General features: G+C 46.9%; 2 protein-coding genes across 2 annotated transcripts; one reads left to right on the forward strand and one right to left on the reverse strand.

Moving 5' to 3' along the window:
* Nucleotides 1-93,069: 93,069 nt before the first annotated feature.
* Nucleotides 93,070-141,651, forward strand: LOC129387283 (uncharacterized). The gene is made up of 5 exons (XM_055076118.1): nucleotides 93,070-93,193; nucleotides 125,582-125,733; nucleotides 138,336-138,403; nucleotides 139,854-139,940; nucleotides 141,488-141,651. The coding sequence occupies exons 1-5, from the start codon at nucleotides 93,086-93,088 to the stop codon at nucleotides 141,625-141,627; spliced, it is 555 nt and encodes a 184-aa protein (XP_054932093.1). The 5' UTR covers nucleotides 93,070-93,085; the 3' UTR covers nucleotides 141,628-141,651.
* Nucleotides 141,652-158,533: 16,882 nt separating this feature from the next.
* Nucleotides 158,534-208,649, reverse strand: LOC129387282 (uncharacterized). Its single transcript, XM_055076117.2, has 5 exons — nucleotides 208,476-208,649; nucleotides 193,820-193,971; nucleotides 182,174-182,241; nucleotides 166,763-166,849; nucleotides 158,534-158,729 (listed from the first exon to the last, which is right to left on the reverse strand). Exons 1-5 carry the CDS (start codon nucleotides 208,590-208,592, stop codon nucleotides 158,593-158,595), a joined length of 561 nt encoding a protein of 186 aa, XP_054932092.1. The 5' UTR covers nucleotides 208,593-208,649; the 3' UTR covers nucleotides 158,534-158,592.
* Nucleotides 208,650-228,902: the final 20,253 nt, after the last annotated feature.

Below are 228,902 nucleotides of genomic sequence, written 5' to 3' on the forward strand. Positions count from 1 at the left end.
AACTAATAATTTTATATTTCACCACTCCACCACAAAAACACCCCAAGAGAAACGGCTAACAGACCCGCTGCATCCGCAGCCTGTTCGAGATCATCCTGTCCACAACACAACCCCCCCCCCCCCCCCCCCGCCCCACGGCAAGAAGGCGATCTCTACCGACGGAAAAAGACCCCATGTATGAAATTAAATCGATGGTGGAGCAAACTTTCTCACAATTTGCCGCACAAATTGGCAGCTGCATTGAAGCACTTGAAGCCAGACAAAGCAAACAAGAAGCAGTTTTTGCTGTGCTCGCGAACAACTTTTTGTGGCAATGAAGGGAAAGCTACTCAGGCAAAGCGTGCACAGGTGAGAGGTCTTCAGAGGAGAGGTCATGTTTTCTTGCACGTTAGTTCAGCCTGGAGAAAAGAAAAACGTCAACACCTAATTAACAAAACGTAAATAAGACAGAATACACCACTTATTGTAAAGGTTCACTTATATTGCGGCTTTTCCCTTCCGCGTCTGGGCAAAGGCGGCACCGTCGCGCGTGGAAGCTGCGTCTACGCAGCGTCTGCTCCGACCAACCAAAAGTACTGTCAAGCGCTGTTGGTCTACATGCCGCGGTATTACATGTGCAACATCCATGTCCCCGTAACTTTTCCTTGACAGCCACAAAAAGTTGTCCGTGAGTATAGCTTTACATCCACCTTTGAGCAGGGTGCAACTACTTAAACACGGCGGAACGGCACAATGACATGACATTCTGGCAATGGAACAATAGAAACTACGGAGAAAAACGAAGTAAACTATAGTTCCACATACAAAACCTTTAAACAAATACTCTCCGACATTATTTTCTTGCAGAAAACACTTGGTAATGTTAAACGGCCGAACTATCGAACCTAAGAAAACATAATTTCACATAAATACGAAATCGCCACATTAGTTTTGAGAAATCTAATGGCCATCGAACATTGCCTGGAAATGTCTTACTTCGATTGTCTCCTAATAGAACTAATGTCATTAACCGAAGGCATATCCGCCACATTCATACCTTATGTATACAGCAGCCCGAAATGAGTACCCCCTACCATTATTGAAGCAATAAATAGGACACTCAAAATTTCTAAATAGAATCCACTAGTCATAGTAGGGGCTTCAATGCACAAAACAAGGCCTGGGGATATAGAGCCAATAACAAGACAGGCCTGTACCTCTGAAATATAATCCAGGAAGCGCGCATTAGGCTACACGCAGACATTCACCCCTACTAGAATAGACTGGAGAACACAGGTTAGCACATCCCAGGATCTGACGCTGACAGAGCACATAGGGCAAATAAAACGGCCCAACGCCATGACTAACCTAGCTAGTGACCACTACATAGTGGATACTATACTATAACTGCCAAAAGCCTGTCAGGCAGAGGCAGGAAACCGGCCCAAATTACGGACTGGCACAAATTCAGGCAACTTGGAGATCAAAACGCAGGGAAGAGTTCACGTCGACGTCGCGGAATGCCCAAGTAGAAATGCCTTCCCTATCGGCATAGTCAACAATCAAGGTCAGGCCCACTATGCAGCAACAGTTAGTTGCACGCATGCAGAGGAAGAAGACGCACCTATAGGTCTGGCTAATAATGGCACCACCAGGAAAATCAATTTTATCGATTATAAACTGCCGTTACAAACCTTGCCAGCAGCAAAATCCACATGCCAGCCTACAAATTCTAAACAAATATCCTCCACCTGATCACTAGATCCGAAATATGCCGGGATCCAGATCATCTGAACCCCGGCATATTTCTCGTACCCAGGAAATGAGGTTACCAACAATTATGCCCGACGTTTCGTCAGCCGGGTGGTTGGAGGCCTCCACCTGGGTTCAGCCGGGATCGCATGGTGACGTTCCACGAAATTACTATGCACTACCATAAAGGTATAAAAAAAAACGCCCTTCACAAAAATCACTGGATAAATTACAACAGGTCTCCTTGAGACAGTCGCAGACTGACTTATTTGCCAACCCTTACAAGTATTTACTAATATATCTCGGCTGCTTCTCACCTAAATGCAAGAACTGCGACGCCCATAAGGCATACCTGACGCATGTATTGAGGGAATGCCCCAGGTTAAAGCCTAGGGCGGAAGTCCAACTTAATAACACTTCATGCTGGAAGACAGCGGTGCCTTGCTAGGGCCCCCAGTCCAGCTGGGATCGTCAACTGGGCCTTGGAGATCGCCGAAAGTGAAGGGATTACGGCCACCTCAGCTCACGCCTGGCAGAAGAAATAATCAAGTAATTCGAAGAATGGCTAAATTCTGAGCACGAACTAATGGGACATAAGCTAAGGAACAAGAAAAGACAGGACAAGGCGCTAGGTGCAAGTGAAAGTTTATTCGGAAGGTTAGGGATTGTATAAACCTGACATGTCCTATGTCATCAGGCGTCACCAAATGGCATAAAAAATCGCAAAATACGAAAATGACCGTTTATCGATGTTAGCTCTCCAAAAAAAATTCCACGTGTTAGGACGTGTCCAGAAAAGATATTTAAGTGTCAGGAAGCGCCATAGAAGCATGACTGACACACGCAACCCCTTTTTACTTTATCTCGTGAGCCTCAACAACTTCTCTCATTCTTCGATCTTTGTGTCTATAACGGACTGTAGTATTATCAAACTAGGGTGTGCATTTACCATGGAAGTTGCAGTCGCTTACGTGCATTGCAAGATGTATGTGTGGAATCCCTTTTGTGAAATTAGAATGTTCTTTCTGACTAGCGTTAAGGCATTGGCCAGTTTGACCCACATATGTTTTTCCACACGAGAAAGGTACAGAGTACACCACTGAAGTTGAGCATGAACCGAAATTGTTTACATGATTAAAACTGCATCATTGCGAACTCTGGCTGGATTTCGTTGCAACGCCCATGCACATGGAGCCACATAACGCAAGGAGCCCCATCCAAGCACAAAGTTTCAAGGGCGTTTCGATGGCGAGCAGGCTCGTCGCGGCATCTCGCGGAGGCCGCGGAATCTACGGGGCGCTTGGATTTCAATTCCGAAACAAAATGGGTATAACGTTCTCATAAACTTTTGTGCGAAACGTGCACTGGCATTTCCAAACTCGTACATGGGACCATAGAACGAAACAGGCCAAATCAACAGACTATCAGGCAGGTTGACTAGAGTGTGCTAGTCTAAAGTTGACAAAGCACCCAGCGAGGTCTGATGAGACGAAACGTTGTGGTGGTTCATTTCTGCCGTCATGTCACAGAAAATAATATTAACACTTTTTTCACGTGCACCAATCCATCCATGTGAAGACACTAAAGCTCGCAAAGGTAACTGCGTTCTTAATTATTTTTCTACTGTGTCTTTTATTTGGGAGGACACATTAAGCCCCTTCAATTTTCTTGTTCTCGCTACCCGGATGCTGCCAGAGCCAGCTAGAGCTCATGCGTTTTTCTCGTGTTGCAACGAGCACAGTGCGGAGCACTTCGATGCGTGTTGGTTTTTCTATGGCAGGGTTTTCGACGCTTTCTGGCAAGCAGACCAGAAAAAGAAACAATGGTCGCCTGCCGCCGTCACTGCGAAGACTCCACTGATTGCAACGCATTCGCTTGACCTCAACCTCTCCGTAAAGTTTTCTCTCGTTGTATAGGAGACCGATCAGTATGCATGTGGTTATCTGTAGACGCCAAGCGTCTCACGTTTTCTTTCATATTTCTTCCGAAGGGGCCTAAAGTCGGCATTCGATTGTAGCCAGCATGCATTCCTTCGCGTTTTTCATTTCGCGGCCCCCGCCCGACAAAAGAAAAAAAGACATTGCGACGCAGCGAATTGTCGAGAGGTGAAAGTTCGTTTTTGTTACTTCTTCTTTTGCGGAAAGTAATAGGCCACAGGACGCTTTAATTGCTGGATACTCTCATTATATCATTCCGATAGCAATTAGGTGGACACTCGAGGCGCACTCCTGCCGTTGCCATCGCCCTCATGTTCCGTATAAAGTCCAGGGTCGAGAGAAAAGCGGGGAATAAGCGCTGAGCCTTGCGGCGCGCGCGATTATGAGGGGGAGTGGAGGAAGGAGGGGCGGGCCTGAGGATTCTGTGATCTATGAACCTGTGATTTCGCAACATGTTTCTTTGCCTTGTTTGACGCATTATATGCAGCAACATTTTCTTTGATACTTACATTGATTGGAGTATACGTATATTAAATTTTCTTGTTGCGAGGTTTTGTGCATACGTGCAGTGAACTTTGTTTGCAGTGACACTCTTTTGCCCTTTATCAACCTGTATCTTCGCATTTGAATATTCTATTGTATTTCCGCATTTCTAATGTATGAGGGCGAGTCAAATGAAAGTGAGCCAACCCAACCCGTGCAATAATGATTCGGTTCACTATCTGCGAGGCATGCGATTAGCACGCAGGTATCTCTCATTTAGAAAAGTGACACGCAGGTGGGAGGTTAAATTTATTTAATGCTCTCATACACTGGGGGGAGGGGGGAGATGATCACGGTTGCTTGACATAATTGACGCTTCAAAGGTTTAACAGCGTGGTGTCGTGACGTTTTTTACAGGTGATGGTGTTTCCCATAAAGAGATTAGTAGCCGTACGGCGGCCTTTTACGTTGAACATTGCGTTTAATCGACCACTGTGATGCGTTGGAGCAAACTGTTCAAAGAAGGACGTGATAGTTGCAAAGTCGATTCAAGACCGGGCCAAAACTACCGTGCAATCACCCCCAACTCAATTTCAAAGGTTGATGAGCTGATCAGGCAAGATCGGATGATAAGCATCGATGAACCAACAGAGCGTATGAACATCATGCACGGTTTGCTTCACACCATAATTCATGGACACCGCAGTTATCGGCTCTTGTGTGCTCAATGGATGCACAGCATATTAAACCACCGCCAGAAGATGGAGAGGTTCGGCGCTGCCTTGACTCATCTGATCTGGTATCACAAGGAGGGTTACGACTTCTTCTCTGCAACTGTGATCGGGGACGAATCATAGAGCCACTACTAAGAGTCTGAAACACAACGGCAATGCTTACAGCGGAAACATTCGAATTCACCACGTTCAAAGAAAGCAAAGGTCATCATTTCCGCAGGAGAGATGTTGACTTTTTTTCGATCGTCAAGGCTCATTACTTATTGAATTTGCTAAACCTCGAGAGACTATCAATCGTTTCCGGTATTGTGAAACGCCGGATAGCCTGCGTGTCGCAATCAAGAACAAACGACGTAGAAAATTGACGAATGAGGCCATCTTGCTCCACGACAATGCCCGTCCCCACATTGCAGATGTGGTTAACACAAAACTTGCAAAGTTAATGTGGGAAAAGCTGCAACATCCGCCATACCGCCCGTATCTGTCGCCTTCAGACTTACAAGTTATGGGGCAATTAAAAAAACTACTCACTGGAACCTGATTCGTGTGGGACGATGCCGTGAAAGAGTCAGTTTCACACTTTTTAAAGAAGCCACTCAAGGAGTTTATGAGACGGGAATCGCGTGACTAGTGGGTTAGTGGGGCAAATGCCTAAATGCCAATGAAAACTACTTTTAAGTAAAGTATCCCGTTTTTCATATATTCGCATTGGCTCACTTTCATTTGCCTCACCCTCGTATATTTTGCAGAACTGCTGCTTTTTATACGTGTCCTCTGTTGAGACTACAATTTCGGTGCAATTACTCACAATACACCACCCGCGACTGCTGCTACAGCGCAATGCATTGGAATAAAAGATAGCGTCATTGAGATTTTTGCCTCGCCATTGCATATGTAGAAAAATGTAAGCAAGGTTTTTGAATCACAAAGCTTCATTAAAATATTTGTCCTCAACTTCTTCATTTCATGGACTTTACATTTTTCATATCAGTGGCATGCACTACTTTGCTGGTTTTGAACTGATTCAGTTCTAAAGTTTTTGGCACATAGTAGCATATTTTGTGACAAAATACATATTCTACTAGTCTTGACAGTGCGTAGCGTTCAAGAATTTGTTTCGACCATCTTTGGCAATGACAATGCAGTTATTATTCATGTATTTGATCCCACGACAAAGTCTATAAGGAGGAGACCGAACTGCAACGTGAGCCCCCCCCCCCCCCCCTCCCCTTTCGAACGAAATTTCTGGCTATGCCACTGCCCACGATGTAGAGCCGTGGACATATTAGGAGGGATTCGCAATAGTTACATGTGTGGAATATTTGATTTCTGCATTAGTAGCTGCCGCACTTATGCTTGGTGAATCGGATTTAATCTGTAGTCGCCGAGTTACTCAAACGAAACATTCTTTTTATCTTAAAAGGTCAAAATCTTTATTGGTCGGTCACGAGACAAACTGAATATTATTCCGAGGAACATGCTGCCATACACGTAAAATCAGATTACAAAGGTGTCCATGAACTTTACAACACATCTTGTATAATGCACAAGTATATTCTCTAAAGTTTCAATAGTATTGCAGTGTAAAAATATCCCTTATTGTTATAGGCTCCATCTTTTCAAACATAAAGTATACAATGGAAAGGTAAACGTAGAACAAACGTGTGCAAAGTCACTAAGTATGGAAACCACAATGGAAGAGAACCACGCGCCGCATTACTGACCAGCAAACGTATTTCAAGCACAAAACGCATAGACTTATATGTCAGAGGTTAGGAGATGAGCTGCTAAGCATGAAGCTGGTAACATAGATAAATTGTGCAAGAAACAGTTTTTTTGGCCATATTCTAAGACAGCAGTTCAATTGATAAAGCCCTGTACAACGTATGGATGTTGCTGACTGAGAGTACGCTGCTTTTAGAAATGTGTCGTATATTCTCATGTGAGGCCGCAGATCTAGATTCGGTTATAACTTCACATCAAGTTATTCATGTATGGGTTGCACCCCATTGTTTCTAAGCGTGCGTCTTGTGGTGGTTCTGTAGCAATATTCTACCCGGTCTCAAAGCAGCACGGGGGCTTATTAAACTTCCTATTCTGTTGGCGTCCTCACGACAGTAGTTTCCTGGTGCTGTTGGGATTTAGCCGTTGTACTTTCTCACAAACACATAAAATAAATTTACTATATCATCTAGGGTGTAGTAAAATGAGTATAAAAGTGCAAGGAGCATTGGAATTAAAATCTTGTGGATCAAATTTCTTGTCATATATGGCAGCTTTTCATTCCGCATTATGGTATGAACACTATACTTCTCAGAAGCAGCTTGCAAAATTACATGATCAATTATTCTGAGTGGTAAAAGTACAATCTAACTGAAGTATAGCATGGCTTCAGACTTGAAACAAAAATCAGAAGTTGTATAAAAGGTGACATAAGCATAAGTACACGCAGAGCAGTGCACGATAAAGACAAACAAGGAAGCAAATCATAATTTGGAAAAGGCATCATCCTCTTTTACATATGCCTTCCATGCCTGTGGATTTGGATGCTATACATATATTTTCGCAATGAACCAACTGCCTGAAACCAAAGTTTTTTTTTTTCCTGGTGAAGTGGTTAAGGTACACCAAAGAAGGAAAAGTTATCGCCCATGACAGAATCTTGTCTTCATCTTAAAACAAGTATATAAAACTAATACAGTGCCTCACTGTGCTCTCTATCTGAGACCCATAAAGTTACTTTGTACAAACATGCTTTATATTATTTTATTTTGTCTTACAACAATTTTGCCCGCAGAAGCCAGCAACCTAAGGGGCTTTTCCTTCCTTAACACTACATGTTCACATCCGCCAATTGTTGGAAAACTGTTCCATGCAGATGCTATCACACTTTTTGCATTGAACACATACCTGCCTCCACTAGCATACTTGGCTGGCAAGTAGATTGAGTCACCCTACACAAAATCTGAAATACCTGCCAGAAGTACACACATGGCTATTTCACAGGAGAAACCACAGATTTACATCAAAGAATTTTTCTATTGCAAGCGACTATGTGGCTTTTAATTAGAACGCAATATGTGCACCACGGTGTACGCAGTTAAGGGCATTGCTCCTTGCTCCAGCATCGGGAGCCGCGAGCGGTTCTAATGAACCGGTTTCGTTAGCATGTACGTAAACGATAATGATCTCTTAAACCTGGGGTACTCTCCCCCTCACGCTTCCCCTTTCTGGAACCTAGGAGAAAGCCACACATATAAATTAGGTGTAAAATATAGATAAACGGGAAAACATGAAAATCAGTCTGCTTCATGCCATCGTTTAAAATATAGAATGACATTGATTTGTAGTTGCGCCTTCGCATTTGCGTGCTGTTAAATTATGTCACCAGCTAACCAAGCATGACCTGTTGTTATGTATAGTCAACACAGGCACCGTGCTCACTGCAAGGATGGTATTGTGTTGCAAAGCGAATCTGCAATGTTTTTATACCACTATTTTTTTTTGTCACAGGGTTATATCTGTTCAGAGGCAAGACGAAAAGTGATCGCTTTTCACAAAACTAATCAGCTTTTCTATAAACCATATTTCTGATTTTTCAATGACACTTGCTCCTGTGTTTATCTCCAGAGACCATACTTATTCTTCACTTTCCCTTTAGAGACATTACAATAAATGCTATGAAAATATGACTGCCAAGAACACGTGAGAATTTCCATCTTGGTGTGACACTGTCTTGAAACTTTTGGTGACATTCAGTCAAGTGGTACCATTGTACCCCCATTCTATTTTTCTCGTCCACATTTCATGGCAATGTATTTTGATACTTTGGAGTGCACTTTTCTGCACGATGTGGAGTCGTACAAGGCTGGCTCCTTGACATCCTTGCGTCCTTACAGCTCCCTTCTTGGGTTATATAAATCGATTGCCTGATAAATATTGTCTGATAAACTTGGTGTAAAACCCTTCACGACAATCAAGGTGTAAGGGCATTGCACTAAAATTCTTAGTTCTTAGTCTTCCTACTGAAATGCATGCGAAACTTCTAAATGTCTGCGGTAGTCAACTGCTAAACTAACTTCAATTTTTGGATTTAAAGGAAAAATAACCGACAGTTCGCCCTCCTTCAGCACCAATGTTAAAATACTCCTACTAATGCACAAAATATTTGTCATTGTCAGATGTTGTAAGTCTGTCATTAGTCTTGTCACAAACACCACTTGTGACACATCCTGCGGATGTGCCCAGTGTACCTCCCGCCAACGTCTCTGGTTGCGCCACAGCTCAAGCCCTAATTTGAGGATATCTGCAAGCATGATGAAACTATGTAAGGATGAAAATATTGTCCTTCAGTTCAACGGATATTACTGGGTACTTTATTTCTCTACTAAAAATGTTAAAGCCATAAACGCATACAGAAAAACGTTGCTCACAGCTGCAACCTCTGACTTGACCGTTTTCCTCTAAGTGACACTTGTCAGAAGCCTCTGCACAGGTCCAAGCCAGAAACGATCTTACAGCTCCCGGTTTCATTGATGATTTCGTCGATAAGTGGCATCGGAAATAGAAATACGTCAGTCTGTTTGTTGACCTGCCTGTAGTCAGTAGAGAGACGAAATGTGCCATCTCCTTTGGGAACAATGGTGATCGGAGGAGCGAAGGCAGAGACTGATGGGCAGATTACGCTGGCGTCGAGCATCTTGTGTATTTCTTCCTTCAACCGATGTTTCTTTCCTCGCGAAATAATGTAGGCCTTGCGTTTCACTACGATCTTGTCGCGTAGTTCGAACGGTACCTCAAACTTTGATGTGGCCTTAGCACAGAATTCGACGCATATTAGTTCTGGATAGAGCTTGATACCATCCGCCGCTGTAGTGGGCTTCCGTTGATGTTCAGCAAGTGAAATCGAAGACATTTGGCGCTCATCTCGAGTAGTGACTTCCCCATCCCAGCAGAGGTTAAATCGTAGCTGTTGCATGACTGTGAGAGACAAGAGCAACTGATATTTTACTCCATCGAGTATGAGAGCCTTAGTTAAGGTGCGTTTTCCTTTGCACGCGATCAACATTTCTGCCCGCTCACTATACGTCTGTTGCCGTCGTAACCATACACCGTCGCAGGTAACGAGCGACAACCAGCAGTGCAAACAGATTGGGCAAAGCGTCCCACCTGTTTGAACCGACGGTTGTCGTTGAAGATGAGCAACTTGTATTGCTAAGCACTTGGGTGACGCAGGCGTCTCCTGCCGCAACCAACACAACAGCATGGACTACCCGGCACTTTAGCCTTCAACTCCTTTCCAGCCTGCACGTTTCTTTTTGTTCTTTCAGGGGCCGCTAAAGTGTCGCTCGCACTTCGTATCCCACTTTGTCTAAATATGTGCATAGTCGTCCATTTCGTCGGCGTCACCTTTGCCAGCCACTTTTGCTGGCCTTTCCACCCACGTGGCTGTCAACTTCATACACTTCAGACCATGTAAGAACGTATGCTTGACTGCGTTATGCCAGATCGCGGCCACGTAGCAAGGCCACATACACAATTTGCCCATGGTGCATGTAAATTCGGGGCTTGCCTCGAGAGACTGCTGCCCAATACAACAGACCAGGCCACCACATCCAAGAAACGTAATGCGGCAACCATGACCAAGAGGGACAGCATCGCAACAAAACTATGCAATAAATCACTTGAGCATAGCACTCACATAAGGTTAAGAATACACTCTATGCAATGGTTACGATCAACATGGCATCAGCGACCATTCGCGTACACGGGTGGCTTGAGTTACATTCAGCCGTCAGACTACAGGCATAGCGCTTGCCTTCTTCGCACCTAGCGGTCTGGTAACAAGCGACAACCAGCAGTGCAAGCAGATTGGACAGAGCGTCCCACCTGTTTGAACCGACAGTTGCCGTTGAAAATGAACAACTTGCATCGCGAAGCAATCGGGTGACGCAGACATCTGCTGCCGCAGCCAACACGGCGACATGGACTACCCGTCACTTCAGCGTTCAACTCCCATTGCAACCTTCACGCTTCTTTTTGTTCTTTCGGGGCAGCTTAACTGTCAATCACACATCGTGCCGCACTTTGTCTCAATATGTGCATCATCCGTTTCGTCGACATCACCCTTGGCAGCCACTTTTGCACGCCTTTCCAGCCACGTGGCTATCAACTTCACTGTGATGTGTCTAGCGCGCGACATGGTGTGGTGGTCAGAACGGACAGAAGCAGACGACAAGGAGTGCGCGCGCCGAGGCGAATTCCGTGCTGGAGAGAAAACGACAATGCCGAAGAGCGTCCGGCACGTGAATGCGCGGCGCAAGAAAAGAAAACAAGAGAAAAAGGCCAACCAATTAGGAGAAACCACGGAGCATCAAACAGCCACTCAGAAAGCGACTAATCGGCCAGAGTGGAAGAAAAAGCAAGGCGCGCTGGCAGAAGGGGGGAGACGCCGGGAGAGTTCCAGGAAGCGACACCAGGAGAAGATCGGCCGCCGGAGCGGGCGTTGAAGACAGGCCGTTGGGTTGCGGACCCGAGCCACCAGGATTTCAACCGACCGGAGCCTTCTGCCAACCCGTTCCTGTACGTCGCCAGTCTACCTGAGCGTGCCGCCAGCTGTTCAAGGCCGGCGAGCTTCTGTTCCCGTGGGCAGGACAAGAGCAGTCGGGCTACGGGCCCGAGTTCTACGCCCAGCTGCCCGGCCAGAACGCCGCCGCTGTGTGCTAGTGCCGCCTAGCCGCCTGCCTTCTATCTCCTAGCCAGAGCAAGGGTGTTCCGGTTGCCCGGTCAACCATCCTACACCCCGACTCTTGGTGAGACCGGCGCAACTTCTCTCATCGTCTTGTCGCCGCTTCTCGACGTGGAGACTGTTATGCGCCACTGCCATCGTGGTCAGCCCGGACTCGCGCACTAGTTAACGCCGTACTAGCCCTGAGTGTGTTCCTTACCGCGGCGTCTGAGTGTTTATTTTATGCTTTCTATTTATTTCTATTTCTATTTAGTTTCATTAAAAGTTTGTGTGTGTGTTTTTGAAACCAACGGCTTTGTCCTCAATCAGGTTCTCGGAGGCTCCGCCTAAGAGAACCGTCAGAACTTTTGAGTACAAGAACCTGCATCACAGTCACATACTTCAGACCATGTAAACACGTATGCTAGTCTCCGTTCGTGCGAGATCGCGGCCGCTGAGGAAGCGTGATAGTGTATAAGCGCGACTGAACGAGGACGTAGAAAGAAACAGATACACAGAGAAGCACTGTCTCTGTGTATCTGTTTTTTTTTTCTACATTCTCGTTCAGTCGCGCTTATATACTCTACCATGGATTCTACCCAACCAGCCCGCCAACGTGATTTAACCGCTGAGGAAGACCACAAGCACAATTTGCTGACGGTGCATGTAAATTTGGGAGTCCATGTCGCTGTGTGGACGGCAGGAGCAGGTGCTCACCACGAGAGACTGCTGCCCAATGCAACTGACCAGGCCGCCACATCCGAGAAACGTAACACGGCAACCATGACCAAGAGGGACAGCATCCCGACCAAACTCTCCAATCGCTTAAGTGTACCTGGCAAAAACCCAGTCTTCCGAGCAAGCAAAACAATTCTGAATGAGACTAGCAATTCAATATAGGGTTGAGAAATCTTGCATTCAAGTAGGAAACCACTCGAGTCTGTAAGCACTGAAGGCCAAAAACAAGAAGTCAAATGCTACGTACCAAGAATCGCTTGACCTGTACGTTTGGCTAAGCAGGAAGAATCGTCTCGAACAAGAATTCCGAGTGAAAATGCTTGAATTCATAAAAAATAAATTCTATACTTGACACAAATAAAATAATTTTACAAGGCCGGGAAGCTAATTAAGAAAAGGAAACCGAAAACCATGAGTCATTGAAGCGAGAAAGAAAGGAAGTGTTACGCTTAGTTTTGCAAGACACCCCAACGCTTGCCTACAGCAGCTTCAGTTTTCTTTCGGCAGCAGATTTAGGTGCTTTTGACAAGCTTTCAACCGCATATGCCAATGAAGTCTAAGATGGACATAGAGCTGCAGAAATTGCTGCTTGCAGTCTGAACTACAAAATGGCAGATCGCTGGTCTCGTTGGACACAATGGAGACCATTTCAGTTTTAACGCCATGATGATGTACAGTAGCATGCATTGCTTGCGTAAGTTTGTCCTCAGGCCTCATGACATGCTTATATGCTGCGCCAGTTGGCACAGTGAAATACCCGAAGGATTTGCCCTTTATTTTAGCAGCTTTAAACATCGTAAATAACTGACCAAGTTTTGCAAGGTCCTGGTTATTTTCCTTCAGGAGGTTGTGGCGACGAGTTGAACTGACTTTTCTTTAGGAATGTATGTATAAAATATCCACACACATAGTAAACTACGTATGACTCAAGCACGTCATCGCTTGCTTCTGCACTACTTTCAGAGAACCCTTCTGTAAAAGCTGCACTTGTGCAGCTCGGGACCCCTTTAGTCGGTGTGCTAATGTTGGTCAATTGCAGTGACTTAAGGTTAGCTAAAAGAAAACCCTTGTCCTCCTCGCATTTACTCTTGTCAGAAAGCTTCAAAAGATTTGACACGTCAATGTGCCGTAGATCGGAAGAAAATTGGTAGATATCTGCAGTTTCACTGCAACCGTGCTGCTGCCGAATGAGCCCAAACGTATCCTCAAGTAGATCCTGGTTCAGCCGCCGCGTCAGCTAGAATTGAAAATTAGAAGAATGTAGGAGGTCTTCCTACAGCAACAAGATTCATTTGATTGCGACATGCCATCCATGTATAGTCCTAGGTTGGCGAGGGCAATCAAATTTCAAGAACTTGATCCAAAGCACGAAGCCTTTAACAACTCAGTGTGCTCTGTGAACGAGGTCTTGTCATGTCTGATTTTCCGCTCTCTTATGCTCACTGCGGAGCTATTCAAAGTATCAAATAGCTTATGCAAGCTTTCTACAAAGCTGCCTGTGTGTGTGGCAGTAGGAGGCAGAACGTTAAAAGCAATGAAGGCCTGAATTGCCAAATACACACTGTTGCCCAAGACATGCGAGCTAACCTTTACTTTCATGTTGCCGAAAGGAGTCTCATACAAATGCCTGGCAATAATTTTTGGCAGGTATTTCAGCTTTAGGTGATGGGTGGACTCGTATATCTTGAGTATGTGTTTCCATGAAACAACATCCTTGACAATGTGAAGGTCATATTTCCGCAAGTTGTTTCTAGGACACTTAGATAAGTGCGTCAGGTCAAAAATAAAGCATATTTTCGTCCGATCCATTTAAAGAAACAATCTTGTGGGGTTATTCTGAGTACTGTCCCAACTGCACAATTGTTGGTAGCTTGGTCACAGATCAGTGCCTTTACAAAGAGACCACATTCCTTTAGCTTTCTTATTAGTTGTTTCAGCAAACTCAGAATGGGTCCAGAAGGAACTCTGCCATCACCTATCATGAAAGCTACAGGTTGGAGCAACCACCACACCAGAAACAAGAGTGTTGTGTTTGCTACACAACCAGATCTTTCAGCGCCGCCGTCAACATAACCAACAACAATATCATGCTTAGAGTTGTACTGCGGGTTTCTTTTCAGAGAAATTTCATCAAACACGAGGACACATGCCCTGTCCATCAAATCCCATTTTTTTTTTCGTTCACAATATCCAGAATCACTGGCATCAATCCAGGTTTGAGCGATATTGCCGACAGCCAGTTTCTTAACGTTTTTACTGTTGGAAGGCTAAGGGTTTTTGCCAGGTACTTGTACACTTTTGGACAACTGAAACAGAGGTTAAGGTCAAACTGGCGGAACTCTTTTGGCCAGCGTCGTTCGTGCTTGTTCAGGGGTTGCGGATGCATCTGAACACGAAGAATCTCTAAAAAGGCTTTGTTGAGGTTCCTGGAGGATTTGCCCAATATCCGTGCTGTGGAAAGTAGGCCGAGGCTCTTTTTAGTCTTGTTACAGTCGTCCATAGGCTTCATATCTCATCCAAATATTTCTGCATCCGCTTGTTTGTTTGCGGTGTAAAAGCCTTGGTAATTCGGCTCCAGCCCCCTCCTGTTAGTGTAAATGGCAGCTCCTGCGATGACCAATATGTGCTTGGCGCAGACTCTGTTGGGGTAGAAAAGTAACAGATAAGATACAGCACAGGCAAGAAGGTCAGCAACTAGCCACACACTAGTTGTGACCGCACCTTGACAGACGACTGGCGGAGTCGTGCTGACTGGGTCGTGAAGCCGGGTCAATTGATTGGGTTGAGACGTGCTCAGGACAGGCTCTGTTGGGACAGAACAGTGACACATTAGACGCAAAAACACAGACAAGAAGGTCAGCCATTATCCTTACACCATCTCTGAACACACCTGTAGTGATGGCTTCCTGCTAGAGAACCCCGCAATGAGCGCTTGGGACAGGCTCTGTTGGGGTAGAACAGCAACACATCAGACGATGAGCAGTATACACCTCCAGTTACAAATCAGTGTTTGTGTGTATCTCATTTTCTTGTCCTGTTTCCTTCGGCTCTCTAAAACTTTCAAAACACTGTTACTTTGCTACTTCAAGAAAAAGAAAGGCTCCGTCTACTTCACTACATTGATACTACTACTCCTCATGCATATAGTCATGCAAACAAACTCTTGTTCTCACAAGCAAATAAATAAGCTTGCACTTTTCGTATGGACTTTATTGTGCTCATTGTGCTACATGTCACGCTATACTTGTGTACATCTGCAGTGTAGCATGACGTTTTTGTCAAAGAAATATGGTAGTTATTTACGAGGGCCATTGGTTTATCGAATGACTAATTAAGGAGGGAAGCATTTGGAATTGAAGATCAACGGCGAATATCTGAGCTACCTTCAATTTGGAGCTTACATTATCCTGTTCAGCAACACTAGGGATGAGTTACAGGAAATGAATGGGGACCTTAACAGAGAGAGTGTAAGAGTGGGGTTGAGGTTAATATGCAGAAGACAAAGATACTGATCAATAGCCGCGCAAGTGAACAAGAATTCAGGATCGTCAGTCAGCCTCTAGAGTCTGTTAACGAGTACGTTTACCTAGGTCAGTTAATCACAGAGAACCCAGATCATGAGAAGGAAATTTACAGAAGAATAAAAAAGGCTCGGAACGCAAAAGGCAGACACTGTCAGCTCCTGACTGGAAGCTTACAATTGTCACTGAAAGGAAAGGTGTACAATCAAAGCTTCCTACCGGTGCTAACATACGGTGCATAAACTTGGAGACCTGCAAAAACGCTGCAAAACAAGTAAATGAATACGCAAAGAGCAGACAGACACGAAGAGGGCGGTGTAGATCACAGAACCAACAGAGATAGCCGATATTCTAATTGACATTAGGAGAAAAAATGGAGTTGGGCAGGTCGGGTAATGCGTAGGTTAGATAACCGGCCGACCATTAGGGTTACAGAATGGCTGCCAAGAGAAGGGAGGCACAGTCGGGGACGGCAAAAGACTAGGTGGGGTGATGAATTTAACAAATTCGCAGGTGCTAGTTGGAATCAGTTGGCGCAGGACAGGGGTAATTGCAGATCACAGAGAGAGGCCTTCGTCCTGCAGCGGAAATAAAATAGGCTGATGATGATGATGATTAACAAGCATGCGTGGCTAATATGTCTGGTTGGTCCTCTGCCTCAGCGACAGAACTTACTGTTGCTGCTGCTTATTCATGTGTGACACAAGCACTGCGAACATTTCTTTCCTTCATTCTCAAATTGTCTGCTCTTTGTTTTTCTTAGTGTGCACCTCAGTTGCCGCTAACTTGCAGCCTGGCAAGTGTAAACACCCCAGACCTTATCTTGCCTTAAACAATAACTGATTTCGTGTGAGAAAATGGCTATTTTTGTATGATTCCCGAGTTCCTTTACCAGTATGCTATTACACTTCAATAAAGATTCTTTTTTGGTCATATATGGATTTCACACATGAGATTTCGCAAAACTCATGTAGTGCTTTCTTTTTATGTTTGACCTAATAATGCTAAACGTAAAAGACACATTCATATAATCTGCTATAAACACATGACATGTATCTATATACTAGCAAGCCAATAGATCATTCATCAAGGATTTTATTTCCGAACTCAATGTTGTTTACCTTGTAGTAGCAGCCAAAGTCCACACAATGACCTTGTAGCAGACAGTAGCTTCTCTTCAATGTGTGCAGCGCTTTGCTTTACACAGGCGCCGTCCTTCTTATTGCTTGTCTGGAAAATAAATTTTGACTCTATCAGAAACTGAAAAAAGAACAATTTTGCTATGTTAAATGCAAAAATACGTGACATTGTAATGGTTTGTGGTTGCAGAACACATGCAAATGTACTTTTTGTTCTAGGGTACTTAATCATGTTAATTAAGTCCAGAAAGCTCGAACACCGTGGAAGTCAAAGAAAACTATGAAAAAACATTCTCACATGTATTTCTGGTCACAGAGTATATTAGTATGAAAAAACAGCAAGATTATAATTCAGTAAAATGAATTAGTATGATAATTACTTAATTAGTAATTCGTTTGCTGAACTATTCATAACTGAACACTTCCTCCAGAATATCAAAAAGGCTAGCAAGGGCTTTACAGTGGGTCTACAGCACACAATGAGATTTTTCAGGCATCAAATCCATCATTTCAAAAATGATACGTTGGGCTGTGTGGGGTTAAATAAATATTGCTACTGTTCAAAACGTTGATGTCTCCCTAACTACAATGTGTGTCAACAGCTTACGTATTATTGGGATCACAAATGAGAAAATTTATGGGCTCACTTATACACTAGGAGGGATCACACTACTAGTTCCACAAGCTATTAGGACTGATGCATATATTTTTTTCTCCACGAACGTCATGTACCGCATCATTACTGCAAAAAATATAAATACCCTGAAGTAAACCAAACTGAACAAAAGGAAATTTTGGAACCAACGAGAATGTAATGTGGTTGCATTATCATGTGTGCAACTGTTTAATACATTAAATTCAGTACTTCAATTTACCAAAAGGAAGTTGCCAGCTGGCACAAAAATAAGCTACTCAGTCATCCATGCCCACGGCTACAAGAAGAAAAATGTGACGCAGTTTCAGATGTCTCTCTTTTTCTCGTGATTTTGTGCGTATAACGATCGCGGGCTGCAAGTGTGCGGTGTTCTTCACACCCGCTGTCGTGCAAAGTCTCCTTAATGTGACCAAGCAGCGCAACAAAGCAAGGCAAGAATTAGAGAACACTGACTTACAACTTTCCGCTACTAAAGGTTTATTTCGTTGAAGCACTCGAAGGTCCTGACCACAGATATGCAATGCAGGGTATAGTTGATTAACTTGACTCCGCCTGAAAGTTAACGAGAACAATATTACATAATGAGTCAGGCAGCGATATTAAACGACTCAGCGATGCTGCCGTCCTCAGTCGTAAAATACGGTTCCCGTTTCGATGCAGACGCATGGCGCGCAACCGAAACCTAGCTTTCCGGCTTACATGTCCGCTTTCAAACTGATAACTTCACTCCAAGTTAAATAGCGCGAGACACCGAAGCGCAATTAGCTAGTTCTACCAGCAAAGAAGCAACAGGTCTAAGTGTACAAAAGAACGAATCCGCGTCGCGGTGCACTCGAAAATACCGGTAGAAATGTTAAATCCAGGCCAGAGGTCAGGTGGAAGATCGATCATACTCAACGCTATTTGCGTTTACAATGACAAAAAAACAATAAACTTATAAAAAGGAGTACATAATCAAATACCCAATGATAATTTTGTACTCTTTCTTTATGTAATAAAATGCTTCGATAATTGTAGGACAAAGTAGACAAAGAAAAGCCGGCGTCGGCGGCATTGGACGTGAGCGAAAAAACCCGGAAGGCAATTCATAAATAAAGAACGACTTGCAAGATGGGCTGGGTGGGAATCGAACCAGGGTCTCTGGAGTGTGAGACGGAGACGCTACCACTCAGCCAGGAGTTCGATCGTTAAAAGTGGGACAAAAGCGCCTCTAGTGAATGCGGTGTTGCCTTAGAAACGTGCCGTAGAAAGTTATAGTGCGGTGTATATCGGTAATTATGAGCATGTAAATTACAGAAGTCGCAGTTACACGATAGCGAAGTATGTTTCCGCTACATTTCTTCTGCGCTCTGCGCACACGCAGAGCCATCTTGCGGCAAACGCAGAAGACCCCTTCCTCGAAATGTACGGCGCTGCCCCGACACGTGGCGCGCCACTCGTCCCATGATCGCGTCCACCTTCATGGCGCGTCGTGGCACGGCTGTCCGTGCCGATCACAACTTTTGGCTCGCGTAGATCGCGTTTGGCTCGCGTAGAAGGCGGTGCGAACTGGGTGCGATAACGCTATCACGTTCCACTCTTGAAGGCGAAGCTTAAGCGTCCTCCAATTTTTTCACCCTCTGGGGCCATTTGTTGAATTTGAGAGTGTGCTGCCCCTGGCAAGGCACAGAGGCGCCTTCTTTCTTAGTCTATTCATTCTCTCATTTTGCCTTTCGCTTGTCTTTCTCCCTCACGAGGCCTCTCTCACCGCTCCTTCAGCTTTTGCTTCATAGAACTATCCCAACGCGTCGGCGCGCTTTTCATGCGCCAAATTTGCAGGGCTGCATATAAACGTTGTCTTTGCGCATTGGCCGCATACAGCCGTGAGCAGCGGGTCGGCCGCATTTTGCCGAGCATGAGGACGCTTCAAAGAACGCTTATATGCGGTCGTCTGGGCTGAACCGAGAACATAACGCTTATACCGAGGATGCTACGCAGGACTTCAGTAACAGTGTATCTATTGGAGGCTTCATTATTACGTTTAGTCACAAAAATGGTTGCTTGGCAATCGAAAATTACCTAATTGAAACCAATCAATTACTATGTTAGACTGATCTTCATCCCTCCGTACCATAGCTTTCTTTTATTTACTTATTTATCCAAAATCAGATATCTTAAGCCCAGTTTTCTTCTGATTGATTTTATCACCACAGAAAAATTTATCTTTTCCAGCTCCTACGTTCAAATTGTCAACTCCCTTGATTTAAAGAAATGGCCAGGCTTAGCTTGGTTAAGCTAAGAATGCGTCGCATATTGCGCGCGTTGCATATTGCGCGGTCCGTGACGTCACGCGCCGGCGCAGCGCCCCTAGCGGGAGGAGCGGGAGTCAGGTGGTGGCTGCGGCCGCGCGCGACCGCGCGAGTTGGGGCCCAGCTTTTCCTCCGGCTGTCGTGACGTCACGTCACGTGGTTGCGCTAAAGGTCAATGGTGGCTGCCCGGCCGCGCCCAAGGGCTGAACTGAGTGATTGCAATATGCAACGCATAAAACTCTAGTGTAGGGGTATGAGCCACTATGATGGCTCATACCCCCAATGGTGGCTGCCCGGCCGCGCCCAAGGGCTGAACTGAGTGATTGCAATATGCAACGCATAAAACTTACTTTAACCACCCGATTCATGTGCAATCCTCCACTGCGGGTAAGCGCCACAGCCACTCACGAGAAGGACAATAACAACAGCGGCGGAATCAGGCTTCCGCCTGATTGAGCGGGCTCAGGTAAAAATATGTTTTTCTTCACTCTCAACAACACTATTTTCACAAAATGGTCTAAAGAATAGTCTAAGGTCCAAACATTAGACAGCCGAAAAAAATGCCACAGAGCACTTATTCTAAATCTTCAGCAAACTTCGTTCTAACACACACTTCCGCGCTGCTCCATCTCTTACAATGTACTAAGAAATTTATCCAATTATTGGAGCGGCTCTCTATGACCGAAGCCGGCAGGCGCATACTCCAATACTTGGGCTTCACGCCCGGAGCGAAAGCGGCGAGTAGCAACGTTTCTGTCCCGGACGCAACCCGGCGCCGGATTCGGGTGGACCTCATCCCGAGAAACATGAACCCGGAGTATAACAAAGAGAGAAGAGCGGCGAGGGCCAAGGCCCTCATCAACTTTCACGCCAAGGACGAGCACGCAAGGTTCGTGGATGCGGCAGAATATCAGGGAGACTGCGCGGCGTTCGTAGCTACCGTCATCGAGGCGTCGTCCGGCGCGACCAGGGCAGCGGCGAGCTTACGGCTCCGCGAGGCGTGTCAGGCGGAGGAGGTGGCCATTGCCCTGGCCATTGCCGACCCCGGGTGTCAGACAGTGTTGTGTGATTCGCGAAGTGCAGTGCGGAATTACGCAAAGGGCAAAGTGTGTGGTGAGGACCGCGCCGCTGCAACCGGCCGTCCAACGTGGTGTAGTGCCAAGGATCGCATGACGACGTTCAACGAACTCACACAGTTCCACCGCCTGGCTCGAAGGACTTTCCCACCACCGCACCCGGGGCTGAGCCGAGCGGAGGCGGTGCTGTTCAGACAATTGCAAACTGGTTCTTTACCCACCCCAGTGTTAATGACTCATCTATACCCTAAATTATACGTGAGTGATGTGTGCCGCGTGTGCCAGCGGGAGAGGGCCACCCTGACGCACATCCTATGGGATTGCACCAAGTTCCCCAATGAGGCTACGACAAGTACAACGATTCCGCCGCGACTCGCGGCTGCGGCGGAATGCTACGACCACGAAAGCCAAACCTGGGCCGTCCAGCAGGTCTCGGCGGCTCTTGAAAGACAAAGGCCGAGCGAAACCGACGGCACGTTGTCCCTCAGGGCGACCGACCGCGGGAGTAACACGCGCTGGAGTTGAGTAGAGACCACCCGCTGAGAAGACGTCAGGGCCCGCGTCACGGCGCCATTTAGTCATGGTGTCGTTCTGCAGGCGACTACATGAAGTTGTCTCTCTCTATCCAATTATTTCCACCAGACAGCGGTTTGTATTCTTAATGGTGCCTGGAAATCAAGCCTGATGCCACCCACGCTCAGAAATCTAATCAGAAGCGCACACAATATTCGCGCACACTTTGTGCGATGTACCATAGCACTGAGGTGCTTCTTGTATGACGTAGAAAAATTTATTGGAGAAGCAGAAGCGCACCGCTCGGCACATTTGTTTAAGCTCAAACTTTATTTCTGAAAAAGAAAACTGTCTAGTAGTCCCCACGTGGGAGCAACCCGCAGCCCTGCCCTAGGACAAAGCTTCTCAGGACCTTGTAAATAAAGTTCTTTGTCTCTCTATTTGTCGAAGCATTCACACTTGATTTATAAGAAGCCTACTGCATCATCAATATACTGCATGTTTTGAATGCACCAAATAAAAATATAACATCAATATAAATCATGGTGGCATCATTTTGTCATTAGGGTATTCAGATTGATAACCTCTAGATACGGAGTAAGTTGAGCAGTTGTGTGGGTAATTAGCGAAGCAAATTTGATTAACTTTTGAATAACTTATCTCAGGTGGCTAAAGCAAATAAGCAGTTTATAGACCGTCCTCGAGATCATCTAGCCAAGTGAATACATTTTTATTATGCATGCTTCTTCTGTAAGAGCTATGTGAACAAATATTTTGCAATTAAACGGTCTCTTAAAACGAGAATGACGCAGAAAAAGAACGTCTATTAGGTCGATCTGACTGCACCTAGCCATTTGTGATATTGTCATCTATGGTGCTGCTCCCTGAGGACCTAGAGCATGTTCTGTGCGACTGCTGCCGCTACGCATAAGAGAGGAAGTCTTTGAAGGCTGCACTGGGGGCGGGGAGGGGCACCTTGAACCGGACTCGACCTTGGCACTACAGCACATTTGCGGCCCATGACAGAGCACCACGTATGCATTACGCGGCACGAAAGTGATGCCGACGATCTTGCGGGCTACGAGCCTTAACGAAATTTCGTAAATATATAAATTTTTTAAATTTTGCGTATATATATATATATTTGAGTGACTGTATGTGTTGTTCAGCATTTATCACTGTATATATCATAGTCATCATCCTGCACCTGGAGTAGCATGTCAGGCGAGCCGCAAGACAAACATATCCAGTGTATAATTAAAGCCCGTTTCTTTCTTTTCCCTGAGCATGTACAATGGGGCCAGTCCGCTCGCCATTTATTTTCACGTTGTTGTTTTTCGAGGGCTAGCAGTTTTCTAAAGCTTGTTTGGCCGCCGAAATGATGCACTACACAATGATGGAGATTTAGCGCGTCATTGCACTCAAGACATCGCGTTGCCGCCAACGGAACAAGATAGCGTATGTAAACCGCATAGCAGCTCCTCACGGGGCCGTGCCGATTAAGGGCGGCAATTCTGACGTCACAAACGCTTTCTCCTTTTTGTGTCAGTTTCGCTTTCAGAAAATGATTAATGCAGTGGCATCCGTTCTTGTCTCGCCGATTTAATTATGGGTTTAAACGATCTCCAGGTTATGTTTGTCTCCAACATAGGTGTAAGCTGGACAATGTTCTATCACACACGCAAACACGCACACACGCACACACAAAGCCACCCACTCTCTCACCCCCTCTCACGCACACACTCACACATACACTCTCTCCCCCGCAGAACACACTCCCTCGCACGTACTGACGCGCACGGACGAATTCTCGCTTTCTGTCCTTCGCACGCGTGCACATACACACACAGTACACTCTCAGAGATATCCATGAAAACACAAACACGCACACGTTTGTCCACACACATACATGCTGAAGCACAAAGACGCAGGTTTGCACACGTACATATAAGCACGCGCACATGCACGCACCGCAAGCGCTCGCACACATGCATTGACAGGCGCGTACACGTGGACGTACAGCAAATACAGGAATGCACACAAGCCGTGAATGCTCCTGCAGGCATGCCGGCACTCGTGCGCATGCAAATGCAAATACGGAGGCAATCGAATGCACACATTGTTTCCCTCCACCCCGCACACACACACACACACACACATACACACACACACATCCTCTCTCTCTCGCGCACACAATTTCTTTCCCCACACGCACACATACACTTGCTCTCTCGCTCACAATCTCTGTGTCCCTCATACGCAATCTCTCTCTCTCTCTCTCCGACGCACGCACACAGAGATGCATGCGCACACAAACACGCACACATTTGTTCGCACGCGTGGATGCTGAAACAGGAACACACATTCGCACACGTACACAATGACATGCGCACACGTATGCACCGAAAGCAGGCACGCGCACATGCACTAGCACGAGCGTACACGCGCACACAAATCCAAGCTTGCACACACGCCGCAAATGCTCGCGCGCGCACAAATTCACTAACGAACATGCAAACGCGAATACGGAGGCACACGCAAGCACACACACAGACACACGCACGCACACCCGCTTACAACCATACAAAAGCGCGCTCAAGATGTGCACATGTATAATCATTGTTTGCCGTCTCGGCTGCCTCTCGAAAACATGCGCGTGTAAACAGACTGCATATCACTCCCTCTGCCATTACCGTTCCAACACTAGCTATAATAAATCGCTTTACGCTTTAAATTTGGTGCTTCTTCGGTCAAGGTGTCCTTTGCCGGGAGGTTGCAAAATGGTGTGCTCCTCTCGGGTGACTTCTCTGCCCAGGCCTGACCGAAAGACTGGTTTAACGCACCACCAGTCTTCCGACTATAAGTGCCATAAACGCATATGTTGTTAGAATGGACTACCCTCTCGTTGTATGGTATGAATAACTTTATTTAGGTCCTGAGGGATCAGTCTGGGACTGATGCGGGCCGCTCCCACGTCGGTACAGAGAGGCCGAGCCCCTCTGCCGTCAAACGGGCCCTCTGGACAGCCCTGAGTTGGTCCGCCAGCACTTCACTGTGCAGCATCCGCTGCCACCACTGTTCACCTTGAGAACCATCACCGGCCAACGCCAAGCAGCGCCAAAGCATGTGTTTTAAATCGAGCAAACCCCCACACTTACTACAATAGAGTGAAACCCCGCAGTCCGCATTAATTTTGTTCATGATGACCGGGTTAGGGTACGTACGTGTCTGCAGAAGCCTTAATGTAACCGCCTGTGGTCTACTTAATTTAGAATGTGGCAGGGGGAACGCCCTGCGCCCTAGGTAATAGTGCGTGGGGATTTCGTTGTAGGTTAACAGCTGGTCCCTGTACTCAGGAGCGGGAGATCCAGCCCCTTCAGGGAGTACACGGCACACTAATCCTCATGCCTCCCTGTGCGCCACCTCGTTGAGGTTACGCGGGGCTCCCTCCACTGTCCCCATGTGCGCTGGGAAACAAGTCTCTCTATGCGAAGTGATATCCCTACCCTGTAGCAGTCTGTTAGCCGGTTTCGCAACAAGTCCTCTCGAGAAGGCTGTGATCGCAGATCGCGAGTCGCTAAACACCAAAACTCTTCTTGAATCAATTAGTGCTAGAGCAATAGCCACCTGTTCAGCAACCCCTGGATCTTTGGTATAAATGGAAGCAGCATTTCTAACGCTCCCTTTGCCATCTACCACCACCACCGAATAAGCATTTTTACCATTAATCCATGCGGCGTCAACAAAAGCAGACTCCTCCTCCTGATCCTTCGCCTCTCGCAACAAAGCCCTAGCTCTCGCGACCCGCCTCCCTACATTGTTCACGGGGTGCACATTCCGCGGAAACGGACGAACCATGATATTTGCCCTAAGGTTCACGTTCAACTCGTGTAGGGGCGCCCTATCGTGCGACACAGCCACCGATTCTTCAATTGACTCTAAAATATACCTACACGCTGGTGTACCTAGCAACCGCTCCCTCTGTGCAGTACGCTGAGCATCGGCAATTTCATCTAAAGTATTATGCAAACCGAGTCGCAACAAGATATCGTTTGACGTAGTCATAGGCAGACCAAGCGCAGCCTTGACGGCTTTTCTGATTAATGCTTCCAATTTAAATTTCTCCCCCCTATTCCAATTTAGCATAGCTGCCACATACGAGAAATGACACATAATAAATGCGTGAACTGAGCACATCGCACCTTCTTCTCCTAAACCCCTATGCCTATTAGAGATCCTTCTTATAAGTCTTATGGCCTCCTCCGTCTTCTTGGTAATACGCTGGATGGTTCTAATGTTCGATCCGTTCGCTTCAAGTACAAAACCCAGGACCCTGATTGCTTCAACTTTGGGTATCACCGACCCTCCCCTAGTATGAATTCTAATGCAAGGCTTAACTTCCGGTACCCAACCCTTCGGCCTACGACCTAGCTTCTTAGATTTTAAGATCAACAACTCCGACTCTTTAGTGGAGCACTTGAGCCCCATGAGACCCAGATACTCCTCCGCAAGCGTTACCACCTTCTGCAGCCTAGCCTCAAGCTCTCCATCAATGTCATCCGCGTGGATAGAATAGCCAATACCCTAGACAGTGTCCAGTGTATTAGCCAACTTCGACATCGCCAGATTGAATAACATAGGCGAGAGTACGGATCCCTGCGGAGTACCACAGCAACCCAATTTAAAGACTTCCGACTTTATCTCCCCAAACTTGAGACATGTCCTTCTATCCATGAGGAAAGCCTTGACAAAATGGAAAAGCGGCTGCCCCATATTCAAGTCCGATAGCGCCTGTAGAAGGAAAGAATGACGGATTTTATCGAAAGCTTTTTCCACTTCAAGTCCAATTAGTGCCTTAGTATCCTTAGTCCGCCGGTCAAAGAGCTGATGCTTAATCCTGATCATAGCATCCTGAGTGTAGAGGCCGGGCCGAAATCCTATCATCGAGTGCGGAAAGACCCCATTGCCCTCAACATAATGCGTTAGCCTATTTAAAATGACATGCTCAGCGACTTTCTCCAAACACGATGTCAGGAAAATGGGCCTGAGATTTTCAACCCCTATGGCCTTCCCAGGTTTGGGTATCAGAATAGTAGTTGCAAGTTTCCACTCTTCCGGGAAAGAGCCTTCCTTCCATCGGTAATTGATCTCCCGCGTAAGGAACTCAACTGACCCGTCGTCTAAATTCCATAACATTTTATTCGTAATGCCATCCGGCCCTGATGCCGATCGACCATTAAGATTCTGTAGCGCCATCCTGATATCACTTTCAGTAAATTCCGCACACATAGCTGCATTTCCGTCCCCACTATATTCCAAAATCACGTCAGGTGTATCGTGCCAGGTCTCCAACGGAAGGTATCTCTCAGCCAAATCCTTCAGCAGCTCCTGCTCCGCGGAGTCCCGACACGCCTGATGGACCAGCTTACCTATCACAGTCCTCTGATTAGATTTAGTGTTTGTCTCATCTAGTAAATGTCTGAGCAGACTCCAGGCGCCTCCCCTCTTAATGCGACCATCAATAGAATTGCATACTTCATCCCATTGCTGCTTGCACAGTACCCGACAATGGTCTTCAATTTCCTGATTAACCACTGCTATACGCTTTCTAAGCCTTCTATTCAATCTCTGACCCTTCCATCTCGCTAACATCGACTGCCTCGCTTCCAACAAATGCGCCAAGCGACTATACATGTGTTCCGTGTCAATATCGGTCTGAACCTCTTTAGTGGACGCCTCAACGTCACTTTTAAGCTGACCAGTCCACTGTTCCAAGGTCAACTCATTTCCCTCATCTTCGATCCTCTGCGCTCTTCGTTTCCTAAATGCATCCCAGTCAACCATCCTGAATGTGCTCTCCTTTTTATTAGCCACTACCAAAGTAATCATAAGTATGTAATGATCGCTACCAAAATCTATATTAGAATTGGACCAGGACGAATCCACCACCCCCCGAACAAAAGTGAGATCAGGTGTCGAATCTCTACATGTCGACGTGCCACCTCTGGTGGGATACGAAGGGTCTGTAATCAGAGTTAAATTCAAGTCTAGTGCCTGCTGCCATAGTCTCTCACCCTCCATAGTGCTATAAACATACTTCCACACATGATATGGTGAATTGAAGTCCCCTCCAATAAGCAACGGTGCATCCTTAGCCAGATTTGTTGCCTTCGTCAAGAGAGATTTGAAACTCTGCTTCGTGTCCCGGGGGCTACTGTACAGGTTAAGCAGGTAAACGCTCCTCTGACATGACCTTTGCCGACCTAATATTACCTCCATCATAATATATTCAATCTTGCAATCCGCCATGTGAAGAAGATCATTTCTAATATACGCCAACCTCCTATTAATGAGAGTAGCGAGTCCTCTGCCCTGCTCATTATCCTTATGTTCCGCTTTGAAATCCGTTAAGGTCACGTTAGACGTCAGTGTTTCCTGTAACATGATAACTTGAGGTTTCACACCATGCGTTCTAACAAACTGCTGCAGAGACGCCTTCCTATGATTGAACCCCCTACAATTCCACTGCCAAATACTAAATGAACTATTTAATAGAGCCATCTTGACCACGGAAATTTGTTGAACTAGTTTTGAGCTCAAGTCCACTCGGCGACTTACCCTGCTGGGCTAGCGGCCAAGTGCACTCCCGCTCCATAACAGGGACCACCGTCTCGTTTAGATATATTTCAATTTCGCCTAATCTTTGATCCGTGATATTTTCCCGTTCTTCTATCCGCTCCAGTCTACTAATGATCTGATTTACACTTTCTTGCAATGTCGCCATCATTGCTTTAAGCTCGGAACCGACTTTGCCCTGAATCCGCACGGTCGAGGATAGGGCCCTCTTTTTCGGTGCAGGCGTCTCCTCGTCCGCCATGGTCTCTTCTGTGACCTGCACAGACCTTGGTACCTCAACCGAGTCATCATGTTTCCTAGCCTGTCCTAAGCTACCGCTGTTACCGGAAGGCAAGCCGTTCCTAAGTTCAGCTATCTCTTTGATAAGCCCGTCAATGGCTGCTTTTAAGCTATGATTTTCTCTCTCCAATTGCGCAATCCTATCCCTATCCCTATTACCATTCACATGCTCCTGGCGCTGCTCGCACGCTTGGCCGGCGCTGATGCCGCCCTTGACCTTGTCAACCCAGGTGGTCTGGCTTCCAGCTGCGCCGCCGTCTCCACCAGCTGCAGGAAAGCGCACCCGCGCCTCCCTAGAAACCGATCGGCTCCTGGTCGTTGGAGTCCCAGTCGATGGCCGCAACCTCGACCTGGAGCGGCTCCTAGAGCGCGAGCGTCCCTTAGAGCGTTGGCGGGCGCTCACCAGCTGCACCATCTCAGCTGCCTCCTGTTCCGCCGTTAGCTCCGCCCTGGCTCTCTCCTGTCGGCGAACACGCACGACATAGGGAAGCTGGTATCGTTGTCTGCATTGTTTATCCGCGGTCAGGTGTCGTCCGCCACAAAGCTTGCAACAAGGCACACAGTTGTGATCCTCTTCAGGGTTCTGAGCCCCGCATCCTCGGCATTCAAAACAATCGGGCGCCGGGCAGACATCCGCCCGATGTCCAAGCTTGCCGCACACATAACACACATCCAACTGCTTTCGATACAGGAAGCACCGTACCAGAGTTGGCCCATATCTGAAATTGGGCACTTTTAACCCGTCGAAAACAATGATGACTGATCCTGTGTTTTTTATTCGTTTGACCGCCATAGCTAGCGGGTTGCGATCGTTAACAATGTTCCGCTCAAGTGTCGCGGGGCCATCCACAACGTCTACATTGCGAATGACCCCCTTACACGTAGTGTATGGGGCCGTCTCGTACGCACTGACTTCAAAATCCTTGTCTGCCACTCTGATTGACCTGAGTCTCACATATCATTCAGCGTTGCTCCTCTCTGGCGTACTAGCCACCAAGATATTTTGCATAAAGTTAGGGCAAATAACATCTTCCCTAATCTGCTCAATACTGAGGCCTGCCGCCTCTACGATTGCCTTGCCCACCGCTGTAGAGCTAACTTTCTCCAAATTCAGTCCACCCCATGGGCGAATGACTATTTTGATGTGTTCTTGTGGCATCGGTGGCATGCGCGACGCCTTCACAATGCGATTCTTGATTGCCGAGCCTCCGCGCCGCTCACCTGCACCCCGTCATTCAGGCATCTCACTTAGCGAACCGCCGTCACCCAGTCCAGGCCTCGTCGTAGCTCTAGATTTTCGGCTCGACACTGTCCGCCATCCCAGGTCTTCAGTAAGTCATCCGCCGGGAGCACTTCCCCTTCAACGTGCATTGCTGCCATGCCGCGCTAGGTCTACCAGACGCTAGCTCTCGGCCAGCGTGGCGTGAGCACAAAAGTTCCAATAAAGTCCAAAAAAGGGGTGGCCCACCTCAAAATCAGGTATCCGCTGACTCTTCTCGTCTTCACGGATCCGATGATATCAAGTTTGCACCACTAGATGACCAAAAAAGGCTCGAAAGCTTCGAAAAAGACGGACCCATAAAAGCCCGCAAGCCTCCTTCGAACTTCGTCGTCTTCCTCTACCCTCTCGTTGTAGTCAGCTGAAAAATTTTGATCCTCGGCTAATATTGTGAAATATAATTTTTTTAATGTCCCATTGATAGAAAGAGAAGCAAACTTTAATGGTATGCTGGAGATGTTAGACTGGCTGTTCGCCTGACATGCTACGCCAGGTGCTGGGTGGTTATTATTATATATAAAGTGATAAGCACTTTACTGCACGTAGAGTCACACACACACGCACAAACACACACACACAGACATAGATACACTACAGAGATATTTACAAAGTTTCGTTAATGCTTCGCGCGAGGTACAATTTACACTTCTGCATTGCTATGAAGTTGCAAAGGAGAATGTCCTGAATGTCCTACACCAGGACATGGAATTACTTCAAAAGACTGTTTTGCAAACCACGGTTTCTTGTGCTCTTTACTCACTCATCGCGTGTTGCGCTGTTCCTGTTTTTATTCTAAAGATGAACCAACCAGCCCCACTGAACACACTGCAGGGTTTCCATCTGACACTATTAGAGGCGACAATCACCACTTGTTGTTTCTAGACAGTTGCTCCAACAGGTTGTTTTGCAAACCAGAGTTTCAATTTGACACTAATAGACACGAGAGGAACAGCTTGTGGTATATAGAGGGTTATTCAACCTCGTTAGTCAACCGGTTAGTCAACCTCGCACAACGGGACACGAGGACGACAACTTGTATCATATAAGAAGTTATTCCTGAAGCCCAAGCCCGAGTTTCAATCTGACGAGGCCTCCTTGTGAAATGAAAATAGTAGTATAAAATATACGTCTTGTGGAGAATATTTTGTAGGTAAACCTAGTGTAGATTTCCAATTTGTCTGCCGCTGAAGCATTGGTTAGTTGGGCTGGGATACGCGTACATGATTGACTGGGGCCCCCAGTCACTCAGACCTTCAGCATCACATGAAATGGACATGTGTACATAAGGAAGACGCTTACAGAATAGCACCCCCTCTCATAATGAGATTGTTGTTTCTAATATTAAGCCAGGCTGACGTGGGACACAGTAGCTAATTTCAAAGCACTGCGAATTCTGTATAAAAGGTAGACACAATTGTTTAAACACTAAACTCAGCTCTAATACCAAATATGGAACTACTTTCTAGAATAGCAATTGTCATTGGAGTGTCTTTTCTGCCTCTTATTTCGGGCAAAGCTAAGAACCAGCTTCAGCACGAAATTCCACATGCGGCAAAGGTGAGGAAATGATATTGCCTGCATGTGCTTCTGTCTGTTTAGATTGTAATATAGTATCAATCGCTTTTGTGCTCTCCGCATAGTGGGGAATGACAGCACAGCATTCTATGAACTTGTTTTCGCTGTGTCGTCTCCAGAAATTTTGACACAATAACCATGGTGGTTATGATTATTTTTAATGAAATTTCATTAGATTCGTAGTGAAAACAAATCACCTAGTTTGCGTGACGTAATTAGGTTTCTATAGGTACTAGACTCTAAAAGTGAACCTATATCCGCGTTCTTCAGGGAAGTTAGCCATGCATCTGATGGCAACAGCGTTCCTCAGTTTTATTTATTTATTTATTTATTTTTTATTTATTTATTTATTTATTTATTTATTTATTTATTACTAATGCTCACGCCTTGAACCAAAACTTTGAAACCAAGTTTTCTTTGAAGGTAGAAGATATACACTATTCTGGCGGGGTGGATGTCTTGTGGTTAACGGTTGGATAACGATTACAATCTGATGAGTCATCAGCAGGAGCAGGTTTCACGCTGTTGCGAGTGCTTGCTCCTGCTTCTTTGTCTTCGTCGTAAAACTATTTGGAATATTCTACGCAGTCTATCATCGACGTCTCACTTTCCTGTTGAAGAATTAAGGTTGCCTACCTCTACGTCTGATTACCCTGTGCTTTGTCTTCAGCTTTCTTGACGCGACGCGACGCTATACCAGCAGGGGCGTTCCTCAAGGTGGTGCTCTCAGCCCGACGCTATTCAACCTCGCTGTAGTTGGACTTGCTGACTACTTGCAAGCTTTTATCAAAATTTCAATATACGCAGACGACATCTGTGTCTGGACTTCGAGTTACACGTCCTCAGATACGTGCGCGGCTTCGAAAAGCGGCAACTTTGACAGCGAACTACTTGTGTAAACAATCTCTCAGCATATCACCAGAAAAAGGCGCACTAGTGGCATTTACTCGCAAACCAATGACGCCTTATGTTATCTCAATCAATGGGCGGACCATTTCCTATGTCAGAACCCACAGACTTCTTGGCGTAATTATTGACAGAGACCTCTTTGGAGCCCGCACGTGGCCTACATGAAACGGCGCCTGACAGCAACTTCCCAGTTGTTTAAATGCTTGACAGGAAAGACGTTGGGCATGTCTGTAGACGCAATGCTGAAACTCTACAGAGCTCTCTTACTCGGTTTTTTAAGATATAGTCTACCTGTACTAAACAAGACATGCAAGACAAATATTCGTGTTCTGCACGCAGCTCAAGCTTAAGCACTCAGAGTTTGCCTTGGTTTGCCCAGATGCACGTCAACAGAGGCAACTATTGCGATTACTCGGGACCGTCCAATGCTAATCCACATTACTGTGGAAGCCCTGAGAACGCACATCAGACATTTTGCACGTGCCCTCTATCACCACCCTGCAACACTACTTTCAGACAGGCACCAAGTATCATTCTCTAAAACAATCGTCAAGTACAACGACAAACTTCCCTCGGGCCTCACCGCTGCATCTAAGCCATGGATACCCCCCTGGTGTGTTATCAGCCCCACATCTCAGTGTACCAGGAATCGAGAAAAGTCTGAGCTGTGATCACTGCACGAGAGGTATGCGGACAGTGTACATATTTATACTGGGGGTTCCACAAACATCCAGTGTTCGTCCGGTGATGTGGTTGTCCCAGCAAGAGCTATTACCATCAGCTTTAGGACTGACCACCCAAAGACATCGACATCTGCGGAACTAGCTGCTCTTCGCGCTGCACTTTGTTTCGTCAATCGGGAACCACCACGACAATGGTCAATTTTTTCAGTGACTCAAAGGCAGCCCTACAATCTGTGCTAGCAGCTTTGCGTCGCGGGCCATACGAACAGCTTGTATTCGATATTAGATGCCTACTCGATACATCACATGAGAAAGGACACCGCGTGATGTTCAAGAGGCTCCCTAGTCACTGCGGTGTCATAGGAAACGAAGACGCCGATAATGCCGCTCGGGCAGCTCTTGAAGACACACAGGAAGAGGCCGTACCACTTTCACAGTCCGACGCAGCCAGCAGACTTCGAGTGCTTGCACAGGAGATTACGCTCTCTCTATGGTGCACACCAAACAGCCAGACCGACCGGAGCAATCGTAAATACCACCTGCCCTCTTTGATGCATCTCTGTATGCCAACTGGACTCCGCCGAAGAGAGGCAACTCTACTTTATCGTTTATGGCTAGGGGTGGCATTCAGGAAATCTTATACATTTCGGATTGGAATGGCCGCCAATGCACTCTGCAATGCCTATCTTTACGAGGAGACGCTAAACATATTCTGGGAGACTGTCCTGAATATAATGCCCAGAGATAGTCCCTGGCGTCTGTTATAGCGCACCTTCACAATAGACCATTGTCAGTTGAAACGATTTTCACATGTCTCCGACAGAAGACATGGCAGCTGAAGGCGACGAAGGGACTACTTCGGTTCTTGGAAAAAACGGGCTTGGACAAGCCGCTGTTCATCATCATCATCATCATCATCATCATCATCAGCCTGGTTACGCCCACTGCAGGGCAAAGGCCTCTCCCATACTTCTCCAACTACCCCGGTCATGTACTAATTGTGGCCATGTTGACCCTCCAAACTTCCTAATCTCATCTGCCCACCTAACTTTCTCTCGCCCCCTGCTACGCTTCCCTTCACTCGGAATCCAGGCCGTAGCCCTTAATGACCATCGGTTATCTTCCCTCCTCATTACATGGCCTGCCCATGCCCATTTCTTTTTCTTGATTTCAACTAAGATGTCATTAACGCGCGTTTGTTCCCTCACCCAATCTGGTCTTTTTTATCCCTTAACGTTACATCTATCATTCTTCTTTCGATAGCTCGTTGCGTCGTCCTCAATTTAAGTACAACCCTTTTCGTAAGCCTCCAGGTTTCTGCCCCGTACGTGAGTACTGGTAAGACACAGGTGTTATATACTTTTCTCTTGGGGGATAATGGCAACCTGCTGTTCATGATCTGCGAATGCCTGCCAAACGCACCCCAGCCCATTCTTATTCTTCTGATTATTTCACACTCATGATCCGGATCAGCAGTCACTACCTGTCCTAAGTAGATGTATTCCCTTACCTCTTCCAGTGCATCGCTACCTATCGTAAACTGCTGTTCCCTTCCGATACTGTTAAACATTACTTTAGTTTTCTGCAGATTAATTTTTAGTCCCACCCTTCTGCTCTGCCTCTCCAGGTCAGTGAGCATGCATTGTAGTTGGTCCCCTGAGTTACTAAGCAAGGCAATATCATCAGGGAAGCGCAAGTTACTAAGGTATTCTCCATTTACTCTTATCCCCAATTCTTCCCAATCCAGGTCTCTGAATACCTCCTGTAAGCACGCTGTGAATAGCATTGGAGAGATCGTATCTCCCTGCCTGACGCCTTTCTTTATTGGGATTTTGTTGCTTTCTTTATAGAGGACAACAGTGGCTGTGGAGCCACTATAGATATCTTTCAGTATTTTTACATACGGCTCGTCTACACCCTGATTCCGCAATGCCTCCATGACTGCTGAGGTTTGGACTGAATAAAACGCTTTCTCGTAATCAATGAAAGCTATATATAATGGTTGGTTATATTCCGCACATTTCTCTATAACCTGATTGATAGTGTGAATATGATCTATTGTTGAGTAGCCCTTACGGAATCCTAGCTGGTCCTTTGGTTGACGGAAGGCTAAGGTGTTCCTGATTCAATTTGCAATTACTTTAGTAAATACTTTGTAGGCAACGGACAGTAAGCTGATCGGTCTATAATTTTTCAAGTCTTTGGCGTCCCCTTTCTTATGGATTACGATTATGTTAGCGTTCTTCCAAGATTCCGGTACGCTCGAGGTCATGAGACATTGTGTATACAGGGTGGCCAGTTTTTCTAGAACAATCTGCCCACCGTCCTTCAACAAATCTGCTGTTACCTGATCCTCCCCAGCTGCCTTCCCCCTTTGCATATCTCCCAAGGCTTTCCTTACTTCTTCCGGCATTACTTGTGGGATTTCGACTTCCTCTAGACTATTCTCTCTTCCATTATCATCGTGGGTGCCACTCGTACTGTATAAATCTCTATAGAACTCCTCAGCCACTTGAACTATCTCATCCATATTAGTAATGATATTACCGGCTTTGTCTCTTAACGCATACATCTGATTCTTGCCAATTCCTAGTTTCTTCTTGACTGCTTTTAGGCTTCCTCCGTTTCTGAGAGCTTGTTCAGTTCTATCCATACTATACTTCCTTATGTCAGCTGTCTTACGCTTGTTGATTAACTTCGAAAGTTCTGTCAGTTCTATTCTAGCTGTAGGGTTAGAGGCTTTCATACGTTGGCGTTTCTTGTTCAGATCTTTCGTCTCCTGCGATAGCTTACTGGTATCCTGTCTAACGGAGTTACCGCCGACTTCTATTGCACACTCCTTAATGATGCCCACAAGATTGTCGTTCATTGCTTCAACACTAAGGTCCTCTTCCTGAGTTAAAGCCGAATACCTGTTCTGTAGCTTTATGTGGAATTCCTGTATTTTCCCTCTTACCGCTAACTCATTGATCGGCTTCTTAACTCAAGCGGCTAAACTGGTTAACCTCCCTGCCTTTCCTTCTCTACTTTTTCCTTCCTTTCCTTGACCTCATCCCCTATTCCGTATCGGCGCTTTTCTGGTACAGATATTTTTGTGCTCTATCTACCATTTCATCTCTACCAGATACCTAAACCTTTCGTAAAACATTTTGCAATGTTTTGCACTAGGTATGCCGTTTACAAATGTTAGCGGCAATTGCAATTACTGCTTTCGATATTCCTCTACCGCGTCATGTTTATCGTAGCCAAGAAATTATTTCAGTTGAGTATAGGCGCATTTCCCTTTCTCTTTGTCCTCGGCTGCTCTTGTCAGGCCTATGTGCTCTTCTTTGCTTTACTTAGTAGTACCTAAGATCTATATCAACAGCTAGCAATATTTACTGCTTCGGTACGGTAGACCTTTCTGTAGAATTTATACTTCCAAAAAGCATTACCAGTTTACTTGTTCTAGAGCACAGTCACTAAATTTATGTGTTGTAAATAACTCCAATACCCTACTTCATGTATTATTATTATTATTACTTTCATTATTAAAAACATACCAGCATCACAGACAGAAGGAAAAGCGGTCAAGCAATTCTCTTCTGATAAGGATACCCCGTCCACGCGTTTGCAGAGGTAACAAAAAAAGACAAAGAATAAAAGGAGATAAACGCTGAAAGAAATTCACCGACAATTAGCGTAGCTATATACGTGTTTTTATTTCGCGATGTAGTGAGGCAAATAATCTGTGCGAGGCATGTTGCAGAGGTCAAGCGCGTCAGCTTTTATACCTCACTTGTCGAAGGTTCCACTGTAATCGCTTGTGCAGCTTGGCTTCCAGAAAGTACTGCACAATTCGCATCGCGCATACAATCAGATTACAAAACAATCGCAAACCAAGCCAATCGAAACAAGCGAAAACGAGACCCATGCCAAGCAAACCAAACAAGCGCGAGCGAGAGTTGACGTGAGCAGACGCGAGTGGTCGGGCAGGTCCTCATGAGACCAGTTTTCCGCGCGCACGTCACTGAAGGAGCCGTTCTCATTGCTGCTAGCCCTCTCCGACGCTGTGGGTTCGCTCTTTCGTCTTTTACCTTTGTGCTGGTCCGCTCGAATACGCTGCCGACGCCGCCGACGCTCGACACAGGAATGGGCCATGCAGAGCTGCGCTCTAAAGGAGCGAGGAGTAGGCACAGACACACGCAGAATGTCAGTGTTACATACGAGGGTCTAGTCTCGTGGCTTACAAGAATTCGAGGACAGCTTTGTGAGCCTCATATGCAATTGACCACACTACCACTCAAACCCAAATTATCTTTAAGCGCTGTCGGTGCAAGGTTCAATTGTTGAAATTTTCTCAGAACCGCATAGCGAACGAGGTAACGATGGACATTCTGTTAGCAAGGGCTCAAGTGTGTCGCTTAGTGCCCGCTAGTGTGTCCCGAAGGGCTCGGAGCACGTACTTGTCTATGAAGTCAAAGTCAAAGACGACGTATGACCTTAACACAGCCGATGCGCGACGCGAGCTAGAGAGAGGCAGTGAAGGTAATTAAAGCACGGCAAGTTAGAGCACGGAGAGTACGATCCCTTGGCAAATACGGCACAAATACGGGTGTAAGCGCTGTAGCTTGAGGCATGCATGCAAAAGAATTCGAACACCATACATCGTCATATAGTAGCACAAGGTTGCCCGCACACATAAACCGGAAACCCACCTAATGTCGGTTTCAGATGTTGGATAAATCAATGCCTAATTCGGATTTTCCCAGTTGCCTTTCCAGTTTATTAGGATGAAGCGTTAATAATAATGCACAAGCGGGATCTTTGCCGCAGACTTTTGTGAACTTCCAACAACTCTGGGCACTCTTGAACATTCCCATGCGGATTGTACTCGGTTGTTATTGCATAATCGCTGGACAGCTCTATGAAACCAGCAGTTCTGTCCCCTTGCGATAAAAAACATAACAAGTATCTGTCTATGTTGTTGTAAGGTCCCTTAATATTTAAAGCACCACTTCTAACGTCTGCCCTAAGTCATTCAAATGCTATGCCCTGAGCTAGTACAATGACACAATCCTGAAAATGCTGGCCTGGCTAGAATTCATTATGCAGTTGCACTATTTTCTTTTTCTTCGCTCACTTTCACAGCTCTGCTTTTATTGCCTGCATTGTCATTTTATCTATTACCTGACAATGTTATTATTGCTACTCAACACGAACTTGCCTAATACTAACCTCCGCTGCCTGCATTCACTCTCTTTTCATCGCGATGGACTATAATTATTTTGTGTTAATCACGTCCTCAATAATGCACGTCAACAGTGTCTTGTTCAATACATTCAACTCCTTGATCGATTGGTATATCACTCGGATCAACAGAAATTATACTAGAGAGAGTTTCATCTATATTCGTTTTCTTTTTATTGCTTATTTTTAGGGCACGATCACTTTTTCTCAATATTTGGCGCAGACTGCCAGATGCAACAAAAATGGTGTCGTCGCCTGACAAGGCGGTACCTTTCTCGCTTCAGGCCACTCAAATAGGGCCGTTTATAACTTGTTCGTTCTCGTCATAGGAAGGTAAATTGTGTTCTCCATGATCGCTGCAAGGTTCGGGTGTTATCTCGGGGTTCTTCTTGGAATCAGTTCAGGGTATCGAGTTATGAAAGCCTAGTGCCTATGGCCACACAAAGGCAACTCGCGGTATCACTGCAACGGAAAGGTGGCGCTGTCTCTCGCCTCAACATAAAAAAATTCAGTACAAAAAAGAAAGAAGACACGGTTACCAACACTGCGCGCTGATCGAATGCGCCACCATTATTTTTCCGAGAAATCGCTCTTTTGAGCTAATATGACGCCCTGATCAATCCCTAAATGTTGCAGGGGCATTGCGCAGACGCAGAGGCATGACCTTGAACTGGTAAAGCCCCAGGAGGAGTTACGAAAGCCGCATTCTCTTGGTCCATGGTGCCCATAGCAATCTGCCAGTATCGACATCGAAGGTTGATTGAAGAGAAGTAAGCGGCACCGTACAGACAATGAAGAGCATCATCAATTTGCGATATCGGGTTTGGCTTTTTCATTCGCAACGTTGTTCTAGTGGCGATAGTTCACGAAAAAGAGTCATTATCCATCCTTTTGAACTAAACCAACAGGGGACACCCAGGGCTCAGAGGATGGCTCGATAATGTCCTTCGCAAGCATCTTGCTGACTTCCTGCTTATGATGCTTCGCTCAGACCCAGGCACTTTATAGGGGTGTCAGTGAACAGGACTAGCATTGCCTGTGTGTGTGCAATGTACCACGAGGTACGTCCGGCCCATAGACCAATGGCCTAAGTTGAAGATGTCTCGATACGACTCCTGACTATGTCCAAGAGCTTCAGTGTGCTCAGACGGAAGGTCATTGGCGATCAAGCTGGACATTTCGCAGCTGCCACATGTCCTCGGCGTTGGAGTTTCCTTTTGAGGACATTGTTGGAATCTCAGCGCTGACACCCGTTGTTGCATATGGGTCGCAAGCCCCAAGCGTTGGCCTGGCGGCCTGGGGCACAACTGGAAGCATCCGAAGGTCCTGGCAAAGCATAAGTCGACTGCTAACAGAACAACTTGTTTATTCTAGCATCGCAAAAGAGCGGACGGTCAGGTCGACCGAAGTGGAGAGACGGGAGAGCACGTAACTCAACGGAAGAAATCGGAGCCTCTCTCTTGGCGTCCGGGGGCAGCTGCTTTTATACTCTCGCAGTTGAGGGGAAGGAGGAACGCCTCGTCAGAGGCACACGTGATGCGGGGCACGGACAGGCTGAGAGACATGTTGAGATGAGTGTAGTGACGCATCCGCCGAGCCGGCGCCGGTCAGACCTCCTCGCTTCACACTTGGGGAGCTCCTCTCCCCGGCTGCCGCGCTTTGACAAGCGTGGGCACCACCATGCACACACACACACACACGCACACTTGAAGACACGTGGCACTGAAACATGCCTGGACGCGCGTGGCGGAGAGGCGTATCGGCGGCGCTGAACGGGCCAAAATGTCCGCCGCTTTGAACGAAGCCCCGGCGTCCGTTGCATCCGCGCCGGCTATACCGCGCGTCGTAGGCGAAACGTAACAGACCGCCCCGCCGGGGGAAGGAGATCCCGATGGCCAGGGGACTGCATCCGCTGTCCGGAGGGATGTCGGCCGATGATGCTCCTAACCGAAGTCGGGCGTCCTTCGGCGTTTCTTGAGCGCAGCGCACAGAGAAGGCCTCGTTCTCACGTTCAGGTTCACACAGGACACTGCAAAGTGACTTCGGGAGAGTTGCCATTTTTCTCTCGTTCCCAGCAAGCGTTAGAACTACGCCGAAACTCAACCGCTCAGTCAGCAAGCACGGCACAACCCTCACTAAGCCATGCCAGGCTCTTTCCCCTTTTATACTACTGCCTAGTTCCTTACAGTAGTCTAGCAGCACTCAGAACGCGTCCACAAATTGGAAAATTGCACTAGAAAGCACGTCATCATTTTGAAACACTCAACAAAAGCAATATGTTAAAAATCCTGCCTCAGGAAGAAAAACATCCGTAACAAACAACTTTGAGGCTGATTCCTAAGTTAGGGGCTTCGACTTAAGCCATCGGCGTTACCGTTGAGACTCCCCTTTTTGTAACGCACCTCAAAGGAATATTGTTGCAAAGCGAGGCTCCAGCGCAGGAGGCGGCCATTTTTGGGAGAGATGGTCTGCAGCCATTGGAGAGGGCAGTGATCCGTCTCAATGATAAACCTCGAGCCGGCTAGGTAGCATGACAATTTCTGAACGGCCCACACGAGACACGCACACTCTTTCTCGGTGGCGCTGTACGCCTGCTCACGACTGGTCAGCTTACGACTAGCATACAGGACGGGGTGTTCTACTTCTCCATTTTCCCGTTGGCACAGTACAACGCCCATGCCTCGCTCACTAGCATCGCACTGAACAACGAACCCTTTTGTGTAGTCTGGCGATCGTAGCACAGGCTGGCTTGTTAGGGCGCTCTTTAGGGCGCTAAAAGCTCTTTCCTTTGTCTCGTCCCATACGACTGTTTGGGGCTCTGTTTTTCTTAGAGCATCCGTCAGGGGAGCCGCGATATGAGAGTACCTGGGGATGTACCTCTGATAGTAGCCGGCGACACCTAAGAACGACCGAATATCGCTCTTCGTGCGCGGTTGCGGGAAGTCTCGCACAGCGGCCACCTTTATTTCAGAGGGGTGGCGACGACGCCGTCCAATCACGTGACCGAGGTAGACAACCTCGGCCTGTGCTAACTGGCACTTGGGAGCCTTGACTGTCAAGCCCGCATCACGCAGGCGGGTTAGCACTGCCTGCAAGTGGGCCATATGCTCAGGCCAGGATGCGGAGAATATCGCTACGTCGTCTAGATACGGTAAAGCGAATTCTTGCTGTCCCCGCAACACTTTATCCATGAGGCTTGAAAAGCAGTATGGCGCGTTCTTCAAACCAAAACTTAAAACTTTAGGACGGAACGTTCCCATTGGTGAAATGAACGCCGCATACCTACTAGCCTCTTCTGTAAGTGGAACCTGCCAATAACCCCTGACAAGATCTAGGGTGGAAATAAACTGAGCGCTACTAACTTTCTCAAGGCGCTCCTCGATGTTAGGGATCGGATAAATTTGATCCTTAGTGATGGAATTAAGCCTGCGCTAGTCGACGCAAGGACGAGGTTCCTTGCCCGGTACCTCAACTAAAATCAAAGGGGAGGTATAATCACTCTCACCCGCCTCAATAACACCGAGCTGTAGCATTTTCTTTACCTCAGCCTCCATAATATCGCTCTGGCGGGGTGACACCCGGTACGCCTTGGATCGTACTGGCTCTGGGGAGGTAAGTTCTATGTCATGAGTAAGGACAGAAGTCCTACCAGGCCTCTCAGAGAACAGACCTTGAAACTCTTGTAAGAGCTGGTGTAGTTCGGTTTTCTGCTCAGACGACAGCGATGCTTTACTGAATAAGTCACTAATGACTTGATCGGTGTCTTTCCTGTTCGTCACTGAGCCTAGTCCCGGAAGCTCGACCGGAAGCTCTTCGGGAACGTTTACCATCATGCACACCACTGCTTCCCGTTGTTTATAGGGTTTGAGCAGATTACAGTGGTAAACTTGCTGTGCTTTCCGCTTTCCTGGCAGACTCACCACGTAGTTAACGTCCGACAGTTTTTGAACAATCCGTGCTGGGCCCTCCCACTGCACGTCGAGTTTGTTCTTTAGCGACGTGCGCAATATCATGACCTCATTGCCCACCTCAAAGCGACGGGCCCTGGCTGTCCGATCATAATAAACCTTGGCCCTCTGCTGGGCCTTTGCCATTGCTTCACCTGACAACTCCTGTGCCCTTCTTAAGCGTTCGAGGAGCCTAAGCACGTACTCCACCACGACTGGGTCGTCGCCCCTGCCTTCCCACGATTCTCGAAGCATGCGAAGCGGAGACCGCAGCGAGCGACCGTACACCAGCTCAGCTGGCGAAAACCCCGTAGCCGCATGCGGCGCGGTCCTTAATGCAAACATCACCCCAGGCAGACACAGCTCCCAGTCAGTTTGTTGTTCAAAACACAATGCTCTCAACACGCGCTTCATGACGGAGTGGAGCTTCTCAACGGAATTCGACTGTATGCGGTACACTGAGCTGTGTAACAGCTTTACCCCGCACCTTTCGAGAAAGGCTGTCGTCAAAGCGCTAGTAAACACTGTGCCCTGATCTAACTGGATTTCCGCAGGAAAACCAGCTCGCGCAAATATGGACAGTAGTGCATTGACTATCTCAACTGAGCTGAGTTCTTTAAGCAGCACTGCTTCAGGGAACTTTGTCGCTGGGCAGATCACAGTCAAAATGTGTGTGTACCCCGTGGCTGTTACCGGCAGAGGTCCCACTGTATCAATAACGAGCCGTCTAAAAGGCTCCGTAATGATAGGTACCAACTTCAACGGCGCCCTGAATTTGTCCCCTGGTTTGCCCACCCGCTGACAGGTGTCACATGTCCTCACAAAGTGGTCGGCGTCCCGAAAACACCCTGGCCAATAGTACTCTTGCAAGAGACGGTCCTTAGTTTTCTTAACTCCTAGGTGTCCGGACGACGAACCCCCATGCGACAAGCGCAACAGATCCTGACGGTAGCACTGAGGCACGATCAGCTGATCGAACTCCACTCCCCTGCGGTCTAGATACTTCCGGTACAGGACCCCACCTCTTTCCACAAAACGAGCACTTTTCTTGGCGATACCTTCCTTGACATTGCAGCGTATGTTTTCTAGGCTGCCATCCTTTTTTTGCTCGGCTATCAAAGCCGACCGGCTGACTTTTAGCAACCTATTGAGTCCATCTGACGTAGGCGCGATGAGCAAATCTGCAGATAGCTCTTCTAACTTTCCCGTGTCGGGCATTTCCTCTCCAGTATCTGGTGCCTTCAACGCTACAGGCTCAATTTTATTCAGTTCGGACGTGCTCTGAATATCAGCTTGCTGCGCCTCTGACCCTTTCTCATTGTTCGACAACGTCGGCCCCGCAACTACCGCCTTTGCAGCGAGCTCCCGAACTTTCGATCTGGTTAAGGCCTGAACGCTAGCCTCACCAAACAAAAGCCCCTTCTCGCGCAGGAGGTGATCGGACCTGTTTGAAAATAGGTACGGGTACTGGGGGGGCAGCATAGATGACACTGCCGCCTCCGTCTCAAGTGCTCCGAAAGGTCCTTCAATAAGCACTTTTGCTGCGGGCAGACACACGCTATGAGCTTCCACGGCTTGATTGATCCATGCGCACTCGCCCGTGAACATATCGGATTCTACGTAAGAGGGGTGAACTACATCCATTGTAGCTGCGGAATCGCGAAGCACTCGGTACTCTTTCCCGTTCACGAGGAGGTCTCGCATGTAAGGCTCGAGAAGCTTCATGTTCTCGTCAGTGCTGCATAATGACAAAAACACGACTTTTGTTTTTGTTTCTGGACACTGCGCCGAAAAGTGACCCGGCTTCTGACACGTATAACAAACGCGCGCTTGCCTCGTCTCGAACCGCTTTCTGCGTTCGGCTTCGGCTGCCGCCGTCTCCTTACGTTCGGTCGGACTGCTTTCACTCGCATCCGCACTACGTGTGTCCCCCTTTGCTCTCATGGGTGTGAACTTCGGCCTCTCAAACTTCGAGCCAAATTCACCCTTTTGACCGTCCTTAGCTCCGCGAGCCCGACGCGTCACAAACTCCTCGGCTAGCTCGGCGGCTTTAGCCACCGTACTAACGTCTGGCCTATCCAAGACCCAGTACCGCACGTTCTCAGGTAACCGACTATAAAACTGTTCCAGCCCGAAACACTGCAGAACTTTCTCGTGGTCACCAAACGCTTTCTCTTCTTTGAGCCACTCCTGCATGTTTGACATTAGCCTGTACGCAAACTCTGTATATGACTCACTTCTGCCTTTCTCATTTTCACGAAACTTCCGACGGAAAGCCTCTGCTGACAGCCTGTACTTTTTTAGCAGACTCGATTTCACTTGGTCGAAATCCTCTGCCTCCTCTCTCTTCAAGCGAGCGACTACGTCGGCCGCCTCGCCGGGTAACAAAGTGAGCAAGCGCTGTGGCCACGTTTCCCGAGAGAACCCCTGCTTCTCGCACGTTCGCTCAAAGTTAACCAGGAACAAACCAATGTCCTCTCCAAGCTTAAACGGCCGCATCAGGTCAGTCATTTTGAACGATACTCGTTCTCCTGCACCGTGTGCCTCACTTCCATTACGAGCGCGTTCCATCTCTACCTCGAGACGCTTCATTTCCAAAGCGTGTTGACGGTTGCGCTCTTCTTTTTCTTTTTGTTCTTTTCGTTCGCGCTCATCTTTCTCTTTCTGTTCTTTAAGTTCGCGCTCCTGTTTCTCTTTTTGCTCTTTTCGTTCGCGCTCCTGTCTTTTTGCCGTCTCCCTCTCCTCAATGGTCTCAAGGCATTCCGACAGCTCGTCATCCTCAGCTTCTAACTCAAGAATAGCCCTTAGCAGTTCTGGTTTTCTGAGTTTGTCTGAGACATCCAGACCCAACTCTCTTGCGAGCTCCAGCAATTTCGGTTTGCGCAACGACTTCAAATCCATGGCTGCTCTGAATGCTGCTTTCTCTACTGCCTACTATTGTCTTACCGCAAACTAACCCGGCAGCAACGACAACCACAATTACCAGCTCTGTTTCTGACACTAACAAAAGCCTGGCAAAACTCAGAAGAAGAAAGTCCCGCACTCACCAAACCTCGCAGCCAAGAATTCAGCGCAGTCGTTCCGCTGCAGGCAACCAGTCATCACACAGGGCTCGTTGCACTGCTCCCGGATGGTCGTTGTGCTGCTCAGCATACAGTCAACCGCATATCTTCGCTGCTGGCCTCCATTGTCGCGATCTCACCGCTGGCAGACAGTTGTTGCAATTGCACCGCTGCCACCAGTTGTTGGAATCTCAGCGCTGACACCCGTTGTTGCATATGGGTCGCAAGCCCCAAGGGTAGCGTTGGCCTGGCGGCCTGGGGCACAACTGGAAGCATCCGAAGGTCCTGGCAAAGCATAAGTCGACTGCTAACAGAACAACTTGTTTATTCTAGCATCGCAAAAGAGCGGGCGGTCAGGTCGACCGAAGTGGAGAGACGGGAGAGCACGTAACTCAACGGAAGAAATCGGAGCCTCTCTCTTGGCGTCCGGGGGCAGCTGCTTTTATACTCTCGCAGTTGAGGGAAAGGAGGAACGCCTCGTCAGAGGCACACGTGATGCGGGGCACGGACAGGCTGAGAGACATGTTGAGACGAGTGTAGTGACGCATCCGCCGAGCCGGTGCCGGTCAGACCTCCTCGCTTCACACTTGGGGAGCTCCTCTGCCCGGCTGCCGCGCTTTGACAAGCGTGGGCACCACCATGCACACACACACACACACACGCACACTTGAAGACACGTGGCACTGAAACATGCCTGGACGCGCGTGGCGGGGAGGCGTATCGGCGGCGCTGAACGGGCCGAAATGTCCGCCGCTTTGAACGAAGCCCCGGCGTCCGTTGCATCCGCGCCGGCTATACCGCGCGTCGTAGGCGAAACGTAACAACATGTAGAATCCGCTGCAAAAGCTTCTTGCTGAAGTCTTGCAGGGGGGAAAATATGGGCTAACGGCACTGTGAAAGTACTTGCTTCATGAAGCTAGTCACAAGTGGAAGGCAGGTTCTGTTAGCCGTAATACTCAGGACCGTGTTGGGTGCAGTGACACCGTGCATGGGCCCGCCAGAGGCGTCCCGTAGTAGTCGCCATTAGAACGGCTGGCGAACATGACAATTGGAAATACGTCATGGTTTTATATGGTAGGTGAACAAAGTTGCTCCAGCGTAAGCGAGATGCAGAATTTAAACACTGAGTTAGCAGAGGCGAAGCCGCCAGAGGCGGAGGACACCGGTGGAACATTCAATAAGAGCGGAATTGGCAGAAAGAAAATCAAGCCGAAGTATGAGGTCGTGACAGCACTGTGCAAATATTCTAGAAATCACAGCCACCTGGTGACTAGCAACGGCAGCCCGCGCAATGCACATCCCAGCAACAACGCCCATCGCAACCATCAGCAACACCTGCGACCCAGATCGTTCGAGTTGTAAGGATCTTCATGCGGCGGCGAAAACTGGCGCGCATGCATGAGACACGTGCCCCATTATTGACCAAAACTTAGACATGGACGCCGTCGACATGGACTTCAAGAGTGTTCCCGTGGGCATGTAAGGGCAACAGAGGATTTTGGGCCAAGGTTTACAGTGAAGCTTCACGCCCAGAAGCTACGCAATCTTGTTTTCTGACGAAAAGCGATGGCTAATGGACGGAGAAGGAGAGTGGTGGCGACTCGGGGAACGAAACGGACGACGATGCAGTGGAGGTGATTGGGCGTAACGGGTGCGTCGTCAGGCCCATTGGGTACAGAGAAATGGGCGTGGGGAGGGTAGCGGCTAACACTTCTATAATGGACAAGAGTAAGTGGGAAATGGGAACTGAGAGCGCCGCTGGCTGCGACAATGGCGAGCGATGCATCCAGCTCGGCGGTAGTGGAAGCAGATAGGTTTTTCATCAGCGGTTCTCCATTCCAACGGGTTCCTGGAACAATGAAAGGTGTATGATCCGTGAAGACGCCTGTCCGCGGAGGCTAGAGCGGCTTCAGGAGTGTTCATGGCGCAGACAGTAGAGAAGATGCTGAGGTTCACAAATTCCTGGCGTACAGCGGCCTAGACGTCAAGCTGTCGGATACCGAGGGTTCATAAGAAGCCGGATATACAGCCTGAAGCTCTCGGCGGACGATGCGGGTCTCGTCGTCTGAGGTGGATGATTGACAAGGAGTTGCTTCGCAAGGCGACGTTGAAGCGATATTAGGTAGACGCTCCCACTGAGGCAGAATGCGCCGGCATTTCGCTTGCTCTAGACGACGGCACTCTGATCACACTGTCAACGGTAGTCACGTTGGCGAAGACGAGCAGAATGTACGCGTTCAAAAAGTTGGACACTTGTGTGAGTATCAGACATCTTTTGGCCAGCTTGTAGAAAGAAGGCCCGCACGTCCTGTGTGCACGATATGTTAGGATCCGTAGACGTCGAGGCTCGTATGTCCAGTTCCTTGACGGCAAGCTGTCGACCAAAAGGCAGCCGAAAAGATCTGTAAGCTACTGATTTAACATGTCCTAGCTCGTGAGATTGTTCTCGTTGGTCGCAAACCAGGCGCGAGGGGTTCCGCTAGGATAATATTTGACGTTTGTCAGCACTATAGTTCCAACCCAGCCATTCGGTTTGCTGACGCCCTCGTAGATGCTAAACCACTCATTCACGTCAACGCTGTCTGCCTGGGCCGAGTACCGGGATCAAGGGGCTGTGAGAGCGCAATAAACTGGGCATTGGTTTTAGCCGTAGAGGGCTGTGACCGGTCATCACTTGGCGGCATGTGGGTAGGTTCGAGGTGGTGTCCGTTGCGAAGCTCAGTCGTCAAAAGTAGTACCGCGCGCGTGCACCAAACAAATGTTACGTCGAAGCGCAGTAGGGGAACATATTTACAAGGTGTATCCACAATGAGTAACAAGCTGTGGTCAACATGAAAGCCAGGCAACATAAATCAAGGCACGTCGTCGTCATCAGATCAGGTAGTGGTCGCTTATCGGTACGCCCCACTAAATCCATGGGTCGACGCCATCATCTTTGGGTATTACGTAGCCATATGATAATAAGGCATACCGTAATGGGGGACGTTGAAGTAATTAGACTCCCTTGGTTTCTTTAACGTGCCCCTGAATCGAAGGACATGAATGCTTTTGCATTATGCCCTCAACAAACTACTGCCACCACCTCTGCGATCGAACCGGTGGCCTCGGACTTAGAAGCGCAGTCTCATAGCCACTACGCCGCACAGATGAAATATGTAGGGTTAATACACCCCCCCCCCCCCCCCCGCCTGAATGCCGTCCCGCTCCACGGGCACTAATCTGAACATTCTGCAGTTTCCTTCGAGGTGTGACGCAGACAAGACGCGTACAAAATGGCGCTGATGATAACTTTTTGCTTTCCTAACCTTACGCAACTTGACGTCACTGAAGACACTGAACATAACTTTTTTGCTAAAGCAAAATTGTTTTCCTGCTCATTAAAACCAAAGCACCTCCTCTAACGAAACGTCGCTCCTCCCTCGCCTAACCCCACTTGCCGCGCGCCACATGAGAGGCATGCAACCCGGCCGCGTTCCTCGCTCCCGAAGGCGAGTTTGAACCGCGTTCGCCGGCTCACCCTCACACGCTTTCACTCATACGGAACCTCACGGCGACGGCGACGCCGACGGTAGAAATGCGCCTGGAATGTCCATATAGTTGTTATCGCAATAAAATGGCCGCAACCTTCTAAAACCGGATAACCACACTAAATGCCAGAACTGACGAGAACTCGCCACAGCTCAACAGTTTCATCGGGCACATAAAGAGCTAATTCACCAAGTGGACAATTCGCTTCACATTACCCTCAATGACGCGCGGGCAAACAGCCACAAGGACTCTCGCTCTGGATTGTCCACTCGCGATTATCGACCCGATTTCGAATACATCGGTGATGGCGACCCCTAAGCACAAGGGGAAAAACTAGCATTCAATGTTACCGAAATTACAAATAAACTGACGATCATACCACCTTAGACACGCCAACCTGCAAGAATTCCTGAAGGCGACTAAACCCGACGTCATGGCGCTACAGTACACCGACACGAGAAATGTGCGACTGCAAAGACACACCGATATTCGCAAAGCCAACGCACTCCCATACTGCTAAGGAAAACTCTCAGAGCGCAAGAACACGATGTACAGAATATCCAGATAGAACACACCCTTACCAAGGTTCTACCAGAACGAAAGATGCAGAAAAGCCCATTCGTGGCCCGCATCTACTGCCCCGCTCAGGACGAGCTACGATACTTTGGCCACTTTGTGCGATAAATCTGGAAGCGCACGAAGGCCACGAGGCCATAGTAGTGGGAGACTTCATTGCCTCGCCCACTACACCCGCCTATAAGACCATCAATAAGAATGGCCCCTAGGATGTGTGATGTCACCAAGCAACACTAACCCACCCTTGAGAACGGTCCTCTTGAGAGCACGAGAATTGGGAACAGTGTCTCCAGGGACCCACCTCCGATCTCAAGTTTACGGCGGACCTTCCTTGAGCATAGTAGAGTTGTCTGCTAGAAACCCTAGGTAGCGAGCACCGTCACCTCCAAATAAATGTCGCACATACCCTTATAGCGATCACCGTATCTTCCAAACAGATGTAGCACATACCCTTAGATAGATCAAGACTGGAAGTGCACGGCTAACGTAATGATAATAGTTTAGGGACGAGCTAGATTCAAGAACATCCACAACCGGCATTAACAAATGGTTCAAAAATGTACTAGATACAGTAGAATTCCACGCCAAGAACATACAACTCGATGCCGATACGCCTGCAGAAGCAAGAAGAGGCCTCCTGAAAAGATGGGTGCAACAAAATCGCAACACAAAGTAGAACAAAAGCATCGTTAGCCACTCCGAGCAGATTCAAGACAATGCGAATCCACTTGCCAGGCAGAATTGGCATACTTTCTGGGACAAGTTGCAGGGGACTCTGCGCACCAAGCGATCCTGGAGCATCGTACGCGCACTCCGAGCGGGTGAACCCACAAAAGCGAAACAAGCAACATGTCCACGAGTTTATCCACATCCTTGCTGGATCGAGAGGACACCTGCTCCGAGAACTACCAAAAACTATGTTGAGACGCAAACTCTCCCGCTTCAACTCATACCAAAGCATACGTTGTAAAGCCGAACCCAGAACTCTACCGACCCTCAAGCAGGCCAAACTCCACTTAGCCCTATCCAAGCGGGCTATAAATACCAGTCCCAGCAAAGAACGGATCGTGAACAGACAACTACGCAACCTACTGCAGTAGGCCACCGCGGCTCTCCTACTGTGCTACAACGAGAGCTGGGAGAAAGGAGAGCTGCCGGCACTATGGAAGCACTCGAAGATAACCATGATTCCCCAGCCCATCATACCACTCGGCAAAGAGATCCTACGCCTCATCTGCCTCATCTGGTACGTGGGAAAGCTGTATAACCCCGTACCTCGAAGATAAAGAGCACCTACCGGGCCCCATGTTCGGCTCCAGGCAGCACCTCGCGACGCAGGACTACTCAAAGAAAACTTCGTCGATCGCCTTAAGAATCGAAGCAAATACTCCATACTGGCAGTGGACGTCAAGGGGGCCTTCGAGAATGTCAGTCACGACGCGATACTCAAAAACCTCGAAGGCACTGGCTGCGGTTCTAGGACTTACGCGCACTTCAGAAACGTTCTCAATGACTACGCACCAACCGCCAGGATCTGCAATATCCATAGCGAAACCTTTCAAACTCCCAACAGAGGCACCCCAGAAGAGTCCGTCACCTTACTGCTACTCTTCAAAGCGTTTGTGATTAAGCTACTCATACTGCTCGAGACCATACCAGATCTGCGGCACGCGATTTGCCCTGATGAACCTAGGATCTGCACCTAAGTTTCGTATACTGGAATGCAAGAAAGCGGCCTGCAATACGCCGTAGACACCACGAAATCTACCTATAACACTGCGGCCTCCGTTCCTTCCCGGAGAATTCCGAGCACCTTGTCCTAAAAGCAAGGAGAGGCATTCCACCCAGCTACGAAGAGGCCGACCCGAGCGTCTCGACCGCATCGGCACAACTATCCAGAAAGTCGAGTGTCTGAGAATACTTGTAATTCCGATGCAGAAGGACGGGTCGGGAGCGGCCGCCCTACCAAGACTACCACACACGCTTTCACAACCAACGCACTTCCTCGCGAGGATCTCAACTGAAAAAAGAGGGCGTAATGAGAAAGACACGCTAAGAGTACTACACAGCAGTTTCACAATGAGTACTTTTATATTACGGACACGGCTCACCAGCCACATCGCCGCGATACCTGGCTTTAAATAAACGCAGAAATAGAAAAGCTCAACATTGTGATAGGAATCATAGCCGCCCTTGGATTCTCCCTCATTGCCCCCACTACATTTCTCCTTAAGATGGGCGTCAACAACAGGTGGCAAGAGCTTGCCGTAGCGCACGAGAACAGTCAACGGGAACGACTCGAGCTGACGCCCACCGGGAGATCGGTACTACGACACCTGAACTACAGCGACACGTATGTCATACACACGTACGGAAAAAGCAAATCCCACCGGACTTTCAACGGTTCGGCATCGCACCCGTCCCGCGTACATGCGTCCCACATACCACAATAGTAGAAGCCGGGCCACACCGGGCGCCATCAAAATAAGGCTCAAGTTAGGCCCCCGGACGTCTGCTACACGGACGCGGCCAAATATCCATATCGAATCGCGTACGCTCTCAGCGTCGTTGACTCCCGGGCCGCGAGTTAGCACTGGTCGCTGCGAAGGCACGCAATCCGGAAATGACGTCAGAAGCGGCAATCGCTCTCGCCACTACCACATGCAGAGACGCAGCGGTCACATTCACCGACTCTCAGGGCACCTGTAAGAACTTCTCGAGGGGCCTCATCTCGGCCGATGCACTGAAGATCTAAAGTCCAAGCAGTACGATCCCGTACATATGCGCACCGTCTGTACCCGGACACAAGGAACTCGAGAGGAACCAATCGTCGCATGCCGCTATTTACGAGCACGTCGGCCAGGTCACGCTTCCGAGATAGAACAAGGCTGGCGCACTTCGATCTGTAACGTCATGATACCTTGCCCGACTGCCGTAAAATCTAAAGGGGACGCTCCCGAGTTGCCGCGGCGATCTTGGCGAACTGTTTTCGTGACGCCGGCCTTGCCAATTGAAATTTCCGTCCAAGTAGCATTATGTCGTGAAACAAAGTGCACAGGTCTGCTATCTAGGAGGTGGTTGCCGGGCTCACCTCACGCCGCATGTTGTGCGACACGCGGCAGAAGAGGCGAAGGCCGTACCCAACAGTTATTTCGCAACACTATAACACTACCTACTTGAGCACTGCGCGTACCCTCCACCGCACCCAAAACTGAGAAGAGAAGAAAGCATGGTTTTCACACGCCTGCAAAGCAACACCTACACTCCCGCAACGATAATGCACCGCCTCTACACGATCCTCCACGGCTAGCTCACCCCACTCTGCAACGTATCCCACACCACGGTAGACTCGCTGCTGGAATGCCCCTGGCCTGAAGACAGCAAAACGCAACCGGAAATGAACCGGAACTAAGCACCACAAGCAAACGAAGACCACCTAGTCGAAACGTCGGAAGCCAATTTGGTCCTCGGGGATCTGGATGACCAACCAAAGTGGTCGCCAGGGCCAAGAGGGAAGTCGAAACAGAGGGTTCCTGGACTAATGAGCCTTCCCACCTCGAAGTGATCGCGGGTCTCACAGGGGACACTGTTCCGATCAACAAACATTTATTCCTCTTCCTTTAGAGTGGCACGAAGAAAATACTGTACATATTGCAAAAATAAGGTGCAATTATGCAACATTGTATCACTTGTTATGCCCCAATTTCAATACATATACTCTATACAGGATGTCCCGGCTAACTTTAGCAAGAGTGTAAAAATATGCGAATGCCACGTAGCTGGACTGAACCTAGGTTAAGTTGTTCGCCGTCACTTGGAGATACTCAAACTATATTTTTCATTCCGCCGAGTTAGATAATAACTCTTAATTAAATATTAAACTTCTGAAATACTTTAATTATATGAAAAGTGTCAATGAGAAAATTGTAGAGCGACATGAACTACTCCCGATATAGCTTTCTCTTGCTGAGTACGTGGTACATAAAAGTGTTTTTCCGAGCGTGAAAGAAGCCCACGCATACATGCAAAGTACATCGGGCGGCCAGTCGCGTGGCAATTTTGCATGTATTTGCAGGCATCTATCACGCTCGGAAAAACACTTTCATGTAGCACATGTCGAACAACAGAAAACTGCATCAGGATTTTTTTATGCTGCTCTAAATTTTCTCATTGACTCTTTTCAAGTAATTAAAGCCTTGGAGAAGATGAATAATTAATTAAGACTAATATTTAGTTAGGCGTAAAGAAAGGTTATTTGAGTATCTCCAAGCTACACCAAACAACATTACCTTGGTTCTATCCAGGTACATGGCATGCGCGTACTTTTACACTCTGGCTAAAGTCAGCTGGGACACCCTGTATATATGATATGCGACCGTTTTTAAGCTTTAGAAAATTTTTTAAACGTGGGATGTTTTAGCTCCCGTTGTCGGTGACCTTCAAGTGACCGTGAGCCAGAAGCCAGAGCCGTTATCCGGGCTAGTTGCGAGAACGAAACGAGATCATCCGGGCAACCAGTCAAAACTTTAAAAATGCGGTCGTTGGCCTCGAATCCTTTGTACGGAAACGCATTACACATGCTAATTATTGCCCAAACAATTTCGAAAGATACTGCTTCCGACTTCGTCCTAATGTTTGTTCACAATATCACTCAAGGTGTAACTTCTAGTACGCTGAAGTTTGTCATTTCCAATGGCGACCTTCAGAAGGTAGACATAGAGCATCATACAGTTCATTGTCATCTTTTTCGGACTGAGCGCTCTTTTCAACGCCAGTGGTGCGTGAGTTCCGTAGCACCGATTTTGCGGCGCCTCGAGGGATGGCGCCTCGCTGTGGGGCACCTCCTTCACGCCCTTCTATGCGCCGCGATGGTTTACCGGTTATTGTATTGCACTGCTAAGCACGAAGTCGGGGGATCAAATCCCAGCCGCGTCAGCAGCATTTCGATTGAGGCGAAATGCAAAAACGCCCGTGTCCGATGCATTGGGAGCACGTTAAAGATTCCCGGGTGGTCAAAATTAATCCGGAGTCCTCCACTACGGTGTGCCTCATAATCATATCGTGTTTTTGGCACGCAAAGCCCCAGAATACAATCCATTATTCTTCAAGATGGGCAGTGCACTCTGTCGCCCTGGCGTCACCCGCTGCCTATCGTGCGAATTTCAGCAGGTTTTCATAATTGCCAAGTCGTAAACTTCGCAAGCTCTGCAGGGCTGCTTTCGAGTCACAAAATATTGCCCATTTGTTGGGCAATATTTTGGGCAATTATGAACAGCTGGTGTCCCAAATCAACGAAACCTGCCATTGCGCTTCTGAACGAGGACAGGATATCATATTTCAGTGGCTGCCTGGACATTGTGGCATCGTTGGTAATCACTTCGCCGATGACGCTGCCCGACGTGCCCAGGCTGGCTCACCGACACTCCTTATACCTTTATTGAGAATCGACGCTGCAAGAGAGCTTCGTAGTCTCGCTCGTACCATCCCGTTAAGTTACTGGCATACACCACAGTACTCTAAGTGTCGTTTACACAGCCTCGACTTATCACTAAAACTTAAATTACCACCGAATCTTCCACGACGTGACGCCACACTGCTGTGTCGGCTGTGGGTAGGAGTAGCATTCACCAACTCCTACAGCTATCGTATTGGAATGGCAGATTCACCAATGTGCGCTAAGTGCAAGTGTGAAGAGACCATCAGTCACCTTCTGTGCGACTGTTCTCGCTTCGATAATCAACGTGAGCCTCTCCAGTGTGCCTTGAATAGACTGGATGACAGGCCATTTACGGAAGCGAAGATCTTGGGAGCCTGGCCTCACAGTTCATTAGCGCAGAAAGCAGTTCGAGCGCTTTTTCACTACCTGAAGGCAACAGACTTGAGTGCCCGACTATAGAAATCCTACAACTAAGTTCTCTCTCTCTCTCTCTTTCACTCCCCATTCCCCTCCCCACGTGTAGGGTAGCAAACTGGACTCAGTCTGGTTAACCTCCCTGCCTTTCCTTCTTCCCGTCTCTCTCTCTCTCTCTCTCAGCAGGTTTTCTTTTTCTAGGTGGACAGCTTTGATATGGACCAATGCACAGTGTGGCGCGGTGGGGAGGGGTGTGGTGTGGTGGGCTGTCCCGTTACGAACATGCACCACACCCATTTTAAAATTGTGGCTAGTATCATATCCAACCAATCTGCTATACCGGTTGGCATTTCATGCTTACATCTGCTCTCGATTATGACACACCTATCAATTTTTAGTAGTTACCTGTGGCTGAAGACGACGCCATCGCTCGCTTAGTAGACTCTCGAGCTAACGCGTCAGCTTTTTCTGCCCGTGTACCCCCGCGTGTGCCGGGCACCAAAGTAGGTGATGACGGTGATTAAACAATTTGGGAATTTTCGCGGGGCTAGCCGCAGTCACATGCCCTTTGACTAAGATACGGCATGTCTCCTGGGAATCCATTACAACGACCGAATTCCTTCGCGAACGCTCCGCGTGAGCGAGGGCGATCGCCATTGCTAGCGTTTCGGCCTAGGTGGAGGATCCCGCAGTGGCCGACGCGGGACACCCACACTATCCCTAACAAAATCCCGCCAGTTTAAATTCCAAAGATATCCTTGCTCATCAGCGTGGAGTCCGCAGGAAATTTCCCAATATAAAACTTCTAAACACAATGTGTCCCACTCGCTATGGGGCCAACTGCCCTTGGTGCGGTGGTATACCCACCCTAATACATGTAACGTGGGAGTGCACTAAGCACCATCAGAGGCCAAATAGCAAAAAGACAGTGAAGCAGTGGAAAACACAGCTCGCCTATTACGACTTCGAAGGACAAAAATCCCTAAAGGGACTGAGAACCAGCGTTCCTGGTACCCCTTTTTTTTTGTGCAATGGCTAGCTTACCGGTCAGAGTGTCTAACGTGAAACGCTAACACGGAAAACGCCGTGGGACATTCTTAATCCAATTTTTTCGGCCTGCTATGAGGATGAAGCCTTCTGAAAACGGTGATAGGTAAGCGCGATAGCGATTATTCGCCGGCATTGGTGGGAGGCAGACGACGAGTGTCGCCGTGGCTGTGAAAAAATATGATTTCGTTTATTCAATTGATGTTCCTGCAATTCATGTTTTCCGAGTCGTTAAAGTATTTCTGCCATAACAGCTACGCGTTTCCATGGTTTGGTGTCCAATTTCTTTGGTATTTAGCCAGTGAAAATTAAACCAATCAGATCGAAAACGAAACGACGCCTTTTCACGTTCAGCGTGCTGCCGTAGCCACGCGTACGAATTTGATTTCCGAAGCATAGAATAATGCGCGAGTTCTGCGAATATGCCAACAGCACTTTTAAGCAATAATGATGCTGTACTTAGTAACAGTCGATTTACGTACAGTATCAAATGCACTACGACCGAAGTAGCAATATTTTACCGCGAGGCCTCGCCACTTACTGGTTTTTGAGATTTTCTTTGCCAGCTTAAAATTATACTTCCTACGTAAATCACGAACAGCGTGCTGGATTATATAACTATAAATCATGGCCGTTTTATTTACATCAACATCTCACAACACATTCTGGCCAGTTGTCAGTCCCTTTAATTAGCCAAGTCAGGCAAGTGGCAAAGAACAGTGGGGCCCTGGACTGAGGGGTTCCTACTATCCTTCCTTATAATCTCTTCCTGTCAAATAAAATTTCTATATGTACCTGCGGCAGATAGCATAATTCCATTCCCTGCGCTACAATATCCAGTGGCAGACGTTACATGTACGCGAAATCGAAATAAAGATTCAACAATTAATGGAAATTCGCTAATTATCCTTTCGAAAATTTTTTACGGTCCGTATGACAGTTTAGGAATACTAGCCAATGAGTTTTCAAAGCGTATATGCTTAAAAATAATTTTCAAGACGACAGCAGTTTCTGCATATTAATTGCCAAATTCTGCGACTAAATACATGGGCGTTCCACTTACTTTGGTGGTTCAATGCATAATTGTGCTCTTGTGTTACAATTCATATTGCAATTCGTTAACAGCAATATGCAGCGTAAAGGGATTTTTTAGAAGTTCATTAGGGAATTTTCTTCATTTGGGTGATTACTCTTCTATATGCTGCCATCTACTGAAAGCAGGGAGACATAGCTCCTCGTGACTGCGCATGCTCGGCGATCTTGCAGCGCGTGCTTCTTATTCTTCTTGAGATAGATAACGTCTGAAAGACCACTAAACGTGTGCGTATGTGACTCCTCGTCTGGCCGTCTCGCTCTTTCTTTCTGGCTACAGCATGGTGTCAGAAGAACAGGTTCTACCAGCGGACATGGGCTCCTAGTCCTCCTTCGTGCGAAGGACGTTGCCAGCAACGAAACGCCGGTCAGCTGCTTCCTATACGCACATCTCGGTACCCAAGCAACGCGACCCCTTAACGTTCTAGGCCATGGCGTCATTCGTAATTCAACCGCCGGACGCCTTCAACTTTTCGTCGCCCATCCAGTGGCCGAAGAGGAAACAGTGATCTGCACATTTCCGAACCTCCTCAGGGTTGTGCGTTAAGCCCGAGAAGCATCAAGTAGACGCGCTACTGTACATCATGGGCGACCGAGCCGAGGAAATCTACGCCCCTTTTCCTCTCTCTGAAGAGAACGCCAAGAAATTCCACGCAGTCGTGTAGCAGTTCCATAAATACTTTATCCCGCGACGCAACGTAATCTTTGAACGAACGACATTCAACACCAGAGTACAACAAGACGGTGAGTCGGCCGAAGATTTCGTTACTGCGCTTCACACACTTTCAAAAGACTCCGAGTTCGGCCCTCTTCGAGAATAGTTCTTGCGCGACCGCCTCGAAGTTGGCATAAAACATAAGCAGCTATCTGCCAGGCTATAGCTCGGCGCCGACCTCACTCTTCAGAAGGCTCTTGAGTCCGTCCGCCAGATCGAGCGCGTTCGTCAGCAACAAGTCGAGCTCCGCCAGGAAGTGCCATGTGTGAACAAAGTTGCGTATGCTTCTCAATCCACTTGGCGTGCTTCCAAAGAGGACAAAAGCGGTAGTTATTCACGTGGGGCAAACAAGCCATCTTGATCCTCCGGTAAAAACAGCATGCAGAAATCATGCCGTTCGTGCGGTCAAGAGCGTCACCCTCGTACTCTGTGCCCAGCACGCTCGGAAGTATGCAGGAATTGTCTGAAAAGGGGTCATTACGCCTCCGTATGCATGCCGCGGCACCTCGATTGTGTCCAAGCACAACAAGTCAATTTAGAAGCAGGATTCCACGGAGTAATCAAGACGTCGGATGCTGGGACGTGGGAGGCAACACTCTTAGTTCAAGGTCAGCCAGTAGATTTCAAAATTGACACTGGCGCCGACGAACCAGTCCTCCCGAAGCAAGTATTCCAGACGCTCAAGGACTGACCTTTTCTCTCAGCTCCACCTCGCCAGCTACGTGGTCCAGACGGAAAGCTTCTTCCTGCCGCAGGAGTGGCACAACTCGAGCTCATCCACCGCGACCGTACGACTACTCAGGATGTCTACGTCTTATATAAGGTCCGCACACCGTTGCTAGGCAAGCCAACGATCAAAGAACTCCGGATGTTGACATATTTACACGCCATTGCGGAGAATGTGAATCCGAAATAAGAATTTCCAGAGTTGTTCCAGGGACTCGGCAAACTGCACAAGGAACACCGAATTCAGCCGCAAGCAGGAGCGAAACCTTTCTCGCTCAGCTTTCCGAGGCGCATCCCAATTCCTTTATATGAAAGGACAAAGTTGGAACTACAAAGAATGCAGAAACTCGGCGTGATGTCACCAGTTGACGAGCCGACTGAGTGGTGTGCACCAATGCTAGTCGTCCCCAAGCCCTCCGGAGACGTGAGAATCTGCGTGGACTTCACATAACGGAACCGCCACGTTCTGAGAGAATCGTATCCTATCCCTTCTGTGGAGCACACTCTCGGACTTCTTCATGGAGCTAAAGTGTTCTCCAACTGAACACTAACTCTGTATTTTGGCAAATTACACTTTATGAAGGTTCTAAAAGCTCACCCCGTTCATCTCACCTTTTGGAGGCTTCTATGTCAGCCGGTTAACATTTCGAATTCCATCTGCTCCTGAATACTTCGAGAAACAGATGTCATCCATGTTATAAGGCGTCAGTAGGGTTGTCTGTCACACGGACGACATCCTTATCTGCGGTTCGAATGAGCATGAGCACAATGAGACACTCAGAAATGTGCTGCAGCTACTCATCAAGGCTGGACTGACATTGAATGAAACCAAATGCTTGTTTAATGTCCAACGCCTCAGGTTCCTTGGACACTGGCTAGACCTGGACGACATACGACCCGACGAATAGAAAGTTAAAGCCATTACTGAAACGGAGAGCCCAAGAAACAGGACCGAGCTACAGAGAATTGTCGAAATGGCAACATACCTTGTCATATTCGTTCCTAATCTCTCTGAAGCCCTCCAATCACTTAATCGTTTGCTGCCAAAGAAGAAAGATTTTGCTTGGGATGCTCCACAACAGCAGGAGTTACACAGATGGAAGTCGCTGCTCTCGTCTCGCCCTCTCCTTGAAGTTTACGATCCACCGATAAAAACGATCGTCACTGCAGACGCATCGTTCTTAGGACTTGGTATATTAATCCGACAGATGCAAACGAAGGGCAAGTTTTCTGTCATCGCTTATGCTTCACGATACTCTCAGATACCGAGAAGCATTACGCTCAAATCGAGAAAGAGGCTCTTGCTTTAATCTGGGTATGTGACAAGTTCAGCAATTATCTTGTTGACAAGCTGTGCAAGCTGGAGACGGACCATAAGCGGTTGGTACCCCGTCTTAATTTCGAAGAACCTTGACGACCTGACACCCAGATTACAGAGGCTGAAGATGAGAATGATGCGATACCAGTACGAGATTGCATAAGTTCCAGGCAAAGACCTTCTAGCCGCAGACTGTTTCCATAGCGCCTCTCCAAAAAATAGAAGGCACAGAGCTCGAAGAAAACGGGGAAGTTTTTGTATGCTATTTCACAACCTCTTTTCCCATAAAGGAGCACTACCCTCAATGGTTAAAGGCATCCGAGCAAACAGACCCTGTTTGTGCACAACTACGCCGTGGAACAAGAAAGAAAAGTGGCCCTCCAGGCGAGATTTACCAGTCGACCTAAAACCCTTCTACGAGCATCGACACCAGCTCACTCTGGAGAACGATTTACTCCTCTACGCTGCTCGAGTTGTCGTCCCGGCTTCTTGCCAAAACGAAGTCCTACGACTCTTACATGAAGGACACTTCGGTATAACAAAGACACTTGCTCAAGCCAGAGATTGTACCTGATGGCCCACTATAGTAGCTGATGTCGCGTCCCTGGTGAAGCAATGTCAGCAATGCGTCAAAACAACAAGTAACAGGAAAATGCCGCGAAAGAGTTCCCAATTTCCAGAAAGACCCTGGCAACGCATTGCAATGGACTTGTTTCACTATAAGAGCCAGTGGTGATTGATAGCAACAGATTATTATTCTAGATACTCTAAACTGACTCGGCTCGAGAAGCTTACGTCCGCAGCTGTAGTCAACAACTGCAAGTCATTGTTTTGCACGCCACTGTATTCCTTAGGGACTGGTTTCCTAAAACGGCCCGCAGTTTTCGTCGACTGAGTCACTTTCGTCACTCTTCGCTCAGGACTACGCCTTCAAGCACATTACCTCTAGCCTTCACTATCCTCAGAGCAATGGGCTTGCTGAGGATGCGGTAAATATCATGAAGACTTCCATGACAAAAATTAAAGACCCTTACTTCACGCTTCCAGCTTACAGGTCGACTCCTTTGAAGAATGGGTATAGCCCTGCGGAACTACTGATGGGTCGTCGGCTAAGAACCAAGCTTCCTCTCAGTTCCTCCAAGCTAACACACCAACTGCCGGATCAAGAGAGCCTTCGGAAGTTCGAGGAACAGTACCGGAAACGTCAAAGGAAAGACTTCGACAAACGTCACGGAGTCCGCCACCTGCCGGAGCTATTCTACGGAGACAACGTCTGGTTGACAGACCTCAAGTGCAAAGCGACAGTACAAGCTGCCGGCCGATGAGCCTCGGTCCTACGGGGTTAAAAACGACACTGGTGCTGTACGCAGGAACAGGACCAAGCTGGTTCGCTATCGCCCTGCTAAAACCAACGCATAAAGTGTTTGTATCAGTGACGGCGTAGCAGACGCCCTTTCGTGTTGCCAAGACACTTCGCACATGCACAATAGAAGTGGGAGGTGCGTGAAGCCGCCTGCTGAAGCGAACTTCCCTTACTCTGTTGGGGAGAGGTTGTATATGCTGTCATCTAGTGAAAGCGGGGAGACATAAATCCCGGTGACTGGGCGTGGTCGACGATCTGGCAGCGCGTGCTTCTTCTTCTTCTTGAGGTAGAACACGTCGAAGAGACCATTAAACGTATACGTATGTGACTCCTCGTCTGGCCGTCTCGCTCTTTCTTCCTGGCTACAACAATTACGTATTTTGATTTCTTGTTCAAGTAATGTGCGGCTCCAAATATACCAGTTACCTCAAGGGATGTTTAAAAATTCAGGGAGAATTTAAAAATTATCACTCCATACGATCTACTATATTGACCTTGTCTTCCTTCGCATCACCTTTGGTTGACAGGCCCTTCTCATGATGCACTCAAGCTGAGCGTGGAATAATCGTTTGGTATACTTTATATTTCCTTTTCAATTGCCGCTACCTTTGTGGCTGTTTGCTGACGGATGAAGTTTACTACTTTGTTGTCTCAGCCTAATTTTGTTTCCTTTTTGGTTAGGTGGTCGAATCTCAATGTAATATTATTCTTTCTCAACCTGTTATTTCTCTCACTGCTTTAATGCGACAGCAATTAGGCGGACGCTCGAGGCGCATCCCCACAATCTTGCGGTCCTGCTATCGATCCGCCAGCGCGGCTCACGTGTGGAAGGTTGGAGGCATAGAGTTTTATGGTAAGAGGGCCCGCTGACACATGGAGTCACTTTGACTGCCAAAACAACAAAGCAAGGTAAACATGTCGTCGACGCTTCCCTGGATCGCCTCCTTTATTGATGGAGCGGGGACAGCGTTTTCCCTTCCCCTGCCGGCATAAGCGTGCTGCCCAAGCACACTTAAAAAAAACGTACGTTCCCGCGAAAAGGACCTTAAGGCGAAAATGACTTTAATCGTCAAACTAAATTGGTCAAAGCTTTCACTGGCCCTGGCTGACACTGGCGGTTTCCCATCGGTCTGATCTCGTGCACCGTGCTCTTTTTGCTTTCGGCCTCTGAGTAATTTAGGGTTCGGAGGCGTTCGTCGGGCCGTTGCATCTGCAGCTACACCCTTCATCCGAAAAAGAATGCGTGCCTAATAAAAAAAGCAAATATGATATAAAGCTGGGACACCTGTAACACTATTGGCGGCGCTCCCAATCACGTCAGCGTCGTGTGACACCTAATAGCAGCCGGGGCAATGTTCCTTATGCCTAGCGGAAGCTGTTTTGTGCGCTGCGTCTCGATATCTAAGGCACCCACGTACAGTTAGACCGCCTAGATTGCACCCGCCTTAGAATGCACCCGCGTAGTGTTAGAACATTGCCATCGCTGTCAATGCTTCGCACTCCAAAAATGGCAATTTTTTAAAGCTGCTAGATGGATTACAATCTATTTCTTGGTACCCCCATTTGTTTGGCAGTCGCTCGTACTAGCGTGTAAAAACAGGCCGTAAAATACTTCGAAAGGCATTGCGGGCACAATTCTCATTACGGAAACACATATCAAGAAATGAAAACGAATGTACATACGGAAAGCTTTCATTCCTGCTTAGAATAAAAAATACAGACTTCGAAAGATATTGCGGACACAATTCTCATTTCGGAAACACATATCAAGAAATGAAAACGAATGTACATACGGAAAGCTCTCATTCCTGCTTAGAATATAAAATACAGACTTTAAGAGATACTGCGGACACAATTCTCATTTTGTAAACCCTGTACGACGAAATGAAAAGAAACGTAAATACGGAAAGCTTTCGTTCTTGTATAGAATATATAATACTCCTGAAATATACTATATCACATCAAGTGTCATCCTTATTAGGATTGCAAATCAGGCAAGTTGGTAACGATACACCTTCAACAACGCCACTTAAGTGAGCGAGGAGAACGAAAACAGCACATGACTTTGTTCTTTCGCTTGTCCGTGATTTTTGTCCCATCTTTTGAACACACACACAGCAACAAACAGCACACAACACATTTATCACAATAACGACACAGATACTACAGTGGAATACCAGAGAACTCCTTCGTAACCTCTACGATATTACAAAGCTACTACACAAACACAATCCAAAGTTGCTCTGTGTTAAAGAGACACATCTAAAACCTACGAACACTACTTTTCTTGGTAAATACGCCATCTTGCGGAAAGACAGCGACGAAGCTAACGCCTCTGGCGCTGTAGGAGTAGTACCCAACAAGTCTGTCGCTTGCCGACTCGTCGCACTTCAGACGCCCCTTGAAGCAATGTCACTTCGGGCAATTCGTTTAAATAAATTACTAACTGTGTGTTCAATATATATACCCCCGAACCATCATCTCAAGTAAGCAGTTCTCTACAAGCTCATTGATCACCTTCCCGAGCCTTACATTCTCGTGGGAGCATTTAACGTTCATAACGAGAAGTGTCGAGACTCACCATGCGACGCAACAGGGCGACTCATTGAAAACTTCCTTTTAAACTATGGTGTGTGCCTCTTCTATAAGAAGGAACCAACGTACTATAATCCTCACAATAATTCATACTTTTCAATAGACCTGTGGATCGGCTCCCCTACTATCTTCCATGATCTAGAATGGTGTGCAATTAAGAATCAATTCGGAAGTGATCACTTTCCAGTAACTCTAAACCTAATAAAATAACAAGGCTCCACCCCGTATGTACCTCGCTGGAAACTGGCCCCAGCTGACTGAGAAGCTTTTAGGAATGCACCTACTTGTCACGATATTTTATAAACAGTTTTACTATAGATAAGCACTACATCTCCAGGCTTGGAGTGAAGCCTTACACCAGCGAAAGATGCCGAGAGCGAGTGGGGCTATACTAATCCAGATACAACCAAATTAGGAAGGCCCACTAACCTTGAATAAGGACACTCCCTCACCAGAAGAGGAATAGGCCTCCCCGGTACAGTATTCGGCCACAACCTCCCTGATCATATGTACAATTAACCAACGGCCCTCAGTCCCCAGCAGCTGCGGAGCAGCTGACCAAGGCGGTGGTCAGACGTGTAACGGAGCAGAGGGTGTTAAGAATCCCTTGGTCCGTATAGGCTGCCAATGGAAACTGACCCTTGCTTCGCCTGCGTGTCGGATGCTACATGACGGCCGCCAGACTATACAGGCTGCAGGGAAAAGGCAGCCCTTTGTGCAGCAACTGTGCCGACGTAGAGACGCACGGGCACCTCCTACTCCACTGTCCTGCTTTCAGTGTGGAGCGCAAGCACCTGTGCTCATCGTATCGGCGTTTAGGACTGCCTTAGGACACGATAAACTCGCTGCTTTTTCCTGTAGCCCACTCATCTATCGTCAAGAGTGCGCTTCCGGCACTACTTGACTTTTGCATTGCGACACAACTAAGAACGCGGCTCTGGGCCCCGCATTCGCTTATGTTTTTTTTTTTTTTGCCACCTTCTCCTTTCCTCTCTTTTCATCTGTTTCTCCCCACACCCCTTTCCCCGTGCAGTACTGTTGAGGTGTCCTCCTGTGAGAGACAGTTACAGCACTACACTTATCTCTTCCATTCTCTCTAAAGTCACTTCACACAACTGACCCTTGCAACGTTTAACATCCGAACCCTCTCGAGTGAGGCTAGCTTAGTAGGAGTCTTTGTGGAGCTATCAGACATGGTTTGGGATATAATCGGCCTTAGTGAGATTAGAACTGGTGAGGCTTAGATATTGCTAAATAACGGCTATGTCCTCTGCTATAGAGATCTCCCTGATAAGAAGCAATACGGGGTAGGATTCCTAATCTATAAGGACATAGCGGGCAACATTGAAGAATTCTACAGTATTAACGAGAGGGTAGCAGTGTTCGTAATCAAACTTAATAAGAGGTATAGATTAAAGGTAGTACAAGCCTACGCTCCAACATCCCGTCACGACGATGAGGAAGTAGATCAGTCTGATGAAGACATTGAGTTAGCGATGAGAAAAGTGCAAACTCGGTATACAGTAGTAGAGGGTGACTTCAATGCAAAAGTGGGGAACAAGCAGGCGGGTGAACAGGTAATTGTCAACTACGGTGTCGATCCTAGAAATGCTAGGGGAGAGATGTTTGTAGAATTCGCAGAAAGGAATAAGCTCAGAATAATGACCAACATTTTTAGGCAGCGTAGCAATAAAAATTGCACCTGAAAAAGCCCTAATGGTGAAACAAGAAATGAAATTGTCTTGATACTTTCTGCCAATCTCAGCATAGTGCAGGATGTAGAAGTGATAGCTAGGGTAAAGTGCAGTGATCATAGGTTAGTGAGGGCTAGGATTCGCCGTAATATGAACAGAGAAAGAGTAAAATTGGTCAAGAAAAAAGCAGGTCAACTTAGAATTAGTAAAGGTAAAAGCAGACAAATTTAGGCTCGTACTTGCTAAATAATATGCACCCTTAGAATAGAGAGATGATGCTGATGACATAGAGATAATGAATGAAACAGTAATGATGTTGGCTTCAGAGGCAGCAGCTGAAGTGGGAGGCAAGGCACCAAAGCAACCAGTAGGCAAGCTCTCCCAAGTAGCAAAGGACCTAATAAAGAAACGACAAAGAATGAAAGTGTCCAACTCAAGAGATATGATCGAGTTCGCGGAACTGTCAGTACTGATCATCAAAGCGAAAAGATGTGCTATTAGAAATTATAACGTGAGAAAGACTCAAGAAGCCGTAAAAAAATGGACGCAGCCTGAAATCAGTGAGAGAAGTTGGCATAGGACAAAGCAAGATGTAAGCGCTGAAATATATGCAGGGTGTTGTAATCGCACCGCTGGCACGAGTTGTTGCAAATGGGTCGCAAGCCCCAAGGGTAGCGTTGGCCTGGCGGCCTGGGGCACAACTGGAAGCATCCGAAGGCCCCGGCAAAGCATGAGTCGACTGGTAACAGAACAACTTGTTTATTCTAACATCGCAAAAGAGCGGCCGGTCAGGTCGACCGAAGTGGAGAGACGCGAGTGCACGTTACTCAACAGAAGAAATCGGAGCCTCTCTCTTGGCTTCCGGGGGCAGCTGCTCTTTACTCTCGGAGTTGAGGGCAAGAAGGAACGTCTCGGGCTGAGACCACGTGACTCTGGGCACGGACAGGCTGAGAGACATGTTGAGACGAGTGTAGTGACGCATCGCCGAGCCGGCGCCGATCAGACCTCCTCGCTTCACACTTGGGGAGCTCCTCTCCCCGGCTGCCGCGCTTTGACAAGCGTGGGCACGAACATGCACACACACACACGCACACTTGAAGACACGTAGCACTGAAACATGCCTGGACGCGCTTGGCGGGGAGGCGTATCGGTGGCGCTGAACGGGCCAAAATGTCCGCCGCTTTGAACGAAGCCCCGGCGTCCGTTGCATCCGCGCCGGCTATACCGCGCGTTGTAGGCGAAACGTAACAGACCGCCCCGCCGGGGGAAGGAGATCCCGATGGTCAGGGGACTGCATCCGCTGTCCGGAGGGATGTCGCTCGATGATGCTCATAACCGAAGTCGGGCGTCCTTTGGCGTTTCTTGAGCGCAGCGCACAGAGAAGGCCTCGTTCTCACGTTCAGGTTCACACAGGACACTGCAAAGTGACTTCGGGAGAGTTGCCATTTTTGTTCTCGTTCCCAGCAAGCGTTAGAAATGCGCCGAAACTCAGCCGCTCAGTCAGCAAGCACGGCACAACCCTCACTAAGCCATGCCAGGCTCTTTCCCCTTTTATACTACTGCCTAGTTCCTTACAGTAGTCTAGCAGCACTCAGAACGCGTCCACAAATCGGAAAATTGCACTAGAAAGCACATCATCACTTTGAAACACTACACAAAAGCAATATGTTAAAAATCCTGCCTCAGGAAGAAAAACATCAGTAACAAATAACTTTGAGGCTGATTCTTACGTTAGGGGCTTCGACTTAAGCCATCGGCGTTACCGTTGAGACTCCCCTTTTTGTAACGCACCTCAAAGGAATATTGTTGCAAAGCGAGGCTCCAGCGCAGGAGGCGGCCATTTTTGGGAGAGATGGTCTGCAGCCATTGGAGAGGGCAGTGATCCGTCTCAATGATAAACCTCGAGCCGGCTAGGTAGCATGACAATTTCTGAACGGCCCACACGATACACGCACACTCTTTCTCGGTGGCGCTGTACGCCTGCTCACGACTGGTCAGCTTACGACTAGCATACAGGACGGGGTGTTCTACTTCTCCATTTTCCCGTTGGCACAGTAGAACGCCCATGCCTCGCTCACTAGCATCGCACTGAACAACGAACCCTTTTGTGTAGTCGGGCGATCGTAGCTCAGGCTGGCTTGTTAGGGCGCTCTTTAGGGCGCTAAAAGCTCTTTCCTTTGTCTCGTCCCAGACGACTGTTTGCGGCTCTGTCTTTTTTAGAGCATCCGTCAGGGGAGCCGCGATATCAGAGTATCTGGGGATGTACCTCTGATAGTAGCCGGCGACACCTAAGAACGACCGAATATCGGTCTTCGTGCGCGGTTGCGGGAAGTCTCGCACAGCGGCCACCTTTATTTCAGAGGGGCGGCGACGACCCCGTCCAATCACGTGACCGAGGTAGACAACCTCGGCCTGTGCTAACTGGCACTTGGGAGCCTTGACTGTCAAGCCCGCTTCGCGCAGGCGGGTTAGCACTGCCCGCAAGTGTGCCATATGCTCAGACCAGGATGCGGAGAATATCGCTACGTCGTCTAAATACGGTAAAGCGAATTCTTGCTGTGCCCGCAACACTTTATCCCTGAGGCTTGAAAAGCAGTATGGCGCGTTCTTCAAACCAAAACTCAAAACTTTAGGACGGAATGTCCCCATGGGTGAAATGAACGCCGCATACCTACTAGCCTCTTCTGTAAGTGGAACCTGCCAATAACCCCTGACAAGATCTAGGGTGGAAATAAACTGAGCGCTACTCACTCTCTCAAGGCGCTCCTCGATGTTAGGGATCGGATAAATTTGATCCTTAGTGATGGAATTAAGCCTGCGGTAGTCGACACAAGGACGAGGTTCCTTGCCCGGTACCTCAACTAAAATCAAAGGGGAGGTATATTCACTCTCACCCGCCTCAATAACACCGAGCTGTAGCATTTTCTTTACCTCAGCCTCCATAATATCGCTCTGGCGGGGTGACACCCGGTACGCCTTGGATCGTACTGGCTCTGGGGAGGTAAGTTCTATGTCATGAGTAAGGACAGAAGTCCTACCAGGCCTCTCAGAGAACAGACCTTGAAACTCTTGTAAGAGCTGGTGTAGTTCGGTTTTCTGCTCAGGCGACAGCGATGCTTTACTGATTAAGTCACTAATGACTTGATCGGTGTCTTTCCTGTTCGTCACTGAACCTAGTCCCGGAAACTCGACCGGAAGCTCTTCGGGAACGTTTACCATCATGCACACCACTGCTTCCCGTTGTTTATAGGGTTTGAGCAGATTACAGTGGTAAACTTGCTGTGCTTTCCTCTTTCCTGGCAGACTCACCACGTAGTTAACGTCCGACAGTTTTTGAACAATCCGTGCTGGGCCCTCCTACTGCACGTCGAGTTTGTTCTTTAGCGATGTGCGCAATATCATGACCTCATCGCCCACCACAAAACGACGGGCCCTGGCTGTCCGATCATAATAAACCTTGGCCCTCTGCTGGGCCTTTGCCATTGCTTCACCTCACAACTCCTGTGCCCTTCTTAAGCGTTCGAGGAGCTTAAGCACGTACTCCACCACGACTGGGTCGTCGCCCCTGCCTTCCCACGATTCTCGAAGCATGCGAAGCGGAGATCGCAGCGAGCGACCGTACACCAGCTCAGCTGGCGAAAACCCCGTAGCCGCATGCGGCGCGGTCCTTAATGCAAACATCACCCCAGGCAGACACAGCTCCCAGTCAGTTTGATGTTCAAAACACAATGCTCTCAACACGCGCTTCATGACGGAGTGGAGCTTCTCAACGGAATTCGACTGGGGGTGGTGCACTGAGCTGTGTAACAGCCTTACCCCGCACCTTTCGAGAAAGGCTGTCGTCAAAGCGCTCGTAAACACCGTGCCCTGATCTGACTGGATTTCCGCAGGAAAACCAACTCGCGCAAATATGGACAGTAGTGCATTGACTATCTCAACTGAGCTGAGTTCTTTAAGCGGCACTGCTTCAGGGAACTTTGTCGCTGGGCAGATCACAGTCAAAATGTGTCTGTACCCCGTGGCTGTTACCGGCAGAGGTCCCACTGTATCAATAACGAGCCGTCTAAAAGGCTCCGTAATGATAGGTACCAACTTCAACGGCGCCCTCGATTTGTCCCCTGGTTTGCCCACCCGCTGACAGGTGTCACATGTCTTCACAAAGTGGTCGGCGTCCCGAAAACACCCTGGCCAATAGTACTCTTGCAAGAGACGGTCCTTAGTTTTCTTAACTCCTAGGTGTCCGGACCACGAACCTCCATGCGACAAGCGCAACAGATCCTGACGGTAGCACTGAGGCACGATCAGCTGATCGAACTCCACTCCTCTGCGGTCTAGATACTTCCGGTACAGGACCCCACCTCTTTCCACAAAGCGAGCATTTTTCTTGGCGATACCTTCCTTGACAATGCAGCGGATGTTTTCTAGGCTGCCATCCTTCTTTTGCTCAGCTATCAAAGCCGACCGGCTGACTTTTAGCAACCTATTAAGTCCATCTGACGTAGGCGCGATGAGCAAATCTGCAGATAGCTCTTCTATCTTTCCCGCATCGGGAATTTCCTCTCCAGTATCTGGTGCCTTTAACGCTACAGGCTCAATTTTATTCAGTTCGGGCGTGCTCTGAATATCAGCTTGCTGCGCCTCTGACCTTTTCTCATTGTTCGACAACGTCGGCCCCGCAACTACCGCCTTTGCAGCGAGCTCCCGAACCTTCGATCTGGTTAAGGCCTGAACGCTAGCCTCACCAAACAAAAGCCCTTTCTCGCGCATGAGGTGATCGGACCTGTTCGAAAATAGGTACGGGTACTGGGGGGGCAGCATAGATGACACTGCGGCCTCCGTCTCAAGTGCTCCGAAAGGTCCTTCAATAAGCACTTTTGCTACGGGCAGACACACGCTATGAGCCTCCACGGCTTGCTTGATCCATGCGCACTCGCCCGTGAACATAAGGGGCTCTACGTAGGAGGGGTGAACTACATCCATTGTAGCTGCGGAATCGCGAAGCACTCGGAACCCTTTCCCGTTCACGAGGAGGTCTCGCATGTAAGGCTCGAGAAGCTTCATGTTCTCGTCAGTGCTACATAATGACAAAAACACGACTTTTGTTTTTGTTTCCGGACACTGCGCCGAAAAGTGACCCGGCTTCTGGCACGTATACCACAGGCGCGCTTGCCTCGTTTCGAACCGCTTTCTGCGTTCGGCTTCGGTTGCCGCCATCTCCTTACGTTCGGTCGGACTGCTTTCACTCGCATCCGCACTACGTGTGTCCCCCTTTGCTCTCATGGGTGTGAACTTCGGCCTCTCAAACTTCGAGCAAAATTCACCCTTTTGACCGTCCTTTGCTCCGCGAGCCCGACGCGTCACAAACTCCTCGGCTAGCTCAGCGGCTCTAGCCACCGTACTAACGTCTGGCCTATCCAAGACCCAGTACCGCACGTTCTCAGGTAACCGACTATAAAACTGTTCCAGCCCGAAACACTGCAGAACTTTCTCGTGGTCACCAAACGCTTTCTCTTCTTTGAGCCACTCCTGCATGTTTGACATAAGCCTGTACGCAAAGTCTGTATATGGCTCACTTTTGCCTTTCTCATTTTCCCGAAACTTCCGACGGAACGCCTCCGCTGACAGCCTGTACTTATTTAGCAGACTCGATTTCACTTTGTCGAAATCCTCTGCCTCCTCTCTCTTCAAGCGAGCGACTACGTCGGCCGCCTCGCCGGGTAACAAAGTGAGCAAGCGCTGTGGCCACGTTTCCCGAGAGAACCCCTGCTTCTCGCACGTTCGCTCAAAGTTAACCAGGGACAAACCAATGTCCTCTCCAAACTTAAACGGCCGCATGAGGTCAGTCATTTTGAACGATACACGTTCTCCTGCACCGTGTGCCTGACTTCAATTACGAGCGCGTTCCATCTCTACCTCGAGACGCTTCATTTCCAAAGCGTGTTGACGGTCGCGCTCTTCTTTTTCTTTCTCTTTTTGTTCTTTTAGTTCGCGCTCCTGTCTTTTTGTCCGCTCCTCAATGGTCTCAAGGCATTCCGACAGCTCGTCATCCTCAGCTTCTAACTCAAGAATAGCCCTTAGCAGTTCTGGTTTTCTGAGTTTGTCTGAGACATCCAGACCCAACTCTCTTGCAAGCTCCAGCAATTTCGGTTTGCGCAACGACTTCAAATCCATGGCTGCTCTGAATGCTGCTTTCTCTACTGCCTACTATTGTCTTGCCGCAAACTAACCCGGCAGCAACGACAACCACAACTACCAGCTCTGTTTCTGACACTAACGAAAGCCTGGCAAAACTCAGAAGAAGAAAGTCCCGCACTCACCAAACCTCGCAGCCAAGAATTCAGCGCAGTCGTTCCGCTGCAGGCAACCAGTCATCACACAGGGTCGTTGTGCTGCTCAGCATACAGTCAACCGCATATCTTCGCTGCTGGCCTCCGTTGTCGCGATCTCACCGCTACCAGCCAGTTGTTGGAATCTCAGCGCAGACGCCCGTTATTGCAAATGGGTCGCAAGCCCCAAGGGTAGCGTTGGCCTGGCGGCCTGGGGCACAACTGGAAGCATCCGAAGGTCCCGGCAAAGCATGAGTCGACTGGTAACAGAACAACTTGTTAACAGAACAACTAACATCGCAAAAGAGCGGCCGGTCAGGTCGACCGAAGTGGAGAGACGGGAGTGCACGTTACTCAACAGAAGAAATCGGAGCCTCTCTCTTGGCTTCCGGGGGCAGCTGCTCTTATACTCTCGGAGTTGAGGGCAAGTAGGAACGTCTCGGGCTGAGACCACGTGACTCTGGGCACGGACAGGCTGAGAGACATGTTGAGACGAGTGTAGTGACGCATCGCCGAGCCGGCGCCGATCAGACCTCCTCTATTCACACTTGGGGAGCTCCTCTCCCCGGCTGCCGCGCTTTGACAAGCGTGGGCACGAACATGCACACACACACACACGCACACTTGAAGACACGTAGCCTTGAAACATGCCTGGACGCGCTTGGCGGGGAGGCGTATCGGTGGCGCTGAACGGGCCAAATGTCCGCCGCTTTGAACGAAGCCCCGGCGTCCGTTGCATCCGCGCCGGCTATACCGCGCGTTGTAGGCGAAACGTAACAAGGGTAATATCATCAGAAATCTCGAACGTGTAATAAAAGCAGCGGAATAATTCTATAATGACCTGTACAGTACCCAGAGGACTCAGGAGTACTCTATTCGAAACAATAATGAACAGTATACAGAAACTCCTCCTATAACAAGAGATGAGGTCCGAAGGGCTTTGCAAGGCATGACACGGAGAAAAGCGGCAGCAGAGGATGGAATAACAGTCCATTTAATCAAAGATGAAGGAGACATAATGCTAGGAAAACTGGTGGCTGCAAGGGTCCTAGAAACTGCAACTATCAACTGCAAGGGTCCTAGAAAACTGGAAGAATGCAAACATTATACTAATCCACAAAACAGGAGACGTTAAAGAACTGAAAAATTAAACACATATTAGCTTACTCCCAGCATTATATAAAATATTTACCAAAATAGTCTCCAATAGAATAAGGGCAACATTGGGCTTTAGTCAACCAAGAAAGCAGGCTGGCTTCAGGAAAGGATACTCTGCAATGAATCACATCCATGTCATTAATCAGGTTATCGATAAATCCGCATAAGCCTCTCTATATGACTTTCATAGATTACGAAAGAGCATTTGATTCAGTAGAGATACCAGCAGTCATAGAGGCTTTGCGTAATGAAGGAGTGCAGACCGCTTACGTAAATACCCTGGACAATATCTGCAGAGATTCCACAGCCACCTTAATTCTACACAAGAAAAGTAGGAAGATACCTGTAAAGAAAGGGGTCAGACAAGGAGACACAATATCGTCAGTGCTATTCACTGCTTGTTTCGAAGAAGTATTCAAGATATTAAACTGGGAAGGTTTACGAGTAAGGATCGACGGCGAATACCTCAGCAACCTTCGGTTTACCGATGACATTGTTCTATTCAGCAACACTGCGGATGAGTTACAACAAATGAATCAGGACTTTAACAGGGAGAGTGTAAGAGTGGGGTTGAAGATTAACATACAGAAGACAAAGATAATGATGAATAGCCGGCAAAGGAACAAAAGTTCAGGATCGGCAGTCAGCCTCTCGAGTCTGTGAAGGAGTACGTTTACCTAGGTCAATTAAGCACAGGGAACCTTGATCATGAGAAGGAAATTCATAGAATAACAAAAATGGGTTGAATCGCATACGACCGACATCGTGAGCTCCCGAGTGGGAGCTTACTGCTATCATTGAAAAGGAAAGTGTATAATTAGTCTATTTTACCGGCGCTGACATATGGCCCAGTGACTTGGAGACTGACAAAGAAGCTTGAGAACAAGTTAAGGACCGCGTAAAGAGCGATGGAACGAAGAATGCTAGGCATAACTTTAAGAGACAGAAAGAGAGCGGTATGCATCAGAGAGGAAACGGGTACAGACGTTATTCTAATAGACATTAGGAGAAAAAATTGGCGCTAGGCTGGTCATGTAATGCGCGGATTAGGTAACTGTTGGACCATTAGGGTGACAGAATGGGTACCAAGAGAAGGGAAGCGCAGTAGAAGACGGCAGAAGACTAGGTGGCGCGACGAAATTAGGAAATTTGCGGATGCTAGTTGGAATCGGTTGGCGCAGGACATGGGTAATTGGAGATCACAGGGAGAGGCTTTCGTTATGCGGTGGACATATATAGGCTGATGACGATGATGATGATGAAGTTTGGCTTGACAAGTCACTACTTCTATATATTCCATTGTCTAACGGCCAATTTCTTACAGTTTCACAATTGAACAGTTAGCGAACGTTATCGCCGCATATCGAACGTTTTCACACGATGATTCATTCTCTTCTAGAATTGAAAATCACAAGGACAATTAAATCAAAATTGCGGTATACGATAGCGTGAGTAGAGTGTGCAGTGCGCGATTCTTCGCGCAATGAACATAACGTCCTTAATTGCGACAGGAGCAGCCATACCTCAGCACACCCGTGCCGGAGCATTCCTTAAATTTTATTACATCTTATGACTGCCAACACGGAGACAAGCCCATATGGCAGGCAGGACGTGCATGATTAGGTACACTTATCTTCATTGCTAAGGCGTAGTTCTAGCCCGATAGAGTGATGATGACGAGAAAGGACGGCAGTGTCGTTGCAATAAGTACAGAAGGCGTTGAATATTCATTTGTCACGAAGGGTAACATATTCTTTGGCGTACTTGCCACAGAAACTCAGAATGCTGAGAACTCAGCATTTTATTGATTTCTTAATCATGTCGACATTCTGTGCAATTACCTTTCTTGTTTTCAGATTTTTGAAGGTTTTGGAAGTGGCCTTGCACTATTCGACATAGACATGGATGGGGACCTTGAATGTCTGTCGGCTATAGAAGACGATTACGACGAAAGCGTGCCGAGCGTAACATACGTGTGGCTTCTCAGCGCCGTAAACGGACACGAAGCGTAAGCTCGAGTTCAACAAAGAAATTTAAAGCCATTCTAGAACAGTGGCTCAGAGTAGCCACTATGCACCGACTCGCTAATTTTTTCATACGTAGGCACTTTAACAGTGATGTGTCGCAAGATGAAGAAAATTATTTAAAGTGTGCCAAAACAACTGGGAGCGATATTGCACAGCTTGCGCCTGTTTTGGAAAGCCTTCACATCACTCAGTATCGTGATACTCTCGCGCGGGCGTTTGTTTTAAAAAAACCTATTGCTCAAAAAACATTTCCACACTTTTTGATCTTTCGTCATATCACCCTTTCTGCTTTTATATGCTTCCTCCTTATGAATTCAAATGGCATACCTAAGCCCAGAGTTGACTGTGGTTGTTTGGAGACAGTAATCATTATTCATTGTTTAGGGCGCAAGGGCCCGGCATGGCTCTTGCGCTAGAAACTAGGTTACCCTACCGGCCCAGGCTAGCCTGCAATGCCAGAAAAAGCGATATTTAATGGGCCCGGGCCAGGGCAGGCCAGGTCAGGTTCGGTGGCTGTGGGTGAGGCCAGGTTTGAAGCCCGGGACATTTCACTGATGAGCCTCGGTCAGACTTTGGAATATATGCCGGCGTCTCCACAGAACTGAGGCCTTCTGTTCAAAGGTGGCGTAACAACTTACGAAAACTAGGGCCTATTTACATTAAGAAAGAAAAAGAGTGATGTATTTTTTCTTTGTTTGATTACCTGGAAAAAATGCTTTCTTGTTCTTCTTCATGCTGCATCACAAGCTTCGTGCTCGCATAATGTATATATGTATATATAGATATATATATATATATATATATATATATATATATATATATATATATATATATATATATATATACTGCAAAATGGACTCGGTACGGTCTGACTGTTACTGTTTTTTTTTTTTTTGCGGCTACACTGTTTCATCGCTCTGGATACTATAACGTTATTGAAGTTGCGTCATTTTAGAGCTTCTTATGTTTTACAGCACATTGAAGGTGGCCTTGCGGTCTCCGCAGTACACATAGACAGCTTCCGCATTAACAACATTCGCGGTGTTTTTTACGAAGCGTTAATTTTGCATTCGAATTGCTTCGTTGTTGGTGGAGCAATCTCGCGCTCAGCCTATTCGGTTCTCTAGGAGGAAGGGCAGCGTTCTGCCTTACACAGCCACAATGCATGAACGCGGTGCGCACGAACACTGGCGTTCGCACGGTGCTGTTATGAGCTTGGCCCGCCACGGCGCATACACTGGTCCGGGCAGTAAGAACAGTAAACGACAAGCTAAATCTGGTGCTCAAAACCACGAGAAGTTTTCCCAGTTTTCCGTCAGTCTCAGCTAGTGCGCCATAGACGCACGATGCAAGTAACGCCTTTGCCAGCATTACTCACGCGGAAGTGCAGTGACACGGGAGGCATCGGCCAGCGCGCTGGTACTGCAGCGTAGTTCCACGTCACGTTTGCGTAATGTTAAAACGCCGTGCGAGGAGCTCGAGCGCAACGTACCGCCTCGTTATCATTGTCAATGATTCGCCCTCTGGCGAAAGTGTCACTAATTTTACAAGTATGCGTAATTGTTTGCGTTAACAGCATCAAGTTCACACAAGAGTTGTGCACACTTGTGGACAATAAAATGCAATGCGGGGCATTTCTAACGAGAGGTTTGCTTCCGTGAGCTTTTCATAATAATAATAATAATATAATGATTCATTTCCATCCCCATTACATTGATGGAGCTTCATGTTAGCTGTACCCCTGCTGTGTAGGGAAAAGTTGTTCCGAAGATTTATTGTCGGTGCATCCATTTTCATTGCTATTGCTTAGAATGCACCACCCAAGCAATGAGAGCTTTAAGGTATGTTTCCACTAAGAGGGCCCGGGCATGTCGGGGCCTCAAATCACAAAAAGTTATTTTTATTCACTTCCGGATGTAAAAGCATTATTTGCTGGCTTGGGTCCCTCCTAAGCTACATACAACGGGCTAAGGGGGTCACAAACCGAAAATTCAGGCCCATGCATCGCCATTGACGGAAGGAAAGGAACAAGTGCGGAATGTCAGGCTTTCTAAACTAGTGTTGCAGCCATTGCTTTTGTCGGATATTTCTTCCTTACAAGGCTCATCGTCAGCCCTATATTGTTCAGCAACAGCAGCAGCGGCAAACATTTTTATGGACTCCAATCGCACTGATTATTTTATTTGAGCATACTGAAAATTAGGCGATTTGGTAAAGTTTCACTAAATTATCTGTATAAAGAACATGCAGATAGAATTCCAAAATGTAAAGTTTCATTAAATTAATCTGTATAAAGAACATGCAGATAGAATTCCAGAATGGAACATCAGTCCCCGAACGAGCGGAAATATCTTTTCTTAAGAGATTTTTAACGCTGCTTGAAACATTTCTTTATTCCTAAGGTGCGACTCCGTAAACCTGCACTTTGCTCGTGACTATGAAAGCATCGATACTGCTCTGTTCAAACCTTGTTATGGTAATTTATTTATTACATGAAAGCAACACATTATACGTCTTAAGGTCTGCTTAGCAGGCCTGTAAGGACCCTTTCTTGGCTAAAAGTGACAATAAACAAACGAACGAAGAAATGAAGCAGACACACAAGCCTGTGCGTCTTCTTCGTCTCTTGTCCTCTGCCTTTTGCGTTATATGGTCATCCTTAAATTGATTTAAGCCAGACAACACTTGTAAGGCCCGGCTTATCAAAGCAAATACAGACTTCAAAGTTATGCTAAATGACCTCCATAAATAAATGAATTAAAAAATCTTGATCCATCAACAAGTCACAGTTTCTCCCGAAAGGCGAACATTGCGATAGCAAATAGTAGTTGCATCAGCCGTATAAGCTATTAAACACAGGCGTACTAACTAAATCAACAAGCATCTCTCTCGATGAACGCGGAACGTAGCTGTGAAAACCCCGGAGTGAGGAAGCATAGTAGCAACAGCGAGCGAACTTCGTGCTGCGTTTCGCGTCAACGCGAACCAAACCGCGAAATAACAGCGCGTGCGGGACTGTGCCCCATCGCTGACTGCTTTCAAGATACAGGGGCCTGGGCGGGCACGCGCCTGCCGGGTGCCTGGAGTAGCACGCCCCCCCCCCCCCCCCCCCTCTCCCTACCCTCCTCCCATAGCTTTGCACTAGAGGGAATATGGCGCGTTTGCTCCCCGCTTCTCCCTTGCTCGCGCGAGAGAGCGAAGCGGGGAGTATTTTTGCCTCGCACGCGTTCACTCGCACAAACAGCGTACGGCATGCGTTGACGATATTATAGTCCTTGGACTTTCTACGGAACCTCACGGTGACGGCAGAAATGGACCTGAGGTGCCGATATAGTTGCTATTGCAATAAAAAAAATTAGCAGAGTGACGTCCACTTGTGATCTACGTAATGCGAAGCAAGCTTGTATAAGTCGAGATGGCATTTATGAATCATAGAAGTGTTCTGCTGCGAACAGGTACTTTTCTGGCGAAGCTTTCATCATATGATCGGTCTGTCTATGTATATACACATATAAATTCCATATGTACATGTGCAATTGGGTAATGCAACAAAGCTTGGTGAGGTGGATTTCACCGCGGGATTCAGGAGAATACGAGGAAGGCGGACATCACGATGACGGAGTCAGGAGAACATATTTACAACATATTTAGGCTGTATTCGTCTGTCAGATTATTGAGTCATGCTGCTCTAACAGTTTCACCATCCGGGTTTTAAATGAGGTCCCGTGCATAGCAGAGGCAATCAGCCGAATGGTCCGAAAGCAGGATCACCGAGGAGTAGGCAGGCCATTTGTTGGTCCGTGACGTCGATGGTAGGCTTCTCCGTCTCACTCGTCCCTAAACGGGACGTTTCAGCAAGTGGCTGTGGGTGGGCACAATTGCAGTGCAATAGCTTGAGCTTCGCGCCGCCGATTTCAGGCATACCCACACATGCGCACTCGCCATGCGCACCCGCGGTCCCACGCAAAAGTTCTCTCGGGCAAAGTCGGTCGTTCTCGTGGTCGAAACTTCCCTGCTGGCACTCATTGATGGTGGTGGGACGTCCCGCCTGGCAGACTGAGTGACGAGGCTTTCGCACTAATGAGGGCAATTAGCCTGGAAGGTCATCTGATAGCCTTGCGCGCTTGCTCTCTCGAAATTTAGGCCAATCGGATCATAATTGGGACATGCCCATTGGTATTGAGCATGTGCGTCTCTGGAAATCCGCAGGCGCCAAGGGCGGAGAGAATGCAATGTGTGCCTCTACAAAGGAAATCTGATTGATGTAAGAACAACAGCACAGGTGACCATTACCTGGAAAGCCGTGTAGAATAATATTTCTGGCTAAAACAAACAATGTGTGATGAACTTGCTATGTAAGCTGTGTTGTAGAAGTAAAAAAAAACAAATCGTTGGCACGCATGTGCGCCAACTTATCTTCTAGCCAAGTGAGCTTAACTACAAACTAGCATAACGAAAGATTATTTCACTTTAATGGAATCGTGTTTTATACAACCTAAACCTGCTTGGCAGTGCCGCATGTACGTTGTTAACCAAATACCGTTTTCCACTGTGGGGTAACTATGAGCACGTGGAATTTTCGCAGCTAATTTTGAAAAGCGTTCGTGCCCGTGCTTCCTCTCTTGAAGGGGGAGAGGGGCGCTCTTAGAGGGAGAAATGCGGTCGTTAACTGGGGTTCTAGGCAACAAAACACTAGGTCGCTATCAGAATCTTGCAAAGCGCACATTTTTCTGTCCATCCTCACACCGTAAGTGAGAATCAGAGGTTTGGATTAATCAACAGAAAAAAAGAATTAGAGAGAAAACAAATAAACGCACACGTACAAAACACACAAATTTGTAAAACGTTGCGGCTTGTACTTTTACGTGTAGCGGATACACGTGATGGAGCCCACATTTCTGACTACTTCTCGAACTTAAGCCATGAGTTTCTTCTGCTGCTGTCGTGAAAGAAGTACTTTTAAAATGGCGGTATTGGAAACATTCTGGCCGTGCCTCATTACGTGCAAGCGAGTATGCCACCTTCTGAGCAAGGCTTATTCACGTGCGCAGCAATCTGTTCGGTGAGTGTCACGCGTGTCTCTGCCTAGTACGTTTGCTAGAGTCGACAGAAGGAACGCATGAACGCAATTTGCAGCGTGGACACGAAGTTTATTGAACCACAGAATTAAACTAAATAAACAAGAAGATATCTACAATGCACATTCGCGAGAAAAGGTGTGGAGACCGCGGCATCAACAAAAAATTTAAATATATTCAAGCGCAGCTCCTTGCAGTGTTAAACACTGCAAGGTTAAACTGCAGTGTTAAACAGGCAGGGCAAGGAATTCAGGTTCTATGGCGCAGCATGAGAACTTCTTTGCATGTGCCACACGCGGTGTGCATAAGTTTTCTCTAAGATACAAAAAAGTTTACATTGGCCTAATAGGACGTTGTATCAATGTCCACTTGTGTGAACAACTCACCTCCCTAGTTTCTGATGACGGACCAAACCTGCCTCGCAGTTGCGAAGATTGTGGTTGCTACCCATCCTTCACCAATGTTTTTATTCTTGGCGGAGGCAGGCGCAAGGAAGAGCACGGAATTTTTGAAGCTAACTACGTAGGTTTGCATTGTGATGACTGCATTAGCACAACTTCGGTGCGCTTGTTCTTAAAGGAATCTTCTTTTTTAGATCGGTTGTGATAGACTTTGTGAATATCGAATATCTCCCCCTTGGCCGTGCTTCGTGATTAGGGCTGCTTGCGCTGCGCATCCTCGCTTAGCCTTACCTGGAAAATGCTGTCTTCAATAGAGTGCAGTTTTTAGTCCATTCGTTGTGGTGTGAATAACCTTTCACCTGTCAAGCAACGCCACATGCATTATCGAGTGATTTCATGCAGGGGCTTGTGCCAGCGTTTATATGCTGCGACGACGAGCACGAGGAGCTGTTGTTCAACTTAGTTTTATTTAAATTCATATTCGTTTCGTTTCAGGCTGTAGCATAGCGCAATAATCATGCGAACTGTTAATGTGTAAGTAGAGCTTCATCCTTTTTAATATTGTAATAAATATTCACACGAGCAGAAGTACCGTGAGTAAATGTTGTATTGTTTGCCTTCAGTATGAATCAGCTAGTTGGACAGCCAAGAACATGAAAATACCAGACAAGAACTTATTGCAGCAAGAATGTGGGAAAGTTGGCACGCTGCGAAACGCAAGTAATGGAGAAAAGCCGGAAATGAATAGGGCGATGGCCATAAACATTTACAAAAGCATAACAACAAACAGAAGACCAGTTACAAGTATCCAGATAATGAAGAGAAAGCTACATGAAAAAGTCACCAATTCATTTACTGAGAAAGGGATATTTTAGAAACAATAAATATGGCAGTGTTTCCTATAGACCCACTTCTACGAAGTAGGGTGAACTAAGGTAACGAAATTATGTAAATGGTAAATCTCGGTAATGTTGTTGACAAAACATTCCAATCTGAACCACTACTTTTCCTTGTATACAACAGAAAGTGACTATGTCGAAGCGTGAGGATGATGCACTGGGCGAAGTAAGCTCGCTACTTCTCGTTTACTAGGGATGGCGGTAAAGTAGTGTCGACTATTTTACGCTCTTAGATCTATGTTCGGCTCACTTGCTCGTTCTAAGTACTGTGTTTTGGAATCTGCGGGGAAGTAGTAAGTGCCGCGGCGCTCTGTTTGATTGCACAGTGTGCAAATTCAGACTCAGCTCCGGGAAATTCGGAGCTTGTTTTCCTTACCACTATGTTTTACGAATCATTGCAGGAGAAATATATCATTCTATGTCCGCGGTAGTGACACACCTGGCGAGTTTTTGTTCAAGGACAAAAATGGTGAATATGTTGTTTTATCTTAGAACGAACTTATTGTGTCTCTGTGCCTTTGTAAAAACGAATGGGAGGTCAAGAGAAGAGACGCTTTCAAATACCGTAGAATGTGACTATGATAGTACATATTGTGATATTTAAAAACAGATTAATTACAGTTTGGCGTATTCTGTATTGAAGCAGTGGCATTTGTTGTTTTTTGCTCTATTTTGAGGTTTGATAATGTGGACAGTGCAATGGAAAGGATTTTATATTTGGTATTGTGCGGTACGTCATTCGGCAATATTACATTGTATCTTTGTCACACTTGCCAAAGTCGCTGTGTTGTATGAACAGGTGCTCACTTTTAAGACAATATCTTCTTTGGCGAGTTACACCCACTTTTCCGCATCGGATGTTTTCCCCCTCTTTCTTGGGTCAAACCTGGAGATAGAGCAGACTAAACATGTGTGCCGATGCCGACGACAGATCTGGTACTGGTGATCCAGGTGGTATCGATACCAGTGGCACTGCTGGTATTGGTGGCCATGGTACCACCATGCAGTACAACCTTACAGATGCCGTACCACAATGCTAGAGTGTAAAAACGAAGTGGTGGTACTGGTGTCGCCAGAGCTAAATTGAGCGTTGTCGCATCTTGCCCTAGGGATAGCTAGTGTTATCACAGGCTGTCGTGTCGAGGCTGTTCTTTCAATGCGATAGCGTTAAGTGTCCTCTGTCGCGGAAAATCCAGCGTTCGGGTCTCGCGTCCGGGTCTATCGGCCTCGGGGTGGCATTCAAAAGGCCTACTCTTTCTGCATAAGAATGGGGGATACGCCCATGTGCGACTCTTATATAATTTTTAGAAACAATTGACGAGATTTTGTGCCTGTGTCCGCAGTATGACGTCGAGCGTGAAAGTTGACTGGACAACATTGAAGCGGCTGGACTGGAGACCATTTTCGGAAACGCAGTTCCTTGGACCATGACCGTACGGTTCGCTGGCATAGAAAGCCACGAAAGCGTTGTTGCAGTACTTGAATTTGACGGGTCTTGGCGACCGCATGTAGCATCGGTGAGATCCTTTATATGTGTGTGAAACTTGGCTATCCCTATTTCCCCTCTCTCATAATTCATCCCCGCACCCCTTCCCCCGTGGAGGGTAGCGAACCGGCCGTGCCTCTGGTTAACCTTCCTGCCTTTCCTTTCTTCTAGTTATTTCCCTCTCTCTATGTGCTTAGAAACGTTTCATCTGAGTTGCCCCAATGGAAGCTGATACCAATTTGATGGTGGTTCATATTGTGGGTCCTTGACGTATGTCCAACCATCGAACAAAGGATAATGTTTAATATTTGGGGAAGGCGTGTTATACTCCTGCCTTTCACTCCGGTTCAAAACCACGCAAAATACTAAAGTGCTGTGCGAAGAGTGACTTTAGTTCAAACCCACGTGCTACCGTAACTTACCTCGCCTATTTCGCTGTCATTTAGGGTTGGATAAGAAATGCGGATTTTAAATTGACGTATCACGAATCCGTAAAGACCTACCCGCGACGAGCCCAGCTAGGTTTCTTTCAATTCGTACTTCGCCCTAGGATAAATGAGGCTGGTCAACGTCAAAATAAAACAACATCATAGAGATAAAGACAGAGAATGGAAGACGGTAAAGCAGGGACGTTGCCCATGGACGTGCCCGGTTCGCTACGTTGCATATAGGGACGGAGAAATTTAATGGGAATTTAGCGGTAAACGCGAAAGAAATGCCGTAGGCATCGTGTGGCACCTCGTTGAGGTCCCAGATCCAAGATTAAAACTGCGTTCACCACAGTCCAAGTGGTCTTCAGGAGCTCCCTCGAACGTACACACACACACAGACACGCATATATATATATATATATATATATATATATATATATATATATATATATATATATATATATATATATATATATATATATATATATATATGGGAGAACTTGTACACACACGGCATTATGATATCCACTGTCTATATATATTCAGGCACACGAAAGTGTGTTATTGGGAAGTTCGTGACCACGCACTTTGCGTGGGTTGCCGCGATGTCACTACCCGTGTGATCACCGTTGCAGACTTCAATGTGGGCATTTCAAAACCAGATAAGAAATGCTTAACTGAGTTTGTGCAAGAATAATTTGGTTTGTAGTGCCACACCAATCCAAGTCACTCAACTAAACAACAACGGTCGTGTATAGATTCAATTTTGGACAAGATTCTAAGGTTGTAACCGGACCAATCTGTATATATCAGAGTAATCCCGAAGCTATAGTCAACACCATTACCAGATGATGAAAATAAATACTTGTCCGTTTGTCTCATCCTGTGTGATGTGCTACAGCTTAGCTGGTCATCCACCTTCACAGAGTGGAACGGCTCCTATATTCTTCTTTTGCGTCGGTTTCGCTTTCAGAAAGCGATAATGTCATAAAAGGAGTGTCATTTGTTCTTGTGTCTGTGGGTATAAATAAAGGTTCAAGTAAACTCTATATCCGAGCCGTGGTTGCTTAGTGGCTACGTTGTTGGGCTGCTAAGGACGAGGTCGCGGGATCAAATCCATGGTGGCCGCACCTTGATAGGGGCGGAATGCGAATACACCCGTGCTCTTAGCTCAAGGTGCAAGGTGAAGAGCCCCAGGTGGCCGAAATTATTCCATAGTCCCCCACTACGGCATGCCTCATAATCAGAATGTGATTTATACACGTAAAAATCCTACTATGTTAAAGTCTATATCCCATTCACCCCCGAGAGTAGCTGCAAGCAACGAACTGCTCGCTCGCGCACACATGTACACACAAACAGATATACACCTCTCTCTCTCTCTCTCTCTCACACGCATACATACTAACAGATAACACACACATTCGCCCCCATGCACAGTTCCACATGCCTACGCATGTTACACACGCCAACGCTACACCTCGGCCTCCTCACAACTAAGTTTATCGAGGGACAACGGACATGAATAATAACTGCACGTCTATTGCCAAAGATGCTTCAAACTAATTCTTGAACGCCGTGTATTGTCAAAGCAAGTAATGTGTTTATTTTTCAAAGAATATATTCGTATGTTTCAAAGATTGTGCCAGAAATACCTGATAATAATTCTTCCAAAGAAAATAACACACGAACTTTAGAATTATATATGAGTACGAAACTTGTAAAGCAGTGCATGCCGCTGACATGAAAAACGCAAAGGCGTAAACGTAAAAACGTAAACGTAATATATAGGAGAAGTAGTGACTTGCAAAGCCAAACATCATCATCATCATGGTCATCAGCCTAGCTATATATGTCCTCTGCATAACGAAGGCCTCTCCCTGCGATCTCTAATTACCCTTGTTCTGCGCCAACCGATTCCCACTAGCACCAGCAAATTTCCTCATTTCGTCGCACCAGCTAGTCTTCTGCCGTCATCTACTGCGCTTCCCTTCACTTGGTACCCATTCTGTCACCCTAACGGTCCAACGTTTATCTAATCTGCGCATTACATGACCTGCCCAGCGCCATTTTTTTCTCTTAATGTCTATTAGAATATTGTCTATACCCGTTTGCTCTCTGATCCAAACCGCTCTTTCTATGTCTCTTAAAGGTATGCCTAACATTCTTCGTTCCATCGCTTTTTGTGCGGTCCTTAACTTGTTCTCAAAAGATTAAAAAATTAAATTATCGTGTTTAACGTGCCAAAACCACTTTCTGATAATGAGGCACGCCGTAGTGGAGGACTCCGGAAATTTCGACCACCTGGGGATCTTTAACGTGCACCTAAATCTAAGTACACGGGTGTTTTCGCATTTCGCCCCCATCGAAATGCGGCCGCCGTGGCCGGGATTTGATCCCGCGAGCTCGTACTCAGCAGCCCAACACCATAGCCACTGAGCAACCACGGCGGGTTACTTGTTCTCAAGCTTCTTTGTCAGTCTCCATATGTCAGCGCCGGTAAAATAGACTGATTATACACTTTCCTTTTCAATGATAGCAGTAAGCTCCCAGTCGGGAGCTCACGATGTCTGCCGTATGCGATTCAACACATTTTTATTATTCTATGAATTTCCTTCTCATGATCCAGGTTCCCTGTGATTAATTGACCTAGGTAAACGTACTCCTTCACAGACTCGAGAGGCTGACTGCCGATCCTGAACTTTTGCTCCTTTGCCGGCTATTCATCATTATCTTTGTCTTCTGTATGTTAATCTTCAACCCCACTCTTACACTCTCCCTGTTAAAGTCCTCATTCATTTGTTGTAACTCATCCGCAGTGTTGCTGAATAGAACAATGTCATCGGCAAACCGAAGGTTGCTGAGGTATTCGCCGTCGATCCTTACTCGTAAACCTTCCCAGTTTAATATCTTGAATACTGCTTCGAAACAAGCAGTGAATAGCACTGAAGATATTGTGTCTCCTTGTCTGACCCCTTTCTTTATAGGCATCTTCCTACTTGTGTAGAATTAAGGTGGCTGTGGAATCTCTGTAGATATTGTCCAGGGTATTTACGTAAGCGGTCTGCACTCCTTCATTACGCAAAGCTTCTATGACTGCTGGTATCTCTACTGAATCAAATGCTCTTTCGTAATCTATGAAAGCCATATAGAGAGGCTTATGCTGATTTATCGATAACCTGATTAATGACATGGATGTGATTCATTGCAGAGTAGCCTTTCTTGAAGCCAGCCTGCTCCCTTCGTTGACTAAAGTCCAATGTTGCCCTTATTCTATTGGAGACTATTTTGGTAAATATTTTATATAATAGTGGGAGTAAGCTAATGGGCCTATAATTTTTCAGTTCTTTAAGTTCGCCCTTTCTGCGGATTAGGATAATGTTTGGCTTCTTCCAGTTTTCTAGGACCATTGCAGTCGATAGAGAGCCGCCAGTTTTCTTAGTATTATGTATCCTCCATCTTTTGTTGAATCGAATGTTATTCCATCTTCTCCTGCCAATTTTCCCCGTTTCATGCCTTGTAAGGCCCTTCTGACCTCATCTCTAGCTATAGGAGGAGTTTCTGTAAACTGTTCATTATTGTTTCGAATAGAGTACTCCTGAGTCCTCTGGGTACTGTACAGGTCAGTATAGAATTCTACCGCTGCTTTTACTATACCTTCGAGATTGCTGATGATATTAACCCCTTATCTTTCAATGAATACATCTTTTCTCCTATGAAAGGTTTTCTTCTCCCTGATTTCAGGCTGCATCCATTTTTTACAGCTTCAGTCTTTCTCACGTTATAATTTCTAATATCGCTTATTTTCGCTTTGTTGATTAGTTTTGACAGCTCCGCGAATTCCATCTTATCTCTTGAGTTGGACAGTTTCATTCTTCGTCGTTTCTTTATTAGGTCCTTTGTTACTTGGGAGAGCTTGCCTACTGGTTGCCTTGGTGCCTTGCCTCCCATTTCAATTGCTGCCTTTGAAGCCAGCCTCGTTACGGTTTCATTCATTACCTTTATGTCATTATCTTCATCATCTCTCTGTTCTAACCGTCTAGAATACGGTGTGGAAGTAATTTTGCATTATTAGGAAAATCGTCATCGAATTGAATATCCCTGGCAACAGCTCTGTCGGGAATAGCAAGTACATCGTATATGCGCACGCCCAAAGAGTGAAGTAATTTTTTCACGAATATAATTTGCGGAGTATGTAGCTAAACACAGCACGGGTCGTCGTCGTCGTCGTCGTTGTCTCCGAGCCGCTCTCAGAAACACGAGGCGCGTCTTCTTCATTACAATATATATATATATATATATATATATATATATATATATATATATATATATATATATATATATATATATATATATATATATATATATATATATAGCAGCCAAACGTTTCTACAACAGAAACCGCTTTTTTCGATCACGTAATCATGTGAAGAAAACTCTGACAAACGAAATGAGAGGTCTATCTTTAAATCCGGCTGATGATATCCACAATAATTTTTATTTCCATTTATCAATTGTCGCTAAGAACTTTAATCAATTATTCGCCCAGTTTTCTGCAGTGTCTAAGCAATCGTGCTACACTGCTAACACTACTACTCTGATAATCGAGTCCGCTCTCCTTCTCACTATCACGGAACAAGAGCTTTACTCTTTACTAGGCAGCTTCGGGCGGCATCGGTCACGATGAATTGATAAAATTTGCATGATTGGTGTTCTTAGGAACCTTACAGTTCTGAAGAACATCTTGTTAGAAATCCTAAACGCGATAATTACAAGAAGAAGCATTCCTACGCGGATAAATACAGCCGTAGTTTGGCCGCTTCTTAAAGGTAGTGATTGTAAATGTGTGGATATTTATCGCCAATATCTCTCTTGCCTAGTTTAGCAAGAATTTTAGAAAAACATATATTATTAGTAATGAACAATTTCACTTATAAACAAGGGTGCTTTTCAGGATGTCAGTACGGTTTTATAAAAAAAGGGGGCACTCGTGCATTATTACAAGAAATGAGTGACCATTTATTTTCCTCATTTGAAAGAAATATTGTATCGTGCCCCTTTTTTTAGATGTTGCAAGAGCGTTTGGCACGACGTGCCATACTATATTGCTCGATAAACATTACAATTCAGGTTGTCGTGGTCCATTTTTTTTCGAATGCTGAGCAATTTCCTTACAGATCGTTACCACCTTGTTTCCATTTCAAATATTTGCAGTTGCCGCGTTTTTCTGAAGGCCGGTGTGCCACCAAGGTTCCATATTGTCTCCCTTACTTTTTAATGTTTGCGTTAAGGACATGTGCAGTGCGCTGTTCATTCACAAATTATTTCAACATGCAGATGGTGCTGCACTTATAGCCACGCACTTGAATTTTTCAATTTCATGCTAAATGCTCCAGAATGACGTTGGAAAATTATTGAACTGCTTTGATATGAATGTGATTGGCGTTAACCATTCCAAATCCAGGTTGGGTTGCTCTCTCTCTCTATATATATATACACCCCTTGTATGTATGTATGTATGTATGTATGTATGTATGTATGTATGTATGTATGTATGTATGTATGTACGTATATATATATATATATATATATATATATATATATATATATATATATATATATATATATTTGTGAATGCCTGTGTGTGTGTGGCTAAGTATTTATCACTGTATATATCATAATCATCATCCAGCACCCGGAGTAGCATGTCAGGCGTACAGCAAGACTAACATCTCCAGCGTAACATTAATGCTTGTCTCTTTCTTTTCCATGAGCACGTACCTTGGGGCCCTTCCGCTCGCCATTTCTTTCGCGTTGTTGTTGTTTTTTCGAAGGCTAGCAGTTTTCGAAAGCTTGTTTGGCCGCAAAAACGGTGCGCGATGCAATGATGGTGCAGAATCAGCGCGTCATTGCCCTCAAGACATCGCGCTGCCGCCGACGGAACAATATAATGAATGTGATCCGCTCAGCAGCTACTCACGGTGTCATGCCTATTAAGGGCGGCAATGCTGACGTCACAAGCGCTTTCTTCCTTTTTGTGGGTTTCGCTTTCAGAAAACGATAATGCTATCAATGCAGTGTCATTCGTTCTTGTCTCGTGGATTTAAATATAGGTTTATATAATCTCCACACTAGGTTCGTTTCCAAGAGTAGATGTAAGCTGGATAGTGTTAGCTCACACGCGCAAACACACACAAACGCACACACACAGCCGCACACGATCTCTCTGCCTCGCACGCACACATTCACACATACAATCTCTCCCTCGCCCGAACACACTCCCTCGCACGTACTGACGCGTCCACACGAATTCTCGCTGTTCGTCCCTCGCACGCGCGCTCATACACACATGATACGCACGCACACCTATCCATGAGAACACAAACACTCACGCACTTGCCCGCACGCATGCATGCTGAAACAAGACATACGTTTGCACACGTACATTTTCACACGCGCCCATGCATGCGCCGCAAGCACGCAAGCACTCACACGCATGCACTGTCAGGCGCGCACAATCGGACGTATACGCAAATTAAGGGATCCACATACGCCGTGCATGCTCACGCATGCATGCACACACTCGCGAGCATGCAAATGCAAATACGGAGACACTGGAATGCACCCACTTTTTTCCTACACCTCGCACCTACAGACACACATACACACACATCCTCTCCATCGCACGCACAGAAATGTACACACCAATACACATCTTCTCTCTCCCAGACACACACACACACACACACACACAAACACACACAGACACACACACACACAAACACGCACGCACGCTCTCTATCTCCCTCGAACGCACGCACACAGAGATGCATGCGCACACAAACACACACACATTTGTTCACACGCGTGGATGCTGGAACAGGAACACACACATTCGCACACGTGCACATTCACACGCCCATGCATTCAGCGTAAGTACGCAAGCTCACGCGCACATGCATTAACACGTGCGTACACGCGCACGCACGCGCAAATGCAGGTATGCACACACGCCTTGAACGTTCGCACACTCACAAATGCACTAGCGAGCATACAAACGCGAATACGGAGGCACACACACGCGCACGCATATGCGCACGTCACAGGCACGCTCAAGACGTGCACATGCATAATCCTTCTTTGCCGTCCCGGCTGCCTCTCGAAAACCTACGCGTGCAAACAGACTGCATATCACTCCCTCTGCCGTTACCGTTCCAACACCAGCTATAATAAGTCGCTTTACGGTTTAAATTTGGTGCTTCTTCGGTCAAGGCGCCCTCTACCTGATGGTTGCAAAATATTGAGCTCCTGTTGTGTGATTTCACCACCAATCCCTGACCGAATGACTGCTTTAACGCACCACAAATATTCCGACTATAAGTACCATAAACGCATATGTTGTTCGTAGGGATTGCCCTCTCGTTGTAGTCAGTTGAAACATTTTGATCCTCGGCTTATATTAGGAATATATATATATATATATATATATATATATATATATATATATATATATATATATATATATATATATATATATAATGTCCCATTGATAAAAAGAGCAAATAATCTAATGGTGTGCTGAAGACGTTAGCCTGGCTGGTCCCGTGCCATGCAACACCAGGTGCTGCTTGGTGATTAGGATATATAATGTCATAAACACTTTACTGCACTTAATAAGAAGCCAACAAACATAAACACAGCCTTCGCGAAATGCGAAGGCTGTGGGTTCGGTGCCCACCTGCGGCAAGCTGTTTTTTCATCCACTATTATTTCCATTATTTATCATTTCTTCATTTCATTTATTAAGCACAAGTAATTTCCCCTATGTTGTCCTTGGTGTCAATGTTTGTTGGCTTCTTATGATATGACTAATAAAAATCGGGCCCCTCGGTTAACCCCCTTTCTTCTCGTTAATTACATAACGAGGGTCTCGAATCCGGCAACATTGATGCCTTCAGGTAGCATATGTGGGTTTATTGACCAGTTGCCTTCACCCAAAAAAGATCACGGTCTCGTGACGCCTGCGGCAAAAAAGACGTTCCACGTCTGCCGCAAGGTCAGTGAGTGGTGGCGCTGGCTAACACTCCCAGGGTTCTGCTAGGACACATAAATACCCAAGAAAGTGGATGGGGAAACAGCGCCGCGGTAGCTCAATTGGTAGAGCATCGCACGCGAAATGCGAAGGCTGTGGGTTCGGTGCCCACCTGCGGCAAGCCGTTTTTTCATCCACTTTAATTTCCATTATTTATCATTTCTTCATTTCATTTATTAAGCACAAGTAATTTCCCCTATGTTGTCCTTGGTGTCAATGTTTGTTGGCTTCTTATGATATGACTAATAAAAATCGGGCCCCTCGGTTAACACCCTTTCTTCTCGTTAATTACATAACGAGGGTCTCGAATCCGGCAACATTGATGCCTTCAGGTAGCATATGTGGGTTTATTGACCAGTTGCCTTCACCCAAAAAAGATCACGGTCTCGTGACGCCTGCGGCAAAAAAGACGTTCCACGTCTGCCGCAAGGTCAGTGAGTGGTGGCGCTGGCTAACACTCCCAGGGTTCTGCTAGGACACATAAATACCCAAGAAAGTGGATGGGGAAACAGCGCCGCGGTAGCTCAATTGGTAGAGCATCGCACGCGAATTGCGAAGGCTGTGGGTTCGGTGCCCACCTGCGGCAAGCTGTTTTTTCATCCACTTTAATTTCCATTATTTATCATTTCTTCATTTCATTTATTAAGCACAAGTAATTTCCCCTATGTTGTCCTTGGTGTCTATGTTTGTTGGCTTCTTATGATATGACTAATAAAAATCGGGCCCCTCGGTTAACCCCCTTTCTTCTCGTTAATTACTGCACTTAAAGTCACGCACACACACAGAGAGAGAGAGAGGCATAGATATACCATAGAGATAGTCACAAAGTTTCGTTGGGCTTCACGGCAAGCCGTAAGTTATATTTCTGCATTGCCATGAAGTTCCGAAGGGGAATGCCCTGAATTACTGGACATGGAATTATTCCAAAAGGTTGTTTTGCAGGACATGGAATTATTCGAAAAGGTTGTTTTGCACATCAGAGTTTCAGTCTCACATATTTAGACGTGACAAGGAGAACTTGTCATTACTAGACGGTTGCTCCAAAAGGTTTTTTTGTGAACCCGAGTGTCAAACTGACACTAACAGAGACACGAAAAGAACAACTCGTCGTGTCTAGAGAGTCATTCCAAAACGTTGTCTCGCAAGCCCGAATTTCAATCTGACGAGGTCTCCTTTCGAAATGAAAAAAGTGGTATAGTATATATATATATATATATATATATATATATATATATATATTGGGGGAATATTTTGTAGGTCCACCTAGTGGACATTTCAATTTGTCTGCCACCGAAGCCATGATTAGCTGGGCTGGGTTACGCGTACGCGATTGACCGAGCCCCGCGGTCAATGAGCCCTTCAGCATGACACGAAATGGACATGTCCACATAAGCAAGACGCTTATCGAATAACACCCACTCTCATGATGAGATTGTTGTTTTTAATATTACGCCAGGCTGACGTGGTTTCTAAGCACTACGAATTCTGTATAAAAGGTAGGCACAATTGTTTAAACGCTAGACGCTGTTCTAATACTAAACATGCAGCGACTTTCTATAATGGCGATTGTTATTGGAGTGTTCATGCTGCCTCTTATTTCGGGCAAAGCTAAGAACCAGCTTCAGCACGAAATCCCAGATGCGGTAAAGGTGAGGAAATTATATGGCCTGCATGTGCTTATGTCTGTTTAGCTTCTCTAATTTCTATAAATCTCTAATTTATCAATCAAGTATTCTGTACGCCGCGTTATAATAACTGGGGATTTTAATCTACCTAACTATAATTGGTACAAATCAAGCTCTCCATACTCAAGTGATCAGGTTGTTTTCGATATAATGTTGGCATGGGATCTGCAACAAGCGGTGAGCGCGCCGACACGCGCACAGGATCACACAGCATCGGTTCTTGACCTCGTGTTTCGCACTAAATGCCTTTCTGATGTACTACATGTACCTGTTCAAGAAGGTCTGTCTGATCACAGATTGGTACTTCTTACATGTCGGGTGACCAATCAAACTGAGAACATTCCTGTAAAACAAAAAGTGCTTAAAATCTTTTGTAGAGCAAATGATGAATCAATTCTACATTATCTTGATTTAGCCTTCGATTGTTTTTCCTGTAATGACTGCCTTTGGAATAATTTCCGGTCGCTGTGTAGTTATTGTCTCGAACATTTTATGCCAAAGAAAACTAAGAAGCAGCACCCCGAAAACCCGTGGATGACTAGCGAAATTGTTCATCTAGCCGGGGGATCAAGCCTATGAAAAAGTGCAACTCAAAACGTTTCTTGGTTGACGAACTAAAAGGAATCCTTTCTGAAGAAATGCGGTCTAGCAAACGCGCCTGCTAATTCAATAAGGTTACCTCAATTCCTTAAAAGTAATCCCGCAATCTTTTGGCCTCATATTGAAACTAATAAATAAGAAACCTGGGACTGCATTATTATCGGCGATCAAGTAATTCAAGATGAGAAACAAATAGCCACGGAGCTTAACCTTTATTTTCACTCGTTTTTTTAAAAACCTTTTGCATTCGAAAGTGACAGCGGTAACAGCATAGAAATTATTCCAGATTTTATAACATTCGAAGGTGTCTTTTCCATGCTTCTGAATATTAAAATAATATCTTCTTGCGCTCGGGACAAAATTCCTAATGCATTTTTACGTCCCTAGGCGGAATCGCTTTCCCGCTTGCTCGTCGTAATCTTTCGCTTACCTTTATCACAAGGTATTGTACCAAGAGACTGGCGCATCGCTCCTGTAATCCCTGTATTTAAAAAAGGAAATACTACCCTCATAGCCAACGACAGACCGATATCTCTTACAAGCACGTGTTGTAAACTGCTGGAACACATCATTTCAAATTACATAATCAATTTTTCAGAAGCACATAACTTTCTATCGCCATTCCAGCCCGGTTTCCGTAAAGGACTTTCTACAACTAGCCAACTAATTTCTTGTGTCTATTCATTGTCCTCTATGCTAGATCAATCAGGCCAAACCGATGTTATCTTCCTTGCTTCAGCAAGGTTTTTGATACGATACCCCACTCTAAACTAATTCATAAACTTAATCTGATTGATTTCGCCTCCAACATTGTTAACTGGGTTTCATCGTACTTCTCGCACACAGTTTGTTGACATAAACGGCGTTTACTCTAGCCCTCTCCCAGTTAACTCCGGAGTTCCCCAGGGAAGCGTCCTTGGACCGCTATTGTTTTAATTTATATTAATGATATTACAAAATGTGCTAAACAAGGCGTCGAAATACTTTTTGTTTGCTGATGATTGTCTTTTATTCCGTTCTATTAACTCTGTAAATGACGAAATAATACTGGACCAATCTGTTTGTGCAATCAATACCTGGTGTGACTGCTGGGGCATAAATTTAAACTCTGATGAAACCTATGTATGCGCATCACTAATAAGAAACAACCGTTTATTTACCAGTACAGTATCAAAGTAACCCCAATTTCACTAACGGACAGTTATAAATATCTTGGCGTCACAATCACCAGCAAACTCACTTGGTCCTCCCACATTGAAGAAATTTGTTCGTCTAGACGCACGAAATTAAGCTTGCTAAGACATAAACTTAAATGCTCTCCCCCTAGCACAAAACTCCTCGCATATACTGGAATAATACCAGAATAATACGGTCTAGCTTGGAATATGTATCTGAGGTTTGGGATCCACACACCAAGAAATATATTAATAATTTCGAAGAAATCGAGAGATTAGCCGTTCGTTTTATTTTCAATTGTTTGCGCCCAACTGAGCTAATAAATAAAAATAAAGTTCAATCTTTAGAATGTCGAAAGAAGATTTCAAGGCTAAAATTTCTTGTCCACCTGTCTAGCAAAAATGTATTCTAGACCTAACGGACATCCTTGCTCCGTTATCTTCGCGTCCCACAAGACGATACCATTCACACAACTTCACCCCCTATCTTTGTTCATACCAATAACTTTAAATACGCTTTTTTTTTCTCGCACAACACCACATTGGAACAACCTGTCGCACCATATTTTTGATTTCGGAAGCATAACAACATCCATTGAACATTATCGTGAACTGTGATACTGATCTTGCAATTTACTATGTTATATACCTGTTTGTTATTTTGCCGCGCCTGTATTATGTATTTGGCAGAGTAAATTTTTTCTATAACTACCCCACTCCTGCTTGGGCGATTGCTTGGCCTGCAATATTTTATAAATAAAAACTAAAATAAAGCAGTTTTGGATGGTGGACGTTATTCGCTGCTCTGGTGGGGCGAATACCTTGGCATTCTAGTCAAGAGATCGACGAAAGTTCGTCTGGTCAGGTAACATGATGATGAAGAAATTGCGGCCACTGACCAAGTCAAGGTGAAAAAACACACAGAGACGTTTCGGGACCCGTACGGGTTCTTTGATCACACTAAAAGCGGGCAAGAGCCGCGAGTCGTTTTTATGGCAGAATGTGACGTAGGGAACGGGTGTAGTTGGCAGGAAGATTTCCATCAGTCCTGTTGATAGTGTTGTCAGTAGTTTGAATAAATAAAGATTCTAACAAGAGTCGCGTCATCGAATTCTTTTCCTTAGCTATTATAGCAGCGTTTTCCCAAACGATGCGGTGACTGCGATTATCGGCGTGTTCGACAAGGGCATTCGAGACTTTTTTCTTGTTGGACACGTCCCTTTGGTGCTCTTTGAATCTTCTCGTGAATTTGCCGGTTTCACCGATGTAGCTGCAGCTGCAGCCTGCGCATGGTACCTTTCGCTTTCGTACCATGCTTTCGCTCCCGCGCCGAAGGTTTTCGTCCGCTACGTAGACGACTGTTTTTGCATTGTGCGAAAGCCGGACGCTTCACGCCTCCTACGTCTTCTCAACTCAGCAGACGCAGCCACACAATTTACCACGGAATACGAGTGTGACAACAGCCTCCCCTTCCTTGACGTCCTCGTGCGGCGAAGTGGAACGAGGCTCTCATTTGCCGTGCACAGGAAGGCGACTCATACCGGCAAGTACTTAAACTTCAATTCATGTCACCCGGCTTGCCACAAGCAATCCGTTGTCTCATCCCTCGTGACGCGGGCCACACGCATCTGCTCAAGTGACCACAAAATGCAGAACGAACTGAAAATAAAATTCGTCACGAATTATCCAGGAACGGGTACCCCAAGAAGTTTATTGGCAAAATGGAAGCCCGCGTCCTCCATCCAAAGCCGTCTCAAGGCAAGTCGCTCATGAAACGCGCTGGCGTTCCATATGTTCCTGGCGTCAGCGAAACTCTTAGCCGCGTATTCTCAACATACGATCTCAGAATAGCCCACATGCCATCCAACAGGCTGAGAAATCAGCTTGTTAACGTAAAGGATCGGCTTGAAAGCAAGAATTATCCCGGTGTCATATACAAGGTACCATGCACAGACTGCAGCTGCAGCTACATCGGTGAAACCGGCAAATTCACGAGAAGATTAAAAGAGCACCAAAGGGACGTGTCCAACAAGAAAAAAGTCTCGAACGCCCTTGCCGAACACGCCGATAATCGCAGTCACCGCATCGATTGGGAAAACGCTGCTTTATTAGCTAAGGAAAAGAATTCGATGACGCGACTCTTGTTAGAATCTTTATTTATTCAAACTACTGACAACACTATCAACAGGACTGATGGAAATCTTCCTGCCAACTACACCCGTTCCCTACGTCACATTCTGCCATAAAAACGACTCGCGGCTCTTGCCCGCTTTTAGTGTGATCAAGGAACCCGTACGGGTCCCGAAACGTCTCTGTGTGTTTTTTCACCTTGACTTGGTCAGTGGCCGCAATTTCTTCATCACCTTGGCATTCGGTTACAATCTGATGAGTCACCAGCAGGAACCGGTTTCACTCTGTTGCGAATGCTTGCTCCTATTTGATCTTGCCTTTGGGCCGCCAGGTGAGGCCTGAAGTAGCTAACAATAGCCCTTTGGGTTGCTGTGCAAATTCTATTTTTTCAGTACTTCTTTTCCTTCGTCGTAAACCTATTTTGAATATTCTACGCAGTTTACCGTCGATGCTTTACTTTCCTGTTGAAGAATTCAGCTTGCCTACTTCTGCATCTGGTTAAACTGTACTTTGTCGGGTGCTTCCTTGACCTGCTAATCCATTCCGTGTCGCCGCCATTCTGGTACAGATATTGATGTGGTCTAGCTACCATTTCTTCTCTACCACACTCAAACATTTCTTAAAAGATTTTACGAAGTTTTGCACTCGGTATGCCATTTACAAATTTTTAGCGCTAGACGCCATTGCTCATTTCGAAATCCCTCCACCCCGTCATATTTATTGTAGCCAAAAAATTATCTAAATAAATTCAGTACGGGCACGTTTGGCCAGAGGCCAAACGTGCCCATACGTGCGTTTGGTCTTTGGCCTCGGCTGCTCTTGGCAAGCGTATGCGCTGTCCTTTACTTCAATTACTATTACCTAGGATCTATATGAACACCTAGCAATATTTACTGCTTGGCTACGGCAGGCTTTCCTGTAGAATTTATACTTACAAAAAGCTTTACCAGTTGGCTTGTTCAAGACCATAGTCGCTAAATCTATATGTTGTAAAATACAACACCAAAATATGCCTTCTTTTTTATGACATCTACGTATAATATTGGTACTATTATTATTATAAACATATACAAGCATCACAAAAAGAAGGAAAAGTGGTCAAGCAATTCTCCTCTATACCAGGGATATCACGTCCGCACGCTTGCACAGCTAATAAAAAAAAGAAAGGATAGAAGGAGATACCTGAAGAAAAATATTCCCCGACCATTACGGTACTCCCTAATACGAAATTTGAGCGCAGCTATATACGTGTTTTTATTTCGCGATACATTGAGGCAAATAATTTCTGCGAGACATGTAGCCGATCTCGAGCACGTCAGCTTTTATACATGACTTGTCGAAGGTTCCACTGTAATCGCTAGTGCAGCTTGGCTTCCAGGAAGAACTGCCCAATTCGCATCGCGCATACAATCACATTACAAAACAATCGCAAACCGAGCCAATCGAAACAAGCGAGAACGAGACCGTACCAAGCAAACCAAATAAGCGCGAGCGAGAGCTGACGCGAGGAGACGAAAGTACAAAACGGGCGCTCGGGCGGGTCCTCATGAAAGCAGTTTCCCGCGCGCACTTCATTGAAAGGGTCGTTCTCATTGCTCTTCACCTCTCCGACACTCTGCGTTCGCTCTTTTATATTTCACTGTTGTGCTCGTCCACTCGGTTACGCCGCCGACGCTGCCCAAGCTCAGCACAGGAATGGACCATTCATAGCCGCGCTCTAAAAGAGTGAGGAGTAAGCATACTCACACACATAATAGCAGCCTTGAAGACGAGCGTCTAGTCTCGGGGTTGACAAGAATTTCATGACAGTTGTGAGCCTCATATTTATTTATTTATTTATTTATTTATTTGTTTATTACAATACCCTCAGGGTCAACAGGGCGATGTAGAGGTAGTGGGTGGAAAAACAAAATAAACAAAGAAAAGCAAGTACAAGCGAAAAGCAAAAATCATAGTGCAGATGCCTATTCAATGATATGCTTGGTGATGGCTTTCTTGAAGGACGGCGTGTCTTCAATGCAGGCAGTAAGAGGCGGAAAGTGGTTCCACTTTGCGCGAGTCTTAGGTACGAAAGAATTAAAAAGCACATTCGTTTTGCAGCTAGGGATGGTAACCTTATGCGAATGATCAACACGTGATGATATATATGTCGGGATTGAAGAAAAAATTATTGTTTTAGTGTCTGGTTATGAAAGTAAATGCTGTCGAAAAGTCTCAGGCGTGCTATTTTTTTACGAACTCCAAAATTAGTTGCACCAAGTTTTGATTTCATTAAAGAAACTCTAGCTGTGCGAGAATGATTCGAAAGGATGAAGCGAGCTGAGCGATTCTGAACAGATTCTATAGCCACGATTAAAGTGAGTTGTACGGGGTCCCATATGGATGATGCATATTCTAGCTGAGGCCATATTAGGGTTTGGTAAGTCGGAGAAGTGGAAAGGCTAGCTCTACTGCTATGCGATAAATTTGATAACATTCAGGAGCGTCTAAACAAGCACGAGAACGCGATAAAATGCATTCATTGACGAGTTGATAAAATTGAGAAAGCCTGTAATGTTACAAGTTTTGCCCAGCTACAGCTTGACGTTGACGACCTTGAATGGCGCAGTAGGCGCTTGAATATTGAAATCCACGGAATACCTGAGGAAGAGAGGGAGGACCTTCTATCTAAAGTCAATGATGTCGCTACAAAGTTGGGTGTTGATAAACTTGTTCGTGCAGACATTTCGGCCCTTCACGGGATGGCATCCAAGTCGGGCAAGATACGGGTAGTGCAGCACAATGCGTTGGCGGGCTAGTTGGTGCGAATCCATGACTACTTTGTTTAGCGCAAAACAACAGACACAAGAAAGATGACCAGGACAAGGCGCTACTCTCAACTAACATCATTTTATTGCGTCACTCCTTTATAGACCGCTCAAACTATATAAGGTCTATAAAGGAGTGACGCAATAAAATGATGTCAGTTGAGAGTAGCGCCCTGTCCTGGGGGGGGGGGGGGGGCGTCTTTCTTGTATCTGTTGTTTTGCGCTAAACAAAGTATTCATTGTTTACGGCCAGTGATCGTTCGCTTTGTACACCAGGACACACGTCATATCTGGCTGGCGAGGAGGAAGGCTCTCCGACAGTCTAATGAGGGCCTTTATATAACAGAGAACATGGCTAGGCATGCAAGAATTCTCCTTGGTATAGCAAGATCATGGGCTACAAGGGTTGGGTATGATTATGCATGGCACTCGAACGGGAAAGTGCTGGTGCGCAGAAAGAACGGGGAACCAGCTGCAGTCATCAGGGGTAAGGACGACTTGACTGCCATGTGCGAATGACCTTCTATTTTGTCAGCGTATCTGCTTGTGTAACGTATTACACGACTTGCAATGGATTCCTTAGGATATATTACACTCACTGAATTAGTCCGAGAATTCGATAACAAGCACAGGATTTTTCTTCGGTGCTTTCACTTAAATGTGCAGTCCATTGGAAACAAGATCGCGGAACTTGAATGTCTTTTCAAGAAGACGAATTACTGCTTTCATATTATTATGTTAACAGAAACCTGGCAATCAGATGACTTGGATGTTTTTCAAATTACCGAGATGAAAACGTTCTTTGTGCGTAGGCTAACCCGACGAGATGGAGGCGTTTCTTTGTTAGTCAATAGTTTTTTTAAAGCAGTTCTAGTTGACGAGTTTTCTTGTGTAACTGCTGATTACGAAGTGTTCTTTTTAGCAATGTTGTCATTGTTTCCTGTTATCGTCCTCCAGATGGCAACATGCGTTCTTTTCTTGTTTTCTTAGATAACTTGCTTACATTTGTAAATGAAAATCAGTATAATGTTGTCATCGGCGGAGACTGCAATGTAGCTATGAATTGCGATAATGTAAAAAAAATTGAGTTCGAAAATTTGCTTTTATGTTATAACTATGCAAACGTAGTAAATATTCCTACAATAGTTACCATGTGCTCGCAGACCATTATTGATTTGTTTATAACAAATTACTATAAGCCCTTGGTTACAACAGGAGTGCTTTCGTACCCAATCAGCGACCATAGGCCAATATGCTGCTGTATTAAGACCGACAGTCCAAGAGTGGACACTGATGTTGCTTCTGGTTTCCAGCGTGTCTCGCAAACGGCTCTGAATGCTTTCTATTGGGATATAAGTAACGTGTGTTGAGACAATATCTTTCACTCTACTGATGCCAATGTGGCTTATGATACTTTTTTGAGTTGTTTCTCGACACTATACAAAAAACACTTCATCTACAAACGAATAGAAAGGGTGAAAGGCTGTCGAAAGCCATGAATGACACGTGAGCTTTTGCACAAGATTGACAAAAAAGATCGTTTATTTACGAAGTCTATGCGTACGCGTAAACAAGTAGACCTAAGTACATTTAAGCGGTTTCGAAATGCCTTAGATAAAGAACTTAAAACTCAAAGGAAGTGTGTTACTTTCATCTATTTTCTTCCTGTTCAAAACGAACAGATGTATTGTGGAACAAGCTGAATTCACTTATAGGACGGAGCGACAGGAAGGAACCGGTGACAGAAGTCTTGCACGGTGGGGGAACAGTCAGTGGTGACCGTGTGGTCAACGTGTTTAACAACTATTTTCTTGCAGCGAGATTTTGACACTGGGCCACGTGCATCCTACACAGCTCTTGATCCTCAAAATGTAAATACATTCTTTTGAGAAGCAGCAGGAGAACATGAAGTTAGCGCTGTTTTCTTGGCCTTCAAAAACAGCTGAAGTTGCGATGCTGATGGGCTGCAAGTAAGGCCAGTCAAATACGTAATAAATAAAATTGCTCCTGTGCTGACATATATATATATATATATATATATATATATATATATATATATATATATATATATATATATATATATGTTTTGCCATCCGAAATGCAGGTGGCTCGTGTAGTGGCTTCATATAAGAAAGGAGGAGACAAAAAAGACGTCTCGAATTATAGACCGGTGTCGATACTGCCTGTATTTTCTAAAGGTTTTGAGAAAATAATCTATAATCGACAATATCCTTTCTGTAACAAGCACGTGATAACGAAATGCCTGCGCGGATTTATAAAAAATCGATCAACAGAACTAGCTTTTCTCGACCAGAAAGAATATATCTTGGAGAAATTTGAACAAAAACAATTTGTTCTTCGTGTTTTTGTTGATTTTACGCAAGCCTTTGATTACATAAATCATAAAATTTTATTTGACAAATTAAGTCGTTATGGCATTCGTGGGCTTCCCCTGATGCTTCTGAAAAGTCATCTTTCGGGAAGACGTCAGTTTGTGTCAATGAATGAAATAGTATCTGACAGAATGCAAATAATCTCAGGAGTACCGCAGGGTAGCATTCTCGGGCCTTTGATCTTTAATTTATAGATAAATGACCTAGTCCATATATCCTCAGAAGGTAAATTTATAATTTATGCTGACGACAGTAGCATATTTGTTTCGTCTTCATCAGATGCCGAACTTTTTCATAAAGGTAACGCCATTTTAGAGAAATTAAGCACGTTTGTAGATAATAACCAATTAAAGATAAATACAAAGAAAACAAAGGCTGTGATGTTTCATTCTATAGGCAGGAAGGTTTCAGTAGTACGTAACCTAGTTTATCGCTGCTCAGAGATAGAGCTAGTTAGGTCTACTAAAGCACTTGGTGTGCATTTTTCAGAATCACTGCAGTGGGATGAGCATATTGACACGTGTACTTATCTTTATCGGGCGACCACGTTTCGCCGCCTAACAAATCTTATCGCACAGCGCGGGACGCGCTTGCATGTATCCGTATTTTCTGGAAAGTTATCGGTGCTTCTATCCGCAGTCTGTTGTCGCCCAACCTTGTGTTATCTGATTTATTCGCCTAACGTGAATGCTGTAGAACTTTGTGGAAGGCACGCGGGTCCTAACGATTAGTCTGGAACATTCGATGATTCTGTATAAAAGCCGACGCGCTTGACCCGCTGATCAGATTTCCGACGATCGCCGACTGTGTTCGCCGCTTTCGTTGTGCTATAAGTGTAGCCTGTTTTGTGGGCACAAGTTCGCCCAATAAAAGTTAGTTTTCTCGTTCACAGTATTGCTACTGTGTTCTTCTACGTCACCACCACGTGACATCTGGTGGAGGTGCTTTGCGTTCATGTACCGGACGCCCCCACAAAGCCGTGACCCAAGCCCTCACTCGGAAGACACCAACGTCGCCAAGAACCAGCGAGGTAGCCGCAGGCTGCAAGGACTGCCCCCGGAGCACGGACTTTTGCCTGAGACGACTAGGAAGATGGCCACCACGTCAACCCCAATGGCAGCCCCAGCGTCACCCATCGTGCTGCAGCAGCCCAGGGAGCCTCCGACGTTCCGCGGTTCAACTTTCGAGGACCCGGAAAGCTGGCTCGAGACGTACGAGAGAGTCGCTACCTTTAACAACTGGAACAGCGACGACAAACTGCGATATGTCTTCTTCGCTTTGGAAGACGCGGCCAGGACGTGGTTCGAGAACCGAGAAGCCACCTTAACGACCTGGGAACTTTTCCGAAGCGGCTTCCTGCAGACGTTCGCAAGCGTCGTACGCCGAGAACGAGCCCAAGCGCTATTAGAAACCCGGGTGCAGCTACCTAATGAGACGACCGCGATCTACACGGAAGAAATGAGCCGTCTCTTCCGCCACGCCGACCCTGAAATGCCCGAGGAGAAGAAAGTCCGCCTGCTGATGCGTGGTGTGAAGGAGGAACTTTTTGCCGGAATGGTACGAAGCCCACCGAAGACCGTGGACGAGTTTCTTCGCGAGGCCACCAGCATCGAGAAGACACTCGAGATCCGAAACCGGCAATTCGACCGCCGCACAAACTCGACGAACTACGCCGGAGTTCAATCACTGGCCACCGACGACCTGCGCGAGGCTATCCGAGCGGTCGTGCGGGAGGAGCTACAAAAGCTGTTCCCACCATCACAGCCTCAAGTGGCTTCGATTGCCGACGCCGTGCGTGAAGAGCTCCAACAACAACTTGGAGTAGCCCCTGTATCGCCCCAGCCTGAGCCGCAAGCGATGACCTACGCCGCCGTCGCACGCCGTCAAGGTCCCCCTCCGCGACCGCGCCAGGGCCCTGTCACGCCGCAGTTCCGTCGTCCGCCGCCGCCAGCGCCAGCACGACCACCCGTCGCCCAGCGGACCTACGCGAGGAAGACGGACATTTGGCGCGCTCCTGACCACCGCCCGCTCTGCTACCACTGCGGAGAAGCGGGGCACATCTACCGCCGATGCCCATACCGGGAGATGGGACTGCGAGGTTTCGCCGTTAACGCGCCGCGGCCACAGATTGGCGAACGACCTCGCGATATCGCCGACTACCTCGCCGCCACTCAGTGGAGCCCTCGACGAGCTTCCCGTTCGCCGTCACCAGGCCGCTACCTGTCGCCGCAGCGCCGACCATACACTGGCCCAGCCCGGGGCCGGTCCGTCAGCCCATATCCGGAAAACTAAAAGCAGCAACCGATGGAGGTGCGGTTGCTGTTCGTCGAACTGACGAAGATCCTCCGCCGCTGACGACGACGCCGAAGAAACTACCTCGACGACATGACGACACGCCGCCGTCCCGAAGAAGTCGGGAAGCCAAGACTACACCGACGAAAGACGACTTCACGACGCGACGTAACCGCTTCAGTTCAACACGACGCAGCCGTGATCCGACGCCAAGACCCAACTGCAACGCAAGACAAAGAACCACCGACCTCGACGTGCTTCTAGACGGCCACGCAGTCACCGCCTTAGTCGACACAGGCGCCGATTACTCAGTCATGAGTGGACACATCGCCGTCCAGTTGAAGAAGGTTAAGACTGCATGGGAAGGCCCTCAAATTCGGACCGCTGGAGGACACCTGATTACGCCGACAGGAATGTGCACGGCAAGAATTACCATTCACGACCGGACTTACCCTGTCACCTTCGTTATCCTCCAACAGTGTTCACGAGACGTCATTCTTGGCATGGACTTCCTCAACCAACACGGCGCAGTCATCGACCTGAAGTCGAAGTCAATAACGCTGTCGGAAGATCATGCGATACCGCCGGAGAGCCCTCGTAGTCACCACGCCTTGAGTGTGCTCGAACATCAAGTGAGCATCCCGCCTCTCTCCAGCATTGTTATTTCGGTCGGCACCGAAACACCCGCTGACGTAGAAGGCGTCATCGAAGGTGACCAACGTCTACTGCTAGACCGTGAAATTTGCGTCGCAAGAGGGATCGCTCGACTGCACGGAGGAAACACGAAAGTGTTGCTGACAAACTTCAGCCAGGAGTTCAAGCACATCAACAAGGGCACGACGATCGCATACATCGAGGAAATTCAGGAAACCAGCGATGCCTTTGTCCTCTCGGATTCTGTTGCATCTACCCCGACGACCGTAGTTCCCGAGCCAGACTTCGACATAAATCCAAGTCTCCCCGTGATTAAGCAGCAACAGCTCAGAAGTCTGCTTCGACGATACAAAGACTGCTTTTCGACGTCATCGAGGATTCGACAAACACCAGTCGCAAAGCATCGCATAATAACCGAAGAGTGCGCTCGACCACTACGCCAGAGCCCTTACCGAGTTTCGACGCGAGAACGTGAAGCTATTAGGCAACAAGTCGACGAAATGCTGCGCGACGACATCATCCAGCCGTCAAAAAGCCCGTGGGCCTCTCCTGTAGTCCTGGTAAAGAAAAAGGACGGAACCCTACGCTTCTGCGTCGATTATCGTCGACTGAACAAGATCACGAAGAAGGATGTGTACCCCCTTCCACGGATAGACGACGCATTGGATCGGCTCTGCAACGCTAAATACTTCTCGTCGATGGACCTCAAGTCTGGCTACTGGCAAATAGAAGTCGACGAGAGAGATCGCGAAAAGACTGCCTTCATCACGCCAGACGGCCTCTACGAGTTCAAGGTCATGCCATTCGGACTGTGCTCGGCGCCTGCAACGTTTCAGCGCGTCATGGACACGGTGTTAGCCGGACTGAAGTGGCAGACGTGCCTTGTTTACCTGGATGACGTCGTTGTCTTCGCCGGAAATTTCAACGATCACCTTAGGCGGCTTGCGACAGTGTTAGAAGCCATCAAGTCATCAGGGCTCACTCTGAAGCCGGAAAAGTGCCGTTTCGCTTACGATGAACTTTTGTTCCTAGGCCACGTGATCAGCAAATCAGGAGTACGCCCCGACCCACAGAAGACAGCTGCCATCGCAAAGTTCCCGCAGCCAACCGACAAGAAGGCAGTGCGCAGATTCCTTGGCATGTGTGCCTACTATAGGCGCTTTGTCAAGAACTTTTCACGCATCGCTGAGCCGCTGACAAAGCTAACTAAATGTGACGTCGAGTTCAAGTGGGAAACGCCGCAGGCCGACGCATTTCAAGAACTCAAACGACGCATGCAGTCGCCGCCCGTACTTGCGCACTTCGACGAGCACGCCGATACCGAAATACACACTGACGCCAGCAGCCTAGGCCTCGGTGCCGTCCTAGTCCAGAGAAAAGATGGACATGAACACGTGATAGCTTACGCTAGCCGGTCGTTGTCAAAAGCGGAAGGCAATTATTCTACAACCGAAAAGGAATGCCTCGCCATCGTTTGGGCTACGGCGAAATTTCGCCCTTACCTCTACGGCAGGCCATTCAAAGTGGTCAGCGACCATCACGCGTTGTGTTGGCTAGCTAACTTAAAGGACCCTTCAGGACGGCTGGCGCGGTGGAGCCTCAGACTACAAGAATACGACATCACTGTAACATACAAGTCCGGACGAAAACACTCAGATGCCGATTGCCTATCACGCGCCCCCATTGACCCACCGCCGCAAGATGACGAGGATGACGACGCCTTCCTTGGCATAATAAGCGCGGAAGACTTCGCCGAACAACAACGAGGGGACCCGGAGCTAAAAGGCCTCGTCGAGTATTTGGAAGGGCACACCGACGTTGTCCCTAGGGCATTTAAGCGTGGATTATCTTCGTTCACGCTTCAAAACAACCTACTCGTGAAGAAGAACTTCTCACCAGTCCGCGCCAGCTACCTTCTTGTTGTACCGTCAGCGCTGCGTCCAGAGATACTGCACGCCCTACACGACGATCCAACCGCTGGGCACCTCGGATTCTCCCGGACGCTGTCGAGAATACAGGAAAGGTATTACTGGCCGCGTCTGACTGCCGACGTCGCCCGTTACGTCAAGACATGCCGAGATTGTCAACGACGCAAGACACCACCGACAAGGCCAGCAGGATTACTACAGCCGATCGAACCTCCTCGCCGACCATTCCAGCAGATTGGGATGGATTTGTTGGGGCCGTTTCCGATGTCAACATCCGGGAATAAGTGGATCGTCGTGGCGACGGACTATCTCACCCGCTTTGCTGAAACTAAAGCTCTACCAAAAGGCAGCGCAGCCGAAGTGGCGAAATTTTTCGTCGAAAACATCCTGCTGCGACATGGTGCCCCAGAAGTCCTCATCACCGACAGAGGAACGGCTTTTACAGCAGAGCTCACCCAAGCCATTCTGCAGTACAGCCAGACAAGCCACAGGAGGACAACTGCCTGCCATCCGCAGACGAATGGTCTCACGGAGCGCCTGAACAAGACCCTCGCCGACATGCTAGCAATGTACGTCGACGTCGAACACAAAACGTGGGACGCGGTCCTGCCGTACGTAACCTATGCGTACAACACGGCGGTACAAGAAACAACACAGATCACGCCGTTCAAGCTGGTCTACGGCAGGAACCCGACGACGACGCTCGACGCCATGCTGCCGCACGTCACTGACGAGGAAAATCTTGACGTCGCTAGCTATCTCCAGCGCGCCGAAGAAGCCCGACAGCTCGCCCGCCTGCGGATCAAGAACCAGCAGAGGACCGACAGCCGACACTACAACTTCCGACGACGCTTTGTCGAGTACCAGCCCGGTGACCGTGTTTGGGTTTGGACCCCTATACGCCGACGAGGACTGAGCGAGAAGCTCTTGCGTCGCTATTTCGGACCGTACAAGATCATCCGACGTATTGGCGCACTGGACTATGAGGTCGTGCCAGACGGCATTTCGCTGTCACAGCGGCGCCGCTCACGACCTGAAATTGTCCACGTTGTGCGACTCAAGCCGTACCACCAGCGTTGACGAACTTTGGGACTTCGCGTAACTGCCCTTCGGATTTGATTTCTTTTCGTTGTTTTGTTACTTATGTTTCATAAGTGTCCTTTTGTGTTTCGCTCTCGTGCATTTGTAGCATCGGGACGATGCTTTTTAAGAGGGGGGTATTGACACGTGTATTTATCTTTATCGGGCGACCACGTTTCGCCGCCTAACAAATCTTATCGCACAGCGCGGGACGTGCTTGCATGTATCCGTATTTTCTGGAAAGTTATCGGTGCTTCTATCCGCAGTCTGTTGTCGCCCAACCTTGTGTTATCTGATTTATTCGCCTAACGTGAATGCTGTAGAACTTTGTGGAAGGCACGCGGGTCCTAACGATTAGTCTGGAACATTCGATGATTCTGTATAAAAGCCGACGCGCTTGACCCGCTGATCAGATTTCCGACGATCGCCGACTGTGTTCGCCGCTTTCGTTGTGCTATAAGTGTAGCCTGTTTTGTGGGCACAAGTTCGCCCAATAAAAGTTAGTTTTCTCGTTCACAGTATTGCTACTGTGTTCTTCTACGTCACCACCACGTGACAATATCAATGCGATATTACAAAAGTTAGGTGCAATAACGGGAATTCTGAACCGATACCACTACTTAACTCCGAAGTCAATAAAATTGTTAATCTATGACGCCCTCTTCGCTTCCTGTCTAAACTATTGTCATTTGATCTGGGGGACTACTACACAATCGAATTTCTCGCGGCTATTACTAATGCAAAAAAGAGTTTTGAGAATAATTGAGAATGTGCCACTCCGGCATTCTACTGTGGAGCTCTTTAAAAAATTTAATATAATTAGAGTACAAGACACATATGAGTATAAATTGTTGCTTGAATATCGCCTTAACTATGACTGTCATAATTCTCTCTTCATGGATTTAGTAAATCTCCATTTGAAGGAAGCATCATATGCCACTAGAACAAAGTAAATATGGAATGTTCCATATTGTCGCACTAGCTATGGTCGGCAAATGCTCCAAAATAAACTTCCACGTCTACTAAATGCGTTTAATAAAAAACAAATAGATAATCGCGAAGCGAAATTATCTGACTTGTACACATTCTTTCTAGCCTAACATTGACCTCTAGAGCTGTTTACAATTGGTATTTAATTATATTGTTTCAATGTCACTATTACTAACCGTACGTTGTTATGAAATGTGCTGTCATTCGATGCTGAGGTGAAGTTAAGTATGTTAACGCATGATGCCCTACGTGGGACAGTAACTAATGTGTTTAATATGATGGTTTTGTAAAAGTGTACGACCATGTGAACAAAACGTGTGTGCCTCTGCTGTTGTCTTTGCCAGTATGGGGGCGAAGGACTCCCTCAAGCCATCCTTGAATGGCTTTTCCCTTCGCCTCCCATCACATGTATATGTGATAAACCAATAAAGAATCAATCAATCATCTCAAGTAACTTCATTTGAGATGGAGCCTGGGTTGAAGTTTCTGCGCATGTAGCCAAGGGCGCGGTTCGCCTTGTTGGTGACATATTCGATGTGCATGCGACAGGATAGGTTATTAGTAATGGGAAGACCAATATATTTATGATATAGGACCCTCTCTAGTGAAACTCCGTTAATCTTCTAATCGAACGTTTTGACACGGATTAGAATGGCGTGAGTAGGACATAACTTTACATTTAGACTGGTTAAGAACCATACACCATCGCTCACGCCAATTAAATACATTGTCAAGACCACACTGAATGGCGCAAATATTGTTAGGGGCAATTATTGCACAAAAAAGACCATAGCCATCAGCAAAATGCTTAAGGAAGAGTTAATTTCAATCGGAAAGTCATTAATACAAATTAGAAAGAGTAAAGGACCCAAATCAAAACCTTGGGAAACTAGTCGTTAGCTGATACAAACCGAGAGCTGTTAGTCAAGAAACACTCAATCCATTTGAAAAGATTGGGGTGAATATTCAGGCAACTAATTTTAAGAAGAATTAATTGATGTGACACTCTATGAAAAGCCTTAGCAAAGTCTAGAAAGATACAGTCGGTTAGAAAACCACTGTGTAAAGACGATGCTCAGGATGTAGTCTTTCACGGGAAGCATGCTGAAAACAGTTATAGGTGATCGCGATAGCGATTATACACCGGCATTAGTGGGATGGAGACGACAAGTGGGGCCGTAGCTGTGACCAAGTGTGATTTTGTTTATCATGTTGACGCTCCTGCGATTCATGTTTTCCGAATTGTTTTTTCTGCGATAATAGCTACGTGTATTCGTCGTTTCCTGCCGAACTGCTTTGGTATTTAACTAGTCAAAACGAAACCAATTGGATGAAAAACTAAACGACGCCTTTACACATGATATGGCCATATCACGTGCAAAGGCGTCGTTTCGTTTTGGATCCAGTTGGTTTTTGACCCAACGCCGGCGTTCGGCGTACTGTCGTAGTCACCTGTGCGAGTTTGATTTCCGAAGCATAGAATGAGGCGCGAGTATATAATAGTATACCAACTCACGTTTAAGTAATGATTATGCTGTACTTACTAACAGTCGAGTTATGTACAGTATCTAATATACTACATCCGAAGTAGCAATATTTCACCGCCAGGCCTCGCCACCTGCTCGTTTTTGACATATTGCTTGTCAATTTAAAATTCTAATTCCTACGTATACCGCCGACAGCCTGCTGGGTTCTGTCACTATAAACTATGGCCATTTCCTTTCCGTCAACGCCTCACAACACATTCTGGCCAGTTGTCAGTCCCTTTTATGAGCCAGGTCAGGCAAGTGGCAAATATAAGTGGGGCCCTGGGCTGAGGGGCTCCGACCATCCTTCCTTATAATATCCTTCCTGTCCGATAAAGTTTCTATAAGTACCTGCGGCCGATAGCGTAATTCCATTCCTTTCGCTACAATATCCAGCGGCGGACATTCCATGTACGTGAAATATAAATAAATATTCAAACTCTTATCGGAAATTCACTAATTATCGTTTCGAAAATTCCATACGATCCACATGACAATTTAAGAATTCTAGCCTGTGAGTTTGAAAATCGTATATACTTAAATATAATTTTGAGGACGACAGCAGCTTCTAGATATTAATTGCCATATTCTGCGACTAAATACATGGGCGTTCCAGTTACTTTTGTTGTTCGACGCATAATTGCGCTTTTGTGCTTCAATGCATATTGCAATTCGTTAACGGCAATATGTAGCGTAAAGGGATTCTTTATAAGTTAATTAGGAAATTTTCTTCAATTGGGTGATTAAGTGTTTAGAATTCTCATTCAAGTACTGTGCGCCTCCAATTATCCCAGCTACCTGAAGGGATATTTAAACATTCTGGAAAACTTAATAATGATAGCCCCATGCGATCTACCACGTTGACCTTGTCTTCCTTCGCATCGACTGGTTGACACGCACTTCTTTTATGCTCTCACGATGCACTGAATCTGAGCGTAGTAGAACCGTTTGGTATACGTTTGGTATAATTGCCGCTACCATTGTGGCTGTTAGCTGACGGATGAAGTTTACTACTTTCTTGTCTCAGCCTTATTTTGTTTCCTTTTTTGGTTAGGTGGTCAATGTAGTAGTCTCTAGTCGTTCTCAATCTGTTATTTCTCTCACTTCCTAAATGTGATAGCAATTAGGTGGACGCTCAAGGAGCATCCCCACAATCTTGCGGTCCCGCTATCGCTTCACCAGTGCGGCTCACGCGCGGAAGGTTGGAGGCATAGAGTTTTATGGTTAGAGGGCCCGCTGACACGTGGAGTCAGTTTGACTGCCAAAACGACGAAGCAAGGTAAGCATGTGTAACGGTGTATATTAGCCTATAACTTACTCTCTTGCACTTAAAAGTGTGTATGGATGTGTGGTATAGATACAGTATCACTTTTCTTGAGTTTGAGGGTCTAAATTATTTTACTCTGTGCAATGTACTACAGTATTGTCCCACTTAGCTAAAGTACCCCTTTGCAAGGTCACCCATCAGCATGTACGGGTGACGACGACTGTAGGACGCCAACCGAGTGACCATGATGGAATGACCAAGCTGTATAATGACTACGGCATAACAACCGTGAGATGACCATTTCTAACTGGTGACGGTAGTATAAAGACGACAGCGCAACGATGACGACATAGGGACTATGGGATAACGATGACGTTATGACAGCAAATCGATGCCAAAGCTGGAATAAAGACGAAGGCATGACGGCAATGGGACGTTGCTAAAGTGATGAAAATAGTAAAAGTACAGTGTGACGATGACGCTATGACGACAATGGTATGACTACTGTGGTATCTTTACGAAGACGGGAAGGCGAGACACTTGGTTGTGCGAACAAGAATGAATATTTCGCGGGATCGAATCCTGGCCACGGCGGCCGCACTTTGATGGGGGCGAAATGCGAATACACCCGTGTACTTAGATTTAGGTGCACATTAAAGAACTCCAGGTGGTCCAAATTTCCGGAGTCCACCACCACGGCGTGCATCATAATCCGAAAGTGGCTTGGGCACGTAAAACCCCATAATTTTATTTTTAAGAATGAATATTCATTGGAAAGGTTGCACTCGTGGTTTTATAACATGGCCATGCGTCCGAAGCATGCGCAATTACAAAGCGTCCGGGCACATGCTTTATCGACGTGTTTTATTTATTTATTTATTTATTTATTTATTTATTTATTTATTTATTTATTTGAGTACCCTAAGGGCCCGTTAGGGCATTACATAGGGGGGGACGAAAAAGTTGAAGCATGAGTGAAATCTGTACGATGTAAATATATGAAGGCATTAGGAACCATAAAAAACATCTAGCAAAAGCAAACAAACAAGAAAAAGAAAGAAAGAAAAGGGTAACGAAATTTATACAATGTTTAGTAGCGTGAAACACGCATAAGAACCTAAAATGTGATGCAAACAATCAGTGCCCATCGGAGCACGAGTTTAAGTATACAATCAAATAAACATTTAGGTAAACAGCCTACACAGATACATATGAGATGAAACGGAATGAATTTTACACAATGCCAAGCACTTGAAAACACTGTTTAAGTAAATATTCAAGAAAATGTGGGTTCTGACAGGTTGACACACTAAAAAGGTTAGTAGTGCTGCATGAAATGATGATGATTCCATAAGCGAGACAATGTTTGCAGGTAGCGAGTTCCATTCGGCGATAGATAAAACTAGAGGCGAATTTTGATAAGCGTTAGTCCTGGCAAATATAGGTTTTACTTTATGAACATGGTCTGTGCGGGTAGAGATGTGGGGAGCGGGAAGAATATGTGCTCGAGCGAATGCAATGTTGCTGTGGTAAAGGCTATGGAAGAAGGTCAACCGTGATAATTTCCTGCGCATGTCAAGTGAAGGGAGATTAAGTAATTTCTTTAAGGCAGACACACTTTGATATCGAGAGTATGAAGTTAAGATGAACCGCGCAGCTTTATTTTGAACTGATTCGAGTAGGTTCGTGAGATTAGAGTGACGGGGGTGCCAAATTATTGACGCATATTCTAAAGAAGGCCTGATAAGAGAACTGTATGCGCGAAGTCTGGTATCTGTGTTAGCAAGGTGTAAGTGACGTTCCAGGTAACCAAGTTTTTTGCATGCTTTTGTGGTGATGTGTTCAATGTGAGCATTCCAGCTTAAATTGGAGGTAAACAGGACACCCAAGTACTTGATTGAAGATACTGAGCCAACAGTAATACCGCGTATTGTATATTGGTCAGAGGTAGGTCGAGTTATCGAAGCAAATTTTACGTGTTTAGTTTTGGCTATGTTAATTTCCATCTGCCATGTGTCACACCAGTCAGTTAGTTTTGTTAAATCAGACTGCAACACAGAGATGTCGGCAGGGCAGCTTATTTCATTATACAAGACGCAGTCACCTGCGAAGAGACGTATTTGTGAGGTAATATTAGTTGCGATGTCATTTATGTATATTAAAAATAGCAGTGGCCCAAGGACGGATCCTTGAGGAACTCCCGAAGTGACGCGAGTGCGGTTAGAGAAGCAGTTGTTGAGACTGATTACTTGAAATCGGTTCGTTAGGAACTCCTCAAACTATCGCGTCGTGTTGTAGTTAAGCTGTAGGTTTCTAACTTTCAGTTTTAGTCGATTATGAGGTACTCGGTCGAAAGCTTTAGAAAAGTCAATAAAAATGGCGTCTGTACTAATCAATCTGCGCAAAGAAATGTGAATATCTGTTACAAGTTCATAAAGTTGCGTCTGACATGAGCGATTCTGGCGAAAGCCATGTTGGTTATTGAGGAGCAGGTTATTATCGTTAAGATAGGCTATAATGTGAGAGTATAGGATGTGTTCCAGTAATTTGCAGCAGCAAGATGTCAGTGATGTAGGTCTGTAATTATTAGGGTCTGCTGTATCACCAGATTTAAATACCGGTATCACTAATGCTGATTTCCAATCTTCCGGCAGGCACCCTGTATCGAGTGATTGCTGAAATATTAGAGATAACAAAACTGAAGAGTAGTGCGAGGTTAATTTTAGAAGTTTAGCACTTATACCGTCAGGACCTGGGCTGGTTTTATGAGGAAGCCTGTCAATGGCACGAGAAACACCATGTTCCGTTATTATGATGGATGAAAAAGGGAATCGAATAGATGGTTGTTCAAGTATGTGAGTGTTATCAAGTGGCAGTTCGTTAGTAAAAACTGCAGAGAAGCATTTGTTAAATAGCTCAGTGCTATCTTTTGTGTTGAGCACTGCTCCGTTTTCGGAAAGTAGTAAGGGAGCAGTGTGATCTGCTTTTGGGTTAACTACTTGCCAAAACTTTTTCGGATCAGTTTTTATCATATTGGGAAGGGTGCAATTAAAAAACTTGTGTTTAGCTTCGACAATTGTTCTTTCTGTATGGCGTGCTATGGTTTTGTAATTTTGCCAGTCTTCTGGAGCATTTGTTCGGGCAGCTTTTCTGAACGCTCTCTTTCCCTTGTTTATACACTTCTTCACTTCGCGGTTAAACCACGGATCGTTCTGCCTTGAGCTGATGGTCATTCTTGGTATGCATGTAGTTTCAACTTCTTTGAGTTTATCGCGGAACAAGCTCCAGTTATCATGTACCGTTCTGTTTTGAAAATTGTTTGCAAAGTCTGCTGTAAATGAGGCTAACATGTCAATCATTCTGCCAGTGTCGGCGCGTGCGTAGTTGAGAATGTATTTTTTCGCTGTATATTTCTTGGCAGGTTTCAATGAAAAGGAACATTGCACCACCCTGTGATCACTTAATGGTTCTAGCACATGTGTCGCAGCAAGGTCTGGATGATTTGTTAAAATGATATCTAGTATGTGTTCACCCCGAGTTGGTTCGCGCACGACTTGAGTTAAGTGATGAAAATACAAGGTTTGTAGAAAATGAAGACACTCAGATCTGTTGCAATTTTCCTTTAAGGAAGAGGTTGACCACTCGATACCTGGGTAATTAAAATCACCCCCTAATATTAGTATGCATTTTGGAAGCTAGGATAAGACCTGTTGTAAAGCATCATTGAAAAAATGAACAAATTCCAAACGGCTATCGGGTGGACGATAGCATGCACCAATGACACATTGCGCATGTCCGATACGTGCAGAGACCCACACTATTTCAAGAGGAGAGTCGATTATCACTAGAGAGGGTTGATAGTCATCGTTAATGACCACAATAACTCCGCCTCCTCGGAAGCCTTCCCGGTCATTTCGAAAGATTACAAAAGATGGGTCAAGTGCAAGTTCGCTATTAGTAATGTCACTGGAAAGCCACGTTTCCGTACCTATTACTATATCTGTGGTGCAAGAATGTATGAGCGTTTTCAGTGCATCAATTTTATGAAAAAGGCTGCGGAAATTTGCCAAGAGCAACGAGACTGCATGTCCGGGCGTAAGCTTACGCCTCTCAGTTGTTTTTCGTCAATTACTGGAAGGTTGGTTCCTTGCAGCAACCTGTACAACATTATTAGTGACTGAATTGAACCGGTAAACAGAATCTTTAAAATGTAGAGACATATAACGAATAGAAAAACGTTCGTTTCCCTCACGACTGCTCTTAGCAAACTCGCGAAACTTCCTGCGAGCCAACTGTGCCTTAGGCGAAAAGTCTTCTATCCTCACTTTAGGGGACTCGAGATCTTTCAGTTTATGGGCATTTTGTAAGACTTCTGCTTTAGATTTAAAGTTGAGGAATTTAATTATAATAGGACGGTGAAAACCGTGACGGCGCTGACCAATACGGTGAGCACGCTCAATGTCTCCAACGTTAACCTTCAAGTGAGTGGAACAAAATTTCTTCACAATGGCTTCGGATTCGGCGTATCCTTCATGGCCCTCTTCGGGTATAGCCTTGATTATAAGGTTGTTGCGCCTCATTCTGTTACTTATGTCGTCCACAACATCGACGAGTTCTTCATTTGCTTTAGATATATTTGTCTTAACTTCCTGAACAGAATTTTTGACAGCGTCGAAGTGCTTTTTGATTTCCGGTACGCTACTAATCTTTTTTTCAATGGCGGTGACCCGGGTCGGCAATTTGGTCATTAACTTGTTTTAAATCGGATGAAATTTCTTCACGAAACTCTTTCAGAAAGGTCAGTACGTCCTCAATCTTGGGCCCGGGATTACTCTCCACGTCTCCAGCTCGAAGCAAGAGCAGAGCGAGACAAATGCATAGCAATGTCAATGAGGGTGTGGGGCTAAGCGCGCGAATAAAGCACGAGCTGTCATGTAAAAGTTCAACCCCACTGTGACTGCGGCATGCAAACAAACCAATGCGTGCGCGGTATGTGCACAGATCCACACCCATTTGAACATCAAAAAAGGCACATACACGGGGGATCAACGGCCAAAACAAAAATCACCTAGGGCTAAGCGAACAACTCAAAATTATGGCCTACCTATGACAGGAAAACGCACAACTCAGTACATGCTGCTTGTGGCCGCGAATCCCCAATGAGTTGCTGCAGTGCTGGTCCTTTTATAGGTCCAGGTGGCGCTGCTTCCGATACCGGCGACGCAGACTCAGTGAAGTTCGCTGCGGAACCAAGCTAATCTTCAGGTGATGCAGAGCTTCGCTTTCTGATGATGGGCGGCCAGGCAGCACACGGCGGCAAGCACGAGTCAACCTATGACAGGAAAACGCACAACTCAGTACATGCTGCTTGTGGCCGCGAATCTAATCTTCGTTCTCCTGCACGTGCCTCTGACGATCTATAATGCTGCACTTCCTCCCCTCTGAGCTAGATCCTGTCCGGTGGCATACGGGCGCGAGTTAAGCGTCCGAGAATCGGTTCCGTTGATGACCCTGGACTCCCTGCGGGCTCTATGCAACCGCCAGACGGTTCATCCCCCATCACGGGCTGACCAGCTTGCGGGGCTTGGCGGTTTGTTGATTGAGTGTCGCAGGATAAGGATAGCTTTCCCTGCGAAGCTTGTTCTGCGGCGAACAACGTTTCCCAATGTTCCTTCCTATCCGACGTCGACAATTCGCGTGGTCGTACGTGATCGACGTGCCTTCGCTACACCCCATTTGGTGTGCTTTCGGTCAGCAAACGCTCGCCTTCTACTGTCGTCGCGGTTCCCGGTAGCCACATTTGGCCAAGCTGATTATACTGTCGAGTCCACAGCTGTGTTCTGGGCAAAACTTTTTGCACTCCGTGTCTCGGGGCACAGCCGTCGTCCTCTTCGAAATAGGGGCTTAGACGAGTCCCTGGGTGGAATCCTAAGTGCATTTCCGTATGCGACCGACTCCTCTTCTCGGGTCGGCGTGGTCCTGTAACGTGGCAAGTTGACTTTGCAAGGTTCCCGTCTGGTTTTTCTTGCAGCTCTCTTTGATGGTGCATACTGCCCGTTCCGCCAAACCGTTTGATCGAGAGTAGTACGCGGCAGTCGTTATGTGGCGCACTCCATTTCCCCGGAAGAACCGCGCCGTCTCTACGCTCGTGAATTGCGGACCATTATAGGACACGATGCTCGGTAGGACACGATAGGACACGATAGGACTTATAGGACACGATACCGGTGCTCGGTAAGGTGCGCTGCAGTGACCACAGGATGGTAAGAACTCGAATTAGCCTAGACTTGAGGAGGGAACGGAAGAAACTGGTACATAAGAAGCCGATCAATGAGTTAGCGGTAAGAGGGAAAATAGAAGAATTCCAGATCAAGCTACAGAACAGGTATTCGGCTTTGACTCAGGAAGAGGACCTTAGTGTTGAAGCAATGAACGACAATCTTGTGGGCATCATTAAGGAGTGTGCAATAGAGGTCGGCGGCAACTCTGTTAGACAGGATACCAGTAAGCTATCGCAGGAGACAAAAGATCTGATCAAGAAACGCCAATGTATGAAAGCCTCTAACCCTACAGCTAGAATTGAACTGGCAGAACTTTCGAAGTTAATCAACAAGCGTAAGACAGCTGACATAAGGAAGTATAATATGGATAGAATTGAACAAGCTCTCAGGAACGGAGGAAGCCTAAAAGCAGAGAAGAAGAATCTAGGAATTGGCAAGAATCAGATGTATGCGCTAAGAGACAAAGCCGGCAATATCATTACTAATATGGATGAGATAGTTCAAGTGGCTGAGGAGTTCTATAGAGATTTATACAGTACGAGTGGAACCCACGATGATAATGGAAGAGAGAATAGTCTGGAGGAATTAGAAACCCCACAAGTAACGCCGGAAGAAGTAAGGAAAGCCTTGGGAGCTATGCAAAGGGGGAAGGCAGCTGGGGAGAATCAGGTAACAGCAGATTTGTTGAAGGACGGTGGGCAGATTGTTCTAGAAAAACTGGCCACCCTGTATACACAATGCCTCATGACCTCGAGCGTACCGGAATCTTGGAAGAACGCTAACATAATCCTAATCCATAAGAAAGGGGACGCCAAAGACTTGAAAAATTATAGACCGATCAGCTTACTGTCCGTTGCCTACAAAGTATTTACTAAGGTAATCGCAAATAGAATCAGGAATACCTTAGACTTCTGTCAACCAAAGGACCAGGCAGGATTCCGTAAAGGCTACTCAACAATAGACCATATTCACACTATCAATCAGGTGATAGAGAAATGTGCGGAATATAACCAACCCTTATATATAGCCTTCATTGATTACGAAAAAGCATTTGATTCAGTCGAAACCTCAGCGGTCATGGAGGCACTACGGAATCAGGGCGTAGATGAACCATATATAAAGATACTGGAAGCTATCTATAGCGGTTCCACAGCCACCGTAATCCTCCACAAAGAAAGCAACAAAATCCCAATAAAGAAAGGCGTCAGACAGGGAGATACGATATCTCCAATGCTATTCACAGCGTGTTTACAGGAGGTATTCAGAGACCTGGATAGGGAAGAATTGGGGATAAGAGTAAATGGAGAATACCTTAGTAACTTGCGCTTCGCTGATGATATTGCCTTGCTTAGTAACTCAGGGGACCAACTGCAATGCATGCTCACTGACCTGGAGAGGCAGAGCAGAAGGGTGGGACTAAAGATTAATCTGCAAAAAACTAAAGTAATGTTTAACAGTCTCGGAAGGGAACAGCAGTTTACGATAGGTAGCGAGGCACTGGAAGTGGTAAGGGAATACATCTACTTAGGACAGGTAGTGACTGCTGATCCGGATCATGAGGGTGAAATAATCAGAAGAATAAGAATGGGCTGGGGTGCGTTTGGCAGGCATTCTGAGATCATGAACAGCAGGTTGCCATTATCCCTCAAGAGAAAAGTTTATAACAGCTGTGTCTTACCAGTACTCACGTACGGGGCAGAAACCTGGAGGCTTACGAAAAGGGTTCTACTTAAATTGAGGACGACGCAACGAGCTATGGAAAGAAGAATGATAGGTGTAACATTAAGGGATAAGAAAAGAGCAGATTGGGTGAGAGAAGAAACGCGCGTTAATGACATCTTAGTTGAAATCAAGAAAAAGAAATGGACATGGGCAGGACATGTAATGAGGAGGGAAGATAACCGATGGTCATTAAGGGTTACGGACTGGATTCCGAGGGAAGGGAAGCGTAGCAGGGGCCGACAGAAAGTTAGGTGGGCAGATGAGATTAGGAAGTTTGGAGGGTCAACATGGCCACAATTAGTACATGACCGGGGCAGTTGGAGATGTATGGGAGAGGCCTTTGCCCTGCAGTGGGCGTAAAACAGGCTGATGATGATGATGATGATGATGATGATGATGATGATGATGATGATGATGATGATGATGATGATAGGACACTAGAGTCCTTGGTAAGACAAATCAAGCGAAAATGCCCCTCAGGATATCTACTATGGTTGCCGCCGTCCCCGTCCTCAGGGGCACCGCCTAGATCCATTTAGTTTCCTCATCGATGAGAACGAAGATCATATGCCCTTTCAGGAGAACGGCAATATCTATGTGTAAACGGCACCAATGTCTGGTCGTGTTCGGCCAGTTTGCGGGGACCTCCGCTGTGGGCATGGGTAAGCACTCCACGCACAGGGGACACTGTTTTGCCAGCTTCTCAATACCTTTGTCGACCCCTCTATACTTGGCCCCTCATGTGCGAAAGAGACACGAAAGAGACATTTCGCAACGCAGATGTGTCCCTTTTGAAAGGAAGAACGCCGTCGTCCGTAAATGTTGTTCACGGCGACACCTCGTGGCGCGCACTGCTTGGCGCATTTCGGACATTTTCCAGATGCTCGGTTGCTGTAAGCGACCGCCAGTGAAGCTGTACCTTAAAGATGGAGATCAACCCCATTTGAGCAAGGCTCAGACAGTTCCGTATCTCATGAGAACGCAAGTAGCTGCTGAAATCCACCAGCTCGTGAGGGAGGGGATGCTGTCACCAGTTACTGTGACTGAATGGGCAACGCCAGTAGTGCCTGTAGCGAAGAAGAACGGCGACATCCGGCTGTGTGTAGATTTTAAACTGACAGTCAACCCAGCAAGACGAGAGGAGCAGTATTCGCTACCGAAATCTGATATTTTTGCAATGCTGTCAGGAGGTGAGGTAGTCAGTATCTCGACTTACGAAATGCAACCAGCTGCCCCTTGATGAAGAAGCCAGGAAGGTTGTTGTGCTGAATACAGGGCCACTTCCGCTTTTAACCGCTTAGCGTTAGGCATTGCCTCTGCACCGGCGCTGTTTCGGCGTCGCGTAGAAGTGGTGCTACAAGGCATCCCAGGGGTGAAAGTTTACCTGGATGACATTATTGTAGCAGAAAAAGCACACGACACCACGGTACTACGCCAAATGTTCGAAAGACTGTGGGTTAACGGTACCATGGAAGGGCATATGATCCTCGTTTATCTGAGGGTTTAAATGTTCCTGCAGGCTTTTTAGAACGTTGTCATAGGTCAGGTAGTTGATGGCGACTGCCGGCTGGTGTTCTTGCAAGATCCAGACGACATTCTTGCTCAACGATGACACCAGCAGGGCACGACGCTTTCCAGCCTGTTATTCCGTTGCCTTCAAAGTATGATTCTAGCCGGACACGATACGTGCGCCCGATGTTCGCAGCGTCGAAGAAATCAGGAGGTCGAGAGGGCATTTCTATGGTCTCAGTGGCGAAGTGCGTCCAACCAATATCCCACTGTCGTCGCCATTGTGGTATCTTTAGGAACCGTGGAAAGCATCACACTTGATTGTGCGAACAAGAATGAATATGTATTGAAAAGGCTGCAATCTTGCTTTTTTACCATGACCATGTGGCAGGAGCATGCGCGATTGCAAAGCGTCCAAGCACATGAATTCTTAACGTGTTCTCCTGCGCGTCCCTCAGAGGATCTACGATGCAGCAGCTACGGCTGCTTGAGGACGATGTAAATCGACAGTATGACGACGATGGAATGACTACATTGGCATGAGGCGAATGTGTGCGGGTGACGGCATGTGAGAGTCGAATTTCAGATTTAGAATGACGGCGATGGAACGTCCGCAACAGCATGGCGACCGCGGTACGACAACGAACGCATAACGGCGATTATATGACGACGATGCGATGCCCAGATTGCATGACGATGGCATGACGATGACATTTTAACGAAGGCAGCGTGACGACAGCATGACAACGGTGGGAAGTTAAAATTAGAATGACGACGATGGAATGGCCGTAATGACAGGACAATGATGGTATGGAAACAAACCTATGATGACGACTGAATGATGTCGACGCAATGACGGTCATGGCATGAAAACGGTGCGAAACAATGGGATCACCACGAGTGTTTGACGGCAATGGCACGACGATGACGGCATGAAGACAATGGTGTGACAACATATGCAGGATAGCGAATGTCTGACGATGACACAATGACGACGGTGGCATGACGGTGGCAGCAGAATCACGATTGAATGGCAACAGCTCGATTCCGATAGCGTAATGAACAAAATAGACGTCGATGGAACAACGAAGTTGGTAGCACGACAACTTTGGGACAACGATGTCGGGACGACGACGGCATGAAAATGATGAGATGACTAAGTTAGAATGACGACGATAGAACGACCACAGCGGTATCATAATAACGAATTGACAACGAAGGCATAACGACGGCTGTTTGATGACGACACAAGGGAATGACAACGGTATGAGGACAATGGGATGACGACGAGTGCATGACAACAATGACGTGATAAAGGCTGTTTCACAAAGTCTGCATGACGACGTTGGAGTGGCGGCGACAGCATGATGAGAGTTGATAACGCAGCTGCAGTGACGCCGACGTAAGGACCATAATGGCATCATTTCCACCAGCACGTGCCTAGTGGCCCAACCATTAGACAAATTGGGATACTAGGTCCGCATAGAAGGCATGAAGGCGACGGCGTGAGGAAAGTCAGAGCATGAAGCTGGAATGACGACGATAGAACGACTACGACGGCCTCACAACTGCAAGCACAAACCAATTGCCCCGCGAAGACAGACTCAAGATGACTTTAAAAGGCGAGGAATGTTAATGACAATAAATTTAGTTGGAACTCCGACCACAGATTGACAATGCACTTGGGCGCATCACACTAGACCAGTAAAGCAGTAATAATAAGACATTGTGCGATTAAGTAACTAATTTAGGTAAACATCACTTTATAAAGAATTGGAAATTAATATTAGAGGAGGTCTCCATACGCAAAACAATTCCTATATTATGTAACCAAAACTCATTCTAGCGACACGCTGTGGAGGAGCAGGCGTTCTAAACATATCTTCAGTTTCTCAATAGGGCAAGTGAACGATAATTTGCTTTCATTTGTAATGCTTGTGATTTTTCTCAGTTCTCGTTCATGAAATTGTAGGAGTATCGTGGTGGATGCAATTCAACGGCTTTAGACAGCGTCAGCCCTTGTAAATCAAATGGCGCTTCATAACAAAACAATAGCCGTGATTGTACCCTCAAAGCAAACACTGCTACATGGTAACATACAAAACTGGAGTGGCCCAAGTACCTTAACCTCAATTTCTGCAAAGCAAATGAGACATAGAAGAATAGAACAGAACAAAATATAAGCATAGTTTTGGGCAAGTCGGATTCCAATATCTTAAACGTGAACAGCACAAAAGTGGGAGTGTGACACAGAACGGGACGATGTCGCTCTCACTCAACGTTCAATTATTTGTCATGTTCCACTCGCAGACAACCTGTACGGGGCATAGCAGACACGTCTCTCAACTGCAGGCAGTCATATTCCCAAATTATCACTACTATTATTTAGAGTGTCAGCTTTTTTTTCAATCTTTTGGTTACCTTGTATTTTGTGCAAGTACTGTCGCCTTAGTGTGACCAAAAGCGTCATTATGTCGACTCCATTTGGGGCTCAAAAGCCCAAGCGCTTACTTAGTAGTGGCATTAAAGCTCGCAAAAGTTCGCCTGGCACGTTGTTCTAGCTCCGATCACGTGTAATAGTCCCCAACTAGTGCATATTTTCTCCCTGGCCGTATCCATGACTTCATGCGATAAATGAGGGGGGGCGGGGGGGTCTCCGCTCTATACAGTCCCACCGAAGGGAGCACCGACTGCTTTGTGGGCGCTATGCAAATGCTCTGCACAAACCAATCTCTGGTTTAAAAAAAGTATTGTAAATCTCTTGTATGAGCCAAGCAGCGCGCACTCTCCTTGTCATGCACTCCGCAGAGTGTTAAGTATAACATGTAAATACCGCTAGTCAACCTATTGTAATAGTGCGCTTATCGGTGTGCAGAGTTAATGGGCCAGTCAATATTTCAAAGATAAGTTTTATCGCATCTTGCCGCCAGCAATAACCACACTTCCCACTAGGTCTTACCTGTGTGTGGCCTTGGGGAATGATGGTGCCCCGATCCTGATGCACGTGGCTTTATATATATCTAGATATATATATTTCGATATATACTCAGTAAATGAAGATCATTTTTGTTCCGCTTGATCGCGGTCCAAGCACCAGTAGACGATGACGACCGAACAAAGAAGCATCAGCGCTGAGATAAATATTTTTTTTATTGTGCCTCGTCTGTTGTCGCTTGTTGCTCACTGTGAATGTGTACCCTTGGCCAGCTTTCGTTTCTTTCGGGGGCAGTATTTTCTATAGCCTTCGTTTATGACTGCACTGTGTCAACGAAACTATTCGGCAGTTTCGTTGACCATCATCATCATTATCATTGTTCTGTTTTGTGTAACCTTTCTCCTCTGTACTTTTGCCCCAAGGGCGGAGCTGTGAATAAAATACACTTGTTTGACTTGAAAGGTCACTGCTTTTCCTATATATTCCATTGTCTAATGGCGAATTTCTTATAATTGCACAAACGCTTCAGCTGCTAAAGGAGTTCAGAGTTAGCGAACTTTATTGCAGCATACAGAACGTTTTCACGCGATTATACATTCTATTGTAAAATTAGGAAATCACAAGAAAAGTTAAATGAGAAAATTACGGTATACGATATCGTAAGTAGAGTCTGCAATGCCCAATTGATCGCGCAACGTACATGACGTCGTTAATTGCGACAGGAGCAGCCATAGCTCAGTCTACCCATGGTGGGGCATTCCTCAAATTTTATTACATCTTATGACCGCTAGCAGGAATACAAACCCATATGGCAGGCAGGACATGCACGATTTGGTACACTTATCTTCAGTGCTACGGCGTAGTCCTCGCTTGATTGAGTGATGATGACGGGAAAGGACAGCAATGTCGATGGAATTAGTCCAGAAGGCGTTGAATATTCATTTGTCACGAGGGAAAGCATATCTCTTGCCGTACTTGCCACAGAAACTCAGCATGTTGAGAACTCAGCAATTTCTTTATTAATCATGTCGACATACTGTGCAATAGTCTTTCTTGTTTTCAGGTTTTTGGAGGTTTTCGAAGTGGTCTTGCCCTATTCGACATGGACAACGATGGTGACCTTGACTGTGTGTCGACTGTAACGGAAGATTACGACAAGAGTGTGCCGAGCGTAACCTACGTATGGCTTCTTAAAGCCGTAAACGGACACAAAGCGTAAGCTCGAGTTGGACAAAGCAATTCTAAACAATTTTGGCTTTAATTAAAGTGGCTCAGCGTAACCACTATGCACCGACCCGCTAATCTTGCCATACATAAGAAATTTAACAGTCAGGTGTCCTAAGGTGAAAAAAAATTATTTCAAGTGTGCCAGAAACAACTGGGAGCGATATTGCAGCGCTCGCGCTGTTTTGGAAAGCCTTCGCGCCACTCATTGTGCCACTTCGCACTAATTTTTGATTCAAAAAATGTGAATGCTGTAACAGATATCGATATTTTTTATCTCTCTTGATATCACCCTTTCTGATTTTATATGCGTCTTCCTTGTGCACTCAAATGGCATACCTAAGTCCAGAGTTGACAATGGCTCTTTGGAGAAAGTAATCATTATTTTGACTTTAGGGCGCGAGGGCCCGGCATGGCTCTTGCGCTATCAATTAGATTACTGTACGGCATCAGGTTAGCCCGAAATTCCAGGTAAAGCGATTTTTGGTGAGCCCGGGCCAGTCCAGGTCAGGTTTGATGGGCCCGTATCAGGCCAGGTTTGAAGCCCGTGCCATTTCGCGGATGGGCCTTGGTCGCTTTTCGGAATACATGCGCGCGATCTGCCAAGACCTGAGGCCTTCTGTTCAAAGCTGAAGTGGAAACTTTGGATAGCAAGGTCCTAATTATATTAGCAAAGATAAAAAACTAATGTTTCTTTTCTTTGTTTGATTACCTTGGAAAAATGTTTTCTTGTTCTTTTTGTTGCTACAATGCAAGCTTTGTTCTCGCGTAAGAAAAAAATCTCAATGCCCTTCCACTCTATGAAGAAGGACAACCAGCGAAGCTGTGTATGTGGGCCCGTTAATGCCGAACTGCATCTCCTCCACGGGTCGGCCCAGCATTGCACTATCTTCGGGGTCGGTTTACGTATGTTTAATGCCTGCTTCACCTTCGCCACGGGTCGGGCCAGTATTGCACCATCTTCGGGATGGGCCCACGTATGGGGAGCGCTTAACGCCTCCTTCACCTGCGCCGTGGGTCGGCCTGGTATTGCACTATCTTCGGGATCGGCCCATGAATGTGGAGTGCCTAATGCCTGCTTCACCTTCGCCACGGGTCGGGCCAGTACTGCTCTATCTTCGGGATCGGCCCACGTATGGGGAGCGCTTAACGCCTGTTTCACCTCCGCCGCTGGTCGTCCCTACATTGCACTATCTTCGCGATCGGCCCATAAGGGGGGGGGTAGTGATTAACGCCTGCTTCACCTCCGCCATGGGTCGGGCCGATATTGCTTTATCTTCGCGATCGGCCCACGTGGGGGGAGTGCTTAACGCCTGCTTCACCTCCGCCGTAGGTCGGCCCGGCATTGCACTGTCTCCGGGATCGGGCAACGTATGGGCAGTTTTTTGCTTTCAACAACGACACGAAAATTTCCTTGGACGGTAGAGCTATACAGCTTCGCTGTAAACGTATATGTACTACAATATGATCTCAATACGTTCTGACTGTTACCGCTTTTTTGCGATTGGACTATTTTATCACTCTTGATACAATCATTTTATTGCAACTGCATCATTTTAGTGCTTTTTATGCTCTGCAGCTCATTGACGATGGCCTTGCGGTCTGCACAGTACAAATAGATAGCTTCCGCGGTAACAACGTTCGCAGTGTTTTTTCACGACGCGTAAATGTTGCGTTCCATTTGCTTTGTTGTTAATGAATCATTCGCGCGCTCGGCCTAATCGGCTCTCTCAGAGGTAGGTCAGCGTTCTGCCTTCCACAGCGCCCATGCATGATCGCATGTTGTTAAGAATGGCCGTACGGGGTGGCAACGTGCCAGCTTTCAGCCCGCTGCACGTGTTCCAAGCCCACCAGTCGGGGCGCCTTCCGAGAACTGCGGACGGCCGGCAGCCACGTGGCGCGCGATCAACTCCGGAAATTGGTACTTGGCCGAGCCACCCGGGACAAAGCAGTTCTACGAAGCCCTCTGACGTCGGCACTGAAAGCTGGGCGGTACCGAGAACTGCGGATGACCGGCGGCCACGTGGCGCGCGGTCAGCTCAGGAATGTGGTACTTGGCCGCACCACCCGAGACGGAGCACAGTTCTACGAAGCCCTCGGTCGTCGACTCCGGAGCCTTTGTGTGTATGGGTTCGCACCTGTGTGTTTGCGTGTGTTTGGGCGTAAACGATAGTGCGGCGCGGCGGCAAGTTTAGAATGCTTGGACGAACCTTCCCGACCATTCCTGCTCCGTCCCCGCCGAACGATGACGTCGAACTATGACGTCAAGCGGAGAGCTTATAAGCAGCGTTTGCCGGCTGCTAGGGGGTGCTCGTGTCGTGATCGTTGTCGGGAGCTGAGTGCTCTGTCATACTAGAAATGAACTAGTGAGCTGTGTGCTCGTAAACTGTTTGCTGTATGTTAGTTTTGCGGGCTCCATATGGGAGTCGCGCCCAAGTCGGCCAATGTATGTCTTGTTTTAAAATGTAAATCCTGCAATTAAATCCTGCTCGCCCAGTCCTGTCGTCCCAAGTTCATCTCTACAGCTACGTCTGCCAAATCTTACAATGTGCGCACGAACACTGGCGTTCGCACAGTGTAGTCATGAGCTTGCCCCAAGACGGTGCACACATTGGTCCTGGTGGTAAGAACAGTAAACGTCAAGCTAAATCTTGTGCTGAAACCTGCCAAAATCTTTCTCTGTTTTCCGTCCGTCTCACACCATAGACGTGTGATGCAAGTAACGTCGTTGCCAGAATTACTCACACTCCCGTGAAATGACACCACAGGCATCAGCCAGGGCGCTGGTACTGCTGCGTAGTTCCACGTCACTTTTGCCTAATGTTATAACGCCGTGCGATGAGCTCGAGCGCAACGCTCTACTTCGTTATCGCTGTCAATGATTCGCCCTCTGGCGAAAGTTTCGCTTATTTTAGAAGCGTGCGTCAACTGCTTGCATTAGAAGCATCAAGTTCATACAAGAGTTTTGCACACTTGTGGGCAATAAAATGCATTATCAGACATTTTTAACGCAAAGTTTGCTTCTGTCAGCTTTTCATGTTAGCTGTACGCCTTCTGCGTAGGGAAAATTTGTTCCGAAATTTTATTGTCGCTGCATGCAGTTTTATTTGCAATTGCTTAGAATACACCACCCAAGCAATGACAATCTTAAGGTATGTTTACACTAAGTCGGCCCGCGCAGGGCGGCACTTCAAATCACAAAAAGGTATTTCTATTCTTCACTTCCGGATGTAAAAGTCCTGTCTTACAAGGCTCAAGTTATCCCTATAGTCTTTAACAGCAGCAGCAGCCGCAAACATTTTTATAGACTCCGATCGCCCTGATTATGTTATTTGAGCATACTAAAAATTAGGCGAGTTGGTAAAGTTTCACTAAATTAATCTGTATAAAGACATACAGATAGAATTCCAGAATGGAACATGAGTCCCCGAACGAGTGGTAATATCTTTTCTCAAGAGATTTTTAACGCTGCTTGAATGGTTTATTTATTCCTAAAGTGCAACTCCGCAAAACTGCACTTTGCTCGTGACTATGAAACCATCGATACTGCTCTATTCAAACCTTGTTATGTTAATTTATTTATTACATGAAAGCAACACATATACGTCTTATGGTATGTTTACCAGCCCTGTAATGACCTTTTCTTCGCTAACAGTGCCAATCAACAAACAAACAAAGAAGAAACGAAGGAGACGCACAAGCCTGCGCGTCTTCTTCGTCTCTTTTGCTTTGTCTTTTGCGTTACAGTCACATGCGGTCACCCTCAAATTGATTAAGCCAGACAACACTTGTGAAGTCCGGCTCCTCAAAGCATTTAATTACTTCCAATTGATCCTAAATGACGTCTATAAATAAAGGAATTAAAAGATCTTGAGCCATCCAAAAGTCGCAGTTTCTCTCAAAGGGCGAAGATTGCGATAGGAAATTAGTGGACAGCAATAACAAGTAAGGATAGTAGTTTATCGGCCGTATACGTACTACTAAACACATACATACTAAATAAATTAAGAAGCATCACACTCGATGACCGCGAAACCTCGCAGTGAAAACTCCGGGGTGAGGACGCGTGGCAGCAGCAGCCAGTGAATTGACCTTCGTGCTGCGTCTCGCATCAACGCGAACTAAGCCGCGAAAACACAGGGCGCTGCGGACTGTGTCCCTATCACTGATAGCTTTCAAGATACAGCGCCGTCCGGGGGCCCGCGCGGCCACGCGTTTTGCTAGGAGTAGAACGGCCCCCACCCCTCCCTACCCTTCTCCCATAGCTTTGCCGCTTCCCTCCATTGTGCGAGCAAGATTAAACCGTGAGCGCCGGCCCACTCTCACACGTTTTCACTCGCACATACAGCGTACAGCGCTAGGCGGCGATCTTATCGGCCTTTGACTTTCTGCCGAATCTAACGACGACGGCAGAAATGGGCCTGCAGTGTCCATATAGTTGTTATCGCATTAAAAAAAAAATTGGCAGTGAATTCCAGTTGAGGTCTACTTAATGCCAAACAACGCTTAGATAAGTCTAGAATGTCATTTATGAACCATAGAAGTGTTCTGCACCAAACCGGTACTTTTCTGGCGAAGTTTTTATCCTATGGTTGGTCTGCCTATGTATGTGGCAATGCGACAAAGCTGGGGAGGTAGATTTCACAGCGAGATTCAGGAGACTACAAGGAAGGCGGACATCACGATGACGAAATCAGGAGCATATTTTTACAACATATTTAGACGGGATTCGTCTCTGAGATTGTCGAGTCATGCTGCTCTAACAGTTAGAGCATCCGGGTCTTGAATCAGGTCCCGTGCATAGCAGGGACAATCAGCCGAATGGTCCGAGAGCAGGATCACCGAGGAGTGGGCACGCCATTTGTTGGTCCGTGACGTCGATGGTCGACTTTTCCTTGTCACTTGTCTCTAAACTGCCCATCTCAAGGAGTGGCTGTGGGTGCGCGCAATTGCAGTGCGATAGCTCGAGCTTCGTGCCGCGGATTCCAGGCTCACCCCCACATGCGCACTCCCATGCGCTCCCGCGGTCCCGCACAAAAATTCTCTAAGGCAAACTTTGTATTTCTGGAGGTCGAAACGTCACTGCTAGCACTCTTGGATGGTGGCAGACTGGCAGACTGAGTCATGAGGCTTTCTCACTGATGACGGCAATTACCTTGGAAGGTTAGCTTATAGCCTTGCCCGCTTGCTCTCTTGAAATTTAGGCCAATCGAATCACAATGGGGACGTGCCCTGTCGTATTGGGTATGTGCGTCTCTGAAAATCCGCAGGCGCCAAGAGCGGAGCGAATGCAATGTGCGCCTCAACAAGGGAAATTTTATTCATGTAATAAGAATAGCACAGGTGACCGTTATTTGGAAAGCCGCGTGCACTAATAATTCTCGCTCAAACAAAACAATGCGTTGTAAGGGATGTTTTTGTATATTGGTGGATAAACATATGTAAGCTGTGTTGTATAGGTAAAACAAACAAATCATTGGCACGCATGTGCGCCAACTTATCTTCTAAGCAAATAAGCTGAACCGCAAACTAGCTGAACGAAAGATTATTTCACTTGGACAGAATCGCGAGTTATACAACCTAAACCTGCCTGGCAGTGCAGTATATAAGTTGTTAACCTCACCCCGTTTTCCACTGTGCGGTAACTATGAGGGCGTGGAATTTTCGCAGCTAATTTTGAAAAGCGTTTGTGCTCGTCCTTCCTCTCTTGAAGGGGGAGAGGGGCGCTCTTAGAGGGAGAAATCCAGTTGTTAACTCGGGCTATAGGCAACTAAACACCATGTCGCTATCAGAATTTTGCAAATCGTAAATATTTTCTGTCCATCCTCACACCGTAACAGAAAATCAGAAGTTTGGATTATACAACAGAAAAAAAAAATGGAGAAAAAAAAAGAAATAATAAACGCACACGTACAAAACACAAATTTGTAAAAAAGTTGCTACCTGTTCTTAAACGCGTAGCGGATACAAGTGATGGAGCCTAACCTTTTCTGACTACTTCTCGAACTTTTAAGCCACGAGTTTCTTCTGTTCCTGTCGTCAAAGAAGTGCTTTTAAGATGGCGGTTTTCGAAACATCCTGGCGGTTCCTCCCTACAAGCAAGCGGGTATGCTTCCTTCTGAGCAAGGCTTCTTTACGTGCGCTGAAGTCTGTTCGGTGAGTGTCACGCGTGTCTCTGCCTAGTACGTTTGCTTGAGTGGACAGAAGGAACGCACGAACGCAATTTGCGGCGTAGACACGAAGTTTATTGAACCACACAATAAAAATGACAAAACAAAAAGAGACCTACAATATACATTCGCGCGAGAAAGTTTGGAGACCACGCAATCAACAAAAAAATTAAAATATATTCAAGCGCAGCTCCGCGGCCTCTATTTGATTTTAATACTTTGTAGCTGTCGAACGCATGCACGTTGGCATGCACTCTTGATTGAGAAAAAAAAAGATAAAAAATCGCGGCACCTTTGGTCCCTAAACTTTTGCTCGTGACGATGAAATAAGGAAAACATTGGTAGGCAAGTAGCCAGTGTTAGCAGCTATTTAGGTTTTAGCAGTTAGTACCTATTTAATCCTTAGTACTAGCACATATACGTCCTTTCAATGTTAAGCTAAAATTAGCATTACATCAAAATAACTCGCAAAAACCACACTTTAAGCTTCACTAATACAGCACGCGTGCCACCTGTAGTTTTTCTCTGCTACTGAAGATATAGCTAAAACATAACAATTAGTAAAAAGGCAGCTAAAGATAAGGTTACTGATAATATCTGCTAAGGTTGGTGCTATATATATATTGTCATTACTTATATATGTCTACACGTATGAATTTTTGACGACATTGCAGCGTTAAACAGGCAGGGCAAGGAATCCATGTTGTACGACGCAGCATGAGAAGTTCTTCACTGCATGTGCCACACGCGTGCTACAAAAGTTTCCTCTAACATCCAAAAAATGTTTACATGGGCCTAATGGGCCGTTGTTTCAATGTACACTTTCGTGAGCACTTCACCTCCCTGGGTTCTGATGACGGACCAAACTTGCCTCGCTATTACCGTGAACGTGGTGGCTACCCATCCTTCAGCAATGTGGTGAATCTTGGCAGAGACAGGGGCAAGGAAGAGCGCAAAGTTTTAGAAGCTTACATCGTGGGTTTGCATTGCGATGACTGCATTAGCACAACTTCCGTGCAATTTCTCTTAAAGGAATCTTTTTTTTAGATTGTTCGCGATAGACTTAGTGTATATCTCCACCTGGCAGTGCCTCGTCATTAGGGCTGCTTGTGCTGCGCATGCTCATTTAGTCTTACCGGGTAAGTGCTGTTTTCAATAGAGCACAGTTCTTAGTCCATTCGTTGTTGTGTGAATACCCTTCGATTGTCCGTTGTCTTTTTCACTGGTTTATCCTGTTAATGATGCACCAACTGGCCTGCATTTTGATTCTTCCTTTTACATTTGTAGTCACGCGCAACAGTCCAGAAGGAATAGAGACAACGGTAGAGATTAGGTAGGGAGAGGAGGCAGAGGAATAGCACAGCCAATGTAATCACGAAACGAGAGAATGAAAATATTGTCATTCTTGGTTAGTGGCAGCTCGCATGCATGGGAGGAAAACCAAGGAGGGGGAAGGTGACCTTAGAAAACGTGTCTTGTCTGGGATAATTTCACTGAAGGAAAATTGCCACTAGATATGAAAAACGTTGAGGACGACTTAGGCAAATGTAAATTCAAGTTAGGATATCGTATCGTCCGGCAGGTTTTTGCTATTTCTCAATACAAAACACCATGCAATCTTTTTTAGCGGACAACTGACGCTGCTCGCGCAGTCGCAAGCAGCGCTACGTCAAAACGACACTACGCAAGCGGCCGCTCAGGCAACTAACACTTCTGGGTCCGTCGCGGTAGCTTAATGGCTATGGCGTTGCTCGAGATTGTGGGTTTGATGCCAACATGCGGAAGCCGCATTTCTACGTGCAAGAAATGCGAAAACGTTAGTGTACCTATTTTAGGTGCACGTTAAAGAACTCCAGGTGGTAAAAAAGATTTCGGAGTCCCTCACTACGTCGTGCTTCGTTTTCAGTTGTACTTTTGGAAGGTAAAGTCCCATAATTTTATTAAAGTTTGACGCTTATGTCTCAAGGCGATGTGTCTTGTGAGGCAATCTCAGTGCTAACCTTCCCGGAAGCTATGAACAATGGTGCACAACAACGCCCCACATCCGGCTGTGTGTTTGTGTACTACACAAAGATGAGTGCTGCATGCAAGGTAATGCTTAAGGTCAACTCACTACTCTCTTGTTGCCAAGATGCTGAATGACTTAAACATTCTCCATTGACATCACCGCCAATTATTTCAGGAAATGCAAGCCAGAACGAAAGCTTTGCTTATTTTCGATCCGACAGTTAGTAGGTTCCGCATCATTTTTTTTAGTCTTTCTTGCCTGCACTTTTTCCTCATTTTGGTCGCTTTTGTTCTTCCCGCTACTTTCGTCTATGTCACTTCTCACTCCTGGCAGGAAGTTACCGCACGCTCATTCAATAAATTTCCTTAGTGCCGAGAAAGCCGCGCGTTTTCTTTTTCGTTTTTTTTTTTTTTGTCGTGCTTCTGTTAAGATGCGGCGACACCTTAACGCAAACATGGCGGCAGTAAAGACCAGCTGCCCGATAAGGGCATGCTCGCATTTACCGTGGGAACAGATGGAGACGCCGAAGCAACGGCTCACGATGTGCCGCATGCCTTTCATCAATACACAGTGAAATATCGTGCAACCAGTTGTTTCTATATTGCCTACTTGGGGAAATGGTCTCACGGAAATTACTCCCCACTATGACAATCGCCCCCAAGTAGATAGTACGCCCTACAGTCCTAGCCAATCAAATTCTGAGACTTCTTCCGGTACACAGTTTTACGCCATTGGTTCCACTTGTTTCGCCAACTTTTTTTTTCTTTTTTCGTTCGTATTGGTGTGACCGGCTAGTGTTTCACTGAGTTTAACCAGTGCAAAACCTCTCCGAAGTTCGCTTCTACATACCGCGTCAGTGTCAACTGGTCGTTTTAGCTCAGATATTGTATTTTAAAAGGCGTGCGTTCTCCAGTACCTTACTGTTGTGAATGCCGATCGCACAGCTCTGTCCCAATAAATCAACAAACAATGGCCTGTGTACTACGCGTCATGAAACAGTTTGTACGTAGCTTTTGCAGCTAAAGCCTTCAGGAATGATAGGGCATTTGGTAGGTTGGGGCCTTCACAACTTGTTGCTATATACAAAAGCTTCTGCTAGGGTTTTGTGGGATCAAGCCGAGTGTTGGCATAAAGTAATATAGTAAACGACAAGAGAGCTCCCTCTCGTAGGCAACTGTGGCAGACTTTCTCTCTAAGCGCGGACTTTCTCTCTCAACGGACTCGGTGAAACAACCCCACCTCCGAGATCGCTGAAACGCGCCTCCAAATCTCGAAAGGCACGACTTCAGTTTTGGTTTTGTTATGGTCACCAGCAACGTCACATGCATTGTCGAGCAATTTCATGCAGTGGCTTGGGCCAGTGTTTATATGTTGCGACGAGGAGTACGAGGAACTGTTTTTCAATTAGTTTTATTTAAATTCATATTCGTTTAAAGCTTTAGCACAACGCAATAATCATGCCAACTGTTAATGAGTAAGTAGAGCTTCATTGTTTTTAATATTGTATAAAATATTCGCACGAGAAGAAGTACCGTGAGTAAATGTTGCATCGTCTTCCTTCAGTTCGAATGAGCATGGTGGACAGACAAGAACATGAAAATAGCAGACAAGAATTTATTGCAGCAAGAATGGAAAAAAATTGGCAGACTGCGAAATGGCAGTAGTAGAAAAATGTCGGAAATTAATAAGGTGATGGCGATAAACCTTTACGAGAGTGTAACAACAAACACAAGACCTCTTACAAATAACCAGATAATGAAGAGAAAGCTACATCAAAAAGTCAACAATTTAATTACTGAGAAAGGGATTTTTAGAAGGAATAAATATGGCGCTGTTTCATATAGACCCCTTTACGAAGAAGAGTGGACTAAGGCAACAGAATTATCCAAATGGTTGATATGTCAACACAACATGGCACGCAACGTCGTCATTGTTTCGAACATACCTCGAAGCTGCGACACTTTCGAGGCGCTGTTACCGCTGGCGTCACCGCTCATGTCTGCGCATAACAAAGGTAGCAGCTGTCAATGGCTTCATGGCCGTTACTGCCCCCACCGTCACTCGTTTATGCCACCAACAGTGACCCAACGAATTACTAACCGAATAAGTTTTTAACACCATGCAAAAGACCTGCCTGCGTTCACGCCATTAAACCACGAGGAAGCAGTAGCGATAGACATCAGCAGACGAACGCAACAACGACCTTCGACCACAGTCTACAGATTAGCGAGCCGGCCGACGCGGTGTGAGAGCGCGTACATGCTGGGTTGTGCCACCTGTGAAGCTGGTAGCCATGGCCACAGCCACAGCCCCCTGTCTGTGAAACCTGTAAGGAAACCTATCGAAATCAGGGAAGCTCCAACTTGGCCACGGCACGGCTCAAGTAACTATTCTTTTACAGCGAAGGCTGTTTATGGCTAGGTTCTAGCAGATCTCGTCTCCGTGTACATAGACCAACATTTTTTCATACGTGGGCCGATCCCCAAAATAGTGCAACGCCGGCCCGACCCGCGGCGGTTGGGAAGCAGGGGCGAGGCACTCCCTATACGTGGGCCGATCCCGAAGATAGTGCCATACCAGGCTGACCCACGTCGGAGGGGCGGTTCGCCATTTGGGGGCCCATATTCACAGCTTCGCTGGTCATCTTTCTTCACAGAGTAGGAGGGTACTTATTTCTTTGTTTACGATGTTTCTCTATGGCGTTCCAAGACAGCACTTGAGCGGACCCTCGCATTATTGCAACTGCGACTCTATATATAGAGAAAGGAATGCGCAGCCTTGCTTGCAAAGCAGCTTCTCAAGACGTACAGTGATGTCAAGAATAAATACTGCTATACGCACTTCATTTTTCGGCACAACCTCTACAAGTTAATTCCAGCACAACGGATGTATGATCACTACCCAAACCGCGATATTTTTTTTCTTTTTACTACCTGCACGCCTCAGACATGCATTACATGCATGAAACGCTCCTTATAAAACAGCCGGTCCCGCGTTACCGCTGTTTTCAGCACTTCTAGCATGCAAAACGCTTAGCGTCTTGGAAAGAAATAGATTTTGGTCGCGTTTGCCATATTAGAGTTAGAAGGGTGGCTTACAGGCCAACTACCACCACTTTGGCGATTTCCAATCTACAGATATTGACAGCTCAAATCGCGGTTATGTTATTGACAAAACATTCCAATATGAACAACTATTTTTCTAGTATACAACAGAAAGTGATTATGTCGAAGCAAGAGGATGACGCATTTGGCGAAGGAAGCTGGCTATTTTTGGATTACTCAGGATGCCGGTAAACTGGGGCGCGATCGGAGATATTTTGTTCGATACGCTTTCTGTTCAGTTGCTGCAACGTCACAAAGTTGCAGTATGCAAAATTTGTGACAGCGGGGCGGAGAGAGCAGCCAATCAGGAAGCGGTGACCTCCCCGGAAGTTTACTTCCGTCGTTTGTCGTCTGCTTGCAGACAGTATACTACAAAACGAAATGTTTCTCGTCTTCCAAATGAATGAAATCGTTACCTAAAAAAACGTATTTTATCTTCTCAAGCCCAAACACGTTTTCAAATAGTAGTACGTGTCACTACTGCAATTTATAACTATTAGGTTCTTTGCGTCGTCCCTAGGTGGTGTCGCGCACAGCGAGAAGAAAAAAGAAAAAGAAAACGACGGGAGGAGTGGCGCACTTTTCAAGGGGCAGCGACAACATTCCAGTGGCTCGCTGGTACCAATGATGTTGTCGATTTATCTGTACAACCAACGAATTATTTGTTTCGAGAAACAAAAACGACGCCGGAATTCACTTTCTGCCATTTCTTCAAACGCGTTTCGCACCGCCACCCGCTCTCCTCCTTCCTCTAGAAACGCCAGCGCAACAACAAAAGTTCCCAACGGAAGCGCCATTTTCTCGAATTAAGCTATGGATTGGATTCAAACGTGCTATTCCGCAGCCGAAAGAAAGCCGGAAAGGCCGCCTGTTGGATCCAATCCAATCCACCAGACGCGCCATGCGAAGCCGTATGATCGCTCCAAACTTCTCAACTCCCGTCGCGTTCGGACGAAATGCTCGGTGGGCGGATGATTGACAGGAGCGTGTCGTCATCTTGACGTCACCAAAAACGGGGCGGCGGCCCGCGGCTGGCGACGTCGGCGCGGAGTAGGCCAATAGCGCGCGCCGGTAACCGAACGAACGCGCCGAACAACCATCTCCGATCGCACCCCTGGTGTCGACTGTTTTACGCTCTTAGATCTATGTTGGGCTCACTTTCTCGTTCCAAGTATTGTGTGCTTTCGAATCTGCGGGGAAGTAGCATGTGCCGCGACACTCTGTTGGTTTACACAGTGTGCATATTCAAGCTCAGCTCCAGGAAATTCTGAGCTTGGTTTCTCTACCACTATGTTTTACGAATCATTGCAGGAAAAATATATCGTTCTATGTCCGCGGTAGTGACACGCCTGGCGAGTTTTTGTTCAAGGACAAAAATGGTAAATATGTTGTTTTGATCTAGGAGGAACTTATTGTGTGCTTTTGTGTGTGTGTGTGTGTGCGTGTGTGTGTGCGTGTGTGTGTGTGTGTGCGCGCGTGTGTGCGTGCGTGCGTGCGTGCGTGTGTGCGTGCGTGCGTGTGTGTGCGTGCGTGCGTGCGTGCGTGCGTGCGTGCGTGCGTGCGTGCGCGTGTGTGTGTGTGTGTGTGTGTGTGTGTGTGTGTGTGTGTGTGTGTGTGTGTGTGTGTGTGTGTGTGTGTGTGTGTGTGTGTGTGTGTGTGTGTGTGTGTGTGTGTGTTTGCAATGCCATGCCTCTACCATACCTCTACGCGTCTTATGGTAGAGGCGTGGCATATCTATAATGGTGGAAGTGCGTGCGTGAGTAAGCCTTCGATTACTTTACATAAGGAAGAGATTAAGTGCCTTATCACCCGACTGACACGTGGTGATACCATTCCTGAGCTTGCACAGATGAGTTTTGTGTCTCCTTTCTTTTTTCGCCTCAGTGCTCCCTTCAGTTGATAGTCGGCGTTCGTGCTGTCCACTTCTCTACTCTTGTGTCCTGTCTGCACGCCTCACCTCTTTTTTGCATGATGAACTTGCAGAATAATCGCAAACGCGACTTTCATTAATATTTAACGAAATACGTGATCACGCCAAACAAAGTTTCAGGCAAGATCACATATTAACGCGTGTTTAGAAAAAGTTCATTTCAAAAGAAACAATACGAACACTGAGTCAAAAATAGCGATAAGGGCCCCATGTCGCAGAAAATTCTATGCCGGCGTCGGACGTCGCTTGGCGAAAAATCATTCCGACACACGACCCCGCAAGCCCTCCGCGTGGCGTAGATGCGTTGCTGAACTAATTGACTTACTCAAAGTAAAATACGTCAAACAAATCGTACAGTAAGACCTAACACATCGTACAGAAATGATAGCGTCTGAATTTAGCTTGCTGGAACTGAGCGGCGCGTCCCGCTCAGTTCCTTGCAACAACACAATCGCGCTCGGCTTCGCGCATCCGCAAGGAAGCGGCGGTTGGCGGGAGGCACGGCAAGCATTCCGGAATCTCTGAACTCTATCGCGTTCCGCTCTTAAAGGCGAAACTTACGCGCCCTGCACATTTTCTTTCACATCTATGAGTGTGATAGCACGGAGGTACACGGCACTGCCTGGGGGACCGATCTTATTTCTTTAAATATTGATGAAAGTCACCCTTGTGACCATTCTCTATTTTATTATACGTCGCACTGTCGCAGAATACAAATTGAACTAGTGTTAGGGAATTTACATTATTGGTGTTAGTTATAAAGAAAGAACAAAATCTGGAATTCATACGAGGGAACAGCAACTTCCAACTTAGTCACTATCGTCGCTGCACAACGGAGTCGAATAGAAAGGAAACAACCAGGTACGCGCAAAATGTCGCAAGTTACCGCTTGCTTTCAGCTGACGGACCTCTTCAAAGTGGCACATACTTGTACTCGGACTACAAGGACTGCCTCATTTTGGGAATGCCTTACGGAAATTCGCAAGGTGAGAGTATAGTTACACAGTGATGCCTCTGATACCGTTCGCAATTGGCGCAGGCCGTGTTGAGAATTATCGCAATGCTCCTGCATGTAACCACCTGCCCACCGGCTGCGAAGCAGGGAGCAGTCACCAGCGCCGTCTTTCGATCAGCCTTGTGATGAGTTGCCCGGAGAGAAGCCTATAAATATAATAAGAATACACTTAAATCATTACAACCCCTATAGCTCCTCTCTCTCTCTCTCTCTCTCTCTCTCTCTCTCTGAGTCTGAACAATCAGTGTAAAAAAATGGTGTCACAGCAACAATACACACACACATCTATATACATCTATATATATATATATATATCGCGCCAGTCAACACACTTTATGAGTTATGCCTATGGCTGCTTCAGTTTAACTTAATTCACATAATTACATTCACCTTTATGCTTAAGGAGAAACATGTGTATGTATGACTGCACCATAGTTTGGTCTAATATGTTTGGCGATGTCAGCATTGCCTATGCCAATTTGATGGTGCGACATCGAGTTCTTTTGAATGGGTAAATTGAAAGAAAATCTTTAAGAGTCACCAAACGCAGCGCTATCCAGAACAGCACTGCGATGGCAGGGCTCACAATTCACGGGTATGGGTTATCATCCTCGGCAAGATTTATAACGAAAACACGAGTGTAATTTCGGCACGTATCTGGAATGCAAAATAAACTACCATGAACAAATACCGCAGTAACACCCTAAAGAATATTTTAGGTTTCACCGTAGGGTACGAAACATAAAGACATTGTTTAAACTTCTACTTCAAAGCAATATCAGCCGCTCTAAAGGAAGTGAATGCATTTTCACTAGCGATAATCTTCGTGAAGCTCCGCGAATATGTACTCATTGAAAGGGAAAAGAAGCTCTGCTTCGAACCACCGAGTGGAAGTGTAGGAGGAGTTAACGGTGAGTATTTCATTATGCTCGCCCAAATAGAGCCCCCTTTTCTTTGGGAAACATTGACTGCTAACACTGCTCTTCCCAAGCCATCGAAGACAACGCTAACACTTCTGTCAGCTTAGACAGGCGGACATTTGACAGCTTAGAAGAGCTCGATCTTCAAGTACCGTGTGCGACTGCGACTGCAGTTTAATATAAACTTCCTATGGCATATATCTCGCTGCTATCAACAAATCCATGCAGGCGATACTTTTCCACGAACATATGCGATGGAAAATTCTTGGTGCAGTCATCAGTTTCCATCGTAGAAAAACGGGATAAGAATTGGACGTTTTCAAAACAATATAATTCCATTTCTGTTTAAAAGTACGCCTCCCAAATGGAACAACTTCAATTTTTGAAGAGATTTTGCTTACTACGGACAAGGTTACCCACAAAAAAAGATATATCATGAACATAGAGTTCAGTGCAACATATCTCATCTCAATGCTTCATTTCCTTGTCTGATAGGTATCGGTCCCTGAAAAACTGGAAACACTGTTTTCCAGTACACTGCCGCATGATGTAATTTGAAAAACCTTATTTAACAAGGCGGGTCTTTTTGCCTTCACAGAATGCATGATGTGGATATCTTGGGAAGCCAAAGACCAGCCCCCGCAAGATTGCACTGATCAGTATGAAGACAATTGCGAAGACGGAAAACTCGCTTTCGACGAAGCCACCTGCAGTCCTTTCTTTCTTAAGAATGAATAAAGCACAATATTTTTAGAATACAGACACATGCTACACATTTTTGTTCCACTGCACTTGGCCTGGTATACTCCTAATGATGCGAATGGAGTAGTGCGTTGTTGTGAACGCTCAACTGAACTAGCGCGAGAAAAAGCTCGGGATTAGCAATAAGCCCAACTTCAAGTGCTTCAGGGCTGCAATTCCGTAAAATATTAAAAGGATGTTTTCAAGTTGGTGATATTTTCTACATGCTACGTAATAGACGCATCTGCTATATCAGCCAATGCGATGCCTTGAAATACATTTGACGCAGCAAAATAACAGCGTAATCTTACTGCCTAGATCGGTACCACAACAATGCAATTATATTTGATGCATTCTAAAATTTCAATACGCTAGAAAACTTTCATCATGGCATTGCTTATCCCTAGTTTCGTCTACGTAACTTCAAGGTAATAAGACGTTTTATGCCATCTTGAACAATAACGGGACATCTTGTTTCATCTACAGTAAAAAAAATTGTAGGACACTTAAGCTTCGCCTTCAAAAGTGGAACGCGGTAGCGTTCCCGTCGACCCCCCCCCAAGCGGTGTAAGAAATTGCGCTACGGCGCAGCGATCACTTACGAGGCGCTCCGCATCGCACTTTGCACCCACGAATCACGTGGTGAGCGCCGAGCAACGCAGCGTTCGGCGCGGCAATGAAACGTGCGCCTGATCGGCACGGACAACGTCGTGATCGGCACGGGCAGCCGGGCCGCGACCCGCCAAGAAGGCGGACGCGATCATGGGGCTGACACCTCGATGGGATCGTCCTTTATCTCTCTTGGGAGCACCACGCAGACGCGTGACTCCTCGCCAGCAACACGGCACACATCTCAGAGGACGTTTTCCCACCAGACGCGCTACGGCGCAGCAATCACGTCAGAGGCGTCCCGCATCGGACGCTGCACTTAGGAATCGCGCTGTGAGCGGAAAGGGGAGCCGCGTCGCCTAAACATGAGGGTTCGAGTGACGCACGCTGGAAGTTGGAAGGGGAGAGAGCGAGAAAACTTATTAAACGCAAGGGTATTGGGGAATCCTCGCACCGGTCCCCACACGGCCCCAATGCGCTCAAACGAGACGAAGGGGAGAAGCGGGCGAGTGGCGCGCCACCGGTCGGGGCAGCGCCGTACATTGCAAGGAGGGGGTCTTCTGTGTTTGCCGCAAGATGGCTCTGCGTGTGCGCCAAGCGCAGAAGAAATGTAGCGGAAACGTACTTCGCTACTCGTTTAACTGCGACTTCTGTAATTTACATGCTCATAATTACCGATATACACTGCAGTGTAACAGGGTAATTGCAAATAGAATCCGGAACACCTTAGACTTCCGTCAACCAAAGGACCAGGCAGGATTCCGTAAAGGCTACTCAACAATAGATCATATTCACACTATCAATCAGGTGATAGAGAAATGTGCGGAATATAACCAACCATTATATATAGCTTTCATTGATTACGAGAAAGCGTTTGATTCAGTCGAAACCTCAGCAGTCATGGAGGCATTGCGGAATCAGGGTGTAGACGAGCCGTATGTAAAAATACTGAAAGATATCTATAGCGGCTCCACAGCCACTGTACTCCTCCATAAAGAAAGCAACAAAATCCCAATAAAGAAAGGCGTCAGGCAGGGAGATACGATCTCTCCAATGCTATTCACAGCGTGTTTACAGGAGGTATTCAGAGACCTGGATTGGGAAGAATTGGGGATAAGAGTAAATGGAGAATACCTTAGTAACTTGCGCTTCGCTGATGATATTGCCTTGCTTAGTAACTCAGGGGACCAACTGCAATGCATGCTCACTGATCTGGAGAGGCAGAGCAGAAGGGTGGGACTAAAAATGAATCTGCAGAAAACTAAAGTAATGTTTAACAGTCTCGGAAGGGAACAGCAGTTTACGATAGGTAGCGAGGCACTGGAAGTGGTAAGAGAATACATCTACTTAGGACAGGTAGTGACTGCTGATCCAGATCATGAGAGTGAAATAATCAGAAGAATAAGAATGGGCTGGGGTGCGTTTGGCAGGCATTCGCAGATCATGAACAGCAGGTTGCCATTATCCCTCAAGAGAAAAGTGTATAACAGCTGTGTCTTACCAGTACTCACGTACGGGGCAGAAACCTGGAGGCTTACGAAAAGGGTTCTACTTAAATTGAGGACGACGCAACGAGCTATGGAAAGAAAAATGATAGGTGTAACGTTAAGGGATAAGAAAAGAGCAGATTGGGTGAGGGAACAAACGCGCGTTAATGACATCTTAGTTGAAATCAAGAAAAAGAAATGGGCATGGGCAGGACATGTAATGAGGAGGGAAGATAACCGATGGTCATTAAGGGTTACGGACTGGATTCCGAGGGAAGGGAAGCGTAGCAGGGGGCGACAGAAAGTTAGGTGGGCAGATGAGATTAGGAAGTTTGGAGGGTCAACATGGCCACAATTAATACATGACCGGGGTAGTTGGAGAAGTATGGGAGAGGCCTTTGCCCTGCAGTGGGCGTAATCAGGCTGATGATGATGATGATGTAACTTTCTACGGCACGTTTCTAAAGCAACACCGCATCCACTAGAGGCACTTTTGTCCCGATTTGAAGCATCGAACTCATGGCTGAGCGGTGGAATCCTACCAGGGTCTCACACTCCGGAGACCCTGGTTGTATTCCCACCCAGCCCATCTTGCAAGTTGTTTTTATTTATGAATTGCCTTCCGGAATTTTTCGCTGACGGCCAACGCCGCCGACGCCGACGACACCGGCTTCTCTGTGACGCGAGCTCCTTAACGCTGTCGCGTTAAAACAAAGAAAGAGACTATGGTAGGGAAAATGGTAAATACCTCCATTTACACGGCGTTATTTCTTGAGCCTACTTATTTATTTATCCAAGTCGAAGGCTAGGACTCTAGCTATTATAAGTAAGAACGAGTGCCTGTGGGATGCGAAAACCTCCTTGTCAGCCTACACTCTAAAAAATGGGCCGCTGTTTATACTGCACTTTTCGCGGCAAGATCGGCTGTGAGCTATTTACCGTAAAGCAAAGACGTCCGTACTTTCATTCCACGCCAACGCAAGAGCACTCTGCCGCATTGAGAGAATTTTCCCACAAATTTCCTTTCCGAGCACCGCAAAAACGAGCCCTAATGTTTACAGCAATTTACCGTGAGAAATGCAGATGTCTGTAATTTTATTCAGTGACACCAAATGCATGGTTGTCGAATTTGCATCAACTACCCATAAACAGTACTGGCTTCCCTAATTTTGCTACATAGCACCACATTGACATGCCATCATACTTACAAAATTTCAAAATTTACAATTTTTGGGGGGGAGGGGGGGGGGGGGACTCTGTGTTTGCCCGGGCTCGTATTGCGTGTTACCCTAGAGAGGGCCACCTGCAACTCTGCCTGTGTGAAAGGCCGATCTAGGTCTTCGTTCGGCGCTCCTTGGTACTGCCTGGGGGTGGAAAGGTTGGTGGCAGTGGTTTGCGGGTTAGCTGAGCCGTGTAGCTTCGTCTGAAGCTCTTGGAGTAGCTGATCCTCTGTGCCGCCATAGTTGTGGATTAGTCGGTTTGCTACAAGGGATGTTTGCTACTGGGGTTGCTCACCCCAGTGTTGCAATGCAGTGCAAAGCAATGCACTGCGATGTGTCAATAAGCTCTAGTGTAGTGCTAATTTGGGCTGGTTGGTGCATGTAATGAACGGGCAAATAATGAGCTGTGTCATAACATTTGTCCATGAATAAAGCACATGGAACAAATGGTGTTGCATGCTGGATCAAAATTGGTATGTACCAAATTTTGGTATGTACCACAATTGACATAGTATGACAATAGTGTATGACGAACATAAATGATAGGTCATGACATGAATGTCATGATATGCTTGTCACGTAGGTCATGAAACAGCCGCCTACGCATTGGTGCTCTCATGGTCGTTTCTTTAACTTCGTACGTACCACAATTGGCATAGTATGACAAGAGTGTATGACGAACATAACTGATAGGTCATGACATGAATGTCATGATATGCGTGTCATGTAGGTCATGAAACTGCCGCCTACATCTTGATGCTCTCATGGTTGTTTCGTTAACTTGCTATGTACCAGAACTGGCATAGTATGACTGGAGCGTATGACGAACATAAATTATAGGTCATGACATGAATGTCATGATATGCGTGTCATGTAGGTCATGAAACAGCCGCCTACATCTTGCTGCTCTCATGGTCGTTTCGTTAACTTGCTATGTACCAGAACTGGCATAGTATGACTAGAGTGTATGACGAACATAAATTATAGGTCATGACATGAATGTCATGATATGCATGTCATGTAGATAATGAAACAGCCGTCTACATCCTGTTGCTCTCATGGTCGTTTCGTTAACTTGGCACAGTGCTTCGCATAACATCGATTCCCGCAAGGCACGGTATCTGCCGGCTTTTCCAATTAACGAGCATAACCTTTTTAAGTCACTTTTAAAATACACTTTTTGAAGTATTCCTAAATTGTATAATTAAAAGTAAATGGTCGTTAATTTGGCTTTCACTGCAGTGCAAAAATTCTCCAAGTTAACCGAATGTCGAATTATCCATGGTATAAAGAAAACAATAAAGTGCTTATTACGACAACATGCGTTTATTTACTAAATGAAACAGTTGTTTCTATTTTGCCCAAAAGCAGTCGGAAAGTTGCAATTCTCGTCATATCATGACTCGTTGTTAAAGTCCACAGCAGCGATGGTGGCGCGTCCGCGGCACGTGTTAATGAGACGCGGTTTTCACTATCGCGCGCACATCCCTATCATTTTTCGCCATTGAGCTGGTCACCAACAGATGATCCATCCATCGCGATATAGCTGGTGCTCTTCGTCTTCAACAGCTTTGCATCGAGTCAAAACGACACTAGTTGCCACAACCGCTGCGAACGACACCGCGGCCACTATCGAGACGATCATGAACGGCGAGCTTGCAGTTCTGAAGGCACGCAACCGGCGCGTGCACCGAGTCACGACGAAATTACTGTTTGCTTCCACCGCTGTGGCCGAAACCGCGATCGCTGTCAACGCTATCTTAATTAGCGACCATGCAATTGTGAAGACACGCTGCCAAGGCGGTGTTATTCGCGACGGTAAACGCAAGAATAAAGGTTTTAAAGGCGAAATTCGGCAGTCCTTCCACTCTAGGAAGGCGGATGACCAGCGAAGCTGTATAGATGGTATGTCTAAATATGCAACGCAGAGATACATAAATATTTTGGAGTTCTTCGTTATATTCACGCAAGCTACTATACCTTTGGAGTCGCTATGGTTAACGGCCAAGGATTCGATGGCAACGATGGACATAGTCTTGGCGTAGGTTAAGTCCAAACACGAGCGCCTCGTGGCCGTTGGCACCTTGGGACCGGGGTAGCACTGTAGCCTGCACCGTTCAAGCATAAACAAGGGCAACAAATTGTCATCCGGTCGGGGCATTTCCACATAGAGGGTGCCAACTACAACGACAGGAGTTTGATCGCATCTGCCGGATCGAGCAGCCATCCAAAGTGGCCGCGCATAAAGTCCTCTAAATCACGCTTAGAAGAGGCAGGTCGAACGCACAGGGTGGCAATGACCGTTCCGTCGACGGTCGTTCTTGGGTCGAGGGCTTTTAACGTCGTTTGTTCGCGGAGGCAGGACGCGACGATGACACGTCGCGCGCTCAGCACGTGCAGCCACTAATTTTATTTCAGCGAAAAGACCACAGTACATAAACCAGATGACTCTCCACAGACTTTGAACGACGCTAAAACAACAGAGAAAACGGACTCCGGCCATGGTAACGTTTCGTCCACTACGCTCTGGAGGCGTCGTATTCCTACATGGCCTACCACCGCATCGTAAAGCCTCAGCACTATGGCCGCCTCGTGGCGTTTACCTACTCACGAATGCAGCGTGCGGTTCTTGCCAACTGCGTTTCTAGCGCTGGTCATAAAGGCTTTTTCGTTCGTGTACTTCGACGCGTCCGATATAAAAATGCGTGAAATGTCTCGAAGATGATGCACTATCTGGAAAAAATCGCTCGAGAATATGGCCCCTGGGCCGCTATTTTGTAGCGATGCCTTATGCCTTATTCTATGCTATTCTTATCATCCACCACACACGGTCGCCTGATCCCGTTGATAATGTGGGCAGACCGTCGCTCTGACCACTGGCCAAGCGCGAAAAGCCTGAAAAAGCATAGAATCGGAAAAGCATCGCTACAAAATACTGGCCCTGAATACCACTTACGTATGCTTTTCCTGCGTCATCGCGGCTTATATCACTTCAGTCATCCCTGGAAAGCGTTCGGCAAGATGATATTGCACGGTTAAGCGACCGCTCGCGAGTTGTAGCTTCTGCAGCTTCGTCAATCGCTGTTTACATGCTTTGTGCGGGTTTGCTGGTCCGCGTCGCACTTGCCTGCTGCGGCGTGGCGCACGCTGGCGCCCTGAAAACTGCGTGCAACAGGAAAGATTTGCTCGGCATTCCTCTATGCTGCACAGTCATCGCTCGTGTTCAAGTACGTGCTCGAGCGTCAGACGGCCGCGCAATGCGCCGGCGTTCTTGCAGCAGCTCCTATCACCTGCGCAACGAGAAACCACTCGGAGAGAGACACCCATAAACTTGCAGTTATTGAGCGAACGACGCGTCTGGGCGCCCAGGCGCAACTGAGAGAACAGCAGTCGTGTACGCTTCTTGATTGGCTTTGGACCATATCCGCATCACTACCTTTCATTGCCAGGTCCACGCATGGTGTGCTTAGGCACTATTGAACGGCCTCTAATAAGAAAAATAGGTGATCACCAGCCCTGCGTCGTTGCCGAAATCACATTGATAGTATATGTTAGGAGGATGAGGAGTAGATTTTAATGAAGAGAAAGGAGGAGAAGTCGGCCTGAAGAGCTAAGAACTTATAGGTAGACCACCCCAAGGGAAATTTCGTTTCACTTGGCCTTTCAATGCAGGAAAGCAGCCACGCAAGACTGACCCACAAGAAACTAAAACGAATGCTCTGAAACATTCTAATAATAGCAAATGCTAATGTATTGGTCACAAAGTTAGGAATAAAAGAAATGCTGCCTGCAGTGGTTCTTCGTGGAAGTCGGTTCGAACTGCACTAACACAGAGTATATTGATACATGCATATTGCGTGTTTCTTGTGGACGATGCACGCGGGCGCCCCGACGAAGACGACGAATGGTCTCTGGCTCTCGAGTTGTCGGCTGAACTGGCCAGCGCTGCAGTTATCCATTATGAATGCACTTTGTAAATAGTCTGCAGTTTTTAATGCTTCGTTCGCGTATCATTTGGTGGAAGGTGCCACTCCCCGTCCTCGCCACGGAGCTCCGCAGCGGCCACACCATCCTGCTTGTTGTTGTTGTTGTTGTTGTTGTTGTTGTAGCCTGCGACACGTGTGGCTCCTACCCACGATGGGACATTGGCCAGGTGGGTGGATTATTCGAAATTAATATGAAGCATAAATTTCTTAATATCTATGGAATTAGTATTGAATAGCGTAGAACTAACTGTTAAAATAAAATCAGGAAGGTCATATTGAATGAGTAATAAATAATTTAAAAGTAAAAAAAGGAATTTAGCAGGGCATTCGTTTAGATTCTGTAAGAAATGTTTGAATAGCGAAGCAAGCATCCCTGTGGCTGAATCCCAAAGTGGACGCCCCGAACGAAAGAATAGCAGGTTGCATCAAGTCCAGGACGATTCTTTGAAAAGGTATTTCAAACAATGTTTTTCTTACCGCGGTAAAGCGGCGACAAGATAGAAGAAAGTGCTGTATCGTCTCCTCCTCATTACAAAATGAACAGAGGGGGGAGGGAACCAAACCCGACCTGTGTAAATAGAAATTCAGGGAGGGAATGCGGCCGCGTAATTTGGTGAGGGAGACCTCAAGCATTCTAGTGTAACAGGATTCCCTATGCCAGGGAAATGTCAGGCGCTTATAATCTGGAGAAGCAGTCAAATGTGGGTTTGATAAGGCTAATCTAATTGATCACATCCGAAATCTTGCCCCCGTGATCTGTGCTGTCCCTGGTAGAATAGGAAGAACAGGGCCGGATAGTGGTGTCTTAGCCAGTGAATCGGCAGTTTCCTTAAAAAACAAACCTTTATGACCAAGCACCCAAATCAAGTGAACACATGGCACATGGGCAGGAACTAGTAAGTGGAAGAGTTTAAGCATGGGTGACTCATTATTAGCGGTAAGGCAAGAGCATACAGAAAGGGAGTCAGTAAGTATAGCAGCTCGTGTAATCATTTGGTCTAACTTGCGTAAGGCTAGGATTACTGCTAAAAACTCGGCCAGAAAAATAGGCACAATATCAGGCAGTCTTAAAGAAAAAGACCGCTCCAGTGCAGGGCAAAATATTCGAATGCCAACTTTTTCCTCGCACTGTGAGGCATCTGTTGCGATGATAATGTTTGTTTCTAGGGTGCTTAGGTGGTCTTGCAACCTGACGTTTAAGATGCCGTAAGGGAGTAGTTTCACATGGTTTGGGAAAATGTCCTCGCACCTGATCTCTGGATAATTTGAATGCGTATTATTAGGAAGTACATGGCGAATTTGCACATGTAGTGGTCAAGTAAAGTTTGCACAAATTTAATATGTGGTCTATGAAACCTGGGCTAATGAACAGGAAAAATAATTCTGGATCGGAGATGAAAATTATTTGAGGACGGTTTAATGGTGATTCATATAGCCTTAAGAAGGTCTGTACGGTCAGAAGGTGAAATCGGCATAAAATGGGTGGGATTCTTGCTTCCAGGTACAATACGGCATTTGCAACATATATAGGTAGGCCTAAGCACAGACGTAGCGCCTCTCATTCTAACAAAACTAGCGGCCGAAGCTTGTATGATGGAACACCTGAGAATAAAACACATCCAAATTGTAACACCGGACGAACGTACATTTTATATACCATCAAGAGGGATTTTCTTCGCATACCTGTTCTTCGATTGCTCAACTTGCGCAAAGTGGCCATTGTACGAGCTCCTTTTGTCTCAATATATTCAATTTGCGGCCGCCAGATAAAATTTCTTTTGTAAATAACTCCAAGGTACTTGAGCGACTCTACTTGTGGGATATCTTCGAGATGATAGTTAAGCGATATGGATACTGGGTCTTTAACGGGAAAAACAAGCATAGCACACTTGTTAGCATTCAGGTTAAAGTGTAAGCTATTCAGCCAGCGTTCAAGTTCCCTTAGATACGACTGCAAAATTTTGTAAAGAGTGTATATGTCACTAGCCATACCAAAAACGGCAATGTCATCAGCATAAACGTAGGTACTGACACCTGGGTGAACGGGGATTCTGCTCAGTAAAATATTAAATAATACTGGTGAAAATACCGATCTCTGAGGCACACCTCTTGTTTTCTGATGTTTACTAGAAGAATAGCCGCTTGGAAAACAATAGAATTTCCTCTCTTTTAAAAATTCATGCACCCATGCTACAATATAGCCTGGAAAACAATAGCTCTGTAACCGATTTGTTAAAATTGTATGTTCAATGCTGTCATAGGCTTTACATATATCTAAGGCAACTACAGCCGCGTATTGTTTTTTCTGTCTGGCGATGTTAATGCGACTTTCAAGGTCTACATGCGCGTGCCATATGGAATAGCCAGATCGAAATCCAATTTGGCAAGGACTCAACAATTGATTCTCGTCAATAAACTCTCTTATATGTCCGAGAAGCACTCTTTCAATAAGTTTCACTATGTTTGATGTCAACGCAATTGGTCTCATGTTGTAGATCGTGTACCCTGCCCCTTGCTTTTTAATTAAGGGAATAATTTTGGCGATCTTCCGTTCTTGTGGAATCCATGCATTGCCAACAGAGTAGTTTACCAAGTTCAGAAGCTTACATGGAGCTTCTTGAAAGAAAATCTTAAATATTGCATTTGTTATTCCGTCCGGGCCAGGCGCTGTAGTTGGCAACAGTAACATAACTTGTGCTACTTCCGAATAGGATATCTCTTTGTAGTCCGAGAATGCAGGAGTAAAAACAGAAGTTTGAAGGCGCGTTGCGAACCGGCTCTCCAATTCTTTAGCTCTAAGGACTCCTGCATTTACTGTGAGGCATAGACGATTGAGTCTACATTAGCACTCATTGGGAGCCTGTTTCTAAAACGAAGGTAATTAAATAAAGAACGTTTGTTTTGGAATTTAGATCGATAATCGAAATGGTTTTTATCGTACTCGTCCTTTGCGTGCTTAATAGTACGTTTGAAGGTTGCCGAAATAAATTAATAATCCTTCCAATTTTGTGGGCTCTGATTATGTAGAAGTTTTTTCCAAGCAGCTTTCCTTCTTCGATAAACTCGTGCGCACTCACTGTTCCACCAAGGACTAGATGGAGAACGCTGGGCTGTCTGAATTAGAAATTCAGACTTTTGTCGGGAGATCTGTAACGCTGAACAAATATTAAAGCCAATTTTTTCGTCATTACTATTAGTTAATGATGCAATGGCGGAGCGCAAGCAGTCTTTAAATTTTTTGTAATTCAAAAATATTCTGCCTTGTCGTTCAACTGATGTTAAAGGGCATGCAATTTCACACTATACCGGGAGATGATCAGTGTACCGAAATCAATCGTAGTCCAAGATGTCACGGCGACACTTGTCCTAGAAAACGTCAAATGTAACACTGAGCGAGATTGCCCACGGAGAAATGTAGGTCATCTGACATTAAGGCATGAAAGATTTTATCTATGGTCCAGTCCCATAGTCGTGTCCCACATGCATCTGTTTTGTAACCCCATGACACGTGATGCGAGTTGGTCACCAGTAAGGATGACTTCATTTTTGCAGCTGGCCAGCGCACTATCCAATTGGTATGTACTGTATACGCCCGTAGGGAAATAAGCACTAATAATCGAAAATGAACGGTAGCCTAGGATGCTAAGGTGCACTGCCGAAATTTCACATTCTGGAGACATTAACTTGAAAGTTATTTTCGCCTTATGACAGAAATTATATGACAAAATCATTAAACCACCTCCTAGTGAAAGGCGAGAAAAGATCGAAAATCTTTAAAATGAAATTTTTTCGCAGGAGTAAGCCAGGTTTCTTGTAATATTTTGACGTCAGGATTAAGATCAGTTGTTAAGCAATTTAAGTCTGTTGAAGCAGAAAACAAGGAACGACAGTTCCACTGTAGCACTTTTAAAAAAGCTATGGTGATAATCTAATTGATATACTTACTTCAGCGACTACCGTCGCAACGAACTTTCTTGGATGCCAGAATGAGAAATAGGATTACCCTTTTTGTTTTTGGTATATGGACAAGAAGCCGTTACTGGAGACCCAGTTCGCTTTTGCGGCCTGGTATCATGACCCGTTTCCATGTCGACGTGCGAGTCTGACTGACGCGAAGAACAAGGATCGGATCCTACAAATGTTGGGTCCGATGTGGTACTCGGCGCTAGGACTGAACTGGCTACCTGTTTTGCAGCACAAGCAATCGATTTGGTGATTGGTGTTGCAGCAGTTTGCAACAGCTGTGTCATCTGCGCAGTAGACACTTGGGGAATACATTCGGTAACACTTGTGACAATATGTTGCATAGCCTTTGTCATTGCTTTTTCTACTGCTGATTCAATGAGTTTAGACAAGTTGTCTTCATGTGAAGTAGATTGCCTCGAAGGGACGCCAGCGTATCCAAAGGCTCTTTCCTTGACGACTGCAATAGCTTCTCGCCTCGAACATCGTCGCCTGTCAATTATCTCGAGTAACTGCATTTCGTTAGCTCTAGCCGAGCAGTTTCCATAGTCAGCCGCATGGTTTCCTCCACATAGGCAGCACGTTTCGGCTTCAGCTGTGCACTCATTGGGGGAATGATCTTCGACACAGGCGCGACAGCGTCCATTTGATTTGCAGCCTGCTTCACTATGGCCAAAACGCCAACAGTTCCGACACTGAAGTAGACGGGATGCAAGATGTTTCACTCTAAATATAAGTGGCCACACTTTTAGTTCAGATGGGCAGGACATGCCAGCAAACGTAGCAATAACCGATTCTGTGGTAACTTTTTTCCCGTTTACAAGTCGATTACATCGGTATACAGCTAAAACGCCAGCATCAGACAGTTTCTCCAGAGTCTCAGTTGGGCTCAATCAAGAGTCTACGCCACGGACAATGCCTTTAGTGCATGCTAATTGAGGAGGAATAAACGCACTCACCGGGACAGATGCGAAAGTCTTACACTTTAGGAGGTCTGCAACACAGGTCGAATCTGAAGACCTACAAACTATCCCACCTCTTTCAAGTTGTCAGACATCGCTTATCATCTGGAAATGACGCGTCATGGCTTGGAGCCCGTCCTGAACAGCTTGTGGGTTGTTCAGCCGGATGAATCCACCGTTCGAGGGCACCAGTGCGACAGGGATGCTGCTAACACCACTGCGGAAGAAAGATTGCAAAGGCAAATCATCAGGAGAAAGGGAGGCTGAACAAGTGCTGGGCCCTTGCCCAGGAGAGTGTTTAGACATCAGCACTGCTTTAATACGAAATAAGTCCTACAAAAATTACATAAGTAAGATAACTAGGTCAAGTCCACCCAAAACTCAGCTAAACCACCAAGCAAGTCCCAGCTTGGGCACACCGAAGAGGAGAACCGAACGCTAGATCGAACGCTTCCTTGCAGCGAGGCCCGTGTCGTCACCTGGAGCCATGGCGGAAACCATCCTGCTTTCCGCCATGGCTGCCAGTGACGACGCTTCGTCTGGTGCTACTCCTCCGACCCCGAAAACAACCTACGTTACGATCACCAACCTCCGCGATCCTGGCATATTCTCCGGCCAAGATAATGTCTACGTTGAAGACTGGCTCAGCCTGTATAAGCGTATTAGCCGAAACAACCGCTGCGACCCTACCATTATGCTTACGAATAGCCTATTCTACTTCTGCGGAACTCCTCGTGTCTGGTTCCGAACACACGAGGACGAGATCTCTAGGTGGGATGCTTTCAAGGAGAAGCTCAGCGACCTCTTTGAAAATTCCACCGTTCGGCAGATGCCTGCTAAAGAGAGCTTGCTACCCGAGACCAGTCTTCTACTGAATCGTATGTCTCGTACATAGAAGACGTGCTCGTTCTTTGCCGGAAAGTCGAAGAGAAAATGACCGAGGTTGACAAAGACGGCCGTGTACTCAAAGGGATCACGGACGACGCGTTATACTTGTTGGTCTTCAACAATGTGTCCACCATCGACGTCAGTGTCGAGGAATGCCGCCGCTTTGAGCTCGCCAAAAGCCGCCGCGTCATTCCACAATTCTCCCGGCGCCCTTACACGGCTACGACGTCGTCTTGCGTCGGCCTCGCCGCTTCACCACTCTTAAATGTGCACGTCACACGTATTGTTCGCCGCGAGCTCGAGGCTGCAAGTCCTGCGCCGTTCCATGCCCGCCCACTTGACACCACCATTGACCAACCAGCCCCAGCGATCTCTCTCATTCAGGCAGTTGTGCGGCAATAATTTGCAAACCTAGGTTTTCCTGCTGCCTGCTCCATCTCCCGACCTGACGCGCGACCGGTGCCGACAGCTACGCCTCACAGTGATCTGTATTCACCTCCAGAATACCGCAAGCCTACTGGGTGGAGAACTCCGGCCGACAAGCCCATTTGCTTCCGTTGCCTCCGGATTGGCCACGTCGCTCGCCACTGCCGCATCTTCTAGACGTCGCCGTATTTGAGCTCCTTTTCTCCATCTCCTCGCCCATATGCCGACCCGCGCCGTTACTCTCCTCGCCTTATGCCTCATACCTCTGACCCTACCGTCGATGACAGTCGTCCTGCTCGCTCGCCCTGACCTCAACGCCGTCGATCGCCGTCGCGCCGACCACGCCGCTATTCGCCGCCGACCACTTATGCACCCTCACCGATGGAAAACTAGACCATGCAGCTCCTAGGGGTGGTGCTTCATTATCTTCATCGTGTCGAAATCCTCCATTGAGGCTCCCAAAGAACCAGAATTGACTTGAGGTTCACGTCGATGGTGTCCCCTTAACGGCGTTAATAGATGCTGGAGCCCAGGTATCTATAATGAGTTGTAACCTCCATCGTCGACTGAGGAAGGTTCTCACGCCTGCTACTACATGAACCGTACACGTGGCCGATGGCAGCACTGTTGACGTCACCGGAATGTGCACTTTCCGTATAAGTTTCGCCGACCACCACGTTCCTGTTCTTTTTACACTGCTAGCCAATTGTCCCCATGACCTAAATCTCGGACTCGATTTTCTTACGGAGCATTCAGCTTTGATCGACTGTTCTGCCGGTACCCTCTGCCTCGAACTTCCTCTGTTCGCGCATATTCGTGTCGAACTGCGGAACAAATTTAGTACGACCACCTTCGCCCGCCTGCCGCATAAAGCCTTGACTTTCGTCGATTTGCTATCATCTTTTCCTGTGCCCGATGATGATTACGTCGCCACACCTTTTCCTGGTGTCCTTTTGATGCGCAATATCACTGTGCCCCACTCCGTCGTCACCATCACCGATAACCGGACATGCCTCCCCGTCGTCAATTTTGGCCTTACTAAGGAAGTTCTACCCCAAAGCATATCGGTTACAACGCTGCGTGCTATACGAGATGACCACGTCACGACGTTTTCAGTAGACGTCTGCTCAGATTCTTCACCATGCCCACAGGATGCTATTTGCCCTGACGCAACATTTCGGCCCATGATTGCTGCGGACCTACTGCCTGAACAAGCAGCAGCTTTGTGTCGCCTTTTGGTTTCTTACTACAACATCTTCGACCTCAATAATCGCCAATTGGGTCAAACTTTAATTCTTAAGCGTTGCATAAATACTGGTGATGCCAGTCCTGTTCTTCGCCGGCCATATCAAGTTTTTGCTTTAGAGCGTAAGGTTGTTTAAGATGAAGTGAACAAGCTGCTTGCCAAAGGCATTGTTGAACCTTCGTCGAGCCCTTGGGCGTCGCTCGTGGTGCTTGTTAAAAACAAAGATCGCACATGGCCTTTCTGCGTAGATTATCGTGATCTACACTGCATTACCAAGAAAGAAGTCTACCCCTTGCCTCGCACTGACGACGCGCTCCATTGTCTCCACTGTGCCAACTACTTTTTATCAATAGACTTTCGGTCTGGTTATCGGCAAATTTCTGTGGATGAAATGGACCAAGAGAAAATAGCGTTCGTCACCTCTAACAGTCTATATCAATTCAAACTTATGTTATTCGGTCTATGCAACGCCCCAGCAACGTTCGAACGTAAAATGGACTGTTTGCTTCAAAGGTTGAAATGCTCAACATGCCTCTGCTACCCAGACGACGTTCTCGTATTTTCGCCTACATTTGAGACGCACCTTGAGCGGTTATGAGCTGTTCTTCAAGTTTTCCGCAAGGCTGGGCTCCAACTAAATTAATCGAATTGTCACTTCGGTCGTCGGCTGATTACAGTACTCGCTCACCTCGTCGACGCTTCCGGTACGCAAGCAGACCCGGAGAAAATTCGTACTGTCACGTCTTTTTCTGTACCTCAATCTGTCAAAGACGTCCGAAGTTTTGTAGGAATCTGCTCCTACTTCCGACGCTTCGTTAAAGCTTCGCAGCGATTGCCCGACCACTTACTGATCTTCTGAAGAAGGACGTGCCGTTTGCGTGGGCCCTGCTGAAACTGCCGCGTTTGCCCAACTCACCAACATTCTCACCACGCCAACTATACTGGCCCACTTTGACCCCTCCTCCCCTACAGAGTTGCGTACCGATGCCAGTGGTTACGGTATCAGAGGCTTCTTAGCGCAGCACCAACAGGGTCAAGATAGTGTTATCGCCTACGCTAGCCGCTTCCTCACAGCAGCGGAGCGCAACTATTCGATTATAGATCGTGAATCCCTGCCTCTCGTTTGGGCGGTTTCCAAATTCTGCCCGTACTTGTATGCCACGCACTTCTCTGTAATCTCGGACCACCACGCGCTCTGCTGGCTTTCCTCACTCAAGGATCCTACCGGCCGGCTTGGTCGCTGGGCTCTGCGGCTGCAAGAATATTGCTATGCAGTAGTGTACAAGTCGGGCCGATTACATCAAGACGCAGACTGTTTATCACGCTATCCAGTGGACGAACCACCAGCCGACTCTGACCCCGTTGCCGACGCTTGCGTTTTCTCCGTTTCCCAGCTGCTACACGTTGCCGACGAGCAACGCCGTGATGCCACCTTGCGCGCCATCTTGATGGCTTGGAATCTTCACCTTCTGATCTGTCATCGGTCCCTTCACCTGTTTGTATCTTCATCTTTTACAATATTTCATCATGTTCTGTATGGCATGTGGCTATGACGTAGCAAAAAAGTCGTAAAACCTGCCATATGAAAAGCATTACTGAGGCACTCACATTCTTAAGAGTTCTTTTGTAGATCTCCGATAGATCCCTCATATCTCCAGGCATCGGATACGCATGTACCCTGTTTTTTCTTGGTGAACAAATAGCGAAAAGAGCGACAACAAGATAAAGAAACTCCTCCAGCAGTGGTCCCACTTGAATTCAAATGCTCAGCATAAGTGTGCTACACAAAACTTTCTGCGTTATTAAGTTTATTAGGCTTCAGTAGTCAACTGTCCCTTCTTTCGAACTAATGATACTTTGACCCGTCACTGTTCTGCTCCCATTCAACACAAGTTCCTCCTCCGCTTTTGAAGCGTAAAAGTTACTTTGCGATTATCAATAATGAGCTTTATAGCAAACATTGGGGAATATCTAAGGGGTACCAAGAAGCCTGTCATTGTTTCCCTGCCATGCTTTCTCTTTTTGGTAGAGGCCCCTTTGCTGACGTGAAAGCATATCCACGTAAGAAGAAAGATCATAAACCACACGATACTAATCCAGTTTATTTTTCTGCGAAGCAGCGATTTATTATTCGGTAGACATAACCGAAGACTCTTGAAAAGCATGCCTAGTGCGTTAGATGTTGTCCAACACGCCCTTGCACGATTCGTCATCGAACACTGAGACTGGCATGTCGCAGTTGTCCTCGAACTGGTCCACGCACTCCTGCGGGAAACTGTGCACAGCATCTGAGGCGACCCATAGACCACAGCCTGCAAGAGAAAACAGGTTGTTCCCACTCTAAGTTCTGCTTGAGCGAAAGAGAACAAAGAAACGCTAGCAATGTGCAAAAAAATGAGCTGGTCACCACACGCAGACGAGAACTATGCATCATGACACGTTCCTCCCGTGTTCTTCTTGCATCCTCAGTGCCTACAATCTTCTTATATGTATCGGACTCGCTTAACTGACTACAGAAAATGTGATGATGTGTACCATGCATTCTTTTTCTGCTCTTGTTGTTTGTAGCGCATAATGTGATTAAGCAACTTCTTGCTAAGATTTTACGTTATTCGCATCTGTTGGCGATCACTGCTTATGTAATATCGGCCGATGGGCTCGTCAAAGAACTTTAGCAGATTTTCCACGCCCCTCCCCAAGCAAATAGCGGTCAAACTTGAAACTTCTGCAGCGATACGCTAAGTCCCGTCTTGACAGCTAATATTCAACAATGGCTGTTCGTAAGTGCATATTCGTAATACAGTAGTCCCATATTTATGGGAAATTTACACTATTCTTCGATTCATAGTCTGCTGGCATTACATGGTTATTACTCAACATTGAGCCCTTCGGTTCCCCCAAAATTTTACTTGACAGCGTTAAGAAGCTCGTGTCGCAGAAAAGCCGGTGTCGTCGGCGTCGGCGGCGTTGGCCATGGGCGAAAAATCCTGGAAGGCAATTCATAAATAAAAACAACTTGCAGGACGGGCTGGGTGGGAATCGAACCCAGGTCTCCGGAGTGTGTGAGACGGAGACGCTACCACTCAGCCATGAGTTCGATGGTTCAAAGCGCGACAAAAGCACCTCTAGTGAATGCGGTGTTGCCTTAGAAACTTGCCGTAGAAAGTTATACTGCGGTGTATATCGTTAATTATGAGCACGTAAATTACAGAAGTCGCAGTTAAACGAGTAGTGAAGTAAGTAACGAGTAGTAAGTAAGTAAAAAAGCGGGCACGTCCTGTGCTACCGGGGCTTAGCGGAGAGACGAGAACTAGGAGTCGGATTCCTGATTAATAAGAACATAGCTGGTAACATACGGGAATTCTATAGCATTAACGAGAGGGTGGCATGTCTTGTTGTGAAACTTAATAAGAGGTACAAAATGAAGGTTATACAAGTCTACGCCCCTACATCCAGTCATGATCACCAGGAAGTCGAAAGCTTCTATGAAGACGGGGAAGCGGCGATGGGTAAAGTCAAAACAAAATACAGTATACTGATGGGCGACTTCAATGCCAAGGTAGGCAAGAAGCAGGCTGGAGACGAGGCAGTGGGGGAATATGGCATAGGCACTAGGAATAGCAGGGGAGAGTTATTAGTAGAGTTTGCGGAACAGAATAATATGCGGATAATGAATACCTTCTTCCGCAAGCGAGATAGCCGAAAGTGGACGTGGAGGAGCCCGAACGGCGAGACTAGAAATGAAATAGACTTCATACTCTGCGCTAATCCTGGCATCATAGAAGATGTGGACGTGCTCAGCAAGGTGCGCTGCAGTGACTATAGGATGGTAAGAACTCGAATTAGCCTAGACCTGAGGAGGGAACGGAAGCAGCTGGTACATAAGAAGTCGATCAATGAGTTAGCGGTAAGAGGGAAAATAGAGGAATTCCAGATCAAGCTACAGAACAGGTATTCGGCGTTGACTCAGAAAGAGGACCTTAGCGTTGAAGCAATGAACGACAATCTTGTGGGCATCATTAAGGAGTGTGCAATAGAAGTCGGTGGTAACTCCGTTAAACAGGATACCAGTAAGCTATCGCAGGAGACGAAAGATCTGATCAAGAAACGCCAATGTATGAAAGCCTCTAACCCTACAGCTAGAATAGAACTGGCAGAACTTTCGAAGTTAATCAACAAGTGTAAGACAGCTGACATAAGGAAGTATAATATCGATAGAATTGAACATGCTCTCAGGATCGGAGGAAGCCTAAAAGCAGTGAAGAAGAAACTAGGAATTGGCAAGATTCAGATGTATGCGTTAAGAGACAAAGCCGGCAATATCATTACTAATATGGATGAGATAGTTCAAGTGGCTGAGGAGTTCTATGGAGATTTATACAGTACCAGTGGCACCCACGACGATAATGGAAGAGAGAATAGTCTAGAGGAATTCAAAATCCCACAGGTAACACGGGAAGAAGTAAAGAAAGCCTTGGGAGCTACGGAAAGGGGGAAGGCAGCTGGGGAGGATCAGGTAACAGCAGACTTGTTGAAGGATGGTGGGCAGATTGTTCTACAGAAACTGGCCACCCTGTATACGCAATGCCTCAGGACTTCGAGCGTGCCGGAATCTTGGAAAAACGCTAATATAATCCTAATCCATAAGAAAGTGGACGCCAAAGACTTGAAAAATTATAGACCGATCAGTTTACTGTCCGTTGCCTACAATGTATTTACTAAGGTAATTGCAAATAGAATCAGGAACACCTTAGACTTCTGTGAACCAACGGACCAGGCAGGATTCCGTAAAGGCTACTCAACAATAGACCATATTCACACTATCAATCAGGTGATAGAAAAATGTGCGGAATATAACCAACCTTCATATATAGCTTTCATTGATTACGAGAAAGCGTTTGATTCAGTCGAAACCTCAGCAGTCATGGAGGCATTGCGGAATCAGGGTGTAGACGAGCCGTATGTAAAAATACTGAAATATATCTATAGCGGCTCCACAGCCACCGTAGTCCTCCATAAAGAAAGCAACAAAATCCCAATAAAGAAAAGCGTAAGGCAGGGAGATACGATCTCTCCGATGCTATTCGCAGCGTGTTTACAGGAGGTATTCAGAGACCTGGATTGGGAAGAATTGGGGATAAGAGTTAATGGAGAATACCTTAGTAACTTGCGATTCGCTGATGATATTGCCTTGCTTAGTAACTCAGGGGACCAACTGCAATGCATGCTCACTCATCTGGAGAGGCAAAGCCGAAGGGTGGGTCTAAAAATTAATCTGCAGAAAAATAAGGTAATGTTTAACAGTCTCGGAAGGGTACAGCAGTTTACAATAGGTAGTGAGGCACTGGAAGTGGTAAGGGAATACATCTACTTAGGACAGGTAGTGACTGCGGATCCGGATCATGAGACTGAAATAATCAGAAGAATAAGAATGGGCTGGGGTGCGTTTGGCAGGCATTCTCAGATCATGAACAGCAGGTTGCCATTATCCCTCAAGAGAAAAGTTTATAACAGCTGTGTCTTACCAGTACTCATGTACGGCGCAGAAACCTGGAGGATTACGAAAAGAGTTCTACTTAAATTGAGGACGACGCAACCAGCTATGGAAAGAAGAATGATAGGTGTAACGTTAAGGGATAAGAAAAGAGCTGATTGTGTGAGGGAACAAACGCGAGTTAATGATATCTTAGTTGAAATCAAGAAAAAGAAATGGGCATGGGCAGGACACGTAATGAGGAGGGAAAATAACTGATGGTCATTAAGAGTTACGGAATGGATTCCAAGGGAAGGAAAGCGTAGCAGAGGGCGGCAGAAAGTTAGGTGGGCGGATGAGATTAAGAAGTTTGCAGGGACAACATGGCCACAATTAGTACATGACCGGCGTAGTTGGACAAGTATGGGAGAGGCATTTGCCCTGCAGTGGGCATAACCAGGCTGATGATGATGATGATGATGATGATGATGATGATGATGATGAAGTAAGTTTCCGCTACACTTCTTCTGCGCTTGGCGCAGATGCAGAGCCATCTCGCGGCAAATACAGAAGACCCCCTCCTCGCAATGTACGGCGCTGCCCCAACTGGTGGCGCGGCACTCACCCGCTTCTCCTCTTCGTCTCGTTTGAGCGCATTGGGGCCGACTCAAGAGCATGCCGAGCGAATGAGTGGGCGGTGTGAACGGAGTGCGATAACGCTATCACGTTCCACTCTTGAAAGCGAAGCTTAAGCGTGCTTCAATTTTTTTCTCATTATACAGCAAACCTCTCGACTCTGTAGCATTAACGCCTTGACAGAGAGAGAGAGAGAGAGAGAGAACAAACGCTTAATAATCTAAATAAGTGAGAAACGAGAAACACTTCTATCCCCACGCAAGGCGGGTGGACTCCTCAGTCCAGGTAGCCATTGGCCTTTGCTCCTTCCCTGATCTGGTTCACCAGGTTGCGCTGCTACTCCAAGTCCGTGGCTTCAAGAATGGACTCCCACGATTCTTGGCGGTCATGATATGTGGTTTTGTCTTCGGTTCTTCTAGATTAAGCTTTTGATCGGTTTTGCAAGATCAGGACACCGTATCACCATTTGATGAAAGGTGTCCGGCACCGCGCAGTATCGGCAAAGGTATGAAAATCCGTCTGGGTACTTTCTATGTAATATGATGCCGCCTACACATGCGTTTGCTTTGAGACGCCAAAGAGCAACTGTCTCTTCTCTTGTTAGACAGCTGTGTACGTGGTAAGAGATATACGCTTCTTTGAAATCTGTAATGCTGCAAGATATTCGTACATTTCGGGGCGAATGCCCTCGGACCTGGCCACCTTTCGGAACCCCTCTCACAAAAAATCCCGGCTTGTATGATCTCAGGTTGCGGCGCGTGCCACTTCGTTTCCCGCCAGTGACTCGTAGCCAGGAATCCAGACGACGTAGGTTTCGGAAGCTTCCCTGTGTTTCGATATTTCTAGCTGGATCTCAGAGGTTTCGAGGACACCATGTCTTTGCGGAAATTACGAAATGCTGATTGCAAGCCGCTCAGCATTACGGAGTTTTCGGTGGATGTGGAGATGGCGCGTTCAGTTGCCATCTTCGGCCGTGTCTGAATCTCCTGGGCGTATCATGATAGCGGCCTTTTCTTTGCCTTGGGTAATAATTGCGGTTATATCGAAAGCTGGTATCCTTGGATACTTACCACATCTGCGTATCCTGTGTTAGGGTGTGCAGAGAATTTCTTGTGCAGTGCTCTTGCGAATGTTCTTTCCTTAATTATGAAAGTTTGCATGCATATTGCGGGATACAGGTACCGCTGAGATTAAGTCTCGTATGTGCGTTGGTAGTCTCGATTTCTCATCCGATCTTGCAGTCGCCTCCACATCGAAACCGAGTCAAAGTAGCACGCTTCTGCCGGTGGGAGTCAGTTTGAGTCTCTCAACACGAATTGAATTGTTCGCTTCTGTGTGTTCCTCCCACGTGTTGTGCAGGCCGAGTTTGAGGAATCGTGCTGTAATTGTTTTTAGGAAATTCACAATTGAGTATTGATAACTTTTACAATCATAGTATTTAGTTTCTTTATTTTTCTGCATTTTCAATGGCCAGATAAGGGATGCCATACCCGATCCTGCTCGTGTTGAGCGTCTGTACGATACGCAGCGTGTCTTGTCCACAACTCTCTTAATGAGGTCCCACGCTTGGGTGAGTGATGTTTGATGTTTGGGGAGGGTCGCGACTGTTGTCCCGTCTTTATGTATGAAGCAGCATAAAACAATGTATTGACCTCTTGCCGCGTAGAGAGTTCACGTACTAGGTAACGCTTGTGCTTTCAACGGTGGCCCACATTCTACGGCTATTAGCCCCGAGAACGACCTAGAGGGGCGCTGCCAGCGCCGCTCGCGTGACGTCAGGGCACGGACTGGCGCCTGTCGTCTGCTGCATTTCGGGCGGTGTCCGGCTGCCTTCTGCAGTGTTTCCGTTTGTTCGCTCTCGTTCCCAATGCTTGTATACTTATGACGGGCCTCGCAAATATATATATTACGATGTCTTCGTTCGCGAAAATGTAATCATGCAGCTTATTTCCTAGACGGCAATATGTTTCTCGAAGGCAACGCTATTGTGCCACCAGAGGGAGCTCAGACCAGCTCATTACGGGTTTTTCATGCGCGGATCTACACTTTCCAGTGGTAGCTCATGTGAATAATAAAAGCATAAACGCAAAAGCACAGCACATAGGAATCTAGTTAAGATTCCATACCCACCATGGTGCAATATGCGTGTCACAAATAAACGCTGACTATATATGATTTCTACAACATTTATTCTGATTTTAACCCGCTAAAACATGTTTGCTGATGACGAACAGTTCACGGTATAATATCGAATTTTTCTATTTCTTCACAGAAACCCTCGGCAATAACATGAAGACTTAACTACCACTGCAGTTTAGATTCGACCAGCACCACTTGCGTTTTTAATTGGTTCTCAAAATTAGGACGTTCTTCACGGGTTAAATTTAAGTGGCGGTAACTTGAAGCAAAGCTGATTGAGGTTTACAGTTGTTTGCAGCACACAGAAAGGAATGTGCCAATATTTATTCCCTTTCTGTGCTACATGTTCAACTCACTTGAGCAATTTACTGGTGCTTCTTGCTTGAGAAACAGGCATGATGAATCTGTTTGGAAAACTGACACAGTCTGCTGCGGTCAAATATTTGAGTGAAATATGCCTTTTGGACTGGTTCGGTGCAGCCAGCAAGAAGCCTAAGGCCCATTCATTAGTAGTGTTGCACATATTCAAGATATCATTATTCCCCAGTGGAGGTCAAGTGTTCATGTGAAACTTGTGGTGTCTTCTTTAAGAGGCGGGTACGCGAGGTTTTCTTTTATGCACTGACGAAGCACGTAATTTGTCTGTGTAATTAAACAACGCAGATCGAGAAATGTTGAGGCAGGATGTGTTTGCATTTTCCATTTCAACGCAGCCTAAGCTGCGCTGTAGTGCCTCGAGTGTGCTATAGGCATTGTAATTGGAGCTGTAAAGAGCTACTTCATGGTTTCAATTCGAAGTTGTAGTGAAATGCTGGGTTTCGCGAACAAAGCGCGCCTCGCCATAACGATAGTCAGTTGCTTCCGTTGCGGGAGGGGTGTGCCATATCGTCTATAAAAGCTAGTGAGGGCGACTATGACACATTTCATCGTTTGCAGGTGATTGCATGGTTCTCGATCTTAACCACGAAATTTTATTTCATGTGATTGCTGTTATGGTGTTCGTGAAGTATATATATATACTATACACGATGCGCCGCCGTGTTAACAGCCAATGCGTTTCTGGGTGCCTATTTCAGAGAACGGTGAAAGTAGTACCAAACTTTCTCACACAAAATGCGCGCCTATCTCTTCCATTTAAGCCTTAATACAGTTGCCACATTTGATTAAGACAACTCACCAGAGTGATAAGAATTATGATGAAAGCTTCGCGGGGCAGTGTCCTTCTACACGGATTTATAATGTTGACACCTAATATCAAGGTATTTCTTTCATGTAAAATGCTATGTCTCTCATACTTAAGCAAAAAGGGAATGTTAAGTGTTTAGGGGAGCATCATAAGTAACTGCGCGTGTTGAACTTGCAGACGTTCTTTTTAAGCAAAATTTATGAACAGACAGGGTGCATATATGCATTGCAAGACCAGTAGACCCCTTCAGCGCTACATAGCTTGCGATATCCAAGTCCCAAATTTTCATGACTCACGCGGTTTCAAAGAAGAAACTGCGATCCACGCATGGCAACAGAAATAATCCGAAATAATCTTCTGTAAGTGCGGCTCAAGCCGCCAATACCAAGAAAACGTACCAAGAAAACGAGCGCGCGCGGCAGCCGAGCGAGCCGGAGTGAGCGGCGTCCTGGCCGTGACGTCACTCGCGAGAGGGCGCCACTCCAAATTCTCGCCGCTAATGGTCATAATTGGCGCTGCCTAATATTCCAAAGTATAAGTTATACACGTGTAGATAAAGGCAAGAACGTTGACACCGGGACAGGCACCCACGTGGCTCCATTAGCAGAAGACCGCACGCGTCGTGCGTAGGTTCGAGGGTCCGCTTCCACCGGTAGCAAAACCTCTTTTCTGCCATTTCATTAGCTTTTTTCGTTGTTAGAAAAGCAAACTTCATTGCTATATTTAATGGTCACTCGTGACTAAGTCTGTGCATCAATAAAAACAGTTATAACCTCCAACAATTTCGGTGAGATCATTGTCTGTTGGCTTCATAATATTGTAGCGATATGCGGTGTCATGGCGTACCGCGTGCTGCCCGCTACGCAGTGAGCACTAGCTATCAATTAGTGCAGTAAATTACAAAGCCTTACTTTGTTTCTCCTTGAATGGGATGTCCAGTACGACGCAATTCTCATAGTTGGTATATACGAAATTTCCCGTTTTCTCACCATCGGCGCCTGAAAGCAGAAAGAACGAGAATGCGCAATCAGCAGCGCACCTTTGCGCGCATCGACAATAAGCTCTTACGCTAGAATTGTTCGTAAGAACAAAGCGGAGCCAATCATGATGCCGGACATGATATTAGCGAAGGCGACCAGCTCATAACACAGAACAAGTTTTACAAACTAACAGCTTTGTGAAATTAGTCACTGAAGCACATATTAACGTCGGCAATCCGGCTAGGAATCGGTATTCCCATTAGGTCTAGTGCGAAAGTAAAAACAGAATGGAGAAGGAAACGCTGATTGAGCACTGAGTTTGAAGCTTTACTGCACCGAATAGACAAGATGCGCACAGATATGCAAAACCCACCGGGAAAAAAAGCTCGAAAATCGCATTGAAAACCCTAAGTCCCTCCCTGCCCATCACAGAACAGCATTCACTGACAAAATATTTACAGGTTACTATACTTATTGCTGGGAAAATGACAGTATAAATTTCTTGCTGACGAATTATCACGCTCTTTCTTCACGCGTACTCTTTTTTAACATTTCTTAGGTAGGCATGTCAGCGACGCCTTCGGTGGTGCTTCAGTGATAATGCTTCTCTTGCTTTAAGATAACTGGTGGAAATATCAAAAATACTACGCAGTGACTGTTTGAAAAATAACCCCCGTGCCCATATCCCCAAAATCTCTTTTGCGTAAGAGGATTTTATCATTGGCCAGGAACATGGCGCGGTACCTCAACGTCTACGCGTCGTTGCACTGCAAAGCACGACGCCGCGGGTTTGATACCTGTCGCGCCGGCCGCATTTTGATTTAGGCGGAATAAAAAAGCGCTCTCGTGCTGCATTAGGTGCACCTAAAACAACCGCAGGTGCTCAAAACTGACCCGAAGTCCCGAAGACCCAGAATACACCAGTCGAGAGAGAGAGCGAGGATCGCTGCGAAGCATGACGCTTACGCCAACACCCTGCAGTGCGGGAGGCCGAGGACGACCGATGCCGAGCTCGCGCTTCAACCGGGGTTGCCAGCGCTCGGTTTCAACGTGAGTTCCTCTCGTTGGAGTTCGGACATTCCTGCCGAGTGCGCGATCGACGGTAGTTTGACTCGAACATATCGACGCTCAACACGCTTCGGTCTGTCGAGAAATGTGCACAAGGCGTGTGTGTGCTGCGAGACATCTTCCCGTTGGTCAGCGACCACTGCGATATGCGGCTGACTAGGACATGTCGGGAAACGATCTTACGCGGGAAGGTGCCGCAGTTCATCGTGACAAACGGCTTCAAGTATCCACCCAAGCCAGCTGAACTACCGCGTTTCAATCTAGCAGCAGCCAAGTTACAACCTAGCAGTAGCCGACATAGCCCCTAATCGACCAGCTTCGCTGTTTCAAACCTCGTGCGACCGAGCGCGAGCTTGCCCGTTTTTTTTTTTAATAGATGGTCCCTCCTACCACCTCATAATGCGAGCTATACACCCAATTCTTATCTGCATTTCTGCTACATTACGTGACCGTTTCTATGATAAATATTAGGTACGCTCCATTTCACTGACTAACGAAAAAACGTTTGGTCACCAAGAAGATTACTGAAGTAAATCACTTCGTTTCGAAGTTCGGCTTCAATGCTCTAAGGAAATACTTTGCCGTTAGTGGTATGGAACATCTGTTTTCTAGCACAGCAGCCAAATGCTCTAATCATTATGCCACGATCACATGCATGCGCCTCCTGTGCCAAAGCCTTTTTTTTTTTTTTTTTTAGTCTCGCGCCTTGGTCGCGAGCCAGCCTCTCGCATTATTCACTCGGGAAAGATAGCGCTTTGAGACGCCGTACTAGACTACACTGCCTTCGGGATCGACCCACATTGTTTGTCAGATGGATACCTACAAAGTGTGCGGGGTCAACTTATAGGACTATGGCATTGGGAAACTTTCGCACTTGTACACCAACTTGAGGAACACATTTATCTAAGGCAGCGAAGTTGTGTAGGCATGTGTTTCTATGCCCGAAATCTTCCCAGGAAGACTCGCTTTTTTTCTTTAAACTTGTAATAGAAATGGTAGGTCGCGAGAGTGCCCTTAAGAACAGATAGCGAAGATGTTCATTTCCTCAAATGCAAAAGTCAACCAAGCAGACTCATACCACTCTGACAGCAACGCTGCTGCGTAAATAACACACTGGAAGCCCTTATCCGCGCTCGTGCAGCCAAAAACAGTCCTACACTTTCACAACCCTACGAAACCGTACACAGGAGTTCGGATAGAGTGCAGCTAACTCCGACATCAGTGTCCTTGCTGTGAAATTTCTTTGTGCAATCGAATCAGAAGACTTCTGCATAAGGAAAGACCACATAAAGTCCAACCACAGATCCTGTTCAGCACAATGCGTTGGCGGGCTAGTTGGTGCGAACCCATAATTACTTTGTTTAGCGCAAAACAACGGACACAAGAAAGACGACAAGACAAGGCGCTACTCTCAACTAGAGGGTAGCACCTTGTCCTGTAGTCTTTCTTGTGCCTGTTGTTTTGCGCTAAACGAAGTTATCACAGATCTTGTGTTTGGAGAATATTTGTTAGATCACCGACAATTAGATTTACTAACATTTCAAGCTTGACCTACAGATATACGTATAGATATCCAAACAAGACAGGAGTTTAAAGGAAGATGTAAACTTCAAACTATGAGGGGTATTCAAACAAGGAATGTCGCTTTAAACCAACATTTTGACAAGTGGGATTGTCTTTTTGAGGGTAGACAACCTATAATATAGAAGGACAGCAACTCAATTTTTTAAATGGCCTGCTCGAACGAAAAGCACCCAAACGATGCGTGAATATGCGCATCTAATTTATTTGAACGGGCATTGCTGCCAATGAGAGCCGATGCAACCACTTAGCAAAACCAGGAGGCTGGAAAATAACCTCTTCGCGTCTATAGGAGCTAAACACGAACGGACAGGAGCATGGCCAAAGGAACTCCTCCGACGAAGAAGAGCTCCTCCGACAGCGCATATTGAAGCTAGGAGCCCAGGTACTCTGGGATATAAAGAAAGAGGTCGACGATGACGGCCTGTAACAAGTGCGTCGCGCTGGTTGCGCCGTAGGCTGAATTCGCCGGCAATAACGAGAAGCCGTGCCAAACCGCCCTGCGAACAGTGGCAAGTGGTAATGATATTTCATTCTAATGCTGCGAAATCCGGAGGGCACAGCACTACGAAGACCGCAGCAATGGCACGCATCTGTCGAATATGCTGTGTTCTCGCCTGAAACGGCAGTTCGGGCACACTGCAGAGAGCATCATTCCTAGCCATTTCAGGCAATCGAGGGAAGGCAGCACACTCCACCCGAGGCGCCACCTAAAGCCACGAAGATGATCAGGTAGAAAAGATGCGTCAGCCCTCCCCACGACACATGGCTAGAGTGAACACGGCGTGCAGGATGCACTTATGGGAGCAATGAGGCATCCTTTGTGTCAACATTGTCAACACAGTGATTGTAGAACCCATCTACTGCTGGACAATAGACTACAAAAATGTGACAGCTGTTGCATAATATACCGGGGATGTCAACGACTGCGAGCCACGTTTGAGAATCCCATTGTACATGAGGTGCAGAAGACGAGTGTCCAGAAAATAAGCTCGAATTAGAACGGGGCATTCATCACTTGGCAGTACACGTAGAAGGAAGAGCGATGCAGGCAGTGGACAGAGACAGAAGAAAAGCGAACCATCCGGGGAACGCGCCTGTCCTAGTGCAGCCCAGTGCACCAACTTCGCGCCATCCGACCGGAAATAAAAAACGAAAAGAAAAGCGGCTGTAGTAAACTCACGATGCGTAACGGTAATTTCGACACATGGCAAACATACCAGGTACGGTCACAAAAGATGGGTCGCGCGAGGTACCTCCGCTCATGAAGCGGAAACTCAAAATCGCGTTCAAGTCGAATTTTTCGCTCAATTCTTCGAGAGACATACATCAACACGAAGTCACAAATGTCATAATAATTATGCACGAAACTTAGAGAGAGAGAGAGAGAGAGAGAGAGAGAAAGCAAGGACAGGAAAGGCAGGGAGGTCAACCAGAAAAGCATCCCGTTTGCTACCCTACACTGGGGGTGGGGGTAAGGGGAACAGAAAGAGGGAGAATGGGGAGAGTAAGCACTGAGTGCGTGTGGGAGAGACACTATACACAGGAACACTATAAACGGTATCTTAAGCAGGTGCACTTCGAGTATTGCACTAGAGTACGAATCGCTTTCCGTGCCAGTGATGGCTGCGGCCACGGTCCGAGTATCTTTGACTCGGTGAACGGTCTAGAGTGCAGTCGGTGTAAAGTTGCTCGCAGATAGAGGCGTTGTACATCGTAGCAAGGCCAGGTACACAATAGGTGTTCGATGGTTTCCTCGCACCCATAGAAGTCGCATATCGGGCTCTCGGCCATTCCCGAACGATAGGAGTTCGTCAACGACACTCCCAGCCACAAGCGGTACTGCAAGGTTATTTCGCCGCGGGAAAGGCTATATGGCAGTTGTAGTCGTAGCGTGGGGTCCAGTTTATGTAATCGGCAACTGAAGGCACTTGAACACCAGAGATCTTGTGACTTTTTGCGTGCAAGTAGGCGAAGTTGTTTGGCAGCGTCCGACCTCGCCAAAGCTGTTGGACGCGTCTGGGCATCTTTGTGGGCAGACCGGGCAGCCTTGTCAGCTATGTTGTTGCCGACGATGCCACAGTGAGCAGAAATACATTGAAATGTAATGTTGTGGCCTCTTTCTAGAGCATGGTGGCGCACTTCTCTGCTGTCAGATATCATCTGCTCGTAAGTTCTGTGATGTAATGCGGACTTGATACAGTGAAGAGCTGCCTTAGAATCACAAAATACTACCCATTTATCTATTGGCTCTTTGGTGACGTAATTCATAGCGGCATGGAGAGCTGCAAGTTCTTCCGACGTAGATGTAGTCATGTGTGACAATTTGAATCTAACTGTAACCTGCTTAGCTGGAACGACGAATGTGGCAGTTGAGCTGGTAGGTGAGGTCGAACCATCGGTATGCATATGTATGTGGTCATGATACGTCTGGTGCAGTAATAGGAGCGTAAGTTGCTTCAGAGCCGGCGATGGATGATTGGACTTTTTCGTGGTTCCAGGAATAGCAAAATTTACCTGAGGCTGTCGCAGGCCCCGCAGGGGAGATGAAGGCTTTGCCGCCGGTGTAAAAGATGACGGTATGCACTCTTTATGAGCGCTAATAACTCCTGGAAAGGTTGCTTGAGGTCTCTCGGCTGCTAGGGAGGCCACATAATGGTTGGGGCTTCTAGACAGATCGCGACTGTGCGCTCTGAGAGAGTCGACAGCTACATGTGTCTGGATCATATGGTCTCCCACGATGGTAATTGTTGCTGCTGTTGAGGTGCAACGAGGCAGCCCTAAACACGTGCGTAAGGCTTGACCTTGTAAGCTGTCCAAAGCGCGAACATTCGTTTTGCTTGCATTTGACAACACCGGTAGACTGTAACGTAGGAGTCCTAGAAACAGTACCCTGTACAGCTGCATCATAGAATGGACTAGTGTAGCCCAGTTTTTCAGGCAGAGAAACTTGAAGACCTGAGCGATGGCAACTAACTTCTTCGGATAGACGCAGTGAGGGCTCCACGAGAGGTTGTGGTCAATGATTACACCCACAAGGCGATGCGTCTTAACATAGGATACAGTTTGATCATTGATTAAAACAGGATACAATGACATTCGTTTGCGCGTAAAACCAACCAATGCGCACTATTCAGTAGGCACACTGAGGCCTTGTTCTCGGAGATATGACACCGTCATGGTTGCCGCCCGCTGAATCCTGGCTCCTACTTGAGGGCGAATCACCGCAGAGGCCCAGATGCAAATGTCCTCAGCGTATACGGAGATACGACTTGTCTGTGGTAAGTACTCCGCTAGTCCTACCAGGACGAGGTTGAACAAAATAGGGCTCAACGCTCCACCCTGCGACACACCGCGGCAGATGTAATGCTCTGAAGTTGGGCCATCTTCGGTCAGTAAGAAAAAGCACCTCTCAGTGAAATAGTCCCGGATCCATTGATACATCCGGCCACCAACTCTAACAGCCTCAAGCGAGATCAGACTTCGACGAAAGCCAGTCATAGCATCCGGATAGATGTTAAATCATTTTAGGTACCATTCCAAGTGAGCAAGAATCATTGCTTCCATTACTTTGCCGACGCAGCTCGAAAGCGCAATCGGACGATATTGACACATGTACTTATCTTTATCGGGCGACCACGTTTGGCCGCCTAACAAATGTTATCGCGTAGCGCAGGACGCGCCTGCATGTAAAAGAAGTTTCTGCAATGTTATCGATGGTTCCGTCCACTGTCTTTTACCGCAACTTGTGTAATCTGATTGCATGTATGCGCGACGCGAATAGTGTAGAACTTTGTGGAAGGCACGCGGGTCCCATCGGTTAATCTGGAACATTCGACGACTGATCTACAAAAGCCGACGCGCTTGACCCGCTGATCAGATTTTCGACGATCGCCGACCGTGTTCGCCGCTATCATTGTGCTATAAGTGTAGCCTCTTTTGTGGACACAGGTTCGCCCAATGAATGTTAGTTTTGTGTTTCACAGTATTGCTACTGTCTTCTTTGACGTCACGACCACGTGACATCTGGTGGAGGTGCTTTGCGTTCATGTACCGGACGCCCCCACAAAGCCGTGACCCAAGCCCTCACGCGGAAGACACCAGCGTCGCCAAGAACCAGCGAGGTAGCCGCAGGCTGCAAGGACTGCCCCCGGAGCACGGACTTTTGCCTGAGACGACCAGGAAGATCGCCACCAAGTCCACCCCAATGGCAGCCCCAGCGTCCCCCGTCGTGCTGCAGCAGCACAGGGAGCCTCCGACGTTCCGCGGTTCAACTTTCGAGGACCCGGAAAGCTGGCTTGAAACATATGAGAGAGTCGCTGCGTTTAACAACTGGAACAGCCACGACAAACTGCGACATGTCTTCTTCGCATTGGAAGACGCGGCCAGGACGCGGTTCGGGAACCGAGAAGCCACCTTAACAACCTGGGAACTTTTCCGTAGCGGCTTCTTGCAGGCATTTGCAAGCGTCGTGCGCCGACAACGAGCCCAAGCGCTATTAGAAACCCGGGTGCAGCTACCTAATGAGACATCCGCGATCTTCACGGAGGAAATGAGCCGTCTCTTCCGCCACGCCGACCCTGAAATGCCCGAGGAGAAGAAAGTCCGCCTACTCATGCGTGGTGTGAAGGAGGAACTTTTTGCCGGTATGGTACGAAGCCCACCGAAGACCGTCGACGAGTTTCTTCGCGAGGCCACCAGCATCGAGAAGACACTCGAGATGCGAAACCGGCAATTCGCCGTGAACGCTCCGCACCCGCAGCAAGGTGAACGCCCTCGCGATATCACCGACTACCTCGCCGCTACTCAGTGGAGCTCTCGACGACCGTCGCGTTCGCCATCACCAGGCCGCTACCTGTTGCCGCAGCGCCGACCATACACTGGCCCAGCCCGGGGCTGGTCAGCGAGCCCGTATCCGGAAAACTAAAAGCAGCAACCGATGGAGGTGCGGTTGCTGTTCGCCGAACTGACGAAGATCCTCCGCCGCCGACGAAGACACCGAAGAAACTACCTCGACGACATAACGACACGCCGCCGTCCCGACGAAGTCTGGAAGCAAAGAATTCGACGACGAAAGACGACCTGACGACGCGACGTTCCAGCTTCAGTTCAACACGACGCAGCCGCGATCCGACGCCGAGACCTAACTGCAACGCCAGACAAAGTACCACCGACCTCGACGTGCTTCTCGACGGCCACGCAGTTACCGCCTTAGTGGACACAGGGGCCGATTACTCCGTAATGAGTGGACACATCGCCGCCCAGTTGAAGAAAGTTAAAACTGCATGGGAAGGCCCTCAAATTCGAACCGCTGGAGGACACCTCATCACGCCGACTGGAATCTGCATGGCAAGAATAACCATTCATGACAGGACTTACCCTGCCACCTTCATTATCCTCCAACAGTGTTCACGAGACGTCATTCTCGGTATGGACTTCCTGAACCAACACGGCGCAATCATCGACCTGAAGTCGAAGTCAATAACGCTGTCGGAAGATAGAGCGATACTGCCGGAGAGCCCTCGTAGTCACCACGCCTTGAGTGTGCTCGAAGATCAAGTGAGCATCCCGCCTCGCTCCAGCATTGTTATTTCGGTCGGCACCGAAACACCCGCTGACGTAGAATGCGTCATCGAAGGCGACCAACGTCTACTGCTAGACCGTGAAATTTGCGCCGCAAGAGGGATCGCTCGACTGCATGGAGGGAAAACTGAAGTGTTGTTGACAAACTTCAGCCAGGAGTTCAAGCACATCAACAAGGGCACGACGATCGCGTACATCGAGGAAATTCTGGAAACCAGTAATGCGTTTGTCCTCTCGGATTCCGCCGCATCTACCCCGACGACGATGATTCCCGAACCAGACTACGACATTAATCCAAGTCTCCCCGTGATTAAGCAACAGCAGCTCAGAAGTCTGCTCCGACGATACAAAGGCTGCTTTTCGACGTCATCGAGGATTCGACAAACACCAGTCGCCAAGCATCGCATAATCACCGAGGAGTGCGCTCGACCACTCCGCCAGAGCCCTTACCGAGTTTCGCCGCGAGAACGTGCAGCTATAAGAGAACAAGTCGACGAAATGCTGCGCAACGACATCATCCAGCCGTCGAAAAGCCCGTGGGCATCCCCTGTTGTCCTGGTAAAGAAAAAGGACGGAACCCTACGTTCCTGCGTCGATTATCGTCGTCTGAACAAGATCACGAAGAAGGACGTATACCCCCTCCCACGAATAGACGACGCATTGGATCGGCTCTGCAACGCTAAATACTTCTCGTCGATGGACCTCAAGTCTGGCTATTGGCAACTAGAAGTCAACGAAAGAGATCGCGAAAAGACGGCCTTCATCACCCCAGACGGCCTCTACGAGTTCAAGGTTATGCCATTCGGACTGTGCTCGGCGCCTGCAACGTTCCAGCGCGTCATGGACACGGTGTTAGCAGGATTGAAGTGGCAGACCTGTCTCGTTTACTTGGATGACGTCGTCGTCTTCGCCGGAAATTTCGACGATCACCTCAAGCGGCTTGCGACAGTACTAGAGGCCATCAAGACGTCAGGGCTTACTCTGAAGCCGGAAAAATGCCGCTTCGCTTACGATGAGCTTCTGTTCCTAGGCCACGTAATCAGCAAATCTGGTGTCCGTCCAGACCCGCAAAAGACAGCTGCAATCGCACAATTCCCGCAACCCATCAACAAGAAGGCAGTGCGTAGATTCCTTGGCATGTGTGCCTACTACAGGCGCTTTGTCAAGGACTTTTCACGCATCGACGAGCCGTTGACACGTCTAACTAAATGTGATGTTGAGTTCAAGTGGGAAACGCCGCAGGCCGACGCATTTGAAGAACTCAAACGACGCATGCAGTCGCCGCCGGTACTTGCGCACTTCGACGAGTACGCCGATACAGAAATCCATACTGACTCCAGTAGCCTAGGCCTCGGTGCCGTTTTAGTCCAGAGGAGAAACGGAGTCGAACAGGCGATAGCTTACGCTAGTCGGTCGCTGTCAAAAGCGGAAAGCAACTATTCTACGACCGAAAAGGAATGCCTCGCCATCGTTTGGGCTACAGCTAAATTTCGCCCTTATCTTTATGGCAGGCCATTCAAAGTCGTCAGTGACCATCACGCGTTGTGTTGGCTAGCGAATATAAAGGATCCTTCAGGACGACTGGCACCGTGGAGCCTCAGACTACAAGAATACGACATCACTGTAACCTACAAGTCCCGACGAAAACACTCCGATGCCTATTGCCTATCACGGGCCCCTTTGACCCGCCGCCGCAAGACGACGCGAATGACGACGCCTTCCTTGGAATGATAAGCGCGGAAGACTTCGCTGAACAGCAACGGGCAGACCCGGAACTAAAAGGCCTCGTCGAATATTTGGAAGGGCACACCGACGTTGTCCCCAGGGCATTTAAGCGCGGATTATCTTCCTTCACGCTCCAAAACAATCTACTCGTGAAGAAGAACTTCTCACCAGTCCGCGCCAACTACCTTCTTCTGGTCCCGTCAGGACTTCGTCCAGAAGTATTGCACGCCCTACATGACGATCGGACCGCTGGAAACCTCGGATTTTCCCGGACACTATCGAGGATACAAGAAAAGTATTATTGGCCGCGCCTGACCGCCGACGTCGCCCGTTATGTCAGAACATGCCGAGACTGTCAGCGACGCAAGACACCGCCGGCCAGGCCAGCCGGATTACTACAGCCAATCGAGCCTCCTTGAGGACCATTCCAGCAGATCGGGATGGACTTGCTGGGACCCTTTCCGACGTCAACAACCGGAAATAAGTGGATCGTCGTGGCGACGGACTACCTCACCCGCTTCGCTGAAACTAAAGCACTGCCGAAAGGTAGCGCAGCTGAAGTGGCGAAATTCTTTGTCGAAAACATCCTGCTGCGACATGGCGCCCCAGAAGTCCTCATCACCGATAGAGGAACGGCCTTTACAGCGGAGCTCACCTAAGCCATTCTGAAATACAGTCAGACAAGGCACAGGAGGACAACGGCCTACCATCCGCAGACGAATGCTTTTACGGAGCGGCTGAATAAGACCCTCGCCGACATGCTAGCGATGTACGTCGACGTCGAACACAATACCTGGGATGCGGTCCTGCCGTACGCAACATTCGCTTACAACACGGCGGTACAAGAAACAACACAGATCACGCCATTTAAGCTGGTCTACGGCAGGAACCCGACGACGACGCTCGACGCCATGCTGCCGCACGTCACTGACGAGGGCAATCTCGACGTCGCTATCTATCTCCAGCGCGCCGAAGAAGCCCGCCAGCTCGCCCGCCTGCGGATCAAGAACCAGCAGAGGACCGACAGCCGACACTACAACCTCCGACGACGCTTCGTCGAGTACCAGCCCGGCGACCGTGTTTGCGTATGGACCCCGATACGCCGACGAGGACTCAGTGAGAAACTACTCCGACGCTATTTCGGAACCTACAAGGTCATCCGACGTATTGGCGCTCTGGACTATGAGGTCGTGCCAGACGGCATTTCGCATTCACAGCGGCGCCGCGCACGATCTGAAGTGGTCCACGTGGTGCGCCTTAAACCCTTTTACGGCCGCTGACAAACTTCCTTATTTTTGTTGTTTCTTTGCTGCTACGAGTGCTTTTGTTTATTACTTTCGTTTGTTTGCAGCATCAGGTCGATGCTTTTTAAGAGGGGGGTAATGACACATGTACTTATCTTTATCGGGCGACCACGTTTGGCCGCCTAATAAATGTTATCGCGTAGCGCAGGACGCGCCTGCATGTAAAAGAAGTTTCTGGAATGTTATCGATGGTTCCGTCCACTGTCTTTCACCGCAACTTGTGTAATCTGATTGCATGTATGCGCGACGCGAATAGTGTAGAACTTTGTGGAAGACACGCGGGTCCCATCGGTTAATCTGGAACATTCGACGACTGATCTATAAAAGCCGACGCTCTTGACCCGCTGATCAGATTTTCGACGATCGCCGACCGTGTTCGCCGCTATCGTTGTGCTATAAGTGTAGCCTCTTTTGTGGGCACAGGTTCACCCAATAAAAGTTAGTTTTGTGTTTCACAGTATTGCTACTGTCTTCTTTGACGTCACGACCACGTGGCAATATGATGAAAGCTCAAGCGGAGACTTTCCGGGTTTCCGAATGGGGATGAAGTGGTTTGATTTCCATTGTTTAGGAACGGCGCCGTTCTGCCAAGACTCATTGTAGTAGTTGAGCAGCTCATCACGTGCGTCATGTCCAAGGTGCTGGTCGCCAACGCAGCATCAAGCTCTTCGAGTGAAAAATAGCATGTTCATTTCTGGTACACGTGCCTCAGGGATGTCATTCAGTGATGCGTCAGTCATGATAGCCACAAACCCAGCAACGCGTGCACAGAACTCTTCAGCCACTTGAAGTTCCGAGCGGAGTTGGTAGAGGGCCAGAGCAACAAAGGGCTTCCTTTGATGTGGCGATGAGCGAAGACCCCTATCCGTTCTCTATCTGTGCGAGAGCTATTTTCTGGGATCAAGCGACTGGCGGAAAGTTTTCCACCGTTTATCTTCCAATTTATCCATACGGCACTGGACTTTCTTTTGAATGCGTCGTGAAGCCCTCAGATCCAAGACGGACTTCATGCACCGATCCCTCCTCTCCACCTGTCGGCGTGCCGCACGCAGCCTCTCCAGTTTTATGTCCAAGTCTGCTCACCTTCCTCACCTTCTACGCGAGCAGATGGATGTTTTCAATGCATCTGTGATTGCATCTTCGATAGTGTGCGAAAGGCCTTCCCGACATGCGTCCTTCATATTCTTCTCAAACTTTGACCAATCAACTCTAAGCAAGACAGTACAGGAGCGTTGCTCAACTCCTCTAATCTTTATGTATGTTGGAATATGGTCGCTTCCATGTGTTTCTATGTCCGTAAACCATTGGACGCTCGAGACAAAGCGCCGTGACAGCAAAGTCCAAGCAGCTACTATAGGTCGTGCCTCGCAGAAATGTAGGGCTGCCGTCATTCACACAGCACAAATCATGGTAGGCAGCAAAGGAGGCAGGACTCCTGCCTTTGGAGTCAATTTTAGTGCTTCCCCATAGCTGGTAATGCGCGTTAAAGTCACCTGTGATAACCCAGGGGCCCTTGTTCATTAGTAATATTTTCTTAAGTCGTTCGCCGCCAAAGTGACCCGCTGGGGATATATAGGCGCCAATTAGTGTAAAGCACACATCCTTCTTTTTCGACATTCAGGCAGACATATTGGTTGTCGTCATGAGGCCCTACCCTATTTGTGACATATGTAATGTCCGCGCGGATGTAGATGATTACTTTCGTGCTCGCACTGCATGTGGACGACACGACAGATTCGTAACCGGACAGTCTGAGTGGAGATGATGTATTTGGTTCGCAAATGACCAGCAAGGGGTAGCGATTTCCAAAAATGAATTAGCGAAAGTCTGCTATACGGGTCCGTAGATCCCTGGCATTCCACTGAAAGATCGACGCACTTTTAACTTCAGGGGACTATTGGTCGGGCCGTGATGCTTAAACGATGCTAACAAGCACTGGATTTAATGCATCCAGTATTTGCAGAGCACTTCGAGCTGCTGGTATTTGCAGCTTGTTCAGTATGATGCGCATTGTATTAATTAGCGATTGCAGCATATCAGCCACCTGCTTGTCTTGGTCGCACAAATCACCGACAGTAGATGTCGGGGGTAGTCCAGCAGAAGATTGCTGTGATTCTGTTGGTGTATGCTGTCGTTTCGGTAGAGCCGGCCAAGATTTTGCAGATGTGGTCCTCTCAGTGGCCTTGTTCTTCGACGTCCTTTCCACAGTGTCTGGCCTGGGCGGTAGGGGAGGAGGTGGTGTTGTAGGAAGTGGCATGCGCGTCGCAGAGGCAACAGCCTTGAGGAGCGCCGGCGACAGGAACATCGCTTCCTGATTTAATCGGCGGCTTCGCGATGAGATGAATGATCTCTCGCCATCTCTTTCAAGAGATGGCGAGAGATCTTTCTTTCTTAATATGTAGGCATTTCTTCTGCGAAGCTTCCTGTGACCCTCCGCAGTTCGAACACTTCATTACAGTTGCGCCACATTTATCTGCAGCGTGGGGCTCGTCACAGCAGGGGCATGCCGCCTGATCTTCTCAGACATTGCTCACGTGTTCCAGTTTCATGCATTTGCGGCACTGAAGAGGTTTCGCAATGAAAGGCCGCACTGCATGTCTGAAGAGTCCCACTTTAACATGCGAGGGTATATATTTACCCTTGAATGCAATATTCACGCCGTGAATTTCCTAGCGGCTTAACATCAACAATGACCTCATCATTGGCTGACTTGATAATTGGCAAGTCGTTATTAAGGATGGCGACGACTACGTCATAGATAACGCCGGTGACTACGAGAGATCCCAGAGGAATGTAAAAGCGCACCTGAATGTCATCGAGGTCCGTTACGCTGCGTAGAGTGGTCATAGCAGCTGCATGCTGGAGATCAACCGCCAGTAGAGTTTTTTCGGGTATTCACTCGAATGTCCGGTATTTCATTTGGCACCAGGGCTTCCAGTGACATCGACACAGATTGCCTACTAAGTAGCTTCATGTTGACGGTGAGAAGCAGAGGCACAAATATGATGGTATTGGCGTCAGGCTTCTGCGTGTGTCTTACTGTTTGCGTGCTTGACGATGAGGACGTCCTGGTGTTCCTTCTCTTCGCTCTGCGGCTCTGCACAAGCTGGAAGTCATCATCGGTAGTGTCCTCACTGCTCAGAGAGTAAACGTGGGTATCCTCGCTGTCGCTCTGCTGACCGATCCGCCTCCTGGAGGCGGCCGTCGCTGACGCCGCCGTCGCCGGCAGACGTGCGGGGTCGTCCACTTCCATCACGACCGAGCTGGGGGCGAGGACCAGCGGATGAACTTAGATTTTCACAGAAATAAACCGGAACTAGGAAGAACAGCGCTTTATTAAAAAACACTTCGTCTTCGTCTCCCACAAAAGCTAAAATACGAAGAGATGTATGGTCAGATAAGAAAAGGTAGGTCAAATCCGGAGAGATACCAAAACTGATCATAGCTAAGGAAGGCATGAAAACCAATCAACATGACGATTTGGGCCCCTGCTGGCTAACCTGGAACACGGAGCCGGCGAAACGCGACGCGGGAGATACAAAGATTACAGATTACTCGTTCAGATAAGCTGCGCAAAAGAAGTAGTTGTCCGTTCCAGTGAGGTATGCGCAAGGTAGGTATTATTTTAAGCTTTAACTATTTACTTTCTCGAGGAAATTAGGGGCGCCGACGTAGGCTGCGCTTAGGGCCATTCTTTGGCTAGCATGTGATATCAATCACGCCGCCGCACACCACCGTCAGCCTTCACTGTCGCGACAACAAAACGTTCCAGCTGAAGAGCTTTGCTGTAAATTGGACCCCTTCCATAAGCTTTGCACAAACAGCTGACACGTCAAACGTTGTAATCACATGCCTAAACAAATCACTGCGTGCAGGAGCGGGGAAGGGGCATGCATTTATTAAATGTTAAACTAATGGGCATGCTCAGTTCGGTTGCTGCCGAAGTGCAGATTGTCTCATCTTGGCTACAAGCGAGAATGAAACGGGCGCCGAAAGGCCAGTTTCACACTCGCCTGTTAATCCCCAGCCAACTCAGTGGGCACTTACACAGCATTCGCACACCTACTCATTTCATACTTACCGTCGTCCGTTACGAAAACAGGTTTGTCAGGTGTTGATCCTTCCTTGAAATAGTTGGTGTGGTTTTCGCTGAAAGATACGTCACAATTTAAGCTGTTATGCACCTCTCAGGCAAAATACAACCAGATACCTTTGAGACGCAGTGTATTTCTTTTTTCAAAGGACACAATCATTTACGTCTCTCAAACAAGCGGAGACGTTCGTCTTCCTTTAATGCTTAGACATTACTGCATTTTCTGTTCTGTGCGCGGCCCATGATGTTCCTTTCCAGGCGCACCAGGTTACAGATGCCAACTTGCCCCCATCGTTTCTCCTATACCTGTCAAACCAGATAGTGTTGCAGAGCGTATTGAAGTCACAGCCCACTCTGGAAACGATCCAGAATTACGGCAGTGAAAAGAAAGAGTCTTCAAATATCGTTGTTTACTAACGCATGAACGCACTGAAAATTAGTGTTTTATTTAAGAACACGTAAAATGACCATAAAAACGTCGTTGGCCTTCACACATGCTCGAACACCAGCACTTGCATCCGAAACAAACGCACGGTAATCAAATTTCTCAAATACTGCAATGTGTCTTGATAAATTTCGCCAGAACCAATCTAACAGCGAATGTCGACGGTAATGTGCTTAGAGAGAGAGAGAGAAGTTTAATGATATGAAATGCTGAGAGGTCGGCCTGAGGTATATTCCTCTAGCCAGCTACTCGGCATTGGGGGAAGGGGAAGAGGGAAAGAAAGAGGGAAGAGGTGCATGATGGGTGACGATGACGATAGAAGGAAGATGTAGAACATATCGCAAGCAATTTGGCATGCTCAAAGTCTGCAATCCAAGCCCGTTGTTTTTAAAAAGTTCAGTAATGCCTGAATGGCCTTGAAACTCGATTGAGGATCTGGCCAAGGGCCTAAAATAACGTCCTCCGACAACGGTGCGCTTGTCGAGACGCGTAAGGTCGTTGTCCAACCTTTCACGCTCTTCCACGTGCTTAGGGCAGTCACAAAGCACATGACCTATAGTCTCAGTCACATTGCACACCTCACAGTGTGGAGACTCGGTGCGTCGCATGAGGTGCACGTATCCGCGCGTAAACGCTACCCCCAGTCTTAGTCTGTGCAGAAGACTGGCACAGCTTCGTAATGTGCTTAGCATTGAATATATACAGCGACACAACGTATTTTCACCGTCAAAACGATTAAGATACGAACCCGCTACTCTAGCGAGACCCCTTTTTCGCGCTTCCCGATTAGTGTTCCTGTACATACTCCCGCAGGGACCAGAGATGTGCACAATTTTTCCTGAACCACTCGCACGCCTATTCGCGGAGCGCCATCACGTGGTGCGAAATTACGTGAAATGTACAATTGCTCCATAGAATAAAGAACCAACTTTAGAGAAGGGAAACTGTAACTTCCGCAGTGGTTCGAAAATAAGAAGCGGCAGCGCATAAAACTTAGCGAGGGGCCCGACAGATGACGCTACTTAAACAGGGAGCGGAAATGCCTTTTTTTAGTGCAATATCCAACATGGCTGCTTTTTACCGGTGGCGTACGCTGGGTACGCGCCGTGCTCGCCTTGTTGGCTTTGCGGCATGCCTCAGCTGCCGCGTTTTAATCGCCAGGAGACTAAACAGCCTGTGCTGACGCCCCTACAAACAAGCCACAAGTGAGTGAACTGGACGTGCGACTTTATTGGCAGAAGAAAAGTAGTCCACCTTCTCGTACAAGAGCAGAAATAAAATTTGCATGTCGAGATTCGCTGAAACCATTAACGAGAGCTCATAAACTGCTCACTTTCGTCGTCGCACATGGCGATCTGGTAACGATCGACAATCAGTACCGCAAGCACATTGGGCAGTGCACCACCTGTCGACAGTCGCCGTAACTTGCACTGCGAAGCAATCGGGTGACGCACGGCATCTGCTGCCGCCACCAACACAGCGACATGGACTACCCGGTATTTTAGCGTTACCTCCTTTCCAACCTGCACGCTTCTTTTTGTTCTTTCGGGGGCCGCTAATATGTAACTCATACTTAGTTAGTGCCCCACATTCTCAATATGGGCATCACCAATTCGCAGCCGCTTTCGCAGGCCTTTCCACTCATGTGGCTATCAGCTTCATACACTTCGGACTATGTAATCACGTGTGCTGGTCTCTGTTCACGCCACATCACGGCCGATGAAGGCCCACAAGCATAATTTGCCCGCGGCTGCAGCAGGAAAGGTCGAACGGGGAGAGCACCAATTACGGTGCATGTAAATTGGGAGTCTTTGTCGCTGTGTAGACTGCAGGGGCATATGGTTACCTCGAGAGACTGTTGCCCATGCAGCTGACCAGGTCGCCACATCCAAGAAACATAACACGGCGACCATTATCAATTAGACTCGGCATTCAATCACCGCATAAGGTTCAGGCAATACACTGTACATTGGCTAAGATCCATATGACAACAGTGGGCATTCACGCACTACAGGTCGCCTACAGCACATTTAGCTATCCGCCTTCAGGCACAGTGCTTGCCTACGTCACACATGGTGGTCTAGTAATGAGTGGCAACCAGCAGCGCAAGCAGATTGGACAGTGCCCCACCTGTTTGCATTGACACTCGCCATAACTTGCACAGCGAATCAATCGGGTGACGCAAGCACCTGCTGTCATAGCAAACACAGCGGCATGAACTACCCGGCATTCTAGCGTTACCTCCTTTCCTGCCTGCACGTTTCTTTTTGTTCTTTCGGTAGCCGCTAATGTGTCGCTCGCACTTGGTGCTTTACCTGCTCTCAATATGGACATGGTCAATTTTGTCGGAATCCCCATTTTGCAGCCATTTTTGCAGGCCTTTCCACCCATGCGGATATCAATTTCATACACTTCAAATCATGTTATAATGTATGATAGTCTCCATTCACGCTAAATCGCGGCCAAAGAAGGCCACAAGCACACTTCACCCACGGCTGCAGCAGGAAAGGACAAACAAGGAGCACCAATCGCGGTACATGAAAACAGGGAGTCTGTGTCACTGTGCGGACTGCAGGAGCAGGTGCTTACCTCGAGAGGCCGTTGCCCAATGCAACTGACCAGGCCGCCACATCCGAGAAATATAACACGGCAACCATGACCAAGTGGGACAACATTGAAGCAAGACTGCAATCAAATGACTTCAGCATACTCTAACATAACGCTCAATCTATACATTGGCACTATACACTATACATTGGCTACGATCCACATGACAACAGTGAGCATACACGCACACGGGTTGCTTGCGGCACATTCAACCGTCTGACTGTAGGCATAGTGCTTGCCTTCGTCGCACATGGTAGTCTGGTAACAAGCAACACCCAGCAGCGCAAGCAGATTGGACCGTGTATCCCACGTGTTTGCACCGACAGTCGCCGTTGAAGATGAGCAACTTGCATTGCGAAGCAATCGGGTGACGCAAGCATCTGCTGCCGCAGCCAACACAGCGACATGAAGTACCCGGCAATTTAGCGTTACCACCTTACCAACCTGCATACTTCTTTTAGCCCCGTCGCATGTCACTAATGTGTAACTCACACTTGGTGCCCCACATTCTCTAAATATGGGCATGGTCACAAACACCATTTTGCAGCCGCTTTTGCAGGCCTTTCCGCACATGTGGATATCAACTTCACACACTTAGAAGCATGTAATCATGTATGAGAGTCTCCGTTGGCGCCAAATCATGGCCGAGGAAGGCCACAAGGAAACTTTGTACACGGCAGCAGCAGGAAAGGACGGAACGGGGAGCACCAACCACGGTGCGTGTAAATTCGCAGTCTATGTCACTGTGCGGACTGTAGAAGTAGGTGCTTGCCTCGAGAGACTGCTTCCCAATGCAACTGACCAGGCTTCCACATATGAGAAACGTAACATGGTGACAAGTACCAAGTCGGAAAGCAGCGAAACAAGATTCTGCAATCAATCACTTCAATGTAGCTTGCGCAAAAACGCAGGCTGTCGAGCAAGAATAACAATCCTGAATGAGACGAGGAATTAAACATGGGAATGAGAAAGCTTGCAGTCAAGAAAGAAGCCCCTCTACCTTGCAAGCGCTGAAAGACAAAACATTAAGAAAAGGTAAATGACACATAGCACACAGTGTAAAGGTTAATACAAGACACACGCCAATGCCGCATTAGCTATTTCAGGAGAGGAATTGCAGATGGCAACGTACACTAGAAAATATTGCTACAGATATGTTATGCTTGTAGACAGTGACTCGTATTAAGTATGAGCAAAGAATCGGTTAACCTTTACTGTTTGGATGAGGAATAGGAATGATCTCTAACAAGAATGTGGAATGAAACAGATTGCATTCATTGAAAAGACATTATATTTCGCACGAATTGGCAAAGCCAGGAAGGGCAAGCTGACGGAACACTCTTTGGCCGGCATTGTCTGTGCTTGTTCAGAGGTTGCAGGTACATCTGAAGACACAGAATTTTTGCTGTTGAGGTACTTGGATGACTCGGCCGATATCCGTGCTGGTGGAATGATGGCGGGGGCTCTTTTCACTCTTGACACAGTCGTCCGTAGACTTGATATCTCATCCAAATAATTCTGGAATGTCTTCTTTGTTCGTGGTCTTGCGAATTCGGCTCCAGCCCCTTCCTGTTGGTGTAGATTGGGGCTCCCGTACTTGGCCAACATGTACCAACATGTACTTGGCCCAGACTCTGTTGGGGCAGAACAGCGACATATGAAATACAGTAGAGATTATCCAAACTCATGTAGTGTTTTCTTTTATGTTCGAACCAATTATGCTGAACTGTAAACATGAACAAACGTTCATATCATCTGCTACAAACAAATGACATGTATCTCAAGGCTAACAAGCCAATACAGCATATATCGAGCATATTTATTTCTGAACCAGGTGTTGTTTACCTTGTAGTGGTAACCAAAGTCCACACAAGGACCTTGTTGTAGCAGGCAGCAGCTTCTGTTTAGTGCATAGAGTGTGTTGCTTTATACTGGTGCTATCCTCATTACTGCATGTCTGGAACAGAAATTTTGACTGCATCAGAAATTGAATAAGCACAATTTTGCAATATAAAACGTGGAAAGGTGCGACATATACATCATAATGGTTTGTGGCTACAGAACATATACAAGTATACACTGTTTGTTCTAGGGTACTGAAGCAGCATGGTAAAGAAATATTGTTACTCTCCGTAAAATTGTCAACAGCTTAAGATCACAAATGAGAACATTTGTGCACTCGTCTATACACTAGAAGAGATCGCACTGCTGGTTTCACAAGCAAATAGGTGAAAGACATGAATCTATTGGAAATGATACATTGTTTTTCTGCATGAAGGTGATACACCGCTTCACTACTGCAAAAATAAATGCTCTGCGGTAAACCAAACTGAACAGCGAGAACATTTGGAACCAACAGGTACGAAATATGGGTGAATTATCGTGCGTGCAACTGTTTAATACATTAAATTCAGTACTTTAGCTTCAGTTTATCAAAGGGTTATTCGGTTCTGTGAACGAAAGAAGTTGCCGGTGGGCTCAAAAAAAACATATTGATAAGGTTACTCAGTCACCCATGGCTACGGCTGTAACGAGATGAAAAATGTGACGCACGTTCCGATATCGCTTTCTCTTTCGTGAATGTATGTATAATGGTGGCCTCGCAACTGAAAGTTTATTTCACAAACACCAACGTAGGGTCCTGACTGCCCATATGTAATGCAGCATCTAGTTCGTTAACTTGCCTCCGCCTGTAAGTTAACGAGACGAATATATTACATAGCGATTGAAGCAGCGATGTTAAACGACTCACCGGTATTGCTGTCCCCAGTCGCAGCAGGATCCAGCTCCCATTTTGATGCAGACGTGTTCCACATGGCTCACGACTGAAACCTAGCTTTCGGGCTTACACCCCAAGTTAAATAACGCGAGATATCGAAGCGCAATAAACTGGTTTTAGCACAGAATAACCAACCGATGTACAAACCAAAGAGTCCGTACCTGCCGTGCACGCGAACATACCGGTAAACATTTTAAATCCAGGCCGAAGGTCACGTGGGAGATCGATGATGCTGAACGCTATTTTGCGCTTAAAATGGCAAAAAAAGAAAACAAGGTTGGTAATAAAGAGTACGATGTAAAATTAGGAATGATAATTGTGTGCTCTTTGTCATGTAATAAAAACCCTTCGTTTATTGTTGAAGAAAGCTTGTAGGTTAAAATTGCGCTTACTACGGCGCTTCTAGAGGGAAATAATGCGCTCACGGGGGAAACTTCTTTAATTGGTGTGCTATGCCTGTTTCTTTAGCAGCGCCGCGCGGTCGATTTTTTCGCCCTCTGTGGCCATTTGTTGAACTTGAGAGTGTTCGGGGCCTGACTGCGCCGCTGCCAAGCCAACATTACGGGCGCGACGCCGACTGGTCGTTTCGGTCAGTGCCATCAACATTGCAATCAGCGGACCGTCGAGCGTGCGTTGCATTAATCGCTTCCGGGTCGCAGCTGCGATATTCGACGATATTAAGTCAACGACTTTGGTCAACTGATACGAAACGCATTACATTGACACTTGTATTCGATTATGATGGGATGCAGCGCACCGAACTGCACAAACCAACGGTGGTAAAGCTTTTTACGCGGTGCCGTGCGGGCGGACAGACGTGCGCCTGCGAGTAGTGTAGCTACTGCATATGGGCCGAGACCTGATGGCTCTGAATGGGACCAGGATACGCGAGGTGCGTTCGCCTTGGTTACACTAAAGCTAAATTTATCCCGACTAACACCCCAGTAAACGCTGAGACGCGTACGTCTGGCATGAGAAGTTGTTCATGGGTACGATTTTTGGCGTATATGTGCAACTCGACACAGACAAGGGACAAAGGGTGAACGACACAACTGTGTCGCGCTCCACGTATACGCCAAGAATGTCAACTTACCAAGTCGTCCAATTCGATTTGTTGCTTGGACGATTGTCCTGACTAAGCGGGTCTAGAATAGTGCGTTCAAAACAGAGGTAAATGCTGGCAGACACAATTTGCCCGTGCACCCTGGTTTTTCTCTCTTCTGTTTATTTTTTTTTTTTTTTATTGTCGGCGTTCTAATTTTTATGTAATGTTGATTGATGTGCTACTGTTTATTGTTTTGTAATAAGCGAGCACCTCGTGCCTTCCCGCTTATGAGAAAGCTGTGATAGCTTCAGCATTTACTGCCCGCAATATCTTGCTTGCTCGATCAGCGTTGGTCACATGAGGAATGTAAAATTCGGCCTGTATGTTTAGTAAGCATTGTGTTATAGTAAATTCACCTGAGTAGTATGACGCGATCAAGAAAATCTTTTCTCATTTTACAGTCTGCAATGTGTGAATACTTACTTCGCAATTTTGCTATCTTGATCTAATTAGTGCAATAAAAGTAACCTGTTGTTGCTCTTAATAGCTTGTTGCCTTTCCAGTTGCTTTGAATTCTACCCCCCAAGGCTCCAAGAACCACTCTTGCCCTGCTGTCAGCGGCCGTTAGTCATCCATTCCCTCGTACGAAATAAATTTGATCTACAAGCTCTTGCATCTTGAATGTTTTTCCACTTGCAGATTTGCTGCTACGAAGCAGCTGTTTAGTTTGCAGTATGAATCAAACGTGAAAATAAGTATTGCATAAAATGAGCGAATGTGAACATTTTAATTGTGTTTAAACCTACGTGTCTGCCCCGCTTATATCGTAAACGTGCAGCCGCAGTGAATGACGGTTAGTGATAAATGGCACTCTGTTAACGGTCCCTGACATTACTGCAGGCACGATAGTTCGCTTGGCGACGATCATTCATCGGCAGGTTCCGGCAGCCAAAATGCGCTGACTTAATTGTTCAACTAGGTGTGTGATGCTTTCTTTAAACACCCTTTCAAACATTTCTTCCCTTCCGGCCTCGGCGAGAAAACTTCATAGCCTGCTGAAAAAGATTGTACCACTTTTTTGTTGCAATGCACCGCGTGTTTGCACGTGATCTATTGAGCTGTTCGAGCCACGGGCCCAGTCAGGATTTTATTTCGGGTAATCGAGGGGATCCTACCACCTATAGGCACGGTCGCGCGTGTGTTTGCATATATGTGTGTATATATGTACATACAAGATTTTATTTCGGGGTTTGAAACCCTACCGTCTTCCCGCTACTTCAACGGTTCGAGTGTAGGTTGCATTAAATGGTGCCGTCTTGCTCAGCGCTTGTAATGAATTGCCGCACTTAGCTCGCGACCAGCGGACAAAAAAGAAAATGGAACACCGCGCGGCATGTGCCTCCGGCGCGCGGGAGGAGTGGCTTCACTGCATTGCTGCAACATATGCCGAACATATGCGCAACTCTGCTCCCTGCGGGAGCATATTACAGCGACACTATTCCCGATTAAAGCGTATTGATGACTTGAAAGTGGCAAGACTCTCCTCCTCGCGGCGCCTACCTCCTCGATTATACTGGCCTGCCGGCTGCGCACGGCACGCTTTATCTCCTGGGCTCCCGCGAACGGGCCTCAGGTTATTTTGGGCCAGTTGCGCGCTCCATTAATGTGGGAAATCTTGAGAAATGCTGATAACATCGATAATGTTGAAGGCAACGTTTATGAGGAGGTTGGTATTTTCTCAAAGTCGTATGAACGGTGTATATTGATGTAATAGGAGCTTTCAGGCGAGTTTTATACTCCGGACAATTTTTCTGCCACATGATGAGATATTTTACATTGTGCGTCTGATGTAGTATCGCTTATGGCAGATCCCTTTGTGTATTAAGCCAAAGCCTTATATCTCTCTTTCAAGGTCGCGTTGTGAGCTACAGAAGATATCACGTGACCGAAGCAAGGACGGAAGCGAACTAAACCATTTGCAGATGTGTGTAAGAGATGATTACTGATTAGCAAATATAGTAATGAATGATTAGTGATTGAATTAAGATGAATTAGGGTGTATTAACGGGAATTAAAGTGTATTAAGGAGAATTCAGGTGCATTAAAGCCGATGGAGGTGGATTCGGGTGAATGAAGATGGATTTGTTTATTTACTCAAACATCTTAAAAGCCCGGCCGGCATTACATAGGGGGCAACAACAGTAAGTACAAAGCAACGCAGTACTACGATGTGTACAGAAGTCGCTGACCGATGTACGCAGAAGTCGCTGATTAAGGTGCCTTAGGGGGATTAGGGAGATTAAAGTGAATTAAGAAGGATTATGGTGGAATAAGAAGTATTAGGGTGGATTGGGGTCGATGGAGATGGATTAAGGTGGATTAAAGGGCACTAAGGAGGAATATGGTGGACTAAGGTGGATTAAAGTGAATGGAGTACGATTAGGGTGGATTAAGGTGCATTAGGAAGAATTAGGGTGGATTGAATTCCATGAAGGAGGATGAAGGTGAATTGAGGTGGATTAAAGTACATTAAGGAAGATTAAGGTCGATTAAGGTGGATGAAGGATTAGAATTAATTAAGGTTTATTAGAGTAGCCTTAAAGCCATAATCCTCCTTAATGCACCTTAATCTACCATAATCAGCCTTAATATCCTTCATCAAGCCTAATTCACCTTAATCGTCCTTCATCCACCTTAATCATCTTTCATACACCTTAATCCTTATCCATGCATTTTAACCCTGCTTTATACACCTTAATACACGCTAATCCACCTCCATCAACCCCAATCCACCTTAATCTACCCTAATTTACCTTAATCCTCCTTCATCCACCGTAATATACCTTAATCCTCCTTCATCCACCTTAATCCTTCCTAATCCTGGTCAGTGCACCCTAATCCACCTTATACCGCCCTAATCCGCCTTGATCCTCCTTATTACACTCTAATCCACATTAATTCTCCCTAATCCACCCTAATTCAGTTACTAACGATTCATTAGTTAACTTGGCTAGTCATTCTCTTATATAGGGGTGGACATGCTTTGGATCGCCTCTGGCCTTCCTTGGTTCACGTGATATTTTCTGTTCACAAACCTTCAATCAGAGATCTACAGGCTTTCACCTTAAAACTTTAAAAAACGCAATGCGGACTAGCTAGCGCTCACTACCTGCAAAACTATGGGTATCGTCATCAGCTGTCCATGTTGGTTTTACCTCGAGTAAAATATGTGTAATGTTTTCTTTGAGCTCTTACTGAAAGTGCGAATAGTTTCCCTTCGGTCTCATCGCGCACATAATCCAAGTGCGACGCGTGCGACGCAGCTGGCGAGGCTCCTCATCATCGGCGAGCGTTCGTTGATGCCTTCAGCGCTACGCTAAACCTTGCTATCGCTTTCAATACGTCGCCTTCGGACAAACATACCAAGCGTTACGTCTACACTTAAATAAAACAAATAAAATACCATCTAATTTCACCTACAGTTGGCTTTATGTTACGGATGTGAGAGTATCCAAAATCTTAAGTACCAATTGAAAAGTCTTTGCTCCTGAATTTGCATTGGATTAGACAAGTAGCTATAAGAAATTGCCCAGTAATTCTTGCGTTCGAATACCATAAGAAACAGCAAGAAGGTTTTTTAGTCTACAGGGAGAAAGACTGGTGCAAGTGAAGACTCTTCCGAATCACTCTGCTTCAAGGGAACCGCGGCTGTTGTGCAGATGCGCCAGTTTTTGAACGAAAGCATGGAGGAGACCACTTATTCACAATGGCTCTTTTCATTGAACGATCATTTCTTGCAGTAAGCAGCCATCCAATTGGTCGTCTTTATATCGGGAAACCATTTTACAATTTCCCTGTCCACACTATGCGTGGATTCCTTTGAAACGATGCACTGTGCTGTAGAATTGCTCTTAGCTCCTTTATTGAGCACCACTCTCTACCACAAATATATTGTGCCATGCTATTCTTTCGTTTCATTACTTTCGATGTCGCGGTGTAGCAGATATCACCACCTTTGATTAATGCGAAGCGGTAATGCGAACCAGAAGTGGATTTTCCGCGAACAAGGGTAAGCGTTCCGCCCCAGCCGCGTGCTAAAGCAGGGCACAAAATAATGGCAGTACGCTAGTCTTACCGATGAGCTTAAGCTTCGCATATTTATGATAATTCCACCCGAGAATTGCGGGCTTAGTTTTTTTTTTTTTTTTTTTTTTTTTGCGTTGACAGGCTTTTCAGCTCAGTTCGAAATTTGGTGATAACGACATTATGTTGTTACGGGGATGTTAGGAGTATAGGCAGACCGTCTTTGCAATGTATATACAAGCAGAGTCAATGGCATTAAGATGTCTGACTAGCAACAACACGCAGCGGCCAGCGTCTCGCGATCTTCTTCTTCCTCTCCCTTCTTTTAACCCTCCGTAACAATGTGTGTCAAATAACATCAATAAGTTCTTTCTGCCGAACAAAGTATTCGTAATCTGAATATTTCACTATCATTAAAAATTGGAAATATGCGATATTTACAGCTCATTCTTCGCGAATATTCGTATTTGATTCGATTAGATTTTTCTTAATCATACACACATATTCGGGCCTTCTTTTCTTGAGCATTCGAATTCAGTTAAATTTTTCATTCTAACACCTCTAAATTTTGTGCCTCAGCCTAAGGAAAAATTATGTGCCGTGTTATTCCTATTCTTTTCCTCGCGTATATAATAAACCGCTCAAAGTATACACACATTTAACCACACAACTTACGCTTGACGTCCGTTCAGGGACGGCAGCAGCCACAAGTAGCTAGCTGTCTTGCTGTTTTGATCAAGGTGTTGCCGCACAACTACCACACAGTCTAAATCTCCGTCTTCGTCTGCATCAAACACAGCAACGGCGTTTGGGAAGATCTCAAACACCTGCAAAAGCAAGGGAAGTCAAGAACGCCAATGAAACGAGGCCAGCAGTTGTGGAATAGCAAGTGGCATTTTGTGGAACAGCAGGCGTACAAAAGTCTTGTACCGAACGAGCCGTGCATATGTGCTAAGTTCAGAAAAAGATTTTCCAAACACATTTTTTTTTCGACCGCGCGTGATTGGAACCACCTTCCTGCTCACATTGTAAATGTTGAAACTCGCAATTTATGTTTAACCTTTGATCCACACTGTTCGTAAGGATAGCATTTGAATCGTTTCAGCACATTAAACTGCAAATGTGTTACTTTTCTTTAGTGATGTGTGACTGCGTTCGTGGTGTGTTACTGTGCATTACTATTTTACATTCTGTATAATATTACCCTATTGTAGTGGTAATGCTTTATTTTTTTTTTTTATTAATGTCCCACTGTGATATTGCACAAAGGTAGTGGTGTGCTATTTTTTTTCGTTTTGTTCACCACTCTTATATGGGTCCGATGTTGGACTGGTGGTATTTAAAAAAGTTCCACTAAATGGCTCGGGCCAGTACCGACAGAGCCTCCCTTTATTGCGAACACGAGGCAGAATAGATGTAGCTTCTCCGTTACCTTTTCATGCCAATCAGCTTGCCACTTATAACGACTGCAGCCCCCACGCTAATGTTTTGTTTCATAGCAAATAGTACTTTTATATTGATACCTCTAAAGCGGTTAGCCAAGGAGCTCATTTCACGGGGAATTTACCTATTTGCTTCTTAATATACACTGCATTTAGCTCTAGCTGATGCCGACCTATCTGCCTTCCTGTAAATAAATTTTTCTCTCTCACTTGCACTCTTTCGCTCTCACGCGCCTTCGATAACATCAGACACTCCACCATCCTTGAACGCATCTCCTTGCTCAACTTTAGGGAACGCTCTTACAACTACGTAAGAGACTTTCTATCCAAATGGAAGGCCTTCCTGTCCGTCGTTGACATTCGATCGGAGGAACTCTTCCTCGGCAGCACGGGCACACCGCAAGGCTCTGTCATTTCCCCAATACTGTTTTATCTGGTTATGATCGGATTAGCACAAGAACTACAAAAGCTCGACGGCATTGAACATACCATATACGCCGACCACATTACAATCTGGGCTGCAAAGGGCAGTGATTGCCAAATCGAAACTGCCCTACAAGACGCCATTGACGTCGTAGAAAATTATCTTCAAGGCACGGGACTCCGCTGTTCCCCTGAAAAGTCGGAGCTTCTCCTATACCGCCCACACTCTGTGGACGCCCCCCACGGGGCTCCACGAATAAACGCCAATACGAGGTAATTGAACTCCACCTGAGGGAAGGCCGACCCATACCTGTGGTTCCTAGCATCCGCGTTCTTGGTATGACCTTAAAAGCCAACGGAGCTAACTCTATGGGTATCTCCAAGATCATTCGACAGACCGCTAATACATCCAGACTGCTGAAACGAGTGACCAACCGACAAGGGGGTATGAAGGAAGAAAGCCTCATCCGCGTTGTCCAATCTTTTATCATCTGTCACATTGCTTATGTTGCACCCTTTCTCATTTGGTACAAAGCTGAAAAGACTAAACTGGATATCGTCATCAGAGGAGCCTATAAGCAGGCCTAAGGACTACCCAACCAAACCAGCACGGAATTTCTACTACAATTAGGTATCCACAACACGCTAGATGAATTAATCAAAGCGCAACGTCGATCCCAACTGGAGTGGCTTACCCTCACGGAAACGGGCCGCAGCATTCTAACCAAGCTTGACATCACCTACCACCACCAACATGGAGACAAACACCCAATACCACGCGACATTCAGCAATGGATACACGCCGACCCTATTCCCCAAAACATGCACCCAGACCACAACAAAGAAAGCAGGAAGGCACGAGATACCTCCCTCATCAAAGCTTATGCCAACACCGTGGGCGTCACCTTCGTCGACGCAGCTGAGTACCAAGATAGACAGCGCTTTTCGGTGGTCAACACAGCAGGCGGCTTGCTCCGACATGCTGCCAGCATAGCTACCCAAAATGCCGAGACGGCCAAGTAAGTGGCCATCGCCCTGGCCACTCTTGACGCAGCCTGTCACACCATACTGAGCGATTCTCGCGCAGCAATCAACAACTATATCCAGGGTCATATTTCTCGACAATCGCTCCGTATCTTACAACAAGCCCCGCATTCGTCTGAAAATCAAATCACCCTCGTCTGGATCACAGCACACGCCGGTGTTGTCCACCCGCACCTCACCAACCTCAACGACGTTACACACTCTGTAGCACGAGGACTAGTCAACCGTGCCGGAGACAGTGCAGGTGCACCCGCAGAACGCGACCGCCTTACAAGATACAACGACCTCGTGAAGTCATTTTACCTCGGAAGAACTTCCCCCCCCCCTCACCGCAAGTTAAACAGAGCGCAGGCAACCACCCTTCGCCTGTTACAGACCAACAGATACCCCTCCCTCACACGCTGTCACATCATATACACCAACATCTACCCGAGCCAGACGTGCAAGATCTGTAAACCTCAATCAGCAACACTCCCCCACATGCTATGGGAGCGCAAAAATCAATACCCAGACCTTAATTCCGTGACCCTCTCATCGAGATGGCACGCCGCCCTGCGCAGCTCCCATCTCGACGACAAACTCTGGGCGACCCAACAGTTTCAGTTTTTCAGTTTCAGTTTCAGTTTGTTTATTCAGACATACATTGCCTGGCTTGAACGGACTAAAGTCAGATAAACTCTGCCTAAGGTCCCTACGACGGGCCTACGAAGCGGTGAAGAGACAAGGCCTCGAAGTCCCATCGTGGGAGGCCTAGGCACAGCCGACTAAACTGATGGTTCTCATTAAAGTTCTCTCTCTCTCTCTCTCACTTGCAGTTAGCTCAACATCTATGGTCTTTCAGGGTTTCAAAAACTATTGGCTTCGCTTTATACTGTTAGGGAGAGAACAGAGGTTTGAAACGTATTTACAGGGTACTTACAACGCGTCCACCTGCATACAAGACACAAAGGACGGAAGCCAGTCTACGCGGCGTCAACGAGTGTCATCGTTTTCTGTACTGTCCTCAGTTTCGTCTCTTGTAATGCTTGGTAACATGCACCCGGCCGCGAAGGTGCCGTCTCGGCGCGTTCTACATCGTCCGAGTGGTATTGCTTGAGGAGGGTGACGTGGACTGCATCGGTGAAAGGTCGAGACATGGTGGAATCGAGAGGCGTGGTTGCATATGTCACGTCGTCACTTGGCGCAAGACACGGTACGGGCCAGAGTGAGGTGAAATCAACATTTCTCAAAGACCAACAGCCCGTGACGGTGTCCAAACAAGGACCATATAACCAGTGTTGAAGTGCGAATGGCGGTAGTGTGCATCATAGAAGCGTCGTTGCTTTTCCTGCGAAACGGTAAGGCGCAGGCGTGCCATCTGGCACGCCTCTACAGCTCTGAAGACAGCGTCACGGGCGTATTTTGACGACGTGTCGAGGACGGCAGGAAAGAGTGTGTCAAATGGCAGCGTGGTATTTCTTCCGTACAAGAGATAAGACGGAGAGAAACCCCCAGAGTCATGTCGGAAGGAATTATAGTCCCATTTGCGTTATTTGTAATTTTTCTGTATATTTTTTCAAAAATAAGCTGATTGTGTTTATTAATGCTGTAATCGCCAATGCGGGGGCCTGAGGCTTTGTCAAGCTGTGGAAATTACTGCTATTTGCGCACTTCACTTCGTATCATTACACTGTAGTGACGCGAAACCAAACATCATTTTCACATTTTACGAAGGGCAGAGCGGCCTCCCTCCCAGTCGTGACAGTGACGATGGTCGGCCGAAACATACATACCAAGCATATCTTTGATAGTTCTATTAAGATGCTCTGGGAGCCCGTTAGTGTAATTATGGGTGACACGCTGCTGTCAACTTGTCTTTTGTAGCACAGGAGTGCAAGAGGTCTTCCACTACCTTTGATATGAAATAGCGGCCCCGGTCTTTGAGGAGCTGTCGAGCAGCGTCATGGTGAAGTATAAGGTCTTCGAGGAGGAAGTCGGCGACATCGGTTGCACAGCTCGTTTGGAAAGCGCGAGTGATCGCGTACTGAGTCGTGCAGTCGGTGCGCCTGTTATTCAGTTATTTCTGCAGGTATTTAGCGGGAAACAGCCAAGAAGGTGAAGACCAACCTTAAACAATGGCTCCAATGGTACGTCAAGAGGTTGAAGGCGGCCAGCTGGGAGTACTGCAGGTTTCTTGCGGCGCTAGCACTGCTCACAGGAAGCGACGTAACAGCAGATAGAAAGGTAAATACCGGGCCTTAAGAACAATGCCGAACACGGTCATACGTCCTCGAGCCCCTGAGGTGACCTGCGGTAGGAACATCTTGTAGGTGTACAAAGACAGTTTGACGCATGTGCGGGAATAACCAATAGCAGTTCAGGACCGTAAGAATGCCTGTTGTAGCAGTAGAAGACGCCATCCTGCAGCAGAAACATGTAGAGGGGGAAGGTGTCCCAGAAGTCTGCCGGATAAGGAGGTCTCGCTAGTAAGGGTCGCGACATTGCTCATCTCCGATGTTCTGAAACGCAATAAGCGACAGCATGCAGCTAGACTCGCGACTGTCGGGAAGCTTCAGTGGGTCTACTGAATGGCGCGAGAAGTAATCAGCGCCTTGGTAAAATCGGCCACTTTTAGGCACAACTGTGCACGAGTGCTCTTGGAGTTGCAAAGCCCACCGATAGAGATGTCCGGTAGGGTCCTTTACTGATGAAAGCCAGCATAAGGCATGATGGTCACTGATAACTGCAAATTGCAGGCCTTAAACGTAGCGGCCAAATTTACCCACTTTCCAAACGAGGTCAAGGCACTCGCGTTCAGTAATTGAGTAATTGCTCTCCGCTAGGGACAGAAGACGGCCAGCGTACGCAATAAAACGGCCGCAACCTTGATGGCGCTGAGCCAAAACAGCATTGATTCCATGACTACTGGCATCGGTTCGAACTTCCGTTAGGGCGGTCACGTCAAAATCTGCGAGAACTGATGGTGAAGTGAGCCGCACGGTAAGGTCAGCGAATGCAGTAGCTTGTTCCGGACCACTCACAACCGCGTCTTTCTTGACAATTTCCATGAAAGGACATGCAATGTTGGCGAAATCGAGTACGAACCGGCGAAAGTATGAGCAGAAGCCCACAAAGCTTCGAATGTCGTTGGCACAAGTCGGCACGGGAACATTCTTGACGGCGCGAACTTTCTCAGAATGGGGGCTGACGCTGGAAGAATCGATTAGATGTCCGAGCACAGTAAGTTGCACGTGGCCGAAGTGATACTTTGATGAATTGAGCTGAAGCCCAGGCTTGCGTAAAACAGAAAGAATTGCGGAAATACGCTCGAAGTGCGCAGCAAAAGTTGGTGTAAAGCCCATACCCGCATCGAGGTAGCACAGGTATATTCACCCCTTAAATCCGTGTAGGAGGCCGTCCATCACACGTTCAAATGCCGCCGCGGCATTACATAACCAGAACGGCATCATCATAGGCCCACGTGGTGTGGCGTGCGTTGAAATTTCCGACCACCACTAGTTGGTCCTTTGTGCCCGGAATAATTTTAGCGAGGGTTAGGAGGGCAGTAAAGTCTTCGTGTTTGTCATTTGGGGGACTGTACACGCTTAGAACGACTGTATGGGCGCTGCCCCTTTTCTGGGGAGTAACCACGATTGTTTTGTCATTAGTTTCTGCGCAGTCATAGAAATCATTGGTTGTGGGAGATATAGCTTTTGGATACCAGTGTTGTGACATGAGGGTATCTTGAATTGAACAGCGTATAATAGCCTAATACTTTTACTGGGCGGGGGCCCACTTCTTCTAAGCCGATTATGCGCGGTAGGCTTAGGAAATTTTGTGCAAAGTATTGGTGGGCTGTTGCTTTCAACTCTACTGTCAAATATCAAGTTGTTCCGAAGAATTCGGCCTAATTTCCATCATCCACGCTCTCTGTGTGGGTGACATCTGTAGCATTGGTGCGGCGGTATGCGGGAGCTCTGGGGTTCGACAAGGGGCCTGCATCTGTGCACTTACGCGCTTCACGTCGTGCGGTCAAATAAGTTTTGTTAGGCATAGATATTTGCTGTTAGATTTCTTGTTGCATTTGCTGCATCTGTTACAGTATGCTTTGCAACATGGCCTCTGTGCCTGATGGGGGTGTTGTGGGTTGTGGTTGGTAGGATTAGCTGCTCCCTCCTGCTTACTATGCCTAGCACTGATAGTACTAAGTTGTTGTTACAAAGTGTTTTTGGTTTCTCTGAGTTGTCTATTCTCGGCTATGATTTTCTGATACTCTGGGTGTCCTGTAATAGGAGCAGTGGAAGATACAACGCGTACCCAGCTCACCTGTTGGGTGTTGTGTGGAGCTCGAGGCATCTTAGCTTGAATCTTCGGTTTCTTCGGCTGCTGCCACGCTTCGGGGCTCTAGTATTGGAAGGGGACCACGACTCCATCGAGGTCTTGCGTTCAGAGATGAACCGCCTATGTCCTTGTTTTCACTGGGGTGCTTGGTCTCTGCGACTTGGTCTTGGTTGTGCAGGAACGGCCGGCTTCTTGGCTATAGGCTTGAGGGGACATTTACATCCCTTGGCGCCCATAGCGCGGGCTTCCTCACAGGCGGCGCATTTCAGGGTGAAATCGTGCCCTTCCGTTTGGTTTTGGGTGCTACACGTGTGGCAGACCACTATATTAGGGGTAGGGCACACACACCAGACCGGTGGCCGGTGTGGTAGCATACACGGCATACCTGTGTCGTTGCTTTGTAGGGGTAACATGGCCTCTCCTCTCCGTAGTAGTATACATATTTGGGTGTGTACCCACTGCTAAAGGTAAGTACCGCAGTCTTGGTGTCACCCAGCATCCAAGCCTGAACAATCTCTACCCCTTGAGTGGGCCGAAAGTGGGACGAAAGTGGGACGAAAGTGGGCCATCAACTCTTCGGTGGGCGTCTTGGGGCGACTGTGTGAATTACGCCACGCGAGCCTCCGTCCGGAGCTTCCACGTACGCATTCACCAAGTGTACTGTTCCATTAACGTGGAGGTGGGTCAAGCACTTCATCCGGTCAGCGGCTTGCTGGAGATGTGTGGAAACAAGTATGATGGAGCCTGGTCTAAGCCTGACCAGGAATTACGTGTCCGTGACTTGGCACTGACAGGCCATCGCCACGACTTTCGAAAGCTGGTGGTTAGTCAAGTCTTTGACAATAAGTCCCTTGAAATGCCGAAGCAGGATCTTAAAATCATTCTTGGGGAGTGGTGGCAACCGGCGACGCTTAGAGCGTTGTCCTGGTGCTTGCGAAGTATTCGGCTGTTGTTGTTTGGCAGGTAGTTGAATAGTGGTTCTCCGCTCCTCATACCGCTTCTACGCTCATCAACTTCTTCTGTCGTCGAGTCAGGTTCATTTGCCAGTTGGAGTACGGGTTGTCCAATGCTGATGTGGCGCAGTAGGACATTGTCGCATTTTGGCTGGTCGAAGCAAATTCCATGGACTGGGCCTTTTGGAACTCCACTGAAGTAGGCACGGTACAAGGTGCGGTGCTCGTAAAGGGCAGGTTGAGGCTGCGGTGAAGCCCAGTAGTCGGCTGGGAGGCCGCCATAAGGCTGCTCGGCGTATTCGTTCCTATGCCTATTCGCGGCCGCCGAAGCGACTGCGTCAGGCTTAGTTCGACCTAGCCAAACGGAGAAGTTTCAAAGTCCTTAACTGGGAAAATATTGATCACTTACGGCCGAAACCAATTTCGGGCGGTGTCGAAACATTTCCCGGATCATTTGAACACAAAAATTGAGGTCCCAATTCGAGTTAGATGCGTGAAAAAGCCTAATGTAGGCGGAGTAGCGTCTTGTCGAAACGCAAACTGAGTGTCTCCCACAGTGTTGCCCTAAATTCACCGACTTTATTTGTGGAAAAAGATCTGACCAAGCTTTCACACTTGCCTCATAAGAAGCCTACTGCACTATCAATACACCGGCTGTTCTAACTGTACAAAATAATAATATTAAACCAATATAAATCTTGGTGACATCATTTTATCATTCGAGTGCTCATATTGGTCACCTCTAAGTACGTAGTAGGTTGAGGCGTTGTCTGCGTAATTAACGAAGCGACGTTGATTATATTTTCAATTATTGTTCTTAAATTGGTAAAGAAAATGAGTAGTTTGGAGCCCGTCCTCGAGATTATCTAGCCCAGCCAAGACATTTTGAATAAGCATGCTTCTGTAAGAGCTATGCGAACAAATATTTTACAATTAAAAGCTCTTAGAAAGCGTAACTGATGCAGAACAACAACGTCTGTAAAGTAAACCTAACCGCATCAAGCCTTTTGTGATGTCAATAGCATGGCTCCTTGAGCATGTTCCTGGTGGCCAGACTGCCTTCGATGTTTATTCAGGGTGTTTTTTCGAAGGTAAGCAGTTCGAAGTTTTAACACAGAGAAAGAAATTCAACAAGAGGGGACACTCGGGCTAAAACTTTAAACAGGAAAAACGTCACGCCTAGTGTTGTTTCCATCCGTCAGTTGACGCGAACATCGCAAAACAAAGAATGTGAAATTAACTTACAGACATTTCTTTTTTATTCTTTCCCTCTAGAACTAAAAGGTATTGCGCATAAATGAACTTATACTTTGTAACTTATTTTTCTTGCGTTACCTAGCAACAAGCTAATGGCACGCCAGGCGCGACAGACCTGCTTGCGTCATGTGCCAGACAGGCCACCGAAGCCAGCGAGGCCAATTGCGCATGTGAAGTTCACCTATTCGGTCACCCGTCTATTTCGTATGTAGCAGGCTTGTTGGGCTCCCAGCGTATTCTTGCATTCCTTCTGCACTCCGACACCGCACCACTGCACTATTGGACTATGGCAAGGTGAGAAATTTTGTTTCACAGTCTGCGACACATTTCAAGCAATTTTGGCTTTCACGGCACGGAACCGAGACTTGTGACGCAGTTGGCGAAAAACAGCTCGGCCATCCTGGCTTATTTTATTTGAGTTAGTGAGTCGTTCTGGGAGGTGTTTGCGACGGTTTCTATGAGCCCCAACATTGTTATAACTTAGGTCGGTAGTTTTTTGGAACGCTCGCCGCATCAGGCTTTGTGACGCACTTAGCGAAAAGCACCTAGGCCGTGTGACGCAGTCTCGCGTGTACTGAATCTTATCGGGACAAATTTTGGCGCTGACCCACAACATTCCACAGGCATAGGAGGAGGAGGAGTAGATTTTAATGAAGAGAAGGAGGAGAGGTCGGCCTGGAGAGCGTGTCTCCTCTCTCCCTCTTCCTGCTTCCTCTGCCTCTCTTTCCCTCTCCTTCCCTGCTGCCTCGCAAAAACATGCGCGTGTAAGCAGACTGTATGACACTCGCTCTGCAATTACCATTCAAACCACAGCTGTAATAAATCGCCTTACCGTTGAAATTTGGCGCTTCTTCAAGTCAATGTGCCCCCTGCCGAGTGGGTGCAGAGCAATTTGCTCCTGTCGTGTGACATAACCGCCCATCCCCTACCTTAACATTGCCTTAATGCACTACCAATCTTCTGACTAAGTGCCATAAATTTATATGTTGTTACAGCGGACTGCCTTCTTGGCGCAGTCATTTGAAGCTTGTTGATACTCGTCCGATATATTGAAATAAAGGTTTCTAAAATATTGTCCATTCAGTTAAGCATGTGCATTGCCATGAAGTTCCGCGGAATGGCGAAGATGCAATGTCCAGAATTCCTGAGTATGTCCATGCTACAAGACACGACAGTTTTTTTAACGTAGAACAAAGACATGCGAATGCTTGTTATGTTGTCCAAGGAATAAAATCTGACAATAAAAGCGATGACTTAACAAATGAGCAACCTATTGCTACGTTGAAGTAAGTAAAAAAAAAACATTTGAAGAGCACTTTATAGGAAACCAGAACCGAAACCAAACATTGAGTTTTATGCTACGGTCATCTAGTGGGAGACTGCCGAATTCAGTCCTACGTGGCGTCAAAAAAATATTACGCCGGACGGTATCGAACCGCTGCCAGCAGGACGCGGAAGGAACGCAGCGAGCGATTAAACCACTCAGCCACGGCTTGCAATGCTGCCGCAAGGATACGCTCGGGTTTTTGTGGATACCACGTAAATTTGCACGACTGTGTTTCAAAAATCGCTTTGAGGAACAGTGTTACGCGATGTGTAGAGAGTCGAAATAGTCATCAATAGAAAGCTGAGTTACCGGGCTGCATACGGTGCATAAAGCGGGTACTACAATCATTTCCTTATAGTGAAAAGAAATAAGTGAGCTAATAAGCGGTCCATTTATTTTCTGGCACATCTCTGAGCATCTTCCTAGTAGCCAAGAAACTGAGCCAGCTCATGACCAAATCAAGAGCGCCACCGTTTACTGTACTATAATACCACTATTTATTTATTTATTTATTTATTTATTTATTTATTTATTTATTTATTTATTTATTTATTTATTTCAAATACTCTTAATGTTATTGCGGCGTTACAGAGCGGGGTGGTACAGTTGTACATCGTTGCAGATGCAGGTCTTGAAAGTAGATTGATCAGAAATGCTGGCGATGGGGGCGGGCAGATGATTTCATTTCGATGGCGTCTTTGGCACGAATAAATGAAAGTACAAGTTGGTGCGGCAGCTTGACACTTGAACTTTAAAACAATGAGTACTAGTAGTAGTAACAGTAGTGCAGTGTAGAAGAGGACGAAGAAAATGCTTTTGCGTCTGTGGCTGTGCGCGCAATCAGCGTTTGTTTACTGCCAGTACGACCTTGATTGTATCTAGGGTCTTCTAATAAATCCTCATACTACATTTCGTGGAAGGTGCTGCAATCCCCGTTCCTTAACCTGGAACTTCGCAGCCAAACGTTGCAAACTACTCCAGCCGCTACGATGATCTAGGCTCCCAACAATCCGCCTGGACATGCACCGCTCCCCTCATTTGCCGCGCAGTCCAGCGGCAGCGGGACCCTCCCGTCTTTGGCGGATCAAGTGAGAGTAACGTGGAAGACTGGCTCTCTACTTATGAGCGTATCAGCGATCACAACAAGTGGGATGACCCGACGAAGCTACGTACCGTCCTCTTCTGTCTTGCTGACCTTGCCAACTACTGGTTCTATAATCGTGAGCAGGAACTACAAACCTGTTCCACTTTCAAGGCAGCATTCGCGGAAGTCTTCAGCTGCCCAGCCTTGCGAAAACTCCGTGCTGAACAGCGTCTTCGCCAGCGCGCTCAACATCCCGGCGAGACTTACACAAACTACATAGAGGATGTCGTAGATATTTGCGCCCGCGTCGATTCCACCATGAGTGAAGAATACAAGGTAAAGCATACCCTCAAGGACATCGAGTACGACGCATTTCAAATGCTTCTAGCACGATACCCTACTTCTGTCGCTGCTGTCGTAACTCTTTGCCAGAGCTTCCAAGAGCTGCGTTTACAAGGGGTCTTTGCGCACAGTACTGTTGCAACTGGCGATATTCTCTCGGGCCTCATGCTTCCCTCCAACTCCACGCCCGCGTCGTGGTGCTCCGTTCAAATTGAGGATTTCATTCGTCAGGAGGTGGCAAGCCAACTGTCTGCGCTGCCTCTCAGCGATCGACCTCTCCAGCCTGACACATCTCCTGTTGCCCCGATTAGGCGGGCCATTCGCGAGGAACTTGCTGAGTCGCTCGCTACCTTTGACTCAACCATGTCCTTCCGTGGCTGTACCTCTGACCTAGGCCGCAGTCAATGCGACCTCAAACTGTGCCACCTCCCGCGTCGCCTCCAATTCCGCCTCGAAGCCCCGTTCAGAACCCTTGGCGCACACTCGACAACTAACCCACATTTCTTGCTTGCGGCTTCGCCAGCCATGTCACGCGTTTTTGCCATCGTCGCATGCCATGTGCTAACCCTGCTGTCGCGACGCCTGGATATGGCTATTCCCACGATGCTACCGGTCACACGATGCATCCCAACCTAGACTTTTCGCCATCTCGTCGATGCCCTTTCGGCACCCACCGTTCTCCAGCAACGCATTGTCGCTCGTCTTCCCCCTTCTATCACCGCCAGACACCCAGCGAGAGAAACTAGTTTCTGCAGTTCTGCAGGCACAAACTGCAAGCTTCGCGACTGCTACGAGGCCTCCACAGCCGCCACGTAGTTTATTACACGTTTTGGTAGAAACGACTGCCGCAACTGCGCCTATTGATACTGCGGCTGCCATTTCTGTCATAGACGAAAATCTTTGTCGTAAACTCCACAAAGTCACAACGCCGTTGTCTGGTATGTTCCTACGAAAAGCGACTGCACAGCATCTAGCACCGCTTGCTCAATGTACCGCAAAATCAGTCATTGACGGCACTGTCTATGTTATTGAATTTTTTGTGCAATCTTCATGTTCACATCACATCATTCTCGGCTTGTCTCACCATCGTGCAATCATCGACTGTGCCCGGGCCAAAGTGGCGGTTTTAACACTTGCCCATGCCCCACTGCCTGATTCTTCTGTAAATAAAGCTGCAAGCTTTATTTCCGATACGGACATCCGATCCGATACGGACATAACACCCGAAATGTCGGTTCTTATGCCAGTCTCTTGCTCCACTGAGCCAGACGCTACAGTAATCTTTACACCGTCGCCTATTTTTCTACGTCGCAAGGTTCTACTTCTTCCGTTTGCTTTCCTCAACACTGTACCTGGATAATCCGCTATGCTTCTGCGTAACCCGTCTCAATACTCTTACTATGCAGAGAACCACTAGGTCGTGTTCAGGGCCTTCACCCACGTCACATTTTCAATACTTCCGACGACAAAGCCTTTTATCAGCTCGACACCCCCACTTCTCCTGTGCTGCGCACATCGTCATCATCATCATGTTGTCGTCGTCGTCATACTTTCTTGAATCTGTCTTAGACGCCGACCTGCCACCTTCTTATCGCCAGCAAGTCATCGCGCTTCTTAAGAATTTTCGGTCGCCATTTGATTGCGACCAACTGTCCCTGGTGCGCACGGCGACCGTCACCCACAGCGTCCACCCTGGTTCCCATCCTCCATTAGGCCAACGACCACACCGCCTCTCGGCAACCGAGCGACAGATAATTAACGAGCAAGTCGACGATATGCTGCACCGTGTCGTCATTCGCCTTTCTCACGGTCCTTGAGCGTCTCCTGTTGTATAAGTACGCAAGGGCGGTCAGAACGCTCCTATTTAGATTACTGTCCACTCAGTAAGATCACTCGCAAATATGTCTGTCCGCTGCCTCGGACAGATGACACCCTCAACTCTTTTCAAGGCGCGGAGTACTTCTCATCTTTGGATATTCGCTCCGGTTATTAGCAAGTGCCGATGGCGGAAGATGACTGTGAGAAAAGTTTTCGTCATGCCCGACGGCTTCTACGAATTCACCCTAGGGCCATTCGGGCTCTGCAACGCACCCGCTACTTTCGAGGGCATGCGGAACACCATCATTCGTAACTACAAGTGGAAAACATGTCTGTGCTAACTTGATGACATCATCGTGTTTTCGCCAGATTTTCTTACGTACCTCCTTCGCTTGTGTGAGATACTGCCCTGCCTCCCCTCTGCCAGCTTCCAACTCAACATCAAACAGTGCCGTTTTGCTGTCCGCAAGTTAAGAATATTGGGACACGTTGTATCGAAGCAAGGTATGCTTCCTAACCCCGCAAAGCTTCGCGCGGTCGCAGAGTTTCGGATGCCCAGTACTCTTACGTCTCTCCGCCGCTTTACAGGGCTCTCCTCTTATTTTCTGGGTTTTGTGCGCAATTTTTGAACTATCATCGCACCACTGACCAATTTTCCTACCGCTAACAACGGCACCTCCGCGTGGTCACGTGCGTGTGGCGAAGCCTTCAAGCAACTACGTTTCCTACTTACTTCGCTACCAATTCTTCGACACCACGATCACACAGCGCCTACAAGGATACTTACACATGGACGCTGCGGTGGCATCGGACTTGGCGCAGTCCTCGCACAACGGAAAGACGACTGCGACGAGTATGTCGTCGCGTATGCGAGCCACACTTTCAAGAAAGCAGAAGCCAAATACTCTCTAACAAAAAAAGGAGTGCTTGGCCAATATTTGAGCTCTCGTCAAATTTCGACCATAGCTATATTGTCACCCATTTGACACTAACGTATTACAGTAGTAGTAATAGTAGTAACTATAATAATAATTATATTATAACTACATTCATCAGTATACGAAAGCGGGCCGGCAGAAGCCAAACAATGACTTGAGGGGCAATGATAGCGCAATCTACTTGCGAAAGAATGATTACGCGCTTTTAAGATAGCGTAGTTTAGACAATAGTACGAAAAAAAGGAAAATTACGTTGAAGGTTCTTAATTAGACAGGATCAGACTCTAGAGTATGCGTTCTTCATCCACAATTTCTAACGCCGTTTTTTTAATGCCATGACTTCACCTCAAGAACTTACAGCACCGTCACCTCAGCATACGCACCTTGAAAGCATCTGTAACGTCGTGCTGTAGACTGTGCTTGGCTTGGCCCACAGCAAGTGGGGCATCTAGCCACAGCATGGCGTCAACAACCAAGAGGCAAGAAATGGCCGCCCGCATGTTTCCGACGAAAGCTTGTGCACGAAAGACTACCTTCGCTGGCTGTTCGACGCTGCAGCAAATCTCAACTTTCCCAAAAACAATTGAGGTCTTTTTTAGGAGGCGGCGCGTTTTGTAGCCCTTGGTTTAAAGCGTACAATAATAAAAACAGAGGCGTGTCATGTATTATCCGTACTCAACCTGAAATGTAGGATCTACGTGACATTTAACGAAGCATTTCCGACATGAAAAACAAGGTATGCCTTCGATGGACAAATCGAACAGTTCTAATTAATATGTCGGAGTATGTCAGATTTGAACGCTATGCCACCTGACAACTCATTCACAGCACACTTGGTGTTTACCTAGAGCCCGTTAAGTTTCCTGATTGAAGGTTTTTTTCCAGCTTGGCGTAAGGACGGCAGAGTTTTATAGGGCGGATCGAAAAGATAGCACAAGCGCTTCCTTATAGCGTTATAATTTCAGGTGCGCAATTCACGCACCCACTTCTGGAGGCCTGATTTGCTATCGCTCTGTGCCCTGTCCAAGAAGTACATTTCCGCGGAGTCAAGTTGGTTTATTACTCCTCAATCATTTCGTTTGTGATGTCAAAGAGCCAGCTAGTCCACATGTCCGCAACCTGCATGGTACACCATCGAATGTAATACGCTGTCACTGGCAACCACACAACAACGTCATTGCATTGTAAGGCTGCCTGTGCACTCCCGAGATTTTTCATTTTACTCTAATGTTGGTGGGCCACAATAGCTATTTCAGTCACGCTGAAGTTCCAAGACTCGGAATAACTAGTGGTCAGTAACCTTCAAAACGCGTCGGCTATGTATCTCGCTGCGATGCAACGATCATGAAAGAATGCGAAATGAACAACGCTGAATGAATGACAAAAGATTTCGCGAGTCGACTTATGCACAGTCCAAGTGGATTCGCATCGACGTCAAGCCTTTGTACATAGTTAATAAGGGACAAAACAAGTGCGGTTCCTCTGCCTCTTGTCCGGATATGCAAGATCGAAAGAAACTCTACGATCACGCTGATGTATATTATTGCGAGGCATCGCGTATGAGCACACCGTTAAAGGACCGCTTCGCTCCGCGAAGAGAAAGAATACTGAACATGCGGCGTTAGCTGCTGTCAGCCATTCTTTAGTAGTAGCAGCCTGTAAATATTGTAGCATACGCTTTTGTCTCTACCTCGTGTACTCGTGAATCGCCGTGACAATTTTGTGAAGCCGCGGGGTACCAGAAGCGCTTACAACGGCGCTCCGCAGTGGTCGTCGAGTCCCGGGCATCATGATGACAGACGAGACAGCGTCCACCCCCGCGCCGGCCAGTACGACGCTTGCACCAGCCATGACAACAACGTCAGCGATCGTCCTTGCACATCATAAAGACCCAAGGACGTTTAGCGGTACAGATGAAGTTGACGTCAGAGATTGGATTCCGATTATGAGCGCATCAGTGAGATCAGTCGTTGGTACCGAACGCTGATGCTGGCGAACGTGCTATTTTATCTCAGAGGAACTGCGAAGGTGTAGTTCGAGAACCACAAGGCGGAGATTAGAAGTTGAGACACTTTCAAAGAAAAAGTTAGGGCCTTGTTAGGGACACCCATGCGTCGAAAGGCAGCCGCACCGAAAGAGCTATCCATCCGCGCTAAGGCGTCCACTGAACCATACATATCCTACATTCAGGACGTCTTGGCTCTTTTAAAGTCTATAGTGGCATGACAGAGTCGGACAAGGTTGGTCACGTGCTGAAGTGAATCGCGGACCATGCGTTCAACCTATTAGTGTAGCGAAATTGTCTGACTGTCGGCGAAATTATTGAAGAATTCCGGAGTTGTGAGCAGGCCAAAAGCCGGCATATTGCGAGGACAGTCTCTCGGTTACCGAGCACCGCTCCGACGTCATCATGCGAAGACGGAAAGGTCTCTCGTCGGTAGTCGTCGTCGGCGTCGGAACTTACACGAATCGTTCGTCGCGGAATCGAAGCAATTGCTCCTGCTCTTCCCAACACCGGCCATGGCAATTTTGACGTGCCAGCCATTTCCCTGGTCCAGTCCACTGTGTGGGAAGAACTCGGCAACTTAGGTTTTGCCGTCCGCCTCATTGCTCATTCTCGGACACCTGACTTTTGCCCTAGATCGCCGTCTCGCCCCAGATAACTGCCCCAGGAACAACGGTTCTATCCTCACTCCAGGAATCCGGATGAATGGTGGACTGCAGATGATGGGCCGATTTGTTTTAACTGCCGCCGTATCGTTCACGTTTCACGCCACTGCAACCACCACTGGGTGTCACCGTTCACCCAGGATGACACTGCCAGCCGCACCGACAACTACCGCCGTTTTCAGCCCGCTCAGCCATACAACAGTGTTAGCTATCGCCGCTACCAGCATTTTGAGCCATACTACGTCGATGCCACCCCTACGCCGCACAGCAGCTTCCCGTTGCACCGAGGTCACCAGTCCCGTTCGTCGCAAGCGCGTCGCCCTTCGTCTCCTTCGCCTCTACGACGACGCCCGACATCGCTGCTCAAGCTACGACTGGGAAACTAAGAGATGCAGCTCTTAGAGAAATGTCACCTCCAATCCTCTCCTCGTATTGCCGACACGACGAAACTTGATAGACGTTGACATTGACGGCTTAACTATTCCCGCATTCCTCGGTACTGGGGCACAAATCTCCGTGACGAGTAATCACCTTCGTCGCCGCCTCAGGAAAGTACTTACACCCGCCGCTACTGGTATTATTCGCATCGCTGATGGAAGAAGTCCTGCGGTCATGCGAATGTGCACAGCTCATATCACCATCGCCGGTCACCATATATCTGTTTTGTTTGCTGCCATCGAGCAATGCCCCAATGACGTCATTCTCGGGCTCGATTTCTTGTCGGTGCGTGCCGTTCTCGTTGACTGTACAACCGGCGTACTTCAACTTGAGCTTCCTCAAGTTGCTGATGTTTCACCTTCAACGTCACACCGCTTATGCTCCGTCGATTACGTTCGGTTGTCATCGCAAGCCGCCACGTGTATTGCCTTGACGACAGCATCACCAGTACCCGACGGCGACGACATAGTATCTATACTAGTTGGCATGATGTTGGCCCGAAATATTGCTGTGTCACACACCCTCGTGACTGCTGTCGACAATCACGTGCGGAGAAAGATGTGCGGAGTTTTGTGGGATTATACTCGTAATTCCGCCGCTTTATATTCAATTTCGCCATCATAACCTGACTCCAAATCAACTTTTTAAAGAAGAACGTCCCTTTCTCGTGTGGCCACGACCAAGTGGCTGCATTCTCGGCGCTGACCAACTTGCTCACTTCACCGCCCACATTGGCTCACTTCGACCCATCAGCGACAAGTTCTTAGAGACGCTAGTGGGCATGGAATCGGCGCCGACGTCACTCAGCACCAGCACGGCTAAGCATGTGTTATTGCATACGCCAGCCACCTTCTCTCCACGTTTCAACGGAACTATTCTATCACGGAACGCGAGTGCCTTGCGTTGATTTGGGCTGTCGCGAAATTTCGCCCGTATATGCACGGCCGTGCATTTTCGGCTGTTACCGACCACCACGCTCTTTGTTGGCTGTCAGCGCTCAAGGAGCCAACTGGTCGCCTTGATCGCTGGGCTCTCAGACTACAGGAATATACATTTGAGGTAATTCATGTCTTGCAGGCTATATCACGATGCCGATTGGCTTTCGCGCCATCCGGTGGACCCTGATAGCCTCGTAAGTCATGACAATGATTCCTGTGTGCTCGCCATATGTGATTTACGCGACATCGCCACCGAACAGCGTCGGGATTAATCTCTAAAGCTCACCATTCAGCGACTGTCTTCCGCAAGTTCCGACTCTTCTCTACGTCAATATGTCCTACGCAATGAAGTTCACTACCGTCGCAACGTGAAACCTGACGGGCCGCAATTTTCGCTAATTATTCCTTGACACCTCCGTACCACCATATTTCAGCATCTACACGATTCTGCAACTTTGGAACACCTCGGCGCTTCATGCACCTACGACCGGGTGCGACAGCGGTTCTTTACGCCTGGCTTGTATCATTCTGTGCGCCCATACGTTGCTGCCTGCGAGCGCTGTCAACCGCGCAAACGTCCTGCTCTTCCACAGGCTAGCCTGCTTCAACCTTTCCCTACGTCCGTATCCGGCAACAAATGGATTCGTGTCGCAACTGACTATACGACCAGAAGTGCCATCATGCTCGCCATGCCCAGTAGCTGCACTACAGACGTTGCATAATTTCTGTTCAATGACGTCATTCTTCGACACGGGGCCCCACGTCAGCTTCTTATGGATCGTCGCCGCTATTTCCTAGCAAAGGTTATTCACGAAATTCTTCGTAGCTGCTCTACTGAAGATCGCCTTACGACATCGTACCAACCACAGAGCAACGGTCTTACCAAGCGCCTCAACCGAACTCTCAAGGATATGCTGTCTATGTACGTCTGAAGTGATCACCGCGATTCGGAGCCACCATACCCTACGTTACTTTTGCCTACAACTCGTCCCGGCATGACACCACCGAACACTCGCCGTTTGTTCTCCTGTACGATCGCAACCCTGCTTTGCCCTTCCAGACGCTCCTTCCTGCTGATCCCCACGTACTCACCGTATATGCTCAGGACGTCATCTCTCGAGCCAGAATATATCGCCAGGTTGCTGGTATTAGGATATGTGCGTCGCAGGCCTCCCAAAAAGAGCGCTATGATAACCGGCACTGCGAATACGAGTGCACTCCAGAATATTTGGTCCTCCTCTGGACGCCGTCTCGACGACAAGGACTGTGCGAGAAGCTCCTCCCTCGCCTCACCGGACCATACAAGGTTATCCGAAAGCTCAACGACGTTATCTAGCTCATCACTTCGCTGCCGCATCGTCCGTCTTCTTTTATGTCTACTACTGATGTCCTTGTGTCGCCGCTAAAGCCTTACTTCACCAGCAGTGCTTGCTGATATTAGAAGGCGCCGTGACAGCGCTCACTCCGCCGGGAGTGATGTTAGGAGGCATCGCGTACGAGCGTACGGTTAAAGGACCGCTTCGCCCGGCGAAGAGAAAGAAGACGGGACGTATTAATAGCGAAATATTTAGCGCGCACAATCGACAAGCACATATGAATTCGTACCAACTCGCCCAACTATCAGTTCTGCTGAAGACGGGACGTGCCGCGTAAGTTGCTGTCAGCCATTCTGCGATAGTAGCACCCTGTAAATGTTCAAATATACAATTTCGCGTCTTCCCCGTGTACTCGTGAATCCCCGTGACAATATTTACATGTATTCTAATAACAGCGCTACCTTCCAATTATCTAAAAGAGGCGATGAAAATAGACAGAGATAAGTTTTTAAGGTATCGCGGAACAACCTAAGAAAAATGGTTAAGTTGAGTGGTTTAATACAGCCTAAAATAGTAATTCATTATTGCGCAATCCTTGCGATTCGCGATGCCAGAAGACTTCAAGGATACCATAAAGTTTGAAGAATGCCAGCATCATACTCAACCATAAAAAGTGAGGCGTATAAATAATTGAAAAATGTTTCGTCAATTAAGGCTGGCTCACAGGATTCTACTGAATATTCAACAAGGTAACTTGCAATAAAATCAGGAAAAGACCACTTCCGTCTATCAAGACAACAGGCTGGTTTCAGGAAAGGATATTTTGCGATAGATTCCACCAATGTTATAGATAACGAAGTTGCAAAATCAACCTGTGCATGCCTGAATTGCCATTTCATAGATTACGAAAATTGATCAAGTAGAGATACTAGCAGTCGTGGAGGCAATGAGTACTGAAAGAGAGAGAAAACGGTTGTATAGAGGAGCAGGGAGATTAACTAGAAGTAGTTCCGGTTGGCTACCCTGCACATGGAGTAGGGAGATAAAAAAGAAAGAGTGAGAAAGAAGGCGAGAAAGAGGGACGAGAACAAACAAAGCGTGTATACTACTGAGCGGCAGGGGGCAGCGTTACCAAAGTCAATTTTGAAGACCCGTCGACTGCAGGAAACTTAGTATTGCGAATAAGGCCTTCTGCGCGGATGTTCTCTGGGTGCACTTGCCTCGGGCGTTGAGTTCTGATAGTAGACGACTGTCCGACTGGTCCTTCACTCTGCACATCACTTGCCTCCTGGCACTATAGTACGAGGAGACAGATAATGTAAGCGAGCGTCTTTTCACAGCTCCATGTGTCGCACGTGGGGTTGTTGGCCATTCCAATAAGGAAGGCATAACAGTTGGTAAATGAAACACCTAGCCACAGATGGCACAGCATGCTCTCTTTACGTCGTGACAACCCAGGCGGTAGATGCACCTGTATGTCCGAAGACAACGAACGCAAACGACACATGGTGAAAACGTGGGCAAATTGCATTCACGGGACATAAATCGCAGCCCAGCCGCAGCATCTTTTCGCGAAAGCGGAATCGAAACACACTGACTACTTTCGTGCACAGATCGGGCGGCTTAGTCGTCGTGTTCATTCCCGCTGATATTGCAATGTCCTGGAAGCCATTGAAATATTAAATTTGGTCGGTTGTAGTGGCTGCGATTATATACCTGTAGAATTTCCGAAGCTAGTTGTTCATTCGGCCTGTGGCGCATTTTCCTTTGTAAGCACTGAAAGGCTGCCTTGGAGCCACTAATAACTGTCCATTGTTGAGGTGGTTCCTGTTTAATGAAATCAATTGCAGCACGGAGCGCCACAAGTTCTCCAAATACATGAAATCTTTAAAGGCCCCTCACCAGGCGCCATAGCAAATTTTGGTTTTACGCTGGAAGTTGTTACGTGCTCTCTAAGGAGCGTTCATCCGCAAGAATTTTTCAAATTGGTTCATTAATAGCCGAGATATAAATGTTTCAGTGCCGCGAACCCATGATTTGAGGAGGCCAGCGCCAATGGCAAGAGAGCCACTCTCTCCACTTGCCCCGTCTAGCCTCCGCAAGCGAAATTCATTCCCTGTGTACTCCCACACCAGAGCTCGAGATCGCGTGACGCATACGTCATGGACCCCGCCTTCATTTTTTTCTCCTCGCTTTTCTCCTTGCTTTTCTCCACGCAGGTATTTGAATGGAAGATTTTTCCTTATTTTGATTGAACAGGGACTAGCGCCTTCTAGCTATACCAGTCGTGGTGTACCACAGGGAGATTCATCATCATCATCATCATCATCATCATCATCATCAACAAGGGACAAGGGGTTCCGCCTGGAAGCTATCCTACCCCCAGGTGTGAAACTGTATGCGCCGAACTTTAAAAGAACTCCACAGTTCACACCAAAGCAGGCTAAAGCAACCAGAAAGGTTGTCAGTGCTCGCAATCGTGTTGAGAGAGTTATATGGCGCATTGAAGAATTTCACTTTTTTGATAAACCAATACCAATTAACATGCTAGAGCTAGCAAGCAGCTTGTTTCGAGTGTGTGCATTCTTGTGCGATTTCAAGCCACCAATGATGGAAGCACGAGAGTAAGCTAAGCTCTGTGCTTCTGAGTAGGTAGAATGAAACTGCTGAACTTTATCAACCTTAACCTATAAGCACCTGGCATATCCCTTCACCGTGTCAGAGTTTTATCATACTCTCATGGGGAGTTCTTCAGACCAGAGGTTTATCTACTTCATTTACAAGTAGCAGGAAGCGGAGCCGCAACAACAAAGATGGTAGCCATTGGTGACCACTTTCTCAACTTCTGTGTCTATGACTGGTTGCTCTGTTGCAGACACGCGGCTAGTATGCCAGTGGATCGGCCGGGCATATCCCATATCAATGCGATGAGTGATGACTCCTGTCAATTGACGTGGGGCAAAGCAAATAAAAATCATGCAGGTCAAATGCAGATGTTGGAATTTGTAACGCGAACCTGAATAAAGGTAGTTTATAAATGCTTTAAACATAATGAAGAAGCATACAATATGGTGAGAACAGGTGTATGCAAAGTACATGCATCAAGCAACTTTTAGGGATTCTGCACCTCTTGTCACAGCAGAACATGCCCTTTCCAGCCTTTCTCGAAGATTGGCAAAGAACAACCACACCCCCAGCACCACTTGCCGAATGGCTAACTTAAAGAATTAGTGAAATACAGTTAACCATTTTGTTAACAGATTGGGATGCTGTAGACATACTTTTGAAGCGACCCTAATAATGAGGTTTAATGTAGGAAGCGCTTTTTTGTGACGCAGAATAGAGCTGGACATACGTGGTCAGCATAAAAGGTTTGCGTGAACCACTTCGTTGGTACATTTAAACAACTTTTGTTTTTATATCCGCATGTATGGTCGGCAAGACACTAGCCACGGTCAACGGAATTTTTGAACTGTCGATTTGACAGCTTCTGTTAAGTCTATTAAACGTCTCTTCAGCCATGGTCAGGAAACTGACCATGGCTGCAGATCAGCAGTGCCATAAGCACCTTCGGAATATCCCTGCCTCTCCTGCACCCTATGCCCCTCACTTACTAGTCTGACTTTGAGTTCCCGCTATCAGCCCTGGACTTTTCCCCAAACTCGTTTCCAAGTAGCAGGGTCCCTACCGTGTGATCACTCAAACGTCTCCTTTGAACTGTATGGCAGAACCCCTTGAGCCACCTTCGGATAAGCGCCGCCGAGGGCGGGAAATTGTGCACGTTCAGCGGCTGAAGCCATACTTCAATCCACCTGTGCTATCTTGCCCGTAGGTCTCCTGGACGGCTCGTCTTTTTGTCAATTGGCAATTGTACTGGAGAAGAACAAGCAGCATGCTCTGCTTCGGGAAATATGGCGACAACGAGTTGTTCGAAGCCTTGTGTTTGTATTGACTCAGTTGTGTGAGCTCTCGCTTCGATGCTCTACTCGCTGAGGGCTTCATCAATTAAACCATAACGCCTCTTGATAGCTTTTACACGCATCGTACTGCTTCCAGTGGATATTTACCTTGTATGGGAGGACCAGAACCTGTCTAATGGGATAACTTTCCCTTCATATCTGAGTCTTCCTACAGGATGGAAATTCCAGAACTGTTTATGAAGTAGTTGTAATTAAATATTCATGTAACCGCTGTCGGAACATTTGGTTGGTGCTATAGATTGGTTTTATCAGTTTATGGCACCAATGCACAGGTAGGTCCATATAATCAATGGTTCTGAAATATTAGGCCACAAGAAACACTCAATGTCAGTATATGTGTACCTTTAGTTGGTTCTGCCCCAGATTTAGGAGAATAGAAAATGTAAAATAATTTTGTCAATGCATCAATCTAAATTAGCCCTATAAATGTGGCATTTTAGGATAAAATTGTAAAAGTTGGTAGATATGAGCTTCCTGTATCATCACTCACATAACTTTTCCGTGTGCACACTTCGAAAATAGTTTTAATACTGCATAATGATTGCTATTTAAATAATTTACCTGCTTCAATATTTTTACATCTTCTAGTTGTAACCCCCTTAGTGAATGCATAAAAGGAGACCATGATGTACTTGAATTAAGCAAATTATTTTACTTCATTGTGTGTATTCTCAGAGGTAGCAACCATTTATCAGTTAAATCCACTTTGACTCAAAAGGGCCAGACAGCTAAAGACAATACAATGCGCATTCTCAAAAAGACGAACAGAAATCTGTATGGTAATTCCTCTTTCAAAGGGACTGCATATTACAAAATTGTGCAGCGTGACAATGATCCATTTCTTGTTACCCAAGAATACGTTCCCCTCCTTTGACCCTTGTGGTAACGCATGCTTTGGGGAATGATCAGAAAGGACATATTAACTAATTGTTCCAAAATGAAATAAATTTTTTTATTGCTTGCAGTAGTGTACATTTCATTTGTTTCTTGCACTTAAAGCGTGACTCATCTATTATGAGCTGAAAAGAGGCATCATGTGTAATGTCAGTTCAGCGTGACATGAGATAAGCCGAAATGAATAGTTTCGCAGCAGAAGGAGCTTCTACCACTAAACATAATAGTGAATATAAATAAAACAGCCGCATGCCTAGGGAAGCAGAAGCACTGCCTCCTGAATGTTTTCAAGCCTTCAGCGAACGCCACACACGAGGCACTGGTGGTGGTGAAAATCAAACCAGCATGTTTAGTTCATACATTCACCAGATACGGAAGAAATCTTTTGTTTTTCACTGGGGCGAAAAGGTCCGTCCTAACGAAGCAAAGCTGGATTAGCCAATGTCTAATTAATGTTAAAGGACTGTGCGAGTGAAGAGTCATGTGCAAAACTGTCACTGCGATTGACATGGCTAATTTCTTCAACTCCGCCCATCAGTGTCATTGCCAAATGCAGGGTGTTCTGCTGGCATCACATTTAGGAGGCCATTATACAATGCACATAGTTTGTGAAAGCACAATTTTATGGGACTCACAGGCACAGTTACAGTATTTGGGATATCAACAGGCTGATTGATTTCAGTCATGCGGCAAAATTTATAACTACCGTGTTTTCCTATGGTGGTTATAAAAATACGGTATGCACTCAACAAACCAAGCCATGCTTTGCTTGGAGATACATGCCAATTGTTACCACTTTAACAACATGAGCGCATATACACATTGCACTAACGCTAGAAACTAGTCGCATTGCTAGCATAAGGGAACGCAACTTTAGTAGAAATTTCCCTTATTGGCACTGGTGAGGAACTTCGGGATGCAGAAAGATACGTGCCTCTAAGTCGCACAATTTCTATATTGTGCGAAATGGATAGCGTACACAACAATAGCTGATATTGTGCCGCTGCTTAAGTATAAATTTGCGAGGCAAGAAAAATGGTATGAGTAACTATACACATCTAACACTTCAGAACAGTTTCAGGATGAGAGTTGCATAACTGACTTTGCTGTAGTTGCCAGAAACTAAAGCTTCAACAAACAAGAAAAAGCCTGTCGGCTAGGTCTAAGACACTCTTCGAACATCATTGCAGTAAGCTTGGCCACTCTGCGACACGATATAAGTGCAGAAAGACATGCATGTATATCCAACAGCACTCATGCAGGTGATTATGTGTAACAAATCAAACATACAAATAGTGTTCACGTAATAAAAGATGTCAGTTATGCAACAACACATGCAGCCGTAGTCGCGACTTTTCAAGCAGAAGTCGCATGGCACTATGATGGAGACAGAAAGTTGTACATGCCAACATAGCTGATAATCATCAAGAATGTCCAGTGCATCAAAACTAGTGTTTCTCACTGCATCTTTCACAAACAGTTGCACCTTTCCTCGAAAACGCCTAGGACAGACACCTTTTCGATATACAACTTCAATGAAGATTACAAAAAAGAATGTTGGCGGTACTTCAATGAAAGGGAGTAGAAATGACAATGTATGCACGCGCACCAGTTAAATATGAGGAGTTCAATGCTCTCCGAGAGGAAGACTACTACACTTGGGCAAATCAAGGAAGGCCTAACCTTACTATTAGTGCATACGCACCACAGCTAGCACCAATATTATGTGCAGAGTGTGCGACTAGCGAGATTAAACAATACCTAAAGATGGAAGCTTTCTTTGGGAACGTTAAGGACAGACAGCTGCTCGATATACAACTTCCATTAACGTTAAAGAAAAAATGATGGCCGCAATTCAAAAAAAAAAGAGGCTATAAGTTACAAAGCAGCATGTACACCGGTTACTATTTGTACGAAGAGCTTTCAGGTTGAATAGCACATTCAGTAATACTCCCTCTGCAAAGCTGGGTAGAGGTATCTAAGCTCGCAAAAGCTCCTCAAACTGGCTTTTGTCAAACCTTACAGTAACAATTTCAGCTTCATTTTCGTTAATGTAAACAACAAAGTCGCACTTTGACAGGTTAAAAATACCCATCACCACATTCATTTGCGTTTCATAGACAAGTTTCGGTATGTTGCCGTGAAAGTCTGCGAACGAGTTTTGAAGTCTCAAAGGACTCTTCAAGAGCTCGAGCTTTTCCTCTGCAGAATTCACAGCTGAATGTTACCACACCATCCGGTGATGCGCCAACAATTGGCATATCCTTAAACACCTTGAGTCATACGCCTGCAACACAAGCAATATGACCACCTTTCTTAAGTTTACAGAAATAGAACTGCTTCATCTCTGCTTCCTCACGCGAGCCATCTTTCATCGCAAAACATTGATGAGTTGTTAAGCGCAGAAGTAGATTGACGACTCCTCGCAGGTTATGGAGCCGTGTTTTTTAGTCCAAGCTTTGTGTACGAGTCAGGCATGCATGGGCTATTGTTGCCGTAACCATGTCTTTCCTATACTGCATCCGCAAATGTGAATGTGCCTGCAGTTAAAGACTCAATATCAGTAATGTCCTGGTCCATGCACGCTTGCTTGACCCAGGCCAGAAATTCGGGCCCCGAAAGTTCGAGCTTGCTCTTCACAAGGTCCATAAGAGCTGCAATCTTTTGGACGGCTGTAAGAAAGTGTAGGAAGTAGACAAAACGTGTGTTGAAATTTCTGCAAAACAGAGCAAGAACTGGTAGCCTTGCATTAGTCTTTGCTGCAGAGACAATGCACTTCTGGTTATCATTTCTTATAGGTTTAGGTGACATACAGCTCTCTTTGGTGCTAATAATTGATGAGGGTGGAGTTATGTTAAACTTTACCACGGCACGCACAAAGTCTTAAAACAGACAAAATAACATTCATAACAGGCGGCTATCCGCAGAATTCGTAGCAACAGCGTGCTACATTTGACAAATTTTTATCCTAGTCCTTAAGGCAGCAGCACTCAAAAGAATAAGGTACCATCAGGTGTCAAGCTTGCAGCATGCGCCAGCCGCTGAGCAGGTGGCGACTGGAGTGGCGCTCTGAATAATTAAGACAACTCTTACTTCACTTAAGCTAACACACAAGCATAAAACACGAAAACAGTTTGAAATAAATGAGACTCTACTAGGCCAATCAATGGTTGGCGTGGTTGTCAGCGCTAGGAATTTTCATCCCTGACCTTAATTTAGTGCTTTTACCATATGTTTCACACATTCCACTCAGTGCACCGAAAGTTAAAGGCTGTATAAGTCAACCACACAACAAAACAACCATCTGTGGGCTTTGCTGATCGATTCCTAATTGTTTGAATGCGCTGGTTTTGTGCTGAGGAATTAGCAGCAAACAGTACACTGCCGCCTATTATTTATCATTGGTCTAGGTAACACACAGCTCTCCCTTTAGTTCTAATATTTGTTGAGGTGGAGTTATGTCAAACTTTGCCAGAACTTTTTTTTTTCACACAGATAATATAACGTTCATAAAATGTATGATTTCATAATGTATGCAGCCCACGTATGCGGCCCATGTCTGCAGCTTAAGCAGCTTCGATGGTAATCCGTCCCCATGTGAATGTTGCAGCCGCATGAACTTTTGTCCACAGACGCGTAATGCAGATATGCTATGGACAAACACAGCAAAGCACACCCTATTCTCTGGTGCTGCAGTAACTAAGGAAAAGCAGATTCCGAGAAGCAAAACTCCCCAGCTGTCTTTCGCACAACTCAACTATGCCCACAACGGTCGGGCATAGAGGAAAATGAAGGACTCCATAGAGACGAGGTCGTCTGAATGCACATGCACACTGCCACCCTTCAGCGGGCGCGAAGGCTAAAGCAGCGCTCCGGCCTCACTTATATGTACTAAGCGGGCGGCCTTGCCGAAGCCCGCGGTGGGGTTTCTCGGAGTGCGTGCAAGGCTGGTCTAGCTTTGCGCGGACACGCGCCACGCGCGGCGATGTTCAGCTACGCTAGAGGAATTGCTGGCTCTCCCATAATCGAGAGTAGATGTAAGCACGAAATGGCTACCGGCAAAGCAGAGTGGTTGAAGGTGATACTAGCCACGATCTTTAAATGGGTGTAGTGCACGTTCGCAACTGCACAACACCGCGCCACGTCACACTGTGCATTGGTCCATGTGGACGCAACAGTTTTCTGTCACCCACAGAACCACATTGCAAGTCTCGTCTCAGCCAAACAGTCATGCGCGGCGCGCCGGACGCTGCTGGACGCACCGCGGAACTCACGGACCGCTGGCGTTAAATAGGGTAATGGCAACATGGCCTCAGCACCAAAAAAATAACAATTAACTGTATAGTTCCCTGTACCTGCCTTTTGAACGTCGCTGTTGGATATGATAAATAAAATTTCAGCGTACTAGAAGTTACAGCTTGTGTGATAGTGTGAACAAACATTAGGAAGAAGCCGGAAGCAATATATTTTGTAACTTGTTTGGGCAGTAACTAGCTTATGCAGTGCAGTCCTGTACAATGGATCGGGGACCAAAGGCTGAATTTTCTTACGTTTTGACTGGTTGCCCAGATAATCTCATTTTATTCTCGCAACGATGCCTGTATGTTCTCGTTCCACTCTCGTTTGAAGTGCCCCGACAACGGCTCAGGATTTTGGCTTACGGTCTCTTGAAGGTCGGCGACAACGAGAGCTAAAAGCATTTTATGCTTAACAAGCAGCTATCAGCAGCATTTCTGCTAATGGCACAATACTTTTAGCAAAGATTTGTCTTAGTTCCAAGGCTGCAGCACTAAAATATAGTACCTTCAGGTGCCGAACTTCCTGCAGCTACCAGTTCAACAGGTACGTGGTGCCTGGACTGGAGCGGCAAATGAATAAGACAATTCTTCAACTGCACTAATACAAACACAAAACACGAAAACAGCCTGAAATAAATGAGATTCTACTGGGTCAATCAATGATGGAATGTGTTTTCCAGCAATGTGTATCAATCACAGAGTGCAAGCGAAGCGCAATAAAATGACAACCAGAGGGTACAACACATGTGCTATCCGTCTGCCAGGCTTTGTGTCTATCCATGTTTTGCGCCTCACTTGCAGTATGTCGTACCAACAAGGCCACGTTTGTACTTAGGTGTACTATTCCCCGACCTTAATTTAGTGCCTTTACAATCTGTCTCACACACTACACTCTGCAAGGAAAGCTAAAGGCCGTGTCAATCGACCAAAAAAGGAGAACAACCATCTGCTTGCCTCAGAAAATGCGCGCTTTGCTGATCCATCCCTATTATTTCATTGCGCTGGCTTTGCACGAAAGGAATTAACAGGAGATAGTATGCTTCTAGTTCTCATTGGATGAATGTGCGTTATCTTTGCTCTGCAAATGGTTCGTGAAGTCGATTTTTGTACTGAGTAGTGCAGGCCTAACAAATACACACACAAGAAAGACAGTCACAAGCTGTTGCTGCATGTCCTTTTTCTATCTGTGTTTGCCCTGCACTACTGAATACAACAATCATGTGGTAACAAGCCCAAATATTTACCATATTGGTGCGTCTGAGTTACACCAAGCTTTGCCTACTAGGAGCAATACAACGGTAGTGATATCGCAAGGCGTGTTTGTTGGCATGCTGTTTCCACAAAACAGAGTTTCTGTGCGTGTTAGTTACTACGTGCACAAAAAAATGTAACTCATCTAAACATTTACCAGGTGTACAAACTTCCGTCTCTCGTGGCACAGTAGGCTTAAACATAATTCCACACTACACGTCACCTAAATTTCACTGATAAAGGAAGGCGCAAGTTACAGTGGCTGACAACCGCCCAAAAGGCGTCACGAGGTTTTGATGAGAATGCGAAAGACCATGCCTTATAGTGGTAGATTCCGCTGTGCTGTATGTAAAATAAACAGTAATTATTATTCTCAATCTGCACAGAAGGTTGCGAGAACCAGTATGTCACACCACTCAGCGATGTAACCTTTGCAGTAGAGCTGCATGCTAAGTGGGTAACTTGCAAATTACTGTAGGTAAGTCTACTGTTAATAAGCGTAATATATGTGATGCGCAAGATGAAAGCCTTTATATTATATACAAATTTTCGCATTTTACACGTATTATGATCTAAGAGACAAGTTCATGCTAACAAGTGGGGTGCTGCCTTCGTGGTAACGGCTGGATATGCACAGGTGTCTCGAGTCGTGGCATGTCTCATTACATGTTGGCGCATATCTGCTTTTGTTTGCGAGTTCGTAGGTCTAGTTCTGTGGTCTCCCTATGAATAAGAAAATGAACATTGGCTTGACAAACAAAATATTAATTTCCCGTAGCTATGGCCGCACTTCCCCGCACTTCCCGCGTAGTGCCGGTAGCTTCATATGGGCTGTGCTTTCGACGTTTCGTTCGCGTTGAAGCGACAGATGCACGGAGGTCAATTGGCTCGCAGCTGCTGCCGCGATGCCTAACTCCAGCGTTTTCACAGACAGTTTTCGCTGTCATTGAGCGAGATGTGTTCATGTTCACCTGTGCGCGCGTGACACCGTGCTGGTTAATTTAGTGAAAACACGTTGACGGGCTAGTTCGTTTGAATCCATGATAGAATGGGTAAGCGCGACAGAACAAGGACGTAGAAAGAAGCAGACACGCAATGACAGCCCTGTCTCTGTGCGTCTGTTTCTTTCTACGTCCTCATTGCGTCACGCTTACGCAGACACGCCATTCTATCATTGTTAATTTAGCTAGTAAGCGAATGTTTACACGTTTATATGGCCAATAAAACTACTATCTTTACTTCGTACTGCTATCGACTAATTTGCTGTCGTAATCGGTGCTTCGCCTTTCGGATGGAACAGCGAACTTGTGGTTAGCGAGGTCTCTCTCCTTTTTTTTTTTTTTTTTAGGAACAGGGTTTTTTAGATATGAAGGTGCATCAAGGAATACAGTCAGCATAGCGTCATCAACAAGCGCTGGCCGTTCGCGTTCAAGCTCGACAACTTCCCCATACATCACGTGCTTGAATGTTCTCTGCATGTAGCGCTCACCAAAATGACCAGAACACACTACGCATGTATTGCCGACTACCTTGTCGTCTCGGTTAACGTTTCTGGCCCCTTCTTGCAAGTGAACAAGATCGGCAGGGGCTCGGAACAACGACACCTATTCCGCTGACGACTTGCATCCACCCTTGCACAAAAGCACAAAGCGCGTCCTACCCTTGCAAGCAGGCATGGTCACTCACATTCGACGCTGATACTCGAAACTACTTGATCAGTCAACTCAGCACCATAAGGTTCAAAGCGTACAATGACAGCAGAAGTACACAGCTTACACACCAACCGCCCGATCTGCCTCGCTACCACGCCCGGCCGTGCGCAAGAGGGCTGCAGCGCCATCTGGTGGGCAGATGGCATTTCACTTTGCCCTCCTGGAGGGGGAGGCGGGAGCGCTCACGACACTAGAAAAACCTTCCAGCCTATCTAGTTCTAGGTCTAGTTTTGGACAGGCCATCGAAAGTATCTCTACCTTAAGTGTCGCAGTTATTGCCGCGATGCGTTCTACCTAGAATATATAGCCAGCCCTAAAAATTGTGTCGGAATTGTGCCACTCATACCTGGCATAACTTTGAAAATGCTTCAAGCAGTGACCCACTCCAAAATATACTCACAACGAGTGCTCGGCCGTAACACATCTTCACGAATCGCTCTACAGCTCCGCCGCTCTTCGTACGCAATTTTTCTGCCGCTACAGCGCCGAGGATCTCGTTACGCTCGGAAACTAGCGAAACAGTTTACTTCATACGATCTATTTGAGATTAAGGAGACCCTGATGCATGTGCTTCGACGGCGACCGAGTCACTGGATCGCATTCACTGATTCAAAAGCCGCCCTACCTACAAAGGTACCTATGTGGAACATGCACAGGCATTGTAACAACCAATCTGCAGCCTGCGACAGAGAGCCAACATTGTTGAGTATTGCATCCCCTTCCAGCTTTCTCCTTCCTTTTGCTGCTGCTGCTGCTGACCATGCCTGCCCGCAAGAGTATGACGTGCCATGAGCCTCTGTGCAAGGGTGGATGCAAGTCGTCAGCGGAATTGATGTCATTGTTCCGAGCCCCTGCCGATCCTGTTCACTTTCAAGAGGAGGCCTGAAACATTAAACGAGACGACAAGGTAGTCGACAATACATGCATAGTGCGTTCTTGTCATTTTGGTGAACGCTACATGCAGAGAACATTCAAGCTCGTGATGAATGGGGAGGTTGCACTAGCACAGTAGACGTTAGGGACGCAGCACAAGCACAGCACAACACGAAAGACACCACGGGTTCAGCGGCAGCAAAGAAACCCAAACAGCCAAGCGAAGTGAAAATATATCCACAGTAGACGCTACGGACACAGCACAAGCGCAGCGCAACACACAAGAATGACACCACGTTTTCAGCGGCGGCAACGAACCCAAACAGCCAAGCGAAGTAAAAACACATCTACAGTAGACGCTACGAACGCAGCACAAGTGCAGCACAACACACAAGAAAGACACCACGTTTTCAGCGGCAGCAACGAAACCTAAGAGCCAAGCGCCGTAAAAATATATCCTCAGTAGACGCTACGAACGTAGCACAAGTGCAGCACAACACACAAGAAAGACACCACGTTTTCAGCGGCAGCAACGAAACCTAAGAGCCAAGCGCCGTGAAAATATATCCTCAGTAGACGCTACGAACGCAGCACAACACACAAGAAAGACACCACGTTTTCAGCGGCAGCAACAAAACCTGAGCCAAGCGCCGTGAAAATATATCCTCAGTAGACGCTACGAACGCAGCACAAGTGCAGCACAACACACAAGAAAGACACCACGTTTTCAGCGGCAGCAACGAAACTTAAGAGCCAAGCGCCGTGAAAATATATCCTCAGTAGACGCTACGAACGCAGCACAACACACAAGAAAGACACCACGTTTTCAGCGGCAGCAACGAAACCTAAGAGCCAAGCGCCGTGAAAATATATCCTCAGTAGACTCTACGAACGCAGCACAAGTGCTGCACAACACACATGAAAGACACCGCGTTTTCAGCGGCAGCAACGAACCCTAAGAGCCAGACGAAATGAAAATATATCCACGGTAGACCCTATGGGCGCAACATAAGCGCATCACAATGCACAAGAAAGACATCACGTTTTCAGCGGCAGCAATGAACAATAACAGCCAAGCGAAATGGAAATATGTCCACAGTATACTCTAAGAAGAATCCCGGGGAAAACGGGAGCAACTGGGCAGTTAGTCCTAAAAGGAGCGATTTCGTCCCTCAAGGGAGTAACTGCATGAATGTGCGTGCCGTGTGCAAATTTTGGAGAGCAAGTGTAATTTTGGATAGACGCTACGAACGCAGCACAAGCGCAGCACAACACACAATAAAGACACCATGTTTTCAGCGGCAGCAACGAACCCTAACAGCCAAGCAAAGTTACCGCGTTGAAAGCAAGCAGAGTGATGTTGCGGCTGGAGCTGCGCTGTCGACAAGCGGGTTGTGACGTCAGAATTTTGGGAGCAGGTCTTGTGAAATATATCATGGGTTCAGCAGCCGCCGAAGTAGAACCCCCTCATCCCTCCGGTTCCTTGCGTGTGACGGAAGACAGCGTACTTCGTCCCCGCTTTCACTCGCACACACAGCATACGGTGCGCGGCGACGAATCGTCCTACGACTTTACAAGGAACATCACGGCGACGGCAGAAATGCACCTGTAGTGTCCGTATAATAGCTATCGCAATAAAACCATTTAACGTTTTTTCCTGCACGTATAAAACGGCAACTTTCCCTGTTCAAGAAAGCATTTCATTGCAACAGCTGTATCTGAACGCTGCATGAGTACCACAAGTAGTGAGCGAACTCTCTTCTTCTGAGTATTCGCTTACGTACTGGTAATTTCTTATTTTATTATTTATTTAACAATACTGCCAGCTTCCTTTTGCAACTTCAGGCAGGTGAGGTACAACCATCAGATGATCTCAAAATCTTTTCACTCAAGGGAACAAAAAAAGGCATAGTAAGCAAGGTAAACAATTTCGAAGTGCACAAGTCAATACAAAGAAATACGATGGCGCCATTAGATTTGCTGCTAATAGGAAAGGCGTAAAAAAAGAAACAGAATACGCAACAAAAGCAAAAAAGAACCAATGAACAGATGACATTACAAGTACGCCTGTACTGCAGATAAAAAGGAACCGGCAGTGGTTGGATTGACCACGCTTTGCCAAAGGGTCTTCCGTTCACGTGTTGTTTTGGGCAGGAAGGAAGAAATATGTTTGTTCGAATGTGGGCCCATAATGTTGTGTTATTGTGCTTACCTCTGGCCTGTCATGATTCATTAAATTGCATGTAGCAGTCAAGTCTCATTTCAGTGTGGTTCTTAACGATGTTATACATTGTAGACGGTGCATATTGCGGCGAGTTTCTAGTGTGTTGAGCCTAAATCACAATCTCAAATCGGTCACTGAAATGTGCCAGTCAAAAGCATTGCAGATAAATCTAATTGCTGTCCTTTGTACTCTTTCGATAATGTCTATGCCAGCCTT

This window comes from Dermacentor andersoni, chromosome 2 (assembly GCF_023375885.2).
Source record: "Dermacentor andersoni chromosome 2, qqDerAnde1_hic_scaffold, whole genome shotgun sequence".
Classification (NCBI taxonomy): Eukaryota; Metazoa; Arthropoda; class Arachnida; order Ixodida; family Ixodidae; genus Dermacentor; species Dermacentor andersoni.

What these genes read in the sequence shown, in the direction of transcription:
- LOC129387283 (XM_055076118.1), top strand. Translation starts at nt 93,086, where the DNA reads ATGCAGCGACTTTCTATAATGGCGATTGTTATTGGAGTGTTCATGCTG. An exon ending in AAATCCCAGATGCGGTAAAG is followed by an intron (nt 93,194 to 125,581) that starts GTGAGGAAATTA and finishes TCTTGTTTTCAG; the next exon opens with GTTTTTGGAGGTTTTCGAAG. An exon ending in TTTGTTCAAGGACAAAAATG is followed by an intron (nt 138,404 to 139,853) that starts GTAAATATGTTG and finishes GCTTGCTTTCAG; the next exon opens with CTGACGGACCTCTTCAAAGT.
- LOC129387282 (XM_055076117.2), bottom strand. Translation starts at nt 208,592, where the DNA reads ATGCGGGCGGCCATTTCTTGCCTCTTGGTTGTTGACGCCATGCTGTGG. An exon ending in ACGTTACAGATGCTTTCAAG is followed by an intron (nt 193,972 to 208,475) that starts GTGCGTATGCTG and finishes TTGCTTTTGCAG; the next exon opens with GTGTTTGAGATCTTCCCAAA. An exon ending in TCCCTGAACGGACGTCAAGC is followed by an intron (nt 182,242 to 193,819) that starts GTAAGTTGTGTG and finishes CGTATCTTTCAG; the next exon opens with CGAAAACCACACCAACTATT.